This window comes from Caretta caretta, chromosome 3 (assembly GCF_965140235.1).
Source record: "Caretta caretta isolate rCarCar2 chromosome 3, rCarCar1.hap1, whole genome shotgun sequence".
Taxonomy (NCBI): domain Eukaryota; kingdom Metazoa; phylum Chordata; order Testudines; family Cheloniidae; genus Caretta; species Caretta caretta.
This window is the reverse complement of record NC_134208.1, coordinates 170,877,438-171,121,230: the sequence shown is the minus strand read 5'-3', so window position 1 is coordinate 171,121,230 and position 243,793 is coordinate 170,877,438. Positions and strand designations below refer to the sequence as shown.

At 42.1% G+C, this 243,793-nt stretch overlaps 1 protein-coding gene, 1 long non-coding RNA gene and 1 other non-coding gene across 3 annotated transcripts; 1 reads left to right on the top strand and 2 right to left on the bottom strand.

Annotated features, from left to right (window-relative positions):
* Positions 1-547: 547 nt before the first annotated feature.
* Positions 548-214,977, top strand: LOC142071632 (uncharacterized). Its single transcript, XR_012667762.1, has 4 exons — positions 548-572; positions 202,469-202,571; positions 203,791-203,870; positions 214,898-214,977. It is a non-coding gene; the product is annotated as an uncharacterized LOC142071632 (long non-coding RNA).
* LOC125635027 (U6 spliceosomal RNA) lies at positions 66,175-66,276 on the bottom strand. The gene has a single exon (XR_007356124.1). It is a non-coding gene; the product is annotated as a U6 spliceosomal RNA (small nuclear RNA).
* On the bottom strand, positions 191,661-237,170 carry PKDCC (protein kinase domain containing, cytoplasmic). The gene is made up of 7 exons (XM_048843034.2): positions 236,288-237,170; positions 218,195-218,317; positions 214,914-215,185; positions 210,036-210,115; positions 208,574-208,681; positions 195,908-196,081; positions 191,661-192,938 (listed from the first exon to the last, which is right to left on the bottom strand). Exons 1-7 carry the CDS (start codon positions 236,972-236,974, stop codon positions 192,853-192,855), a joined length of 1,530 nt encoding a protein of 509 aa, XP_048698991.1. The 5' UTR covers positions 236,975-237,170; the 3' UTR covers positions 191,661-192,852.
* Between the last annotated feature and the right edge of the window lie 6,623 nt (positions 237,171-243,793).

Sequence of the window (243,793 nt, the reverse complement as noted above, 5' to 3'; positions counted from 1 at the left end):
CCATACTGGGTAGTTATTTCTTCTGAATGTTTTGACTCAAGATAAGCAGTCAGTTCAATCAGAAGAAATTAGAACTATATGATGATGAACGCAAAGGAGTCATGCAGCTAAGTGTCCTCTCGGGGACCCAAGAAATAAAAATATAGGACCGGATCCTTTAAAACTTTAGTCACATGAATAAAATCGACTTCAGTGGGATGACTTGCATGAGGGAAGCCTACTTATGTAACTAAAATTTTGCCGGATAGGGCCTGTGTTTATCAACATTTGGTCTATTGCATTTACCTTTATGTGTATGGACATTAAAGTCATACTTGCAGTAGAGTAACTATGCTGCAGTATTTTAATAATTCCATGCTGATTTGTAGGTTAAAAAGTTATAATTAGTCAGACAAAATATGTTATCAATTTAGCTTTATTTCCCAACTGTGCTCACCTGTCACTTTTAATTATTTTCAGGATCCTGATGATGATGTCATCCTCATATTTCCCCAAAGCTCTCCAGTGTTCATTTCAGATTATTGATGGAGGTATGAAAACTGAGTGTTTCCAAATCAAATATGCTTATAGAGGTAAGTAGTGTACAGGAAAGGATGGTTAAAATAAAGAATTGTGTGTTTCCTTGAAATTCACCAGCCCATTGTTACTGCAGCAATGCAGATCTCAGTGGAGCTTTTGTGCAATCCAATAAATACTTTTTTCACGGGGAAAAAACCCGCTATGGACTCACCCATTAGACCTATTTTGATTTTATTTCATGGCTGATGGTTATATGTGCTTGTGGCATAACAAGGATAAAATGATGTTTTGTGCTGACAAACTGTGCTTAAAATGTAGGTCTGGTAAATTTATACATTACTGGCCTTGAAAAGTATTGGCATTGGGATATTGCCTTCATTTTGAATATAGATTTTTAATAAATAAAATTCAGTAAATTAATGTTCAGGAATTTTGGCTTGTATTAGGGAATCAAAAAAGGCCGGGGGTGGGGGGGCTGCTGCAACAGCGTGTGTTAATAAGCATTCAGGAGTCAGGTTTGTGAGGAGACAAGGTACAACATTTTATTAACTGAATAAGCACTACGCTCAGTCTGCCCAGGCCTCTGGAAACATCTAATACATGCAAAGCATGCTCAGAGGCTTAACCTATATAGCAGCATTGTATCTCCCATAATAACACTACATCATCTTAGCTGCATCGTCACTCCCATGCTAGTAAGTATTGGATATAGGATTACGACAAGGTGAAGGTGTTGCAGCCGGTAAAGAGTTAATAGGCACCATTTGGTCCTGTGGCTGCTCTGAGGGTGGGGTATAAAAGAAAAGGAAGCTAGGACAAAAGGGAAGAGGGCTGACTAAGGTGGAGAAAAGTCTCTGGGGAATTGTTTTCTAATGGTTTTTTTAGCTGATTTGCTTTTGTGATTGTTGGTAAATAATAAGAAAGCTCTGAGAAAAGGGCTTTGTAAAGATTAAAACTTTGAGCTCTGTTTCCATTCCCTGACTAGTGACACTGTTCACCAGTTCCATGGTACTTACAAGCAATCCTCAGATGATGATCTATTCATAGTAATTAAGTGGTGAATAATTTCTCACAATGAGTCCATTTGAGAAAACCCTAAAAGAAAAAGAAGGTAAATTTGCCGAGTGAATTATTCATACGGCTTTAGTTATAGACATCTGGAAAAAGTTAGCAAATGAAGGAGAACGATTGAAGTCAATAATGAGTATAAATCAATCCAAGGTACCTCTAGGGTTGCTTGTACAAAAGGATGGGATTGATTGAGTGATATGGTGGAAAAGCAGGAAAGTTGAATAAGATAAACAAAAGGGAGGGCTGGCATGTTTGGCTTGATGACTTTTTCCTGTTTTCAAAATATCTTTTCTGAATTGGTGGCAATCCATTTGGTAAAGCTTTGCTGATTATTGCTATTTTACACACACACACAGTGTGAATAAGGAAGACTGGCCTCCATTATCCTCCTTTTTCAATTCAGTCTTCAGTTTGACTACTTTAATTTAGAAGTCAATAAACAGCATGCATGCTTACAGCATCCAAACCAAGAACCATTGGAACCTGGCACACTTGAACTTCCTCCTGCTGGAAAACAGAGGCTTGGCTTTCAGAATTCATATTTTTCTATACTGTATATATCTCTTTTATTAAAACAAAATCTGATTTTTTCCAGTTGGTAGCTGAAAGCTGCTTTTGTTGAAGGAAAACTACTATTAAAACTGGGGTTGCATTCAGTTATGAAGAAGAGGACAGCTTTGCAATAGAAATTGCAAATGTTATTAAAATGTTATGTTATTTCAACTTTATCTCTAGCTTGTGCATATACTAATGTTTTCATGGGATGTTCTGCCCTCTTTTAGCATCAGATTGTTCTTTTGTCTTGGGTTTTTATGACCTGAGCCACAGCCCATTCAGGTCCATGGTAAGACTCCCGCTGACTTCAGTGGGCTTTGGATCAGACCCATAAAGTACTCTGGTTGGAAGAGTGACTATAAAAATGGTACTGTGGGATTCTTTGTTGTCTTCCAGTGATTTCAATATCAACTGTGTTTGATTTTCAAATTAAAAGGTGATATTGCTAAGTGCCACACTGAACAGCGTTCGTGTCTGGGAGCTGAGCAGTGTTCTGCCCCTCGGTCATCATTAACAGTAACAATCTGCAGGCCAAATGATGCCCTCAGTGATACCTGTGCAATCCCATTGCCTTGAATAGATTGCACAGGTGTAAGTGACTGGAATTTAATAGACACGTTTGATGCACAAGAAGGAACAGAATCCACCTTGCTCTCTGACAGCCGTAAGAAGCAGAAAAGACTTACTTTTTTTGCTAAAGCCATCAGATGCGACTGAAATCACACAGAGGGAGATTGCCAGTCTGTTGGGCCAGGGGTCATCTTTTTGTTCTGTGTTTGTACAGCCCCTGGCATGATGGGGTGATGGCCCATGACTAGGGCTTCCAGATGCTATGGTACTACAAATAAATAAATAATTGTGATGATATCTGAGTGAGAATCAGCTGCGTAGCCAGGTGGAGGGAACAGGGGGAGCGAGCCAAAGAAAAGGCACCGCCCACTGTGGTGATTTTACTCACCCGGCAGCACGCCGGCGGCGGGCCCTCACTCGCTCCCGGTGTCTTTGGTGGCACTGAAGGTCCCGCCGCCGAGGTGCTGCCGAAGACCCGGAGCGCCGCCAGGTGGGTAAAAGCACTGCAGTGGGTAGCACCTTTTTTGGGAATCGCTGCCCCTGTTCCCTCGACAGGGGAAAATTTTTAAAGGCACCAAGACATTTACACGGCGCCACTTGTGCTCAGTGGGGGAGTGGCCGCTGCCCTGCTCCCCCTCAACTACGCTACTGAGAATGTGTCATTTTTAGTTTCTTTCAGAGTAGAACCCACTGTAATACTGTTTTGGGTGCATATTTATCCCTGCTATAACTCTACTGGGCTCAGTTTAGCCCCATGAGTCTATAACGTCACAGTCTAGAGAAAATAGCATATCAGTGTAAGAAATAATATTTTGTTTTCCCTCTTTGGATTTTTTTCATGGGAAGCATAACATTTCATTGGATGTCTTAAAGTGTAAGACAAAACTAATGAACGGAAGTAAGACATGGTGCCGGGAAATAGCAGTAGCTGCACCATATATTTTTTTTCAACCAATGGAGATAATGAAACTGGCTGCTGTTACAGTAGGACACTAGTAATTTATCTTTGCCATTTAGATATAAACAATTTCTAAGAACTTAATTCTTTTCAGATATCCTAGAAAGAAAGATTTCATATGTTTAAACACTATCAGCCATTCTGTTCCCATCAGCCAATCGGATTTCAGGATTCAATGCAGCTGCTGTATAAACAAACACTTCCAAATTCACAGATGTGAATTTTTAGTGTTTCACAGATTAGTTCTTTAATAAAAGTGTAACCCACAAAGGTGCTGGTAAGACTGAACTTTATTTACTATCCCTAATCACCAGACACTGGTTACAAATGGTTAATTTTCCCATCATATAAGAAGGGCTGCCATTCACTGACTCCAGTGGCTACTGTTAAAATTTTCTGGTACGAATCCGACATGTTGGTGTGTCCCAAACAGAGTTGGTCAAAACTCAGAATTTTCACTTTGTGGGAAACGATGAAATTTCAAAATGGATTTTCATTCCAAACTGGAACAAAAAATACTTTAAAATTTCCCATGAAATGGAAATTCTGAAAAACTTTGATTTTGAAAATTTTATTGAGTAAAAATTTTGAAATTTCATTTAAAAATAAATATTGCATTTTTAAATTTATTTTGTTTTAAAATTTTATTTTTATAATTTCTTGATATGGCAGTGGTGGGAGTGCATAAAATGATGTTATTTCATGTTATGTATTATTACTGACATGATATGGTATGGTATAGCATATTATGCACTTCGATTGCTGATGTATCAAGAAACAATGTACCAATAATATAAAAGCAAAAATAAAACAAATTTCTAAATAAAAACTTTCCAGAATGAAATTTTCAGAAATGAAATGTTTTTGTTTCAATGGGGGGGGGGGTGATAGGAGGAATTTGTGGGACATTTCATTGAAACCTATATGATTCTTTTTTTTTTTAATTTCAGTTTAATCAAAACAGCATTTTCTGACAGAAAAAAAAAAAAAAAAACGGTTTCAAGAGAAATTTCCCCATTAGCTCTAGTCCCAAAACCTCAGACACATCATCTTAACCATATTTAATCTGGGGTTTTGGATTATTATTTATCTTGTGCTATTTTAATAATGCCCAAAAGTATACTGGACACCTCATAATAGAAATAAGGAGATATATTCCTTGGGGCACAGACCTTTTTTTTGTTCCATTTGTACAGCGTTTGTACTAGGGGGGCCCTAGTCCATATTAGGGCTTCTAGGTGCTACCACAATAGAAATAATAATAATGTGGTCCCTGTCGCAAGTAGCTTGCAAACTAATAACAGACATGATTCCATAAAAGGCAGGGGAGAAACATGTATAAGATCATATAGGTTTCAAGCATGCAGCATGATAAAGTAAAAGTGTTTTTGTTGAATTTTTAAAAAAATATACTAAGTTGGCTAGTGATATGTAGATTTTTCATGTTGGAAGTAGGTGTTCTGGGTCTGAATGAAGAGAAGGTAAAGAGTGGGAAAGAGTTGATCAGTTATCTAATGATTGAATCACTCTCTCTTACACTGTGGATTACTAAAATGCTATTAGCAAGCTTTATTACTTCAGTGGCAATCATGCGTATTATTTCATCCTTGTTCATCCCAAAGCAATCTTAGTTAATCCTTCAAAAATGTGTTGTTTGCTTTTAATTTCCATCTTCTCTTGTGCTTTTGTGAGTGAGGTGCCTGCAATAGATTAATTTATAGTGATACATGAACTGAACTCACTATGAGCTGCAAAATGTAATAATCTTCCAAGTAGAAAGTTCCACTGACAAACTTGGCTAAGCACGCATCATCAAGACACAAGGAGTGTGTCCAAGATACTCCAGGGCACACACTCTTCCCCCTTGGGAGAGGATGAGAGAACAACACGTGACAGATGTTAGCCACATTGCTGGAAGGTGCTCAGATACTACAGTGATTGAGCACAGTGGAAGAGAACTGGACCAAACCCTGCACTCCTGACTCAGGCAGAGCTTCCTCCAAGTCAAAGGGATTTTTGCATGAGCTAAATTACAACTGCAAGATTTGGCCCAGTTGGGGAGGATTAAATTAAAAACCCCTTTTCTTAAACTGACTGCCAAGGATGAATGAACATAAAACTGATCCGTTGTTCCTGTTGAAAGTGTGGGCTGGATAATGTAATGATACATGCAGACTCTTAGATATAGATCCTGAGGTAGAAGAGTTTTGCTCTCACTGCAGTTTTCAGCCCACTGGGCAAGGGAATTAAGCAGGCAGCTTCACTCGTTGTTCATCATAGCTGAGCCCTGCTGACCTTGCTGAAACAGTGTCTTTATGGAATACATCTAAAGAAACAAGTGATGTAAAATGAAATATCATCTTAGATGCTGGGCTTAGTACTGTACAAATAAGAGTGGAATGAAATCATTATGCACTTTCTGATATAGACTAGTTTAATATTTTAGAGTATTAAAAAACCTTTTTTTTACCCTTCAGTCTCCCATACTTATTTGAATATCCAAATATGTATTTGTCAACATTTCTCATGCTTTCTTTAATCAGTAAACCTGAGAGCTGTGGTAGCTTACGTAATAATAAAGGCACTGATTCTTAATTCCTGGACCCACTATTTCAGAATCAAAGATTTCTAGATATTATTTCTAACCGTTTTTACTTGGAAAAAATGTAGCTGATACATCTAGCAGACAGTACGGACTGCAAAGTTCATTGAAGTCAATTAAGATTCCCATTGATAGGGTGACCAGATGTCCTGTTTTTAAAGTGACAGTCCCGTATTTCAGCCTTCCTAAAAGTGTCTTGACTTTGTCTTTAAAACGGGCAAATTGTCCCGTATTTTCTGTCTCCCCCCCATCAATACTGGCGGGTCTTGCTGCTGGCCAGATCCCTGCTCTCCAGCCACCCATCCACTAGTGGTGAGTGGGGGGGTCCAGTGGCCGACGATCAGGGTGGGTGTGAAAGGCTAGTGGCGGGGTGAAGCTGCAGCATGTGGAGGTGGCCGCTCCCCCTGCTGGTCCCTCAGCGCAGCCCCTGCTATGTGTCGGCTCTCGGCCAGCAGGGCCCTGCCCTCCTGTCCCGTTTCTGGCCGGCGCTGGCTGTGTGCTGCGAGCTGCGGTGGCTGGTGAGTGCGGGTAGGTGGCCGGCTACCTGTCATCTCTGCTGCCCACCCATCAGCCCTTTACGTGCTCCCCCTCTCAATGTCCTCTCCCTACTTTGCCCCTTCACCACCACCCCCCAACCCTGCTGCTCTTCCATATCCCGCTAGGTGGGACACGCCCTGCTCCCAGCACTGTGCGGAGAACCAGCCCCTGGTCAGAGCGCTCAGCTCACCAACAGCCTGGCAGCCAGGCTCCTTCCTGCCCCCACTGCCTCTGGCTGGGCTGGCACCCCAGGAAAACCCAAGACCCTCCGTCCCAGGGTGCTGGCCAGGAGGAGCTGAGCCCTGCATGAGCCAAAGTCTCGCACAGCACTGGCATGGGGAAGTCTCTCCGTCCCTCAGCTAAGCTCTGAAGTGGAGAGGAGAAGTGATTTCCAGCCTGTTCATGCCCAACCCTGGAGGCTCCACAGCAGCCCCCCGGGCAGAGGCTTAGCACCCTCTTCCCCTGCCCCCTCCCCCCCCAACCACCCTGGGTCTTGCCCCCAGAGAGCACAGGGCTGCTCTGTCCCCTAGGCACTCTCCCCTACTGAGCCACCTCTCTGTCCAGGTTCACTGAAGCCCCTGCAGTCAGGTTCCCTGGGCCCTGGTGCACAACGCATCCTAAAGGACTTAACCCCTTCCTGCCTGTGCTGTAGCCTGGGTTATGTCGGTGGCCAGCAGCAGCCTGGAGGTGTTAGCTGCTTTTCAACACAGTGCGGACAGAAAGGGACAAGCTGCTTCCAGCCACAGTGGAGTGAGGAGGGAGGGAAGAGATGAGCTCTGCAAAGGCACAGGCCAGGTCATCCCTCCCCAACACCTCTGCGGCTGGAAGCAGCTCCTGTCCCTTCCCTCCCACACAGTGCCAAAAGGCTGCTGCTGGCCACATTCTGGTGTGAACCCTGGCAGAAATCTGGGGAGGGGAGGCATGTGACCCTCTTTGCCCTCTCTTCCCTCCCCCTCCCCCTCCCCCCCAACCTCGGGAAGATGCAGCGCCAGGTACCTGGAGAGGCAGGTCCATCCCAAGGGGCCAGGCATGGAGCGTGGAGAGCGCTGGGCAGGGAGAGTCGGTTTGGTCGGTCACTCCCTTCCCTGCCCCCATGTGAGAAAGATGTACAGGAGTGTGTGTGTGTGTCACCTCTCCTTGTGTGAACCCTAAAGCCTTAAAGATAAGAAGATAAATAAAAAGACTCCAACTATGCAGTATTTCTTTTTAACAGAGGCTCAGTCAACTTGATGTTAATTTGAACATTTGTACTGCATAGTTCTGATTGATTGCTGTTGAACTTATTTGAATACTAATAATTTTATCAGATGTCCTGTATTCAGCACAGGGAAATATGGTCACCCTGCCCATTGATTTCCATGCATTTTGGATCAGGTCCCATGGCTCCAATCCAGCACAATAGCACTTCAGCACATATGTAACTTTAAGCACACGAGCAGTTCTTGAATTCAGTGGGACCACTTATATCCTTAAAATTAGGCCCCTCTCTGGTAAAGCTTTATAACACATGTATATGTTCACATCTGATGACAAATTTAACAGCTCTAGATAGTAATCCAAATGTTGATCACAGGATGAGAGTTAGTATAATAAGTCTGAAATATGAGTTTTTGCCAGTTGGGCTATTAAATGGTGTAAAGAAAATGCTAGAGCCTAGCAGTACGACGAACCTGCTGTAGCTACAGCTTGGTCATTATTTACAGAAGGCTTTCATGTTGCCATTCCCAATGGGAGCCAGGATGCTAGAGCAAGCTGTGAACAAATTGAAATTAAATGAAAATTTAACATCAAGGAAGTCAGGAAGTTCAAAAATGGTTTGCTTCCTAGCAAAAACTGACAACCAGTAATTTAATTTTTGAAGTGAGATTAGTGCTCATAAACGTTTCTATGATTCAGTATAGACTGAATTCTTTCACTTATCAATACATTATGCAGCAGAGTTCTCCTGCACTGCTTCCCCCATGATTCTTCTGTATTGGCCAGAAAGGGACCACATTTAGGGATATATGTTCCATTCTCAGTGCCAATTTAGTCCCTGACCTCTCTGGTGAAACTTCCAATATAGTGTGTGGTGGGTCTGTTAGGCCTTCTCTGCTCCCTGCTGAAGGCTCAGTGCCCTGACACTGCTCTCCCAAGGAAAATCCATTCAGACTTTTTGACTCACAAGACAGTCCTCCAGAGACCTAGAAGGGGCAGGAGGAAATACTGACCAATTAGGAACCACCAGGCCAGTTAAGAAGACTTGCCTGCATTTGCTCAGGAGGCAGGGCAGAGCTGGTGAGGGTGAGACAGAGGAGGAGCTCCTCTGGGCTAACCCAGAACCAAGGCCTACGTCAGGGCCTAGCCCTAAGCCGTGCAACAAAGTGCTTGCATTTTTGAAGGTTTTCCCCCCTCTCCCTTTGTTTAAAGGCACAGACAGCCAAATCCTGAGTTGCTATATTGCTACTTGACTGTTTAGAGACGGATGCTGAGCTTATCGCACACCTGCCCTAAACAGGTGTCCACATTTTGCAGACTATTGTGGGGAGTGGCTGCAGTACCACATGTGGTCCTGAAGGGAGCACTGCAGAGCAGCTCTGCCTGCCACAGGTGACAATTGATGCTGCTTATGATGGTTTTTTTTGTGATTTGGATGCCTGTTCTATAGCTACTGGAAAGGAAGTATAAACTCACATTAATAAAGTAGGTCATCAAACAGCAATCAGAGAGATTATTACTGGAATTTATTGAATAATTCACAGTGAATAATTTACTGTTACTTATGGTGTTTTTGTGCTATGGATTTTCTGCAATCAGATCATCATGATTTCCAGATATGTATTTGTTATTCAAATCCACTCAGTAAGTGTTTTGCAATTTTTTTTAACTGCCTGGATTGAGCACATAATGGGGGAGATTTTCAAAGGCACAAATCAAAAGTAGGCATCTAACTACCATTTAATCTATCATAAATCATTGTTTCTCTTTCCTGATTAGATAAATTTAGCATCTTATAGTGCCTGACTCACTGAAATTAATGGAAAGTCTCCCATTGATTTCAATTGGAGCTGAACCAGAAGGAGGATAATCTTGAAGAAACCACCAGGGGGCTTTGAATTTTTCCATGAAAGGTACCAGTAGCAGTTTAGGGAAAGGTTTGGAGATTGTAAAGTATTTTGAGATCTTTTGGTTAAAAGGTACCCTAGGGATGTAAGGTAATATTTATGACTTTATTACAGGTGAATGAAATACATGATTTTGTGGGTTTTCCCCCTTAATGTCCAAGGTAGTAACACAAAGGCCCAACATCATTCCTTGAACAACTCCATTGATTGTAGTGAAGTTGACTTGAAACCAGTGTTGGCAATTTTCACCTAAAGCAACACATCGAGTACTGGGACAGAAGGCAGGAAAGTGATGGCAGTGTTAAATAGTGCAATTATTTCCCATTATTTTGCCTTCTGACTTTGCATAAATGAAACACAGAATGCTGCAATAATCTTGCATGAAGGATCATTCAAAGAAAATGTCACTGCTGACTGTAATGTCCGCTCTTTTCATGCATGCTGAGTAACCTGCTGTGTTTTGGCAGCTTTAAGACTGAAGCATATCACGCACATACTGAAAGCATGCAAATGTTTGAACGAAACCCGACTGAGTAGTCATTACTTTAGGAATGTTAATTATTACTATTATGTGGATAAGCTCTCTGAAGCTGTTTGTGTTTAAAATTCAACCACACACACTCTGCACAAGTTTGGTTCAGTCTGTGTAATAATTTTTCTGTGTTTATATATCTGTAACGGTAACACACTGATGTCAGATCTTATGAAGTTAATGTGGAAATAAATATTAAAGGAAAAAGAGATTAATCCTTTACAGTCAGGCAAATCTGAGCATCTGGATATGTACAGAAAACTCTCACTGGAGGCCTTGGAATATGTAAAGTAAGCCCTGGAGTGTTAATGGAGTAAAAGTTAATTAACGTTAATGCAACTGCGCAAAGGAGATGTCAGGAATAAAAGGAAAGAAACAACGTTTTGCTGTACAAAGCTAGAGAGATTATATTCTTAAGAATGTTTGTTTATGAAAAGCTAGATCCCAGTCTTGTAGTCCCTACTCACATGAGTAATCCTTTTCCAGCCTTATGTGTATAAGGGTTGCAGTTTGAGTTAGGGCCTGATCCTGAGAAGTGCTAATCTTCTGCAGCTCCCATTGATGTCAGGGTCAGGCTTTTGTAGAGGAATAGTCTAACAGCAATGACTACAAATTACTGTGGCCCAAATTTTCAAAAGTGGATTCTATTTTTGGGTGCCAGTGGTCCAAGTATATTGCAACACCCAAAATTAGAGGCCACATGTCTTGGCCCATGTCTGTTATCTGTGCATATCACTGCTGCATATTATGTACTCTTTCTGGGTCTGAGCAAACGCAGCTCCATGTGGCTTCAGTGGGATTGATGGTGCGGAGTAGCTCACTGGACTCTTGTACCAACAGTGGCCAGCTTTTGCAGGGTGACAGAGAAGACTAGGGCAAGGTGAGCAAAGGGAGCAGGAAAAGGAGGGAGAGCAAGAGTTTGAAGTAAGCTGGAGTGAGTCCATGGAAGTTTTTTTTTCAACTTTATAGATCCCACACTGAATATATATACTCAAAAGGAAGAGCTTCTGAGTTCATTCTTGCCACTCATCTGGAAAGAAAAACAGAACACTGAAGCACAGAAAGAGAGAAACCTAAACTAGCCACATTATTAATGACTATTCTAAACACAGACAATAAGTATGATCCTGCAAGGAGCTGGAAGTGCCCTGGGAGCAACATACCCATGAAGTCTGTGTGAAATGGAATATACCCACAGACATAAAATGTAATGCTAAAAATTCTAAAATGTAGATAATTGCCCAATATGTGTATTACTCAAAACTGTCCCAGATTCATGTTGTTCCTGATACTGGCCATTTTAGTTTTAACTGCCTGCAATTCATAATAGGAAATCTACAACCTGATGACAGCTAATCCAATAGTCAGACTAAATCTCACTATGAAATTTGTGATTCATTTAAACAAAAGTCAGAAAGATTCATAATACACAAATGCCTTAGCCATCTGCACAGAGGTGTTCCCTTCAAACATCTGAAGACATTTAAAACCTGAAAAATATAATTAAAGAAAGGTTTTTATTACCCGGAGCAGCACTGCCTTCCCCCAAAACACTGATTGGCAATCTAAAAAGAGAAATCTGTCTTAGTTTAAAGCAGACACTACTGCCTATTTGAAGGGGACACTCTGTCTGCATTCACATTTTGAATTTACTTTTCTGCCAATTAATCACTACTGCTTTAGTTGGGATTTCATACAGAACACAACTCATTGTGGAGAATGGAAAATCTGTTTTTCAACATGAAAAATTATTTCAACACCACCATCTGCCCACCAAAAAAATGAGTCCATAGCTTTCTATATCTTTCATTTTGGCCACTGAAGTAAAAACAGAGACAGATGAATGAAAAATGTTAAATAAGTCCAAAGAATCCATTCTGTTATGCCTCACATTTTGGAAGATGGTTAAAATGAAGTCTCTGGATGAGCTAACTTCTTGCCACTTAGGCAGGATGTAGTGGTGATTCTTTATATGTTGATCTCTCTTTACAAGTCAACATTTACCAATAGTTGCCACACCACAGTATCTGAGATGCCACTGTTTGTTTCTATTCTATGTGCAGGGAAATACAGTAATATGTGATACTACTATTGGTAAACATGGTAATAGCAATCGCTGTGGCTAAATGAACCATGTTATCTGATGCATTCTGAAGCAATATTTAAGGTGATATGGTATGATGACATTGATTACCATACATGCTTAGTTGCATATCCAGTAATGGTGCGTGCATGGGTCCAGTTCCACTCCCCTGTTTTTTCCTGAGTACGATAATTTGCAGTTCCTGACTTAAGCCCTGATTCAGGAAAGCATCCCTACGCAGGACAGCACTTAAGCATGTACTTATTTTAAGTCCCATAAAAGTCAGTATGGCCTAAATGTGCATAAATTTAAGCACATCTTTAAGTGCTGCCCTAAAATAGGGCCATGTGACTATATTTGGAGCACCCAGGGCCATCCTTTTGTGGCCCTAAGTGCTTTTGACAATGATTTAGAGATCATGTCCCGAACCTACCTCCTTGGAGCACAGCAGATTCTGAGCACACTCAGTTCAGTGGGAGTACTCACAGAGAAAGTCACTACTAAATGTGGCCAGATCAGTCCCAAGTCTTAGGTTGTGATAGCCTACTGCTGAGAAATTAAAATAAAAGAACATTAATTATTTAATGATTTTATCTTCAAAGCAGTAGGCAAACATTATCCAGTTAGTACACTTACCACCACTGTGAAGTAGGTACTGCAGATAATACTTTTAATCCACATTTTGCCAGGGGTCAAGTTGGAGTATCAATGGTGCTCTTCCAAACACCAGCCACAAAATAAGCTCCACTTCCTGGAGTCACCAAAATTAGATGTCACTTTCAGTAGAGTGTGTGTAGACATTCAAAATATGATTGTGTGCTCTTGGGGAAGGGTATGGGGAGTCACTCGGGACGGGGCTCACCAACCCTGTATCCTCTGGGTTTGTCTTCATCTTGGTTTGTCTCTGATGCTTTGCTGGACTCCTTGGGCTTGCCACCTTCTTGACTGGTGGCACCAGAAAGAACCCTCACTCATGGTCAGTTGTGTGGATCTTCATATAATATTTCCTCTCCATTCTTCCATTTGTGAAAAATCCACACCCCTGAGCACCATAGCTATGCTGATCTAAGCCCTGGTGTAGAAGCAGCAAGGTCAATGAAAGAATGCTTCCAGAGGTAGTGGTGGTCTTACAGCGATGAAAAAACGCTTCTGTTGAGGTAGGCTGCATTTACACTACAGGGTTATGCTGGCATAGCTATTCCACTATAGTCTCAGTAGTGTAGACATGGCCAGAGAATTTAAGTGATATGACTGTGCAACAAATCTGTCTCAGATCCAGGATCAAAGCCCGGGAGTTCTGGGCTTTCAGTACTGTACTCCGGCTATGTCTAGCCCATTTGAAATATTCAGAGCTGTAATCAGTTTACCTTTGAATGTAATTTGTTTCAGAGACAAGAAATCCTTGATTAGGTCAGTCAGGTACCCAGTTGTGGAGTGGTATCCACAGCATAATGGTACAGTAAATATTTTTGGTTATGTAAAGTGAGCTGTGATCTCTGAATTTTACTTGAATAAAGTTTTAAGGGGTGTCTAAATCTAAAGGTTTGGTTGGGTTCCATCTTTGAAGTGCCTGAATTGAGAAGATGTTTTCTGACATTATTAAATCTTACCTATCCAACCTATGTGTAATACATGTAACATATCCATTGTGATTACTGTGATGTCATGCATCTGTTTATCCACAAGAAACATACTTTTGGATAAAACAGCGATTCTGAATGTTTTACATTTCTTACGCATCCTTACAGCATACTCTCTGAAGTATTTTAGTAAAAAGGTGGTGAAAGTCTTTGAAAATGAACCCTCTTTTGTGTGTGTGTGTGCCCCTTTTCATTATTATGATCAAGTTTTGATTCAGGAAGACAGAGGGGAAAGCATTGTTTTAGCTCTGTTAAAAAGAACAGTGGGGAACTCTTAAAGACAGATAAGATATGCACATTCCCAGGTTAGGAATGTTCTTTCTGAGAATAACAAGCTGTGAATGTGCAGCTGCAGGCTTCACTGTTCTGAATAATCCACGTTCAGAGACTGCAAAGTCATCAATATTTATGGATTTGTGGGATCGTCCCTGGCATGCAGTTACATCGGCCAACTTTCTGTATACTCCACATCCTTTTCTCTACAAGTTTCAGGTTCTTATTTCCTGTGACGAGTAGTTTGCACTTTGAAGCAGGGCTCCTTCACTGAAACAGAGAGCATGCTTCCTGAATCATACTGAGCAAGCTGTTAACCATCCGCCTCGAGATACACCCACTGGAGCAGATGTCGTGTGAGAAATGGGAGCTGCCAATTATTACACTGTTTCCCAAACTTAGCCCTATTTCTGTATGTAGATTATTTCTGTTATCACTTGTTTTCTCTGTACTTCTTTAAATGGAAATACTCCTACGCCCTCCTGCAAAGGCTGCTGCAATGTTTTGTCAGATGCAGCCTGCTCCAGAGCAGAGAGACACATACAGTATACGCTCTCTCGTAAACTGCATCTACTCCACTGGCAACACAGGGAAGCCTAATAGCACCAGCAGAGCTGGGCCGGTAGTGTAGCAATTCTGGAGGCTATAGCGCTGCGTGAAAATCAGGATTTCCATCCTGCAGGAGTTTTGACACTTTGATGCTTATTTTCATCCCAAATCAGAACAAGAAGTCACAACACTGACATTTTTTACAGACCGAAAAAAGTTTGGAAAAATGTTGACTTAGAAGTGTCTAACCATTTTGGTTTGACATTTTTGATGGAAATGAAATGTCTCTATACTCCTGAATCAAAACCTTGCGTTTGCTGAACTGAAATGCTTCCTTCTGAGCCAGTTCAACGCTAAACTGCAGCTGCCTTTGGTGCCATGATGCCTCCTGGGAGTTGTCATTTGAGCACTTCATGCCCCATTCTTCTCTATGGGCCAGGCTGCCAGGCTGGGCTATGTCTTCTGCCGTTATATGACTCCTGTGATACACCACGTGGTTTGGTTAGAGGGGAGACCCTGGTGCACCACGGGAGACTTAATCTGGCCAATGAGCCTGCCCCTTAAGGAAGAATGAAAAGGAGGACTTGTGGAACCTTAGAGACTAACCAATTTATTTGAGCATAAGCTTTCGTGAGCTACAGCTCACTTCATCGGATGCATACTGTAGAAAGTGTAGAAGATCTTTTTATACACACAAAGCATGAAAAAATACCTCCCCCCACCCCACTCTCCTGCTGGTAATAGCTTATCTAAAGTGATCACTCTCCTTACAATGTGTATGATAATCAAGATGGGCCATTTCCAGCACAAATCCAGGTTTTCTCTCCCCACTTTAGATAAGCTATTACCAGCAGGAGAGTGGGGTGGGGCGAGGTATTTTTTCATGCTTTGTGTGTATAAAAAGATCTTCTACACTTTCCACAGTATGCATCTGATGAAGTGAGCTGTAGCTCACGAAAGCTTATGCTCAAATAAATTGGTTAGTTTCTAAGGTGCCACAAGTACTCCTTTTCTTTTTGCGAATACAGACTAACACGGCTGTTACTCTGAAACCTGTCATTAAGGAAGAATGGGGCATAAAGTGCCCACGAGGCACAACAGCACCAGAGACAGATGCAGATTAATGTTGAACTGGCTCAAAAATGAAATGTTTCAGTTCACTTCAACAAACAAAAATATTTTTATTCGGGTTGAACCAACATGAAATGAAATATTTACTTTAGGTTTTCCAGATGGAAAACTATCAAACTTTGGGAAAATCAGAATTTTACCATGGAAAATTCTGATTTTACAGAAACTTGTTTTAGTTGAAAAATTATTTAAATGGAAAATTCCTGGCCAGCTCTACTCAGGAGTTTTTATCACTGTGTCTATTACTCTCAGAAGGCTTAGATGACATGGTGCAGTAAAGTTAACAGTGTAAAGAGGCATTTGCTGCTGCTGCAATTGATCGATCTGTACCAGTGGTTAAGTAGGTGTTTGTATTTCCTAGTATAGACAAGGACACAGAGATGTTACTTTAGTCCTCTTGTTTTATTGTTTTCTTAATGTAAAGTCAGGGTAATTAGGAGTGAAAGTATATGGTTAATCTTTATGTATTGAAAACCATAGTACGTATTTTCTTGCTTTTCCTAAACACAAAATCGTATTTCAAAGTAATAAACATGCGACACATGTCGTAATACATCCAAATAGAACGGGGCCAGTACTGAGGGAGAAAGGTTCTGCAAAGGTTTGTCTGAATATTTAGAAGAATGTGGTTTATCCATGATTGTGGTGTTCTTGTTTTTTCATGAATACTCATGGGATTCAGTTGTACTAGCATTAAGCCGCATGTAAAGTGAATTTTAATCTGTTGTGCTTGATCACTAAAAGGAAGTGTATCTTCAGTTGACTGTCAGTGAGCATTCCCATCAAAACCCTATCTGAATTGATCATCTTAGTAGTTAACAGAATACCATGTGACCAATCACAACTCAGCAGCCTTTTTTAAATCGTATGCCATAGAATAGAGGAAGAGTGTAGAAACTTTAATAAAATAAAATGAATTCTTCAGAGGAAATTGTTACCTCGTCATCAATGTCAAGGAAAATAAGAAGGGGCTAAATTTATCACAAACTATTCAGTACAAATTATTCTAATATTCATTAGCTTTTCATTTATACAAGGACTTATTAGTGAAATTCCAAGGCATTGGGGAAGCAACACCAGGAGAAGTAAATGGTGTATTTAGCAAATGATAATTAAGCAAAGCAAAACACTTCAAATTGTGGACAAGTACATGCACTAACTGTGAGCCTACAGAATGTCTGGCATCAGGGAACAGATACCTTAGAAAGGATGGAATTTCTCTGACTTCGCTTGATAAATAAATCTCTTTATTTATATGGCCCAATGGGCATACAGTATAGTACACCATACATCCTTCTGGTCAAGTCATATTAATGACACCACATTAAAGCTGTCTGGTTCCTGAGCTCGTGCTGTGTTCAGGCACACTAGAGACTTTGCCTTTTAGTTTCAAAAGGTGGAAGTATTAATTTTTAAAATTTCCCATTCCTATGGGATATAGTTAGGCCATGTCCAGATGGCATACAAAAATCATCAAAGGTCTCCAATTCTCATCTAGCAAAAACTGTGACTCGAGACTGTAGCTTAAAGTCTGCTGTTCATCTGTCAGGATTGAGGGGTATTCATTGTACGGCAACCACCCCGGCAGCAGATGCCAGCTGGTGCATGTCTTTGTAAAACTACCTGGGGTCAATCTGTGGAGGCCTGCTCCTGTGGCATTCTGAGAGCCTCCTGAGAAGTGCTGGAGTAATTAATAGATTCCAAGGCCAGAAAGGACTATTATGGCCATCTAGTCTAACCTCCTGCATAAAACAGACCATCGAATTTCCCCAAAATAATTCCTAGAGCAGATTTTTTAGATAAACATCCAATCTTGATTTTAAAATTGCCAGTGATGGAGAATCCACCACCATTCTTGCTAAATTGTTCTAATGGTTAATTATCCTCACTGTTAAAAATGTACACCTTATTTCTAGTCTGAATTTATCTATCTTCAATTTACTGCCATTAGATCATGTTGTTACTGTCTCTGCTACATTGATGAGCCCAATACAAATATTTGTTCCGATGTATGTACTCATAGACTCTAATGAAAACACCCCTTAACTTTCTCTTTGTTAGACATAAGGAGCTCAATCTATTTTGCTTATCACTATAAGGCATGTTTTCTAATCCTTTAATAATTCTTGTGCCTCTTCTCTGAACCCTTTCCAATTTATCAACATCCATTTTGAACTGTGGACATCAGAACTGTCCACAATAATCCAGGATTGGTCACACCAGTGCCAAATACAGAGGTAAAATAACCTCTCTACTCCTATTTGAGATTCCCCTCTTTATGCACCCAAAGCCCTTTAGCCACAGAGACTCACTGGGAGCTCGTGTTCAGCAGATTATCTCCCTGCCCCTCCCCCGACAAAAATCTTGTTCAGTCACTGTCTCCCAGGATAGAGTCCCCCCTCCTGTAAATGTGGCCTACATTCTTTGTTCCTAGATGTACACAATTACATTTACCTGTAATAAAACACATTTTCTTGCACCCCAGTTTACCAAAGGATCCATATAGCTCTGTATCAGTAGCCTGTCCTCTTTATTATTTACCATTCCTTCTATTTTGTGTCATCTGCAAATTTTATTAGTGATTATTTCATGTTTCCTTCCAGACCCTTGATAAAAATGTTAAGTAGTGTAGGGCCAATAACCCTGTGGAACCCACTGGAAACACACCCATTTGATGATAATTCCTTATTTACAATTATATTTTGAGATCTATCAGTTAGCACACATTATATGGATTAAAAACTGGCTATGTTCATTATTTTAGTCTTTTAATCAAAATGTGATGTGGTACCAAGTCAAATGCCTTAGAGAAGTCCAAGTATATTACATCAACACTATTACTTTTATCAGCCAAACTTGTAATCTCATCTAAACAAGATACCAAGGTAGTTTGACATGATCTGTTTTCCACAAACCCATGTTTATTAGCATCAATTATATTACTCTCCTTTAATTCGGTTATTAATTAGGTCTTGCATCAGCTGTTCCATTATCTTGCCCGGGATTGATGTCAAATGACAGGTCTATATTTACCCTTTTTAAATACTAGCAAAACATGAGCTTTCTTCCAGGCTTCCGGAACTTCCCAGTGTTCCAAGACTTATTGAAAACCAACATTAACCGTCCAACAAACTCCTCATCCAGCTCTTGGATGCAAGTTATCTGAATCTCCTGATTTCAAAATGTCTGACTTTAGTAGATGCTTTTTAACATCCTCCTGAGATACTAGTGGAATGGAGTGTTATCATATTATATGATTTACATCATGCATCTTTCCCCAAAACAGAAGTATTTATTGAATACTCCCATCTTTTCTTCATTATTATTCGTAATTCTCCCCTTGCCATCTAATAGTGGGCCGATATCATTGTTAGGATTATTTTTGTTCCTAATATAGTTTAAAAACTCCTTTTTCTTATCCTTAACTCTGCTGACGATAAATACTCCCACAGAAATAACTTTGCAAGATTTGGACCCTAGACCAGTTTTGGTAAAGCTATAAAGTTCACAAAACAAGGGTTAATCTTACAGTATATATAATTAATATACAGAATTATTATCTTTATTTATTTGTATTCCAAAGACACCCTCATTGTGCTAGGGGATGTACAAACATATAACAAGACACAGTCCCTGACCTAAGGAGTTTATGTTCTATAGCCGTCGTCCTACAAGGTGCTCACTCCATGTATGCGATATGTGTGCTTGACTTTTTTTAATTTATTATGTGGGGCCAGGGTAGGATGAGAGGGGAAACAAGCGAATATGATGTTGTAGGAGCAGGGGAATGGAAGAGACCAAAGAAAAAGAAGAAGCATATTGGGGATTGGAATGGTGGAAAGAAAGGCTGGCTGGGGCGTGGAGAGCAGTGAGAGTGGGGCTTGGAGTGGATGTAAGGGAAGGAGCAGGTTGAGATTGGTGCAAACAGCAAGCTAAATGTGTATAGGCTTGTACGCAAGTCACTACAGCTGAGAGCTGAACAAAATAAAAATATGTCATTCTGGAGAAGAGCAGTGGGGTACACTCTTGGTATTAATACGTAACACTCTTGTTTAATGCCATGGGTCTGATACTTTTGCCTTTCACTTCTACTTATAAGTAGGCATTTGTTATTAAGGAGGTGATGGAAATAATGTCTTGGCCTCTGATGTTTTCAAAGACAGGAAAAAGTCTTACACCTTTTAAAGTGTTCTGTTAAAGTGCATTACAGGTTATGAGAGAACCAGTTGGAGCCAATAATAATATGACTGATCCACTTTGGCATTGAAATATATATTAGAACTTGTTTTGTCCTTGCATGATGATGATTTTGCTTCTCTGTGCATGATTGTTATAGGGAAACTCCCTGTTTCATGGTTTCACATTGGATGATCATTCAGTTATAATGATCAAAAATGGGGCTGCAAGAATCCAGCCTTGTAACAGGATTCCATTGTACACACATTGTTTAGATGGACTTGGTTCACCGGTGTGCTGTGTTCAGCTGAATGCCGAGCTCACTCCATTGACATCAGTGGAGTGACAATAGTGTAAAACTGGAGTGGTACAGTGATGAATGAGCCTGTGATCACCTTTTACAGTGCTTTGGTGAGGGAACCTTACCATGGTTTTATGTTACCTTACATAGCTTTTTAAGCTTTTCCAGTCTCTCATAGAGAGATGGTATAGATGACCACCTTTTTAAAGGTATCTCAACTTTCTAAGAAAAAAAGAGCTTAGAGTTGTACAAAGGAGATACATAAGGGCACCTGTAGCTACAGTGATCACTTCATCCCTCTGGCTAACGTTTACCTGCTGCAGTAGTGCAGATCTGTATTCTTTTCTCTTTATCTTGCTCCGGACTTCCATCCTTTGGCTGTGTCATCACTGGAGATGTATTACAAATGAACCACCCTTTCTCTTTCACCGGCCAGCTTGTTTGTAGTACAAATGGCTTTGTTTCTGCTTAAAGCCATAGGAATCTATTTTATGTGCCTGTGTGTAACTCTCACTAATATCACTGGAAACGGAGTGTGGATGAAAGGGAGACTAGAGAACCTTCTGGATGTTTCGTGCAGGCAACTGAGCAACGTGTTTCTGGGGCAATGAAATCCTGTTAACATCAGGGTTCAGATATTTCAAATCAATCTCTCCATTTCCTCACAATCAGAGCTTCTTATGAGATGGAACTGAGGGAGGGTCCTAGTGTGATCATCTAGACTTTGCATCTCACTTGTGCACAAGGTGTGAAATTGAGAGAGCTTACAAAATTTGAAATGGGTAGAGCACCACAACTCATCAGAGAAATTACTGAGTTCTTCTGCCCCAGAGCAAAGAGCAGATACTCTCTAAAAAGGTTGGAATGGGCAGTAGTCATCTCAGATCACCCATGACTGAAGTAGAAAAAAAGGGTTTAGTAGGATGGTGTTGTGGCCATGTTGGAAGCTTGCAGTCTGGGAGAGAGGGAGCCAGATACTTCACTGAATATTTTAAAATCTTCAGAAAAGTTTGTGTGAATTGAATTTAGGGAATGACAGTTTCAAGGTTGATTCTGCTCCCACTAAGTCAGTGTCAAAACTAACTAAAAACTATTTCCCCATGCTAATTTTCCCCCTACGGTAGTGGCAGTGGCATCCAGAGCCTTTTAAATCGCCGGCCCCAGGACAGCTGCTCCCTTTGCCCCCACTCCCCCGGCTTGTCAGCAGCCAGGGGGGCAAAAGGGGCAGCAACGTTAAAGCCCTGCCACGGCAGCACTTTAAGGACAGTCCTTTGCGGTGGCAGCACTTTAATGTTGCTGTGACCCCCCCCATCCCCACCCCATGGGCGGCCCTGCTGGTAGGGTCCGTACCGGCAGGGCTGCCGACAGGGGAGGCAAAAGGGGCAGGGAGTGCTTTAATGTGGGCTGGGTATGGGCCGGTGCGGGTTCTTACCGGTATGCCGTACCAGCCCGTTCCGGCTCACTTTCACCCCTGTATATATATATATATATATATATATATATATATATACACACATCTATCTTCCTACTGTATTTTCCACTGCATGCATCTGACGAAGTGGGCTTTAGCCCACGAAAACTTATGCTCCAATAAATGTGTTAGTTTCTAAGGAGCCACAAGTCCTCCTCGTTCTTTCTGCTGATACAGACAAACACGGCTACCACTCTGAAACCTCCTGTTGTCTTCGATGGAGCAGAATGGAGCACTTAAACAGGTAGTTCACATTTTAACTGAATCATCCTTTATTACCTGGATGTATGTGGTATAAACATTGGGTTTGGATGTCAAACATAGTCTCATCTTCTACCTACTTCTCAGTCATCCAAAGCTTTAGTGATTTTAATTTTCTTCCTCTTTTTGCTAAGTCAGGCATTAAAGAAGTAGGCATGAAAATGTGCTTAAAACCTCATCACAATGTCCTTGTGTTGTTAACTCAGTCCGTTGTGTTGAGTCATAGCAGCTCTCATTGTAAGGTCACCACCTATAGCACCTAAGGACAATAAGAAGAATTACAGGCAGAATGCAAGATGGAATTTTTAACCCTGTCTCTGAATTCCATTGGTTTTGTGGTTTTAAAGCAGACCATATTTGTGGTTTAACTCCATTTGTTTTTTACAGTGGTATTTTTTTTTTTTAAAAAAAAGCCCGTTTACCTACATTTTATGTACTCCCTAGAAACTAGAGGGCAAGAGACTTGTCTAGTGGTTAGAGCAGGGGTGTAGGAATCAGGATTCCTGGGGCCTATTGTTGATTCTGCCACACAGCATAAATAGACAGTTGTGAAGTGGTGGTTTTTAATAAACAAATAAAACTGTGTGTTAGCACTCAAATAACTCACTAGGCTGATTTACCTCCATGGATAAAAGGGGGTGCAATTGAATCTTCTGCACCCACAGTGCAAGCTGTCACAAAGCAGGGAATTCCAAGGGGTTGGTTCTACCATGGAGGAATAGCTTTAATACTCCAGCCTGAGCTCTGTAGGAGCTTTGCCAGTGGAAATTGTCTGGCGGATGCACTGAATCAGCGCATGTCCCAGATGCTGTGCAGCCAGTTGGTCCTACCCAGTTTCTGGGCTGCCCAGCCAGCTCCAGATTCTACAATAGAGCAGGGGTACAACAATCCATCTCTCCTGCTTTTGGCAACGTTCAGATCAGTGATCTTGAGGTGAAAGATTCCCAATCCCTGAAGCTATTCTGTTTTCTCAGGGGCGTGTTGTTTAAACTTCTCTTGCTGTTATTTGGCTGATACTACAGTCAATGCTTTCCTCTCGTAAATTCTAAATGCATTACAATAGTTCTGATTATAAAACCCAAGTCTGCAGCCATCAGCTTCTGATTCTCCTTCTTCATGAGTTTGCAGCTCTTGGTTTTCAACAGTCCTTCCTGCTTCTCTGCTTATCTCCCTCTTTATTGTAATCTGCAGTCAGCTTTGATTATCATTAGCCTGTTATGTAGTGGAGGATTTTAATCAGTTTTGCTCTTTGGTTTTATTCCAGCAGCAGCATCTCATGTTTTCATGGGTGTCAACTGGCCTGCTTTGATCTGCAGCTATTTTTGTTAGCAAACTGTACTATAAAGAGTTACAAATAGAAAAGGAAGAATGCATGAAGAACCTTATATCACATGTGCTTCATATGTACAAGGGCTTTTGACAAGGGAAGGGGAAAGGACGGAGGGTGATATCCTGGATTCGCTTTTTCAAAATGAAGCCAGTTACAGTAGAAATAGGCGAATTGACATTGGAAAGACACCACAGGTTACTGGATTTCACAAGTTATAGAATAAGTGCCAGAATTATAGAATAAGTACCCATTCTGTATTACAAACAATATACTTCGCTCATGTTGTATGTTTGGTTTAGAATGAATTCTTTAGGTGTTATTTCATTGAATAGTAGCATATGTGTGCTAGTCTATTTGGCAAACAACTTTAGCAATGCAGGACCTCTTCTGTCTATAGTACTTATATGACCCTCATTACCATAGTATCTGAACGCCTCATAATCTTTAATGTATTTATCCTCAAAATATCCCTGGGAGGTAATGATCCTCATTTTTACAGGTGGGGATCTGAGGTACAGAGAGACCAAGTGCTTTGTCCAAAGTCACCCAGGAAATCTGTGGCAAAGCAGGGAATTGAATTCTTTGCTCCCAAGTGCAGAGCTAGTGTGCTTTAACCACTGGCCCATCCTTCCTCTCCTCTTTGGGGAGAATTGGTGTGAGTTTTCTAGGAGTTTTGCATGTGGAAAAGATCAGGTTTTCAGATGAGCAGAGTGAAATGAAGCCAGGGCTGTGTTTTCAGTCTGCTTTCAGAACATATCATGAGTAAGGCTACGATTTAGTCATGGAGGTCACGGCAGTCACAGATTCCGTGACTTGACCGGACCTCCGTGACTTCTTCCGCTTCAGCTGTCAGCAGCTGAAGCCCGGGCTGGAGGTGGAACTGTGCTCCCCTGCACTGCTACAACTGGGGCTGGATGGCTGGAACCAGGACGCTGCAGCCCTTTCCCTGCTGCTTGCAGGGAGAAGGGGACCAAAAGCTGGGCTGTGTGCTTCTGTCCCGCAGCCGCAGCCGGCTCCAGAGAGGGGGCTGTGCGCCCCCCGTGGCTGCGCCCCCCACTACGCTCCAGCCCCGCAGCTTCCACCAGGGGCTGCAGTCGGGGCCCTTCACCCCAGCCCCACAGCTCCCCCTGGAGACTGCAGCCGGGGCCCTGCGCCCCCCTTGCAGCGTCCCAGGGTTGTGCACCGCATGCCCTGGCCACAGCCGGGGTGTGGCAGGGGCTGCAACTGGGGCTGTGCACCCCTGTCCTGCAGCTGCGGCCAGCTCTGGAGCGGGGGCTGCATGGCCCCTGTGGCTGCGTCCCCTGCTGTGCCCCAGGCCCACAGCTTCTGCTGGGGGCTGAAGCTGGGGCCATGCTGCAGCCGGGCCAGGGGCTGCAACTGGGGCCATGTGTTCCTGGCCAGTGGCTGCAGTAGGTGCCATGTGTCCCACTCGTAGCTTCCTGGAGCTCTGTGTGCCCCCACCCAGCTGCCACTCGGGCTTGGCAGGGGCTGCAGCTGGGCTGTGCGTTCCTGTCCCACAGCTGATGCCAGCTCCAGAGCAGAGGCTATGTGCCCCCCCCCCCATGGTTATGCCACCCGCTGTGGCTGCTGGAGCTGGGGCTGTGCCCCCCACCACAGGGGGCTAGGCTTGTCAGTCCTCCGTCGTCCCCCACCCATGGGACTCCATTCCTCTCACCAACTTAGTCCTGCCCCCAGTTATTTTTAGTAAAGTCACAGACTGGTCATGGGCATGAATTTTTGTTTATTGCCCATGACCTGTCCCTGACTTTTACTAAAAATAACCATGACAGAATCTTAGCCTTAGTCATGAGGTTTTACTCACAAGTGTCAGATTGTGTTTAGACCTAATGCGATCGCCTAGGGGAGCAGAAGGGTATAAAGATCCGCACCGTGTCCAGCTAGCATTAAGGCTGCTCTGATCACAGTTTGATGTACTTGGAGGAGTGCAATAGCTGTGCACCAGATACTCCCCTGGCAGAAACAAGTGGAAGAGGAGAGACAGGGATTAGATGGGAAATGGCCCCACCTCCCTGCACACCAGCAGAAATATGGTGCTTCCCATAAAGAGATGTTGCAAATTATTCTCTGCCCCTCACGCCACCCAGTGCAACTGGGAACTCTGGTAGGTGTTGTGGGTCATTGAGGCCGAATTCCTCCTTGTTCTCCCCTGGAGTAATGCCTTTACTTGGTGCACCTTACTAATAGCATCCTAGCAATAGCACAAGCTAGTTTGAGATGACTGGAACCTTTCTCTGGTGACAAACGTGATGCACTATTCTGAAATAACTAGAAAACGTACTAGTCGTGCACATTAGCACCACCGCGTTTCAGAATCAGAAACGGTATTATAATAGTAATAAGAGCAATTCTGTTTTATAGTGCTTTCCATCTGAGAACATTTTACAAACATGAATGTCTAAGTCTCACAACACCCAGGTGAGGTAGATAAACTGAGAAGGCCTGATTCTGTCCCGGCACCGGTTTAATTCCAGTGGTGGTGTTATTGATTTACACAGGTATATGTGAGAGAAGAATCAGGCCCCTTATCTCCATTTTATATATGGAAAACTGAGACACAGATTGCTTGTGATTTGCACAAAGGCACATAGCAATGTAGAGGCAGAAACTGGAACGTAATTCTGGTCTGTCTCTCTGTATGGCTAAGGATTTTCTATATTGCTTATCTCTCGACTCTGAGTCTTGTATATAGATTTAAAGAAACCAGCTAAATATGTAGCTATTGTATGCTAAAAAATCACACCCAGCCAATAATTGTTAGGAGAAATTTTAAGCAATCAATGTCAATGCTTCCTAACCCCTGGGGAGAGCTCCTTGGAAAGTTTCCAAAGGCACTCAAGATAAAATGCAGGTCGGATCAACCAAGCACTATCCGTAAGAGTATCCAAGGTTAGCTGGAGACTTGTGCTTTATTTATCAGGCAGGATAAAAGCCGGTGGAGAATGTTCATTGCAACTGTGTAAACAGACAACATATTACGAGAGCAAGATTTAGAAAATGACAACCACTGCTGTTCTGAGCCTATCCATCATCATGGGCCAAGACTTCTTGTATCCTGCAGCGAGTCATGAGTGAAACAAGTGTTACGTAAGCTTCTTTGACCCATGGGGATTTCAATTATCTTTTGAAATTGAGAGGTATCATGTTATGTGCTACACTGGTATTGGAGAAATCCAAAATGTTGGTATGCTCGCAGTCATTTCAAGAGCATTGCATCAGCAGAGTCTGGAAGGAGTAAGGCAATGAGACTCTTGAGTTCAGACAATGCTGCTAAACCTGTAGCTGCAGGAGTTCCCCAGGTTATGGAACAGCCCACCAGCACTAGCTTGGTATTCACCACTTATAATCCAGCACCACATGGTGTGGAGAATGAGCTGCCGTGTGCAGACAAAGCTTTGTGGTGATGATAACTTTAGTCCTGTAAGGAATCAGTGCCTCAGCTTTTACAGTGGCCCTGTCTGGGGCCTATCACTGGTTCCTCCCTTTCTCCTGAGTAACTGGAAATCTCACTCTATGACTGCCCTGAAGGCCTGCATTCATGCACATCTCAGTTATGCAGTTCTGGGGAAGTTACCTATGCCTCTGTTCCTTCCCCCTAACCTGGCATGCAATAGTAACTTGGAGATGGTTTAGGAAGAAAAATGTGCATTGAATCCTGGTACCTTTCAGTGGCGGGAGAGGGTGGGGGGCAATCAAAGGGCCTTCAGGGGTTTGCCCTGTCTCTAGGCTGGGCTCAAAGCATTTGCAGATGAGTATTGAGAGGACTGGGTTAAGTATTCGACTGCAAGAAGATCCCACATAAATCCATTGGTTATACTCCCTTCCACCTCCAACATGGACACAATGTTCAGGGATCCAGAGACTGATCCAATAAGGGTGGGGATATCTGCTGTGCAGTATTGTCTGGGAAAAGGTGTCCTGCAGAGCTGCCTGTGCATTCTTTCTGTACACCCCTTGGGACACAATACACACCACATGGGAGGATGGGCATAGTCGGGGGTGGGTGGCCGTGGGTGGCCTGTGTGCAGCAGTTATCAAGTTGCAGTCAGGAGGCAAGTAGCAGAGTTGGGATCGAGCCAGGTCAGGATACCAGGAAGGCAGGGTCAGGCAACAGCTTACAGACAGGAGGCAAACAGCAGAGTTGGAGATGAACCAGGGTCGGAAGGTGGAGTTGAGGGCCGTCCACAGCAAGGCAAGGTCTGGAGCAGAAGCAAGCAGGCAGTCTGCATCTTTGTCAGGCAGCTCCCTGGGATGGCTTCCCAGTTTATAAACCTGTATAAGCCAATCAGTGGGCTGTGGGGGAACCATATTGATCCTCCACATTGCTGTTGAGACCTTTAGATGGATGCCATTGGCTTCTACCACGGGAGCTAAGAGAGTAAATGATAGCAATAGTCTATTACCCTCTCTCTTTTCCAGTGGATTTCACAGCTGTTTTCTGACAGCAGAGGAATGGTGAGACTCAGAAACCTTTGGTACAATTCCAGGTTTTGGAACAGAGTGTACTGCAGGTGTTATAAATTCGTCTACCTAATTCCCCCCCCCCCCCATTACCTCTAGCCTGTCTCTGTCTCCTGCTGCTATCTGCTACGCTATCATTGATTCCTATCCCTGGCCCCTCTTCCCCTTTCACTTCAGCCCCACTCTTATCCACCTGTACCCATTCCTGCCTCTACTCCCTCTGCTCCTATCCATCTAGCCCTGCTGGTTCCTGTCCTTGGTCACTCTCCAGCTCCTGTCTTTGTCTCCCCTCTCCTGGCTCTATCTCCCTCTGATTCTGTTCCCCCCATGCTCCTCTGTTCCTATCACTGTCTCCCCTGCTCTTCTTCAGCTCTCCGGTCCACTTCCCACTCTGCTCCTCAACTCTCTGACCCAACCTTTTGCCCTCTTGCCTTCTGCTCTTCATCTCAGGTGGCTTCCTCCTTCTCCCCTGCCCAGGCACCAGCAGGGGGAGCACTGGAAGAGTGCCTCCTCTCATTTTTGATGTCCTGAGCCACGGCTGCCCCAGCTTCCAGGAGGAGTGGTTGCAGGGAAAGTCCTACCCAGCCTTTGCAGCCCCAGATAGAGAGTGCTCAGCTGCTCTGTGGGGCATGGCACATATACAGTCCAGTCAGCATGCAGGAACTCTGTGGGGTTGAAGTATGCTCAGTACAGATGAATCTTTGAAGCATTTAGCTGCCACATTCTAACAATAGGCTTATAATGTGGCCAATTTTAGGAAGACTTTCACAGGGATGGAAGAGACACATCCCTGGCACCAGTGAAACTCCCCTGCCAAATTTCAAGTTCCTGTTCCAATGCATGAGGGGACTGGAGCTTCTCAATGGGAATATTTGGAAGAATTCTTTAACATGGGGAAAAATGTATTTTTCTCTCACCTCATTTTTTGAAACGACTGAACAGTTTTAGCTAAAACTTTAAATAAAGTCAACCTGAGGCAGACACCTGGCATGAAAATTTTTAGCCAGAACAGTTATCGTTTGGCAAAGTTTCATAAGGAACTGACATTAAGGTCTTATAATGAGAAGCACTGGACAACCTTAACAAGAAGTCGCACTCCCTGTTCCACCTGTAATAAAATACTTCTGTGTTTTTGGGAGTGATGGTATTAGGGAGTGGGGAGAGACTAGAAGAGTGTTTTATGAACAATGGCTTTCTCAAATGTAACAAAAAAAATAACACCAGCAAAAGCAGCAGTGAGCGGGAAAGACGGCAAAAACTTTGATATATTAATAGATAGTCTGCATATGGAAAAAATCTGTTTCCAGCATGGTTACATTCAACATGTACATTGTTTGAAATGGATAATTGAAGAGCTCTAAAGTTCAGAAGTATGTCGCTATACAGCAAAATATTGTAAATGGGTAATGACAAGATTCAGGCTGTTAAATATCAGTTGTTAAACATAAGCAGTTGAGCAGGGGTGGCCAACCTGTGGCTCCGGAGCCACAAGCGGCTCTTCAGAAGTTAATATGCGGCTCCTTGTATAGGCACCAACTCCAGGGCTGGAGCTTCAGGCGCCAATTTTCCAATGTGCCTGGGGTGCTCACTGCTCAACCCCTGGCTCTGGCCACAGGTCCTGCCCCCACTCCACCCCTTCCTGCCCTGTCCTCTGAGCCTGCAGTGCCCTCACTCCTCCCAGCTCCCTTCCAGAGCCTCCTGCACGCCATGAAACAGCTGATCAGCAGGGCTGCCGGTATGTGGGAGGCGCTGGGAGCGGGGTGTGGGAGCTGATGGGGGGCTGCTGACGTATTACTGTGGCTCTTTGGCAACGTACATTGGTAAATTCTGGCTCCTTCTCAGGCTCGGGTTGGCCACCTCTGCAGTAGAGGGTAAAGCATTTATCCCAATCCTGCAAACACTTACCATGTGTTTAATTTTAAGCAGGTGAGTAGTCCCATTGACTTTGAAGATCAGGGCCTAAATGGGCATAGTAATATTATTTTCCAGTAAATTCCAGAATTGGTCACAGTGTTTTGAAATTTTGATGAAAATGATTTAAAAAAACCCAACCAAATCTATTCAGCAAAACCTTTTTGTCTTGTATGTACCTAGATGTTGCTGTAGCACAAAATGGCTCGATACATAAGTAGGTAGTTTAGAATTTTAAAATGTTTTGTAATTTGTTCTTGAAAGTTTCAGCAAAAATGGTTCAGCCTTCTGGGAATATGAGGAGAGGTAGAAAAACACTTCCCCATTATAAAAAAAAATATTTTCTACATAATAGCTGAAGCAACGAAACGGCTAAGAGTAGAAAGCTGAAATTTGGCATGGAAATAGTACCTGCTGAGAAGTGCATGCTCTATTAGGTGTTGTATTGAACATTGATTTTGGTTTGGCTGCACTATTAAACAGTGAATATTGCTCTAAAGATCGTTTGCAAGGGTGTAGAAATAATGTGTCTGGTGTTTCATATTATTGGGGAACTAGCATATGATGATCTAATTAAAGACTGCATTGTTGTGCATATAAACAGGGGGCAGCATAAGGTAGCTGTGCTAAACATTTCCTGATTTCTCAATGTGTTACATAATTCTGACATGGATTTTTTTAAGCGATAGTAAAAAGAAAAAATGCTTCAATTCCCCCACCCCTCCATCTTTTATTGAAATTTCTGTTTCCAGGGACGTTTGAAGTATTTCAGCTCACTCTAATTACATAGCCAGAGCAATATGTAAAGTGCAATGTGCATGAGTTCACCACCATCATTTGATATGAAAATGTTTGCTGCAGAAAGTGTGCACTGAGCCTAGCCATAGGCTCCCTGCACATTATAACCCTGACCTTGCCAGGGGTGCCCTACTCCCTATAACCCTCACCTTCCCCCAGAAAGACTGACCCTTCGAAAACCTAACCCTAGCTTGCAGAGCCCTCCCCTTTATAACCCTAACCCTAGCCAGGGGTTCCTTGCCCCTTGTGACCATAACCTTGCACCACAAAGACTTACCTTTGAAACCCTAACCCTGTCAAGCAGAGCCCTACCCTTTACAAACCTAGCCCTAGCCAGAGGGGCCCTACCCTTTATAAGCCTAACCCAAGCTGGAGGAGTCCTACCCTTTACTACCCTAACCCAAGAAGGATGTGGAAAAATTGGAAAGAGTCCAGCGGAGGGCAACAAAAATGTTTAGGGGACTGGAACACATGAGTTATGAGGAGAGGCTGAGGGAACTGGGGATGTTTAGTCTACGGAAGAGAAGAATGAGGGAAGATTTGATAGCTGCTTTCAACTACCTGAAAGGGGGTTCCAAAGAGGATGGATCTAGACTGTTCTCAGTGGTAACAGATGACAGAACAAGGAGTAATGGTCTCAAGTTGCAGTGGGGGAGATTTAGGTTGGATATTAGGAAAAACTTTTTCACTAGGAGGGTGGTGAAACACTGGAATGCGTTACCTAGGTAGGTGGTGGAATCTCCTTCCTTAGAAGTTTTTAAGGTCAGGCTTGACAAAGCCCTGGCTGGGATGATTTAATTGGGGATTGGTCCTGCTTTGAGCAGGGGGTTGGACTAGATGACCTCCTGAGGTCCCTTCCAATCCTGATATTCTATGAACCCTCGCCTGAGGATCTCTTCCTTTTACATCCCTAACCCTAGCCAGGGGTACCCTGCCATTTAAGACCATAACCTTGCCCCAGAAATACTGACCCTTTGAAACTCTAACCTACTCCTTATAATGCTAGCCCTACCCTCTGAAACCCTAACCATGGTCGGAGGAGCCCTACCCTTTTTTACCGTAACCCTCGCTTGAAGAGCTCCATCCTTTAAAATGCTAAATCTAGCCAGGGAAGGCCTATCCTTTGCAATGCTAATACTAGCCAGGGGAGTCCCATCCTCTGTAATGCTAGCCCTGGCAAGAGGATCCCTACCTTTTGAAACCCTAATCCTATCCAGGAGAGCCATAGGCACTGACTCCGTGGGTGCTCCGGGGCTGAAGCACCCACAGGGAAAAATTGATGGGTGCTCTGCACCCATGGGCAGCTCCCCCCGCCTCCCCAGCTCACCTCTGCCTCCGCCTCCTCCCCTGAGTGCGCCGCTGGGTCCTGCTTCTACCTCCTCCCTCCCTCCCAGTGCTTGAGCCGCGAAACAGCTGTTTCGTGCGGCAAGCCTGGGAGGGAGAGGGGAAGAGGGGGAACGTGGCACGCTTGGGGGAGAAGGCGGGGCCAGGACGGGGATTTGGGGAGGGATCCAATAGGGGCAAGGAGGGGTGGAGCTGGGGCGGGGGCGGGTGAGTGGGGTGCAAGCACCCACTAGCGCCGACAGAAGTTGGTGCCTGTGAGGAGAGCCCTACCCTTTATTACCTAAACCCACCCTGAGCAGCCCTACATTTTGAAACCCGAACCTTAGCTGGAGGAGTCTGACCCTTTGAAACACTAACACTAACCCTAGTCAGAGGAGCCCTATCATTTATAATCCTAACCCTAGCTGGGAGAGCCCCACCTTTTGAAACCCTAACATTTAGCCGGAGGAGCCCTGCCCTTTATTACCCTAAACTAAACCTAGCTTTTTATACCCCAAACTGTGCTGAAAGAGCCCAACCCTTTGAAACGCAAGCACTAGCAGGAAAAGCCCTACCCTTTCAACCCCTAGCCCTCGCCCAAGAAGCCAGACCCATAATACCTTAAACCTCAGCCGAGGAGCCTACGGTTTTAAATCCTAACAGTAGCAGGAGGAGCCCTAATCTTAGCCTGGGAACCCCTACCCTTTAAAACTGTAACCTGCATGCAACAATTCCTCACCCTTGCCTGAGGAGCCGTGCCCTTTGAAATCCTAGCAGTAGCAGGAGGTGGTGACCTCACAGAGAGATGCTGACATCAGCTAGGCAGGACAGGGGCACAGGGCTAGGGAAACCTCGGAGACCCCTGTGGCTTTGCTTCTGCAAGTCTCCTTCTCGAGGTCTCTCTTTGAGGACTGAGAGAGTATTAGGGTTTACGTACGTGAGCGCGAGGAGGAACCTCTTTCAAGTTTTCTCCTTTCCTTTTCCTGATTTTACTAGAAAACAGACGTCCCTGTTTAGAAGGTAAGAGCCTCTGAGAGGTTTAGAAACTGTTCAGTCTGATACATCTGGTGCCAGCTGAATTCTAGGCATGCAAAACACTAGTTTAAGATGGCAGAATTTTATTCCCTAACTAGGATTTTGTTCCCTTAGAATCACTTCCCCATTACGGCATCAGTCTTATCCGCTATCAAATCTACCCTGGGGAAGAAGGACATAAGCCCTGACAATCACCTTCACCTGTGGGTGTCTGGCCCTGGGAGCCTAAACCAATTGGACTGTCTGCCCCATCACCTAAACTGCCCTGTTTTTCCCTCCTAGGACCTTGCCCTAAGTGCTCAACCTGGTCCCTTCCTGGCTTGTTCCTGACCTTTAAAGGACTCTCCAAGCCCCTCCCATGCCTGCTCCCTTTGGGGTCTCTCTCCTGGCTGAGCACAGGCTGCCCTTCTATCTCTCAGCAGGCCTAGGTCCTAGTCACATACTGCTTCTTGCCATGTGACCCCCACACTTACTCCCTTCACCCTAGGGAGCTGCCTAACCTGGGCTAGGTGCAGTTGAGCTCCAACCCCTTTCCTGGCCATCTCACCCTGGGACAGGTTGAAACTGGAAACCTGTGGGCTAACAGTAACTGTTTGCTCTCAAAGGGGCTGAAGACACAATGGAAGAGGAAATCCTTCGGCCTGGATTTAAATTATTCCAACTGAAAGTGAATGAGAGAAAATAGGTCCAGAGTTATCTTCCTAGCAGCAGAAAATGTATAGATTGATAGATGTTAAGGTCAGAAAGGATCATTATATGCATCTAGTCGCACCTCCTGTATATCTCAGGCCCTAGAATGTCACCAAGTGGTTCCTTCAGCCAACCATAACATGGGACTGAGTCAGAGCACATCTTTTGGAATGACATCCACATGCATTAGAGCCAGCTGCCGAACAGATATTCTTTCTTCTGCAGTGACGTGGGGTTATGGGATATGGAGGAAAAGACGTGGAGGCTGTGACTAAAGTTAGAGCAGCCAGGCCCAGATAACCAGGGCTAGGTCCCAGGATTGGCTATCAGAAGACCTGCTGTTTTCTATTCCTGGCTTTGGGACCATGAGCGGGTCTCTTCACTGCTGTGTGCCTCGGTTTCCCCAACTATCAAATAGAGCTGATCAAGGTTTTGTTTGTTCTCCCCATTTTGCAGGGTGGGAAACAGAGACACAGTTGGGACCTGTCTACACTACAGGTCTGTAGTGCATTTGTAAGCTGCTAATCCCCACATGTTGTTCAGAGACTATGGACAACACAGCTCCTAAACGTGTGTTTGTTCTGTGCTTATCCCTTATGTACCAGCAGGGCTGGACGGCCTTTTCTCGCTGTGCTATGAGGAGTGGGTACTAAGGGTCTGAAGAAGCTCTCAAGGACTAATTTTTTAAAATAATTTTTATCAATGAATTGGGAGAAAACATACAATCCCTGCTGATAAGATTGGTGGGTGACAAAATACTGGCAGAGTGGTAATTACTGATGAGGAGAGGGCAGCAGTCTGGCTCATTTGGCTAGCTGGACCCATTCAAAGAAAACAAGTTTGACCAGAGCCAAATGCAAGGTCCTATACTTTGCAACAAGGCATGCCAGCCACACCTTCAGAATGGGGAAGTGTATCCAGGAAAGCAGTGACTCTGAAAAGATTTAATGGCCATAGTGGAGAAGCCACTCAACACGAGCTCCCAGTGTGATGCTGTGGTGAACAGGGCTAAAGCCATCATTAGAACAGGGCTAAAGCCATCATTAGGAGCAGAGCCGTGAGTAGGCTAGGGAGGTGACACAGCATCAGTGAGACTGATATTGGAATACTGTTTCCCAGACAGCCAGAAGGAGGCGCTGCAGGGGTGAGTTTTGCATCGCTACATCGTGATGGAGAATGCGGGCACAAGCGGTCTGCCCCTGTTACAAGGGGCAAGGGCAAGGACTGTGGGACTATTGCCCAGACCCGAGAGACTTGAGAAACAGAAGGTGGAGAGACCAAAGATGGACTGGTATTGGAGATCCTGTGTGGCCCAGCTTGCTGAGCAGCAATTGGGGCTGCTTCAACTGCTGCGGGGGAGGGCACATGGACCTCAACAGAGACCAGGCACCAAGGGCTGGAGGCCGGTGCAGGGGCCGAAAAATTGTTTCACCTCTGCGCGACTGGGACACTATAAATGGGAGTGTCCCTACTGGGATGGAGCACAGAGGCCCCATCTGGAAAAAGCAGGAACTGCCAGAGTGCCCCCTGTGAGGACAACAGGGGGGCTCCAAAGTTGTTGGGCCTGCAAGGAGCCCGGGCACCTAAGGAGGGTGTGCCCTCAGGGGACTTGCAGGGCCCAGGCTAGCTCTGGAGGAAGGGCTAAACCATATGCAAACTGTGGGAAAGCCATGGCCCAGGGAAGGCACAAGAGGTGCTTCCAGTGCCACAATGAGGGCCATGTAAAGAGGCACTGCCCCCTAAGAAAAAGGGGGAGCACCAACCCAGGGGCCCAGTCTGAGCCTGACCGGGCTGAAGGTACGGGCAAGGCTGTGGCCCCTCACCAGGGAATGTTGGAAGCAGAGAGGCCCCCGACAAACCGGGAAACCCACACGGGAGCTGAAAGGGCTACGGTGGGGATCCAGACTGTTATAGAGGGAAGCAGGTGTCTCCTCTTAATAGAAAACCTGCGGCAGGAGGGAGACCTCCTGCGGGCCCAGCTGAGAGGGAAGCTGGGCAGGTAGAACAACCCCGCCCCGGTGGAGGGGATCTTGAGGTGGGGGGGGTGTAGCGGGGTGGTCACCCGCTCCTGCCTTAAAAGGCTTAAAACAGCCTGGGGAGAGAGCTGTGGCAGGGAAGGAAAAGCGGGGCTGATTGGGAGAAGCAGCCTCAGCTGGGGGCCATGCCTTAATCAGGCCGCAGCTGGCTTAATCAGGGCCCAGCTGACCCTTATTAGAGGGCAGTGGGCCAGAAGCACACAGAGTCTCCTCTAGCTGTGGAGGGAGATGGGCCTGGCTGCTGGGGAGTGTACCAGGGTACCTGAGGTGAAGCAGGGCTGGGGAAGGCCAGAGGAGCTGGGAGGCTCCAGACTGGAAAAGCACCAGGCTGCAGGCCTGGCAGACGGTCTAAGACAGGGTACTGGGGTTGCAACAGGGCAGCCCAAGGGCAGGCGGAGGCCGCAGGCCCAAACCCCCCTTGCCTATGGTGACTGGCTTATACAGACTGCAGTCGGCCCCAGTGAAAGGGGTTAGATGGTGACTGGCAGTAGCCCATATGCTGAGGCAAGGTGTGGAGGGGACACCCAGATCTGTAGGGTATTGCTTGGAGGGGTAGCACTCCAGGCAAAAGGGCACTGGGGGCCAGTGACTGCAAGACACTAGCAGAGGGTGCTCTGGAGCTGGTAAAAAGAGCTAATCCCCAGACAACCAGCAGGAGGCGGCGCTGGGTGAGGCGGTGCTCCATTACAAGGGTCCATAGTGGAGAAGCCACTCAACACGTGCTCCTAGTGTCATGCTGTAGTGAACAGGGCTAAAGCCATCATTAGAAGTAGGAGCAGAGCAGTGAGTAGGCTAGGGAGGTGACACAGCATCATTGAGACTGATATTGGAATATGGCCTCCAGTTTTGGCGTCCTCATTTGAAAAAGATGTTGAGAAATTGGAGCTGGGGCAGCAAAGAGCCACCAAATGTTCTGAGGGCTGGAGAAAAATGCCTTCTAGGGAGCTATTGAAAAAGCTCAACCTGTTTAGCTGATGAAAAGAAGATTGAAAGGTGACTTCACTGAAGTATTGAAATGCCTCAATGGAGAGAAAATATTGGGTATTAAAAGGCTCTTTAATCTAGCAGAGAAAGGCACTACAAGACCCAATGGCTGGAAGGTGAGAAGAGACAAATTCATATTACAAATAAGGCACAAATATTCAACAGCGAGGACGATTCACCACAGGAGCAAGCTACCAAGGAAAGTGATGGATTCTCCATCTCTTGATGTCATTTAATGAAGACTAGATGCCTTTCTGGAATGTGTTTGCCCAAAAAGTAGCTATTGTGGTATACAGGGGGCCTGTGATATGCAGGGGGTCAGATTAGATGCTCTAATGGTCTCTTCTGGCCATAAAGTCGACTCATTTCTGAAAAACTGAGTGTAGCATTGGGAGCAGCCTCTGATGTTTTACTGTCTAGCCGGCTTGCTTCCTAGAATGAACACTCATTGAGTGGGGTGATCCACAGGGAGTAGCTCAAACCTCCAAAGTGTCTGGCCAGCGGCAGGACATTAGCACTGCAGGGGAGGGATGGGTGTGGCAGTGACATCACAAAGGCCTTTTGCAGGACCTCAGCCTATTGGTGAAAGGTGATGTGGAGGAGCAGGAGGAGCCTTACCCTTTAAAACCTAACCCTAGCCAGTGGAACTCTATCCTGTATAACAATAACCATCGCTGTAGGAGCCCTACCTTTAGAAACCTGAGCCCGACCCTTCATAACCCTAAACCTGCCCTGCCCTTTATAACTCGAACTTTCACCTAAGGAGCCATACCTATTAAAACCCATACCCTGGCTGGAGGGGCCCTTTGAAATCCTAACAGTAGCAGGAGGAACCCTACCCTTTATAACCTAAAACCTAGCATAGGGAACCCTATCGCTTATGATGCTAAAAGTAGCCAAAGAAGCCCTATCCTTCATAACTCCATCTCTTCTCTGAGGAGCCGTACCCTTTATCACCTGAGCCTGAGGAGCCTGACTCCTAATAAATCGACCCAAAACAAGAGGAGCTGACCCTTTATAGTCCTAACCTTAGCCTGAGGAACCTTATTTTTATATGCCTAAAACTAGGTGGAGGAGCCCTACCCTTTATGACCTTAAACATAGCTAGAGGAGCCCTATCTTTTATAATCCTATCCCTTCTTCGAGGATCCCTGCCCTTTATCACCTGAGCCAGAGAAGCCCTACCCCTAATAAATCAACCCATAACAAGAGGAGCCGTACCCTTTATAATCCTAACCCTTGCCTCAGGAACCTAATTGTTACATCCCTAACCCTAGCTTGAGGAGCCCTACTTTTCGGACCCTAAACATCTCATGAGGAGCCCTACCTTCCTGACCCTAAGCATCCCATGAGGAGCCCTACCTTTCTGACCCTAAACATCCCATGAGGAGCCCTACCTTTTGAAAGCCTAACTCTTGCCATAGGAGCCCCTATCTTTTGAAACCTTTACCACAGGAGCTCTATCCTTTGAAACGCTAACCCTAGTCGGAGGAGACCTACCCTTTATAACACGAAGCCTTGCTGGTGGAACGCTATCCTAGCTGGAGGAGCCCCACCCTTTGAAACGCTAACCCTAGCTGGAGGTACCATAAACTTTGAAGTGCTAACCCTAGCCAGAGGAGCCCTCACCTTTAAAAACCAAAACCTAGCCAGTGGAGCCCTGTCCTTGATTACTCTAAACCTACCCTGAGGACCTCAACCCTTTTTAACACTAACCCCAACAGAAGGCACTCTACCCTTTGAAACAATAGCCCTAGCCTAAGGAGCCCACCCTTTATATCATTAATCCTGGCTGCAGGAGCCCTATGCTTTTTAATATTAACCCTCGCCTGAGGAGCCTGACCCTTTGAAATCCTAACAGTAGCAGAAGGACCCTTACCTTAGTCAGTGGAAAGCTGTCCTCAGTAACCCTAACCCCAGCCAGAAGGGCCCTACCATTTAAAGCCCTAACCCTAGCCCAAGGAGCCCTGCCCTTTATAACACTAACTCTAGCCTGAGGACCCCTAATCTTCATAACCCTAACCCTAGCCTGCGCTGCCCTACCTTTTATAACCGAGGAGCCCTCCCCTTTAAAACTATTATACAATCCCAAAGAGCTTTACCCTTTATAACACTAACCAATGCCTGCGGAGCCCGACCCTTTATCACCAGAGCCTGAGGAGCCGTACCCCTAATAACTGTAACCGTAACCAAAGGAGCTGCACCTTTTATAATCCTAACCCTTGTCCTACTCTACTCTTTACATCCCTAACCCTATCAGTGGGGGCCCTACCCTTTGAGACCTTAGCCCTAACCAGGAGAGCCTGCCCTTTCTGACCCCAGCCCTAGCTGGGAGAGCTCTGTTCTTTGAAAGCCTAATCCCTGCCCAAAGAACCCTACCTTTTAAAACTCTAACCCTCGCCTTAGGAGCCATGTCCTTTATAACCTCAACCGTATCCTTTATATCCCCATACCTGCCACAAGGAGCTCTATCTTTTATATCACCCACCCTGGTCTGAGGAGCCCTACCCTGTATAACCCTGTCTGTAGGCTGGAAAGCCCTACCCTGTATAACCCTAACCCTACTGGAGGAATATTAAAATAGTTAAAAATATATTTCATCTTTTGGCTTCCAAGAGGATGTGCTAAAGTGCATGGGGAGATTCAAGTCAGTAGAATTACACCGGGGAGGAATTTGGATTTATATTCTCAAAGTTTGATTATGACACTTTCCGTATTAAATTAATTTACTGTTGTACGACTCATCCCAAAAGAACAGCAATATATCAGACACAAACAGAATAGGCTAAGATAACAGAGCAGAGCCACCCATCCAGGGGCAGGGATTGTTCCTTCTGCAGTTGCCTGGTGCACATGGGAACTGTGCAGATTCTCCCATCTTTTTGGATATGCAACCTCCCCTCCACCCCTGTCCACACACACACCCACCAACCTCAGTGAACCCCATCTGCTCTGCTCCCATCCTCTTTGTGCTGCACCAAGGAAGCAGTTCATGTTGAAGTCGGGGGTATGAGATGCTCTGGCATGGGCTGTGCATGGGGGAAGATGCTTAAACACTCCAGCAGAAGAGCCTTTCTCACTGTGGCTCAATGGGTGCAACAGAAAAAGTGTAAATATTCAAGTATTAAAACTTGAATACACTGTAACATGAAAGCAAACTAGCAGTTTGAGCAGGGTGCCTCAGTCCTATTTTCCAGCTGATCTGCCTTTCCATAGTACTGCAGCTTGTTTACTGTCCTTCAGTGGGATGAAAGCTATATGGATGTTAGCCCACACCAGCCTTTGTGCGAATACTGCAGAGGAAGGACAAGAATCAAAGGATTATTCTTATCAGAACAAAGAGAGACAACATGTCTCAGAAAGCCAATGAGATAAATATACAGGCTGAAAGGACAGGGAGGTAAAGCAGAGTAGCTCTGTCAACAGTCTGCATTGGATGCTTTACATTCCCTATGAATACTTGTGTATTCACAAGGAATATAAGGGACTTGTTTATATTTTGTTTAAAATAAAACAAGAAAATATATCCCAAACTCTGGCAAGAGGGTGAGTGCAGTACAAATAAAGTACTGGCCAAATCCTTCAGTCTTTACTTAGGCAAAACTAAAAATCTCAACTCTGACTCGCACAGAGTAGATTTTTCCATTGACTACCATTTCCGCTCAGTGTGAGTAACAAGAAGCATTCTCAGACTTTTCAGTGGTCCTTAAAAAAAAAATCCACGCAAAGCATCAAATCCTTCTGTGTGTATCAATGTGATTTTGCTTAGTGAGGTAAAGCGCTTCCCATCACTAAGAAAAAATAAGGCCCTGTTCTTCAACACAGTGTCTACACATAAAACTGAAAATCAGAGAGGAATTAATCCAAACTGCCCAGCTCTGTATGCCCCTAGAACCCAGAGCAGAATTCATATATTGCAGCTGGTCCCATCTCTACTTTCTTGATAGGATTTTCTATGGTGCTTATCACATACAAATAACACATTCATTAATTTCATCTCACAACTCCCTAGGAGATAGGGAAGTATTATTATCCTGATTATACAACTGAGAACTAAAGGCACTCAGAGATTAAGGCTAGCATTTTCAAAAGGGCTTCTGATTTTGGGTGTCCAATTTGAGACAGCCTAAAATTGAGGCACCCCAAATCAGTGACCACTCTAGAGAATTTGTCTGCATGTAACTTGATCAAGGTCATATGCAGGAGGTCTGTGTCTGAGGCAGTAACAGAACACAGATCGCCGGAGTCCTCATCAGTGCCTTTACAGCAAGATCATCCTTCCTTTATAATTGCCAGAAACAAAACCCAGAGCCTTATAGCCCTGACCTTTTAGGTTGTTTGAAATCCAGATTCCAATTTTGAGGTTTTAGCATCTCTTTTTACTAGCAGTGAAGGCTATTCTTAATTTCTTTGTTCTAAAGCAGAATTCTCTCTTAAGATCTCCAAGCCATTCTTTGCCCTCAAGACCCCCAAGTTGCATTAGACGCAGCCAGTCCATTGGGAAAAAAAAGACTGAAATCTGTAGTACATTTTTCCTGGCCTTTATGCACTAAATCTTTCACCTTAATCCCAATTTTTTTTAAAACATGAAAACCACACATGTAATTACAGGAAAACACCCTAGCAGATACTGATTTTAAATTAATAGATTCCGAAGCCAGACAGGACCATTAGATCATCTAGTCTGACTTCCTGCATAACACAGGCCACAGAATTCCCCCTATGCTGCAAGCAATAACTTGTTTGATTAAGCCATAGGTTGTTATTGATATCTGCTCACTGGTAATTCTGGCACCTCAAATCTTTGCACACTTACTTTATTGCCAGTGCCATTATCACTGGCAACTCTACCAGGGCCCTTTCCATATGCACACATCACTACAGATTAATTTTATCATAAAAGGTAATCTTCCATGTCAAAAAGTGCATGATGCCACAAGGGCAAGTGGTTGGGCATAACAATTATATTAATCTAAAAAAAGAGTAGTATTTTAAATGACGGATTTACTATTCTAGGTGTAGATTTGAACCTATCTGGATTTTGGGGGGGGACGACAACACTGGGTATCACTGAAGATGACAATGACGTGTTTCCATTATTTTAAGAAACAGATTCCACTCAGGAAAAAGTCCTCCGTAGCCTTTCATAACCCTTATGCACCAGGGGGTGATGTTTGCAGAGTGCAGATTGGGGACGGATGGAGGAATTTGTCCCTTTATTTTCTAGTTTAAACAGGCCCATTTTCACATAATCATAAAGAAATAACCCTGGGCAACCAAAACTGTATTAAGCTGAATGTTGCTGAAAATGTTTGTCCTCTCTTCCTGAAAAATAAACTGAGTATTGTATTGGGACCAAGTAGTGACTCTTACATTTAGACAGGTTTCAGAGTAGCAGCCGTGTTAGTCTGTATTCGCAAAAAGAAAAGGAGAACTTGTGGCACCTTAGAGACTAACAAATTTATTGGGCACCAATGCTCAAATAAATTTGTTAGTCTCTATGGTGCCACTAGTACTTCTTTTCTTCTTACATTTAGGTTACATAACACTTTCTATATAAAAGATTCTCAATTACTTGTTGAGAAGCTCTAATACTTCCATTGTTTACAGCTGCCCTTTGCAATTTGGCAGGGGGAAAGCCCAGGAATTCAGGTACTATCTTTTATTTTTCCCTTTTGAGTTTTGGTCCCAGCTATGGATTTTGCTTTGGGACTTGTGGCCATTAGATGAATGTAATGACCCAATACAGCATCTTCAAAACAAAATATTTATTTATCCTAAGGACCATGGCAATCAGAGACAAGGATTAAAACAACAAAAGACCTATTTGGTTTAAGTAGGTTTCACTTACCTCCAACCCCCATTACATGTGGGAGTGGTGGGACAGAGTCTCCCCAGGACTTACTATCTCCTTCTTACATGCTTTCAGCTCTGGGGCTCAAGTTTTTAACAGTTTTCCCATTCTTTGTTCCCAGTTTCCCACCTGAAGAGTCCCTGAGGTCTCAGGGTAGGACCCTCCCATGCCCAGATCAGCCAGACTTCTGATTTCACGTTGGTGGAGATAGGCTTCAAAGGAATTAACACCTGCATTATTCATTCAAGTATTGACAAATAAGTTAGACATTGTTTATCTTCGTGGCTGGGCTACAAAGTCATGGAGGACTGAGTTAACCTGTAACGCTCCATATAGCAATAACAATAACCAAACAAAGAGAGACACAATATATACATATCTCTCATGTTGTTCATAGTACAGGTTTTTGTGTGCAATAGTAATATTTCAGCACACTGTTCATCTTGTGTAATACATAATGGGAGTGAAGGCCTTGTGGGGTGGGCCTGGGGTTCCCTTCCCCATAGAAATATTTTTGAAAATGCCTCTCATCTGTGTAGTCTAGCCCACACCAAGAACAAAAAGAAAACTGGCTCTTCAAAAATAGTTTGGTGGGTCCCAGGCACAAGCCATTTATTGTAAGCAGAGGGTTTTTGGTAGAATGCAGTGTTAGGGGGAATGAATGCCATCAGAGGCAGAGAAATTAGCCCACTCTTCCTTTCCTTTTGGTGTCATAATTTTAACAAGGGGCCCCTCCATCTTGTCACTGGAATATGAGGTTACATACCAGATTTCAGGCACGCTGACATATATGGATCCCTACAATAGCTACCTAACACCCATGCTAGCTGGATAATTAAGACCACCTAACCAAGCCAGCCCTGGATATGAAAACTATACATGCTAGCATGTAAAAACTTTCACTAAACCTGTCTCTTCATCATGTGATCTGTGGTTGCCAGACACAGACAGGAAACGTCAGTGTGACTTCAACCATGACTGAGGTACAATTACATCTGTGTTCCTCGGGGTAAAGTGAAATAAAACATATCAGACCTTTTCAGAAGAGCTTGATGCAAACGTCATTTAAAAATAGGGCTTTGTTTAAAAGGTTGTGTGTATCTTTTTTCAGAGAAAAAGTTGTATCTGGTCAACATTTCCATTTCCCACAGACCTCAGTTAATTCAGAAGCTGCAGGAGAAGTCTGTGTGCAGAGACCCAACAAATAAATAATCTTATGTGTAATTTGTCTACCTTTTCATCCCACATCTATCAATGTTAATTTAAAAAAAACACCCTAAAATATTATTGCATAAACGTCTTGCTTTTTATATGTCCATGACCATCTCTTTAAAATATTGTGACACTTCCAATAGGGGGAACAAAACAACATTTTTTTAAAAATCTAAATTTATTTTCTTTGCTTTGTTTTGTGGGATAGTTTTTCTCCTAATGCTTGTGAGCTTCAGTTATCTTTGAGATGAATATTACAGCAAAGCAGTGGTGAATATGCTAGACTACTCCTCTTTGCAATGTCCTTTTCTGATTTCCATTCCACAAGGATAATATAGATCTTTAACACAAAGGAAATGAAAATATATATCTCTTATCCATAGAGGTGATACCCATGTGCTAAATTGTAGGGCTATATAATGCATTCATCATGCATCTTTGATCACCCCACCTTCCCACCATATGGTAATCCATTTCCCCCATGACCCCAAGACTTATAACTAAGGCCGTACCAAATTCAAGACCATGAAAAACGCATCACGGACCATGAAATCTGGTCTCCCCTGTAATGTTCCCTCTCATTTTTTACATCCATGTGCAGAATGAAATTTGTTATGTGCACCAATATGGCAGTGATGTGCGGTGGGGGTGGGGCTGAGGGGTTTGGAGTGTGGGAGGGGGCTCAGGGCTGGGGCAGAGGGATTGGGGTGCAGGAGGGTGTGGGCTCTGGCTGGGGGTGAGGGCTCTGGGGTGAGGGCAGGGCTCGGGGCTAGGGCAGAGGGTTGGAGTGGGGGGTGAGTGGTGAGGACTCTGGCTAGGGGGTATGGGCTCTGGAGTGGGGCCGGGGGTAAGGGGGTCAGAGTGCCAGAAGGGGACTCAGGGCTGGGGCAGAAGGTTGGGGTGAGGGGGGGGTGAGGACTCCGGCTGGGGGTGTGGGCTCTGGAGTGGGGCTGGGGATGAGTGGTTTGGGGGGCTGACTGCCCTGAGGCTATGGCAGGGAGAGAGGATTCCCCTAGCCCTCTCTCACTGCAGCAGCCCGGGGCTGGGGGAGAGTGCCTCTCCCCACTGGGGCAGCTCCAGGGCTGGGGCCAGGGGAGAGGCATCTCTCCCTGCCTGTGCGGCCCTGATAGCCTGCTGTGCAGCCATGAGGCTTAGAGGGAACTTAGCCCCCCTGTGAAATCGGGCTATTATAGTGCCTAGCTCTGAAGGCAGTGTGACCACCAGCAGCATTGCAGAAGTCAGGGTGGCCTGGTATGCAGGGGGGCAGGGCTGGCCTTATGGGTTGGCAACGTGGGCGACTTCCCAGGGCACCATGGTCAGGAAGGCTCCATGGTCTCACACACACACACACACAGCCAGCCCAGGCCCCTTTAACCCCTAAGTGCTGGGCCTTGAGCCAGGCAGAGGCAGGGCTGGGAGCACCCAGGCTGAGATGCTCCAGGTTCCAACTGCTAGTCCCGGCCAGGCTGGGGAGGTATGGGCTGCTCTCAGCTCTGGGTCAGACCCACCTCCAGAAACCACCACAGGCTGCAGGAATTACCATGGCTGCTGGCTGGGAGCCCAGCTCTGAAGGCAGCGCTGCCGCCAGCAGCAGCACAGAAGTAATGGTGGCAATACTGCGACCCCTCGTACAATAGCCCTGTGACTCCCCACCCCAATCCCTTTTTGGGTCAGGACCGCCACGGTTACAACACCATGAAATTTCAGATTTAAATATCTGAAACCGTGAAATTTAAGATATTTTGAATCCTATAACAGTGAAATTGACCAAAATGGACTGTGAATTTGGTAGGGCCCTACTTATAACTGTGCAAGCCACTAAGCAGCTTCCCTCACCTTTAAAAAAAAAAAGATTTCCCTACTCCCACCAACCCATTACCTTGGTCTGCAGCCCAGGATGGGTAATATTCAGTCCTTTGGGGAGGGACGGGGGACTTTTTTCTAAATAAAATGTCACTAGAGTTACAGGACTAGCTGCACCTCTGTCCTCCTCACTAGTCTGTGAGTGCACCCACTCAGATGTCAGGCCTCATGCCTTTACCTCTTCAGGGATGGAATCCCTTAATTCTCCCACTGTCAGAGAGGATCCTGGGCTGCAGTACCCTGCGTATCAACCATGCTTACCCAGCAGGTCTGACTTCTCTTTGGGAGTCTGTGCCCAGTGATTTATAAAGTGCCCAGACACCCTTTTTGTACCTGAAAGTATTGTTTATTTTAACAGTAGGAACAAACGATTTAGAGAAAGTAAATATTACAACAACAAACAGCCTGCACTCAAGTATATTCTATCTAATTCCCTGATGGTAACTTGGGCAGACTTCACTTCTTCAGACAGTCCAGAAAAGTGCCTGCATTGGGCAGGTTCCTCTGAACAAATTTCACCAGTCTTGAAGGAGTGCTCCTTTTTAAACTTGCCATAGTTCTTTTGACCTCCTGTTAGAGCAAACCTTTTCCTGTCCAGGCAGCGCCCTTGTCTACACTTAAGGGAAAAATCAATCTAAGCTACTCAAGTTGAGTTCCGTGAATAGTGTAACTCAAATTGATGTAGCTTAGATCTACTTACCACGGGGTCCACACTATGTGACATAGAGATGCTCTCCCGTTGACTCCCCTTACTCTTCTCGATCAGCTGGAGCACAGGAGTGGACGGGAGAGCGATTGGCAGTCGATTTCGCGGGTTTTCACTAGACTGCCAATGCATCAATTGACGCAGCGTCAATCCTCCGTTAAGTGTAGACAAGCTCAGTGTCTCTTAACAACTCTCAAGAGTTTGCAGAGAAGTGATTTCTCTTGGGCTATTCATTTTCCTTTCTGTTTCTTTTTCCTTACAGCTGCCTACTAAACTAAATCAATATATTAATACAGTAAACATCTCCATAACCAGGTCAACATACAATATTCATTAATAATTACAGAGCAGATCCACTTCCAGCTTAAATGTTATGGCAACAAAGTCTGATATCTTGCAGCCCTATAGAATTTTATATCAGTTTTCCAGCAGGACACACAAAACTCACTTCTAGCCCTGGAAAAACCTGTGATATCAGACTTTAAGGCCGTAATATTCTATATATATCTAAAAGCTATTTTAGGTAATTTTTTACAATTGGATTTATGATACTTAAGGGACCTGGCTTTCCAGGAAGAAGTATTTACAAAATACATGTATCTATCTTTAACATTTCTAGAATACTTTTTCTGTGCTATTTATGGAATGCATGATGGTATGATATAAAGATCTGATTACCACCCATCTGGAATAACCTGCTTAACTCATTCATGACTTTGCCACTTGTAATGTTGCCAACTTAAACATTTGTTTATAAAACTTGTTTATAACAGCACACCATTCTGCATCCTCTCTCTTTCTCTCTCTGAGCATGTTTGTGTACATATGTAGTAAAGAGGACACCACATTTGTCCACACATAGATCCTCCTTGGGATTTCTTTCCCCCTTCTTGCTACTCTAACTGTGTGGATCAACAGTAGATCCCTCTTACTCAGTATCAGCTGATACAGAATATATAGTTCTTGTGGGAACAGGATTGCTAACATCAGTGGTGACAAAATCTCCATTGTGATTCTTCTCCTCCTGTTCTCAAACCCTATTTTATTATATTTTGCTCAAGCTTTGTTCTAGACCAGTAGCCTATGGCAGTGGGTAGGATGTATGAGACTTCAATGGGATGCAGAACATAATAAAAAAGTGTGGCAAATTGCAATGTCAGGGTTGTGTTGGCTGCTTGTCATATAAGTGAAATGAAATCCTTTACCACGCAGCCCTGTTTTATGTATTATAGGCACCCATTGTTGAGCCCACAAACCCCAGATGTGTCCTCAAAAGTCTGCCCTGGTGCCCTTACTTACTTTCTGAATCCCAGTGCCCAAACAAAATAATATAATAGCATGTTAAACATTACAGAAGGATTTAAAGGATGAAGCTAATTGGTTTATCGATATCCCTACAGCTAGACAATATTAGTCAAATGGTGTTGACTACATACCCATTGCTATGTTGTGTGATATAGGTACACTATTGGACAAAGAGACACACAAAAAGCTACTGGTAATATTTTCTTCATTCAACTTAATATCAGAAAATTGTATCTTACTGAGAAGTTACAGCATTTTCCACGTGAAAAAGTAAATTGCATGTGTGTTAATTGTGCTGCGTAGCCCACAAACTTAATTTGGGGGGGAAATGTTGTTTTGAAGTTGCAGGAAAGCAAATATATTAACCCCAGGGTTGAGTCATCCTTGGGTTTTAACTCAGAGATAAAGGATTCCCTTCAAGGCTGATCAGGCGCACAGTGTGTTACATGAATGTATCAACAAAACCCGTAGATTCTTAGTACCCTACAATGTAAAAACAGAAGAGCCAAATGAAGGGCGTAAGGCGTTAAATGGAGTAAATAGAAAATACACTGGATTTACAGGTTTGTAACAGAGCAGAATTTGGTCCTAATTGTTTTAAATTAAGTGTTAGCTGGTGGGTTGACAAGAAAAGGTATTCAATAATAACTGTGGTAGAATCCACCTCCTATCCCTTCTGATAAAAGCATTCTTGCTTAATTGTCAAAGAGCTAATACAGTACAGTTAAAGAAAGGATGAAAAGTACACTTACTGTATCTGTGAAGAGTCTATTTTAGTGATACCCCTGGAGTTATCAGCAAGCTTATTAGAAGTTAACAAGTGTAAATTGGTATTTGCTAATGCAAAAAATACTTCACCATATACATAGAAAATGAATTAATCTCTTAATTGATCTCCTGGCTAAATTACAATTGACATTCCAGAGATGCCAGTTTGCAAAGTTGATTAAGCTGTCAAATGTATTTTAACAAAATGAGCCTGCTTTTTGTTTGAAGAGCAGTATCCTTTACTAAGGAGAGAAAGGCATTGCACAGTCGTGGATAATGCTAGTGTAAACATGGAAAGAGAAAGAGGCTTTAAAAAGACTGCACAAGGTTACCTATGTCCGAATTTTTACTTGTGATTGTTATCTTACCCCAGCTCTCACAAAGCTTCCACACAATGCCAGAACTAAAAGCCTTCTCGAGAGTCTATGAAACAGAAAAACAATAAAATTCCTGAAGATGTTGATACTCAGTGGCTGTGAGTGGAGAAAGTGGGGAATTTTGTATCATCTCCCAATTTATCAGACACGTTTAGCAGAGTGAAAAGGAAAAAATAGGGGGTAAAAAAACATATTTTCCTACCATACAGTTTCTGAGTTAGGGCCATAAGTACTTTATTCTTTGAACGTCTCCATGCTACTTTGCATTGTTCATCCCTTTGCTAGCCATTTTTGTTTAGAAGAAAGAAACTTTGTTGAATAGCAGCAAACAATCTTTTTATTCAATAGTTATTTATACTGTTAGTAAAATTTGGTGGAATACCTACCGAAGTAGTCATGATATAAGCAGCTTGTACCAGCTATGGCTTGTTTTCTGCATACTGCATCTTTAAACGCAGAGAATTCTCCAATCCTTTTTGTAGAAGTAGCGGCCTTTTTGTGTTCAGATGCAGTTTGCTGCTCTTTGATGGGAACCAGAATCTTTCTCTCATTTTCTTGTTTTCTTAATAGAAAGCTCATTTTGACTGAATATTTATTGTGGCTCTGGAAAAATATAGCGGTGAATGAAGCTTTTACCTATTTAGCACTTCATACAAGATTTAGGCATCGATCCTGCAATTCCTCCATGTGCAGAACTTCTTTTGACTACAGCAGGAAGTCAGTGCGTAGAGGGCTTGCAGGATTGTACTGTTACTAAGGAGTTCAGTGGGAGTAAATCAGCAAGAGTGGAAATTGTGGGATTTTTTTTTCTTAACAAAGCTTTTCCAGAGAAGCTCAAATATCAGCCACATGTGGGGAATTTCACAGCAATCTAGATTTCAAAATTCAGCATAAGAACAGCATGCAAATGGTATAATGGGATTATTTTTTAAAAAAATACCCCTAATATTTTCCAATGGTGTTGGTAATGAGTGAGAGTTAAAGAGATGCAAACAATTAGTCTACATTTTAATGTTTCGGGGGGGGGCATCTATTCCCGTTTTTTTGTCCTAAATTAGCTAGCTGAAAAATCAAAAAGTTTTGGAGAGGTTTTAATTTCAGCCACAAAGGAACTTAGTGTCCATTTTGTCCAAAAGAATGAGCTAATTCCTATTCCAAAAGGCAATAAAGGAATGATCTATTTGATGAATAAAAAATTTTTGATGAATAAAAATTCTGAAAGACGGAGTGATGGCTTTTCTGAGAGATGATTTTAGTCCATGACACAGATAATACAAGTCCTTGGAGCTCAAGGAGATCAATCCATTCTTGTAGGCAGAGGCTGACAGTGATGCACAGCAGGAACTGTTTCCATGCTGTATCCCTGATTAGCAGGAATCTCACCTTGCCAAGCCTCTAAAGCCCTGCAGAAAATGCACCAATTAAATGTTCAAATCCTTGAGCCTTAAGCCATGTGTCAGGGGGAAATAATTTACTGGTGCAGGGCTCTGGGTCAAGCCTCTCAGGCCAGCAGTTGCTGTGATAATGCTTTAGAACTGTAATGTGTGCCCACCCCAGGGAAAAGACAGAGAAACCCTTATAGAAAAGGAAAATTTCAAGGAATATGTAAATAACTGAGATTCATTAAATATCTCAATTTCTTGCAGGGGAGAGGAGGTGGAGGAGTACAATTAAAAATACTCACGGTGTTTCCTTTTGGCTCCCTAACCATTCTCAAGGGAAGTGTTGTTTTGGTTTCCACGGGTGAAAGATTCTTACAGTAATAGCCCACTTACTGCACAGGGGCAGATGTGGGAGAGTAGAGGGAATTGATTTGTGGGAGGGACGGATTGACTTTTCAGATTGCCAGGGAGTGCACAGAGGATCTCTGATGGGGATGGGGCCTGAGATCCTGGAATTGCCTGATTTGATGGAAATCTCAACTATCATTAGAATTATGTTTCTGGCTCTGAGGGGTGCAACGAAAATCTTGAAAATGTGACTTGCTTGTAACTGAGGCATGTTTAAATCTGCAAACAGCCTGAAACAATGGGTGAAATCCTGGCTGCGCTGTAGTCAAGGGAAGAGCTGGTATTCACTTCAACGGAGCCAGGATTTCACCCAGTATCTAAGATGTGTGAACTGGTTTATTCCCAACTCTGGAACCCGCTGATACCCCAAGGAGGGGCAGGGCCACAGCCTGGATACGGTGTCATATGGGAGTGTGACAATGGCCCTGGATTGATTTAGGTCAGCCTCATGATGGCGGGGGGGAATAAGGGAAGGGGGCAATGATATTTCTTCATCTTCCAGGAGGGAGAGGAAGGGGCTGGAAGCCCCTCAATGGAGTGAGTGGGAGCATACCCTATGCCCCACCTCCATCATCTCACAATAGACAAAGTGCTGGAGATGCCAGAGGGCTGAACAGGCCTTTTGCTTCTCCATGAAAATGGATTTTGGGTATAAAAATATTGTAGCCCACTAGGTCCCCTCCCAAGAAGACAACTGCAGATAAGCGGGTGGGAAAAGACACCAGTTGCGGGAGGAGAAGCTTTGTGGGAAAGGACACTGTCTTCATGGATTCTGACTGCTTAGCTGAATCCCCTGAGACTTTGAGAATTCATATTAAAATCATTTCAAATTCCCCAAGATGTGTACACAATCTAGCTTAGATATTCCTGTACTCTGCCCCCTACCAGAGTATCTGAGCACCTCACATGCTCTAACACCTTTTTTCATTACAAGGCGCCTCAGCGGTACGGAAGTATTATCCCAATGTTACAGATGGGGAACTGAGGCCTAGAGACACTAAGGCCTGAATGCACAAAAGATATTAGACATTGTGACGCTCAGCACCTATAAAATCACAGAGATTCACAAAGCTGGAGTTAGGCACCCAAGCTCCTATACAATGAATGGGGAGAGATAGGTGCCTTAGGCTGCAATTCACAAAAGCCAGCAAGGTGTGCAGGGAGCCCCCTGTGCTAGGCAATGGGACATGCCTGGGGGGTGCTAAGCCCTGCTCCTGTTTCAGAGATAGGCCCTGAAGTCTGGGCTGCAGGAAGGTGCTTCCCTCTGCTTGGGAATCTCAGGTACAAACCCTATCTTGGTGTTAATGCCAACACCTGTGCTGGTTTAGTTGGGGGAGGGGGAAGAAAGAGTCATAACTAGGGTATTCACCTGGGATGTGGGCAACCCCTGGTTCAAGTCTCCCCACAGCCTGAAGGGGAGTAGGGATTTGAACAGGGATCTGCTACCTCTAAAGTGAGTGCTCTAGCTACTGGGCGATGGGATATTCTGATGCAGGGCTCCCTCAGTTTCTCCTGTTGAAGCTGTTTTACTGTTGATAAATAATGAGAGGATCATTGGTACAGAGGGACTGGGCTCAGGGTCTTCCACCACTCAGGTAAGTGCTCTAACCACCAGACTGTAGAGTTATTCTCACACCCTTACTCTCTCACTCTTTCTCTGTCCCAAATGGGCTAAAAGTTACGAGGGAACTCTTCCTCCTTCAGCTGTTCTATATGAACTCGCCTGAGGGGTCCGATCTGGTAGGCACCCTCTCAGCAGGCCTACCTGATTGGCCCTAATTGGGGGCCAGACACCTATCTTCCCCTGATTTGAGAATTGCTCTGGGAGATGGGCACCCGGGCACTTAGAGGGAGGCTGCAGGGTGCATGCTCAGAAGCAGAAACATAGGGAACTTTTACTGCAAAAACTTAGGCAAAGAGTGAGTTTAGAGTTTAGGGGGAGCTTTGTGTATTGCAGGATCCCAAAACTGGGACATAGGCACTTAAAACAGAGACTTACACACCTAACTCCTTTTGTGTATTCAGGCCTTAGAGACTTGGTCACACAGGAAGTATGTGGTAGAGTAGGGAACAGAACTTGGTTGTCACAAAGTCTTAGGTTCACACCCTAACTATTGGACCATTCTTCATGCTCCATATAGCCCTCACAGAGCTCAAAATTTTACCCGGGCCACTTTTCAAATTACTGGCGATTATATAAGAGCTGTTCAGAACCCTGAAGGGTCAGGTCCAATGTTTGTAAATGGCTATAGTTTAAAAAGGAAGAAGAGGAAGGAGATTTATATAATGTGACAGGGTTGGGCCAGATGGCTATAGGAGAGTAATAGAAGGCAGATATATTAGCCCCAGGCTAAGTAGGTCCCTTTTCCCTAAGTAAGGTAACAGGGAAGGTTCCAGAACAATCAGGAACCTTCTGGAGACAATTAAGACAGGCTGATTAGAACACCTGCAGCCAATCAAGAAGCTGCTAGAATCAATTAAGGCAGGCTAATCAGGGCACCTGGGTTTTAAAAAGGAGCTCACTTCAGTTTGTGGTGTGCGTGTAAGGAGCAGGGAGCAAGAGGCACTAGGAGCTGAGAGTAAGAACGCGGACTGTTGGAGGACTGAGGTGTACAAGCATTATCAGACACCAGGAGGAAGGTCCTATGGTGAGAATAAAGAAGGTGTTGGGAGGAGGCCATGGGGAAGTAGCCCAGGGAGTTGTAGCTGGCGCACAGCTGTTCCAGGAGGCACTCTAGACAGCTGCATTCCACAGGGCCCTGGGCTGGAACCCGGAGTAGAGGGCAGGCCCAGGTTCCCCCCAAATCCTCCCAACTCCTGGTCAGACACAGGAGGAGTCGACCTGGACTGTGGGTTCAAATAAATGACCAAGCTGAAGGCTGCCGTGAAGCTCCAAGGCGAGCAAATCCGCCAGTAAGCGCAAGACCCACCAAGGTAGAGCAGGAACTTTGTCACAATAAATGGAGTCAGTCAGGCAAAGAGAGAAAATATAAGAGATTGCACAGTGAGAACAAACACAGGACATGGATTCGTTTTAAAAATGAGTTTCTCCAGCTGCCCTTAGTTGTCTCAGAAAACACACTGACAGTATAACTGTGCACTTTTTCGTTTTTACAAGGTTCCTGTATAAATGTTTATGTGCTGTGAATTAAATCATACACTAAAAAGGGCAGGGGATGAAATGGAAAACTTGCTAAATATAAAGATGGATGGATTGTTCATTACTCATAGGATGGCATGTCCTGGCAAAATGTTCCCTGCCAGCGAAATGTTTCTCACTGAAAACTTGCCATTTATTTATCAGAGTGCTCTATGTCCTTTTGGTGGAGTGAACTAGGTAAGGGCCTACATGGCTGATAAATATTGAACAGTCTGCAGAAACTGAAATCAATAGCTTAGATTTTACTACTTGACTATTTTAGTTGATGGGGAACAGTATTGTACAATTGATCATACTTTGTTTCTACAGCATGTTTTCACTGATTAGCTACTAAACGTGGTGGTAAGGGATATTTAAATTTCTGTCTTGAAAATGCAAGTTAAGCAATGCTGCTAGATTTGCACTCATCTCTGTCAAACATTCCATTTGTTAAAAGGTTTTGGAAGAAAACTTAGAGCTGATTCTTCAACCAGCCCTTTTACTGTGTTATCCTCAGCTCCGCAAAGATGTCTGCTTTAAAAAACAAAACAAAAAAATAGTAGCCTGACTGGCATGATCTATCCCCTGAAATGAGTATTTTTAAAAAGATAATTCAGATGTTTTTAAAATCATGTTAAATTACTAACCCAGCATGCAGGACTTTAGTGCTACATTTTTTTAAGATGACACCCACAGTCATGTGCACCTATGTAGTCATGTGCGATTACTTCCATTGGGCTTGCAAATCAAGTATTTACATATGCAAAGGTAAGGCCTTTGAGAAAAGGGCCATCTTTTTGTTATGTATTTTTGTCATACGTAGCAAAATGGGACTCTGGTCCATGAGTCAGTTTCCTAGGCACTGCCACAATACAAATAATAAATGATGATGATGAATAGTTAGAAGCCTGAGTGGTCATTTGTATCTGCAAATGCTAGTTTACACACAGTTGTGTTCACAGTGTCTTTTAAAAGATGGGCCTATAAAAAGTTGATATAGGCAATAAAGGGTGCAGTTCCATCACACAGGAACAGATAGAGCTGATGAAGAAATGCCCCCAAAAACTGTTCACAAATATTCTCTCAATTTAATTGTTTGGGTCAAATCCTGATGCACTGAAGTCAATGGCCCACCTCCGAGTGGCTTCACTGGGTCCAGGATTTCACCCTTTGAATTTGCCTTTTGTTTGCTTTCTGTGGTTGTTCTAGGAAGTACATTCACCACCAGACGTGTTCATGAAGACAATGAATTTTAAGAAGGTATTTCCAGAAAGTGCATTTTGCACTAAAAATTTGAGTTTTCACACCAGAAACCTATTTTTAAGAGTTATCTTCATCCAATCAGGAAAGAGAAACAATACATTATAACCTATATGTACAATTAAAACTAACCAACCTCTAGAGAATTTCAAATATACATTCTTCATACTAAGATATGATGCAAGTTTCATTCTTCTGATTTTGTTATACTGGGTGAATGTTTGAATCCAGGCCTATATCGCATCTGCTGTACAAATGAGTGAATAATTTGCAGTGACTCAATTATCTGAAAAATTTAGCCTTTTTTTTTTTTTCTGCTCATGAGGTAAGTGTGAGCGCTTCATGATTTACTCACGAGTGTTAGTTAAATTTGCTCAGCAGGTTGTTGTTTGTTTTCCACTATGGATCGTGAACAGTTTGCTGTGAGTATTTGATGTTCAATATTTAAGTTCATAATGTGTTGTTTTGCTAGGAATTGTTTGGTCACATACATCACATGATTCTGATTCTGTTCCCTGACTGGATGGGCCTAACACTTACCATCAGAGGGCTTGAAGAAACCACTGGCATTTTTAATCTTTCAGGAAGAGATAGCAGTTAAATAATAGAGCTGGTCAAAAATGGGGGAGGGGATGTTCAGTTTCCCTCCTTTTGTTGTTGAAATTTGAACTTGTTTAATGAAAAATTACATCAAAATCAAATTAAAAAGAAATCTATCTAATCTAGCTTTGGTTTTATATGGCTGCTTATCACTTTAGTGTCTGAGCACTTTCCACATAAAATGGACTTCATATAGTCTCTGGCAGTTTTTCCCCTTTCTGGGTAAAAATTCTGCTTAGGGTAGAATTTTTTCAGTTTTTTTTGGTGGGGCATGGGAGCAGTGTTTGGTTGCGCTAATATTAGCTTGTGTTCAGGACATTTCAAATTAGTTGTTACATCTGAAGTCCTCCGATCTGCCTCTTAGCTTGTGGAGGGTTCACTTGGCAGTGATCTCGACATTCCATCCAGGGAAAAGCAGTTTTCTCAGACTCCAAAGCACTGAGATTTCTGAAAAGTATTGTCTGCCTGTTTCCACCTGTGAAGGAAATGGTCACATCGTGGGACATTAATACTGTTCGGGCCACCCTCATGGTTCCTCTATTTGAGCTTCTGACAACTTTCTCTTAGGCTGTCTTTTGGGAAAGGAGAGACATTCTTGTTGCTAAAAGAAAAGGAGTACTTGTGGCACCTTAGAGACTAACCAATTTATTTGAGCATGAGCTTTCGTGAGCTACAGCTCACTTCATCGGATGCATACCGTGGAAACTGCAGCAGACATTATATACACACAGAGATCATGAAACAATACCTCCTCCCACCCCACTGTCCTGCTGGTAATAGCTTATCTAGAGTGATCATCAAGTTGGGCCATTTCCAGCACAAATCCAGGTTTTCTCACCCTCCGCCCCCCCCCCCCCCCCCACAAACTCACTCTCCTGCTGGTAATTACCAGTCAATAAGGTGCCACAAGTACTCCTTTTCTTTTTGCGAATGCAGACTAACACGGCTGTTACTCTGATTCTTGTTGTTGTAACATCCTCACGAAGGGTCAGTGAATTGCAGGCTCTAATGGCAGGCCTCCATATACACAGTTCTTCATAGACCAGGGCCGGCTCCAGGCACCAGCTTTCCAAGCAGGTGCTTGGGGTGGCATTCAGAACGAGGCGGCAGTCCGTGTCCCACGGCGGCAATTCGGGGGCAGCTCCGCCGCTCTTGCTGCTGCGGCAATTCAGCGGCGACTGCTTGGGGCAGCAAAATTGGTAGAGCCGCCCCTGTCAAAGACAAAAGTGTCTTTTATGCCACAGCCGACATTTTTGTCATAAGTGATTTCACAGTTTCCCCTTAACCAAGTTATTTACTCACCTGTACTCTTTCCTCAGCCACATTCAAATGCAGATGAATAGCATCTTCATACTTTACACGAGAGGCAGTGCTTGGTATTCTGTATGAAAAGAATTATGTTCACTGCATCGGCCTTTTGTTTCTTATGCGGATCAAATGAAAGATTCAGCCAGTCTCCACTCAGGCAATTTCCAGGTGAATAACCTCCTACATTACGTGGCGTATGGAGTAGCTCAGACCACACCCCCACAGACATAACAGGTTCATTTGACATGAGATTAAGCAATATCTATCATATTTCTCAGTGATGTTTCGATACTGTGGTCTTTTGTAATACTTTTAGAATCATAGAAGATTAGGGTTGGAAGAGACCTCAGGATGTCTTCTAATCCAACCCCCTGCTTGAAGCAGGACCAACCCCAACTAAATCATTTAACTAAACATTATGCTGTTATAGCGTCATCTAGGTCATGTGCAAACCTGGGGCAGGCAGTTCTGCAGTCATTGTTTAAGTAGATTCCGAGCGCCACCTCCTACCAGTACTGCTTGTAAGTCATTTGAATGGAATACACGTCTGCAACCACTTGAAGAAGAAAATACGGTGGCTGACCTGTACTGTAACTGTTGTTCTTTGAGATGTGGGTGCAGACATGTATGCCACTGCCCACCCTCTGTCTCCGCTGCATCGGAGTCTCCAGTCTTAGATTCCAATGTGAAGGAACTGAGGAGAGTCAGAGTGGTGGCACCCTTATATAGCCGTGGGCAGGGTTATGAGGGCCAGAGGGTTAGAGCACTGCCCCGATGGTTACTGGTAAGCAAACTTGTCCGGCTTTGGTGCGCTGGGTACATGCACACCTGAGTGTAATACACGTCTGCACCCATATCTTGAAGAAAAACAGTTACAGTACAGGTAAATAACTGTCTTTTCCTTGCTATCTCAGCCAGCATCCGATCCCATATAAAATATATCCTGTGTATTACTTTTACTGGTCTTGGAGCAGAAGTCTGAAATGCTTTAGAGTGTATTACTCCTGGCTCCCTGAACATGGCTCAGGTCCTTGTGCTCAGTTGGTACAGCTCCATTTTCCCCCAGCAGCTGCACACTTCATGCTTCCAAGGGCAGAACTGTATCCACAGTTTGCAAAGTACAGTCTACCAGTTAAGGTACCTCAATGGTTTTACTCATTCTTAAATCTAGACTTAGCACACTCCCACAAAGACCACCTGTGATCTCCATTTTTAGCTTAATTATCAACATGATGGTATACTGAATCATGAAATCTTCATCCAAAATCTTTTCTTTATGGTGAAGCAAGATCCCCACAGGATTAGTCCTTGACCTCCTCTGCTGTTTGCTACTTCCTTTGGATTGGATCCTTGTTGCGTATTTTATAGTATAGGCCCGCGTACCACATTTGGGATTCTGCTCTCTTCTTCCTATGTGAATACAACTCCCATGAATGTCAGTAGGACTTTTACACACATAAGGAGAGAAGAACAGAGCACTTACACTTAACAAGTTAAAAGCTATATTCAGGCCATTAATAACGAATCTTTTGTGGCAAATTGCTGGTATGATTATGATGGGTCCCGTGCTTCCTCTTCTTTGGGCAGTGGGGGGTTCAGGGCGCAGTTTCCTTCCCCGGAACTAGGGTATCTACTGTCCCACAAGTAACCCAGAGAAGGATAGTGGAGAGGGAGGGACCCAGGCCTGCCCTCTACTCCGGGTCCCAGCCCAGGGGCCCTAGGGATAGTGGTAAACCACTTGAAGTAGTGCTTCCTTCCCCTGGGCTACTTCCCTCTTCTACTCTTCAGCTTGTGGGGCTTCCTGCCCTCTCTCTCTTCACAAGCCGGGTGTCTCTTTACCTAGGGTCTTGGTCTTCTAGCCAGCCGTGGCACTTCATAGAATCATAGAATCATAGAATATCAGGGTTGGAAGGGACCCCAGAAGGTCATCTAGTCCAACCCCCTGCTTGAAGCAGGACCAATTCCCAGTTAAATCATCCCAGCCAGGGCTTTGTCAAGCCTGACCTTAAAAACCTCTAAGGAAGGAGATTCTACCACCTCCCTAGGTAACGCATTCCAGTGTTTCACCACCCTCTTAGTGAAAAAGTTTTTCCTAATATCCAATCTAAACCTCCCCCACTGCAACTTCTCCAAACTCTCCTCTACTTCAACTCCTCCAAACTGCTCCAACTCCAAACCACTTTGCTCCAACTCCTTCAAACTGCTCTCTGCTCCAACTCCAAACCACTCTACTCCAACTCCTTCCCCTGGCTGATTGAAGCAGGGGTTTTTTATCACGTGACTAGCTCCAGGTGCTCTAATTGGCTTCAGGTGCTTTTAATTAATCTATAGAAACCTTTCTTCCCTCTACAGGGAATAAGGCCTAAGGCCTTTGTTTTCCTTAGAAATTATGTTTGTCTTCACTTTCATATTAGTGCTGATATTCTACTTTCTACTGACCATGCTGTATCACACTTTGTAGAAAGTAGAATATTGGCACTAATATGCCAATGATCTTGGAATGTCATATTACTCTTACTGTTCCACAGGAAGGTTGCAGTTTATCCTCAGAATGTGATATTGAATTAAAAAAAACAAGAACATATGCAACATAGTAGTTGGTAACTGATGAAAGTGAAGACAAACATAATTTCTAAGGAAAACAAAGGCCCCTTGCATTTTTAGATTGTGCAACCATTTCCGCTTATCAGCTGTTTGCTAAATCTGGTATTCAGTCATACTAAAAGACAGATAATTTGTACTGCTGGCTGTATCTAAAATGCAGCATTTCAAATGGATTAGAGTGGATGCATATGGTGCCATCAGTTCCTGGCTAGCTAGTGTCTACTAGAACATTTAACCAATCCTGGCTAATAATATGCTATAGAAATACTCTTATTTTTAGAGTTAGCTCAAGAAGGTAGATTTCAGAGCTTGCTACGAATCAGGATACCCTAGAGATTACGGTTCGGTTTTGAAGACAAATCAGGACTAGGATTTGGGTTTGGATTTGCTGGCATGAAACTATTCCAGACTATTCTCATGATATTTCAATCTCAAATGCTGGGACTCTTTTGAGATGAGCTGCTCCTATGAGATTTCTGCCATCTTGAATGCAAGATTTTGTTCACATCCAAACCAGAAAATTGAATCTTTCTGGTTTTATGTCTGATGTAGGAGCAAAATTCTAGGACTGGGTTTGGAACTGGGAGTAAGATCTAACCCATAGGAGTCCTGTTTCTCTTAAAAAACAAACAAACAAATAAATTGGTGTGGGTTTTTTTAAAAAAAAAGTGATTCAGATTCGAGGTTCCTCTTTTGGCCCACCACCAATTATTATTTTTATATAGTCCCATAAGTGTGTATGGCACATTACATATAAATAAAACAAGGTCCCTGTCCCAAGGAGCATACACTCTATAATAAAAGAAAGAGATTGCAGTTTTATAGCTGCTTTTTGTAATAATAAATAGGGGCGGGGAGAGAGGATTTTGAAAATGCTGCTGCTACAAAGCATATAAATATGAAGATGTAGGCTGTTATTCAGGGAATTCTCCAGACAGTAGCTCTTGGTTGAATTTTAAAGGCAGTTCAGCATCAAAATGCACTGTAATGTAAAATATTGAGTTCTCAAGTTTCTGCTAATACAGAGTTCCTGTTGAAAAGCAGCAGTTGAGGTTGGGGTTGCCGTTGGATAACTAGTGGGACTATGTTTGGGTAATATTAATTATATTTTTGTGCAATCTTTAATTCTGATATCCAGCATGGTAATGTTATATATTCTAAACATTTCACAACTATGGAAAGCTGCCTTTTCAGCCCGTGGATGGCTCTAAGCTTTGAGTTTATAAATGAAGTGGCTCAAATATTGCTATTGATAGGCAAGGCTTGTAGAATTGCAATGCATCTTAAAGTGAGTATAACAATGGCCTTGTATTCATTCTGTCTCATTCGTTTTCCTATTACATTTGCTCAGTTTGCAGCTCAAAAGATATTTTTCCTAATCGTAGGCTCCACAGCCTCACTCTGGATTCTTTTCATATTACGCACCATTCCCAGTAATAAAGATTCTGTAAGCCAAATTCTGCCTATAGCTATACCTGTAAAACACAGTTCTCTTCAGAGTCTTCCTTCAGTGACATCTGGACAACCCCAGTAGCTTGCAGTTTGTTTGATGGTGTGTGAAATGAAACGAGCTGGCTTGGCCATCAGATCCCAAAGTTCTTGGAGCCTGCAGTTAGAAAAAACATCTGTACTTACAAACTGAGCAAATGTACTGTGGAAATCAGTGAGACACAATGAACATAGAACCCAACACTTCCATATTTATAGAGTACATTTTCAGAGTAAAACTGCACTCTAGGTTCCAATTCCACAGCAAGTAATTTTAAATCTCTGGCCTGGCTTTTGCTTTTTTGTGACTCAGTAACAGTTAATATAAGCACTTCTATAACACCTTGATTTTTAAAAATGGCAAAAATCCAAAAACCCTCTAACAAATTAATTTAACATGGTAATGCTCACCTTTCCCCCCTCCCATTTGTTTTACAATTTTCATTTTAAAAGCCAGAGCATTTTGTTTCTTAGATCCTTTTTTATCCCTTTCACCAAACTAATAGTTCATCTGACTCTCAAAATCATTAATTCAAATTTCAATGCAGGTAGTATTGCTCCAATCAGCCAGTGCTGCACATCATGATTTCAAGAACACTAGAGGATTTTCATTTTGTGAGTTTGTTTCTTTAAAACTTTTGGCAGCATGTTAAACCAAAGGTTTCACTTTCGGTCCAGCACAGTCTTTGGATATTATTCCAGGATTTCCTGTGTGCACTACGTGGCAAGAAATCAAGTCTGCAGATTGCATTAGATTAAACAGATCATCTAAATCATGTCGTGAAAATGAGCTCGTGGACTATATTTGTACTGCAATCACTGTAGCATATTTAATAGCCAAGAATAATTACTGCACACTGAGGATTTTATTCTGTAGCTAGGTGCAAAATGACAAGAAACCATGGTCATAACTTTCTTAGTTTACTTTTTTCAGATCTAGATAAGATGTACTAATTAGGCACATAAGAAATAAATGGAATTGTTCACAACATATTCTGTATAATTCTTTTTAAATACTATCAAATATTCATTCATTTTGTTTGTGATGATGCCTCTCGTGCTATCCCATAGCATTTCATGCCATTATTTTCTATTCTCCTTAGCAGTAATGGGGTCAAGCCTGCACAATGGAAGATCTGGTCTTAAAGACTGGCCATCATGATGTTTTCTTTAAACATGAAAAGTGAACAGTTACTAATGGGTGACTTGCAATTTACCTGTCAGTGCAGTAACTATAAAAAAAAACAAACTCCTGTCTTGTGTGTCAATCAATAATCTCTTTTGTCTGCCGTCTGTCTCGCTAGACTGTGATGGTTTTAATGGAGGCTGGAAATATTGAGCCTTTTGAAAAAACTAAATATATTGCCAGGAACACCAAGCCAAACTGATGTGCAGTAATTCTCTGATTTTTCAAAAGAGAAATAAAAGTTTGGACCTCAAGGCTGATGGTCACTTTTCTTTCACTGCACAAAGTTTATCATTCTTCACTTCATTGATGCCTTTTATTATAGTGTCCTATTGGAATTCTAACTTTTGCCTGCCAAGTGGAACTAAGTTAAAATACTTTTCTGATGATTTAGCAGGATTAAGAAATAAATTAAAGCACCCTGACTGCCTAGAAGTCTTGTTTTACCAGCTGCTTGCAAAAATCTACTAATGATTACATTTTAAGTCCTTTTAGCACTTTGGGTTCAACAGGTTAAGCCTACTGGACCTAGAGGCATGGGAGTCATGTGTCTCCTGTATCTGAGAGATCAATGTTTTATAGCAGGTTGGCTTAGCAATAAACAGTGAAAAAAGAACCATCACTTTACACCTAGTTCTATTAAACATACAGTACTACCTAGCTTATGTGTCTAATGGCTAAGTAGTCTTGCTGGCAGCCGTGGTCACTTCTGCCTGAGCTGGAGCAGTCATGTGAACTCATATACATCTGCTCCATTTGTGGAAAATGAAAACTCAAGAACCATAAGAACATAAAATGTAATTAGGGAGTTATCCACTATCCATAAGGTTACTTCATTACATTTAAACAGAACATATCTCTGTGCACGTTTTATTTAAAATCAAGTTAGGAATATGCTAGTTTGTTAAGGTAGTAAAGAAAATATGGTGTCCAGAGATTATTCAAAATATTGTCTCCATCATTTTGGCACTGACTCCAGTTTTGCAAGGTTGTGGATAGCATTTGGGTTGTTTAGCGTAAAGTTTTGAATGAACTGGAATCTTTGAGTGTTTTTTTTTTGTTTTTTGATTTTTTTTTTCTGTTAATGGCATCAGAATTCGGGTATAAAAAACAAGTCAGGTCATTTAATTGGAATTCTAAAAAGTTTGTATACAATATTGTTCTCTGTAACTGTCAACCCTGCCACTGATTTACTGAATTTCTAGCATTCTCAAGAGCCTTTCTGAAAGCTCATAGAGTTTATATTTCAGATAATTCAGTATCCGTTTGCTTTAATTCTGGGTAGTCATTTTTTAAAAAAATCTTTTTTAGATCAGACCAAAACTCATTTGCACTGGAAAATGTCTTTTGTTTCAAAGTGGATTTATCAAAATCAATCAGTAGTCACAATATCTTTCTCTTCTGAAACTAACCTCAAAAAGAACAGGAGTACTTGTGGCACCTTAGAGACTAACAAATTTATTTGATCATAAACTTTCATGGGCTACAGTCTACTTCATCAGATGCATAGAATGGAACATATAGTAAGAAGATATATATACATAGAGAGAACATGAAAAGGTGGAAGTTGCCATACCAACTCTAAGAGGCTAATTAATTAAGATGAGCTATTATCAGCAGGAGAGATACCATTACTTTGGGCTTGAGTAGAGACTGGGAGTGGCTGGGTCATTACACAAATTGAATCTATTTCCCCATGTTAAGTATCCTCACACCTTCTTGTCAACTGTCTGAAATGGGCCATCTTGATTATCACTAGAAAAGTTTTTTTTCTCCTGCTGATAATAGCTCAGCTTAATTAATTAGCCTCTTAGAGTTGGTATAGCAACTTCCACCTTTTCATATTCTCTCTATGTATATATATCTTCTTACTATATGTTCCATTTTACGCATCTGATGAAGTGGGCTGTAGCCCATGAAAGCTTATGATCAAATAAATTTGTTAGTCTCCAAGGTGCCACAAGTACTCCTTTTCTTTTTGCGGATACAGACTAACACGGCTGCTACTCTGAAACCTGAAACTAACCTGACCCTAAAAAGGAAATGCATGATTTGGCTGGACCTCTTAAATATCTGACCTTTAGAGATAGGGTCAGTTTGGATAACATAGTGAACATTCACCACAAACATTTCCTAGTGGCTTAACCTTTCAAAATACTTTAAGCATTCATTAAGATCTTAAGTCACTGCAAGGCCTTATGGCATCCCTGAGTGGTCTTTGTCATGAGGATTTTGACCCATGAAAGCAAGAGTCTCTCAGAAAAGTGAATCTATAACAGCCTCTCATATATTAGAAACTAAGAATTGGTCTCTTCTCATTTTAGATACATGCCGAATCTGATACTCCCTTTCTCTTGCAGGTGGCCCTGTAAGTATATATAAATACAACATGTATAAGGAAGAGTCTTGAAAGCCTGCTGACATATTTCACACTGGAATCCAGGATCATAGAACTCTTTGTATTGACTGATGCCAGCTTGGGATGTAATGTAGCCTCAACTCATAATTAGAGCTGGGTGAATAATGGATTTTTCAGATTGCAGGCAATTCTGAAACATTAAGAACAAAGTTTTGTTTTTGGTCAAACCAAAAATGAATAGTTTCAGAATACTGAAAAGTCAAAAATATTCAGAATGAAACATTTTGTTTGACATTTTTTTTTTATTGTGGGTCACTCTTAATCTCTCCTGTTCAAGCTGTTCCACCTTTTATAAATAATGAAATGGTCATTGGAGCAGGGACTTGATTCTCCCACATCCTTTGTGAATGCCCGAACCAAAGGACTACAAAGTCAGTTTACCATGCTCTAGTAACAGTCCATTGTCATTATGAATGACTATGAATTGCCACAATGAATGAGAAGTTAAAACTTTGCCATTGCTGAAACACTTCACTTTTTCAGTTTGGTCAAAACTATTTGGCAAACTCAACACTATTGTTGTGACTACTTTTGAGTTGAGCAAAACTAAAATTTTTTTTTGGTGAGTAAACTATTTGCTGAAAAGAATTCACCCAGCTCTACTGATAATACCCACAACTCTAATCTTCCTTCACACTGTTCATATTTGTGTACATCATGGATTTCCAGGCCATCTACTTTCAAAATGCTCAGGTATCTAATTAGCAAGAAGATCTGGACAACCTTGAAAACTGAAGTAATAGAAATGGGATGAAATTGAATACTGCAAAGTGCAAGGTCATGCATGTAGGTACTAACAACAAGAAGTTTTGCTATAAGCTGGGTACTTATCATTTGGAAGCAACAGAGGAGGAGAAAGACCTAAGTGTATTGGTTGATCACAGGATGATTATGAGCCACCAATGTGATGTTGCTGTGGAAAAGGCTAATGCAATCCTAGGATGCATCAGGTGAGGTATTTCCATTAGGGATAGGGAAGTGTTAGTACCATTATACAAGGCACTGGTGAAACCTCATCTGGAATAGTGTGTGCCATTCTGGTCTCCCATGATAAGAAAGATGAATCCAAACTGGAACAGCTTCAGAGAAGGGCCACTAGAATGAGCAGAGGAATGGAAAACCTACCTTATGAGAGGAGACTTAAAGAGCTTGGCTTGTTTAATCTAACCAAAAGTAGGCTGAGGGGAGATATGATTGCTCTCTATAAATACATCAGAGGAATAAATACCAGGAAGGGAGAGGAGTTATTTAAGTTAAGTTAAGAGTATCCCATAGCCCAATGGAGACCCAGTGGAGACCCAGTTCAAATCTGTTCTCCACAGGAGGGGGTGTGAACCTGTGAAGAGTATTTTAAGCAAATGGATATAAGCTGTCCATCAGCAAGTTTAGACTTGACGAATTTGCATGTCATCCTTGCTCAGGGGCCATGCTAATCTTCTCTGTATCGTTCCAATTTTAGTATATGTGACATTAGGCAAAGGTTTCTAAGCATCAGGAGAGTGAAGTTATGGAACAGCCTTCCAAGGGGAACAGTGGGGGGCAAAAAAACCTAACTGGCTTCAAGACTGAGCTTGATAAGTTTATGGAGGGGATGGTATGATGAGACTGCCTCCAATAGCATGTAGCCGATCTGCAGCTGCTAGTAGCAAATCTCCCCAATGGCCGGTGATGGGACACTAGATGGGGAGGGCTCTGAGTTAGTACAGAGAATTCTTTCCCAGGTGTATGGCTGTTGGGTCTTGTTGAAATGTTCAGGGGCTAACTGATTACCAAATTTGGGGTCAGGAAGGAATTTTCTCCTGGGTCAGACTGGCAGAGACCCTGTGGGGGTTGGATTTGTTTTGTTTTGTTTTTTTTTGCTTCCTCTGCAGCATAGGGCACGGGTCACTTGCAGGTTTAAACTAGAGCAAATGGTGGATTTTCTATAACTTGAAGTCTTTAAATCATGATATGAGGATGCCAGTAACCCAGCCAGAGGTTCTGTGTTTATTATAGGAGTGGGTGGGCAAAGTTCTGTGGCCTGCGATGTGCAGGAGGTCAGACTAGATGATCATGATGGTCTCTTCTGACCTTCAAGTCTATGAGTCTATAAGCATTTTCTTTGTGTTAGTTTTTCACACTAGCAAATCTGCCACAGGCAATCTTTAGTATCTGTAGCCATATACCATGATACCCAGCAAATGTCAAGTACTTGCAGTACCTGGGGGGACTCTCTGTCAAAAGTTCTCTTTTTAGTAATCGAGAACTTGTGCTTCTTGTAGGCTATTGGTGAAGTATCTGCCTCAGTGGATATGGGTATAGCATAAGCACTCAGAATGGTGAAGTACTGAGGGAAAGGAGTGTTGTATATGAAAACTCTTCACTTTTTATAACATGGGTCTGAGTTTCATAGTTTGGATCTGCAAATGAGGCTGTTTGGATCTGAAGTTCTGGATTGTATGAACACAAGACATAAGAGCTTATCACAAAATTCAGATTTGGATTTGGGTTCTGAATTTTGCACAAGTTTGGCCGTATTTGAGTCTGGGTTTTCAGTTTTGGCCCAGTCTCCAGTTCTCAAGCTTGTAGGCATTAACCTTAAGTAGGGCAATAATTAGACCACCTACTGTAAATTGTATAGGATTGAATCAGATACTGAACAGAACAATCTCTGTATTCATCCTGTTGTGTGCTGCTCCCGCTAAATGTGAATCCAGTGACTAATTTAATGCCCTGCTACATTTAGTTCTTGGATTTTTAAATTAAGAAAAAAAATCCATTTAGCATTTTCGAGGCTTTTCCAAACATGTTAACCCTTTGAACTTTTATGTTTAGTTGAGGCAAATTCTAAAAAGGTACATTTGAAATCTGCTCTGCCCTGATATGCCAAACAATATTGTATGGATTTTTGTATGAAATTTTTTTAAAGTAATGATTAAAATAAATAACATACAGTGGTGTTGAGAAAAGTATTTCCTGTAGCAGCAGGATATGCTTTTTTTCAGCACAAGTCTGTCCACAGAGCTGGAGTCTGTGAAAATCAAAGGAATTTTTTAAAGAAAGAAGACCATGTGGAGTTGGCATATAGACAAGTTCTCACTTATGGAATCCATTCAGTATCTTAGCCATAGAAGTCACAAAAGGAATAACAGCAAAATTTTTAGCTGCCAGAATACATTTCTTTTTTTGCACTTAGCATTTGATCATAAAGGAAAGTAAAACCTTTCTTTTTAAGAGCAAATCACATAAACATTTCCTGAGATTCCATCTCCTAGAATGTCTATCAAGGTCAGTAGGATCAATAGCACCAGATGTCCACATGGAGATCTATCTCATGCTAAGGTAATTTTGCCACAAAAACTAAATGCCAATAAAATAAACTTCTTTCTGCAAGCAATAGCTGAATATTCTGTATTGCCATTTTAAGTTGCACATATTAGGTAAATAGCTCTTTGTAAAAATTGTATTTATCAATTCAAAATTATATTATACCAGATAATGAGTAAAAGAGAGGCTCTAAATAGCCACTTCATAAGTCTTATAAATGTTATGTTGGAGGGAAAAGGCCTTAAAAACTTTTCTTCGAGATAAGAAAATGAAAGTGAAGCCTGAACATCTTAGATATTGAATATATTTATTCACATTTTTAAAATGTAACCAGATATGCCCATCCTGTGCTCTCTTCAGCTATCTCCTACATTAAAAATCACAAAATAAAAATAGGACTGTCCTTATATATATCCATCTGTCAAGGTTCCTTCCCCACTCTGAACTCTAGGGTACAGATGTGGGGACCTGCATGAAGGACCCGCTAAGCTTATTCTTACCAGCTTAGGTTAAAAACTTCCCCAGGTACAAACTTTGCCTTGTTCTTGAACAGTATGCTGCCACCACCAAGCGATTTAAACAAAGAACAGGGAAAGAGACCACTTGGAGACGTCTTCCCCCAAAATATCCCCCCAAGGCCTATACCTCTTTTCCCGGGGAAGGCTTGATAATAATATCCTCACCAACTCGTGCAGGTGAACACAGATCCAAACCCGTGGATCTTAAGAACAATGAAAAATCAATCAGATTCTTAAAAGAAGAATTTTATTTAAAGAAAAGGTAAAAGAATCACCTCTGTAAAATCAGGATGGTAAATACTTGGTAATCAGATTCAAAATATAGAGAATCCCTCTAGGCAAAACCTTAAGTTACAAAAAGACACAAAAACAGGAATACACATTCCCTTCAGCACAGTGACTTTTACAAGCCATTAAACAAAAGAAAATCTAACGCATTTTCTAGCTAGATTACTTACTAACTTTACAGGAGTTGGAAGGCTTGCATCCTTGATCTGTTCCCGGCAAAGGTATCACACAGACAGACAAACAAAAGCCTTTCCCCCCTCCTCCAGATTTGAAAGAATCTTGTCCTTTTGGGTCATTTTGGGTCAGGTGCCAGCGAGGTTACCTTAGCTTCTTAACCCTTTACAGGTGAAAGGATTTTGCCTCTGGCCAGGAGGGATTTTACAGCACTGTATACAGAAAGGTGGTTACCCTTCCCTTTATATTTATGACACCATCCACACTCTCCTCAGGAGCCTTTGGGGAGAGAGAAAGGGAGCAAAAATGCCAGCAAACGTGGACATCACATCATGCCCAAAAGATTAACGTTCTGAGCGCTGGTGGAACAAGGTACAGAAGTTTCCCTCCCAGCTACTCTCTCTCATTTATACTGATGATGGTCCAGCTCAAACACCTCTGCTGATTTTAGTTGCAGCAGTATGTCATTGGAAGTATATTAATATTATTGTTATTTATTTGTATTGCACTAGATCCCAGTCAAGATTGGTGCCCAGTTGTGGTAGGTGCTGTACAAAGACACATGCAGACATGGGTCTTACCCCAAAAATTTCACAATCTAATTTTGAAATGAGAAGGCACAAGTGGGTATAACAAAAACCAATGATGACATTAATAAAATCACCAGAAGTGATGGTTTCAAATTATTTGGGAGCTGTTTTTTAACCTATAAAAATAACTAATATCAGTTATCTGCAGCTGTCCCACAGCCTGGCTGACAATGCTAGTTGTCTGATAACATTTAGTAAGTACACATTATTAATTATATAAAAATCAATGTAATTATAATTTAATTGCACACAGATTGTTTAAAGCTTTGAGAGGTCAGATAATTGATCATCAGAACAGGTTTCCAAATGACACCTGTCTGCCTGTCAGAACAGAAGCCCTTTCTCAAGTTAAAAGTAACTGGTTGCAAAGCTTGCCGAGATCCTTCCATGGAAGTTGTTATAGAATAGAGACATATTAGTGTTATTTATTTAAGTGCATAAGCAGAGCATTTTGTTTTTTAAATAATAATTTGGGCTTGACTGTATCTCGCCCCTTTGTGGGACTCCTGCCCTCTAAGGTGGCAAGACTAAATGGCACTGTACAGAGGTTGGGGGCAATATCAAGTAGCTCCCTCTTATGAGTAGTGTAAGAACTGCACTCCCCTAGTGCTGCTGAAGGCATTGTGCCTGCCTTATGCTAAACGACCACTCTCCTGTACCGGTTATTTCATTAGTTGTCCCCCGGAATCATTTGGTGTCCAGGGCCTGTGGATCCTCCTCTTAGGCTGCGGGGGGAGGGGATCCTTTAGCTTTGCCCATCCACTTCCCAGATCCCAACAGGGCTAAATGGATACAATTCACTGATGCCCTGCAGCCCCTTTGCCCCAGTTTGTGAACTGGTGTAACTCTGCTGAGTTCAGATGAATTACGTGAGAGGTGAATCCGTGCCACTGAAGTCAGCAGAATTGTATATGCAAACATCAGGTTTTGAATTTAGCCCTCAGTGTCTAGCTTCCCTAAACGGTTACAAGGGTGCAACTCCAGTCACTTCCATGCAGTTTCTAGAGCTAGCTGGGGAAATGAATTTCACATCCATGGAAAAATGTCAAGGTTTTGGAAAAAAGTCATCCCGAAGTGGGATGTAAAGCCAAAACTCAGTATTTTTTGTAGAAATGAAATTCCTCAATATTTAGTTGTGAAAACACCCACATTTTCTGAATGTTTCAGTGTTTCAGAAACAAAAGATGTTCCCGAGGAGCCTGGAAGACCGGGCTCTGTGGCAGCCCACGAGATGAGTTGTTGAGGAACTGGGAACCCAAAGCCTTGGGAACAGTGGTCCACAGCTCCCGCCAGGTGGGCTGCTGAAGAGTCTGGGATCGTTGGAGCCCTGCTCCCAAGCTCCCTGTCATGCAGGCTGCAGAGGAGGCAGCTGAACTTGTCAGAAGACTGTCAGAGTTCCATCCTGGGGAAGGTTTTGATTTCTTTGAGTCAGCATTTTTGGACAGAAAAACATTTATTTGGAAAATTTGCAACCAGCTCTAGCAGTTACTTCTGATTCACACCAATATAAACAAGAGCAGGATTAGATCTAAAACAGTGCCAACTATTTTGGCCTCTAATATGGCAATTTAGGAAACAGAAACAAAATGGTGATAACTAAATATTAATATTGACTTTGTCCTTGTTAAGGGGGAAAAATCAGTTACACGTTGCTCTCATTAAGTAACTGATTTACTGGAATTTCCTCTTGTTTTGCAACTTGACTGAGAACATTTTCAATCTCAGCTACTTTAGGCCTGGATAATTTCAGCTAGTGCTCTGCCAGCTATGACACAGCCATTTAACACTGTCACTTTTCTTGGCCACCTCAATTCAGTGTCTGTTGTTGCTTCTGTTTCTAAAGTAACAGGACTGTATTTTTTTAAGATATCAAGGAAGTATAGCGTAGACACCAGGGGTTTCTGGTATGACTGTGTTAATGTGCTTGCGAGCTTGGTAATCATGGAAAACCTGGGTTCAGGTTGCAAGGAAGTAATGCTAGCTTTCTGGTTTCCCTATAAGAAAAGTTTTGCTTGTATGTGTCCCAATTGTAGAAAAGAAGATTAGGATAAGCAGTCAAAACTATATAATTGTGGATAGGTTGGACTTGTTGAAGTTTCTCCGATTAACTTAATACTCCCTGTCTTCAACCAGTTGGACACAAGAAATGAAGATCTGTGACCAGTCTATTGCAATTCATGGCTGTTGATGTGCTGAAGAGAAATAGAATCAGAAAGGGAGAGTGGGAAACAGAAAGGGAGGGCGAGAGAAAAAAGAAAACATTCAATTTAAAATGCAGATAATTAGGATGCACAACAATGAAAAAGTAATTTAACATTGAACTTGAGACACACCTGATTATATTTCGTATTCTCTAGTCTAACTTCCGTCAACATGTCTGTCACATAAATGTGCATTTAGCCTGGTTAACCTGTAATAATGGCAACGAGTCACTGAAAAGGAAAAAAAAAAAAGAGTGGCACTGACTTTCAGCTCAACTCATAAAGTTAAGACAAAACCTTTTTGTTGCTAAGCTTTTGACATCAAAAGAAACTTCACTGGATGTCTGAGCATGAAGCTTTCAAGCACCAAGAGTCAAACAAGTTACCTGGTATCTACATGCTGACCATTTATCAATGGTTCCAGATTAAAAATAATTATTGATTCACAAATCAACAATGGGATCTCTTTCTGAAATAGCTGATGAAATTACTTTAGTACCTCCCTACTTATCATGTTTATGTCACCAGGTAAAATTAGTTGCTGATAATGGAAAGATCCCAATAGTCCAATGTTTGCGAAGTAATTTATCACTCAATTTTTTCTAGTAAAAAAGTAAAATTAGTGTGTAAAATGACATTTTTACTATCCAAAAGTAGGATTTTATTATTTGCAAATATTGTGTGTTACACAGAGGACACACCTTTAACTGCAGAATATATTTAAACAGTGAAAACACCTAATTAGGTTTTATAGCGCCAATATCTATCCAGCAGAGAGAATCAATTACAGAAAGATCAATAAGCAGCACCCATTGAATGCAGTAATGGAGTGGGTTAAGATTGGGTCAATAGACATTCTGGATTAGCAGGGAATGCAGGATTAGACTTTAGGGCCAGATCCTCAGTTGATGTAAATCTGCGTAGCTCCATCTGGAGTTAGGTCTAATTATGTATTGGTTTTGATATTATTTACTGTGTGGATGGAAACCTGAGAGGCGTGATAAGTAATTGAAAGGGTCAGAAGAAAGCATAGTTATTTGTGGTTGCAGTCCAGCTTTTACTAGGCTACTATCACCATGACAGCTCAATGGTGCCTTTGAGTCACATCCCTGAGTAGAGGTTGGTGCAGAGGCCACAGATCTTGTGGATCCTCCAGAGGATCGTTGTACCTAAAGCAGGAGCAATGAGGCTGGTTCTGCCCTGATTTAAATGCAGTGTAACCCTGCTGATCCAAGCAGGTTTCACAAGGTCTAAGTCTGGGCAGAATTTGATGCAGAGTCTCTGGGAGAGATGGACGGTTGCCATAACCTTTGAAAGGACATCCCCATCTCTCAGCTCCTTCCCTCCTTGCGTTTTGGAAATTGTAGCACTCCCAGCAGCCCTAAAGACGCCGGGTCCTTGCGCAAAGTGCGTTCAAGGGCTTGGAATGTGCCCCATCCTCAGGAGAAAAGTGGGGAGGGAAAGCTCCTTTTACTGTTTCCCCACACTGAGTACCTGGGCATAGTCTACCTCAAGTGTGTTGTTTTCCAAAAGGAAAGGTCATGGAGGCAGGGGGGGGTGTTTTATTTAAAATATAACTAAATAGACCTTTCTAACGACCTCTAATGTTGCTGTATTGGGTGAGTTAACCTGGGAGCTGGATACTCCCCCGGCATCTTCCACTAACATTAAAGAGTTCCACTTGTGCCTCCTTATCAGCACAGCATGAAGACAGGAAGAGAATTGCTTTTAAAACACAGAGAGTATTTTTAAATAATTAACTCAGAGCATGCTGAAGCTTATGCAGCACCCTGAGATTCTCCTTTGGGGAAAAAAACAGCAGAATGTTCTTCAACAGACTATATCATGCCTGCAAAGAGCAGCAATTACCATACATTTGAACCTCAAACCAAACTCTTTCTTAAATTCAGACCCACCTGGCCAAATTCATGCCTACTATTACTCCACTGAGGCCAGGGATGAATCTAGCCAACAGGATTATGCTGTGTACATGATGGTTATAATGCACTAGGCTAAGAGAAATGAAAACTGGTCATTAGTTCTGTTCAAAATTTCCATTGCAAAACCAGAAACTACTTGAAACTTGCATGGTTTAGTATTGTGTTGCAAGCTGAAGTTCAGCCCAGATTCGTCAGAAGGTTTCCTAACGTCCGCAAACCTGCCCCCAATTTCAAACAAACCTGAACCAGTTTAGGGTTTAGTCAAATCCATGCAACATTCACAGTTTTGAGTGAGTTTTACTTTCTGTTTTGATATTCATTGGTGAGTGAAACCCAAAATCAAACAATGGGAGGAATGACCAAAGAAAGAAAGTAAATTGGGAGGGGAGGTTTTCATGAGCCTTGTGAACCCAAACTGCTGAGTTCTTTGCAGCTGTACTGGTTATTTTTTCTTTTCCTAACAATGGGATGTAACAAAAGAAAAAAATAATGAATAAGGATGAATAATAAAAGTCTATGTCATCCTAAAAGATGAGAGAATGCTCCCAGTAGATCTACAGTACTTGGCAATCTACAGGTCAAATGAATGAATGGTGCTGAAAAAGCAGCAACTCTGTACATTTCACTGCTGCTGTCAGTCACTCTGATTTCCTTCCCCATACCTGAAGAAGAGCTCTGCGTTGCTCAAGATCTTGTACCTTCCACTAGCAGAAGTTGGTCAAATAAAAGATATGACCTTGTCTCTCTCAAATCTACTGTCATCAGTCTATTTAGGTTCACTTGTGTAGCTTCATCTTTTCCTGTGCTGTTTTCCCATGTTTCTTCGCCTTGTATTTTCCCATTTTCACTGGTTGCAGCCAATAAATAGTTTTCTTATCCATTCTATCTTATTTAAGCAAATTAATTATGTTCCATCTTTAACTTATTGATAATGTCTATCTGGCTGCTGCCCTCCATCCAAGAACGAGTTGAGTCTAAGTGACACTATGTTGATTATATGGAGGATGGGGATCAAAATCAGGTTTATATTAAAACTCAGCTGCAGCCCTTGGCTCCATAATATAGTTTGTGGAGCACTTTGGGATCCTTTAGAGTAACAGGTGTCATTATTAAAATAGTCTTAATAATATGGTGCCTTTCATCGCAAAACCTCAAATGATGTGCCTCTGTGCTATTCCTGTTGAACTCAGTGGGAGAACAGTTGACACATTATATTAATTAAGAGCTATATTGCAAGTTTTAAGCCAGAGCCCATGGCAGGGGGGGAGGAGGGGAAGGGAAAAAGCATATGGAGGGGCATGCAGGCATGGACCTCCCTGTAGATGTTTTGGCTGACTGAGGGCATGTCTACACTTACCTCCGGAGTGATCAATCCAGTGGGGGTCGATTTATCACATCTAGTGAAGACGCGATAAATCGACTGCTGAGCGCTCTCCCATTGACTCTGGTGCTCCACCGGAGTGAGAAGTGTAGGCAGGGTCAACGGGGGAACGTCAGCCGTCGAACTACTGCAGTGAAGACACCGTGGTAAGTAGCTCTAAGTACGTCAACTTCCGCTACTCTATTTCCTCCCCCATCCCCCCACCCCCCGCCAGTGTAGACCAGGCCTCAGAAAGAATTCCTCTGTGGGCTCTGAGAACACATGAGCTTTGTCACTCCTGTGCTAGGTGCAGCATGTGCTTTCCTATGTGCAGGCACTGACAGAAGAAGCGTCCTGTATGGACACCAGGAGGGGAAAAAATGGAAAAAAAAATTGAATAGGTCCTTAGATTAAACTGATTTTTAATTTGGGATCAGAAACATTATGCTCTAATTATAAGTGAACCGTTATGGCATAGTATCAGTGTAGGCAGTGTGAGTTAAGGTTGTTTCAGTGCCATAAATGTATATTGTGTATATCTTAACATGTTTGGATTTTTTTTAATTTAATGTTAATTCTGAATCTCCTGGGTTTGTGATGCTTGGATTTGGGACAATTACAACATCCCTCTAATGTTTAGACTCCTAAGTTACTGGTAAGCACACTTTTATGTAGTTTTTATGTGGTAATATTAGCTAGCATCCCTTGTAGCAGAGGAGACAGCGAGCTGAGGGTTTCTGTATCTGTTGACTCTATTCACCTGCAGGGAAATATGCAGTGTGTCAGTGTAAGGCCAGCCTAGCAAATAATATCCCAGGTCACCCTCTCCCAGGGGTGCAGGTGCTGGGGTGCTGCCACCCGCCCCGGCTTGACGTGGTTTCCATCATATACAGGGGTTACAGTTTGGTTCAATGGCTTTCAGCACCCCATGATAAAAATTGTTCCAATGCCACTGCCCTCTCCCATCTGCCAACACATCTGTTCAGTAACGAGCATGCCTACAATAATGAGTAGGATTGTCATTGTTGTACAACAGACCTTGCAGACGTTAGGGGCCTTTTTCTGCAGCTCTTCCATAGGATTTCTAAGAAAATACTTGGGAGAAGACATCTTGAAAAATGTGAGGTAAATGTGATCAGTTTTAAGCAGGAAAGCAAGTTATTTGTGGTCACATGGCTACATCTGCAACAGTTTTAACTCCACAGTGACCATCAGGAATTCAGGAAGCTTAACAAACCAACCACCCATGACCTGTACACAAAGAACTGGAGTCTGACGAAAGTACTCCAACATCAGCTCAGCAGGCACTCTATAACTTATAGCCATGGTATATGCATGTCAATAGAAGACAATGGAATCAAGTACACATTATCTTAAACCCTTTCAACTATCCCATTTAGGTGTCTGTGCATGCACACACACACGAATACGTGTCTCTCTCCGCTCAGCGCTTCTGACCACACAACCACTGGTGTCTTCAGGTTAGATCCACAAAGGGACTTGGGCATCAAATTCCCACTTGAGGCACCTAAACCCATATTCAGGTACCACTGACATCCTCAGAACTTCCACCCAACTACCACCTGATGCCATAGGCACCGAAATTTCTACAAGTGGGCCTGCGCAAAGCCACCTAAGCCCTGCTGCTGCGGAGCTGCTTTTTTGCATAAGTCCCAGCAGGATTGACAAACTAGGCATTCCTCCACCTCTCTTGCTTGCAGGGCCCAATCTGCTATGTGTGCTCTGAGTATGCCTAACTGCGCAAGACAGGTAGGTTCTTAATGTGACCTTTAAATATTCCTAAACAAAATTGCATGTGGAATCTAGATGTTTGTCTACTGGCTCAGCCACGGAGAGCGTGGGTTTTGACACCCTGGCAGCACTTTCCTAATGAAGCTCTGGAAAATGTGATCCAAGGTTAGTAAGACTGTGGTGTTAGAATCCTAGGTGCTGCTCAGCCTAATGATTTAGGCTCAGTTCAGGACACTTGAACGTGCTAGGATCAGCAAGGTACCACTTCTTTCCTAGACTGTTTTTCCAGCGGTATTTTTGCGTGTGCTGAGGTGGGGTTTTAAAACCATGAAGATCAGGAATTTGTGTGGTTTGCACTTATTAATTCACTATTGGGGTGCATAAAAGTTCTGAAGAACATTAACTAACAGGATTCAAAGTCTGTTTGCTTTTATTTAAAGAATCTTGAATAAAATCCATAGTTTTATAATGCTGCCAGAGTAAAAAAAGTCCTAGATCCACCAGCACACAGCTGTGTAAGCCGTTTTCTTTAGATTACCTCCCATAATGTTTTACAAGTGAGAGCTTCTGTTTATACTGAATGACAGATATCTGCACTGGAAGTGATCCTATGTGAGTGTTCAGAATATACATAATAAGAGTTGATTCCTGTACCGGTTTGTTTTCTCAAATACGTTTAGTCCTTTAAAAAAACCTCTTGTCCGGTTCAAGGCGTGTTACCTCTCAAAGCTACAAAGTCATATTACAGTATTTAAAAAAGCTTCAAAAATATGTATAGATCAGACTTCTGCCCATACAAATGTGTTCTTAATGATCCCTGAACTCTCACTCAAAACTTAAAAACTACAAATACACACAAAAATTGTACAATTTTAACTATATCTGTACAGCTGTCGCATAGGCACTTTAGTGACAGAATGGGTTCTTCCATTGGTGTAGTGACTCCACCTCTCTGAGAGGCAGTAGCTAGGTCAATGGAAGAATTCTTCCATCAAATAGAGGTGTCTACACCAGGGCTTAGGTCAGCTTCACTGCGTCACACAAGGCATGAAATTTTTCACAGCCCTGAGCGACGTAGTCAAGCTGACCTAACTTTGTAGTGTAGATGAGCCCTTATACCAGTCTAGCTATTGGAATTAGTTATAGTGATATAACTGCATCCATGCTAGGAGATGTACTGTTTTAGCTATTTTGGTATAAAAGCCTCACCCCCTATAACTGAATTAGTTATACCTCTGCAAAAACTGTGGGTAGACAAGACCTTAGATCAACTTGGTTAACTCTTTTTCTGGTATTTCTGACCTGTGCTCTTCTCCATACTTTCCAGCCTCACTTCTTGTATTTTGTCCCAGCTGGAACTGGGATTGCCAAGGAGAAGCAGTAAATATCAGAAACCTTACCCTGCAAAAAAGCCTGGTACTCACAGGATTTCCAGCCCAAGTTTGCAGATTCAGGTAGCTCACCCAGCTAAGCTAAACATCTGCACTTTGGGTACTTCTCTGAACCAAACCCTCAAACCTTCCTCATCTGAATGTTTTTTCAGAATGAAGATTTCCCCTTTTTCACTTGCCAACATATTCTCCCACCCATAACCTTTGGGATGACACACTGTAAATCCACAGATGCTACAAACCAAAAGTCCTCAAAGCACACAGTGGAATAATGGCCTAGTTAATCTGTGAAAGAATAACAATGGACTATAGTAAAACTATTGGACACACTGAGATAATCAAAACAGTTTTTAAAACTGACTTTTAATGGGCTCTAATGTTTTAAAGGGGCAAGAAGTACACGAGTACCTAACAACAACAGTTTATTCTGCAGCACACTTTACAGACATCAGAGGTTCTGCAAACTTTCTTTGGAAAGGTTGAGTCTAGTTCTCGTCTCACTTACACCGTTTTCCCACCAGTGGAGTGTAACTCTGTTAACTTCACTGAGTTAGATTAGTGTAACAGAGAGGAAAATCAGATTCTCAGTCTCTACAGATGTATAATATGCATGACTTTTAAAAATGCTTTTCTGCTTCTTGCGTGTAAGGAGGCCGCTGAAAGGTTGATATTTTCACTGCCCAGCATTTAGGAACTTCCATCAGAAGGTTGAGAAAATCCTTTTTCCTGTTAATTGAGAGGTAATCTACAAAGCCTAAACTTATTAAAAACCCTCTTTTACAGGACTGGCATTTTGGCAGTTAACACTCTCACTTAGGGCTCCATTCTTTGTTCATATCTAAAGGCACCCATCCCCCACACATTGCTCAGTTCCCGGTACAGAAGACTTCTCTGCCAAATGCTGTGTTTAAGCTCTCCTGTGCTGCGTACTGCATGATGTGGCCTCTCATATGACGCTATTAGAAATCTGTTTTCCCCCCTTCTGGTAACTGGAGAGTCTAGTCAGAGTAAGCATTTGGAAAATACTATCTTTAGACAGAGAGCTGGATTCTTGAGACGCTGAGCTTGCCAAGAGCATCCTCTAAATATATCTGCAGCAATATTTCAAGAGATCTGGAAATTATTTCTAATGAAACATTGAATTTAACTTCCTAAGAAGCCTGGACAAGAGAAGCATAAGCCTTTCTTCACAAAAGTTGTGTTTATGAAAAGAAACCAGGAGACGCATCCTGCTACATTTATAGTTGGCATATTGAAAAGTGTTGTGTAAATTGGTGCAGTGCATCAGCTGGTTTAATCATTAAACAAGTAATTCAGGGCTTGATCCAAAGCCCATTACAATCTATGGAGAACTTCCCTCTGACTTCAGTAGGCTTTAGATCTGGACCTCAGTACACATGTTTCTTCTCTAAGATATTTTTGGTTTGGGGGTATTTTTAATACATCATAAATGTATATCATCATCATCACGGGAATTTTAGTTGGCTGAACGTATCTGAATGGGAAATTTTCTCTATGCATTATTTACTGATTGCAAGGCTGGGAAAAGACAAGCAATCCAGCCTGACATACTGTAAAGCCCAGCATATACTCTATCACGATTGGAATTATATTGTCAAATTAATGTTATAATTCCTGGTGGGATTTATGCCAACATTTGACCCAGCTAGCAGGTTGATCATCATTTTCAATGGGGATGTAAATCTTAATAGGAATTGAAAGAACATAACTGTTATGGAGAATTCCCTATGGAACCGTTGAACAGTACACAGTGTTATCTTTGCAGCTGTGAGTAGGAAGAAAGGATAGACTCCCAAAGTTCTGCACATTTCAGCAGTCACACAATAGTGTGTTTCAGATTTATGAATATTTCTATCTGCTACCTTTAAAATGGATGCTTCCTTACATCTGGTGCCTCTGCTCTTCTTACTTTTTGTCGTTCATGGGAAACCCGCTCAGGAAGGAAGATGTTATCTTTGAAATAGTTTTTTGTAAGAACAGGGTGGTCATGCCTTGACACACAGAGAAAGCAAATGCTCAGCAGGTGGTTTTCTGTATTAATTTTCTAAACCAACTTTTAAGAATGCTATTTTAATTAACAGTGTCACGGAAAGGGGATTTGTTCTTAGCCTTTTTTTTTTTTTGTATGACCTTCTCAGGTCCTAGATAAATAGATAGATGTTCTTTATATATATATAGGCTATATATATATATATATCTATATGCTACTTCTTTATATATATATAAAGAAGTAGCATATACATTTATTTTAAATGAATTTAGTGCTGGTGAAAGGTGCCAGACTCATAGTGCTAGAGGTTGAATTCCTGTAATTTTATCCACCAGACAAACATGGCATGAGCAGCAGCGGTGCAAGCTTCCTGCCATTGCCAGCCAGTGTACCTCAAACTTGTTCTGGAAGGACAAGCTTAAGGTAGTTTACTCTCCATGGCCATTCAATCTTCTGCTTTTCTGTTGAGTCTTTCAAGAATTTTTATTATGGATTCTTAATATAGATCAGAGGTCCCCAAACTGTGGGGCTTGCCCCCGCCGGAGGGGTGCGGAGGAATGTTCGGGGGTGCAGCAGGGCCTGGGCCAGCCCCCTTGGGGGGCATGGAGGGAGTACCACCCAGCCCCTCCCCACCCTGCCCCCAGCCCTGCTGCGGCCCCGACCCCAGCCATGGCCCCACCCCCAGCCATGGCCCCGCCCCCAGTCCTGCACCTGGCCCACTCCCAACCTTGCCCCCGGCCAGGGCTCCACTTGCAGCCCCACCCCCAATCTCAGTCCCCAGCCAGGGCTCCACCCACAGTCCTAGACCTGCCCCCAGCTGCGGCCCCAGCCTCAGCCCCCTTACCTCTGTCTGCGTCCCGTCCCGCCCCCCCCCTCCCCCCCGAGAGCTGCAGCCCTGCCTGGCTCCTGGGGCAGGCGAGGGTGGGTGTGGACAGAGGTAAGGGGAGGCAAGACCTTGAAAAGTTTGAGGACCACAGGTATAGATAAAAATGATAATTTAAGATATTGGTATAGATAAAAATGATAATTTAAGATATTGGTTTAAACAAATGATTTCCTAAAGTTGTTTCCATAATATCAAGATTGTACCAGTTTTGATATTTTAACTGTCTAAAATGGTAGTTTACATAGACTTGTAAAGTTTTTAAGCATCCTGCTAATTCACATAGATTTTTATCTATTTAAATACAGGCAGTGGAGATGTTGATTAGAGTGTATTTAAAATTTTAACGTATACAAAATGCCTGAGAGAGAGCTGGTGGGAGGTCTTTGATTAATAAGAGATTGAGCACCAGATTCAACAATACCATCTGGCTGTTATGCGCCTTTCCAGCAACATAGAGAGGCTATAAACCCAGGTTAGCCAATCAATTAAGGCGGGTTAGCAACTGCTTTGCATCACTAGAGCAGCATTAAGCAGCCAGGGTTCACTAGTGAATCTGACCAAATATCTGACTAAGTAATATTTTCATAGTAAAACTTTCAAAGCTAAAATCTATATATTATATTTAAATTTAGTACACTGTTTTCCTAGTATGACAACCACTTTAACTTTACATGTGTACATAAAAAAATTATATTAACACTTGACATTTTTGAGGACTTGGACACTCATCTCAATTTGTTTTACAGAGCACGATATAAAAAGATATTTTTATATCTATGTTCCTTTTTTATCTTTAAGGCTTTATAGCAAAGGACTGAATGTCCTGCAGTGAAACTAAAATATGCCAGGACTGTTCCATATGCTGGTTGCTGTTCTGAAGCTAATGAGCTTAGATTCCTTGCTTTTGATAGAATATGTCCAATTAACCATAGAGGTGGGCATTATCTTCTGGTCTGGCTTAGGGGCAGGGGAGGGGATAAAGGAACCTTTACACGCCCCCAATCCTGGTTGCAGCTGGTGGCCAGTTCTACCCTCAAAGTAAATTGTAGCAGTTTCAGGGCAGCTCTTACCTACAATAGTTGCCAGGGGCTGTCCTGCTAGGCACAGCTCACCTGAAGACCAGCATGCCCCCTGTGCTATTCAGGGCTAGGATGGGGTGATATAAAATCAAGCTATACAAGATCTCCGCCAGTTGGGGATTCCCTTATGCCAGAAGATACTGTTAGGTCAGTTTTAATGGTCCCATTGCACTGCAGGAGCTACACAAGGGGCTGGACGAGAGGCCAACAGCCTGGCCCATTGACCTTTCACTGAGTATCTCCACAGACTTAGCTCTCCTGGAACTTTGATCGGCCATATTTGTGGCTGTAAGAAGATCTGTAAAATCACAGGCTCTGAAGAAACCACTTGTTCTCTAAACTAATACATTTAATAGTTTATTTCCATTTTAACAGGAGTTCTATTCAGATTTCTAACTGAACCTGTCCTGAATGGACGCTTACATAAATGAAGAACTTTCTCTTTCAGGTCCCTGTAATGACAACATATTGAAAAAGGATTTGGTTATCTTGATGTATGGCTGGTTCTATTGTAGTATAATAATGTGTACTGTTCTGTGATAGAGACAATTTTCAGACAGAGGGAGAAAACAATGGTTGGGTGAAAGAGTCTCTGTGGCCAGGGACTTCATAAATGTTTACTTTAAAGACCTATTTTTGGAAGACTCAGTTGGACTTCCAGGGATATTTGAAAGGCTTTTAGCCTAGGTAGGACCTGAGTAGCCGTGGTAAGTGAAAGGGACTGTGAGAACATGTACTCCATCTACAGGAGTTGAGGTTTTTCCTCCTGAACCAAATTGGACCACCAGGGCATCTCAGGGGCTCAAGAGATTCCTCCGCCCACGTAGACAGAATGTCAGATGGAGTGGAGACATGGAGGTCTGTCCCCATGCCTACAGTGGGTTCTTTTGTCTATTTGCTTTTTAATTCGACACTGGGACTCTAGTTCTCTTTCAGACAGTTGAAATTTGGCTTCATATTTTATTCCTGTTCAAATCCAAATGTGAATCACATCTGACACTGAAACTTTGGGTTTTCAGATGTATTTGCATCTGGACCTGAACATAAAGTGCAATACATCTACATTACACATATGCTGGTGACATTACAAAAAAAGAAAAAAACACCAGCAATAAAGCAATGAGATTTTTTAAAAAAAATTCCAAATCAATGTATTTCTTGTATTAGTTATTGGCATTATACCCCAAATTGCAGAGCAAACAATCTCTCCTGGGGGATAAGAGTTCCAGATAATAGAAGTGACAAATAAGAGCCAATATTGGGGGTTTTGTGGGGGGAGATGGTTTTGTTTTGTGTGTGTGGCTTTGGACCTCAGGCATCAACATGAGTAAGGACTCTTTTGCAACCAGCCAACCCTAATGAGGACCAGTAGCCAGTGTAACTCTCCCTTTCCCCCAAGCAGGCATTCAGGTTATCAAATTAGATAAACTGAGGTTGTGGGGTTTCTTTTAACCAAAGGTTGAAGCTGGGCCATTGTATTTGACTCCTCTCCTCACCACCCACTTAGTCTAGCTTCGCTTGCAGCATGTTCCTCCAACTGCCAGCTACCACAAGCTAACCTTCCCAGACATAGAGTTGCTCTTTTCTCCAATGGCTGCAGTCCATCACTGGCCTTTGGAGCCAAGAGTACAGAGTTCTGTCCCAAACCTGGGTTTCCTGTGTGGTAGCCTAATGCACAGCTCGCCAAGGCATTGGGGTGGCCTTTTTTCAATGCCCTTTTGATTGATGACATTATTCCCCACATTTCTTCCGGAAGCCCTTGGAAATTATTCCCATTGGTTTTCACTATGTCTTGCAGTGAGGCAGGGCTGAACAAGTGCCGACCTCCCTGCTGCTGAACTCGGACAATAGGCTGCTCAGAATTCCGGCAGATGTTTTTGCTTTTTAAGCCATATAGGCCAATTTAATTTCCCTCCCAAGAGCAAATGCAAGCATGGCCAAGACCAAGAAATTTGGAGCTAGCTTCCAGAAACCAACTATTGACTTATGCAGCGATGCAGTGGTTACACTAGGGTCCTTCAGTAATGACGGTCCTTCTAGTTAGAATAGCAGCCCACTGAGTTGCCAGCGCAGGGGGAAAAAGTGACATTCCTTAATGCTCATATTCTGTCTGATTTAACACCGTGTGCAAAAACACAGTCTGCTTTGTGTACCACATTTATAATGGCAAAGAGTTCTCTGGTCCTCTGTTTAAATCACTGAGGTATGAAAATTGCAGCCATCTTAAATCAACATGAACATTAAATGCATCCAAGTAAGCTATGTCACTTTTTTTTTTTTTCATTTAAAAAAATTCTTTGTAAACTAGTTCAGGCCTTTCTTCTCCATGGCTGTGTTTATGAAATCTGTGAAAATTAAATCAGGGAAACAGGGGGAAACACTTTAAAATGTTTAATGTTTCCAGTTAACAAAACTTTTAACTGGATTTCTTGTTTGGTTTAAGAGAGGCAAAACATAAGACTTTGATGTTCCTCATATGCCTATAAAAGAGAGAGAGAGAGAGAGAGAGAGGCCGAGACCCACCAATTGGATGAAGCTGGCGTGAAGCCCTCTTTGACACAGCAAGCACAATGTTAAGGATTAAAGCTCTAATCTAGAAGATATATTGCACCCTAAACAGCGGAACCATTTAGGAGAACATTAAATGGCACTTAAGCTAAACACTTGTCCTTGGGAATTGTAGTTTATATGTGACTGCTCTAATATTCATTTTAAACTTGCAGGGCTTTGAAAACAAGATGTCATTGTTTTATGAAAACACACATATTTAATCTTCCCCGTTTGAGCCTGCTCTTGAAATCTCTGGCTGCTAGGCTGGCAAACTGTTTCAGAGGAAACAAATGGGGCTGATGTCAAAACTGGTACTGTTGTACTTCATTTCTGTTATTATTTGCATGTGCTTATTGAAAATTTTTTTATCCCGAATAAGCAAACCACAAACTTTTTCAATGATAAAAGTCTCATTTGATTTTTTTAACAGTATTTTCACTGTTTTATAAGCAAATATTAATAGTAAAGTATAAGGTGATGTGAGAACACCAAGAAAGTGGGGAGTTCTACATTCACTTTGTGTTCTGGGATCTTCGTAAATCAATATTTATGGAACTTTTAGGAGCCTTCAGCCAAAAATAAAGACCACCCAGACCAAGGTTTCAATTTTAGTATTCTGGGCACAGTTCATATTAAAAAAATCCCTCTTGTGCCATGTACAGTACACAGATTTTCATGCGCATCACTCAGTAAATGTGTGATGCATATTTCATTCCTAGCAAATTGCAGGATATGCTTTTATCACTAATTTACTTCTTTTCCTCAGTCAGAAAGTGGCCAACAGGTCATCTCTGCTAGAAAGCCAGAAACAGCAAACAAAAAGGTAACAGGGAGAAGACTCCTTTTCTTCCAGAAATATACATTACCATTCAAAATACTCTTACATTTGAGGTGACCACATAGAAGCTGGTTCGGGACTATTTAGAAAAGCTGGATGAGCACAAGTCCATGGGGCTGGATGCGCTGCATCTGAGAGTGCTGAAAGAGTTGGCAGATGTGATTGCAGAGCCATTGACCATTATCTTTGAAAACTCATAGTGATCGGGGGAGTTCCTGGAAGACTGGAAAATGGCTAATGAAGTGACCATCTTTTAAAAAGGGAAGGAGGAGGATCCGGGAAACTACAGGCCAGTCAGCCTCACCTCAGTCCCTGGAAAAATCATGGAGCAGGTCCTCAAGGAATCAATTCTGAAGCACTTGCAGGAGAGGAAAGCATGGATTCACCAAGGGCAAGTCATGCCTAATTTAATCTAATTGCTTTCTATGATGAGATAACTGGCTCTGTGGATGAGGGGAAAGCAGTGGATGTGTTATTCCTTCACTTTAGCAAAGCTTTTGATACGGTCTCCCACAGTATTCTTGCCAGCAAGTTAAAGTAGTATGGGCTGGATGAATGGACTATAAGGTGGATAGAAAGCTGGCTAGATCATTGGGCTCAACGGGTAGTGATCAATGACTCCATGTCTAGCTGGCAGCCGGTATCAAGCGGAGAGCCCCAAGGGTCGGTCCTGGGGCTGGTTTTGTTCAATATCTTCATTGATATCTGGAGGATGGCATGGACTGCACCCTCAGCAAGTTTGCAGATGACACTAAACTGGGAGGAGTGGTAGATACACTGGAGAGTAGGGATAGGATACAGAGAAACCTAGACAAATTAGAGGATTGGGCCAAAAGAAATCTGCTGAGGTTCAACAAGGACAAGTGCAGAGTCCTGCACTTAGGACGGAAGAATCCCATGCACCACTACAGACTAGGGACCAAATGGCTCGGCAGCACTTCTGCAGAAAAGGACGTAGGGTTACAGTGGTCGAGAAACTGGATACGAGTCAACAGTGTATCCTTGTTGCCAAGAAGGCTAACGGCATTTTGGGCTGTATAAGTAGCCGCATTGTCAGCAGATCGAGGGACATGATCATTCCCCTCTATTCGACATTGGTGAGGCCTCATCTGGAGTACTGTGTCAAGGTTTGGGCCCCACACTACAAGAAGGATGTGGAAAAATTGGAAAGCATCCAGCGGAGGGCAACAAAAATGATTAGGGGACTGGAGCAAATGACTTATGAGGAGAGGCTGAGGGAACTGGGATTGTTTAGTCTGCAGAAGAGAAGAATGAGGGGGGATTTGATAGCTGCTTTCAACTACCTGAAAGGGGGTTCCAAAGAGGATGGATCTAGACTGTTCTCAGTGGTAGCAGATGACAGAACAAGCAGTAATGGTCTCAAGTTGCAGTGGGGGAGGTTCAGTTTGGATATTAGGAAAAACTTTTTCACTGGGACGGTGGTGAAGCACTGGAATGCATTACCTAGGGAAGTGGTGGAATCTCCTTCCTTTGAGGTTTTTAAGTCAGGCTTGACAAAGCCCTGGCTGGGATGATTTAGTTGGGGTTGGTCCTGCTTTGAGCAGGGGGTTGGACTAGATGACCACTGGAGGTCCCTTCCAATCCTGATATTCTATGATTCTAAGCTAAAATGACAAGAAAAAATTGGTTACTATGTGTCTGATTCATACCTGGTTGAATTTTTTCAGACGAATGGTTTCTTTGCTGAAAAATGTAGTTTTGGTTGACCCGAAACTATTTGTGAATTTCACAGGAATTTGCTAAATATTTTTGGCCAAACATTTTTTTTTCAGGACTCGATGGCAGTGGTAAAAGAAGTCCTAATAACTTTTAGCCCACTGCTTAGAGTACACACTTTGGACATGGGAGACGCAGGTTCAATTCCCCCTTCTATCCATTGTGGAGAATGGATTTGAAATTGGGTCTCCCACATTGCAGGAGAATTCCCTAACCAAAGGCTATGGGATATTGTGTGAAAGGTCGCTCTTGATCTTTCCCATTGAAGATGTTCCACTGCACATAACCAATTAGTTATTGGAACAAGGATTTGAACTTGAGTTTCTCACAGCCTGCATGATTGCCCTAACCACCAGGCTATAGAGTTGCTCTTACTTTGGCCCAATGACTATTCAAAGTGGCAATTCATAGTCATTCATTTTTAAATTAATTTTATTTTGCAGTTTTTTGGAACTGACAGCAAACCAAAAAATCAATTATTCACCCAACTCTATTATAACTGTCCAACCTCCTGACTCCTTCCTTATGTAAATAGCTTCACAGATTTAAATGGAACAACTTCTATAAGGACTACTACAATAAAGGGTTCAGAATCAGGCCCAAGAGCTTGCTGAAAAAATCTGCACCAGGGTGAGTGGATACTTTAGAGATCGATAATACAGTGCAGTCTGAAGTGTTCCATTCCAGCCCAAGTTGGTAGTGACTGCTGGTGCTCACTGGTAGTTTATGTGAAATGAGTTAGGGGTTTCAGTCCAGTTCCCAGTGGACAGGAGACCCCTAACACAATTGACACCAATTCGTCACCCTTTTGGCAATTTCAGAAGAGAAGCCCAGGATTGAATCAGAAAGGAAAAGGAATGACCCCCCTTAACCCTAGAGTTGGTCCCAGCTCCCCTGCAAGTTAGGTACACTGACAGAGCACGGTGGGGAAGTCTGCTGTGCAGCATCTGAGTAGAAACCATCCGTCTCCAAGGAGCAATCCAGCACCTTTCATGAGCACTAAGCCTGTATGAAAAATTCCCCACCAGACTCTTCAGTGACTGAGCCATTCATGTTTCTCATCATTATCCTGTGATTAACCATTACAGCATTTGCAAAGCTGTTTCAGTTGGGCGGGGTTGATTCCATTTAATTACTTTTTAATTAAAAATAGCAGCCTATGCCTCCTGGAAAACATTCTGTTTAAAAACAATGTAGATTCTGGCACTGTATGTTTGCCCACTATGTGTAGAGTTCTGTCCCCATTCTGTATCACTAATAATATTTGCATGAGCAGTGTTAAGATATGCAAAGAATAACTGCTGGACTGAGGCAAGCTATGTGCCCAGAGAGACCTTGGCTCAACAACAACAAAGAACAAAATAAAGTTCTGGAGTGGTGTAAAAGGCTTTACGAAAAGAGAATTTTGTTGGGCTTTGAGCTGATGGGCACTGGTTTGAATCCCTTCAGCAGTAATGAGCAGAACTCACACAAAAATAAGGGTGGGAAAGGCTAAATGAGCCCAGATTTATTGACTATTTTGCCCATCCTGCCAGCTCACCTATGGAGCCTTCAGGGATGGACTGTCCCATTCAACACTTCCAGTTGCCTATCCCAGATATCCTCCCATTCATGATGCCATGACCTTCTTCCCAAATAAGGCAACCCGACCCAATGCGGCAGGCAATCAGCTGTGTGCTGCTCTGCCTCTGAATCCCTGCTCCATTCAGGCCCCATCCGACAGAGGAGTCAAAAATCTCTCTCTGAACTCAGTAGCACATTGTGACAGGGATGGGAAAAGTGCTGCCTTCTTAATGATGGCAACATTTCTGTATCTGTGAAATTAAGCTTCCTCTTCCCCACAGCTGTTTTTCTGTCTCCTCCACTGTCCTCACTGGCCCCTGTCCTATGTCTAGTGCTGCTCCACCTCCTGCCCTCTGCCCCAATGGCAGCTGCCATCCTGCCCTGCCTAGCTCAGCGTCTGACTGAAAACCCTGCTGAGTCTCTCTACACACACAAGCCTCATTATCCTCAGACAGCAATTGCTTGATTACATTAAGTAAAAGAGTACAGGAACAACACAGGCTTCACTCAGAATGCATTTCCATATCTGATTTTGAAAATTCCAATCATTTTTTGCATTGCTGATGTCGTGTATGTTTCCTGGGTCTGTGTGAATTCTTCCTGTTGCCCAGTGTTCACTACAGAGTCTCTGGCAAGAATGTAGAGTTTACTGGGCCACTTAGGAGAAACAGCTTCTTGTTAGGAATGTGAGCTATTGATGGGGATGGAGAATTTGAGCAGAAGATGGTTTAACTCCGAAAGATTTATACAGGGCTGGCCCTAGGCCAAATGGTGCCCCAGGTGAGGAGCATCTTCGGTGCCCTCCCCCGCCCCATTTGTTAAACTTTTGAATGCCTTATTTTTTTTATTGCATTTGTAGCCCATTTCATGACTGATGCATGATTTTCATGGATGATTTATTTTGTCATATAAGATGATAAATTTGCACTCTAGCATCTGTAAATCTGTATTTATTCATGCCATATATAAGCAAATAAAAATCATTTTCTCTAAGCTTATAGAAACTTTTTAATTTTAAGAATAACTGAAATGTACTAACATCAAGAAATGGAACTGTGCACCAATACTGGGTGGACAAGTGTTACATAATGTTACAGTAGGTGACAGCCTTAGAATGTTAACCTTAGTCCTTTAGTTCAAAGGTCGCTTTTCTTGCCTTTTCCCTTGCGAACTGAAGCAGAGTGTCAGCAAGATCTAAAGACTGGCCAATGGCATTTTCGAGTGATAAAATAGCAAGCCATGTCAGTTTCTCTTTGGCCATCATCGATCGAAGATATGTTTTAATGAGCCTGAGCTTTGAAAAGCTGCGCTTGCCATTCGTGGCTGTGACCGGCAGCATGAGCAGAATCCTCAAAGCTATCCACACATTAGAAAAAGTGTCCTTCAGCTCTGCATCATGAATGAATTGAACAACTTGGAGTGGAAAGTACTTCCCAAGTACTGTTGCAAAATGTGATAGATGTTGTCCAGTTCAACATAGAGGTTTTTATCATTGATGTCCAAACATTCCCCAAACATGTGTCAGTATCCGATGAAGGACTGTACAGTTGTTCAAGAGTGTTTTCCTGTCTGCTGGCAGATCATAAGGTCATACAAAACCACCCAGGTCTTTTTGTGGTGCTTCATTTGTCCAAACCTTTCTTCGATGGACTCTCAAGCAGTATCAATGAGTGAGCAAAAAAAGTCCCTCTTGAATTTTTCCTTCTGAGCTTCCCATCACCTCATCTCTGCCATGATAACCAAACTGTCTCATCTTCCAATGAATACAAGTTGGATACAGCCATCCTTATCATCAACAAATCTTACTGTAAATTACATCTTTTCACTGTGACTAATGTCAGGAGTGCAGTCCATAATTACAGCATAGTACTTCACTTTGAGCTGCATCAATATGTTATCAAGCACCTTCCTTGCCATAAGGTCAGTCAAATTCATTTTGAATTGTTTTGCTGCAGTAATGGTCCATAGCGTCTTCATGAACTACTCTATGTAGGTGCTCATGCATGACATCGTCATATTTCCCAAGGAGTTCTACCAAACCAAGGAAATTTACCATTATGTTCAGGGAAAAATTTATCCAACGAGACCTAGAAAGGCAAATTGTTCTTTGCAAGGAAGAAGGTAATTGAGATCAGATGCTTGAGCATGTTCCTCCAATGCTGGGTTTCTACATTAATAATCTGCTGGTTTTCTGCATCTATTCATTTATTCAGCTTGAGCCTGGACTCGACCTCAATCCATTTGGAGTAGGCCATAAAATGGCCAGGTGGCTTTTCATTTTGCTTCAGAGAATCAGCTAAGTTATGCCAGTAATTGTACCCGGAAAGCACAAGCAACGATTTGGCATTCTTGTCAAACATTTTGCAACAAAACCAGAATTCTTTGAAAGTTGACTTTGTAAACTAGTCAACGCCGATGCAATTTCTCACCATTCTTGAGCACTCTTTCGCAGTGTGACTTTGAGAAGTATTGCTTCTGCTTATTTACTGGAAACATATCCTTGATTTTGCCCAGCTTGTTCAAAATTGCATGATCAATATTGGCAAAGTTTAGGATTGCTGGCTATAAAGCAGGATCTGATGTAATGATTAGCAGTCTGCAATTTTTCTCACTGCTGTTTCTGTCATCATGCGAGGCTGAATCTTCTTTATTGTTTCTCTCCTTTTCATGTAAACCAGATTTTTCTTTGTCATTACTCTTCTTTTCACATGAGCCACATTCTTCATCATCACTCTCCTTTACACCACCAGGAAAACTGGACGATTCTCCATCACTTTCCTCACATTTCGATTCCTTAACTTTAGCTAATTCCTTAAAGCCTGGTCTGTGTTTTTTTCAGATATTTTCCCATCAAATTTGCCCCTTGCTGCAAACTAGATTGCACTTGAGCTTTTTGTGTCCTATATTGAGCTCCTGAAGGCTTCTTCAGGGACAGCTTTTATTTTCTACAGGGGAAAACAAACAGTATTAGGGAAAGCAAAAGTCTGTGTTCCACAGTCTTAGAAAGTCATCAAACATGATGTGTTAAGCATGGCAAAGGAAGTAACAGTATTTCTTTTATATTATTGCATAGATAGGGGTTTGATAGATATCTCTGGCATCTCATTAAATATGTCCTCTATTAGTCGCTACTTACACACTTCACATCCTAAAACACAAGTACACTTTCACAATTCCACAGTAAAACAAGGTTAACAATATCGCAGCTGGGCTTTTCACTTCACTTCACTTCATTCTAATATCTCTCTGACTGACTGGCGATGCCCCATCCATTATATACCTGCAAGGGCATGGCTGACAACATTCTAAGAGGTACAAGGAAAATGTAGTTCTCAGAAAGTCTGGATGGTTCCATGAGATTCTGCAAAGGTCCAGAACATTCTAGGAGAATAGTGAAAAATGAATCCACATACAGAATACCTGAAACATTTTACTTCAAACATTCTATTTTCCCTTTTGTCACTAACAACACAAACAGCACTTTGAGCCCGGTGCCCCGAAGCCCGGTATCCCTAAATCTGGCCCTGAATTTATATTCAGGGCACTAAAATGAGGGCTAGTTTGGAGTAGGCAGAATTATTTTATAATTCAGCGTGAGGTTTGGGGGAGCGGGGATTAGGTAGCAGCAACTGCCTAAATCTAGACACTGAAAATGGGATGTTATGAATTTTAGAGAATTTGGACAATCTGATAGTTTTCAGATTTTGAACAGATCTAACAAACTCTCTGACATGAGGCGAAAGTTCCCCCAGGCCATCTACATTTTCTGTTGTTGTTTGCTTCCATTTTGTCACTACACATGCCCACAATAATCAATCAGCAATAACCCTTTCCTTTTCCTAATAGACTGTCTGCCATTAATTTTTCTAACTGCTTGAGGGGGATATTGGAGATGGATCAACATGATAAAAGAATAATCAAATAACTACATTTTTAATGCTTTGAATTTACTGGTATAAAGTGCTTTGGATCAGAAAAGCTCTCAAAGCAGTTAACAGTGGGTAAGAATTAGTATTATCCTCATTTTACAAGGTAAGGCAGGCCGGCTAGAGAGTTGGTGTGTTGTTTAACACTACACAGGATGCAGGCCTAACTTGTGCCTTGGCTCTTTATAGGGGCTTTACACGACTACAGTGTTTATTGTGTCTTTCAATAAAAAGCAGCTGCAGAAACACACAGCTGGCAAGCTCTGTACCTGAGAGATACAGTATGCTTTATCCAGAAAGCCTGCTCACAGGTACATTGTGATTTCATTCACATGGTTTTTACAATGCCTTAAATTTAGAGCTAACTTTTTAATCAACAATTGTATTTACTTAAAGGGCTTGTTTATGTACAAAATTGTCTTTTCTCTGCATGTCCTCAGCCTAGTGAAAATCAGCATAATTCTGTGGGAGTTGGTGGAACTATGCCCACTTATATCGGCTGAGGAGTTGGTTCTTAGTCCTTTAGGACTTGGTTTGGGGTTGTTGGTCGTCACCTGCAGTAACTTTTGGAGTTAACTGTACAAAATCTCTTTACTCAGGTTGATGTAGGGGATGTGTTTGGAGAAGTGAAATTTATCCTTCAAGAGTACTTATTGTTACCACCAGGGACTCTGTTGTGAGAGCCCAGGCAATAGTCAGCAGGACTTTCTGAGATGACATCAGCTGTCTTCTTAAACCTGAAAAGAAAGAAAGTAGAGAAAGAGAGAAATTAGTGCTGGAAATTCCCTGCCTGATACAAAAGGCATCTTTTCGTATTTGATCAGACTGCATTACTTCATATCACGTTGTGGGTCAAGGGCATTCAGTACTGACTCACTTCGTCTCAAAGTGCATCAGGTCAAAAGGATATAACCCAGAAATTATGAAACACAAATGGTCTCTGATGATTAGTTGCCTAGGTATGTGTCAGAAGCTGTCTTTTAAATTAATCATCCATTTGTTCCTAGTGTTAGTCATTCATTGTGGGCCTGATCCAAAGCTCATAGAAGTCAGTGGGATCCTTTCTGTGCACATGTCTAATTAAAATGAATAAAAGGTCATTCAATGATATCCTGTTTTAGAACTCTTGCAGTAAGAGTTTGAATTTACCAGAGCAATGGGACATGCAGTATCCATTGAGCACCAAACAGTTAATACATCACCTGGATCAAATTTTGCCATGACTTCACACTCCAATCGATCCTATCTATGTCAATTCAGGGAAGCATTTGGGCCTACATTTTCCCACAGTGTGATCCCATTCTTTTTGAAAGCACATGTCTTGGACAAGTTACCATGTCACATGTCTTCAAAAGAGCATGTTAAACCCTCTATCTTTGCACAGGATTCCTAATTGCATCAAAGGAAATTCTGCAAATAAAACACGGGGAGAATATGCCTCTAATTGAAGAATATATTGTATCAATGGATACACAATTGGATTTGCAGCTAGCTAGGGATGTTAAGAGTAACAATGAGGGTTTCTACAGGTATGTTAGCAATAAGAAGAAGGTCAGGGAAAGTATGGGCCCCTTATTGAATGGGGGAGGCAACCTAGTGACAGAGGATGTGGAAAAAGCTAATGTACTCAGTGCTTTTTTTGCCTCTGTCTTCGCGAATAAGGTCAGCTCCCAGACTGCTGCACTGGGCAGCACAGTATGGGGAGGAGGTGACCAGCCCACTGTGGACAAAGAAGTGGTTCAGGACTATTTAGAAAAGCTGGACGAGCACAAGTCCATGGGACCGGATGCACTGCATCTGAGGGTGCTAAAGGCGTTGGCTGATGTGATGGCAGAGCCATTGGCCATTATCTTTGAAAACTCATGGCGATCGGGGGAGGTCTCAGATGACTGGAAAAAGGCAAATGTAGTGCCAATCTTTAAAAAAAGGAAGAAGGAAGATCCGGGGAACTACAGGCCAGTCAGCCTCACCTCAGTCCCTGGAAAAATTATGGAGCCGGTCCTCAAGGAATCAATTCTGAAGCACTTGGAGGTTGAGCAGGAACAGTCAATATAGATTCACCATGGGTAAGTCATGCCTGAACAACCTGATTGCCTTCTATGATGAGATAACTGGCTCTGTGGATGAGGGGAAAGCAGTGGGTGTGTTATTCTTTGACTTTAGCAAAGCTTTTGATACAATCTCCTACAGTATTCTTGCCAGCAAGTTAAAGTAGTATGGGCTGGATGAATGGACTATAAGGTGGATAGAAAGCTGGCTAGATCATTGGGCTCAACGGGTAGTGATCAATGACTCCATGTCTAGCTGGCAGACGGTATCAAGCGGAATGCCCCAAGGGTCAGTCCTGGGGCTGGTTTTGTTCAATATCTTCATTAATGATCTGGAGGATGGTGTGGACTGCACCCTCAGCAAGTTTGCAGATGACACTAAGCTGGGGTGGGAGTGGTAGATACACTGGAGAGTAGGGATAGGATACAGAGAAACCTAGACAAATTAGAGGATTGGGCAAAAGAAATCTGATGAGGTTCAACAAGGACAAGTGCAGAGTCCTGCACTTAGGACGGAAGAATCCAATGCACTGCTACAGACTAGGGACCGAGACGTTAGGCAGCAGTTCTGCAGAAAAGGACCTAGGGGTTACAGTGGACGAGAAGCTGGATATGAGTCAATGGTGTATCCTTGTTGCTAAGAAGGCTAACAGCATTTTGGGCTGTATAAGTAGGGGCATTGCCAGCAGATCGAAGGATGTGATCATTCACCTCTATTCGACATTAGTGAGGCCTCACTTGGAGTACTGTATCCAGTTTTGGGCCCCACACTACAAGATGTGGAAAAATTGGAAAGCATCAAGTGGAGGGCAACAAGAATGATTAGGGGACTGGAGCACATGACTGATGAGGAGAGGCTGAGGGAACTGGGATTGTTTAGTCTGCAGAAGAGAAGAATGAGGGGGGATTTGATAGCTGCTTTCAACTACCTGAAAGAGGGTTCCAAAGAGGGTGGATCTAGACCGTTCTCAGTGGTAGCTGATGACAGAACAAGGAGTAATGGTCTCAAGTTGCAGTGCAGGAGGTTTAGGTTGGATATTAGGAAAAGCTTTTTCACTAGGACGGTGGTGAAGCACTGGAATGCATTACCTAGGGAGGTGGTGGAATCTCCTTGCTTAGAGGTTTTCAAGGTCAGGCTTGACAAAGCCCTGGCTGGGATGATTTAGTTGGGGATTGGTCCTGCTTTGAGCAGGAGGTTGGACTAGATGACCTCCTGAGGTCCCTTCCAAGCCTGATAGTCTATGATTCTATGATTCATTTAGGCATGGGCCAAAATGAGTGGCAGTGAGAAAGCTGCACCACCCTAGGGAGAAAATCAGAAATAGTGTGTCTCCCAGTACTCCCCTTTAGCACAAATCGGGGGCCATTTGTATCACTCCTTATGGCGCTGCAATATACACTCTTTCCCCACAGACAGACAACTCCACTCCAGCACGTGAGAGTAGAGAGGAGGCATGACTTAACCTACAACCTGCCTCTCTCTGCCCAGTTGCTCCCAGTGAAAGTATCTGGGATGCAAACCTTTTGCTACCTTGTGTGTCAGGGCTATAGCTGTGCTCTGCTTATACAAACTGCATAAGGGAATGCGGGGAGCAGAGAGGTCCTTGTTCCCTCCTATTCCCCTATGCAGCCATCTAAGACAAGTGCGCAATCCAGCCTTAAGGAAGAAATTCACATGTAGTAAGTAGTAGTGACTACTCTAGATTTTGTGTGTGTGTGTGTGTGTGTGTGTGTGTGTGTGTGTGTGATTTTAAAAGCAAGGTACATCATATTTAATACCTTAACTGGATCATTTAAAAATCAGTAATAGAAACTGATAAAAGACCACTCTTGATAAACCCATGTGAAATTTAAAGTGAGACATTTAGATCATTGTGAAAAAATGCATGAAAAACACTTTACTTTGGGCCTGATTCTGCCGCTATTTCTCCCAGAAAGAATAAGCATAAGCAAAGGTGGTAGAATCAGCCCCCTAGCCAGCCATTTTTAGTACTCTTTAACATTGATATATTCATGTTTGCATGAGTCTACAACTTCACATCTCCTTCAGCTTTAGTTTTGTACCATATGCTGTCATGAAAATATGAGAGCTAGTTGTTGTGGATTTTGGCCATATTGTTCCCCATTGAATAATTATTCATAAATAAATTATTTAATTATTCAACCAGCTCTAGAAATATTTGTGATGTTCCCTAGAAACAATTAGACATGTCCATGAATGAAAAGCCTGAATGAAACACTCCCTCATTCCGCGAAATTTAGATCCAAAACTAAATTTTGCAGCATAGGTCCATCTCTAACTAGGATTTTATGACAGTTACCTATGTTAAGTGAGGAAGAGGATCTGTGAAACAGAAACAAATAAATTGTCTGAAGACAAATATATCGACTAATTAGTAAACATAGCAAGAATAGAATTTGTTTCACCTACTGCAAACTTACAAATAACAGAATGCTTAGGAACCTGCAATAACACCCACAAAGTTATATTTTCTATTGTAAGGTGGGGGGGCCACCAGGTTTTGCAAGTGTTCATGTGTTCAGTTTAGTCAACGACATCCAAAATTCTGTCACAAAAACACTGTGGTTTGAAAGACTCTGGTTGGATATTATGTTATGGTTATTTTCCCCATGAGGATTCACTGGAGACTGGTAACTTATGATACCATCTGACCTTAATTGGTGGTATCCTAAGGTCATATATATAAATGCTGTTCCTCTTTCCCTGGCTTTAGTTTTATGAAAAACTCCTTGTATATTTCATGACATTTTTTAACTTTTCACAAGACACTCACAAATCAGAATCATCTTCTTTCGGTGTCTGTTAATGGAAACCCCCTCATACAGTTATTAGTCATTGTCGTACAATAGTTTCTTGTCTACAACTACTTTGATGTTGTACATAAGAGCCATGGATCAATTACATCCATTTTTCCCATTACCAGGCAAATATTTGGACACTTTCTGTTGAGTTGATTCAAGGCAGAACTACACTAAAGGAGTTGCATACTGTGCAGACATTTTTAACCTTCAGAAGCTGAAGGTTTTGTGACCTAGGAGAATTAATAGATGTTTATTCTAGCAGGATAAATGGAAAAAGGCCATTTTAATTCTAGTGGGATAAATGAAAAGCAGCTAAAATGGAGTTTGTTATGACAAAAATATTCAGAAGTGTCATGTTGAAGTGAGGAAAAGCAGCTATGTATTTATATTGTAGTCCTAATGGAATGTTTGTCAAGAGTTCTTCAAGTGGCAAAATGCATTAGTAGTTGTTGTGTTCCCCAGTTATCAAAACAAATGTTTCTGTTGAAGCTTGGCTGCTGTGCTTAAATCACTTGGGAAGATCCAAAATATACATCCTCATGTCTTGTGGAAGGAAGAATTCAGACTTTTTAATTAAAATATTTATTTTTGAACAAGCACTACAGAGTGCCTTTATTTTTCTTGTTTGCTTTACTAAATAGCCCCTGGGTTTCTACTATTGTGTCAGAAAGACATTTAGAGAACATTTCACTAGCCAAGATTCTTCTGGAGAAGGGAAAGCCGGAGAAGAGCCAGCTGGCATATCTAGTTGTGGTACATTTATAATGCTCACCTAAACCAGGGATTTAACAAAACAAGACTGACTGGACAGCATTCTCCAAAAATGCTGCTTTGTATATTCCTCAGAGGGTCCCATCCCTCTGACTTTACTCAGGAAAAATTTCCCATTGAAGCCTGTGGGAATATATGCTTGACTTAAGGACTTTAGAATCAGGTGGAGAGGGGTCTAAACAACTCCATCCTATGGCGCAGAAATACTAGGGCTAGTTCCTCTTTACCATTTAAATCCAGTATTCAGGTTGAGCAAGAATATCCTAGCTGGAGCTCTGCATAAGTGGGTGCAGGTGATGGCAATGGAGAGTAGACTGCATGTAATTTGGCATTGAATCCAGTGGCACGAACACACCTCATGCCTGGAGCAGAGGGGCTGCAGCCAGGGACTGAAGTTGTGGTCATAGCCTCGGCCTAGCTTAGAGGTGAAATGGATTTCCTTTCTCTACCCCTGCACTTCATCCTCATCAAACAGAATTACTTTGTGGGTGAAATAAATCTTACCTTCAGAGAGATCAGCAGCAGCCACATTCACATTTGCAAAGGACACAGGCAAGTAATTTAGGCTCAATTTATGTTTTGTGCATTTACAAAAAGGAAAAGAAGTTCTGCAGCCTTAACCTCAACAGAATTTTTTTCAGGATTTAACAGTGACAGAGAAAAAGGTTTTGCATTCAAATGTTCCCTGGTACTTGAAATATTGTGGAATTGTGAGAGCATGTGGGAACAAGAAATTGATTATAGTCAGCTTATTCTTCTAATGTCATTGTTTACTTTGTGGATTTCATTTGCCTTGAACAAACAGCTTTTTGGTAGTTTAAGGTGTAATTAGTAATGTGGGTTAGAGTAACTTTACTTTTTAAAAACTTCACATAATCTTGTCCCTTTGCAGTTCTGCTTAGACATTACTCACAGACTGAGCAATAAAATATTATATATGTAATAATTATAGGGTTAGGCCCTTGCTTTGGATGACCTTGATTTTAATAGAGATGATCCATTTTCTTTTATAAACATTTTATTACAGGGAAGATGGTGCCCTCCCTTCCCCTCATCTGCATACAGTCAGCACCTGTCGTGTACAGATTCTTCCCTTCTGTGGCATTGTCCCCTTCTCAGCTCAAACTCAGAATCCATGCTTGTGAGGAGCTGGGAGAACTAGGCAAGCCAAGAAGCATGCCTCTGGGAGATTCCGATAAGAATGGATAATACAGTTTGTGCATATGTTGTCTTTTCCACAGAATTTTGTAGTGAGAGACTTAAAGAGCTCAATCTGTTTAGCTTAACACAAAGAAGATTGAAAGGTGGTGTGACTGTGATGTAAAAGCACTTTCACAGGGAGAAAATACCAGGTACTACTAAAGGGCTTCTCAATCTAGTGAAGAAAGGTATAACACAAACCAATGGTGGGAAGTTAAATTCCAATTAGAAACACATTTTTAATACTGAGGGTGATTAGCCATTGGAACAAACTGCCATGGGAAGTGATGGATTCTCCATCTCTTGATGTCTTCAGATGATGAGTGGATGCCTTTCTGGAAGGTAGTCAGTCATACACAAGTTATCAGGCTCAAAGGGTCACAGGTCACAGTGGCCTGTGTTATACAGGAGATTAGACTAGATGATCTATTTGGTCCCTTCTGGCCTTAAAATCTCCCTTTAAGGAGTGGCAGACATGATGAGATGAGTCCTTGCTAGTGTAGCTCCATTACCACTCTGCTAGCGGAGACTGGGGTTGGACCATGGTCAGAGCCACTGTAGAAGCACAGGGCTTCCACATGGATTCGATGGTCTGGCCTCCTGTGAGTCATTAGAGAGGCATGATGTTTCTGAATGGGTCCTGCTCTGTGGAATGGGCCACAGGAGCAGTGCATGCAATCCCTACCTACAGTGATTGATATGGGGGAATCCATAGACTTCCCTCCTAGGAAGCCCTTAGTGAGGTTTATACCACTTGAGGAATGATCCAATTCTATTTTGGTGTATCCTGCAGTTTGTGTATCCGCCCAATAGTGCACTGAATTTCTTTAAAGGATATAGGTCTGATTCTTAATCTCACAGTTCTCCTTCAGCAAAATGGGAATTGTGTCTGAGTAATGACAACAGGAACAAGACTAGAACTGTTTTGTCAGCAAACAACTGAAAAGGTGATTGTGTTTAGGTGGCAGTCGACAAGGGCAACATTTTTTTTACAAGAAAAAAAGCCTTTCCTGAAAAATTGTCAGTTATTTTTGTGATTTTTTTTCTGATTTTTTAGTCAATTTTGATTGAAATTTTTATCAAAATAATTTGAGATTGTTATTGAAAAACTGTGTTTTTCAGTCAGAAAATGTTTTTTGGAAAAATGATAGAATTTCAATAATTCAATAGTAATTGCCAAAATATTTTGATAATGTGTTGATAAAAAAATTGGTTGTAAAGTTGTAATGAAAAATGGAAATTGGGTGCATTTTGAACTGAACCCTGCAAAGCAAAATAGCTTTGAAATTTTCCTAAATTTGTTTTCCAGTTTTGAAACCAGCTCTAGCTATTTGTTATGCACCTATCATCGTGATGTATAATCCATAGTTCTGAGTTGTTAGATTTGTCATTTCCAGGCCTATTTGTGATGTCATAAACATGGCTTCTTTGCAGAAGAACTGTCTGGTTGTGAGAAAGGGAGCTTACAAGAAGTGGAAACTTGGACAGATGACTAGGGAGCAGTATAAAAATATTGCTCGAGCATGCAGGGGTGTAATCAGGAAGTCCAAAGCAAAATTGGAGTTGCAGTGAGCAAGGGATGTGAAGGGTAACAAGAAGGGTTTCTACAGGTATGTTAGCAACAAGAAGGTGGTCAGGGAAAGCGTGGGACCCTTACTGAATGGGGGAAAGCAATCCAGTGACAGATGATGCGGAAAAAGCTGAAGTACTCAATGCTTTTTTTTCCTTGGTCTTCACAGACAAGGTCAGCTCCCAGACTGCTGCACTGGGCAGCACAGTATGGGGAGGACGTGAGCAGCCCTCAGTGGTGAAAGAACAGGTTAAGGACTATTTAGAGCAGCTGGACATGCACCAGTCCCTGGGGCCGGATCTAATGTATCCGAAGGTGCTGAGGGAGTTGGTGATGTGATTGCAGAGCCATTGGCCATTATCTTTGAAAACTCGTGGCGATCGGAAAAGGTCCCAGATGATTGGAAAAAAGCAAATATGCTGCCCATCTTTAAAAAAGGGAAGAAGGAGAATCTTGGGAACTACAGATCAGTCAGCCTCACCTCAGTCCCTGGAAAAATCATGGAGCATGTCCTCAAGGAATCAATTCTGAAGCACTTGGAGGTTGACCAGAAACAGTCAACATGGATTCACCATGAGCAAGTCATGCCTGAACAACCTGATTGCCTTCTATGATGAGATAACTGGCTCTGTGGATGAGGGGAAAGCAGTGGGTGTGATATATCTTGAGTTCAGCAAAGCTTTTGATATGGTCTCCCCTGCAAGTTAAAAAAGTATGGATTGGATGAATGGATAATAAGGAGGATAGATAGCTGTCTAGATCACTGGGCTCAATGGGTAGTGACCAACAACTCGATATCTGGTTGGCAGCCGGTATCAAGCGGAGTGTTCCAGGGGTTGGTCCTGGGGCTGGTTTTGTTCAACATCTTCATTAATGATCTGGATGATGGGGTGCATTGGGGTGCACCCTAAAAGAAATCTGATGAGGTTCAACAAGGACAAGTACAGAGTCCTGCACTTAGGATGGAAGAATCCCATGCACTGCTACAGGCTGGGGACCGATTGGCTAAGTGACAGTTCTGCAGAAAAGGACCTGGGGATTACAGTAGACGAAAAGCTGGATATGAGTCAACAGTGTGCCCTTGTTGCCAAGAAGGCTAATGGTATATTGGGCTGCATTAGTAGGAGCATTGCCAGCAGATCAATGGAAGTAATTATTCGCCTCTATTCGGCACCGATGAGGCTACATCTGAAGTATTGCATCCAGTTTTGGGCCCCCCACTACAGAAGAGATGTGGACAAATAGGAGAGAGTCCAGCGGAGGGCAACAAAAATGATTGCGGGGCTGGGGCACATGACATAGGAGAAGAGGCTGAGGGAACTGGGCTTATTTAGTCTGCAGAAGAGAAGAGTGAGGGGGGATTTGATAGCAGCCTTCAACTACCTGAGGGGGGGCTCCAAAGAGGATGGAGCGTGGATGTTCTCAGTGGTGGCAGATGACAGAACGAGGAGTAATGGTCTCAAGTTCCAGTGGGGGAGGTCTAGGTTGGATATTAGGAAAAACTTTTTCACTAGGAGGGTAATGAAGCACTGGAATGGGTTACGTAGGGAGGTGGTGGAATCTCCATCCTTAGAGGGTTTTTAAGGCCTGGCTTGACAAAGCTCTGGCTGGGATGATTTAGTTGGGGTTGATCCTGCTTTGAGCAGGGGGGTGGTCTCCTGAGGTCTCTTCCAACCCTAAACTTCTATGATTTTGGTTTATTCAGACCCTGCTCTCTGCAATAATTGCCCAGAAGAATACAACCATTGTTATACAAGGACCTGATTCTGTTCTCATTTATACAGGATAAATCAGAAGTAATTTCACTGCAGTGGAGTTACACTTGTGTAAAACTGGTGTAAGTGGCAATAGGACCATGCCCCAAGCAATTGCTGTTCTGTATAAATGTTCTCTTCCCCCAGCTCTTTGCCATTCCATACTCTGAAAGACTCACTGCAAAGCGCTACAATTGAATAGGCTGATTGCAGAAACCCCGCCCCCCCCTCAAATCAATGTGTGTTTCATTAAGCATTTTCTTGAAACTCCCTGCTGGGACTTGAACTTATCAGCATCAAAAGCTAATATATTATGATTCAGACCTGAAAATTCATTGTTTCATTTTAATTAAACATGGATTTGCAGAATACGCAATTCCAAATACAGGAGTATGACATTTCGTACCTCCTTGCACCTGAACATTTATGGCTCAAACAGTTCACAGGAGGCATCATCATTCGTAATGTCATCTCACTCAAAAGCTACAATGATTATTTTGCCTGTCAAGGAGAAGCTTCTGGATTAAAAATGAAAGTACCATTGTGCTAAATATAAGTGTATTGTTTTTACCCTCTGAATGAAATAGATGTAGGATGGGGGTTAAGTTAAAAGACTGATCCTGTGAGGTCCTGGGAACCTACTACCATATGCCAAGCACTCTCAGCTCCCAGCAGACCTGATGAGGGTTTGAGAATGTTTCAACTCTTTCAGAATCCGGTCCGAGAGGATTAAACAATCCAAGCAAATATGATCTCATCCCACCTTGTGTGGAACATTATGAAACACGACTCAAAGGAGGGACAGATGTGGTAGCAGAATGCAAAACACTAACACACCCAGCATGGTGCTTAAATGTTTTTTTTCAAAATCCCATTTTTCCCTGGCAAACACTTGTAAACATTGAAGTAAAACAAAACATTTCCTTTTCATTCAAAAAAAAGGAAAAAAAAAGTCTTTAAAAAAAGACCCACAGGAGTAAGAGCAATAAGGAGGGACGAACCCCTCTACACAGGGTCTAATTCATATTTCCAAAGATCAGGCTGGATTAACTGAGTCCAAATCAGAACTTCTGACACTAAAGCACGAAAAATGTTTTAAAAATACATTTGCAGTGTTGTTATAGCCATGTTGGTCCCAGGATATATGAGAGACAAGGTGGGTGAGATAATATCTGTTATTGGACCAACTTCTGCTGGTGAAAGAGGCAAACTTTTGAGTTTACACAGAGCTCTTCTTCAGGTCTAGAGCTCAAAAGCTTGTCTCTTTCACCAGCAGAAGTTGGTCCAATAAAAGATATTTCTTCACTCACCTTGTCTCTCTTAAAAATATATATTTAGAAATACACTGAAATAGCGTAAGGGCTTCATAATCTAAGTGATGCCCCATGACTTGAATAGTCCCATGGATATAAAGAGCAAGGTCTGGTGTAAAAGTAAAACAAAAAATTGTGATTACTTTTGTGAAGAAAAGTGCAAAGTTCAGTTTGCTGGGATTTGTTAGATCATAGCATTTGCAAGTATTCAGATGATCTCCACTTCATGAAAATGTTTATGAATCCCAAAATATTTTGTCCAAATGATTGTCTGAAAATTGATACTGTACACATCAGTATTATTTACTCAATTCATTAGTTTCCTGTTCAAAAAATTCTAGTTGTGCAGTCAGGAAGCAAACAGTACCTAACAGGGATTATGAATGTACCACAAATAAGGAGAGTCAGAGTGAATAGTTCACAACAACCCGCAGTGTTGGCAATTATACATTAGAAGTCTGGTGAGTGCGTTCAAAGAAACTGAGAATCAGTTTGTAAACATTTAAAGCAGCTAAGTTCCTAATGAATGATATTCATGGCAAATGCTTTGGCCAGCTCTACCTAATACCCACATGGTCACTGAGCTCAGAGTCCATCAGCAATTAGTTTGTCACTCCACCTTAATACAGCAGTGTCTTTCCTTTTAGGATCTAGCAGTTGAGTACAGGTGGGTGCTCAAATACCACAGTGATGACTATGGTCTAAGAACCTGAATAGAATCCTGGCAGATTTTCCTTGATTTCTTGTGAAAGAACATGTAGATTTCCCCTACATTAAATCTAAGTTGACAGTCTGGCCAAGATAGCTTCAGACTGAAGCTGTTTGTCTTCCACAAAATGTTGTAAACTTGTTTTTTGTTTGTTTGTTTTTGGGAAAAAGCAGAAACGTAACTAGAATCTAATGCCCAGTTAAGTGACAGTGTAAACTTGGCTGCACATATTTCACCTTTTCTTGCAAAATGCCACGCGTTTGATCTTCTGCCAGTGACTTTCTGTGTAACCTTGTGAAACTCACTTGAACTTTTTGTGATTCAGTTTCCTCATCAGTAAGGTGTGGAATTTTTTAGATGAACAGATATCCGTGTACAGTAGTAGTAATGTTACTGTTAAAAAGAAATACGCTGCTGCAGGGGCATCGCTCAAATAAAATGTAAAACTCAGGTACTGGCTGCTGTGTGAGCATTAAATATCCCTGGACACTTTTTGTAAGAGTAGGAATAATAATAGCACTGGTTTAAGCGCCCTGACAAATTCCAGCTGATGTATTTACATGGCAGCCTATCTGTATTTCCACTCTAGCCTTAATTGGAGAAATTAATCTTTATTTCCTGTCCTAAAGCATTGTGCAAAATTCTAGCCACTTTAAAATCATGCACTACATCCCAAAGGTTCTGGACTAGTAGCTGCCTTTCACTGAGTGATGGATTTATATATATATTAGACACAGACGCACATGCATTTATGCAGAATAAAGGTTTTATGTGCACGAGTTTGGCACAGCCGCGGTACTCATAAGTGGTGAAGAATTGCTGAACTGGTTCTTTAGTTTCCACTTTGGGATTTGAATAAACCCAGTAATTTTGAAACAGTGGATGAAACATGAGGGAAAGTGGAAAAACAGATCTCATTGTGAATTACAAACAAGAATTCATTTCTGTTTACCTGAAGAGTGTGTTCCAAAATTGGATAACATTATGTAATTCTTTTGTTTGTAATTAAGTATGGTGTAAAGATAGTTGAAAGTAAAACTAGTAACATGTCCTAGTAGCTGTTGTAGTGGTTTAATAAGTACATTTAATTAAGCGCATGTTAAATTTGGGGTTTAAAAAACTTTTGACTCTAGGAAAAGGCATTAGGGATTCCTCAAATGCACTAAGGAGGGCTTTTACCACAGCATTTATGTTAAATCCAAGCTCAGCTCTGAACTCCACCAAGTAAATCACAGATAAAGAAGGGACAACAGCTGATCTAAAAATTACTGCTCTGAATCTATCAGACATACCAGTTCTTCAGCTGATCAAATATCTGTTTTCAATCATTCAGTAAATCCCTATTTTTGGTTTCTCAAAACAGCATTGAACTAGTTTTTTGGACTACCACAGAATAACTAAAAGGCAGACAAGTAGTATTTAAAAACAAAAACAAAACAAAAAAAAAAACCCCAAACAAAAAAAAAAAAACCCCAGAAAAAAGCCATGCATGTTTAGCAATAAGTTGGACCATGTTTTGTCATCTTACCATACGGGTTGTGTCAGCTGGCAGCAGCATGAGTAATCTAAGCTTCAAACAATATCATTCATTAGATAAATCAATAGATACAGACAGAAACAAGCTGCCTGCCTAATGATCAGCAGTTTTTTAATAGCTTGTCAGACTTCAACTTGTCAGGTCTGAAGATTTAGGGACACTGATTCACTTGGGATTTGCTGACTGCCCTCCCACTGGGCCATCTATGAATCACAATAGAAGACTCCTAGGAACTGAGAAGAAAATGGATGGCTTTCAGGGCTTTATGAGGTGCAGCTTATTGTTATGCCTCAACTAAATCCTAATTACTCTGATTAACAATGCAAGCCTGTCAGTGCCTATGCATAATAGTTTGCAGTAATTACTATTAAATTCTGCCACTTCTTCTGAGGCCTCCTCACTTGCCTTCCCCAGACAATGCCTCCTATGCATGCCATTCATCCATCTGTTGTTTCCAAAATAATGTTCCCTGGGTTAGCTTCATTTGCAATGCAGAGCAGACCTGAAAACACACTCAAATGGGGTCAAGCAAGATCAGTTGTCTCATAGGATGGGCTGTGGGATTTAAATAGTACCAGGTCTGTGGGTCAGATTTCTTGCTTCTTTATTATACTAACTCACCTCTTAAGGTCAAAGGTTTATGGTAGGTTCATTATTCAGGCCTAATCTCCATTTTTAGTGGATGTGCTTATGTTTTCTTCTTTACACCTTGGCTGTTTCATTGTTTATTTTCTTTCCTTTACCTGCTAAATTCACACATGGCATAATAGAAATAATTCTGTGAAGACGTGCACAACTCCGTTTAGGAAAAAATGCACAAGCTAAATCCATTTAGCCAAAGGTGTAGCTATACAGAGTTCATTTGAAGCAGGAATAAGTTCTAAAGTGCAGGCTAGATTTTATTTACAAAGGGAAATTAGACTGTGATGGTTAAATAGAATAATAGGTGCTATCCATAAAATGACTTTCCAGTTGAGAGTGCTCAGCACCTCACAGGATCAGACCCTAAATAATTCACAGTTGTTGAATTTAGAGGCACTCCCTGCACTGAATACTGTAGTTGTAACTTGCTTTACCTTGAATTTTCACAGATTCATGTTAAAAAGGCAACAGAAAGGTACTCACTGGACTGACCAATAGTGAAGGCCTTAAATTAAATCCTCAGTTATATCTCACTGTTGCAAATACACCTGTTGCAAATATTCTCAGAGTTTTCTCATATACTAAGGATCTGATCATGTGAAGTGCGGAGCAGCTTCTTGGATATTCTCAGTATCCTGAGAATTGAGGGCACTCCACCCTGTGAACGGGAGGGGGCCCTCCATGCAGAAAAGGGAGAAAGCTGTACATAAATGTGCACATCTGTAGCTTGTTAATTCATTCTCTTGGCCAATTTATCTTTTGGGCCTGTGGCTTGGTCAACTGAAAGAGAGAGTATAGTTTTAAAAAAAAGGCTAGTTCAGAGTTAATTTCCAATTAAACCAGTACATCTATTAAGAAGTAACAAAGTCTGAGATGCCATAACAAAAGGGGTTTGTGTGTGTGTGTATATGTATGTGTTATAGCTGGTCAAAATGGCTAGCCGGCTGGTTTCCTGGCTTGTTAGCTTGCTTGGTGCTTGGGTCCTGGGTGGGCAGGCTGCTGGGCTGGCTCTTAAGTTGTCAACCAGCCAACTTGCCTGGTGGGTGGGTTGCTGGGCTGGCTGCCTAGCTTCCCAACCAGCCAATTTGCCTGCTAGCCAGCTCCCAGCTGGAGGGTGGGCTGGTGGGCGGATGCTGAAACAGATTATTCTATTTTGCTGGACATTCTGTGATTTTGAAGTTTCATTCTGATGTGGAACAAAACAAAACGCTGACAATCCAGAATTTCTCACCAAATGGAAACTCCCTTTTCCAGCAGCTCTAATATATATCTGTGCAGAATGATCAGCTGTTGTATAACTGCATTGGCCTATATGCCTGTTTCCACTATGTGGTATGGAGTGGGGCTACGTCCAACTCAAAAAATCCTGTATTAGAGCAGTCACTAGTGGCTTCGCAGATTGGAGAGGTAGCAATGTGTCATGCAGCCACCTGGAGCTTCTCTTTAATATATCCCTGAGAACCATCTGGGAAAAGGAGAGCAGCTCATCCAGGGATGCAGGAGGAGCAAAAGGAGAGTGACTCTGTCCGGCATGTTCACCTGTTACTCCGTTCAAGAACTGCAGTATTGAGAAGGAAGCATTAATGTGCTGCTTGGATCAAAGCACTGACTATCTCTCCATGCTCTGTGAGCCTCCTCCTCCATCTGAGAGTGAGCGCAGGAAGCTGTAAGGGAGTGGAAAAAATGTCAATACAGCAGATGCACTAGCTCTTCTGACTCTGAGGGAGGAAGGCCCCAGAGGAGAGCAATAGCAAGGGAGAGTGCAGATAGGGATCTTGACAGGGATAACTGTCCTTTGTGAACCATTGCTCTGAACTGTTGATTGAGGCATTATTGTGTGTGAACCAGGCATATCTTTTGGGCAAAGCAAAATGGTGTAGAGCAGTGAGAAATTTCCTGCTAAGTCAGTCTACGTAGCTAGTATTCTGAAATGCAGGTGGATATTTCAAATACATTTTAGTTTCTGCAATTTCCATTTAGTTATACAGGTCTAATCTGTCCTAAGTAAAAAACCTATACGTCCTCTCAAAAGCAGTACAACACCCTCACCTTCTCTACATGCCCCTAACTGCAGTTCTGTAGGAATTACTGAACACAGTTTATAGCATGAGCTATTGTCAGGTGGTCTGAGGAATGTGAAGTGAATCATCACTTCACAAAGATCCATTCATAGCAAATAAATTCACCCAATTCCCTGAAGTGGCTTTCAATAGATGCTGTATCTGCTGTTTATTGGAATCCAGATAAGCTGTTTTCTGGACTTTTTTAAAAAATGGAATTCCACAAATCTACTTTGGAAGGCTGTCCAAAGGGATGTTTTGTCTGTAAGCAGAACTTACTACAAAAGCAGGGAATTATGTAAAGCAGTGTTTAGTGTGACAGTTTGGAAAGCATTTTTCAGACAGAGGCCTGGTGTGGAAGCTGATAACTGCCCAGAACTTTTTAAAAGACTAAAACATGAATTCCCACTTTATTTTTAAATGTGTCTAGCACATTTTGAAAGCTTGAAAATATGCCTGTCTTTGAAATAACAGCTTTACATCACATTTTGAGTGAAATAGACCTGTTGGACTAAGATACTGTATTTTATTTAAACACCCAAATCTACTTCTAGCTCAATATTCCAAAGATTTGTTAATGCTCAATTTACTAACATGCTTCTTCAGGGCATAGCCAAGGTTTGTAGCCAATGAAAACATAGGCTGCATGTGGAATATTCAGCAACAGAATTGATAAAAAATTAATAATAATTGAAGATCCTATCACCTGACTTCCACTACCAGCTCATGAGAATTGTTATCATAAATAATAATAATTATAGAAATATAAATGCAAAGAACCGGATTTCCAGTTACTGCGCAGAGAGGGGGCCAAATTCTGGATGACCATAAGTAAGTTTACAACATGCAAGCAAGTAAAGCCGGTATGGAGAGCAGCTCCAGAACTTCACCTTGCTCTAAAGACACTGCACCTTAGGCTATGATCTAGCGCAGCACTTAAGCTCACGTTTAACTTAAAACACAAGTGCTTAAATGCTTTGCCAGTTTAGGGCCACAGCCAGTGAAAAGCCATAGGACCCAATTCTGCTCTCACATACACAGCATGTAGTAACTGCATTGAAGTCGTCGAGTTACTCTGGATTTTTATACCAGTATATGAGAGGGCAGAATTGGTCCTATGGCTCTTAACTAGCTGAATTAAAGGATTTTGTTTGGCTAGTGAAGAGCCTACAGATAGGAAAGATGGTCTAATGGATAGGGTACTAGACACATGGGTTCAATTCTTGACTGTACCACATACTTCCTCTGTGACGTTAGGCAAGTCATTGAGTCTAACCTGTGCCTCAGTTCCCCAGCTATCAAATGGAGATGATAATTTCCTCTGTCACAGAGGTGTAACGAAGATAAAGTCTGCTAATGATTGTGAGACTCTCAGATACGAAAGTGAAGAGAGCCACATAAGTGTTTAGGTAGGCTGTGGTCTGTCTAGATATCTGCATTTCAGAATACAGGCTAGATTAGAAGTCATTATAAGGGAAGTGTTTACTTGCTTCCCTTATGAAATCCTACAGTGATTTATTCCAGTGTAACTCAGCATAGAATTTGGTCAATGGATTATCATAGCCTTTCGACTAAATAGTTTGCAAGACACAAGCTAAAAGAATGGAAGGGGTCACGGGATCTTCAGCCAAGTGGAAACACCGTGCCTGCAGCAGTTTCACACGGGCTGACCTCCAGACAAGCATACAAAGTGTGCATGTTTTGTAACTAGTTTATGCCTTGTAAGAACTGGAAAAAATATTGTGCAGTTTAAGGCAAGGCAACATTTGTGCCTTCTCCAGCTGGGAAAGCTGGGGGGCAGAAACTGAGCACTTTCAACTATGCTGGATACAGATCAGCATGGAGGGAGATGGGCTACCCACAGGGAAAGGGCAGTGTAACGATCAGGCTGGGATTTTGCAAGGGACCTAACACCATGTCTACACGACAGTTGCTACAATAGCACAGCTATGGCAGTGCAACAATGCCACTGCAGCACGTAGGGTAGACGCTGCCCACATCCATGGAAGGGGTTTTTCCATCGATGTAGCTAATCCACTTCTCAGAAAGACAGAAGAGGAATACTTCCATTGGCCTAATTGCGCCTACACTGGCAGGTAGGTGCCTAAGATGGCACTCAGAGCACAAGATTTTTCAAATCCCTGAGTGACTGATCTAATTTTAAGTGTGGACCAGGCCTCAGGGAATGAGGAACCCAAAACCTGTTGTTGTTATGTCCCTTAGGACATAAGTTCCCAAGATCCAGAAAATCGAAATCAAGTTAACTCACCACACCTACTACAGGACAGGCCCAACAAAGAAAATAACAGAACACCACTAGCCATCACCTTCAGCCCCCAACTAAAACCTCTCCAGCGCATCATCAAGGATCTACAACCTCTCCTGAAGGATAGGTAGTTGTAGTAGAACCAATGACAGTTTGTACAGTAGGCCTGCATACCAGATTAGTGTCATATGAAGCAGTAAGAAATACGCATCTGTCTTCTGCCTGATCTTGATGTAGGTGATGAGTGCTAGCACTTAATCATAGGTGCTGTGGTTTGGTCTGAAACCTGCTTGATCTCAGGATATCATCAAAGCTGGAGGCAATTCTTTGAAAGGTAAGGTTTTCAAGAAATTTGTACATGCCGCTTAGCAAAGAAACAAGGCAGTAACTTGTTACAAAGCATATTACTTTGGCTTTGTAGGTATTTTATTCTCCTGGATGACTGTAAATAGAAAGATGGCTAGCTCTTGTCTGCTAGCTTTTCCTAGGTTCTTCAGGAATTTTGGGGAGATGGCTCAAGGCCACAGGCTCGATAACCTTAGCAGTTACAGTAACTGAAGTCAATTTAATGTATTTCACTCACTGTAAACCTTCTGTCCGTGGGATCTGTCCTTGCTGTGCCTATAGAATTATTACTGCATTCATACCAGACACCGAAGCTACTGTACTCCTTTTTGTGTAGCTTCACAGAAGCATTAGTAAGGCAGGCACAATGAACCTATTCATCTTGTTGCAAATGTCAGAATCAGTGGTGCATGCAGGCTAAAATCTTGGAAGAAGGAGGGCATAACAAATGGTAGCTCTATTTGGTTAGAGATCTCGAGTCTCTTGAGTCCCCAATGGCAAAGCCCTGGCAGGCTCCATCCCAGCAGCCAGTTGAGACGGAAATGGAGATAGGGGAGACGGGAGTGGAGGTGAAAGAAAGATGGAGGAAAGAGATGCCAAGGGAAGAAGCTAAATTTCCTGATTCTTAGAAAATACTAATAGAGATGGGAAATGAGGAAGGGCAATAGGTTCCTCTCTGGGAAAATGTTGCAGAGTGTATGAAGTCTGGAAGCTCATGCTGTGAAATGCCCACACAGACCAGGCAGCAGCCACTCCTCTCTCCTTTGCCTTATCTCATTTCTTTCTCTTTTTTTAAAAATGTGGACAGATGATGCAACTCAGCCCCTGAAATGGCTTTTCTGGAAGCAGTGCTTTCCTGTCTGAGGCATTGTTTCTGGCAGGATGGATTTCCTGGTTGAAATTTTTCAAAGCTGCCTAGGGAATTTGAACGCACAACTACCATGAATTGCAACAGGAGTTGTGCATCTAAATCTCCTGGGCAGCTTTAAAAATCCCAGTCCTTGTGTTTTTTCTTCTCTTTTCCTTCCATTTTCTCTTCTGTTTTCTGTATCTTCTTTCCCTCTGTTTGCTGTTTTTCTCTCACTTTTCCTCATCTCTCTGGTTTTTCTCCTCAGCTAGCCCCCTTTGTTGTCTGTCTTCAATTTCCCTTTCTCCCTTCCTTTCTCCTATTAATGTGTCAGCTTCTTCTACCTCTTTGCCTTCCCTCTGCCCTGTCCCTCTCTCTCTCTCTCTTCCCACTCCTTGCTCTCCAATCTCCTCTGTCTCTCCAGTCCCTCCTCATATGAGGAGCTGAACTGGATACTTAGACCCAGTGCCACCTATATGAATAAGAAGAACTTACTACATTTGGATTCAGCACAGTCTTTCTTTCTCCTCTGCCAGTCTGTAAAGCTCATCCATGCCACACATGTGCACCTCAGTGGGAGTGGCAGAAGCACACACACCCTGCCTCCACTGCAGTCTTTAGGGGAGGAGGTGGTGACCGGATACAATATTTCCTTCTCTGTGTGTCAGTAGTCACCTCCCTGATAAAGTTAGAATGCTTTTGAATGCTCACACTCATTCCTCATCATCCACCAAACTTCCCATCAGCCTAACAAGGTTGCATACAAAATATTTTGTCTATAAACTTAACCCATCATTTTGCAGGTGCAAACACCTGCCGTACGCTAATGCATGTTACCTGCTATTTCATATGAAAAGCATGTATTGGTGGGGTTTCATACAGTATGTGATTATACATGCAGCTACATAGGCAAAAAAACCAGTACTTAGGGGAAAATGTTAAAAGTGATTAATAACACAGATTAGTTTTAAATGTTTTCCTAAAAGTAATAAATCATTTAAGATTAAGTATTTGCTTTATCTGGCCACTTTCCCGAGAGATTCGATATTTTATTTCCTATATTTTATCTAACACCTAATATACAATACAGTATCATGCCTTAAAATACTTTGGTCTTTTCAGGTCAGGGCTTCTTTTCCATTACTTAGTAACAAAGAGCTGTTAAAGTCTGCCAATTCTATAATACAGAATTTATGGCAGTAGGGTCAAAGGACAATTCCTAGAGGAATTCAGCAGCCCTGTGTAGTAAATTAGCAGTCATGTCTTTGATAAATGTCTCCTGAGCCCACCAGTAACTTCTCATCAGTGCTGAAAGATAAAACAGTGGACTCCATATGGGGTATGTAGTTTAATGAAAGACACACCAGTGACAAGGAACTTGTAAACAACTTTCAAGCAAGTCACAGTTAACCTAGTGCTGGTGGATCTGTATACAGATTTAACTGTCTCTGCAAACAAAATGGACGCATTCACATGAACATGAATTTAAATCTGATGTTAAGACAAAAAAGTGTGTAATAGCACAGAGAAAGGCAATTGCTATAATTCAACCACAGCGTATAATACCTTCTCAGATGGGCAAAATTCCATCCATGCCTCCCCCCGCCCAGCCCCATTTTACCTGCACAGGGAATTTCTGAGCCTCCTGCTTCCAGTCTGTTGTCTTGTTAATTGTTAATGCTGTACAAATATGGATCTTTCAGGAAAAGAATGTTAGGTTTGTCAAACTCCGTTTTAATGGTGTAGGCCCTGATCCTGCAGCTCTTAATTAAGTGAGCAATTTTTATTCTTGTGAGCATGGTTCGGTTGAACTACTGACATGAGGCTAGATTTTGCCTTTTGCAAGCAGAATCACTCTCTGGGCCTGTTTCATAGTTTATTGAGGTCTTCAATGAGCTTTGAATCAGGCCCAATAGGAGGCAAGGAGGAGCAGCTCTGCAGGGACCATACTCAGAAGCAGGGCCGGCTCCAGGCACCAGCGTTCCAAGCAGGTGCTTGGGGCAGCGCTGTGAAAGGGGCGGCAGTCCGTGTGCCATCAGGGCGGCCCTCGTCTTTCTGCGGCAGCGGCAATTTGGGGGCAGCCTCTTTCTTCAGGCTACCATGGCAGCAATTCGGTGGCAGCTTCTGTCTTCAGTCATCCTGCTTGGCGGGGCAAAAACGGTAGAGCCGGCCCTGCTCAGAAGGAATTCTGGCTGACTCAGGCATCATTCCTGCTGGGTAGCTCCTTGGTATTGTGAACCAAGTGGAAGTTCTGCTACCCTGGGGGATGTTGCAGCATGTGCTTCCCTTCACACAGGACCATGTGTAGGGCTTTGGCTTCACCCTGCCCCTGGTCAGACAGCTAGCACCCCCAAGAGTGCAAGAGGTTAGCAAGTTCTGCACTGTCCAGCCATGGTCCCTGAGCAATGCGGGAAGGGTCCTTGTGCCTTTACCCTTTGTGTTCTTGTGATCAGAATCCCATTCATGACATGTTAGAATATTATAGGAGAGAATTCTAGTGACTAAGTCAATAGGACAGTCCATAGGTCATAGAATTCTTTTGACTGAGACTTTTTGGTACATCTCCTGGAGAGAAAATTGGGGGTGGAGACAAATGAGAACAAGGGGGTGATGATTAGCCTAATCTGAGTGGATGAAAACTTGTCTCTCTTTGGCAAACAAATCACTTTGCTTTTTCTGTTTATAAAATAAGTCAATCTTGTTAAAAACTTGGATAAAGTCCCATTCAAACCAACAGATCATCATCCAGGTACTGGAACCAAGCTAGCAAAAATATTATTTTCAGATTCTTTTCTTCCATACTCAGTATCTGGCCTCTTTCCATGCAGGCGAGGGAAAGCCTCCCTCTGTGAGGGTTGGCACCATGCCTTCAGTTAATTCTTTTCACTCTTTTGAGGTTTGTTTATCTTAATTACTTTTTAAAGAGAATCCACCCAGAGTGTACTCATTAAGACCTCTGGAGTGCTTTAGGATCTCTGGCACTTGTCTTCCATGTCTACTGAAAAGAGGAGGTGAATCTTTAGGCTTCTCTACACAGGGAAATTGACCAGGATAGCTATTCTGAAATAACTATTCCTCCGTAGCTATTCTATAGTTACTCCCTGTGTGGAAACTAGTCTGAAATAAAAGAGACTTTATTATAGAATAATTTGGAAGTGGAGTAATTATTTGGAAGTAAAATCACTTTTATTCTGGAAGGAAGTGTCCACTGGGGGGAGTTATTCTGGAATAGCTAAATTATACTGAAATAACAAAATTGGAATAGTTATTCTGCAATAGCTATACCAGTCAATTTCCCTTGTGTAGAGAAGGCCTTTGATTTCCACACAATATGGAAGACAAGTATTTTTGTTGCTTGGGGAAAGGAAACAGTTTTTCCCTTTGAGTCCAGAGAAGTCCAGGAAAGATAACCCACTGAATTCTACAGTTCTCTACCCATTGATGTCTAGTATTAGATAATCAAAGCACTGAATTGCTTTGTTAAACTTTTGTATTCAAGAGAGAGAGATCCATCAATGCATAAAACATGTCATTATGGCATATTCTTAAAGTCATTCATTGTTAAGATTCCTTTTATTTGTGAAAAATATGGTGTAGCTGAAACTATAATACTGACTTCACCTGGATAAATACAGTGCAGATGAACATGAGCCTCAGAGATTGGATCCAAAGGTGCTTAGAAACCATGTTGATAGCTGTGGGAAAGAAAGTCAGTCAGTCATGAAATTTTGATGCTGGTTTTCAAACCTGCTGTTCCAGTGCACACTGACCTCTAAAATATATATTTCCTAAAATTCCCTAAAAAGCATATTTATGTGGAGCTCCCATATGAACTCTGTTGTATACCTAATGTAAGATATAACATATTGTAATATACTAAACCTACAAGGACCTTAATTTGGGCTTTAATTGATGGATTGCACTACTCCAGGGAGCACTCTGGGAGAGATTCTGCCACAGGAGACACAACCCGCCCTGAGTTCCCCATTACACAGGAGGAGTGTACAAACTGCCTCATCCTGTAAGCCTGTGAAGCCTGCTGTCTGAGACATGCTCAACTCTGTAGGCTAGTGTGGAGGAAGGTGGGCACAATGCCTTTCATATCCCTCCCCACCTACTTTGGAATGGATTGAACTCTCCGTGACTGCACAGAAGGAGCTTTGCTTGCACCCCCAAAGCATAATGTGATGGCAAGTATCCCCAGCTTTAGCACGGGGTATGTTGGGTGCGGAAGGTTTCTTCCCCATTCTATCCTCCCCACTACTGCATGCTCACTGTGGGTGCAGATGCAGTGTAACCCCAAAATGGACAAGGATGTAAGAGGAAGAAATTCCATTTTGAAAGATGCAAAGGTTAAACTTTGCAAAGATCTATTTTCATGGCTTATGATCCCCCACCCCTAAAATATTTCAGTGGAATGATAGCCTGGTGACACACTAGTTAATTGTAGACCAATATTAATGTACTACTGATGGCCAGTAGTCACCTCTGTGTTCCAGTCCCTTAATGGGCTCCTGGTCCACTTTGAGTGCTTTGGTCCTGGACATCACAGCCATCTACAGGTGAGAACCCAGCTACATCAGAAATCGTATCTTCATCCATAACCTTACAAGACAGCTGTGACTCTCTGGACAATGCCGCTTACAAAGCTCAGAGTGAATTGAATGACAGCCAGAGGTAAAATGTTCTCAATCAAAGGTGTTTGGCTGTAGAATGAGGAGCTTCCAGAGAGCAAACTAATATATACTGTCTTTAGGGCATTCTGCAAGACTTTCATCTTTGAGTAATTTTTCCCACCATAGCCGGAATAAAACACACACACACACACTCACAAAATACCTTCCTATGACAGGGGAGGGAGAAGAGAAGAGCGGCACACTTCATTAAGTCCACTGTCGGCTGTGGTGGATTAGCCACTGGTCCCCGTACCCACCGTCCCCAGCTAACTGCTGCCACTGGCGAAAGCCCGAAGCCCCAGCCACTGGGTGGACAGGGCAGGGGAAGCCCCTGTGCCATGACCCTACTCCACAAGCAGCAGCGCTGGGTGTGGGAAGCCACCCCACAGTGGCCCCCAACCCTGGCAGCAGCCCTGGGACGGGGGAAGTCTCCCCTTTTCCCCAGAAGGCCCCAATCCCATCCCCAGCAGAAGCCATGGGGCAGCAGGCCAAGCTGCCCAGAGCGGCGACTGACCCAGTCCCTGGCAGAAGTTGCAGGGTGGCAGGGCAAACTCCTCCCCTCCCCCCCAGCACCGCCCACCCATCCCCAACAGAAGCCCCCAGGCAGGGGAATCCCCAGTGCCCCCCACCCGTCCCCAGCAGAAGCTGTGGGGCAGCAGGGCAAGTCCCCGTTCCCGACCCACTCTCCGGCAGAAGTATGGGGAGGGCAGGACAGGAGAAGGCCCAGCACTCTGACCCTGGTCCCCCACAGAAGTGGGGGGTCACAGGGGAAGCCCCAGCATTCGGATCCCCGTTGCAGCCCTGGGACAGAAGGAGGTTTCACTCCCTGCTGCAGCCCAGGCCTGTGGCACAGGGACAGAGCTTCTCCAGTCTTGGGGCTGCAGTGGGGAGGCGGGGGCAGAAAGGAGCAAAAGAGTTACGGGGCTGCAGTTGGGAGGGGGGCAGAATGGGGGGAAATCCTGCGTGGAACAGGAGCAGGCCCCTGGGAAGGGGCAGAAAGAGTGGGGCTGTGGGCGGTGCCACAGGCAGAAGGGGCAGAGTGGGGGCAGGGCCACAGTTAGAAGGGATGGGGAGGGGATCCCCACTTGCTCTGGCCCAGGGCCCCAGGAAACCTTAATCCACCTCTGACTGTGGGCCTCCCTATGCAGATGTAAAATATCTGTGCAGTACTCAGACACAACAGTGGTTGTTGCTTAAATGGATTATCTTTTCTTTTTTATATGGATCCTGTATAGACACGGCAGTGGAACTCAACCCTGTATTCCTTGCACATGAGAAATTGCTGTTGATTTCAGTGGCAGTCTAGAGTGTGCAAAGGAATGAAGGATTGGACCCAAAATCAAGCATGTTTTTTTTTAGCCATATTCATAGATTCATAAACTCTAAGGCAAGAAGTGATAATCTAGTCTGACCTCCTGTATAACACAGGCCATAGAACTTCCCCAAAATAATTCTTAGAGCAGATCTTTTAGAAAAACATCTAGTCTTGATTTAAAAATTGTCAGTGATGGAAAATCCCCCTTGACTCTTGGTAAAAATGTTCCAATGGTAAATTACTTTCACCCTTGAAAATGTATGCCTTATTTGTAGTCTGAATTTGTCTAGCTTCAACTTCAAGCCACTGGATCATGTCATACCTTTCTCTGCTAAAGTGAAGAGTTACTTACTTATAGATTGTAATCATGTCACCCCTTTACCTTCTCTTTGTTAAGCTAAATAGATTGAGTTCCTTGTGTCTGGCACTATAAGGCATGTTTCTAATCCTTTAATCATTCTCCTGGCTCTACTCTGAGCCCTCTCCAGTTTTCAACATCCATTTTGAATTGTGGGCATCAGAACTGGACACAGTATTCCAGCCGTGGTCATTCCAGTGCCACGTACAGTAGATAATTTCTTTTTAGTCTGGTTCGGTGCATCATCATATCATTCTGCCTATTGGAATATAAAATAGCTCTAGGTCAAAGGCACTTCTGTACTTAAAGAGAACAGGTAAGTAAGGTGTTCTGCTTGCTGGGTGAGGATTGGCCACAGCATTGATTAAAACAGTCCTCAGTAGCTATCACTGATATCCAGAGTACCACCAGAAAAGAAATACCATGGAAAATAGATTTATTTCCATGGTTTGGTAAAATACACATCACACCAAGTTTTCTTCTCATTTGTATAGATGCCATCCTGTTGAGTTCAATGGTATTGTTTATGGGCAAAATTTGATCTCACGTGTTTTTAAAAGAAGCGCTTAAATATCATCTTGGCTGTGTTTGAACTGTTGACTCTCAAAACTGGGACCTAAATTGTGCACTGCAGCTGAATCTTCAACCACGTCACCCTTGAGGTCAATAGGGAAATAGCTCTTCCAGGTGAGTCAAAAGAGAATGAATTAGCAGAAGATGTATTAAACTTGGCTCTGGTCTGCAGCATATCTTACAGAAACACATTTCTGAGGCTAATATCAAAGCATGTGACTTAACAGGTGGTTAGAGAGATAGCAGAGGTCTGAAATCTAGACAATTTAAAAAAAACACCTACCCTAGATCCCGCCCAGTCAATTTCTGTGGTTTTACAATCTAATTTGCCTAGTTATGAATATGTTTTTCTCTCCTCTGCTGTGGAGCGAACGACCCTCACAAACCGGTATGATAAACTATTTTCAAAAGAGCGGGGCATGTTGGGCACTGAACACTCTCTTGAAAATCTTATCCTTACGGAGAAGTCAAAATAGAAACTGAACATTTCTGAGCTGCAGAATCAGGGCCTAGACCATTAAAATGGAGTGTGACAAATTTAAGATTCTTTGCCTCAAAGATACATGTTTGTAAAGTATTAGCAATTAACAGACTAACAGACTGGAAGCAGGAGGTTTAGAAATTCCCTATGCAGATGGAATGGGGGAGGCATGGATGGAATTTTACCCATCCTGAGAAGGTTTGATATGCATTGGTTGTATTAGAGCAATTGTCTTATTATTCTCTATAGTACTACATGCTTTATGTTTTAACATCAGATTTGAATTGATGTGCTCATGGGACATGAGCACATCATTTTGTTTGCAGGGGCATCTAAGTCTGTATACATAAGTACTAGGTTAACTAGGACTTGTCTGAAAGTTGTTTATTAGTTCCTTGTCATGGATGTGTTTCTCACTAAACTACATAGTCAGATGGAGTCCACTGTTTTATCTTTCAGTACTGAAGAAAAGTTACTGGTGGGCTCAGGAGGCATTTATCAAACAATTTACCTTTCCCCTTGTGCTGGCTCAGCTCCTCTGGCTCATGCATGGAGAAGAGCCTGACCCTCAGCTACTGTCCACAACCTTCCATACCAATCTGCTTGAGGGTGAGCAGCTGAGCACAGGAACTGTGCAGGGCTACTTATATTGGGACTAGTCAAAGTCTAACCTTTTGTTATTGAAGGTGACCTGCTTCTTATGATATATAAATAAGACTTGGGTTTGGATTTGTTACAAAAGAAAAGGGAGGGGTTGTTTTGTTTTATTTTACATTATAAATTCAAGTCTTTTCTACCCTGCTTTTTCTGAAAGACTCTGTGATTGATTGTAGAACTAGTGGGGTTATTACATCAGTGATACTAAGTGAAACTAGTTCACTTGGTAGGGAAAGAGATTTTTAGTCTACTGATTAACACCCCCCTCTTTTTAAAAAAATACCTATTTAACCTAAATGAGAAACATTTGGAAGAAAAGATATGTATGTTAAACTTCTGCCTCTTCAGTTAAGAGTTGGAAAAATGCAAGATCTAAATTTGAGACTTAAAGAGTAGAGTGGCATGGAGGATGGAAATTGCATTTCCTGAAGGATTTTGAGATTTTGAAATTTGGCTTCTTTCTGAATGAAATTCAAACTTTTTGAAATTCTCTGCAAATGAAATTTTTAAAAAAGTTTCTTTCAGGTCAGTCAAAAAATGTCTTTTACATTTTGATTTTTTTATTTTGTATTATATTAGAAAATATAATAATACACAATAAAGTATTTGAAATGAAGAGTCATTTCAAAATGCAAAACCAAAATGTTTAATTCTAAAAACATCAAAATAGGATGTTGGGGGTTTCCCCGGTTTTCTTTGGGAACAAAATTCTGGTAAACTCAACTCAATTTTGAAAAGCTGTGTTTTTGACAAATGGCATATTCCAACAGAATGTGGTTAGATCAAAGATTCTCCAATCAGCTGTAATGAGGGGTTCAACACTGAAGACAAAACTTAATATTTCTTAAGTAAAAAAAGAAACACTATAAAAAACAAAAAAAATTTCAGACCTTCTTTATATATTATAAAGAAGCAAAAAAGCACATTAATCCATTTTTCTACTTTGCTGATAACCTTTAAATGTATGGATGCTACAATTTCCATCGAGCCCCTTGGGGTTGGAACAATTTCTAGGGACAGTAATCTCATTTTGATTTGAATTTGTAATTGTTACTTCTTGTTCTTGAGAGCCTAAAATTTTGCCATGAAATAATAAACAGAAAAAAGGTTAATAGAGTCTGCTCATTCTAACTTTAGCCTTAAGGCTATGAAAGAGACAAGGCAAGTGAGGTAATATCTTTTAGTGGACCAACTTCTGTTCGTGGAAAGTACAAGCTTGCAAGCTTCACAGAGTTCTTCAGGTCTGGGGAAGGAAACCAGAGTGTCTGAGCAAAATACAAGTTGGAACAGATTGTTAAGCATATGGGGTTATATTGTGGGATACCTCTTAAAATGAAATGGGCAATTAAGGTTTAACAGGGACAAAAACAAAAAGTGGACAAACCAACTACAACAACTCCACAACCAACAGAACACCACCTTTGGGAAACTCAAGACACCATGACCCACCACATGACACCACAACTTCATCAACCTATCAAGACAACCCTTAACCAGAACTGGAGTATACGAACTGTCCAGGAGACTGAACTTACTAGCATGAGGAGAACTAGAAGAATTCTTCTGCCGTCTCTGCCTCAAGGAATTCTTCCACAACAAAAATGACATCACCCAGACCTACCACATCCCCATGACAGTCATAAGAAAAAAGAATAATCCGCAACAGACAAAATCACATGCTGGATCATTATATCAATTGGTTCAAGAAAAAAATCAACTGTAAAATCCTCAAACGTTACATCCATCCCAATCTCTCTACCGTCAAGAGAATAGCTATACAAACCACCAGATAATGATCAAACTAGCTGTGACAGTGCACCCCATATTATTCATGATTATATTATTATGATATGATTATATCATAATTATGATGTATTTTGTGCAAGATAAGGCATGTGAGGTGTCATTGGAAAGATTATGGTTTGCTGAATATGATTATCCTATGTGTGGTTTCAGAGGAACAGCCGTGTTAGTCTGTATTCGCAAAAAGAAAAGGAGTACTTGTGGCACCTTAGAGACTAACTCAAATAAATTGGTTAGTCTCTAAGGTGCCACAAGTACTCCTTTTCTTTTTATCCTATGTGTGTGCATGTATCATTTGTGTGTCAGAAGTTATGAATATTGACTATGTATCTATTCCACATGTATCAATTCCTGGGCAATGCCCAATATGCAAAATGTTCTCAGTCTAGATGGTTGGTTGGGAAGGGACCATTTAGGTTAATGAGCCATTAGGAAGAAACAATAGACCTTAGGAGAAGCCTATCTTCCACCTGGTGAGCCTTCCTGTGAACGCTCCAAATAATTCATCGGGGATGGCTGCTGTGACTCTACAGCAGGGGTTGGCAACCTTCGGCACGCGGCCCGTTAGGGTAATCCACTGCCGGGCCGCGAGACATTTTGTTTACGTTCTCCGTCTGCAGGCACGGCCCCCCACAGCTCCCAGTGGCCGCGGTTTGCCGTTCCTGGCCAATGGGAGCTGTGGGAAGTGGCAGCCAGCACGTCCCTGCGGCCCGCACCACTTCCTGCAGCTCCCATTGGCCAGGAATGGCAAACCGCGGCCACTGGGAGCGGCGGGAGGCCCTGCCTGAGAACAGTTAATGTAAACAAAATGTCTCGCAGCCCACCAGCGGATTACCCTGATAGGCTGTGTGCCGAAGGTTGCTGACCGCTGCTCTACAGGGACATGTGACCAGGTCATCTGGTGCTGGACTCCATCTTGGGATGTCAGTATTTTTCTACTGACTGGTGTAGGAACCAAGCTTTGAAACAAAGGGTGCCCGCCATATGCAAAAGCTATATAAGGCAGGGGAGTGACATCATCTTGCTTCTTCACTCCCCACACAAGAAGACTCCTGGAAACATCTGACGAACCTAGCCTGTATTGTGGGAAGTGCTGGACCCAGGCTAAAGGGATTTTTAGCCTGTGAATGAAACACCTGGGGTTTCCAAGCTGTAAGCAAGTGCAGCTAGCCCCTTAAGAATCCATAGCCTGCTTGTATCATCACTTAGGGTGAGAATCTGCTATTCATATCCAATCTATTTAGTATATTAAGCTTAGTTTGCATTTTTTGTTTATTTGCTAGGTAATCTGCTTTGATCTGTTTGTTATCCCTTATAATCACTTAAAAATCTGTCTTTTGTAGTTCATAAATTTATTTTTCTCTATCTGAACCAGTGGATGGGAATCATCACTCAGGGCAAAAGTCTGTTGCATATTCCTCTCCAAATTGAGGGAGGGGGTGAATTTTGTGAGCTTGCACTGTACATTTCCTTGTGCAGGGCAAGACTGTATAATTTTGGGTTTACATTCCAGAGGGGGGTGAGTGCCTGAGGAGCTGGAAGGTGCCTTAGCTGGAGCCTTCCCATGCAGGGGCTGGTCAGGGAGCCTGCCTGCATGTAACTGCAGCTGAGTGGATCCCTATCTGTACAGATGCTGGTGACAGTGCAGGCTAGAGAGGGCTTTGCAGCTTGTCACAGAAGTACAATGTAAAAAGGAGCCCAGGCTGGTGGGTCGGGGAGCTCAGAGGTACCCCACTTCCAGGTGGAATCCGGGAGGGAGGGAGCCCATCACACCAGCCAACAGAGGGGGTGCTGTATAGTCCTTAATCATGATGGCTACATCACCAGGGCCAACAGACAACTCTCTGACACCACCTACTATAAAAAACTCAAAGAAGATCCCACACCACAGTTCACACAGGAATTTAAAGATACCATCAAATCACTTCCCAAACAATTCCAAGAAAAATGGAACCACCTCATCCTTCCCACAAACCCACCCCACGGTCCTTCTACATGCTTCCCAAGAGGCACAAACAAGGGAACCCATACAGACCCATCATATCTGGCCACTGAAGGAATAGTGGGACTCATAGAAACCATCCTCAAATCTCTCACCACACAAAGGGGCCAGCTTACTGCAAGACACTACCAACTTCCTCCAGAAATTCTGCAGTTAACAACCTCCCCCAGAACACTTTCCTTGTCACCATGCATAACACCTCCCTATACACCAGTATCACTGCCTGCCTCAAATATCTACACAATAATGTACAATGCTTGGAAATCCACCCTAAATACATCATCAAACTCATCCTTTTCATTTCACTGACTACAAATTCACATTTAACAGCGAATACTTTGCTAAACCATGGGTACTAGGATGGTTCCCCAGTACACCAACCTCTTCATGGGCTGCCTTAAGGAAGAATTTCTGGGAAAATGCACCTTGAAACCAATGATACACCCATGATACATCAATGATAGCTTCATCCACCACACAGGAGACCTAAACTGCCTCATAGATTTCCACTACAATTTTCACAACCGCCACCCATCCGTCAAACTCTTTCTAGAACACTTCCAAACCAGCATCAATGTCCTGAATACCACAACTACCTTCAGAAATGGAACCCTGCAAATGACTATATACAAGAAATCCAGATCACCACAATTATCTCCACTGATCCAACAATCACCCCAGACACACCAAAAAATCTGTTATTATATAGCTATGCACTCAGATACGCTTAACAATCTATCCTAACTTGTATCTAGCTCAGACACTCTGGTTTCCTTCCCCAGATCTGAAGAAGAGCTCTGTGAAACTAGCAAGCTTGTACCTTCCATCAGGGCCGGCTCCAGGCACCAGCGAAGGAAGCAGGTGTCTGGGGCGGCTAATAGAAAGGGGCGGCACACCGTGCATTATTGGGGTGGCATGTCCGGGTCTTCGGCGGCAATTCGGCAGCGGTCCTTCATTCCCTCTCTTCCTCTTCGGCGGCACTTCAGTGGCAGCTCAATCGGGTTTTTCTTTTTATTTTCTTCGCTGCTTGGGGCAGCAAAAAAGCTGGAGCCGGCCCTGCCTTCCACCAACAGAAGTTGGTCCAATAAAAGATATTACCTAACCTACTGTCTCTCTCTCATCCTGGTACAAACATGGCTACAACCACACTGCAAAATCCTTAAGGCTAGAAAGATATATTGATATAAGATGATAATGTTTTATTTCTTTCCTGTCCTGAAAGGTGATAAGTGTTAGAACTAATGCCCCCTGGCATCATGGTGTATTGGAATGTATTGTTTTACCATGGGTCACTGATCTTAAAACTTTCCAAAGTGGGTGCACATGTCAACCCCATTAAGTAATGAACACCAAAGAGTTTTGTTCCCTACAGGACCTGTCTAAATATATACAAAACCACTGGCCTTTGCAGACTGAAAATAGGCTCAATGTTTATTTTTTCACCAACAGCTTGTTTCTCACAAATAGAAATTAACATCTGAAAGATAATGAGTAAATACATGCCAGGTGCATGACAGAGCTTAACAGAATTGTTTGGACACAGCAAAGAATTATTCATGAATATTCATTTGAATGAAATTCACAAATTTTCTAAAATGTTCACAGAAAGCAAAGGCTTCAATGATTTTTCAGGCCGGAGGGATTCGCACAGCCATCTTGCAAACTCTTTCTGGGGGTGGGAATCCAATCAGGGAGCAGAAACAATATTCTGTGACGTAGGTGACCAATCATCCAACATGAATAGTGAATTATGAATAGTCTATGCAATAGAGTAAAAGTTTTGTAAGCAATTCACTGGCTGAGATATGTTTGCATGAGTCTGATCCAATTCTTACTGACTTCAGTGAGAATTGGATCAAGGCCCTGATCCAAAGCCCTTTGAAATCAATGGGCATCAGACCAGGCTCTATTCACTGGGCATCAGACCAGACTCTATTTGAATAACAAAAACATTTTGTAAAAATTGAAGTCTGTTTGTGAATAATTCACGGATTGAAAAAAGGGCTAGATTCACCAAATAAATGGTTTGTTGCAAATAATTTGCCTAAATCTAGTGCTTAACTAATTTCATGCAGAACTTTTGTATAATATCTGCAAATGTAAACTGTAAATTTAGTAGAATAAACCTGAATCCCAACATTCCAGGGAGCATTTCTGAACCTTTATATGCTATGTACAGGACATGCGCATATAAAACAGCTGTTTAACATATGAGGATTTGACTCTTTAGTTTATTTCTGCCATTTTCCCATTAATAACTTATTGAATATACAGGTTGAAGATGACATTTAAACAGACCCAAATGTTGTAAATGAATGCTCAGTTCATTAATAAATAATATGTCTTGATAATGAAGGAGAGAGAAATATTTTGTCTTTGCATGTTATCTACTCTAAGTAAAAGATGGGAAAAGGGGCAGAAGTCAGGCCATCTCACAGACTAGAATTCAAGATCCCAGTAGTGAAAAGCTGCAGACCTCTGTCTGGTAAGTACTCTCTGAAAATTCTTGACTCTAAGGAGAGTTTCAACAAAATTCCAAGAAGGAAATAATTAAGATGCATCTTTTTCTAGTTCTGATCTTCAGCAGTTTTTCCTCTCACCAACTATCTTCACTCTCATGCAAATTAAGTACACTGCCTAAACCCAGATGCGTACCTAGGATTTTTCAAAGTACTGGGCACTCCCTGCTTTGAGAATGAAGGATCTGTAAGGTCTCTCAAGTTGGGCTCCTGAAAATCAAGGCACCCAAAATCATAAGTCACTTTAAAAATCTGGGACATAAATAGCAGCAGCTTTCAATTCATACTCATTTTTAATACTGAGCCTAGCAGGCAAGTGTTATAAAGAGTGGAGAATCTGTGAGCTTTATCAAGACAGCCTAGACATGTTTGTTGTCTCCACTTAGAAACAATGGTAAGCTGCCTGCAGCAGGTCTGCTGATTGTGAAGATGACAAACAGGCGGGTTCCCACACTTGTATTCACTTGGGTTCTTTGGGGCAATTTTAGATGAATTCAGAGGTCACCGAACAGTGAACCCTAACAGGACGGAATGCTTAAATTGCAAGGAAAAAAGCAAACAGGCTTGACCTCTTCTCCTCATAGTGGGTCCAACAATAGTGCAATGAAAAAAAAACAACCTAACATTACTGAAAAGGGCATCTTGCTGTGCAACCCTGGACTATATAAGCTTTGTAAAACTGAAAGGTTAAGCAAGGTTTCTAGTGAACCTTTCACATTTACTATTTCAATGTCTTCTCTTAAAAAGTATATGGATTCAGATGATGCATTGCATGAGAATTCCAATGGCTTTTCAAAAAGCCTTTTTTTTTTCTAGAGGAAAATGTTCGATCACTTTGTAAATGTAGCTGGCTTTGGCAAGAATGAAAAGAAATGACCTATGACATGACCGGCTAGCTCACATAAGTCATTTTTTTTCTTCTCTTACAAAAGATAAGAGGCTAAGGAACTGACTGCTTACAAAGTACTCTGGCATACAGACAAATTAAGGCTGCCCAGACTCCAGCTCAGCTCATGCAAGGTATCAAAAATGAAGATAAGCAAAAGTTTGAAATGTTTGGAGGGGAAGGCGGACTACACACTTTCATCCCCTCTCAAAGCAACTGCTTTGCAAATTAATAGAGTGGCACAAAAATAGCTCGCCTGTTTTCAGGTTCCTTTGGAAGCCTAAAACTCATACTATTTTACTGTGGAGCAAAAGTAGAAAGGATGCTCCAGTGGAGGGAGAACTGGACTGGGCCTGAAGAGATGTGGGTTTGATTGCTGGCTTGACTACAGACATCTTGTGTGACTTTGGGTAAGGGTACGTCTACACTGCAGCTGGGAGCATGCTTCCCAGGTCAGATAGATAGACGTGTGCTAGCTTGGCTCAAGCTAACAATACTAACAAAATGTGGTTATTGTGGCACCAGCAGAGGCTCAGGCTAGCTGTCTGAGCTCAGGTGGCTTGCCATTGCTGCAGCATCCACGCTGCTATTTTTAGTGCAATAGCTCGAGCCAAGCTAGTGTGAGTCTGTCTACCCAGGCTGGGAGGCACACTCCCAGCTGCCGTGAAGACATACCCCAAGAGACTTAATCTACCCTGACCCCGCTCTGTAAAGTGGGGAGTAATATTTTCCTGTTTTACAGAGGTGTTGTGGGGATAAAATAATTAGTGAGGAAGAGGTGTTTGGATGGGCCACATCAATACATACATAGAAGACTGAAATGCTTTATAGCAAATCTAGGGTCAGGTTCCAAGTGAGCCTTAGGTGAGTGTTGCCTGATATCAACACAAAGCAAATCAAAATTTGAGGTGTTTAGCTGAGATTTGCTTTGAGATTTGGGTTTTGAACCCCAAGCCTCAGGGCTTAAATACCCTAGAATCACTCAAACAAAAAACCAACCAACCAACAAGATTTGCATGAAACCTGGAAAGCCAGCAACACCAACTTTCGTTAAATTCTACAAAGAAAACTCCAGACTGCCTCAGAAAGGCCAAAAGCATGAACTAACTAAATAAAAATAAACACTGAAAATGTAGTTTTCTGGAAATGCATATTCCTGACTACAAAATGTAACAGGTTTTCTGATTTCTGTTTGATCTGCTTTAGAAATACAGAATATTAGTAAAGTTTCCTCTAAAGTTTATCTGATACACAAGTGGTCCCAACTGCAAACTATGGCTTACAACAACTAGCCTACTGAAAACTGGTGAACATGCTTCCATCTTCTATCATTAGCTTCTGGGTCATATTCATTTTTCCATCCCTTTAGTGAGATGTTATCAAATGGGTGCAGCAAGATTTCAGATTATAAATATTTTAACTGGAAATTTAACATTCTTGGGAAATTTTAGAAAATCTGCAAAATAAGAAATGTATCCCAGATTCATTCAAATACATCGGATTTGCCACCACTTGCTGTCAGTTTGTTTAGGACCTGATCCAACAAAGCATTTACGCATGTACTTAACTTTGGGCATATAAATAATCCTGTAGAAGTCAATGGAACTATTCCTATGCTTTAAGTTAAAACTTGCTTAAGTATTTTGCTGGGGTCAAAGCTGTGTTCTATGATACCTGGAGCTGAACATGACTCTAGCTGCCCTTTGTATCTCTTGTATCTGATAAAGTGAATGATAAAACCCCTTAGCTTTATTAAAAATAAGGTTTGTGGCAAAAGGGACACTGAATAGACAGTGGGACAAATTTTGCCCTCATAGACATGTGCACAACTCCCATTGGCTTTGATAGGAATTGTGCATGAACATTTGAGGGAGAATTCGGCCCAATGTATATGTCAGGCCAAGTTTTCATCTGTGACTAAAGCACTAAAGCTGTAAATCGTGCAGATCATTTCCCCCAAACATTATTCTGGAGGTACTGATATTATCATGACATTGCAGAACATCCGTGTCCCCAATGTAATTATTATGTCACTGAAATATCTGGGCATAACTGCACAATGATTCACCATGTGGGGCTGATATGAATAAAGTAAAATAGAAACTTTTATTGCCCCTTGTTTTAGGACGTAACAGAAAATACTTGACATCTGGTCTCTTTTAATGGCATCTGGTGTTGTGTCTAGACAGATACTGAAAATGTTGGGGGTTTTAATTGTATTCAGAATTTTATTACTAGCTAATTCAGCAAAGGCATGATCTCCTCATTTGAGAACTGGCTGAGCTCAAGAGCAGCAAGGAAGATACTTTCCAGGGTTCTGTGATGGGGTGAGAAAAGATCCCCACACTAGTTTTCAAGAGTGGAATTGGGTCAGGTGGGCCCAATCAGCTAATTAGGCTGCAAACAGGGGAGCTTTTGGCTGGAGGCAGCTAATTAGAGAACAGGCTCACCTGTGCCAGGTAGCCAGCTACATACTGAATGGCTGCTGAGAAAGGGTAGTCACTCTTTGGGAAGAGGGAGCAGTGCTCAGGGGCTGCTGGGAAAGCCTGAAGGCAGCCAGTGACACCCTGGGAAGAGGGTTCTTAGAGCTGGTACACTCAGAGAGAGAAGGGGAACTAGAGAGTAAGAAGCAGTCCAGGGAAGAAGCATTGATGGGAGAGAGAGGAAGGCCCAGAACCGCTGAGTTGAGGGTCCTTGGACTGGAACCTGAAGTAGAGGGCAGGCCCAGGTTCCCCTACCAGCCACTGAGGGAGTGGTACCAGGAAAGTGAATGGGAAGACTGCCTAGTATTGTTGATGGACTGAATCCTGGAAGGGGGGACAGTGAGTGACCCAGGTGGAGGACTATATCACAAAGAGGACACTGCAGTTCTTGGAGCAAGAGAGGGGCTCCAGACCAGAGGAGGGGAGAGAGCGATGGTACGCAAACCACAGATGGGGGTGTTGACCTCGAGCTTATTCCCAGAGTGATCAGGAAGAGGCATCAGCCAAACAGTGAGTGGAGTGCCTTGTGACAGGTTCCTTTAGCCAAACATCCGTGCCCTCTCTTGCCTATATGACCTGATGCAGAGTACATGATGTTATCTCTGGAGGGCAAGGGGTTAATCTCCGCTCAGCACAGGTGAACCTGTGAAAGACCGCAAAGGGAGGATGTATGTGGAAATAGGTCAGAGGATTTGGTTGAGCCCACAATGGGAAGTTTTCTGCTACTACTCTTCTTTGCTTATGTTAACTTGTTTTGATTTCTGGTTATAAACCTTTTCCCTTGAGGAAAAGCTTAGCCAGAGGCTTCTGTGTTGTGTATCTGTTGAGCTGTTCCCCCAGTTTACAGCCTCCATTGAACATTGCCTTGTAAGTAGAGCTGGCAAAATAAAGAATTTTTCAGTTTGCTTGAAATTTAAAAGAAAGAAATTGTTTCAGGTTGAATGGAAAGAGGAAGTAATAATACAGCATCTTGGAGTGATTTGTTTTGGTGACTTTTGGTTTCCTTTCCATACTGAGCGTGTGTTGCAGCAGTGGGTTTGGACAGTATACTCACATGAGTAACTTGTCTGGGTGCCGGAGACTTCAGCTGTAACACAGTGGGAGGAATCCCACTCCCCAGGCTACTCCACAGCCATTAATCTTGGCAAAGGCCTGGCATAGGGACTGTAGTCCTATCTCCTGGCCACCATAGCCCTTCCACCAAAGAGCTGCTGCTGTTCAAAAGCTCTGCAGAGGTATGCTTCAGAGCACACAGGCAGTCCCCTCTATACCTATTACAGAAGCTCCAGCCTGTCCCCTAGGCAGCAGAACCTCAGAGATCCTCCTGTACTGGCGAGACCCTGAGCACCAATGACAGAAGGCTTCTCATGGCACAGGACTGCTATAGTGGCCAGCTGGAGTTCCATATCAGGAACCATACAGCCGGACATATGAGGACAAAAATCTATGCGGGCCATTTCAGTGGCATTGCAAGCAGAGTTTGTCCCTATAACTATTCGTTCTATAGAAATATAGTTCATGTGCATAGGTAGTAATCCCAAACACACACAAGCAAGATATAATTAAAGAGATAACTAGCCCTATCAGCCATGTTATTCAGTCATACAATTCCAATTCCTGCTGTTTATTCCCCAGGCTCCTAAAAATTATAGATCACGATTACCTAACTCAAAAGATGCTTCATCCAACATAGGGGAATTCTGTATTAGATCTCATCTTGAAAAACAAAGAGGAATTGATCACACAACTGAAAACTAGTGGTTATTGGGTGCAAGTGATTATGACTTGATCACATTTGTTATGTACAAACAGAATAGATTCCAAACCAATAACATGTATACTTGGTTCTTTAAAAGGCCAGTTTCAAAAGCTAAGCATAATTAAGAACCAAATCAGCTGGAAGAAAGAATTTAAAACTAAAAAGCAAATACATTTGGGAACTGCTTTTTTGTTTTTGTTTTTTTACTATATGCTCAAAAATCCACAATTGAGGGAAAAGAGAGGAAAAAAAAATATCCTGGCTTAGAGAAGTGAAAACAGCAATAGAAATAATATAGATCAATTGAGAGAAAGGGGAAATTGATAACATAATTTAGAGCTAGGAATTGTGGAAAATTGATAACAGAACCAAAGGGACACAAGGAGAAATCAATAGCTGAAGAGTTGATAATAATAATGAGTATATTGGGAACAAGAGGAATCCTAATAATGGTATTGGTCCATTATTAGATGGAAATGGTAGAATAAGGCAAAAAAAGGCAGAAGTTGACAATAAATATTTGTGTCCTGTATCTGGGGAAAAAACAGGATTATGTATTTGTGTCTGATAAAATATTTTCCATTGCAATAGTAACTCAGGTTAAACACCAGCTACTAAAGTTAGACACTTAAATCAGCAGGTCTGAATAATTTGCATTTGAGGAGGAGCCAGGGAGCTCTCTGGACCATTAATGTTGATTTTCAATAAGTCTTGTAACACTGAGGAACTTCAAGAGAACTAGAAGAAAACTAATGTGACAATATTTTAAAAGGGTAAATGGGATGACACAGGTAATAGCCTGTCAGCCTGCCATCAATCCCAAGCAGAATGATGGAATGGCTGATATGGGATTTGATTAATAAAGAATTATGGGAGAATAAGTGCCAATCATCATGGATTTATGGAAAATGGATGCTGTCAAACTAACTTGTATCTTTTTGATGAGATTATGTATTTGGATGATAAAGGCAATAGTGTTGATGTGATAGTCTTTTGTAAGGCATTTGACTTGGTATTGCACAGCACTCCCGTTCAGTCCATGCTGGAGCTCTTTTGCGATTCTGGGACTCCATCATGGTCCCCTCTGCTGATGAGCTTTGCATGGTCACCTGCAGCTTGCCACGCTGGCCAAACAGGAAATGAGATTCAAAAGTTCGCGGTTCTTTTCCTGTCTACCTGGCCAGTGCATCTGAGTTGAGAGTGCTGTCCAGAGCGGTCACAATGGAGCACTCTGGGATAGCTCCCGGAGGCCAATACCATCGAATTGTGTCCACAGTACCCCAAATTCGACCCGGCAAGGCCGATTTAAGCGCTAATCCACTTGTCAGGGGTGGAGTAAGGAAATCGATTTTAAGAGGCCTTTAAGTCGAAATAAAGGGCTTCATTGTGTGGACGGGTACAGGTTTACATCGATTTAACGCTGCTAAATTCGACCTAAAGTCCTAGTGTAGACCAGGGCTTAGACTAGAATGATACAAAATTGGCATGGCACAGTTTAAGTAAATTAAAAATTCGCTGACTAATCTCAAATTGCAACTGTAAATGGGGAATCCTCATCAAGCAGGACTATTTCTAGTGTGGTCCTGCAGGGATTGGTTCTTAGTCTTACACTATTTAACATTTTTATCACTGACCTGAAAGAAAACATAAAATCATCATTGATAAATTTTGCAGATGACCCAAAAATGGGGAAGTGTAACTAATTAAGAGTTCTGGATTGCCTGGTAAACTGAGCATAAGCAAACTATGCATTTCAATACAGCCAAATGGAAAGTCCTACATCTAGGAACAAAGAATGCAGGCCATATTTGCTAGACGGGGGACTCTATCCTGGGGAGCAGTGATTCTGAAAAAGACTTAAGAGTCAGAGTGGATAATCATCTGAACATGGGCTCTCAGAGAGAGTGCAACTATCAGATGTATAAACAGGAGAATCTCTCATAGAAGTAGAGAGTTATATTACTCCTGTATTTGGCATTGATGTGACCTATACTGGAATACTATTTCCAGTTCTGGTTTCTACAATTCAAGAAGGATGTTAATAAATTGGAAAGAACGCAGTCATGAAAATAATAAAGGATGGGAAAACATGCCTTATAGTGAAAGACTCAAGGAGTTCAATCTATTTAGCTTATCCAAGAGAAAGTTAAGGGGTGACTTGATCTTAGTCTATAAATATCCACACGGGAACAGAAATTTTGATAATACAAGGCTCTTCCAGCTGACCCGGGTATAACAAGGTCAAATGGCTAGAAGTTGAAGCTAGATAAATTCAGAGTAGAAATAAGGAGCAAATGTTTAGCAGTGGAGATAATTAACCATCAGAACAACATACTTAGGGTTGTGGTAGATTTTCCATGACTGCACATTTTAAAATCAAGACTGGATATTTTATCTAGAAGATATTCTTTACTTCAAACAGGAATTAATTCAGGCAAGTCCAGTGGGTCAGACTAGATGATCATGATGGTCCCTTCTGACCCTATAATCTATGAATATGCTGCCAAATGGAATGAGCAAATGTTCTGAACTTTCTCAAATCCAGCATTTATTTAAGTGCTTTTTTCTGAGTTTGCCATAACTCAGTACTAAATACCAGTCTGTAGTGTGTATTTTTATGCTGACTCCTAAATTTTAAGTCTTTTAGCTATTATGCTAGCCTTTAGCAGAAATACTTCATGTACCCTATTAATAGCTGATAAATTATTAAAATCCCCTAATAGAAAGTCAAGGATGAGGAAGAGGGCCTTTATGCAAGGTTAGATTAACATAACTATTTACTTCCAAAAGGAAAGAACTAAAGGAGAAGTAGCATAACTTGAGTACGTCATTCTTCTGAATCTCAGCACCTATTACTAATACAGATACTGACTGTGCATCCTGCCAGGAATCCAACAAGATGTCTCCTACTACATTTTCTACAGAATCAATCTCAGCCTCAGATCTATATATGATTGTTCTACTGATGTTTGTGCCGACCTAGGGCCAGAGTCAGTGATTTGCTCTGGCTGCCTTGGGCTGCTCTGGTGACGCAAAATAGCCATAAACCCAATTTAGCTGGCCAGTTACGCTAGGTTTATGGCTGCTTTGTGTCATTGGAGCAGTGCATGACAGCCCACATGTCCTGGGGAGTCTGCCCCCGCTGTCTCTCATACGACATTCCACCCCAAAAATTTCCCATATTTATCCCTTCTTGTTTTAGGGGGAAAGTGTAAAATTCTGAATTATGGGCATGATGCTGCTCCTTTTAGCAAGGTTTTCTAATTGAGCAGTCTTTGGAGTTCGTCTTTATTAGAGAGAGGCCCAAACCAAAACTGCAGCAACTTTTAGAGCTGAATAAACTACTTGCAGCTAGTGGAGATCTATTTTTGTTTCCACACTGCTAATTAAAAAAAAATTAAAGAGGAGGTTTTGGAATGGGATGTTGCAAACCAACAGGTGATTGCTCAGGTAAATTTTCATGTTTTGTTATGAACCTCTTAATTAGGCTCTTATTTGCATATGTTCTAATACCATCTATACAGTCACACAGGGACATAAAGCATTTTTCAATGTCACAGGATCAGTTTTGGTAAAAATTCATTCTAGTGGGATCACAGATGCTTTGGTGATCTGTTTAACTGTTAGGATGTTGATAGCTTTGTTAAATATTTCTCATAGTCCAGGGCATAAGAAAACTTAAAGGTCACAAACAGCATCTCCTGATATTCATACTTTTCCACACGTCTTTTTTGGATTTGTGAAGATCTCAATTTAGACACACTGCCACATTTGCTACAAGTGTGGATCTGGATTCAATCTCCACAATAGGCCAGTCCTGCCTGCCTGCCCCCTTATCCTTTCTCTCTCCACCTTCCCCCACCCCCACCTGAATCTGAACTTCTCCAACCTTTGTTAGTAGGGTCCATCTCCAGTCTTCTTAGGTTTCAGAGTAGCAGCCGTGTTAGTCTGTATCCACAAAAAGAAAAGGAGTACTTTTATTTGAGCATAAGCTTTCGTGAGCTACAGCTCACTTCATCGGATGCATGCAGTGGAAAATACAGGGGGGAGGTTTTATATACACAGAGAACATGAAACAATGGGTCTTACCATATATATTGTAACAAGAAGAAAAGGAGGACTTGTGGCACCTTAGAGACTAACAAATTTATTGGAGCATAAGCTTTCATGAGCTACAGCTCACTTCATCAGACCAGCAGGAGAAAAAAAACCTTTTGTAGTGATAATCAAGGTGGACCATTTCCAGCAGTTGACAAAACATGTGAGGAACAGTGGGGTGGGGGTGGGGGATAAACATGGGGAAATAGTTTTACTTTGTGTAATGACACATCCACTCTCTCTCTTCTGGCCAAAAAAATGAAGAATTCTCTCAATTACCAATACATGCTGGTATTACAGTGTCTAAACATCTCTGATCTCCATTAGCATCTTTCCCTGTCTTGCCCTCCAAATATATGGGTTCTCATGAAAATGGCATGCTGTAGGTAACTAAAACTGTTCTGACAAGCAACATACATGGAAGAATTCAAGGCCCAATCCAGCTCCCTCAGAAATCAGTTGCAAAGCTCCCAGGCCCTAATTCACAGCAATGGTAAGCCAGTGGAATTACTTTGGATTTGTACCAGCGTAATTTAAATGTCAACTTCTTCTCCAGTGACTTTGGGGGAAGACTTGTTACCTAAATTAAGTCATAATTGCTCTGACCGTGGATAAAACTTATGGTACACTGCAGAGTGTGGAATACACCCCAATATGCAATATCAAGGAGGCATCAGTTGCGTAATTAAGGCTGTTTTTTCCATTCTAAGTCCGATGCTTCCACTCTAACTTTTGACTGGAGTCTGGATTAACTAATTTGCTTACAAATTGGGATACTTCCATTTGGGAAGGAGAATGACTGACTGATTTTTTTCTCCAGATTTTTTTTTTTAATGTGAAAGGAGACAGATGTTTATAAACTAATTAATGAAAAATTGTGTTTTTCCTAGTGTTTCATGATGTTTTGGCCTCCATATTCTCAGGAGTAGTCAGTATTCAGTTTCAGTATGTATGTTTAATGATACGTCTTCCTTAAATTCTACTTTGCAACCTTAAATGGAAATTAAAGAAGTTTTTGGATGTGTAGAAAGTAAAGCTGAGCGTAAGAGTTTATAAATTGACTTCAATAGGACAAATTCTCAGCTGGTGTAAATTGGGAATTTACACCAGCTCAGGATCTGGCCCAATGTGCTTTAAGTACAGTGTCTACAGGAGGTTTAAAATTAACCCATGATCTTCAAGAAAGTCACTCTAGTTTTGTGTGTGAAGTTTTGTATTTTGTGGTTGCTGCTGATATTACCAGTACGTTACATACTGAAACCACAAACATGTCATGACGTTTTAATGCATTAACCTCTTGAGCTGAGATAGCAATGCCAGTGACTTTTGAAGTGAACTGCGTAATGGCGTGTTGAATAGAGAACTCAGGGTGTAGGTAGATTCTTAACTTTAGTTAAAAGCTCTTGTGTAAAGTTAAAATGAACCCTTGAGTCCGTTACATTTTATTTATTTGTTAAAACTTAATTTTTTTTCCTCACTTTCTTCTGAAGACTTTATGAAACTTCCGGAACGCACCTCATCTCTCACATCAATTCCACACGCTCCTTCTTCATATCTGGGGTCAACATGAACCCACTGACTTTTATTTGATTGCATTCTGGGTAGGGAAATGATTTACTTTTTTAAATCTAGTAGATACCTGTAGAGATCATCTTTTTCAAAAACTAATCTGAACAAAAATACACTAGTATGTGAGTGAGCTTTCCTGGAAAGGCATTTTAAAATACTACGAGAGGGTAAGGCCAGTAAGTTGCTATTGAGTTGCACCCTTTGGGAATCATTTCATCAAAAAACCTATGCACCAGCCAACAAAGCAGGCCAGCTCTGGGGGAGGCGATATGCTCTAACCCTTAAATGAGTATTGGATTTTGCTCCTTCTCCCTTACTGGAGAGCTCTGGGAAGCACTGTGCCTGTCAGAAGCAGAATGCTGCCTTGTGCTACCTCTGAGGTGATACAATTTTACTTTGCCACCAACACAGAGGTACAGCTAAATGCCACAGTTTAGCCCGGGGTTAGTACTGTACACAACCAACATAAATATGTTCTTTTAAAAATATAGGTTGGGATTTCAAAGCAACCTAAGGGAACTAGACACCCAACTCCCATAGTCACTCAAATCCCATTGTGTTTCTCTCTTCTTTAGGCTCATTTGAAAATCCCATCCATAAACATTTTGGACCTGATTCTGATCTCACACTAGTTTCACACCAGTGTAATATCACTGACTTCAGTGGAGTTATTCCTAACTTACTGTGGTGAAATGAGATCAGAATAAGGATGGTTCTCTTTATATAACAAGATAGACTTTGGACACGCTTCATCTGCTCATCTCAGACAAGGGAAAGACTACGCAATTTATCTGTGTGCACCATCCTACCACTGAATCAGTGCATTTGACCCCAAAAGTATTCGAACTGTCCAAATTCAACATTCTATTTTGGCAAGTATTTGCTTTTCAGGTCTTTAGTTTTTGTTTATACTGCATCAGTTCCAAAAGGAGATATTTTAAGTCACTCAGTACAACAAATGGGGCCACTTTCGTCTAATCGTTCCAGGGTCTTCAGGGGGAAAAAGTTTAGAAATATGTTGAGGGAACTGCCAGTAAATGCAATACCTTTTACATTTAATTTGTTCAGTGTTTTAATGTTCAACTATCCAAGTCTGAACTTTTTCATTTAATAAGATGTTATTAATTTTTAGAAACACCAGATCTACTCTTTCTTGCCAAATAGGCCTGTTTTGATATCTTTGTAATGAATAGCACCTTCAGCCTTGACTATTAATAACTATAACAATGTTCAGTTGGCATCAATCTCATGTGCTCAGGTCCTTATTTCCAGACCAAAAGAACGAACGATTTTACAAAGCATGAAATACATTCCAGCAATATGGACAATTTCTTTATTGCTTGAAATGCCGCTTTTAAAATCTATAGATCCTATTTATGAACAAAAAAAATTCCTTATACAGCTGTATTGTGTTGTTTCCTCAATTGTTTAAACACAGGATCCTGGCCAGGGAGTATACAAATGATTCATAAAAACATGCCCATTTTACACATATGTGAACCACATGGGAAGTTAAGTGTGGATTTCAAACTGGGTCATACACATCCCTTTTTATAACTATCTGCAGTATGAGTATAATTTTCAAAGTATGGACTTTTTTTCAATAACATATTTTTTTAAATGTTAACCTCCAAGAGTATCAAAATGCCTCTCCCAAGATACATGACCATACATATTGCAGGCAGCTGTTTGGAATGATAGATGTCCATCTGAAAAAGAAGATGGGATAAACAGTATCTATTCACCATACACCAAACTTTCTCTTGATTAGGAGTGGCCATGCTTGATAGGCAGAGCAGTAATACTTTCCCTTCATTTCCATGTTTATTAACTTCAGCTTCAATATATGATTGCAATGCTCATTGTTAGACTATACCAGCGTTTGCTGGAATAAACCATAAGGAAATGGACGGGTAATGCTTATGATCATTTGGAATGATGGGGGCCCTCATTTTAAAATGAGGACTGTAAGCCCAATCCACAGCCTATTGGAACCAATACAAATCTTTCATTTTGACTTCAGAAAGCTTTGGATCCAGCTCTCTGATAGGGTGCCTGAACTGAGGTGCCAGGTTTGAAAATAGGCCCTGCAGTACTAGGAGTGATTACATGTATTTCAGAAGGGGGCTCATCCATACCTGGAAGGGTAGTGCAGTGTTGCCAGCTAACAATTTTCTCAGAATATCCAAAAATTCAGGGATATTCAGTTTTGTGCTGCTGTAGCGATTGTGCAAGCAGCTACTACAAACCTGTGATTTTTTTTTTCCTGCTATACATGAAAGCCTACCTATGGGAGGACCTTAGGTCTAGTTGAGCTATGTTCAGTGCAGGGCTTGAATAGAGGCCAAAAGTGACTTTATGCTTCCTTACACGCACACCAGCCATACAGGGGCTAGCCCAAGGCTGGTCTGGCCCCTAATATCAAGTAGAGGAGCCTAATTTGCCCTGGCTGGCATGGTAACAGCCACGTTCCTGTTCCATCAGCCCTGGGGCAGCCTGAGACCAGTGACACTCCAGCCACACCCATAACATGGCCCCTACATCAAATCTGTGCCACCAGTCCTAGGGGAATGTGGTCATGGCAGCTTCCTGGCCCCTTTGCTCTGCCAGAACAGCTCGAAGGGGCCAGAACCCAGCCCATTATCGAACCTAGTAATGTCCATGCTTAGAAATCCCACTTCTTCTTTCCCTTAAAGTGCAACTCTTAACAGGGCCTGCTCTACCAATTTTGCCGCCCCAAGCAGTCGCCACCGAATTGCCACCGCGGGACACGGACTGCCGCCCCATTCTGAATGCCGCCCCAAGCACCTGCTTGCAAAGCTGGTGCCTGGAGCCAGCCCTGTCTCTTAAGTATCTTTGTAAACATGGATGCTGTCTCCTCCCTGTGTGCATGTGGACTACAGATGAGTTCTTCTGAAAGGTTCTGGCTGCTCTCAGCTCACACTGAAGTCAATGAAAATTGAGGGAGCTAAACTGCTCACATGAAGTGCTTATCACTTTGCAGGGACAGGTCATCAACTCCTCCGACACTTGTCTGTGGAGCACCATGCACACCCACAGGGCTCTGGATACATCAAAATAATACTAGCATTAGTGACAAATATTAGTTTATTCCCTTACTTACCCTCATCAGATCAGCAGGGTGAATACAAGTATAGGAGGGGAAGCTGAAGTGTCTCTTGGCTTCTGTATCAGCAGATTGTTGACGGCACTACATTTCCAATTGCAGGGCCAGATTGTCCCCACAGACAATGGAGTCATACAGGTGTGACGGAGGCTATAATTGAAAACAGTAAGGTGGCACGGGTATAACTGAGGTAATTCTTTGAAGATCCAGAATTCCTATCATAGTAAATTCCTATCATATCATGGGAGGTTTACATGCTCAAGGAAATCCAGGATCACATCCACTGTTACTATTAGATACGTTTTATCATTCAGATGTGAATGATTTGCGTCACCACCCAGTCCAGCTTTCCTCAAACCATTTGATTGTTAGACAGCAAATCTTCCTGTTTCTCTTAATTCTTTTATTTCTGTGAGCTTTATTTCCTTAGTGCATATTTGTTTTTTGTAACCAAAACAAGTCGTTAGTCTCCAGTGAGAATAACACACAGATACGATGCTTACATTTCAGTAAGTAAGGAGACTTCCTTAATTCCATAGTAATGGGAATTTGAGTATTATATGTGTTCCATAAAATCGTGCATCAGTTTTCTGAAATATGGAGTCTTTCACTTTGGGACATTCCCCAAAAAAATGAAGGTTCTTAATGTCATGGCATTTCCTCCAGTATTTTGTTGTGAAATTTTATTCGTACAGGCGAGAATCCCATTATTTTAATGTCAACTCAGACTTGTTGTATAAACCACTTTCTGGACTTTCTCCTGATGTCGTCTCCTCTTCTGGCAAAATATCCTTGCTTTTCCTTTCATGAAACTGCTACAGATGGAAGCAATTTGCAGTTCATGTAACACTCAAAGAGTCCAATCCTGCAATTGCTGTAAACTCAGACCCAGTCTTGTACCAACTGGAATCAATGGAAGTTTTTTTTTTTTTCAATGACTTCAGTAGTAGCCAGAGCAAGCCCTCATGGACCAGATACCTTGGGGATAAGTGCAGCACAGAAACCTAAATAGGTAAGAAATGTAGACCCAGAGAGAGAGAGAGAGACTGTGATGAGTTACACCAGTGTAAATACAGAGTAATTCCATTGTCTCCTGCCAGTATAAATGAGATCAGCATTTGCCTCAATGATCTGATCCCAAGTGTACAGATTCTGGGTACAGTTATAGCTGGCTCTTGATCTACCAAACGTCCAGAGCCTGAAATAGGTTTGTATGTTTCTGATGGGAAGAGTACTGGAGTGACAGGATTTAGGGCTTTCTCATAAAAGTGAAAAGAAAAGGAGTACTTGTGGCATCTTAGAGACTAACAAATTTATTTGAGCATAAGCTTTTGTGAATGCATCCGATGAAGTGAGCTGTAGCTCACGAAAGCGCATGCTCAAATAAATTTGTTAGTCTCTAAGGTGCCACAAGTCCTCCTTTTCTTTTTGCGGATACAGACTAACACGGCTGCTACTCTGAAACCTGTCATAAAAGTGAGGCTCATGTATTTCCTGGAGGGAGAGAGACAACTGAGTAAGAATAAACTAACAGCAAATCTGCCGTAATCAGATTAGCAGAAATTGAGAGAGACTCCCTGAAATTTCATTTTGTGACCAAAAATTGTATTAAGAGCTGATTGAAAATACTACTTGCATTTGTTCCAAGAACAGTTCTAGCAGCAGCAGTGGGAAATGATCAACGTAGCCCATTCTCATCCTAAGATAAAGACTTTAATCACCTTGAATGCTGAAGGCAGGATAGCTGAAGTGGTGGCGGGTCCCATGTACCAGAGTTAACCTGCCTTGCATCATTAGACAGGAAGCTATGCATGCTCAGACCCAGACAACGTGCAAAGTACAGGCTACATATGTAGCCGTTATCATGCAAAGTACATATTCACACTGGCTCCACTGTCAGATACTCTGAAGGCATGGAAAATGCCCCCAAGAGATAAGCTATACATCTTTGTTCATTCTACAAGTTTAAATTGTTGTCTGCTCTGCTGCATGGTCTTTATCAGACCCATTTGTACAAAAAGCAGTCTGCTTCTGATAAGTGTTGCTGGTGCCATTACCTTTAGCGGCTTGCTAGAGTCATTTTTATTTCCTAACAATGCACAATAGGGAACCAAAGACATGTAATCAGTGGTTTGTTCACTTATCTTGAATGTGGGTTGCCCTGTTGCTTGGGCCTGGCTATGAAATACATTATTAGAATTACAACAATTACATCAAGTCATGAAAGGCACTAAGGGTCTGGTTCTGCTTTCCGTTAGTACCGCAAATCCCCACGGACTTGAATAGACTGTGCAGGATCAGGCCTTAAAATAGTTTAACATATTAGGAAGATTGTGCTTTTTCTTTTGTTGGCCTGAGCATTGACAGATATTGGAGGCTGGGCAGCAAAAGGTAGAGAAAATCCCTCTAAATTGTTTTTCCCCTGCTTGTTATGAATTTTAACCAGTACCTGAAAATGCCAAATCCGGAGAACATTTCACCATAACCCCTTATAGGAAATACTTTCATTCCACATCTAGGGGCCCAATCCAAATTCCATTAATACTAATGGAAAGACTCCCACTGGCATCACTGCAATTCTATCAGGTCCTTTTTTGTCCAAAGTTTTGAGCAGTCAAAGGGACTATCTGATCTGCCATTCTGACGGCTCCATTTGCCAATCTCTCAGGGACTGACCATGAATTTCAGGATGACACTGGTGGTACGGGGCTGCATAAGAGCTCAAGAACACACATTTTAATATTATTGGGAGGGGAGCCCTGCTGACAGTGATAATTCTTCCGTACATACATAGAATCACAGCTTGACAGTCCTGCAACTTTTGTGACCAAGTCATGCAGTGCTAGTTGCAGGATCACTAGCGACAGTAACATGCTTTAAGACATGAGCCAACCTTAAAGTAGCGAGGGTTAGGAAGAAACTTTCCATGGGGTGGGGGGCAGGTTGTCCCCTAGCTACCAACTGTGGGATTCTTACACCTGTCTCTGAAGCAGCTTGTATTGATCAATGTCAGATACAGGATACTGGACAGGATGGACAACTGGTACAGAATGGCGGTTTCTGTGTTCCTAACTTACTGCAGCAGGGTAGCTGGCCCCTTAAATTAAATGGGGCTTGGCAGTCCTGTTACAGTCCAGGTGCATCCTAGTGTGGTGTAATGAGGAGAGTGGGGCTGCCCCAGGAGTTACAAATAAGAGTTCAGAAAAGAGCCCAGAATCCTGAGAGAGACAGTGAGCTTAGAAGCAGCATTTTAGAACCCAAAGTTTAGAAAAGGAAAAAAATTCCTGAGGGTAAAGAGAGCTTGGAAGAAGAGGAGAGCTGGGCTGAGCGCTTCAGGGAGGTGATGCCCCTGAAGGAGGGAGTGGTGAGAGTTCTCTGGTTGAGCAGTTGAGCCAGATCACGCTCATAAAAGCAGAAGGATGAAAGGCAGGCAGGTGTCCACCTACAAACTTCCCCAGGCCAGAGAACCATGGCCAGAGAGAGCGGAGAGCAGCTGTGGAAGGAGATGTCTGCTGGCTGAACTGCAGAGCTGAAGCCGGAGGGCCAGAGAGGGCTGAAGGCTGGGGAATGATGAAAGTGTGAGCCTGCTGATGTCTCCAGGCAAGAGCTGGAACTGTACCAGGAAGCTGGGAACAGATGTGGTGAGAACCTCCGCTCAGAACCGTACCTGGTGTTGGGCTGAACATACTGTCTGGACTGTGCTGGGGAACTCTGGTTTACGGTATTTAATTAACCCCACTAGAAGGGCTATTTGTGTACTCCAAAGACTGTATTGAGTTTGAGGAATCGAGAGAAACTGAGGCAAGGGGCCACTTGCAGGGCTCCCCTAAGGCCACAACGTGGTGTCCAGGAGAAGGCCACGGGGTTACACTTACCAAATAATCCCAGGGAACTCTGGTAGTTATAAAGCAAGGTGGCTATTTTTGGTACATACATAGCTTAACCTCCTAGTGCCTATGGCACTTAGAAAATAACATGAACCACAGTGGATTGTAAATGGCAATCTCTCACTCAGAATATATATTCCTCAGGACTAATTCTTTCCTACAGCTGTGGAAGGCCCTGAACACCAGGGAACTAATGGGGATCTGCCATGTGGGACAGAGGTCATCAACATGTGAGGGAGCACACACAAGAAGTGACTAGATCTTAGCCCCATGGGAGTTTCCTAAGCCCCACGGCAGATGGGCATTTGGGGGGAAGGGTGGATGCACAACTGCATGGCTCCACCAGCTATTCCTCATGCAGAAGTGGGGGGTACTGTAGCACTAGGAGCTATGTGGTGGAAACTCCATCCTCTGAAGTCTAATTCACTCTGTACAACTTTCTACAATATGTGCTTTAGTTCAATCAGAAGATAGAGGGTTGATGTAAGAAGTACTGTGTGATGCAATGGGTCAGATTGGAAGATCACGAGTGTCCCTTCTGGCATTAAAACCTGTTAATATATTGCATCCCTGAGGCTGCAGGGCATCAGATCAGTCCTGCTGCTGCTCTGCATCCTGTGGGAAGGAAGATTCTTTGGGGGGAACCCCCAGTGCCTATGCTCAGATAGTTCAGCTTAGCCCAGGAACCATAGCTTTGCCCAGTGACCCCTGTGTGTTGTCCATATCAAGGACAAAAGAAGAGCTTGTCTTTTCAGACGGAGAAAATGGATTTTAATCTAAATGTAATCATTGTCTTTTATTCCATTCTGTATGGTACAGTTAAATAAAGCCAAATGCTGTATTAAAACAAACTTAACTCTTACCCAATGTGATGATTTGAAAGAGTAGATATTTCACCAAACCGTGCACATGATTCACTGTGGCCCTGCACCGTGGGTACTCCACACCACGAGAGCAAAATGGCAGCATTTCACACTCACTCTGCACTACTATACTAAATGACTAGATAAGGTGCAAGGCAACAGGGAACTGGCCTAGTTTCTGCTGTGAGTCGGCAATAGTCTGTTGTTTGCCTACATATTATTAACAGAGCTAGTGTGACTAACATATGGCTTGCAGTAGTGCCTACTTGCTTACCTTTCACAACAAAAAAAACCTTCAGTTTCAGGGTTATGAAAAATTAGAGATGGGTCAATATCAGAACCAGGTTTCTCTCAAACTGTAGAAGTAAGAAATGGGACATGGAGCCACTCAATCCATTTTGGTTTTACCAAGCCACCTAACCACCACTGAACAGATGGTAGCAAGTATCATTCAGTACCACCCAGTAGTGAATTGATGATTGCTTCAAGCCCATTCCAAAACCCACTAATGTCAATAAGAGTCTTTCCATTGACTTCAAAGTGCGTTGGATCAGGCCTTTAATGAACTACTTGAAGTCAATTTTCTTTGGTAAATCTGGTGTTCTATGGTTGTCGTTCACAGACAGGAACAAATTGCTCTGCATACTGATCTTCTCTAGCATGTTTTTAAGGATGCTGTTCTCCCCTATGTGGAAATAAGTATTATTTAGGAGATGCAGAATTAGTCTGGCCCATTATCAACATTATCCAAATGGGATTCTTGATGTCCACGTGAACTGTTTTAAAAGACTTTAGCTTCGTCATCAAAGAAAAAATATAACTTTGTTGTTCTTAATTTAAGCATAATTTTGATCAAAATAAAATTGGAGTGGAGATTCCCAATGAGGCAAATTTAGTTCTAGTTAGTGTTTTCCACCTGGCCTGAGTTGCATTAGAAACATCTGTGGGGAAAGGTTCACTTTTTGATCATTATTTTTTTAAAAAATCCAGTCTGCCTCCCAAATTTGGTTCATTAATCTCTATGACTCCAGAGACAACTCATCCATTAGCAATAGCTCATTTAATGCACTTAGAGAGTAAAAATTGATGAATGGTGTGTGGGAGGCAATGCTGGTGATAATTATTTAGTGGTGGTAATAGGTCTATAATTAAAGATGCCATTATAAATCTGGTGTTCAACTCTCCTTAACTACCTCAAAAAGAAGCAGATTAATGTCACACTGCACATCTCTTTACAAGGCAGAATTTTCCTGGGAAGCTTGTTTAAAAAACTAGAACAGGAGTTTTAAAGTTATGTGAACTCCTGGCACAACAGCTTCTAAGTTATGTCTACACTGCAGCTGGAGTGAGTTTCCCAGCCTGGGTAGACAGACTCACACTAGCAGGGCTTGCACCAGCGTGCTAAAAAGAGCAGTGTGAACATTATGGCTTAGGCTGTTCGGGATCTGTCACCCACCCACCAACCCCCTAGGCTCAAACGCCTGAGCTGGAACACCCACGCTGCTATTTTAATGTGCTCGCTGAAGCCCTGCTAGCACAACTCTGTCTACCTGAGCTGGGAGGCTCACACCCAAGTGCAGTGTAGACAGACCCTAAGGGGCTATTACAAGCTAGTGCAATCTAGATCAGGCCTGAGGTTGCCCTAAAATGGGCTCTCCCTAGGTAGGGGCAGGACTTAAGCGCCAAAGACTATAAAAATCCAAACCCACTGAACTGACTGCAAATGTTTCCATTGACTTTAGTGGATTTTGAATCAGACCCATAATGTAGAATAATAATACCTAAATCTTATAACAGGCTTTTAATCAAATGTACTTGGTAATTGCTAATACTGTTACAACCAGTTTTTAAAAATCTCCTTGCCCTCTCTCTCTATATATTTTGCCTACCTATGTTTAATGGCTGAGAAGCACTCCTGGCTCAAACAGGCGGGAGATCAAATAAAACCTTTAAACTTTGCCTTAGTTATCAGTAGCTCATTTACTGGCACCTGCATTCAGAGAAGTTTAATGGAAAGTACAACTGTTAATGTGTAACCGAGCCCTCTGATTTCATTCTCATCATAACTGTGAAGGACAAAAGAGTCATTTCATTTGTCATGGCTAATTCTAAAGAGTGATCCTCTATCTGGCTCGACAGAAAAATATATATGAAAAAATAATATAGAATACTTGTTTGACAGCTTTTATGAATATGCATGTCAGGGGGAAAATTACCAGAGACTACAGCTCCAGGTGTTTGCAGAAATAATATGGGAAACTCTGATTGTAGAATGGTTCTGGTGCATTAAGGTCATACTGAGCATAATAATGGTTAACAAATGAGATCTTGCAAAGCTTTTAACTTAAGTATTTTAATGATATTATATAAGCAACATGGATTTAAAAACTGAACAAAACTTCGAGGACCAATTCTCAGCTACTGTAAATTATCATAGCTCCATGGACACTGACAGGATGCTATGACAATTTAGGCCAGATGAGGATCTGCCCCCTAAAATTCATCTCTGCAAAAGTGTTCAGAGGGCAGGACACCCACCAGCAATTCCATGCTTCTTAGAAACAACTCTACGTTCCTGTATGCCTGCCCCATGGACTGAGAGGAGATTATGGACAAAAACCTAGTCCCAGTGATGTTTGTCGTTTCAGGGGACTGGGACTTGCCCTTAGGCTAGCCTTGCAAAAATCTACCTTCCCACTTGTCCAGAATAAGTAGTAGTTTTGTGTAAGCAAAATAACATTGATTATAATGAAAATATGAATTAATCTTCATGGTACAGGATGGGTGAGTAGATTCACTAGCCTGGACTGACTTATACCCTTTAAATATATTTTTTGGGTGATGAATGTGATCTTCAGCCATGTCTCTTATCCATTTTACTCCCACTGAGTGTACCCATCAAGGTGCACCATCACTGCAGGTACAACATTTACAAGGATGTTCTGCCTCTGAAAGGTATTTAATATTTTCTCTGATATAAAACACGCCCTTGACAATACTTGATGTTACATACTGCAACTTTGCTCATGCTGCGTCTTCACCAATAACTTATCTTACTGGACAGAAGTGATAGAAGTGGTTTGTGATTTTTGTCAGGGCTAGTCAGAAAAGGGGGAGGAATTAACAAGTATTTTGAAATGTGAAAATTTGAAATTTAACATGTCTTGACTAGCTTAGGGCTGGTTGGAAAATGGAGGGGGAAAGTTGTGGAAATGTCAAAATATTTTCTCACTTTTTAATTTTGAACCAATCCTAGTGATTTTCAAGGGGAAATGAATTGGAGGGAAATTGTTTTTCTACTTAGAATCAAAAACATCCTTACAAAAGAAGAGGTTCACGTTTAATTTTTTTAAGTCTATCCAGGATAAAGCAATATGTAGTCAGCAGTGAAATTGCAGCTATTTCTAATCATGATTGTGGTTGACATGAGGCATATGTTTATGGAATAATCAATGAATAACATGAAAAAGTAGGGTTTTTTCCTGTTTCTGATACACTGTTTACGTCAAAGTAAAACAGATGTGTGGTAAAAGAACAAAGCTCTATATCCCTGATTGCTGTTCTGATTTTTAAGTTTTTAAACATGGCTATTATACCTACGGATACTGTACGCACGCATACATAAAATTTATAGATACAGAATCAAATAATTCTTTAATGATTTCAACCTTGTTGTCAGCTTTAGGATGCTGAAATAGTTGATACCCCTGAACATGAATTTCTAAACTTAGAATCAGATTGGTCGATAGTTGAAAACTTTGTTTTGGATAGGAGCCATTTTTAGGAAAAGGATTGTTTACTTAACCAGGGAAATTTGCCTGTAGTGCATATACATCAGAATTGTTTATTATTGCAACCCAGATGCACATTAATTATGTGATTTGAATGACTGGGTAACATCAACCCCTCAGGCTTTGTGTGTCAGAATGTCATCATGTACTGCACAAACTGACCCAAGAAGTGCATGTTCATACATTAAAGGTTAAAAGAAGACTGTCCTCCATCTCCACCCTAGCCCTTTCATGGTGGCTACAGTTCAGACTTGTGTCTCAAGTGGATCAGTGCACTTTGATATACAAAGAAGTGCAGCAGCCTTGCTTCAATTTCACTTCTGTGTTGTGATTGCCCATGAAAGATCATCTGTCATTGTGAGTTCTTGTAACACATTTGCAAATAAGGTCAAACAATTTGTTCAGAGATAAACACAAGTATAAACATACTGTAAATATTTGAGGATGAGTTTTATGGCATTTGTGAGCCACACACAAAACCACGCAAATAAAATTGCTGTATGTTAAAAGAAATTAGAAGCTTACACATGATTTGAGACTTTGGTGGATATTCATCATAATTAGGGACATTTGTTTGTTTTGATATTGCGTTAAGAAAAATGAACTACGGCTGCTGATTAACTGCAGTTAACTCATGCGATTAACTCAAAAAAATTAATTGTGATTAAAAAAATTAATTGCAATTAATCACACTGTTAAACAATAGAATACCAACTGAAATTTATTAAATATTTTTGATGTTTTTCTACATTTTCAAATATATTGATTTCAATTACAACAGAATACAAAATGTACAGTGCTCACTTTATATTATTTTTGCTTACAAATATTTGCACTTAAAAATGATAAACAAAAATAGTATTTTTCAATTCACCTCACACAAGTACTGTAGTTCAATCTCTTTATCATGAAAGTGCAACTTCAAATGTAGGGGTTTTTTGTTACATAACTGCACTTAAAAACAAAGCAATGTAAAACTTTAGAGCCTATAAGTCCACTCAGTCCTACTTCTCATTCAGCCAATCACAAAGAGAAACAAGTTTGTTTACATTTACGGGAAATAATGCTGCCCACTTCTTAATTACAATATCACCTGAAAGTGAGAACAGGTGTTCGCATGGCACTGTTGTAGCTGGTGTCGCAAGATATTTACGTGCCAGAAATGCTAAAGATTCTTTTGCCTCTTCATGCTTTGGCCATCATTCCAGAGGACATACTTCCATGCTGATGATGCACATTAAAAAAAATGCATTAACTAAATTTGTGAATGAACTCCTTGGGGGAGAATTGTATGTCTCCTGCTCTGTATTTTACCCGCGTTCTGCCATATATTTCATGTTATAGCAGTCTTGGATGATGACAGAGCACATGTTGTTCATTTTAAGAACCCACTTTCACTGCAAATTTGACAAAATGCAAAGAAGATATCTGTGACGGGTTCGATCACAGAAACCCCCTTGGGGCTGCCAACTGATGTGCCAAGACTACTTCTGCCCCTGCCTTCCCTGCCAGCTTGGGACTCCAGAACTCCTGGTTGTCAGACACGCTTGCCAGCTACAAACACAGACCCAGGTCTGAACCATGTCACACAAACTGCAGGCTTAACTGAAAGCAGTTTAAGAAGTGTTTCTGTCTCTAACACTCAGATGGCCAGCTCCCATTTTACCGTTTAAAGCTTATACAGTGTAAACTCATAAATTGTTTGCCCTCTATAACACTGATAGAGAAATATGCACAGCTGTTTGTCCCCCTCCTCCCCCCCAGTATTAATGCATACTCATGCTCAAATAAATTGGTTAGTCTCTAAGGTGCCACAAGTACTCCTTTTCTTTTTGCGAATACAGACTAACACGGCTGTTACTCTGAAACTACTCTAGGTTAATTAATAAGTAAAAAGTGATTTTATTAAATATAAAAAGTAGGATTTAAGTGGCTCCAAGTAGTAACAGACAGAACAAAGTAAATTACCAAACAAAATAAAATAAAACACACAAGTCTATGTCTAATACAGTAAGAAAGTGATTACAGATGAAATCTCACCCTCAGAGATGTTCCAGTAAGCTTCTTTTACGGACTAGCCTCATTCTAGTCTGGGTCCAGCAGTCACACACATCCCTGTGGCTACTGTCCTTTGTTCCAGTCTCTTTCAGGTAACCTTTGGGGGTGGAGAGGCTATCTCTTGAGTCAACTGAAGACAAAATGGATGGGTCTCTCAGGGGCTTAAATAGACTTTCTCTTGTGGGTGGAGACCCTCTCCTCTCTCCTATGCAAAGCCCAGCTCCAAGATGGAGTTTTGGAGTCACATGGGCAAGTCGCATGACTCCGTTTTTGCAGGCAGCAGCCATTGCCACATGCTATCTTGAATGTCTCCAGGAAGACTTCTTGTGTGGATTGGAGTCTTCCAAGATCCATTGTTCATTAAGTGTTTCTTGACTGGGCACTTAATTTGCACATTACTTTCTGAAGAAGCTGACTAAATGCTTTACTAAGGCTACTTAAAATCAAGCAAGTACACAGACAATATTCATAACTTCGAGTACAAAAATGATGCATGCATAAAAATAGGGTGAATATGTTCAGTAGATCATAACCTTTACAGAGATATGTTACATGGCATATGTAGCATAAAACATATTCCAATTATGTCATATATATATTCATAAGCATATTTCCATAAAAGTATTATGGGGTGCAACGTCACAATACCAATGTGAGATTTCGAAAGATAGCTACCGCACTCGACCCAAGATTTAAGAATCTGAAGTGCCTTCCAAAATCTGAGAAGGATGAGGTGTGCAGTATGCTTTCAGAAGTCTTAAAAGAGCAACACTCTGATGCGGAAACTACAGCACCCAAACCATCAAAAAAGAAATCAACCTTCTGCTGATGGTATTTGACTCAGATGATGAAAATGAACATGCATCGGTCCACACTGCTCTGGAATGGTTGTTGAAGCATGAAGGGACATATGAATCTTTAGCACATCTGGCATGTAAGTATCTTGCGATGCCGGCTACAACAGTGCCATGCAAACGCCTGTCCTCACTTTCAGGTGACATTGTAAACAAGAAGCAGACAACATTATCTTCTGCAGGTGTAAACAAATTTGTTTGTCTGAGCGATTGGCTGAACAAAAACTAGGACTGATTGGACTTGTAGCCTCTAAAGTTTTACATTGTTTTGTTTTTGAATGCAGGGGGATTTTTGTACATAATTCTACATTTATAAGTTCAACTTTCACGGTAAAGAGATTGCACTACAATACTTGTATTCGGTGCATTGAAAAATAAAAATACTTGTAATAAAAAATAAAGTGAGCACTGTAAACTTTGTATTCTGTGCCGTAATTGAAATAAATATATTTGAAAATGTAGACAACATCCAAAAATATTTAAATAAACGGTATTCTATTATTCTTTAACAGCGCGACTAATTGCGATTAATTTTTTTAATCGCTTGACAGCCCTAAAATGAACATTGGAAGAGCTCCAGCAGATAGGGTATATTACAGCCATTTGCTGGTCACATGCTTCCCTCAGGGGATGAAGGCCTGATGCTGCAGAGCCACTTTGCACAGAAAACTCACATCGAGTTCAACAGTGTTGTGCAAGAAGCAGATGCAGAATCCAGCCCTTAGTGCTGAATGTTTCCTACCAAGCAGATTTTAAAACCTGCTATACTTCCCTTGAAAGAGTCAAATATATTTTCTGTGGTGACTGATTATAATTACAGACATGTCAGTTTGTTGGGATGTTTGTATGGAATTATGGAGGTGTGGTAATGACGCGTAGTTAAAGGGTGATTCTATTGTGCACATAGGGTCTGGGACGCCTCCCACTGACGTCAGTGTCCAAACTCTCACAGAGTTGTATAGGGTAAGGTCACAGGGTGGGGCCCTTAAAGCTTATTTTGGTATGAAAAATAGTGGCGGGGGAGATTCTGTGCTCTGCCTCTGAGGCACAGCTCAGAACTTGCAGTCCGGGGGAGATGCAGTTAGCGGTGGCTTTAAATTACCTTTGTACCCTCCCAATCCTGGGCTGTTTCTCGGGGCAGTACTTTGACATTCCTGGGGGCCTGTCCAGAGTTCAGGCAGCCTCACCAGGCTGCCTGATGGGTCACAGCGTTGCTTGGAATCTCTGCAGCACATGATGTGCTGATCCCAAACCCCCGGGAACATCCTCTGACAGGGTTTGCAATGTGATCCTTGGGAGGCAGCCTCCCATTTATCTTCCACAGTGCCTGTGCCAGGGGAATCCTGCCCTGCACTGATACATGGCATTTACCACCTCTTTACACCGCTTTGGCCCTTTCACATTATGTATATGAGCTGGTGAGGATCTTACCCGTGTATCGGCCCCAAATTTTGAGCACATGGTCCCTGATTAAAGCTTGGATTTAAGGATTTTCAAATAAATCTATTGACTTCTGAATCCAAGAAGTTAAAAATCAGCCTTAAAAACAGTCATATTTTGGATCTCATGATTTTCAGGCCTCTCGCATGCATTCCCCCTGCTCTTTATACTGGACGCAGTCTTGCAAAACTTATGCATGTGCGTAACTGTGCTCACTTGGGCAAGATTACTGACCTTGTATATGTTTGTATGCTCAGGTCCTTAGACCATAAACTCTTCAGAATAGGGATTTATGTTAATATATGTGTTTAAGACATGTGGCACAGTTTGGGAAACTATAAATAAATATAAATATATTTATACAAAAATTTAGAAGTAAAATCAGTGGGTTAAACTATTTTGAAATTGGTTGGATTTCTAGCCAAATGCAACCCAGAGTTGCACTTATTCCATTCTGAAACTGTAATATAAATCACAAGTATGTAGCATACACAGAATAATTGTTTTGCTAAGGTTAATGTTGTTTTGATAGTTTTACTGACACTTCTAAGATCACTTTTCTGTTGTGACATTAGACTAACATTTGGACATGCTTCCTTTCTATTATATGAACACTAAAAATAGATTGTTGCCCTTATTATATAAGATGCCAAAATAGTGGCTGTTTTGATTTTGCAGTTCAAATCAATTTGACAGTCTGTACCCAGATATCCGTTTTTGTTATTCTGGGATCGTTTATCAAACAAACTTCAGTTCAGAGTTTAGACCAAATTGTTCACCAGAGAGTTCTAAAAAATACATTTGGAGGGGCAAATAGAATTTGGAAATGGTCCCTTAGGAACCAACCATTGTACATTGAATACTCCCATTGGACTTTTGGCTTTTAGGCTCAAATCCAGAGCCCAACATCTCACGCAAATGGCTGGCTGTTGGAAAGATGTGTGGTGGGGTGGTCACCAGCATAGAAATGGCAGTTGAATCTTTGGGAACAGCTGAGATTACTGAGGGGTAAGGTGTAGAAGGAGAGTGGATAAAGGAAAGACCCCTATGGGACTCCCACCAACAGGGAGTGGTGAGGAGGAGGGAGATGTTGGGAAAGTGACAATTACTGCCAGTATCCAGATGCCTAAGTACAAGAGTATTAGATGGATTATGAACCAGGCTATTGGAAATGCTGAATGGGCACTTGAAGAGTTAGGAGGAGGAGAACCAAGAGAGTGTAGGGACACAAAAGTCAAGTCAGAACATTGTGTCAAGGAGCAGGGGATAGTCAATTATACCAAAGGCTCCAAAAGGTGAGAGGATATGAGGGTGGAGTAGAGGTCCTGAGACCTAGGCCGGAAGAGGTTGTTGGAAACAGATGAGAGCAGGGGTGCTGGAACTAGGGGTGTTGAGATGCGACAGCATCCGTTGACTTGAAGTGTTTTCCGTCATATACAGGGTTTACAGTCTTGTTCAATGGCTTTCAGCACTCCACTATACAAATTGTTCCAATGCCACTGAGCGAGAGCAATTTCAGCAGAAGTAAAACCATCACATGAAGGGGCTCCAGGGCAGGAAGTCACTGTAATGGTTTTAAATAGCCTGTTCAATGAGTTTAGAAGTGAGAGAGAGACGATAGACCTGAATATTCATTTTTTTAATGAATGGGGAATACTAGAGTTTGCGTGTATGTTAAGGGGATGAAGCCAGAAGAGAGGAAAGAGGGAGACTGTGAATGAGAGAATAGATATAGTCGAGTTAGAAAATGGGGTGAAAGGGGATTTGGAAGTGGAGGAAACTCAGCACAAGTCTTTTTGTTAAGAACTACTACTATTCTATGGATGAGCACTTCAAAGCAGTGCAAAATAAAATGACTGCAAAGTTCTTAGTGTGTCATAGCAGATGGTATTATCTAGAAAAGGAGTAGCAGAAACTTTTCAACTGAATCATACATCATCCTGTTGCACACTCCCTACTGTACATATCAGTGTCACCTTAACTATTCTGCCCTCTTATTTACCCCTTCTGCTTCCTATGTTTCTTCAGCCCCTTGGCTTGATACCATGTGGAGGATTAAGAGCGCAACTATGGAATTAAGCTTTTTAAAATATTTTATTAGCATAAATTTGTTTTCCACCTTATACGTATCACTATAGAGAGACCAGGTATCGTGGTCATTATTTATTATTATTACAGTGGAACCCAAAGACCCTGTTCAGAAACAGGACTTCCTTGTTCTAGGTGCCACAAAACATATTTCACAAGACAATCTTTACCCCCAAAGAGTTTATAGTCTAAGGCTCCTGCAAGGAGCTTCGTATGGGTAGACCCCAAATTAATTCAGTGGGGAGCCACATAAGTGCAGAGATCTGCCCTTGCAGAGCTAATAACAGGATCAGTGCCTAACAAAGACCAGATGTGATGGGAAAGCATCACACCAAAGAGAGGATGGATGGTGGTTATTAATACTGGGTACAAGTGAGATTCTCTTTATAACCATACTGTGAATTCAGTTTTCTCTCACACTCAGGCTATACCCTATAGTGAGCAATAATGGGCTTGCTTGGGTGCAAATGGTAGCCAAATTTGGCGCTAAATCTCTGTCCCTTTTTCTCCATCCTGCTGCAGTCCCTCAGCCCATGCTGTAGTCCCTCAGCTGTTAGAATAAGTTACATTAATTCACAAATGTCTTGCAGAGGCACGGTGTGTTATATTAATATAAGTGAGATAATGTATTGTTGTTACTTCACAAAATCTAATACAAAGTTAATGAAAAAAACCCTCCTCGGCACTGCAGGAGCTGTGAAACTTTATATATTTAAAAGAAAATACGGTAATACAGAGCAGCTCTGAGCTGTTTAACATTTTTTAAAAATCCCCCAGCCATGTAAGGCCGCTGATGTTTTTCTGTCTACTGAAACACTCCAAAACATTATATATCACACACAAAACTAGGTTAAAATAACATAAGCCAAGAAGAACTGAGGCTGAAATTTTGCCCTTTGCTTATCCTGTTATGCCTAGGTTTTGTGTCTCCCATCTCACATTAGCTCACTCTTTGTACTCAGGCCTCCCTGATAGAGTCCTCTATCAGCAGCAAAATCTAGGTGCAAAGGGTGAAAGATGCTGTTTTCTCTCTGATTCTGAACTTTTTGGCTTTGGTCGGTCAAAGCGAGACCCTCAGGGCCCGTGGCCAAAATTATTGCACCCTGGCCTACAGGATATAAAAACTTGCCATAATCCCATTCGGAGAGACTAAGATACTGGTACTGCATGTGGCAAACAGACAAAATTAAAAACAAGTCCTTGTGGCACCTTAGAGACTAACAAATGGGACCTAACCACATCAGCCACACCATCAGGGGCTTGTTCACCTGCACATCTACCAATGTGATATATGCCATCATGTGTCAGCAATGCCCCTCTGCCATGTACATTGGCCAAACCGGACAATCTCTACACAAAAGAATAAATGGACACAAATCTGACATCTAGAATTGTAACATTCAAAAACCAGTTGGAGAGTACTTCAATCTCCCTGAACACTCAATAACAAACTTAAAAGTGGCTATTCTTCAGCCAAAAAAACCTTCAAAAACAGACTTCAGCTAGAAACTGCAGAACTGGAATTAGTTTGCAAACTTGACACCATCAGATTAGGCCTGAATAAAGACTGGGAGTGGCTGAGTCACTACAAAAAGTAATTTTCCCTCTGTTGATACTCACACTTTCTTGTCAACTGTTGGGAATGGGCCACATCCACCCTGATTGAATTGGCCTCGTTAGCATTGACAGCCCCCCCCCCCCCCCCCCCGCACTTGGTAAGGCAACTCCCATCTTCCATGAGCTGTGTATTTATACCTGCCTACTGTATTTGTCATTCCATGCCTCTGATAAAGTGGGTTATAGCCCATGAAAGCTTATGCCCAAATAAATTTGTTAGTCTCTAAGGTGCCATAAGGACTCCTTGTTGTTTTTGCTGCTACAGACTGAAACGGCTACCACTCTGAAACCTGTCATGGCAAAATTTAAGTATTTTACAAGAGTGCAAGGCACAAATATAGGCAGTCTCTAGCTTGCCGTAGGAGGCTGCAATATTGTGACTTCTGTTGCCCTTAGCGGGGTTATTATTATAATCAATACTTATCATTTGCATTTTAGTAGCACTCAGAAGCCTCAGCCAAGACTGGGGCTATGTTGTGCTGGTGTAACCCACTATTGTCTATACAAATAAATATGACAGCCCCTGTCCTGAAAGGGCTTAGAATCTAAATGGACAAAAACAGATTAAGGATGTGAGAAAAGGGTCTCAATGTGTTAGCAAAATCTTCAGCGTGATGGGTGGCAAATGTCAAGTTGTTTGGGCATTTGTTCTTGGGGTAGTTCTGGTTTTGTGTATGTGTGTGAGAGATGGAAAGACAAAGGAGATAAGTTAATAGGAGCATGGAAATAGGTGAAGGAAGGGAAATTTGGAAGGTTGTGGGAGGAAAGAGGAGAAGAAAGAATGGGGAACAAGGGTAGTGAGGTGCCAGCAGAGGGATGAGGACTGGGAGGTAGAGGATTGGAGTGAAGGTGAGTCAGCAAGGAGGGGAAAATATCCACAGTTGGCTGGCTAAGAATCCAGGGCTTGAGTGGATTCTTTGCTTTGCTTCTCTGGGAGTGGAGAAAAAAAAGGTTCTGCTCTTATCCTGATTCAAGAACTAGATAACTCCCATGTGAAATAAAGCTGGACTTGCCAGAATCCAATTATTTAAAGCCTTTGGTTGACCTTTGAGACTTCATAAACTTTCTAACCCTCTTCTTCCCACTCCATAAACCATAAGGTTATTTTTTATTTTTAGAAGTTTTACAGTAATAAATTTTTAAATGGCTGGATCTCCCATACTCCTGCTTCTTGGTTGGCGCCCCTTTTGAGGAATGGATCATAAGGCTGACATTTCTCTGGTGATGGATTACTTGCTAGCATGGCACCGGCCAGGAAAAGCAGGTCAGAGAGAGTTTTAATTTAATCTTTTACAGCTATGGACGAGATGGCTTTAAAAAAATTAAAAGATTCAACAATATACCTGGTTCACGTGTGGGAGGGAGAGGATGTTGGGAGATGGAAGGCTTCTGGAGCCACTGACAACCATGTGTCAAGCCACCTATCTCATTTTGGTGCAGAGCCAATGGCAAAACAACAGTTCAGAGGGAAATGATGGAGAGATTCTATGGAATGACTGCTGGATTGTGCGCTGACTTAGAGATGCTGTGGCTTGCCTCCAACTGCCCTTTAGATTGCCCCACCCCAAAACACCTTTTAGCATTGAGGCACCAGTAGCAGTTCCATAATTAAAGCTGACCATAATGAACTTGTTTGCTTTCTGATATTTTGGTTAAGAGCATTTGAGAAAGCTATATTGTTTCTGTTGAGCCATTATTCCTGGTAGTCCAGCTGCTAGATTTCTTAGGTCATTACAAAATAGCTACACTTTCAGTGTGTCCTTTGCATAGGTAGGCTTGATCCTTCACTTCTGTGCACCTAAAACTCATAATGATTTAACTGGGAGTTTGAGATCTGCAAGAAAGGCATGCCTGGGCACCAAAACAAGTTGGATCTTCAATGAGCTTATTTAGTTCACAAAGGGTAACGGGGAACTGGGTGCAAGCTTCTGCATTTCAGAGGAACCAAGTAGAACTTACAAAGATAGGTAAAGTTTGACATGTGTAATCTAATATATTAGCACATATAGGCCCAGATGTGTGGCATTGGAAGTCCCCTTTGGACTGCTCTGGTAGCACAGAGGGGTTACAAAGCTGACCTAGGCAGGCAACTGGGGAATTGCCAGCTAGTGTAGTCAGGAGACTGCCTACTTCTGTAAGGGGAGCCAGATTTGGCCCAGTATAGTATTACCGTTGCTGTTTTAGCCCCCCACTAGGGTTTCCTCCTTCAATTCTTTTCAGGGAGTCGGAGTTCTATAATCAGCTGCTTCATGGTAGCACGGTGCTAGGTTCTCCCACTGTGATTCAGTACAGCCTGTTCCAAACGTTCAGAAATCACGAGGTGGGCCAACATCATAAGGATGTCTTCAATTATTAATTTTAAAAAATAATAAATTTGGGGAAACTTTGGGGTTGACTTGCTTCACATTTCCAACAGCCATGAGAGCTAGAAACCTACTTCGTTTTTAAATGAAAGCTGCGATTCTCATTAAATCCCCTTATTCCAGCAGCTGGGGCTCTAAGAAAGAAAACCAATATCACGAGATTTGTGATAAAATCACAAGAGTTGGCAACACTGTTCATCATGCTGAGTTATCTCCTTACTCCACAAGCAGCCCAAGTGAAATCAGGAGGATTACTTGCCCCGCTAAATACTACTCGGTTGGGTGGCAGAATCTGGTCCGATGTGATATCTTTTACATCTTCAAGTCCTTTTCCTCTTTACATAGGGTCAGAGGTGCCCACAATTCTTTGCAACTTTTTTGGGTCCATTGTACGGGTGTGTAGGTCTTGGAATTCCAGACCTTTTCTTGTCAAACTTCTCTTGACAAAGTCTTTCCATTGTATCCTTGGTCTTCCGTGTCCTTTCTTGCTGTCCTCTTCCTCCCATGCTTACTTTACTGGTGGTTCTTCTCCCATTCTTTTCACATATCCAGCCCACTTCAAACATGAGCTCTCCTGCCTATCTATCTCTGAGAGCCCGAAGTTCATCTAACCCCTAATTTCTTTCATGCACGCTCTGCTTGCCTGTCATTCTCCTCAGTATAGTATTTTCTACTACCTGTATCTTCTTTCCTTCGATCTCTGTAAGACCCTCCCTTTCCAAACCATAGGGCAGGCAGGGACAGACACATGCAGCATACGCTTTTCCTTTCAGTTGGTTATTTAATTGTTGGTCCCACTCTATGCCTGCAACCTTTTTCACTGCTGCCCGTGTACACTGTGTTCTTCTTTTCAACTCTCCAGAACTCTTGCCGATGGTACTAAGTGCCATTCCAAAGCACGAAGATTGATTCAGCTTCTCTCCTGAAACTTCAATCAGCATCTCTTCTGCCACTCTTCCTACTTGCATAACTTCAGTTTTCTTTATTTACCTTCAACCACAGTCTTCAAACACAGATTCCCCCCCGACACACACACCATAGTTACCAGTTTCTCTTTTCTGTCACTCTAAGGGACTAGATCACCAGCATACATTCATTTTCTCCATCTCCCCACAGGCTTGGTTCCCCTATTAAGTAACCCCATAAGTAGGATGAAGAGAAGTGGACTCGGCACACTGGCTTGTCTCAATCCCACTCTCTCAACTCTTGTGGTGTTACCACATTAGCTTGATACAGCTAAGTATACAGTAAAGAAATAACGGGCTAAATTCGGAAGTCAAGGCAACTACTTGCATGTGTAAGGCAAGCAGGATTCAGCCCAGTATGTCTACATCTTGTGAAATATCAAGTGATTGCTATGGCTAATCTTGAACCAGGCAAACTGCATCTGTGCAAAAAGAAAGGAAAATGACCTAAGATTGCCTCTTGAGAGCATGATGCTCACCAAAAGTACAGAGTTGTTTCTTTACAACACAGACAAATCAACATATGAGTAACACTTTAGCTGGAGTAAATGACTTTTTGCATTTATCAGTCCTGTACTATGAGCAGGGGTGAAAGTAACTTAAAGGACTTACCCAGTTACGCGGGAGTCCTGAGCAGGGGGGCGGGTCTTTAAATCCCTAGGCTCTTTAAATTGAAATTTAAAGGGCCTGGGGCTCCAGCTGCAGTAGTGGCGGCTGGGAGCCCCGGGCCCTTTAAGTCACCGTCAGAGCTACCAGCTACAGAGGCAGCTGGGAGCCCCTGGGGTCTGGGCGATTTAAAGGGCCCAGGGCTCCGGCAGCTGCTACCACAGCAGAGCTCCGGACCCTTTAAATCGTCAGCCTGGGGAAGCTGGTACGGTATGGCGTACTGGCCCCTACCGGCTTACTTTCACCTCTGACTATGAATGAAAAACATATCTGAGTAGAACATGGGTATATGTTACAAGGGGTGTGTGTGTGTTTTGAAAACAGATGAACAGCCAAGTAAGGAGAGAAATTTTAAGCAAGTAAGTAAGAAAAATTACACATACATATGCAGCTAATTGAAATAAGCCAGCACTATTTCTAGTATTGTAGCACAACCCTCACGAGAATCACTAGTTGGCATTTGTAAAATTACATCTGCTGCCTACGAACAGGTATAATCAATCTTCATGCTACTACAGCTATTTGCATAACATATAATCAGTGGCTGTGAGTGAATAGACTGAAATATGTACCATTTATTCCTGTCCATTTACAAGTACAAATACATAATCAGCAAGGCAGACAGGTAGTCATTAGCATCTTATTTCTGTGTCAAATCCAGTGTTTAATGAGGAGGTGCATTTTTTCCCTCATTAGCCGAGCCATCCCCTATACATCTTGAACCATTTTTGTTTTCAGTTTCTCCCACGTCAGTCCTATGTTGAGACAACCAGCTCTGAACAAAGTACTTTTGGTCAAGATGTATCATAGTTTTCTATGAAATAGTTAATATCTTGGAAGTATTAATTATGTAAAATATTGAATGCATTCAAGTCATCTTTGCTTATTTGTTTTGGGCAGGCATTTTCATTGCGCTATCGTAACCAAAATGATCCTTATCTAGTGCCTGAGGGAACCATGCTAAATCAGAGTCCACTAGCACACAGAGAAGTTTATTATGTTTTCTAATGTGCAATTTTGCACAAGATTTGCTGTTAAGATGGATGGATGTAGATTTAGTTGGACCTTCATCTTTTTGGAGTGTGTAGCAATCACCCTTAACTTTTACTACATTTAAGCTTTGGCCAGTTTCATCATTACCATATTTGTTTCCAATTATTAATAAGTATGGATCCATACTACTTCCCATAGGTAACCCCATTACCAGTTCTTCTCTATACTAAAAATCAACTGTTTATTATGGACTACTTGTTTCCTATGGCTTTTGATTCACAACAGAACTTATTTATTTTCCTTCAAGATCTCTTATTAGGGGCCGTGTCAAAAGCATTTGAAAATCCCAGTAAATTGTGTCCACAAAGTTCACTCTATCCATTACTTTATTCACTCCTTCAAAGAATTCTTGCAGGTTACAGAGACACAATTTACCCTTACAGAAGCTGTCTTGGTTGGTCTTTATCATGTTGTGCTTATCTTAATGTGTAATCTAGTCTTGAAGTAGATTCCATTTGGAGCCTTATCTTTTTCCAACTAAAGACAGATTAAAGAGTAAAGCCTTTGTTCATTGAAGTGCTGTGATTCACGGGCTCTCAAATCCTTGGAATTCAGGAGTTCAATCAGGCAAGGTGCTGAGCATTCTGGCCCCAGTCCAGCAAAGCATTTATCCACTTGCCTAACTTTAAGCACAGGGATCATCTCACTGAAGCCAATTGGACTACTTACGCTTAAAATTAAGCATGTGCTTAAATATTTTTGCTAGATCAAGTGTTCAGCAAATTGCAGAATTGAGCCCCAGCTGAGGAAAAACATCAGAATGCATCATCTTCTGGCAATTGGACATTTTTTTTCTTTCTAGTGTATTTTCCATATAAAACATCCAGTACTCATGGCATTTGGCAAGGTTGTATTTAAATGCCCTACTTCACTGGCTCCAACTTCCTTACATTTATTTTCTGTCATACCTCAAGTGATGCTTAATGTTTCCAAAGAGGCACGATGAGAACATTTCTTGAACTGTTGAATTTTCTTGAAATGTTCTTGAAAAGAATTCACTGAAGAAAACATGAAAATAAAACGTGCCTGAATTTTCCTAAGCTTGTCATGCATGAGTCCTGCCTAAATTGCTACACTTTCTTCACATGGAGATTTTAAGAGAGATTCTACAGCTAAAGCCAAACTGACAAAATTAGCCTACTCCACATTTTCCAGTGACTGGTGGGAAAAACTCTCCCATCCACAGCCACTGTGTAGCTTGCTTGGTTTCATTGTGTTAGCACCAAGTACAACAGCAACCCTTGCTGCAGGATGGCTGTGTCTTTTAACTGTTATATCCCCTTTGAAGTTTTCCCTTCTACCAAGAGGTCACTGGAGTCTTTCATTTGCTCCTTCAAAAGGATCTTTCATTCACTTCTGTGTTTTGTCCTGTAACCATGGGTTCTGCCCTTGACTGGCATTATGACTCACCCCACACAAGCAGTCTCTGCTTTAGGTGCTGTTGTTTGCCCTTCTTACTGCTTCTTTCATTTATCTTCTCTGACACACCAAAGGGAAGAGGGAGTAGAAAGAGAGAGACTTTATTTGTAAGCTAAATTGATTGCATGTTACATTTTTGGAAGTCTGGCAGCACGCTGCATCTGAGAGGGACAGTTCTGCAATCTCAGTGTCAGGAATATTTTCATTTCTATTGTGAAAATCTGTCAAAGTAAAACTCAGCATGTCCTCCTTCCTTCCTCTCTGCAACCCATTAGTGAAGTTCCCCATACAGTCTCCACAATGATTTAGTTTCTAAATAGAACAAAAGTCTCCCAAGAAGACACCCTGTTCGCTTAATAGGGCCATGTTGTATCATCAGTTGGTTTTTTTTTTAAAATAAAATTTCCATTGATTTTTAATGGGATGCCTGGATAGATGAATGGCAGGAAAAGAAATAAACTTAACCACAGAGAGGGTAAAATCAGAATGTCAGGCAATTCTTTAATATGTGGCAGTTGTCTTACTCTTCTGGTTGATATTTAACAGCACAGAGGCCTCTGGGATTGCTAGATATTTTTTTCAAATGAAAATATCTAACACTTCCTTATGAAAGATTCCCACCGTCGTAGATTCTTTGTAGTAGAATTCTCTTAGGTGCATTTTTTCTATTAACGATTTTAACAAAGCCTTTTTGAGATTTATATTACGGCCCAGTTCTCCACAGCGTTAGTCCTGCTTTACCCACTCCTCTCTAGCACAAAGCAATCTTAAACCCAACAGATCCAGTCGCTTTAGAATGGGGATCCTCAGAGGGCATAGAGATGCAGTAGCAACCACTCTCCCCTTCCAGCTGCTGGCATAGGGGGCATGCCCATGGGAAAGTGGGTGGGACTCGGACATCCTTACAACACAGCAGTATCCTACAAGTGGAATAGCCCTTGATTGTCATTGGCAGCCCATACAGCTTAGAGCATCTTATGGCTTCTCTAAGTTATACCTTGACATTGGTCCAGTGCTTACCATACTCAGGATTGGGGAGTACAAAGATGCCTCAGAAGCCACTTTTGCTTCATCTCCTGCTGAGCTATGCCAAGAGCTCTTCAGGTACAGCCTGGTATCTGAGCTTATGTTAAGAACTAAATACAAGGCAAGGTTGTCAATGGCAAGGGAAGTACAGGGAGCTACTGGTTCTACTGTCCTAGTGCTCTTTGTTCTACCTCGCCTAGGATGTTCAGACGGTTAGTTAATATTTGAAAAGGGCTATGATCATGTAAAGCACTATACAAGTGCTTATTACTAAGATTCAAGGAATGCTCTGAGGTGTCTAGATTTTTAATAAAGCCTCAAAAATATAAAGGGAGGGGGTAGAGCGCTAGCCAGTAGGCAACACTGCCTCCCTTTACAATGTACTGTTCCCTGAAGCCAGTGCCCTGTTTTATGTTGAACTAAAGGACACTATGACTGCTACTTTTTAAAAAGCACCCTTTCACTCTGGACACAATCTTTCTCTGGTTAAACCCAATTCACTGCAAAGGCCAAACTGGGCTAAACAGATGATGAGGTTCTTCCAAAGTTTGAGCCGTGAGGTACCGGCAGTTCTGCCAATCAGTCTCAGATAAGGAAGTGTTCACCTTTACCATTAGTCTTAGTTGTTTCCCAATTGCTTCTAACTTGCCCTGCTACTCTACTTCACTGGCTCCAACTTCCTTAAACTTATTTTCTGTCATACCTCAAACATTGCTGAATATCTCCAAAGGGACACAATGAGAACGCTTCTCGGTGAGAAAAGAATCCACTGAAGAAAAAGAAAACATGTGCCTGAATTTTCTTAAGCTTTGCAAGTCCTGCCTAAACTTGTATACTTTCCTCCCAGGCAAACATTTGAAGAGAATTTTACACCTAACCCCAAACTGACAAAATTTAGCCCTTTCCACATTTTCCAGTGACAGGTGGGAAAAACTCTCTCATCTTAAATTTTGGTCTGCTATGTAACAGTTTCATTCCATCCCTGAATATAAAAAGCCAGAAATAATGACTTCGCCTAGGACCCTGCATCCACTAGGGAAGAATGCAACCTAAAGAATATAATGCTGTATGATGTGTCACCACTCAAAAATGTAGAAGGAATCCAAGGGGTTACTTTATACCTTTTCCTTCCCGTGTTATCTAACTTACCACTGGCTTTGGGGATCTTTGGCGCGAGTGAGAACTGATGGAATGTTGAGTCTGAAGTCGTCACTCAGCTGACAGTGTAGTGCTTCCACATGATACATAGCCACTTGCTGTAGTTTCAGCACCTGATTTTGGATGTAAGCTAAAGTAGAAACAGAAAGTGTCTGAGAGAGTTGAGCAAAACCAGGGCTTCGAGTAGGTTTTAATTTTGCAAAATCTCCCCTGCCAGGTTTTAGTTTTGCAAAGGCAAAGCCAGGGGTTAGCTCAGCTTCAGGTCCCATTTAGCTGAACCCACAAAGTTTGGGGGCTTGTCTAATGCTTCTGGTCTGGCCCATTTCTTGTGTATGATACAAAATATGCCATCCCTTTGGTATGATGTAGGAACAGTATATTTGTGGAGGGGGGGTTAGTTCCTTATTTTCTTGTTTTATGCATGTATAAATAACATGATTATGAGGGAAAGAATATGTCTGAAGAATACTATGGATGTAATTCTGTAAATAACTGAAATATGAGGATCAGAAGAAAATTCACATGAATGAGATACATTCGAAGTATAGAAGAGGCAAGATCTGTTGTCAGGTTGTTTTGACAACTACTGGATCGCATGCCCTGATTCTCATGGGTGACTTTAATTTTCCTGATATCTGCTGGGAGAGCAATACAGCGGTGCATAGACAATCCAGGAAGTTTTTGGAAAGCGTAGGGGACAATTTCCTGGCGCAAGTGCTAGAGGAGCCAACTAGGGGGGGCGCTTTTCTTGACCTGCTGCTCACAAACCGGGTAGAATTAGTGGGAGAAGCAAAAGTGGATGGGAATCTGGGAGGCAGTGACCATGAGTTGGTTGAGTTCAGGATCCTGACACAGGGAAGAAAGGTAAGCAGCACGATACGGACCCTGGACTTCAGGAAAGCAGACTTTGACTCCCTCAGGGAATGGATGGCCAGGATCCCCTGGGGGACTAACTTGAAGGGGAAAGGAGTCCAGGAGAGCTGGCTGTATTTCAAGGAATCCCTGTTGAGGTTACAGGGACAAACCATCCCGATGAGTCGAAAGAATAGTAAATATGGCAGGCGACCAGCTTGGCTTAATGGTGAAATCTTAGCGGATCTTAAACATAAAAAAGAAGCTTACAAGAAGTGGAAGGTTGGACATATGACCAGGGAAGAGTATAAAAATATTGCTCGGGCATGTAGGAATGTTATCAGGAGGGCCAAATCGCACCTGGAGCTGCAGCTAGCCAGAGATGTCAAGAGTAACAAGAAAGGTTTCTTCAGGTATGTTGGCAACAAGAAGAAAGCCAAGGAATGTGTGGGCCCCTTACTGAATGAGGGAGGCAAACTAGTGACAGAGGATGTGGAAAAAGCTAATGTACTCAATGCTTTTTTTGCCTCTGTTTTCACTAACAAGGTTAGCTCCCAGACTGCTATGCTGGGCATCACAAAATGGGGAAGAGATGGACAGCCCTCTGTGAAGATAGAGGTGGTTAGGGACTATTTAGAAAAGCTGGACGTGCACAAGTCCATGGGGCCGGACGAGTTGCATCCGAGAGTGCTGAAGGAACTGGCGGCTGTGATTGCAGAGCCATTGGCCATTATCTTTGAAAACTCATGGTGAACCGGGGAAGTCCCGGATGACTGGAAAAAGGCTAATGTAGTGCCAATCTTTAAAAAAGGGAAGAAGGAGGATCCTGGGAACTACAGGCCAGTCAGCCTCACTTCAGTCCCTGGAAAAATCATGGAGCAGGTCCTCAAAGAATCAATCCTGAAGCACTTGCATGAGAGGAAAGTGATCAGGAACAGCCAGCATGGATTCACCAAGGGAAGGTCATGCCTGACTAATCTAATCGCCTTCTATGATGAGATTACTGGTTCTGTGGATGAAGGGAAAGCAGTGGATGTATTGTTTCTTGACTTTAGCAAAGCTTTTGACACGGTCTCCCACAGTATTCTTGTCAGCAAGTTAAGGAAGTATGGGCTGGATGAATGCACGACAAGGTGGGTAGAAAGCTGGCTAGATTGTCAGGCTCAACGGGTAGTTATCAATGGCTCCATGTCTAGTTGGCAGCCGGTATCAAGTGGAGTGCCCCAAGGGTCGGTCCTGGGGCCGGTTTTGTTCAATATCTTCATAAATGATCTGGAGGATGGTGTGGATTGCACTCTCAGCAAATTTGCGGATGATACTAAACTGGGAGGAGTGGTAGATACGCTGGAGGGGAGGGATAGGATACAGAAGGACCTAGACAAATTGGAGGATTGGGCCAAAAGAAATCTGATGAGGTTCAATAAGGATAAGTGCAGGGTCCTGCACTTAGGACGGAAGAACCCAATGCACAGCTACAGACTAGGGACCGAATGGCTAGGCAGCAGTTCTGCGGAAAAGGACCTAGGGGTGACAGTGGACGAGAAGCTGGATATGAGTCAGCAGTGTGCCCTTGTTGCCAAGAAGGCCAATGGCATTTTGGGATGCATAAGTAGGGGCATAGCGAGCAGATCGAGGGACGTGATTGTTCCCCTCTATTCGACATTGGTGAGGCCTCATCTGGAGTACTGTGTCCAGTTTTGGGCCCCACACTTCAAGAAGGATGTGGATAAATTGGAGAGAGTCCAGCGAAGGGCAACAAAAATGATTAGGGGTCTGGAACACATGAGTTATGAGGAGAGGCTGAGGGAGCTGGGATTGTTTAGCCTGCAGAAGAGAAGAATGAGGGGGGATTTGATAGCTGCTTTCAACTACCTGAAAGGGGGTTCCAAAGAGGATGGCTCTAGACTGTTCTCAATGGTATCAGATGACAGAACGAGGAGTAATGGTCTCAAGCTGCAGTGGGGGAGGTTTAGATTGGATATTAGGAAAAACTTTTTCACTAAGAGGGTGGTGAAACACTGGAATGCGTTACCTAGGGAGGTGGTAGAATCTCCTTCCTTAGAGGTTTTTAAGGTCAGGCTTGACAAAGCCCTGGCTGGGATGATTTAACTGGGAATTGGTCCTGCTTCGAGCAGGGGGTTGGACTAGATGACCTTCTGGGGTCCCTTCCAACCCTTATATTCTATGATTCTATGAAAGAAAGGAAGAAAGAAAGAAAGAAATTGTTCCTAATTAAATGTTCAGGGCAAAGTTTCCAAACTGGCTGCCTAAATCGTTGCACCAATCTTGCATCTGTGCACAAAACAAGCCATTAGGGATGCACTTACCCATTCAGTATGCACAGACATGGGGCCTGTGTATAATGTAGCTAGCCAGTTCAGAGCCAGTCTCAGTTGTATAGCTTAAGCCTGGGATTTTTGAAGGGGCCTAGGGAAGTTTAGTGACTAACTCCCACCAAATATCAATAGGAGCAGGGTGCCTAACTGCATTAGACCCAATTGAAAATTTCAGTCTAAGTGGCCAGGGGCTAGTCAGAAGTATAAGCATATGGCAGAAAGAAATGCATCTGAGTTGGACTCTTCAGAGGCAATTTGAATATCACAATTAGGAACTTTTCACCTAACCACTGTTTGGAAGTGACTATTTTGCTGAGATTGTGTTCCAAAACTTGACACACATGTGTACTGAATGCCCATTCTCAAACATAATCTTTGAACAGCATGCAGTGCAATATTATAATATCCACACTCCGAGAAAGTCATCAGATAGCCCCCTGTTTGAAGCTACCCAAATTACTTCCAAGGCCTGGCATATGTCTAAACAAAACAGACCTACCTGGCACATGTCTGCACTTAAGAATGACCCAGTTGGCTAAATGTTGTTCTTAACCGAAAGTAAATGATCTGCCTAAAACACACAGCTGTTTTCAAGATCTTGGATCAAAATCTATATGTGAAATAATTTTAATAATAAGCCTGGAGTCAATCGTTATTTCTGTTCTCTGCGTGTGCCATTGGTTATCAACTCAGACATTATTGGCTAGTAATGAATGATTTGTTATGTACTGTAGTATTGACTAAAGGGATATTTTGATAAAAAAAATGATTGATAAACTATTTAATAGAGTTTAGCATATAACATGACTCCCATTTGGGAATCTCAGTGGGAAAGATTCCCATTGACTTCAAAAGGGTTTGGATCAGGCTTTGTATTGGCTTCAATTTGATTAATTTAGCCTCTTTTCTCCTTGTGAAAGTAGATCCTGCAAGTAGATCCTGATTTGCTCCAGTTATTGTTATTCAAATTGATTTCAGAACTATCTTTTTGATTGATTTATTTTAATGTATGCACTGATCATCAGTATTCTGTGTTCAAGTTGTGCTGTTTAGATGTGATTGGCCAGAAAAGTTATATGATATTGACTCTGTGTCCTCATTGGATGAGTCATGAATGTTTAAATTTAAAATGTATTTCCTCAAACTTTGATCTTCACTCCCTGCAAACATTTGTGCCAGTAAAACTAGACCACATGAACAGTCATAGAAAGTGAACACTACAGTTTTGTGAGCTCAGGCAAAATAAATTCATGCAAAACTCTGAATATCTGCACTATTCACCCAGCTCTAGCTGCAGATCCTGATTCACAATTGGAGTAGGAGCCTAGGGTTCTATCCCTATTCTGTCACTAAGGATATGTTTATACAGCAGCTGGCAGGACTGGCTTTGCTTGAGCTAGCATATTTCAGGTATGTCTACACTCAGTGTAAACCCAGGCTTAAGCCTAACCCCCCTTGCATCTATACTGCAATTGCACTAACCCAGGGCTCAAACCCAGGGTCCAAGCCCTATTGCTTTGCAGTGTAGATGCAGCCCCGCTTGACTCTGGTCCCAGAAGCCATTCAGAAGTATTCTATGATTTCATGGGACCACTTCCTTAGTCCTCTCTGTCCCAACAATCTGTAATCCACTTGAAAACAGAAGCTGCCCTGGCCCCATGGCGAATGGCAGTAGCTCAGGTCAGATCAGCATTCTCTTCTGATAACTGATCTGCAAGTGTAACGCTGACAGACCCCGGTCATCGGCGGGCGGGATCAAACTTGGGACCTCTGGAGCTTAGTGCCTGAGCCTCTACCTGATGAGCTAAAAGCCAAGTGACTGTTAGCTAAGGCTGTAGAGCAGACTCATTCTCTAAGTGGTCTCGGTGCCACTAGATGGGACAGAAGGTGTGTGGGTTATACAAGCACTCTATCACAGTGGTTCTCAAAGCCGGTCCGCCGCTTGTTCTGGGAAAGCCCCTGGCGGGCCGGACCGGTTTCTTTACCTGCCATGTCCGCAGGTTCGGCCGATCGCGGATCCCACTGGCCGCGGTTCACTGCTCCAGGCCAATGGGGGCTGTGGGAAGGGCAACCAGCATGTCCCTCGGCCTGCGCCACTTTCCGCAGCCCCCATTGGCCTGGAGCGGCGAACCGCGGCCAGTGGGAGCCACGATCGGCCGAACCTGCGGACACGGCAGGTAAACAAACCGGTCCGGCCCGCCAGGGGCTTTCCCTGAGCAAGAGGCGGACCAGCTTTGAGAACCACTGCTCTATCAGAGAGTCTCCTGTGTTTGCAATGAGTTTGGTGGTCTGTTCAAACTTCCTGTAACATACAGGGCAGGCAGTAAAATTTTTGTACAGTGTACCACGGTCCTAGGGCTAGAGGGGCCACATTTCATGGGGGTACTAGGGACTCTGGGATACAGTTACTTGACTCAGGTCTTGCAGTGTGCATGCCAGAGCCCTAGGTTCGAGCATGGGTTAGAAAAGTCTTAATATAGGGTATAAATACAATGTAGATGCTCATGCCCAGGGTTCATTGGTCAGCTGATTCAAGTTCCACTTACCCTGTGCTTACATTGCAGTGTAGCCCTAAAAATAGCAGTGTGGCCATGGCAACATGGGTGGTGGCTGACTAAATGCCCAAGTACAATCCTGCCTAACCCCAGGATATGTACTAACTCAGCTAACCCAAGCCACCGTCTGTGCTGCCAGGGTGGCACTGTTGTTTTTAGCTTGCTAGCTTGAGCCAAGCTAGCATGTGTATACCTCCCAGCTGCTGTGTAGACATACCCCTTGTCACTTGGGCAAGCTACATGGGCCAACATTTTCAAACCTGGGTGCCTGAAGTTAGGCACCTAAATCCATAATAAGTCACCTCAATGAGTGGTTTGATTTAGGTTTGCAAATCAGATAAGGGGATTTAGCCGCACTGCTCCCATCAATTTCAGTCTTCTCTGTCTGCTTTGAAAAGCTCATCTTTTATTTTCAGAGGGGCTGAGCATCTGCAGCCACTACTGAAGTGAAAGATCAGGTAGTGCTCAGCCCCTCTGAAAATCAGGCCACTTATTTACGGATTTAGGTGCCTAGTTTTGAGTACCCATGTTTGAAAATTTTCCCCTAGAGCTCTTTGTACATCTGTAAAGTGCATATGGACTATTTTCATCTCACAAATCATTGCAAAGCACTTCACAATCTTTTAAGGATGTCACTATGACTCTGATCTAGCAAAGCACTTGATCACATGCTTAACTTTAAGCACATGTGTAGTGCCATTGACTTCATTTAGACTACTAATGTGCTTAAAGTTAAGTATGTGGATGGATCACTTGATGATTACCTGTTCTGTTCATTCCCTCTGGGGCACCTGGCACTGGCCACGGTCAGAAGACAGGAAACTGGGCTAGATGGACCTTTGGTCTGACCCAGTATGGCCATTCTTATGTTCTTATGTGCTTGAGTGCTTTGCTGAATCAAGGCCTATATAAGTGCAAAGTGTTCTAGAATATTTTTAAATGTAGACACCTCACACCACTTCCCTCTGACTTTCATTGCTATTTTTTAACTTCGAAAAAATTGGTGGCCTTTTAACGACATTCTTATTCAATTATTTTCCACCAGAATTCCTGCATGTAACCAGCTTGAAAAATTAGCCCACCAAACAGGAGTATTGTGAGGATTACAAGCCTGATGCAGCCCCTCCTGAGAGATTATGAATATCTTTGATACCCGTTGATTTCACTGGGAGTTGATAGTGTTCAGTACCTCTTAAGAGGCACTCTGTACCCTATAGCAGTGGTCTCCAAACTTTTTGGATCGCACACCCCCAAGGCCAGCTCTAGGGAAGCAAAAAAAAAGAAGAAGAAGAAGAAGAGCTGCCGCCCGCGTGCCGCCAAAGATGGGGCGGGGAGAGCCGAGCTGCCGCCCGCGTGCCGCCGAAGATGGGGCGGGGAGAGCCGAGCTGCCGCCCGCGTGCCGCCGAAGATGGGGCGGGGAGAGCCGAGCTGCCGCCCGCGTGCCGCCGAAGATGGGGCGGGGAGAGCCGAGCTGCCGTCCGCGTGCCAGCAGCACTCCTTTGGCAGTGCTGCTTCTGCTGCGCACCCCCAGGGGTGGTCTTGCTCACCTCCTGGGGTGCGCGCACCCCACTTGGGAGACCACTGCCCTATGGGATTGGGCTCTAATAAATGAAAGTTGGTAGAACATCTTGAGATGCTTAGATTTAAAAGCAGTGGTTCTCAACCAGAGGTACATGTACCCCTATGAGTTTGCAGAGGTCTTCCATGGGTACATCAATTTATCTAGATATTTGCCTAGTTTTGCAACAGGGTACATTAAAAAAAACCTAGCAACATCAACATCAATAATAATAATAATAATAACATCAATACAATTTCATACAGACAATTATTTATTTATAGTGCTCTATATACCGTACACGGAAATGTAAGTGCAATATTTCTATTCCAATTGATTTATTTTATAATTACATGGCTAAAATGAGAAAGTCAGCAATGTTTCAGTAATGGTGTGCTGTGACACTTATATTTTCATGTCTGATTTGTAAGCAAGTAGTTTTTAAGTGAGGTGAAACTTGGGGTATGCAAGACATATCAACTCCTGAAAGGGGTACAGTAGTCTGGAAAGAGTCACTGGATTAAAGGTGACATATAAATAGAACATACTATTTTTGTGGATGACAATGATTGCAGGTAATTGGCTGTATTCTATTAGTCCAAGCAATTAATAGTCAACACTGGAGGCGTATGTTATCCACACAAGTTTCATAGTTCATTCAAAATAAAGTCACTTCTGCAACTGCTTTAATTTAAAATATTTAGTTATCCATTATTTTTTACAAAAACCCCAATCAGTACATTTACAGCAACATATTATTTGCAAATCATTGCACTGGGAAATTTGTTCAAAAGTGAGTTTGCCTATGTGTTCCTTATGAGCACTCCTCCAATGTTTATCCCTGATAAATAGCAGGAGATGCTGCCAAATAATGGAGGAGCTGCCTGAAAAATTCATCATGGTGAAACACAACGTGGAAATACTTGAGCATGTTTTGTCCAATTAAAAGGAAACAAGCCCATCTTGCAGTGGGAGTAGGGGCATGAAAAGATGTTAATCGCATGAGCAGTAATCTCTTTGGCTGTTCAGTGTGCCACACTTGGGCTTTGTTTGCCTTGACTTATCTGGCTTATCCCAGTTTGTGTGATCATGTAGGTGGTAGAAAGTCCTTTTTGAGTGTGCACAAGTTCAGCTACTGGAAAAGTGCAATGAAACGTGAAGAAGGAGAGGTGGAATCATACAGAAGCAATTGCTGCGGCCACCTCTCTAGACAGAAGTGTTCAGTCAAGTAGGGGGACCAGACAGCAAATGTGAAAAATCAGGACGGGTGTGTGTGTGTGGCAGGGGGTAATAGGAGCCTATATAAGAAAAAGACTCAAATATCAGGACTGTCCCTATAAAATCAAGACATCTGGTCACCCTCCAGTCAAGTGATAAAAACAGAAATTAATTGAAATGATTTATTAAAATCCACAATTGAATGTAGAGGACGAATTTCCTCTTCTGTACTGCAGAAGTGCTAATTTGAAAAAGGAAGGTGGTGAATTTTCCCACTACCTTGAATTATCAAAAAGTGATCCTGATTGATTAGGGGGAAAAAGTTGTATTGGGGTGACCATCTCAGAATCAAATTTAGATTGTGTTTTCTCAATGAACTCAAAACTGCTTGGTGTTAGTAGCTAAACTTCCAGGCTCTCAAATAATAATGGGAAATCATTAACGTTACAATAACCAATTCCAGGTACATTCATTTTTTAACTCAAATGTATTGCTTGTGGAATCTTGATTGCAAACAAAACATACCCAGCACGTGACTCTAGTCACTGTTTACAAGGGACTGTGACTCGCATAAGAACAGAAAAGTATATTATGTGGTCTTAATAGTCTTTACAAAGAACCTTCTGTTTCTAACAAACGGTTTATGCAAATGTATTCTCTGACCTGCGTCAGCAGTGTACCTGTGAAATAGCATTTCACAATAGGGAAAAATGAACATTCAGTGCAATGTTTTGGTCCTCTCAGCAAGTGAGTTAATGGACAAAATGTGCCCTGTACCATTGTCATTTTCCACTTTTGAAATGTCAGTGAACAACTGGGGATTGCAAAGGCAAGCCATTGCCTTTCAGCTCTTCAGCCACAACTCCTGGGGTGGAATGTGGGATTTGAAATTGAAGACTAGACATAAATTTTCAGTTTCAGTGAGCCAGACTGAATGGCTGTTTTACAGAGGGGCAGTATAGAGGAAAAAAATGTGGCAATACCTTCTGAAGTCAGTTATATTGCTAGATGTTGGAAGGGAAAGGGGTTGAATGGTTTCATTCACAAAGCCTCCATTTATGCAAGGTGGTGATAATGCAGAGAAGAGGGTGGGCAGTTTGGTGTTTTGGGGCCTGATCCTGCAGGCTTCATTCAGACTAGCAGTCATGCTGAAATGAATGGGACTCCTTGTGTGGGTAAGAGAACGGTGAGTAAGAGATGCAGGATTGAGCTCTCATCTTAAGGTCAAATTCAAAGTGATGGATAAAGTGGTGTAAGTTTGACCCCTTTCAGTTAACTTCAGTGCCTTTACATTCACCCAGGCTCCTCTCAATCTACTGAAACCTGCTCCACCAATGTGTAGGAGAATCTGAGTGTAACTTACCCAGCAAGGAATAGAAAGAAGGAGTAAGAAGGGTAAGTTGAAGTAGCCTTTAGGGCTTTCAGAGTCACTTTTTTGGCTGTCATGCACTGAGTACTGATAGCAATAAGACGTATGTGCTGAGTCCAATGAGCAGATGTAACAGTTCACGGATATTGCAAGCACTCTCTTTCTCTAGCAGGAAATATTCTGCACACCTGCATTTTTAGAGATTTCCCAAATGTTTTTCTTTGGGAATACACATGAGTAGCTCTCAGTGGTAAGGGGAATGTTAGTCTTAGTCTTTGGATTCTGTAAACTGGCTAATCCGCACTGTGCTGGGAAACTGGCTGACAGTACCTTTGACATTTGGAAAACTAAAGGATTGTGGATAAATCTTCATGTAGTTTGAAAAGAGGATCAAATCTCTTTTTGTGATGTGCAGAGGCATTCAGTATATACAGCACGATAATGCTTTTGTGGGGTTTTCAAGTAACTTTGTCATATTAAATGCACTTGAAACTATGGATCAATAACTTCATACATGCAAATGTCTACTGGTAAGTAACTTTGATTTAATTTATGACCTCGGGGATGTGCTGGTCACACTTTGAAATTTGCATCTCATCTGTCCCTTCAAAGGGACAGCTGGGTATGCACTCTAAAGACTCCAGTTCTGGTCAGTCATAGGTAAGATATATGATGGGTGATGTGCCACCATGGACTGGGATCTCATCACATCCTGCAGATTTAGGAGTCAGATTATGCCAGGCACTAAAACAATTGTGCAGACCTGCAGTATCTTGTGTGACCTGCAGAAGGAGCCATCACAATTTTGTACTCCCTGCACTGAGGGCAGAATGGTGCCTCAAAGGAGGCAGAGATAGGCATGGAGGAGATGAGGCTATGACCCTGTCCTGTCCCTCCCCTCTCCCCTGGCCCATAGCTCAGGCCAGCTGCTCCAGGGGAAGTGGGCTGCATGACTCCAAAGGACAGTGCAGTCTATGAAGTTGCCTGGCACACTTGGTTGCTCACGGGGAGGTTATGCCTCTTTGAGGCACTATTCCTCCATGAATTCCTAACGCAGCAGCACAGCTCGGCACCGATCCCGTATCTCAGCTAGTGGCTAAATGGCCCAATTTGGCCTAAGCAGGATTGGACCTGGTCTGTACTTGGATGGGAGACCTCCAAAGGAATTCTAGTTGCTAGGTGAAAATTAGGCAGTGTTGATGAGTGATCCTGTTTTGAACCAATGCCCCCAGCATAATGTGGAAAAAGAAACTGCACTGCTGTGGGTGCCACATTTCGAAAGAGATCTGAGGTCCTGGCCACTCACATTCCTAGTGATCAAATGATTCCCTGGCATATACCAGAATGAGAAAAGCGATAACACTTTACACTCATGTAGAGCCTTTCCTCTGAGGATGAGTAAGTGCTTTAAAATGCTGGGAACAGCAAGGGTGTTTGCCAGTATCCTGGCAAATTCCAGCTTGGTTAAGTACATTCCTGCCTATATAAAATTTCCCCTGCAGTCTCAGTTTCAAAAGTTTATAGCAAGTGAAAAATAACCTATTGTGTAGCGTTGCTGGTACAGAAGGACTGCTTAGCCCCACCAAAGAATAGCTGAATTTCTATGGTGGACAAATGATCCTTGTATGCTGTGTACAAGCTATAAAGGGCCTTGGGAATCCTTGTAGATGACAAATGCTGTGTACATGTAAGCTATTTGTATGTGTAGCTGTGGCATAGGGCCGCCAACTGGCGGAGGCCAAAAGGTGCGGATAGGGTTTTTCAGGGATCCCCTGGGTCGGCTGCACACCTAATAGCTTTACCAGGATCCAGGAGCCCACTAGTCATCATAATCACTTCAAAAATGTATGGATGGATAATATTTAAGGAATTATATATCTATACTGAAAATTACATTCTTAATGTCTCGGAGTAAAGGAAGTTTTGAAAGTTTTTTTTTTTTTAAAGAGAGAACCTTTTTATAACCGTAAGGTACATACTTGTTCCACATAGCGCTGCAAACTTTACATGATACCTTATATTACAGAGCTGGAAAAATACATGAACAGGGATTAATCTTTCCCTCTCCCTTCCATGTATATTTCCATTGGCAAATGGTACAGGTTAGAATTTAAACATTGTATCATTGATTGTTCCTTACCATGTTCAGCCAACATAAACAATTGTCAGCAACTGATGCTTCATTATACCCTACAGAGCAAGAGCCATAAGACCAGTAGAAAAGAGAAACTTTTACTTCTCTACTTGCACTTTGTAGCCTACCTTAGATAATGTAGCCAGTGCTCTGTAGGGTACTTCCCAGCTGTTTGTTTGTGTAAGGCAAATGTGATCCAAAAAGCACTTACTGGTGGTTCCTGGAAAACTCCTCCTTATTTACATCAGTTAGTTCACATCAAAAGGTAGCTAAACAAACATTAAATACATTCCTAATTTAAATTTTTCATTAAAGCAATTGTTCTAATTGCCATATGAATACAATGCAATTGTGAATAAGAGGGGGAGGGTGGCCTGTGCTGTTGTGAATGAGAGGGGAGGTGATTCTCAAGGTGATCCTTATATTAATATATGGTAAACTTTCTGAAAAAGTTTGAAACCACTTGATTTGGAGCAAAGTCCCTTTCACCATTGGGATTATCCACCTACACTAACCGCCTGTTTTGAAAACCTCTCCCATCTAAACTCCCTTGACTTTGGGGTTTCCTAGTTCAGAGAGAAGTGTGTTATGCACCAACATCTAAAGCACTCAACATTTGAATGGAACTGCAGCACAATTCATATTGTGAATGAAAAACCCAGCAGCAAGACCACCAGACTTGCTGCACCCCTCTAGAAGGTCCTCAGTGCCAGAGAGGCGTCTATGGTGGACACTCAGGAATGAGTACATTACCTTTTTGAGGTCACAGAGAATGGGGAAGGCAGTAGAGGAGTAGTCTCATCATTTAATCCATAATAAAGGTTTTACTCCTGTGTTTTATACAGCAAGTCAGACTAGAGGATCACAGTGGTCCTTCTGGCCTTGAAATCCATGAATCTAGGAGTATGAGAGGAAGGCTGATCCAGTGGTTAGAACTTTAACCTGGGACTTCTTGCTCTGTGCCTGACTTCCTATGTATCCTTGGGCAAGTGACTTAATATCTCTGAATCTCACTTCCTCATCTGTAAAGCAGGGATAACAGTACTGCCCTACCTCACATGGCTGTTGTGAGGATAAATATATTAAAGATTATGAGGTGCCTAGATACTACAGTAGTGGTGGGGGGCATATAAGTGCCTCAGATTTAGGGCAAGGGGCTGAAGTATGGGCCAAATTGAATTGTAGGGGCGGTGTTTACATGATAGAGATGGAGTGAGCCCCGTGGAACTTGGAGGTTATTCACAAACCCGAGTACAAACGCTTGATTCCATATCTACATAATAAAAATTTATATGGAAATGAATGTACTACTTTTTTTTTCTGATTGGTGAGTATTGATTTACCTAAAGAAACTTATCCAAACCTATCTCTATTTACCTAAAGAAACTTGTCCAAATACAGATTTTCAAAGGAAGGGTGACAGACAATGCCAGCCTGCATCTATCAGTGCCAACCACTGAAAGAGGTTTGACTTATTCTCCAATGAAAAAGCCCATCTGTCCTGGAGATGCCGCTTTATTAAATGCATGTTTTTTTACCATCTTGTATTGGCTCCGTGTGCTAATATGAAAGAACTAAACTGAACAGTATTTCTAACTTCCCTTGGAATAGATTTCTGGCCAGCGAACAAACAAATATTGAAAGTACTTTGCAGGGGAAAAAAAATACTGGAAACGCAAAAAGATGAGTTCCATTTGTAGATTTAATTAGGAGATCATGTCAATAGAGCATTGCACTGTCACTGGATAATGGTCTCCTGCTGCTATATAAATAGTGAGGCAAAGCTAAGGCGTTTATTTTCAAAGCAGGAGACACTGGTCCTGTGACCCCTTTTGAGTGAAGTGACATTGATTCTCTTATACCTAGTGACTGATGTTGATTTAATAATTTCCCTGGTGCAGTAGAGTGACAAGTTCTCGCTGTGGGCATGATTCTGATACCCTTCCTTGTGTTACTCCACAAGTGGCCCCTCTAAAGCCAGGTGCTACTCAGTGGGAGAAGAGGAACCAGACTCTGGTCCTGTATCACTATTGAATAGTTTCATTCTCACTGATTAATAAAAGAGGCTTATTGTGTGCTGTAGCCAATCAGAAAACAGCTTATCTATAAACATCTGGGGGTGTTGGGTTTGAAAGTGAAATGAACAATTAACCTAGTGTCTGGCTAAAATATATTCTTTCAGATCTTATCAGAGCATAACAGTGATTCAGCTTTCTGACTGGTTGATGCATTTTTGATTGGACAAAATAAAACATACATGGAGCCAGATTCTCAACCTCTCTCCACTTCTTTTTGGGTCCCTGAGTGGCACCAAAGGACCTAAAGCTCCCTCAAGTGCCTTGCTGTGGATGCTCCCAGCATGAGGAAGTGCCCAGGAGGCCCAGCAACGGCAGAGCTGCCTGCCAGGCTCTGTGTCATGGTGGGATAGGGGTTGGGAGTCAAGGTGAGGAGAGTTGGCTGGAGCCTGATGCATTCTGGCATATGGTATGTAGGGAATCACAGAAAGCCAACACACTTCAGAGAATTCCCCTAGGCTGCTATACCCCATACCGTGGGCCAGGGTCAAGGAGAGAATCATGAGCTCCCTTTCCAGCTCTGCTGCTGCACTCAGCCTACGCTGGACACAGTGGAGGATACGACTGCATACGTTTATCTTTTAAAACAAATAAAGATTAGACCTTGGCTTAACATGCAAGAAGCTGTTTCCTTTTGAAAAAAAAGTAATATCAAAATGTTTATTAAACACCAAAAGGAAATCGCTGGCCTGGCCAAATTATAGCATGTGAATTTACCGTTTAAAGGGAGTATTTTCATTTCCTCACTGAGCTACTCTAATTATTTCAAGTAGAGCTAGATACCGCACAAACCAGAACACATTCTGTAGCAGTACCATTCACAAAACATGCAACATTAGGTGTAAAACTTACAGTAAATCATCTTTCTGACAATGAGCATAATGTGAACAGAAAATGGGTTAAAACTCAACCAGAATCATGCAAAGGACATAACAAAAATGAGCATGCATTCAAATTCTTATTAGTACAACCTCAGAGTTCTTCTCAAGTTCCTTTTTGGATACTCTGGTTGCCCCACTTAAACAGAGATTTATATAACAGCCTAGGAGAAACATTACATTGGGACTAAACTACTAAATTGGCATTAATTACTTTACTCAAATGGTCTGCAAAATGAGATATTTTACTTCAGCCCTAATATTTAAGGTTCCATTTAATATTTTTGGCTAACATACTAGATGCTTTTGAAGTCTACTCTGGAGCATGAAGTGATAGCGTCTGCTGAATCCATCAGTTCTTATTGACAAGTCTGGTTAAATTATCAGGTTGTAGGTAATTTTATTTGAGTGTAGGAAAACGCATGTTACAGCCAGGAGCTTGGTGGGGTTTTTCTTTCCTGAGATGCCGATTTATTCCTTTTGGCTTCAATCGCTCTGGTGTCAGGCATATTTTCTATTTCTCCAACTCTGACACTTCAAACATTTGATTTCCCTTTGCAACTTCCAACCTAAAACATGTTTCCCATTATAGATATTCAAGGGACTGCCATGCACATACTGAGTCATGAGGCTGTTTTTTATTTTCACAAAATATATAACCCTATTTGAATAAAATACAGATGGTGTCCAATACGTAAAAAAAAGCAAATTTGCATTCCCTCCTCCATCCTTCCCCCCCATCTTACATCCCCCAAATTTTCTGCTCTACAGTGATATGAAATCTTATCACTCTGAGTCTGAATAGATCAGAGATGTAATGGCAACAGAACTTTCTATAACGTGTTCATATTTTGTCCATTTCACTAAATATTAAGCAGAAAAAAAAATGTAAGGACCCAGTTAGGCCAGTGCATGGTCTCTGAAGCTTTGTGAGGATGATCATAAATGTTAATGTAACCAATCTTGACCATCAGTGGAGTTTGAACCAGAAATATACAGTGCAAAAAGCATGAGTTTCTACCGCTGAGCTAAACACTAAGCTTAGTGGCACACTAAGTGACCTCTTATATTGACCAGCCACCAGAGGGGGGACAAAGACTTATATTGCTCTAATAGGCTGTGATCTATTCAGAAGAAAGTTAGCTTTGCTCAGAAGGCAGTGGACCCATACTGTAATAAGAAAAGGAGGACTTGTGGCACCTTAGAGACTAACCAATTTATTTGAGCATAAGCTTTCGTGAGCTACAGCTCACTTCATCGGATGCATACTGTGGAAAATACAGAAGATGTTTTTATACACACAAAGCATGAAAAAATACCTCCCCCCGTCCCACTCCCCACCTGGCAATTGCCCATCTAAAGTGATCACTCTCCTTACAATGTGTATGATAATCAAGTTGGGCCATTTCCAGCACAAAACCAGGTTTTCTCTCCCCCCCCCCCCCCCACACACACAAAGCCACTCTCCTGTTGGTAATAGCTTATCTAAAGTGACCACTCTCCTTACAATGTGTATGATAATCAAGGTGGGCCATTTCCGGCACAAATCCAGGGTTTAACAAGAACGTCAGGGGGTGGGGGGTAGGAAAAAACAAGGGGAAATAGATTACCTTGCATAATGACTTAGCCACTCCCAGTCTCTATTCAAGCCTAAGTTAATTGTATCCAATTTGCAAATGAATTCCAATTCAGCAGTCTCTCACTGGACCCTACCAACCCTACCAAAAGAAGGATTCTAGGTGGACTCCTCCTGAAGGTCGAGACAGCAGACTGGACTTCTACATAGAGTGCTTCCGCCGACGTGCACGGGCTGAAATTGTGGAAAAGCAGGATCACTTGCTCCATAACCTCAGCCGTGCGGAACAGAATGCCATCCACAGCCTCAGAAACAACTCTGACATCATAATCAAACAGGCTGACAAAGGAGGTGCTGTTGTCATCATGAATAGGTCGGAATATGAACAAGAGGCTGCTCGGCAGCTCTCCAACACCACTTTCTACAAGCCATTACCCTCTGATCCCACTGAGAGTTACCAAAAGAAACTACAGCATTTGCTCAAGAAACTCCCTGAAAAAGCACAAGATCAAATCCGCACAGACACACCCCTGGAACCCCAACCTGGAATATTCTATCTACTACCCAAGATCCATAAACCTGGAAATCCTGGGCGCCCTATCATCTCAGGCATTGGCACCCTGACAGCAGGATTGTCTGGCTATTTAGACTCTCTCCTCAGGCCCTATGCTACCAGCACTCCCAGCTACCTTCGAGACACCACTGACTTCCTGAGGAAACTACAATCCATCGGTGATCTTCCTGATAACACCATCCTAGCCACTATGGATGTAGAAGCCCTCTACACCAACATTCCACACAAAGATGCACTATAAGCCGTCAAGAACACTATCCCCGATAATGTCACGGCTAACCTGGTGGCTGAACTTTGTAACTTTGTCCTTATCCATAACTATTTTACATTTGGGGACAATGTATACCTTCAAATCAGCGGCACTGCTATGGGTACCCGCATGGCCCCACAGTATGCCAACATTTTTATGGCTGACTTAGAACAACACTTCCTCAGCTCTCGTCCCCTAATGCCCCTACTTTACTTGCGCTATATTGATGACATCTTCATCATCTGGACCCATGGAAAAGAATCCCTTGAGGAATTCCACCATGATTTCAACAATTTCCATCCCACGATCAACCTCAGCCTGGTCCAGTCCACACAAGAGATCCACTTCCTGGACACTACAGTGCTAATAAACAATGGTCACATAAACACCACCCTATACCAGAAACCTACTGACCGCTATTCCTACCTACATGCCTCCAGCTTTCACCCTGACCACACCACACGATCCATTGTCTACAGCCAAGCTCTGCGATACAACCGCATTTGCTCCAACCCCTCAGACAGAGACAAACACCTACAAGATCTCTATCAAGCATTCTTACAACTACAATACCCACCTGCGGAAGTGAAGGAACAGATTGACAGAGCCAGAAGAGTACCCAGAAGTCACCTACTACAGGACAGGCCCAACAAAGAAAATAACAGAACACCACTAGCCGTCACCTTCAGCCCCCAACTAAAACCACTCCAACGTATTATCAAGGATCTACAACCTATCCTGAAGGACTACCCATCACTCTCACAAATCTTGGGAGACAGGCCAGTCCTTGCCTACAGACAGCCCCCCAATCTGAAGCAAATACTCACCAGCAACCACATACCACACAACAGAACCACTAACCCAGGAACCTATCCTTGCAACAAAGCCCGTTGGCAACTGTGCCCACATATCTATTCAGGGGACACCATCACAGGGCCTAATAACATCAGCCACACTATCAGAGGCTCGTTCATCTGCACATCCACCAACGTGATATGTGCCATCATGTGCCAGCAATGCCCCTCTGCCATGTACATTGGTCAAACTGGACAGTCTCTACGTAAAAGAATAAATGGACACAAATCAGATGTCAAGAATTATAACATTCATAAACCAGTCGGAGAACACTTCAATCTCTCTGGTCACGCGATTACAGACATGAAAGTTGCGATATTACAACAAAAAAACTTCAAATCCAGACTCCAGAGAGAGACTGCTGAATTGGAATTCATTTGCAAATTGTATACAATTAACTTAGGCTTGAATAGAGACTGGGAGTGGCTAAGTCATTATGCAAGGTAACCTATTTCCCCTTGTTTTTTCCTACCCCCCCCACCCCAGACATTTTTGTTAAACCCTGGATTTGTGCTGGAAATGGCCCACCTTGATTATCATACACATTGCTTTTTTTCATAAACAGATTTGGCAAAGTCCAACTTAAAATTAAAACAAAAAGCTATCTTCATTAATGTTTTTTGTCAGTCAGTTGTTGGAATCCCACAGAATCACCAAGAACTATGATGGGGAGCGGGAGGCGGGGAGGTGAGACAATGCATTTTTTTCTCACTTACGTGGTCAAAACATATGCAGCCAAGAAAAAGATTTTATTTGGATCTTAAAATATAGCCACTCTGAACTCTAAGAGCATGATTCTGATCTGTTACACAGGTATAAATCAGGAATCAACGGAGTTATACCAATAAACCCAGATAGATAAAATCAGATTCAGGCTCTAATATGTCAAGTGGTGAATTGAAATTTTCTTCTTCCCTGGTAGCCTCACAGTCACTTGCTGAGCAAGTCTATTTGTTTACAGGATGCAGCTTCCATTAAAGAAGTTATTTTCCCTGTGGCTTTAAATCAAGGGCAATTTCAAAATGAGGGTGACTGCTTTTTAATGTAGTTACTTTCCCCTTTGGTAAAGGTGCAGCTACTGACCCAGGGCAACTGCTAACACAATGAAGGGACAATGTTTTTTTTTTCCAAAACTTTCACATGCATCTCCTACAAGACTGAAAATCAATTAGATGAAAATAAAAATACAGGACTTGAAAATCTACAAAAGGTAGACCTGAAAACGTAGAGATTTCAAGTTCTAGGTCTGTCTGAGGGAGGGCAGAGCACGTGACCACACAGTGAGAGCTGTAAGTGGCACTGGACTTATGCTGCAATTACAAAAAAGGAAATTGGCTCATGCCTACCTAATCACTATTGTTGTTCCTTAGAAGATGTGGAAATCCAAAAATAATTACATTCTTGATAAATTCCAATTACCAAAAAGAGTCCACTAAATTTGAGTATACATTGGTTTTAACAGTATTTCATAATTTTCTGTTTTTTTTAATTAAGCCAGGGTTCTCTGGCTTTTCCATTCTGTGGGACACTTTGTAAGAGAGAAAAAGAAAAGGAGTACTTGTGGCACCTTAGAGACTAACCAATTTATTTGAGCATGAGCTTTCGTGAGCTACAGCCCACCTGTTTCATCTGATGAAGTGAGCTGTAGCTCACGAAAGCTCATGCTCAAATAAATTGGTTAGTCTCTAAGGTGCCACAAGTACTCCTTTTCTTTTTGCGAATACAGACTAACACGGCTGTTCCTCTGAAATTTGTAAGAGAGAGACCCTTTCATGGATCCCTCTCCCCTTCCCAATCCCCCTCTGCTTGTTTCCACAGATGTTTGACACTGGATAAAGTATTTTATCAAACTTTTATTTTAGAAAATCCTCAGTTTTTTCATTAAAATTTCAAATTTTAGCCAAAAAAATTAGGACCATTTTCTAAGAAAATATTCATGAAGATTTTTCCCAATTTTTGACTGGCTTTACTTATTTCTTTATTGTACAAGACACAAGGAAGGTTCTCTGGACTAAAGTTTGAGTACCTCTGTATCTATTTCCGGTTCTTGTGCTTTGTACTGCAATTTTCATTATATTTGGTGTTTTTTCTTAGTCAGCTGACTCAAGGAGCCGTGGATTTTATGTGAGAACTTCAGTGTTCATTTTTAGAAAAGCTAAGTTTCTATCCCTTCTGGTAGTGGAGAAAAGCTTGGAAATATGATCCAAGGGGTCCCTCAAAAACCAGACAGCAAAGAAAAATTAGAATTTTTTTTAATCTCATGATTTTTGTGGGATTGACTAGCGATTTTCAAATGCTTAAGGTTGGCAATACCAATCTCTGTCTCATGGCTCCCTCTAGTCTTTTTGTCACTGGATTCCGCTAGTGTATCCCCTTTGCTTTTCCTCCCTGGGTAGTAGCAGTATTCTACCACATTTTACCAACTGCTTATTCAGGTTCATTCAAATAGGCTTCTACTCCATCCCTTCTGATGGCTGTCTGCTGATCAATCAGTGTCTGGAAGGGGTAGGACTAGCTGTTAAGTAATCACTCCTAGCCTGTAGTTTCCTGTATTAACTCCTGTAGCAAAGGGACTGCAGATCTAAACAGACCCCTAAACTTTCAAGCCTTTCCAAGAGTCATCAGGCCTTCCTTATGCCTTGTCAGATTTATACAAATGATCAGAAAGAGCCTTTTGTGAACAATGCTCACTATTTTATAGATCTCACTTCCCCCAGTCTCATTCAGTACATTGTTGGCAGTTCATTTCATATGCAGTCTGTTGGTTTTGCACTGAGTAAATCTCTATTCAGTTCTCAGGATTTATTTCTTTTTTTAATACAAAGAATCAACCACATAGAGCCTAGTTGGTATCGTCTTTCCTTTTTCCACTTCGGAGCTGCAGGAAGCTGTTTGAAGATGCCAAGGAAATGTAAGAAACAGTCCAAGCCTTCAAGAAAAGATAAAAATACCTTTTTCCAGAAAGAAATTTATATATGATTGCTGCTCCAAGTCTAGAAGGGTCTGACTGGATCAAACCTGCCAAATTGCTTTTGTGAGTCTTCTTATACTGTGGGTTATCATCTCAGGGTTTTCCATGCCACAGGTATGCACTACATAGTAGTCTGCCCTCACGTTGCCCATTGTGGATAAGTTTAACAGGTGAGGGATTTAAGGTCGGGGACGCTTGGTAAGCTTCATGGTCCGCAGAGAAAGTAACACAATTATCTTGTCTCAGACCCTACCCAACGTCTAGCTGGGTTTGATTTACAGCAAAGCAGTCTTCTGAACCAGTTTTGTACTGGACATGAATTTGTGCTGCAGCAGAATTTTGGTGGCATTTTAGAGACAGTCAATGTCAATATGGGCAGCCACAAACCATGACACAGGGTTGAGGACTGCAAAATGACTCCACTTCCTGGAGGTCTTCGTGCCTTGAACATCGTGGCTTGGCTTGACCGTATTGCATATACCAAATAAATAAATGCCACAAGAACCAGTCTGAGCATTTGCTGAATCAGATCTTAAGCTGCCAAAGACACATTGCCCTAGATAGTAAATATACTTCTGTTACCAGTGGTTATTGCAGCTTAGAACTACTAAAGTGCTTCTCTTGTTAAGATTCTATCAGCATTTCCATAGGAAACCCCTATTTTCAAAGGGTTATCAAATGGTCCATATAAAATTGATCACCACTGAAATTTGTCATCCAGTCTTTTGGCTCAAAGCTACATGTCTTTCTTTTTGCAAATTTTGGTGAGAATTGTTTTGACAGTTTTTCAGTTTCCATGGGGCAGCATGTTTTTTGGTTTCAGATGTTTTTAGGAAAACTTGAAAGGGTAGAATGAAATTATCGTGATCATTAGCCTTTGGATGTCTTTTTTTCCTTGAAATTTAAAAACCCTGTTGGATACTTTTTATTTAGAAAATGACTAATTAGACAACCATTTATAAAATACTTTGCATTTTAAAAAAAATTAATGTATTTTATGTAATGTTTAATATGAAGGCACACAACCAGGGTTAAAGGCTTTCAAAGTATGTACTGACACCTCAATGCCAATAAGGTGGATCATGTCAGTGGTCTGTACATCTAAGTACAGTATGTGTTGGTGTAATGAATTTTAAAGGACTCCTTACTGTGTGTTTATCACCATTAAATGAATGATGGACTCCTAATTATACAATCAGTTATTGCAGCAGCTAAAATGCTAATCTGTGAATTACAGCATGTCATTTTAGTGATTTGTGAGACATTATTACAGTATAAGTGATCTCTGAGAAACTGCAATCACTAACAGGGAGTTTCGAGAGGGAGTTCTCCAGGTGAAGGAGGAGCAAATACAGGACCCTTGGGGTAAGTGGCTGTCTGTAGTGTGTGTTTGTGGGTTACTTGCTGTGTGCTGAGCTTGTTTGTCTGAAAGACTGTGTGCTGTGGCCGGCAGTTGGAAGCTGTGAGCTTCTAAACAAGGTTTGAAATCTAGAAGCCTCTGTTCATTGGCTGAGCCTTAGTCGGGGGCAGGGCTATCAAGAAGGCCAGGGCTTTATAAAGCAGTGAGCAAGCGACCAGGGACCGCTAACAGGGAGTTTCAAGAGGGAGTTTAGAAAAGGGGTGAGGTATACTTGCCATTCTTTAAAACCTTTAAACTAAACTATAATCAAAACTTCTTGATTTAAACAAAAACCCTATCATTAACCTAGGTAGCTGTAGAAGAGAATGCCCAGCAGCAGAGTGGGGGCTATCCTGTTTATTGCACTCGGTGTAGCATGTATGATTACCTGCCCTGTGGGCGGGTGGCCTTGTGTGCATTTGGTGCGAGGAGCTCCTGGCCCTCAGAGACCGTGTACGGGCTTTGGAGGCCAGGGTGGCGGAACTGAAGGAGCTAAGGGAGGCAGAGAGGTATGTTGATGAGGCTTTCCGGGACACTGTAGATTTGTCCCACCTCCGATCAGACAGCCCCTGCACTGTTAAGGAGGATGAAAGGCCCAGAGAAGGAGAGCAGTCAACGGGATCAGAGGGAAACCTTCCCATAGTTGGGACCCTCCTTCCAGATGATGTTGGGGTATCCGCTCGCACTGAGGTTACCTCTCCGGGGGAGGGAAACTCCAGTGATTAGGAAAAGGCAGGTGTTAGTAATGGGAGATTTGATCATTAGAAACATAGATAGCTGCGTTTGTGATGACCAGGAGAACCGTATGGTGACTTGCCTCTCTGGTGCGAAGGTTGCGGATCTCCCGAGGCATCTAGATAGACTTACGTGTAGTGCTGGGGAGGAGCCAGTGGTCATGGTACATGTAGGTACCAATGACATAGGGAAGAGTAGGAGAGACGTCCTGGAGGACAAATTTAGGCTGCTAGGAAAGAGACTGTAATCCAGGCCCTCAAGGGTGGCATTCTCAGAAATGTTTCCAGTTCCACGTGCAGGGCCTGGTAGGCAGGCAGAGCTTCAGAGTCGCAATGCGTGAATGAGGCAATGATATAGAGAGGAGGGGTTTATTTATTAGGAACTGGGGAAACTTTTGGGATAGGGGGAGCCTATACAGGAAGGATGGGCTCCACCTAAACCAAAGTGGATTCAGACGGCTGGCACTTAACATTAAAAAGGTTGCAGAGTAGTTTTTAAACTGAGAGATGGGGGAAAGCCGATTGCTGCAGAGGTGCATGTGGATCAGACAGACTTCTCTTAGAGGAGAGTCTATTGATAGAGATTCTTGAGGTTGTAGTCAGGAGGAGGGGATGGAAGAGGATAAAGTATGGGCCTGATCAGACGAGAAACATACACGAAAAGAATCTGACACATCAGAAAAGGACAGACAAATAAACAGTGACAAGTATTTAAAGTGCTTGTACACAAATGCTAGAAGTCTAAATAATAAGATGGGTGAACTAGAGTGCCTCGTGTTAAAGGAGGATATTGATATAATAGGCATCACAGAAACCTGGTGGAGTGAGGACAATCAATGGGACACAATCATTCTGGGATACAAAATATATCGGAAGAACAGAACAGGTCGTGGGGGAGGAAAGAAAGAAATGTGTGAAAGAAAATGAATCAAATGAAATAAAAATCTTAAATGAATCCACATGTTCCATAGAATCTCTATGGATAGTAATTCCATGTTCTAATAAGCATATAACAGCAGGGATCTATTATCGACCACCTGACCAGGACAGGGATAGTGACGATGAAATGCTAAGGGAGATTAGAGAGGCTATCAAAATAAAGAAAACAAATAAAAGGAAGTTCTTCTTCACTCAGCGCACAGTCAACCTGTGGAACTCCTTGCCTGAGGAGGTTGTGAAGGCTAGGACTATAACAGTGTTTAAAAGAAAACTGGATAAATTCATGGAGGTTAAGTCCATTAATGGCTATTAGCCAGGATGGATAAGGAATGACAGCCTCTGTCAGAGGGTGGAGCTGGATGGCAGGAGAGAGATCACTAGATCATTACCTGTTAGGTTCAATCCCTCTGGGACACCTGGCATTGGCCGCGGTCGGTAGACAGGATCCTGGGCTGGATGGACCTTTGGTCTGACCCAGTATGGCCATTCTTATGCTCTTATGTTCTTATATGCAGTGAGGTAAAGACTTTTGCTGAATGTGCTGCCCCAAGAACATCCTCTCCGGCATAGTCAGAAAGCTGAGAGAACTTCTGCTTCGCAGCTGTAGCTCCCTTCCTTCCTGTCCCCCACTGCCCTGAACAGAGCCCAGAGAAGACAAACAGAATTTAGTCCTATGATTAATTACTTCAGATTCTATTCTAATCCACTGTTAATTCAAAATGTTTGAACACCAGCGAGCTATATTTACATGACTGAAGTCACAAAGAAAGAGAAGCTACTGAAACATGGTCTCTTGACCTAAAGGTCACTTATTTCAGCATAGACAAACACACATACAGGGCCAAACTTTGCTCTTGGCTATGCGCACCAGATTCCCACTGAAGTCAGTAGGGAGTCGTGTATATCCTAAGGCAGAATTGGGTTCTCTTAGATCCCAATTCTGCAAAGATTTGTGCACATGACTCACACTATTCTACGTTAAGAACTTACATACATCTTCACAGGGTTCAGGCTTTAGTCTGCAGCACAGAAAAAAAATGACAAATTTAAAATTTTATTTTTTTTTTTACAAAAATAAACAATTTAAGGAACAAAAGTACAAAAATTTCTGAATGTACAAACTACAAAATAGTATGACATTGGTCACTTTTAGCTTTTAATTTATTGCTTTCACTGAAAGCAAATCCTCTAGACACACTATGCCTATAAAATGCATCTATTTATATAGAATTTCAGGCTAGTTTTTTCATTTTTCATTTCATTTGTTCTAAGAATTAGTAAGAAGCACCTTAGAAAACCAAGGATTTGAGGATAATACAAATGGAAAGTCTTCCATGGCAAGATTTTCATCAAAAATTGTGTTGTTCAAACTGCTAGATTGCTTTGCTGATCTGTCAGTGAAATATTTTAGGGAATATTTTGGACAGCGATTAAGGCCTTAATTCAGCAAAACACTTAAATATATACTTAAAGCTATCCCTATTCAGCAAAGCACTTAAGCATGGGCTTACATCCCCATGGCTTCAGTGGGACTACTCATGCTTAAAGTTGGCATATGCTTAAGTGCTTTGCTGGATCAGGGCCTAAACAACTGAAAATATGGCTTTATTAAATTAAAAATAAATGTTTTCATAAACTTTTAAAACAAAATGAAAATTGGCTACATTTTTGAAATTATAAATATGGCTGAGATCCATTGATGACAGGCCCATGGTATTTCTACAAATGTTTTTGGTCTTGCATATCTGATAACATTGACATAAATGTTGATTGTCTTCTATAACATTTGATATTTAAAGCTTTGTAACTGATAAGCTTCATTAACTCTGTAGTGATTGTACTTGTCTAAATAAATATCATGGCAGAGGACCCAGACTTCCTATGGAACTTATGAACTTCCAGGTCTGTGCAAATATGTACAGACCTAATTAACCTTGGTTAGAAAGGCTTGGGTTACCTACTGCTTTATAACCCAACTTATATTCCAACAGTGTATCACATTTTGTATTTTGTTGTGTTTTAAAAAAATCACATTTTGAAAATGTTGTTGTATTGCACATTCATCCTGGTCATGCAGGTCATTTCTTTAAAGTTTTGCTTAGCACTCTAGATTAGAATGAGTAATAGTGCAATTATCTCTCCCTCCCGCAGACATCTTGTACATAACAGCTGTCTATATTTATACACAAACAGCTCCTGTCATTTACAAGTCAGACTAAGCCACTTAAGCTGTCAGCCTGTCACTTTCACATATGTTATCTTGTCAGGATCAGGCACGATATGATTTGAGCCCATCTTGAAGAAGACAAGCTGCCGACCTAAACAGAACATGAAAGAAGAAAATAATTAGAAGTGATTACCAACATTTTGGTCTATTCCAAACATTGAAATCTCATATCCTGATTCTGTCTCTGCATTCTTTAAACTACACAGGAGGCCAAATTCTTCTCTCTCTTAAGCTGGTATAAATCTAGAGTCTTTCTGCTGAAGTCACAAGGGCCAAAGTGCTCTCTGTTACACCAACACTACATTGATTTCCATAGGTTTATTATGGATTCAAACCAGTATCACTCAGAGCAGAATCTGGCCTAATATAGCTACTCCAGGTAGATGCTAGGATAAGTGTGGTCAAGATTTGGCTCTGTGGGGTTGCCTAGGTGTAACTAAGGGAAGCATTTCAAGATTAAAATTGTATTAATCTGATTTATTTATGGAGTTGAAGGAGCTGCTGTAAGTCATCCCATTGACTTTAATGGGCTCTGGATAACAGCTTAAATGAAGAGCATTCACTAGATCATGCAAGAATATCTTCTTGGACTGCTTGAACCTACACAAAAAATGTATATATGCACCAAATTTGGCCTACTCTGAAACACAGATGCTAAATAAGTCATCTCCTGTTGTTCTGCAGCTCAGATTTTTAAGTCAACTATAGCAGATTTTCCACTCTTACCAACAAACTAGTACAACAAAAACCACCGAGTGATGGGCAGCCTGTACCATTTCCATTACGTAATCAATCCTTTCATAAGCCAGAGTTCATTTAAGGCTGTCCTTCAGTAAGGTGTTGGTATTTGCTGCTGCCTCGCTAGCCCTTTCTGCTCTCATCATGCTTGTCAAACTAGGATCTTTCTTACATCCCCTCTATCTGGATGTGGTCCCAGCATACTGAAATCCCTAAGGCACCCGCTGTAATTGATAAAGGAGAGTCACTGGAATGTACACTACTATGTCCTTATGCAGTTATTCAACCTTCCCCTACCTTCTGTCTCAAGGTAATACAGCCAAACGTTATTCCCACAAATCCTGCCTCTTAAGATGGATAACAACATTTCCCTAAAAATCATATCACATTCTGATCTGTATGTCAACAACTATGGTTTTAAATAATCAATAACTCGTCAGAATGCCTGAGAATAAAGTGATAATGTAGCAGCAATTAAAGTACTATTGTAAATAATTATTTTGATGGTGATATGCAATTAAGGGAGTTGTTCCTTTCTTCCTACAAATCTCACCAGAGCTCAAGAAGGTGTTTTTAGTGGCATCTTTGATAAATCTGATTGTCATGTAATGGACAGTATGGTATGATAAGCTAGAAAGCGTTGGCTCCTCAGGATAAGACTTGCATAAGCCTGTGACATATTCTTGGTTCCAGGTAGGCCTCTGTTCACGTCTTTGGGGTACACAATGGCTGTGACGACCCACAGCTGCATACCACACCTTACAGTGAATATCATCCTATGGACAACTTTTTATATATATATATATAAAGTGTCTATTGTGGGTGCCTCCAGTTTTGGGGTACTTGAGTGAGATAAAGAGCCAGATTCTGGCCTGGTCTAAATTAACATAGCTCCACTGAAGTCAAAGCTCCATTGATTTACACTAACGGAGAATCAGCTTTAGGGGGTCTCTAGCTGGACACCAGAAACCAAGCTACCAAACTAAGTGGCCACTTCTAGATATGTAGGCCTGCATCTTTGCTATCTACCCACAATGGGGCACAATGCACGAGCAGGTAAAGTATCCCAATGTTATGCCCAGGTAGTGTTGTCATTTCTACATTTCTGCCTTAACTGTTTACTCCCTTTTTGTGTCACTGTTGTAGCATCATTTACATATAGATCTTAGTACACAATGATTTTTAAGATTAGAACGGACTTTCCCAGAGCAGAACACTACTGTGCGGAGAAGCTGAAGGAGATTTTTCTTGTGCAGTCATATCGTTTCTTTAAACTAGGGTTTTACAGCCTCAAGTATTTGTATGGCTCCTATTACCACAGTATCTGAGCCCTTCACAAATCACAAAACCCCGCTGAGGTAGGGAAGGGCTATCGTCCCCTCAGAGGGGAACGGAGACAGGGAGGGTATAGCTAGACTGCTTTTTAAACCTGCAGCAGCAAATTTCAGTTACCAGGGCTACCGACCGGCTCTCACCAAAACCAGCTGTGTACCCGGTGCAGCTCAGGCTCCAAAACTCACCCCACACTGAGCTTCAGCCCAAGCCCAGACGTCTCCACAGCGGATTTTAGTGCTGGGGCACAGATCTAAAAATTCACTGCAACAGGTTTTCACACACAGTGTAGACATTTCTCTGGACGTGAAGTGACTTACCCAAGCTCACCCAGGAAGTCTATGGCAGAGCAGAGATTTAACCCCAGCTCTCCCAAATCCTAGGACGGTGCCCTCGCAACTGAACCATCCTTGGTCTAGAAAGTTGTGCCAACTCTCCTTACCAACAAACTGCATCTAAACCAGAACACCAACTGCTTATTTATTACAGCTGACAACAGCACAGCATTCCCGTCAAGATCAGGACGCTCTTCTGTCTGCCAGAGGGTCACTGCTGAGTGATAGAAGGAGGGATGAGAGAACGTGTTTGGCCTAATTTCAAACCAGATCACGTGCACCTGAATGTTTCTTTCAAATTCAAATGTTGGACCAAATTTTGCCTATCTTATGTGAAAACTCCCAGGGAGGTCAAGTCCCTGTGATCCCTGTCCAGCTGCCCCCAATTGATCCCCTCATGCCAGGCTATTCTTAGTCAGTGCATAGACCCCCCCTATGGAGCACAAATAAAGTACAGCCTAGCCCACCTCCTCTGCTCAGCTCCAGCTGAGGGTTAAGAGACATCCTCCCATCTCTAGCAACTATGCTCCCATGAGCCTACTTCAGTGTAACTCATTCACCAGATGGTTTCAAAACCATACATATTTATATGGGCCAGTAGCTTGTTTTGGATTATTAGCACCAGCTGCTGCATTTGTTCAATGGCACCCGTTACCTGTCCACGTTGTCTGGTTGGTCAGGACAAAAGCTTTGCACTGGGAGTGATTCTCACAGACCTCGATGGCTTCGCCAACATCGAACACAGAGAGGAGGCAGCCCTTGTGATGGTAAGAAGGCCAGCACCTGTAGTTCTCATCAGGAATAGCAGCTTCAGGTATCGGTTGGTACTCTGCAAAAAACAGAGCTAAGCAATCAGTTGGAATCTCTTCTGAAAGAGTTTGTTAAATGCCGTGAGGGGTGGGGAAAGAAGGCATACGAAGGGAGGTGTCTCATAATCTATCACATAAGATTTTCATCACCTCCATTCGCTAAAACCTCTTTGGTACTCTCATTTATTTATTTATAGAAAAGGGTCTGTCCATAAAACTGTCCGTACACAAGATGTTTTTGCCTCCTTCCTGAGCAGGCACGATAGATTTTATGTAGGGTTTTACTGAGAGAATGTCCCATTCAATAAACAGCATCCACTTGAATGAACTGATTCCCTGTCCTCGTTCTTAACACTGAATGGGACTGTCAGGGTGAGACCTGATCGGGCACTCCTGCCCCTCCCTCTCAGTCAGGAGAGCATGTTATTTTACTCTAGCTTCTTTAGAACATGAAGAAAAGACAGGCTTTTAATTAAGCAAACTTTTTTCCTTGCTCACATTAACACAAAAGGGGAGTTGCTTGATGGGCCTCAGGGGTGGGGGGAAGAGGAGAGACAAAAAGAGCCCATGAAGCATGTCAGCTTTGGTTCTTGCCCAGCTCCTCTGCATTGCCCTGTGGATTACTTGGCTCCCTTGGCTGCCGTTCAGTCTCTCTCTTGCCTTTATGAGCTCCCTCTTGTTCTCTGTACACAGCTCCTCTCAGTCTCCCGGCTGCTTTTGGGCTTCTCTGATGAATGCATCAGCAAAATTAAACTAATCATTTATAAATATTTCTACTTAGCTCCCAGGACACAGAAATAAAAAATAAGTTATTCTAATTGCATCCATTAAGGAAATTGTAGCAGTGTGCCCTCCTTCTTTAGTCACTTTAGTTCAAGGATCTTTTGCTTGCAGCTGCAAAGTTCCAGCCTGCTAATATTTCCAGAGAGAGCTTTGTAAGGATGCTCCCAGTCCAACAGACAGTGTTTACTATAGACTTAACAGCCAACAGTTTGATTCATAAAACAATTATTCACCATCTACGGTACATTCCATACTATTTACATAGAAAGTGTGTGAAATATTCAATATGCTCTTATAAGCCTGGTCAAAACAAAAATAAGACATACACCAACACAGTAAGAGTCCAGTCATGTCCCATTTAAGCCAATGGCAAAACTCCCATTAACTACAGTAGATGCAGGATCAGACCCCAAAATGGATTTTAAAAAATGGGGAAAAATTACCAAAAAATGTCTCCTTAAAAAGCTGCTGCATGAATAAGAACAGTCACCGGTCAGACATATGTCATTCAGTATTACATGTAATGGAATTATTTGGCCAGAGCTACAGCAGAGAGACTGATTTGTGCCTTCACGCTAAGGTCAATGAGACTATCCATGTAAGACAAACAACGGGTCCAGTCTACAGCTGCCCTGCTTCTTATTTAGTCAATTATATCAGTGCCAACCGAATGCAAAGTGGAGATGAAATGCTCACCTTGCAGTGGTGTGACTACAAAAGGTGCAAGGCAAAGGTGAATCAGTACACCTAAACGGACACCTGCAAGCTGGACATAATTTTCCTCTATTATTTAAAAGGTAACATCTACTACAGTGCTGGAATGCCGGTAGGGATCAAGCCCTGGGCCCTTACAGGGAATTCTCAGAGCTTGCCAAGCTCCTGACAACAGTGTCGAAGGCCAAGCTCTAGCAGGCTTCGGCAGGAAGTCTGAGTAGTTAGCATAGCAACCCCAACATCATGTGATAGACCTTCACTATACAAACAGAAATCTGTCTCCCAGTAACCCACCTGTCAAACTGCAATTTACTTTTCAAAAAACTCTTTCACAGGCAAATATATTTTAAAAGTCTCTCTACTACATATTACATTGTTTCATTTCTAATGTGTTACTATATATTCAATGTTTCTCTCAAGTTTTCCTCAACTCCCAACCCTACCTACCATTACAATTCTTTAACCACAGTGGGCCAGAGCCTCAGGTGGCACAACCTGAGCAGCTGAAGCCCTATTTCCTTCATACAGCTATAAAGAAAAGCAGTTCTCAATAACTTTCAGAGACCGACGGCTTGCTTTGATTGAGGGGTGTGAATTATAGAGTGAGCTAATGTGTTGTGATCTAACCGTCCCGTGTAGACCCTGCTGGCACAAATTCAAAAAGGTACCTTGTTCGTGTTCATGTAAACAATAGAGTGAAGTTAGTCTTCCTACTTGGAGTAGCTCTGAGGTGTGCAGCAGTGACCTCTTTGTCCAGTTCCTAGAGCAGGGAAGCCACAATGGTCTGCAAAAGTCTCTGAGCTCTGTACTAATGTAAATAGCATTGCACTGTATTTAGTAAATGATCATCCAAACCACAAAAATATACACAGAGGAAGACTAATACATTCCCTGGCTGGGACGTTACTAAGCTTCCTTGCACAGTCCAGGAAGAGGTAGAAACATAGGAGGCCAATGGGGAGTGTGGACAAACAGGACCTCCCTGTGGATAGCTCTGGCAGAACCCCAAGAGTGGCACATTTAGCAGAATACTCACAAATTCTGGGGTTTTCCAGCAGGGGTGCTGGAACAATTTGTATAGTGGAGGTGCCGAGAGCCATTGAACAAAACTGTAAACCCTGGATATAAAGGACACCACTTCAAGCCAGGGGGTGCAGCAGCACCCCCAGTTCCAGCACCTATGTTTTCCAGTATGGGGAGAGTGTAGGGAGGAGGGGAAACGAGAGGGGATTGTCATGGGGTTTCCTTTCCATTGTGTGGGTTTTCCTGTGGAAAGGCTGATGTCCTGAGCATGATGCATTTCAGCAAGCACAATGTGAAGAGATGCACAGTTTACTTTTTAAAAGCATTAAAGTTTTCCCACAAAAAGCCTGATCCAATATTTACAACTGGACTTTGCATGAAACGTAGCTCATTATGGATCCTCTCCTGCTTCCCCTGAAGTCAACAGAAAATCTCCCATTGGCTTCAGGGACAGCATGCTCGGGTCCTTAACATATGAGTAACTGCCAAAGTGAGGACCATATGGCAACCCTGACAGCCACATCAAGACACTCTTCAGCTTCCTTCTCCATACATCACTTTTCCCCTTACCACTAACGTAATAACTCTTACTACATTTTCCCTTTAATCATTTTTTTATGTCTATTTTTAAAATAGATGTGAGGGGGTGAGCTGCTCCCTAGAGGCCAGCTGTGCCTCTGCCATAAGTGGCCCTGCAGGGGAGGAACAGGAAAGGAGGCTTTGCCCCTACTTGTGTGGCCTACAACAGGAAAGCCTAAATCATAGCCCTGAATGTAGGGGCTGCTGTCAAGAGGCTTTGGTCCCCTGGCAGCATCTCACCTGAAAGAGGGTAGCAAGGATGACAAGTAGGCTGAAATGTAGCTCCTTCCTCTCTCTCTCTCTCTCTCTCCAGCCAGCAGAGCTTTCCAGCCTTGCAGTAGAACAAGTTTGCTGTACCCCTTTAAACCGGTGCCACAAATTATTCCTCCTCCTCAATTAGGGAGCTCCAGGAGACATCCTTCCCCCCCCAGGGCGGTCAGGCCCATGTGGTTTTTTGGGTTATAGAAAATATCTTCTAATTGCTTGTAACCTAGAAAAAACTCTAACTCAGAACAACCACCACTGAATACTGGTCTGAAAAAGTGAATCCTTTTCCAAAGATTCACCTTGTCTCATAACATGGTGATCTAGTATCTTTGTAATTTGCACAAAGAAGAAAAAATCATGTGAATCTCACGTGTATACACTTCAAAGCAAGGGTCTGATCCATAGCCTTTACTTGTGTGAGTAATCCCATTGTGCTGTGAGTATTTGAAACCAAGACACTTTACTCACTTAAGCAGGGCTATCAGGATAAGGAGCCCTTACCTGAAGGCAACTGGACAGTTACTTAATTAACAGGAGTTCTGACAACACTAATTGGTATGCCCAATTAAAAGGAAAGCTATGTATTTTAGATATGCCCAAATGTAAACATTCAAATACATAATGAATCAAAATACTGATAAACGTGGTACTAATGCAATGGTTCAGAGAGCATTCCTCTCCTATTCAAAACTTGCTCAATCTGAGATAAACCATCAAGATGAAAAATAAACCCACGAAGTGATAACTTTCCAGTCACTCACTTTCTATCCATTTGTTTTTATGTTCATGTCACTCACCTACCTCTTTGTGGTTCACTATGTAGTATATAGCAAGATAAAAATGTTACATAGCTCACTTGTACTTTGTTGTATGTATCAAAGAGAGGTTTGAATGAGATTTGTAAAAGCCACATCAGGACTCTTTACCTGCTGTGTGAAACGGCTTAAAAAAAAACTAAGTTGCATTTCTCACACAACAAATTTAAATGTTCATCCTGGTCACAATGGTTCAATGTACTTGTTCTATTTAGAAAAACCAGACTGATTTAAAGACAGCTTTAGCTCAGGTTTTTGTCTTCCCAAACCTGAAACTTACTTAAATGGAGTTCTTGGAATTTGAAGGCTCACAGCAGTAAATCACATCATAAAAAAGGTCAAAGTTCTGGTCGATTTCCAGACTAATGGTGTTTAAAACCAATAAATACTTGCCTAATACTATAAATGCAGCAATAAATTTACACTTTCACATACATATACACAATTTGACATAGCATACTTAAAGTCTATCGCTGTAAAGTCAAGGAATAGATCAAAGAATTACACTGTGTTCATAAATAACTCCTTACCAATGCCCTAACCAAAAATATTCCTTTTCACTTGTACATATTTTTGTAAAGGTTGAAGCAAATAAACTTTTACTACACTAGGCCTGATTCTGTTATCACTTATGCCATTTTTCATACCAGTTTAATCTCTGGGACCAGATTCTCCATTCACGCTAATTTAATCAGAGCCGGGCAGGAAACAATTTTCCCATCCTGCAAAAATTTGAGATTTCAAAACATTTTCCCAGTCCAAATCATGATTAAGTTGAAATCTAAAAATTGTTCATGAACCAAAACTCCAAGATGTTTTCTTAAATCACTCATATTTCATTTAGGTTTTTTTAATTATCTATAAATTAACCTGAATTCTGAAGTAAAAAGTCATTTTAAATAAAAAAAATTTTCCTTTTCTTTCTTTCTAAATGGGAAATTAGTTGAAACTGACCCATTCCCATGAAGTTTGCTTTGTTTAACTGGCATTTTCCAACAAAAATTGTTTAGCTGAAAAATTCCCAGGCAGCTCTAGATGTAAGGTAAGTAGCTCCAGCAAAACTGGGGCAGTTACACTGGGAAAAAGTCAATGTAAACCAAGATCAGATTCAAGCCCATTCATTTATGTTACTTGTCAATTTACGGCAGTGTAACTTAGATCAGGCCCAAAATGTCCTAAAGGCTCTGGCCCACCCCTATATTGCAGAAAAGACATCTTGACAATGTACCATTTCACAGGATAAAGTGATACATTTAAAAACTGAAATCAGTTCATGGCAAACTAACAAATCACTGACCAAATACTATCATTACAAACAAAATAGCAAAGCTTAAAAGGTTCTAACATCCCAAAATTACCTTAGCAAAAAAATCACCTGTGTTGTCCCAGTGCTGACTCTAATATATAAACATGCCCATTTTCACAGTACCAGAGTCAATCATATAAATAACTCCAGGACTACATTATAAACAGGCTGTGGTTTCCCCTTTTTAAGTTGCTTAAATCACCCTAAATCTGACTTTAATCAATCCTAATGACCATTTATTTCAGCCACAGCAGCTAGATTGCATTTTTACTACCAGCTACAGCTACCAGTTGGAAAATTGCCCAGTCGTCTTTTCCAGTTATCACCTGCCAATACACCATGGGTCAATGACACAACTGCATCCTTGACAAAGTAATCCTGTTACTCCCTATTTCACCTGCACTTCCATTGTAATGATAAAATAATGAAACCTGCTTCTGGATTTCTTTCCCCCCAACCGCCCTTGCTTGTAGTTAAACATAAAGGGCCTGATTCTATCAATCTCAGTAATACCTTGCTATACAAATAGTCCCACTGATTTCCCAATGAGTACAAACAGCAGAATCAGACTCTGAATAACAGAAGAATATACTTATTGCTTCACATCATACGTTCAGAGTAAGAAACAAAGTGTAAACTTTGATATAACTAACGTTTGCCCTCCTGATGTTGTATTGGTTTGCTTGACTTTCAGCAGATCTCATTTTACATTTGTCCATGTTTTCATATACTATATTAAATTCGTTCCAAAAGAATGCCCCATAAATATGGCTCTTAGGCAAAAGTTAATGTGAATCTGCATTATACAAAAGCTGTTTTGGGAGGGGGCGGGGGCGCTACATGCCCATGCCAGCAATAAAACAGTAGTATAGCAGGGAAAATTACTCATCAAGTTTATTCCATTTATCTCCACTTCCAAGCACACCTGCCCTCCTCCACTAAATCACTGCAGCCATTTGGAGAGTGCTGTAGTCAAGTGAAAAAGGCACCTGGATAGGACACTGACCTGCTTCATGATCTTGAGTAAGTAGCTTCTCTGTTTCCACTCCATCTTTTGTCTGTCCTGTCTATTTAGACTGTCTGCTCTTTGGAGCAGTGACTGTCTCTTTTTATGTACCTGTACAGTGCCTAAGCACAATGAAGCCCTTGTCTTGATTGGAGCCTATCAGGGCTGCTGCAGTACAAATATTTACATTTTGCCTCCTGTCAACATTGCACCATGAGAGGAGAAAAAGTTGGATTTTTTTCCTGGCTCATGCATTGACAATAGAACTGTTAACCAGGGTCCATCTACAGGGGCAGCTTCTACCTGCAGTTACGCCTCTGCAGTGCAACCTCATTGAAGATAGCTGTATCGGAGACTGGGGTTGCACAGATGTGACTGAGGCAGAATTTGGCCAGCAAAATCTTTATTGGTGTATGAAAAACTGTATTAAAATTGTAGAGCTATCACATTAAATGCTCAGGGGATTCCCAGGTTCTACTTGCAGGCAGTGGGCTTTGGAGGGAAGTGTGTGAGCAATACTCTCGCAGCAGACAGGCAGTCTAAAATAAAGTGAGACAACCTGTGCCTCTCTGTCTTAGGGAGCAGCCTGCTTTGTCTCTCTATTTTGGGGTTCTTCTGTATTATTCTAAATTCTAAAAAAAATCAAGTATTGTTACAATACTTTTGCTGGAAGGTTGCACTGCATTGTTTTATCTAACTTCTCTGTTCCTATGCTGAAAACGTACCAAATGGGCGTGATACCACACAAGCCAGAAAATGTATAGGGTCAGATTTTTAAATATATTTAAGCTGCTAAAGATGCAGCTAGACACCTAGTGGAATTTTCAGAAGCTCCTAGGTGCATAGCTCCCAACTGGAGTTCGGCATCTCGTAGTGAGATTTTCAACAGGACTTAACTGCCATTTGAGTTAGGTACCTCAGCACTTTTGAAAATTCCACTAGGTGCCTATCCGCATCTTTAGCGGTGTAAATAAAATCTGGCCCCTAACTCGTCTGAAGGTCCAGCCCAGCAATTAGAAAAAACATTTTTACTACTAAATGTGTGTGATCAAATTTGACCTAGAGCAATGGAAAGTTAATAAATATGAAACTCCATGATGCCATTTTTAGAGCCACTTTTCAGAGCAGAAAGGAAAGGAGTACCTTGGCTGCACAAGGGTAGAGATGTATATCCTACTGTCTACACATGGGGGAAAGGTATTTTCTCAGGGCTATGTCATTATATTTATGCTACAGGCCTGTGAAAGTGAGTCAGACCTACACCCTATGGAAGACAGCTACTGTCTCTCTGGGGCTGCTGCATGCTGATGGTAGAGGTGAGCACTCTGTTCCATAACTACGCACTCCCAGTGGATTGGCCCCACTCCATGGGCCAATAAAGATGGGGGTCAGACCATGCCTCTTCCCTTCTCATTTTCAGGCTCCTGCCCCACATGTGGCTGCAAAAACAATCCTTGTGCTCCCTAAAGTGGACAGAGCACACAGACTGCTAGCAGGGGAGGCCCTTGCATGACCAATGGGAGGCTTCCTCCATACTCCTCTATCCCTACGTGACTCAGTAAGAGGCCTCATTCAATCTGGACCTATATGGTTGTGGAAAAGGACACCACGGGGCACAATCCTGGCCAAAACGAATTCATTTAGAATCTGTGAGACTATTTGTAGGGAATTGTTTGTAATGTAGTCCCAGCTGTAGCATATATGTCTTTAAGTATCTTCAAGAAAGTGCATATTGTCTTTTGTAGCTCAACCTAATATGGGGTATAAAAACTGCCTGAATATAATCTGTTCCCACCCTCCAATGTTTCTCTCTCTCTCTCACACACACACACACCATTAAAATTTCTCGAGCACGTTGCTACAGTATTTTTTAAGAAATATTATTGCACCGTAAATATTTACATACAGCACAACCCTGCCAAAATGTCAAAGGACAAAGGAAAACAGGGAATGTCTTTTACCTTACTCCTTGGCATTCTGTGGCTAGAGTCCTGTAAATGTACTTGGTTCAACAACTTCTTTTATTTCTGCTAATTATGCCTTTCTTTTGGCTAACCCACCCCTCAAGAATTAATAATGGGTCACCTATTTTCTTTAATGAATAACAAATCTACACGATTTACTAGCTGTAGTGCACCTCATACATTTTTGTGTAACTCCTGAATTCAATGACAGGTTGGGCTGAGGAGGTTAGACTAAAACTCCAGAGCCAGACCCTCAGCTGGTTTAAATCAGCATCACTCTTGAAGTCAATGAGAGTTTTGCTGTAGACTTCAACGAAGAAGGAATTTCACCCATAAAATCCAATGGGTTTGTACAGTATAGTATTCTTGTAGTTATAGCAATACTACTGTCATTTTAGAAATTTTTTTTACAAGGAAATAAATATATGATCCACATTGTTCAATGTTTTCAGAAGAAGAGACTAATTACAGAAAACGTACATGGCTATTGAAGGACTTCTTCCCCAACCCCTTCTCTACTTAGCTTCAGTAATTTAGAAGCAAAGCCTAGAGTATAATATAAATTTACAACACTGTAAAATGTTTTACAGCTGAAACACAGTGAAAGCTTAAAGACCCAAGTCCTTCTGTGACATGACCGTGGTTCATGTTGTTAAATTTAATTTATGGACAGGCTCAGATTGACAAGAACTCTCCTAGTGTTGCTTTCCTACTGATGGTCAATATCACCTTTCTCACTTGAAAAGGGTTTCCTTGCAAAAACATAGGTCATATAAAGAAATCTGTTTCATGAAAGGTCAGATTTCAGCTTTTTCCTTAGGTCCCTTTTCAGAGATCACCATTACTTCTTGTAAGGATTTACAACTCTCTATTAAAGACAATGGATAACTCAGTTTCTAGATCTAAATCAAATTATGAAGCACCATGAGTTGAACCTTCTAATGTTCCTTTTTTAAAAAGAGATATCACTTGCAGTTCCTGGATCTGAACCCACTATTGTGGCTTTAGTTTCAGTATAGATTCTATACCAGAATGAGCTCATTTTCTAGGTCTCTTTCAGATGCAGCAGGAATCTGTTGGTAACACTTATTTGGTGAGATTTCAGCCCAAAATGGAGGCAACCTCACATGAGCTGTTAATTTCTTGAGATTTCCATTATTCAAGATGGTGGAAATCTTGTGAGATCTGGTCACCTGATGAGATTTCCACCATTTAGACCGAAATCTAATGAGAACAACCTTGTAAGATTTTGCCTCATTTTAACCTGAAACCAAATCATCTTTGGATTGAGAGTTTTGGTTTAACCAGAAACCAAAGCCTGGCTCCAATTCAGCCTCGAACCCAAACCACAATCCCTAGCCCAACCCTAAATCAGCTCAGCATCTGACAAACAGCCTCCTCCCCCCTCACTATATTATAGAACAAGACAGAAAAAGAACAAACAAGCCACCACTTAAAAGAATATTTTTCCCTTGCCTTGGGAGAGAGTTATACAGCGTCCTGTGACGTGCTACTGGTTTCACTGTCTTTCCACAGACAACATTTTGAGTGGTGTTTTAAGGTGAAATTTGTCTCACCCACATAAAGTGCAAGGGATTAGGGAGTTGAAATCCTCCTCTCCCCCGCCCAGGCAGGGTCAGAACCTGAGCGTGTAACTGCCTTTGTGGCTGCTTTTGCCTCTGTGGCTGCTGAACTGATGGGTTGGAACAGTATTCATGACCCCTCCCCACCACTTGCAGTTGTTACATGGCCCAGTGGCCTAAACTACTTATTCTGTGGTCCCAGCATGGCTTGGGAGTAGTGTTGCCTTGTGTGCTGGACCAGCATTCGGCTGTTCTCCTGAGCACCCAATCCTCCCCTACTACCACACCCTGCCTTGCAGCTCCACTGCACCATCAGGAGAATTTCACCGTTGGGAAAATCATCTTTGGATTGAGAGTTTTAAAAAAGTGAGTCGTCATGCTAAAAGTGAAATCTTGAAAGAGAGGAGCCTGTGTGGAGAAGGAAGGATGCGAGTGGACACATGGGGCCTCATTACACTCATTTGCCCTGAGGCCTTTTTAGACTCCTCTGGGAGGATAAAGTAGGGTGACCCAACGTCCCAATATTAGGGGCTTTGTCTTGTATACGCAACTGTACTCCTCCTACCCCCAAAACGGTATTCCGATTTTTCATGCTTGCTATCTGGTCACTATAGGATAAAGGGGCCTTAAAATATGAATACATTATATATTTACACTATAGTGGTGTAAAATGGCCTTAGTGCAAATGAGAAATAGGCCCATGCATTCTGAAGACATGGTATCTAAGTATGAAAATTTACCCATAAGTCAACAAGGTCTTGTTTCAGTGTAATTTCTGCGAGGATATTTGATTTCTCTTGATTACCATTGGCTGAATCCTCACATAAAATAATTTAAAGAACCTAAATGTTGTGTTAAATCAGAATTTTATTAGAATTGCATAAAACTGTGCTCACATACTCTATGTGCTGTTACACAGAGCAATTTCTATACCCTTTACTCATGTTGAGTAGCACTTTGCTCCCTGAGCAGTTCCTGGGACTACTTGCAAACAAAGGCACTAGCCAACATGAGTAAGGGTAGCAGAATCTGAGCCACAGTTATTCAGGATTATACATAACTAAACCACATATGAAATACAGAAACCTAATCTGAGTGCAGGTCTGCTCCATATCAGTGAAACCTTGCACTGTTACATCTAGCATTGCTGTCTTGGGTTTTCTCCTGGCAATTCTTTATAAGCAGGACAGCCTTTAAAATTCAAAACCTCATATTGTCCTGACACGGCAGCTATATCTGGAATCAGCCAGCATCATAGAAAAACCTCAACCTTCCTGGCACTTCCTCAACAAAGGATGTGTTTGTACTGTTGATTGTGCTGCTGAGAATGATTTGACTGTGTTGACAGGTATCACTCAGCAAAGACTGTGATGAAAATCTGAACATTAGAAAGTTAAATGAACACCTGAAACAATTTTCTTGCCAATTTTACAACTAAATAAATATCGAATTATCTGTGATTAGTGAGCCAAATTCATCCCTGGGGTCAGAGTCCACTAAAGTCAGCAGAGTTACACCAGGAATAAATTTGACTCATGAGTCGGTCACAAGGGAAATGCTTTACTGAACTTTTCTAATCCTTTACCCTAAATCCATCTTCATTTACCACCCATCTCTTTCTCTCTGCTATGCATATGCAGGAAAACCATCATATTTTCCTATCACCCTCCAGCAGCTCAAAGTATGACATGGATATTGCACCTACAAAAAGATAAATTCTGCACAGCATCTTTTTTAAGTGGTTTGTCTAAACAAGAACATTTACCTATTCCCCTCTTTCAAATGTTACATTCTGTAATGTGGTCCTCAAGGTAGAATATTGCTCTATTCTTATGTTTGAAAAGCACTGTTTTAATTTATGGTGCTATACAAGAGATTTTTGTTAAGATGTAAAAGAAAAACCTTAGCATGTAAACTTTATGCAATTTCTTTGTCAATTTATGCAGTTTTGTTACCTTATCACTTCTGCAAGCTGAAGGCTGCAGGGATTTTCCCCTGCAGAGTAGGTAGGAGGCTTAATGCTTCTAACCTGCAGCAGCTGCAAGATCTGCAAGGAAATCCCATGAATCTTAAGATATCCATGCAGAGCTAGGGTATTATCATGGAGATAAATTGGCTCTCTCTTCATGGGCTCCCTGCTCTGGCCTGCCCCAAACTCCCACCTCAAGGAGGTTCCAAAATGCAGGTTGAGAGATAAGTGTTTTGACACGATTTACCTTTCAGCAGGAGTTTATACTGAAGATTTCCCACAGGTTTGACATGGTTGATAGCTACTCTCCATGGCATCAGCAACCCACCTTAGTACTTTCCTTGGTACCCGTGGAAGTCTGACTATCTGGAAGCCCTGCTGTGGACTTCAATTTCCATGACTTCAGGGACCTTTTTGGTCTCTTCTCCTTATTTCTGCTTCCCTCTACACCTCACAGTCTAGATTGAGCCAATAGCTTTACATTTGTCAAAGGAATACTTTACCAGCTTTCGGCATCCGTGTAGCGTTCTGTAGGTATGTGCCACTCTTGTATAAATGCAAAACTCTTTCTAGCTGAGCCACTGTTTCATCTATTCCCCAGTGGAGTTCTCCTTTAATAGTACAGAAAAACAGTGATTTAGACAAAGAACTTGGAATTAATAGGGATTATATCTGAGTAAGGTTCCAAAGGATCAAGATTCAGCTGTGCCAAACTGCATGATGTTTTTGTAATGTGGACTTAAAATCCATTAGGCATTACAAAGTGACTGCCAAATTGATTTTCATATGTGCGATGAGTCAAGCCCTAAACCTGTGTCTCCAAAGCTGTGCAGCTAGTGTACTGAGACAACCAGCTTCCCGTCTGAATAGGATAGGATGGGTTACCCACAAGAGATGGAAACTCCTTTCCAGTGAATTCCCTTTGAAATTATTTATTGCCTGGCACATTATACCCCCCCATAAAAATGTACTGAATACAAGGCAGGGAAAAAAAACCTCTGGCATGAAATCAAAAGTACAGTTAAGACATACTCAAGCTACTCTTGTCTGAATGTCATTTTATGGTAAAGATAATGTTATGGTCTACTCTGGATTCTGAAGGATAAAATCATCTCTAATGTCATCCAGGCGATGTATGCAATAAATTGTCTCCAAGGTTCAAATTCCTCTCAGTAGAGATGGCCCATTCAAGGCCCTCCATACCAATGAATCCCTTAACATGGGACTAACATTTTGCAGAGGGCTGTGCATGGGCCCTTTGGTCAGGATGAATTTCATTCTGTGGCCTGGCTTGTTCCTCCTGAGAGCTGCATACAGAGAAGACCAAATTTGGAGTCAAATACTGCTCCGGTCAAACTGCCATCGACTCGCAGTGGGAACTGTACCTATGTAAGGGTGAAATTCATCCCTGTGCTGGGGCCCAGGACAAGGCACATACCACTTAAATACTACTTAAGACCTCAAAATAGAGAGTTAAATGGTATATAGGCCTCATCTTGGCTCCTCTGAACAGGAGTGAATTTAATTCTAAAGGCACATCTACACTGCATCTGGAGGTGTAATTCCCAGCTCAGACAGATATTCATGGGCTAGCTCTGCCCAAACTAGCACCTAAAAATAGCAGTGTAGCCAAAGTGGCATGAGCAGCGACTCAGGCTAGCCACCCAAGTACAATCCCATCGGAGATACTAGGTAGATACTCCGGTGACTAGCCCATCCACCACAGTTACACTGCAATTTTCAGCATGCTTGCTCAAAGCTAGCCTGGGTACATCTCCTCAGGCTGGAACTTACACCTCTGGCTGCAGTGTAGACGTACCCTAAGTGAGAGCAGAATCTGGCCCTAAAGCAATACATGTAAATGTAGCGCCCTTCCCACCCTCCGCCCCCAAACAAACACTCAAGTTTACAGTAATATGAAAAAGAGAGACATTTGGCAGTATCACATATTTATAGTGGGATTACCTGTAGCATTGACTATCATATCCAATAATGGTCTTAAGGAGGATGGAGCACTGTGTGGCAGAAGATATGTAAAAAAAAACCTGCAATGGAAAAGTAACCCATATTTTAAAATAAAGTTTGCATGGGTCTAGTAACCACTGAACAACATAAACTATTAGAATTTTATTTCTTAAGTCCTTGACCTATTCAGGAAATATAATCATATTCTATAATCAAATAAATATACAGCTGAGACTAGTCACACAGCTGTCTGGCATACCCAGCCTAAGCTGCGATATACAAGGCTGCCTTGTAACTACCTGTAAATGTTCCATTAACACAGAAATTTGCTGTGAAGCCCTATGGATTGTGACTATTTGCCAAGCTGTCTGTACTTGGACAAACTTTATTAAAGGGACACTGTCAAACTCTGAAGTCTTGTTTTTTCCCCAAAAATCCTTAAAAATACAGGTCAGATTTTTGCTTATTTCATTTCACCGATTATTTCCTTTGCAGTTCTGCATTATTTTTAGGCTTTAAGATGAATGGGGGGGGGGGGGCAGGGGGGATCATTCTACACCACCGAAATTCAGGACATCTTCAATATTCCCAAGAATATTGGTGTGGTCATCATTAACATGCATTCATGATGTTCCCGAATGGACTCCATGTTTGAATGCACATTCTCTGCTGAAAAAACAAACAAACCAACAATAAAACCTGCTAGGGATTCAGGTAGTTTGTATTGCTTTTCCTAGGAAACAAAAAGTAAAGCAGGTTCTACAATTTCTGGCTTAATTTCTCACAAGCTTGAAACAAGCATCTGGTTATGAAGGCTCTTGCCCTGTGCTCAGTGCCTGGTGATACCGAAATGCGAACATTTAACTGGTAATGCAAGTTAAATGGTGATGGCTTCACAAAAACACATCTAGGGTTTGGAAATGCAGGCACAGCAATAATTTCTTGGAATTAAAGGTATGCTGATTTCACTTCTCTGTTATTATTTAAAGGTAGAAGTAATTTCACAGTGCCCCTTTAAATTTCTATTGCTAAGCCAGTATTACTAACCTCTACAAACCCTGTTTCAGAGGGAACATTAGATAAAGATGGACAGTTCAGGATCTGGTAATATAAACAAAAGTACCAGACATAAATATTAGGTAATAAGCAGAATGGTAACACAAATAGGAAATTTTACTGAGAAAGTTGCCTTGTCTATCCTGTAAAGTACAGCTTCCCCATCCCCCACACGGCCATAGAAACTGCAGTGAATCATACTCACTGGAGAAAATAAAGCAGGTTTCACATAAGCATAATTTTTTTAAAGTTAAAGTTATAGATTGGAAAATGTCAGCTACAGGAGCCAGTATTGTGGCCTATTCAGCTGACATACTTCCACTTTATACAATTAATATTTTCTGAAGATGTTAACTTTTTTTATACAAGAGTAAAATTCATCCCTTCTAAAAAGGATATTTACAAAATCCCCACGTTAGATTATTATAAAAGATTTCTTAGTGTTTTATATAAAAAGCAGCACTCCAAATACATAGTGTTTTAAAGGTAAGCAAATCATTACCAATGAAGAATTCATCTGGTAAATGTTTTGCACCTGTAAAATCCATAAATGGATTGCGACTGATCACCGGAAGCATTCTGAAAGTATTTGAAGGTCACAGTTTGCTTTTCAGACTGGGTTGGATATTACAATTGGACAGAAAAGTCACATAGTATTGTTTCTGATCCTCAATTGAATGAGCGTGCAAACATTTTGATATGAACACTCACACGTGTGACTTTGAAATGCATCGACTTCAGTGCCAGTGAAACTCAAACTGGCACTGATGCATCTGATGAAGTGGGTTTTAGCCCATGAAAGCTTATGCCCAAATAAATCGGTTAGTCTCCAAGATGCCACAAGGACTCCTCGTTGTTTTTTCAAACTGGAACATTCATGCAGAGGCACCTTGTGGTGGGGAGGGGATGCGGAGTCATGTGCGCCGACACCCCCTCCTGCCCCCCAAGATTTCTGCCAGGGTTTATATGCCCTGCCCTGAGTCCCACTGCTACCACCAGAAGAACCTTCACATTGTGCCCTCCCTCCCCCCACTACCGATAGTTACGTTACATCTCTGCATTTATGATTTGTAGATTATAAAGCCAGAAGGGACCACTGTGAGCTTCTAGTAGTCTGACCTCCTGCATTACACAGGCCAGATAACTTCTTTGAATATGATTCCTTTTTGAACTAGACCATCTCACCTACAAAAAGATCCCATATTGTTTTAAAAATGTTCAGTTATGAAGAATTCACCAAACCTATTGGTAAATTGTTCCAATGGTTCATTACCCTCACTGTTAAAAATGTGCACCTTGAGGGCACAAAAGGATGCATATGTGACTGAAGGAAATAATTTAAACATCCAAGCCAATACTTGCACAACAATTTTTTGTAATATTTTCTCAGCTCTAATAATCCACCCTGAGAAGGAACCAGGAGACTGGCCTAGTGATGTTTCTCATGGGTGGCTCTAATAAATTCAGATACTACTGAAAATTCATACCATTGGTTAATGTGCTGCAGGTTTGGACTATCAAGTAGCACCAGATATGGACAAGAAACCTTTTTTCCAAGCTTCAGAAAGTAGTACTGCCATTCACCTGCCATCACAGTATCCCAATGCATGGGAATCTGGGAACTGGAAAACCTAGTCTCTACCAAGTAGATTGTAGTTTTGTCCTTGCTGAGTGAGCATATAGAGATTGTTGCAGATGCATTCATAAGGGCGGCTGCAGCCTACCATGGTGTAGGTCTGCTTTCATACCAAGACCTATTGTGTGAGCATAATAATAAGCAATAGGGGGTGCTAAAAGCATTAGGATTTTCAAAGTGTAAAAACAGATCTTTAGAAACTGATGACCAGATGGAATAGTTCAGGGGTTCTCAACCTTCATTGCACCGCGATCCCCTTCTGACAACAAAAATTGCTACACGACCCCAGGACGGGGGACTGAACTTTGAGCCTGCCCGAGCCCTGCCGCCCTGGGTGGGGAGCCAAAGCCAGAGCCCCACTGCTCTTGGGATGTGGGGGGGGGAGCAAAGCCAAATCCCAAGGGCTTTGGCCCCAGGCGGGGGGCCTGTTCCCTGAGCCCACACACACTCAGGGCTCAAGCCCTTGGGCTTCAGCCCTGGGCAATGGAGCTCAGGCTTCAGTCCTAGGCCCCAGCAAGGCAAATGCCAGCCCTTGGCAACCCCATTAAAACGGGGTTTTAGAACCTCTGGAATTGTTCAATAGCACTCTCACAAATGTTAACCACTGTGATAGAAAAAGACAGCTTTCTTCAGTGAGACCAGCAACCATTCCATTAAATCACTGTGTCATGGGCATATCCCCATTTATGATAGTGTAATGGCTGAAAAGCACATTTAAACATTAAACGTTTTTTTCTGGCCAGTCCAGCAAAATGGCCCTAATGAAAAACTAATTCACTAAGGAGGATCTTTAACCCAAGCAAATGGAAAATTTTGCAGAATACACTAAAAATTGCACTGCGCAAATGCACATGACAGTCATGTAGTGGAATGCATTTCAGTGTGGTCAGATAATGTTACACATATGCTGGTAAGTGCATTGGGACAAAAGCAGAAGACTCTCCCTGGAGAAGTCTCTTCTAGCTGTGGTCTGGCAGGGAATGAGTGGTGTGATACTTGAAAGAGAAGCCTAAGAAAGGAGCACACCCAATTATGGCATTGCCTTGAGACCTTCTACCGTCCTATCTGGATCAGTCCACAGCACTCTGTCTCTCCAGCGCACTTGCACATCAAGCCACAACACAATTAGAAGCAGTGCATTAAGAATGAATTCTTGATCCTATGAAAGCCAATAGTAAAGTTTCATTGGGATCAGTGTTTGGCCCAAAGAGTGAGTTGAGTGATCAGCGTTAGTGAAGAGCCAAGACCACAAACATAAAACCCTCATGTAAAATTCCTCAGTTGTAAATCTGAAGAAACCTTAAGAAACAAAATTCTAAGAAACACATTTGAGCTTGACACTTTCTTCAGAGTTCTGACTGGCCAGACATAATATCACCTGATTACCTATCTGCCATGTGCAGACCTCAATGAGGGGCACTGGAGGATGGACAGTAGTGCAAGAAGCAAGCAAATCATTGCCTATTCAAAGAACAGCAATTGGTTTGTTGGCGTACAGAAGCATGGGGTCAATTGTCAGGAGAGAACTATATCACTATATTCATTATAACCCCTGGGAGATTGGTCTACACTAAAGTAGTAAAATGACGTTACAGGTTTTTGACTATCAAACAATTGAACCAGCAAGTTTTATAATCAGCAGAAAAGAGGCATGGTCTAATGAGAGAGGCGTATGGTTTAGTGGTCAGAGCACAGAACTAGAAGACAGAAACGTTTGAATTCGAATCCCAGCTCTGAAGTCATTTCACTTCTCAGCCTCAGTTGACTCATACTTAAAAGGGGATGATAACACTTATTAATCGACAGCATTGATGCATTGTGTGAATCATTTCATTAATAATGCAGTAACTGTGCCCAAATCATCCTAAGATTACCCCAGTTTTTCATGGCTATAAATCTTTACTGTGTAACTGACTTCGGTGGAGTTATACCAAAATAGACTTTAGTAGTGAATCAGACCCAATGGTTGCAAAGTACTTCCAAGATATTAATGTTATGTATTATTATTAATGAAACAAATATTTACAACACAAATTATTCATTGTTTTAGTTATTATAACTAATTATAAATTATAATTATAAAGGCCCGATCCAACATTTCCATTGACCTCAATGGCTATAAATGACTATACAGAATTCTTGTCAAATTTTATTCACTTTATCTACTTAGATAACTGGTCATCTACCTGTACGCATTATAAAGATTCCTCTTCTCATTCATATTTCGACATCGGCCCTCCACAGAGCAGGGAAGAGTGAAATTTCTGGCTGGAAACTCTATAAAACAGTCCCGGTTACTGATGCAAGAACTTTCTTCTATGCTGGCGTCATCCAAATCTGTCACTTTCAGTTCTCCATCTACAATGACAAACTGTCGAGGGCGAAAATCCAACAGCGTCACGGAGCCAAGAGGCGAGTGAGCCAAATAATGCAAAAGCCGAACTAAACTGAGACATATCTGAAAGGTAAAAGCACAGTCTGGGTTACTTGTCTAGTATGGAGCACGTAAAAAATAATAATAATAATAATGCATCTGCTTTAATTAAGTTACACACATAATAATGAACCAAGATTGGCATAAATTTATCATCAGAATCAGAGAGTGAGTACATTCCAGGCATTCTTCATAAAATTTAACATTATTCCCTCAATGTAACCTTTAGAAGCTTGATACTAAAACGTGCTTCTTTACCAATTTTTCCCCTATGCAATTTTATTATTGTAGAGTTGCTCATGAGTTCTGAGCTGCTAAGGCTTTTTTGTTTTGTTTTTATTATTTTAATAGAAATAAAAGCATTTTTTTTAATAAAACATCATACTTAGACCCCGATCCTGCAATCTAAGTCTCTTATCCTCTAAAAATGGACACGTACTTAACTTGTCACACTGAGAGTAGTTTGACTTCAGTGGAACTAGTCTCAGTGCATAAAGCTAAGTCTTTGTAGAAACAGGGCCTATCCATGTAGACAGACCCTTCTGTCCACACAGAATCCCATTCAAGTTAATGGATCTCCACACATGTGCAGATTGGGGCCATAGAGGGAAGACTTATCTGGGCTTTGCAAATAGATAGAAGAGAATAATATTTGGAACCTTCAAATTTGGACCCAACCCTATAGTTTTTATTACTGTTGGCAGTTCATTTATGTGAAGACTTGACAATATTTCTTTGTATGTATTGTATAACACACTCATCAAAAACAATATTAATATGCACGCAGCTAAATATTTGCATGCTCATTCACTGTATTCAATTAATGACATGTCTTATGCAGGCTAGAAAGCTTTTTATTGTTTAACATGTTAGCTTTGGTTTTTTGTTAAAACTGTTGTTAAGGCCATATGTATTAAAGTAGTCAAATCACAATTCAGTCTCAGGACATAAATGATATACTCAGGGAAATACTTAAATGCATACTTCAGACGAAAATAGAGGTTGAATGTGGCTTACATTATACTTCACAGACTTTACGTCTGTGAGATATTAGGACTATCCAATACTTCTGTAATCATTTCCCCTGCCTTACCAACCTGAAACATTTTTGTTCCACTTAAGCAATATCAAAAGTTTATGGAGAGATACTTGTAGGTATAAATGAATACAAGCATGGTTATGGGATGTCTGCACTGACTGCTCTTTTGTTCCTCTTGAAATTTATAGAAATCTTCTATACAGAGTCCCAGAGGATGCTATATATAAAAGGCGTATCGTGTTGCTGAGGAAATGAAAGTAGACCAAATTGAAGCATTTAACATTCAGAATATCAATGTGATTTTTTCCTTGGGTCAGGAGCACTGCACAGAACCTCATTATAGGAGCTGAACACTGTGCTAAAATAGTTACCATAAGCTTGAACAAAATTATAATTAACATCTAACTGCTCAAAGGTAAATATAGAAAAAAAAATCACTTTTCACAGATTTCTTAAACTACTACGGAAAACTCTGCATAAAAGTATACAAATGTTGCCAAAAACTAAAGAGGGATTTTTGTTTGCAATCTGAAATCATTCCTCCTTCCTCAAACACTACCAAGGCCCTGATCCTGCAGATGGATCCACTGACACAGACCCTTGTGCCTGTACTGAGCCCTGTTGAAGTCCTTTATCTATGTACCTGCCCTCAGTGTTGATATGGGCTGTGTGTGTATATCCCTTACAACAAGATTAAAATACACATTTTAGGACTCAGTTCTGCACCATTGCTTTCCACTGATTTCAATAGGTTTGGGGAGATTTGGTCCCTGTCCTGTAAGCACAAAGGTACTACCTCAGTGTATAAAGTTAAACAACCATGTTAATGTTTGCTTGACTGGGGCAGATACATAAACAATTCTCATGTATTCAGCTGAGAACTTGCATCCTTCTTCTTCTCCTCTAGGACAGCTGCACACTAGATAAGGTAATAGTTATGACATTGCCTAAGGCTTCATTACAGTAGTTCCAAGAATATTCTATTTATAATTACATCTCTATGATTCAGACCAGCATTGCCAAGGTATTTCTCCTTCATCTCCCTCTAACTGCCCTTACTCTGAAACCATTCTAAAGAGAATTTCCACCCACATCCTATGTGATATGGTCAAGCCAGTAATCTACTGCATCTTTTGCAATTTACATCACTGTGCCATAATTTGCAGTTGCATGGGTGAGGTGTGGGGGAGACAGAAGTACACTTCATTGGCCATTGCAAACTAAAAACTCAGATTGAGTCATCATTAGGAATTTATTTCTTTCAGAACAACATAATGGAAGTTTAACTCATGGGCCAAATGCAGTTCACAGAGCTCTAAAAGAAGCCTGTAACTGCCCTAATCGTTAATAGTAAGGTACATCCCACCGAGACTACAGCTCAGCATACCCTGTCATGATGAAAGTACCTCTACAATCTGGGCTCCATTCCATACAAATTAAATGTGACCTCCATGTTTCTGTTAAATTGCCAAAGTGGGCTTCACTGGGCAAACTCTGTTTTAGGATCTGTGTACATTTATAAACTTGCTTTACCCTTTACTCTCCCCTAGTAAAAGGCAACATAACAGGAAACAGTAGGAAATAATTATAAAATCAGCTTATGATAATGATCAAGATAGAGATGTCACATCCTTCTATTGTCTGAATTCCAGTTGCAGAGCACAATGTTCAAGCCAAAAATGCCAAGCTCTGAGTTTTTAACAAGTATGAAACCTTTGAAGATATAACATGAATAGCACAGAACATCCTATAATTAGATGTAACCTATAACCATCAACAGACATAATAGCGCAGTGTCTTAAAAACTGAAAAATGGGAGTGTTATGTCTTATAGACAAACCAAGACTTAACATTCCCAAGCAAAGCAGTTGTTTAATAAATGCGAACAAAGCTGTAAATTATGTAACCTCTCTTTCCCCCCCACCCACATGCTTGGAGTTGTGTGTTCACATCCTACTTAAAAGTCCTTTAGATACCATGGTTGTTGCACTTACTCGAAATCTGTCCTCCCAAGAGGTCTGTAAAAGCTGAATCATCTCCAGTGGTGAGCCTAGCTCAGTGATGGTAGTCAGCGTGTCTGGGATGTCATTGCTATCCTGATAACAGTAACCATAGAGCTGAAAAAAGTACACAAAGGGAGAGAGATTAGTGTAATACTTCTTGGCATGCTCTTCTTTTCTCCATGGATGCAGGAAACAGTCTCCTGTATCCTCCTTGGACCTTTGGATCCTATATGTTTTAGGACGCTGCCCTTAAGGCCCCATGTCGCAGTCATGTATCCTTCCATCTGAGGAGAAGTCCTGTCGAAGCCCATCATTGAAACTCTTAAGTTGCCCAGTGCAGGCTCTGCAGGCCACACATGGGTGGCTGGGTATGCAGTATTTGCATATCCTTCTGGCTAGGCTTTTATAATAAAGGCCCTTATCAAGAAACTTATATGGAAAAATATATATATGTGTAGATATGGGAATTCATTTTAGCATATGCACTATCTGGCATAATCATAATAATTCTGTACTTAAAAATAGGCATTAGAAAATCTCATGTAAAGATCAAGGTTTTTTGCAGTACTATTGCTAGTGCACTGAGTGTCTATTTGTATTTAAATATGACAGAGGGTTCAACTATATCTTTATAATGAACTTTAAAGAGCCGTTGCAAATGTCAAGGCATATCCTTTTCAACACAGAAAATGCTTCTAATAGTACTTGTTGAAGTTACATGTGCAATTATGTTAGAGGGGTGAATACTGCAAAATATTTTAAAATGAATGCACTTCAGTCATGCTCTAGCTCCTTTTATGTTTGCTTTCCAAAAGTCACATGAGTGATCAATTTTTACTTGCACAGACACTTTCACAGTAACAACATTTGAAGCCTGTGCTTGAAGTGACTTATTTCAGATGGGATGGGGACTGTTTTACACAGCCAGGAGACAGGCTTTTAGAAACTCCTTGCCAAAGCCTTGGCAGAGAGGCAGTTAAATGAGCTGAACAAAGATCTGATTACAGACTTTGCAGCAGGGACAATTTTACACTCTACTCCCAGCCAAATAAGTCTTATGGTAGAAGAGCTGCCATGATTTAAAAGGTTAAAAATCCCCTGATCCTACTCATCTCCTCCCCATACCTAAGAGGCTCAAAAACACCACGGCTTTGTCAAACCCATTCGTCTCCTGATTATGGACATCATCCAAAGCTCATTGAAGTCAATGGGAGTCTGTATTGACATCAGTGTGCTTTGAATCAGATCCTATAAGAACTATGCTCAGCCAATGTAGGTTCAGAAACAATACCTTGTGTGTTACGTGATCAATCACAACTAAGCAACATTTGAATAGCCAGAGCAATTAAATGTTCTCAATCAACTAACAATGAAAAAAAAAACATTGCAAACAAATTCACTCACTACTCTGAATAGCAAGCAAATTTGTGCAATACGCTCACAAACATTTAACAAGCAGAAAAAGAGGTTAAATTCAGTAAGCAAATTATTTGTTATGAATCATCCCCTTAGCTCTATCGTTGTCCATGTTTAAAGGAAAAAAAAATATTCCAAAAACATAAGTGAAGTAAGCAATTATTCCTTTCAGTGAAAGAATAGCATTGTACTTCAAAACAACTGGTAAAACATGTACATCAAACAAAATGAAAATGAAAAGCTAGAATAGTTTATTTTAAAAACATACAACAGAAATTTTGGCACGGGAGATGTACTTGTAGCAGGTATTACTGCACTAGAGACACATGGAATTGAAATAGGGATACACCATAGTTTTAATAATACACATTAACCTAGGACTTCTTGGACCAGATACAGGGATTGTCCCTTAATATCTGTGACACAATTTTTTATGGAAGCATGTTTCTAATATAGGTACAGTAGTCAAAACTTAGCATGACACAAACTATCTTAGAAGAACACATCAGCACAATTACCACCATTACAAACCAAAAAGAACACAAATATAAAGAGAATTAAAATATTTTATAGAATATGCATCTTTGCTAGAATGCTACTGGACTTGCCTGTGAATTTTTTTATGTTATATATAAAATATGCCTGATCACACAGTCCTCACAGTTTAGCCTTTGTATGGATGGAGACTAGCAGTGTAAGATTGAGCCCATTATATTTAAAGGTTAATTTCTGGTGTCAGAGCCTAATAAGTTCTATATCCTTCTGAAGTCTAGTTCTACAGAATCACAGAGAGGATTTATAAAATTGTATTGTCTGGTGGAAAAAAACTAATAAAACAGAAGAAGTAAGATTTAGAAGGCAAATTTAATGAAAAATGTCAATTCTACAGTAAATGTCAATTCAGAGCAATAATGAATGACAAGAAGAAAAGGAGTACTTGTGGCACCTTAGAGACTAACCAATTTATTTGAGCATGAGCTTTCGTGAGCTACAGTAGCTCACGAAAGCTCATGCTCAAATAAATTGGTTAGTCTCTAAGGTGCCACAAGTACTCCTTTTCTTTTTGCGAATACAGACTAACACGGCTGTTACTCTGAAATGAATGACAAGGACATCAGTCTTCATGAGCCATTCAAGCCCTCTGAAAGAGTGCAATAAAAACAAAGTAATTTTAATTAAGACAAAGTATCTTTATAGCAAATGTATATGCATATTAAAAGATTATGAATTTATCTTAATTAAAATATATATTTAATAAGAATAAATTCAGAATACTTTTGTAAGTGTTAAATCTCAAAGTACGGGTTCCAATGGTCATAATAATATAATAGGTTTGTTCTCGGGGGTTGGGTAGCACTGCATTTAATTATCTCAGTTTAGAATCCAATTGCACTCCTGCAAAAATCATTGCTGACTGATGTTTATGTTTAGTACAGATTCTGCTGCTTTGAATTGCTGTGACAGCTTAAAGGGCCCAATCCAATTTTCCTTCCACAAGAAACTCTCTCTTCAAATCGCAATGGTAAATTTTCTTGCTAAGTCCATTTAATTTAATTAAGTCCATAGTTAAATACATTAAAAATTATTTGATATTTTTCTTCATCACACGTAATTCTAACTAAAGAAATAGATCTGGCTCTTCTTTATCACTATTATTTATGTAAAAGATTTCTAGCTATAGAATTGCTGTTTTGTTATATAGAATCATTGACGCATGGAAGTCATAGATGGAAAGGAGATATTGGGCTACATTTCAATATATTTTAAATGAAGGCTGGAGGCCTAAAGCAAAACTGCAAATGCAATACACTGCAACATTTGTAAGTACAATTGTGGTGACTGAAAATTTTAAAAGTAGCTACGTCCCGATGCAAACAAATAATTAGGTATCCACAATGGCCATTTATATGTGCACAGCCACACAGCATACAGATGTACGTGTATTTTCCTTTAAAAATTTAGCTCATTAGATCATCTAGCCCTTCTTCCTGTCAATGCAAGGTTGTTTCCCAAAGTATACTTTCTTGATTTTTGTCCAATCTAGTTTGTAAAGGTTCCAAATAGAACAATGTCATTTTCACTACCAATAATAAAGTAACTAATTTGTATACATACATATTTGGATCAACCACCTGCAATTGGAAAAATAACCACACAGACAATTTGAATGAAACTGGAGTCAAAAGATTATCCAAATGGGAAAGATATAAAAGTAGAGCAAGCAGAGTGAATCAGGAACTTCCACAAATGAAATTCTCTTTGTAGGGACAGCATTTTTTCTATCATCTAGTTACATATTATACTTTCCAAATATATTATTATTTCATACCCCAGTATGGCATGGCTTCAGTTAAATGTATCAAAAGAAATATTATCCAATGAATATAGTTGGATATGTCAAGCCATTACATTGAAATACTACAAATACATAATTTTGTATAGAATCTGTAAACAGTTACTAGCTGGGGATACTTTTCTTTTTCCTTAGGAAAATATAAGACGGATATAAAATTTTGAACTGTTGTCATATTGTGCACAATAATCCCTGTAAAGCAGCTGTATTTACTGAGTTCTTCACTAACTGTTTAGATTTTCTCAATCAAAGACTGTATTCCTTATGCACCTAAAGCTCCCACTGACTTCAGCAGGAGTTTTAGATGCCTAAAGAACACAGGGTCAGCCCCTGAGAAAGTTATATTCTTTTGTAAGATTTCACGTCTGTACTGCCAGTCAGTCCACATCCCTTTAGAACTGCCTTTTATTACAAATTATAGAGACAGAGGTGCCCCTTTCAGACAAGAAAGGGGGTGGTGGGGAGCAGAGGTCAGACTGCACACAAAAGCCGACAAGCTTACTGAATAAAAACACAAAATAAAGGAGCTTATTAAGCTGTCATCAGAGGGTAAGTATATGCAAACAACAGGCCCTCATGCATTCGTGTAGTCACCAAAGCTGGATTTAAAAAAAAAAAAAAAGGTCAAGAGAAAGCCTTAGCAAAAGTTTTACTTTTTATTTATACAGTTTGCTCAGACAGGAGTGGTACAATTGAAAATCTTACAAAATAAAGCCAGATTATGTTCTAACACTGGTGTAAATCTAAAGCAGGATTGCCAGCCTGAAACATCCAAAGATCAGGAGTCTGGCCCCCAAAAACAGAATATTGGCCTAAAAATCATGAGATGTTAAAAAAAAAAGGATAAAATGTATTTGCATTCTAGTTTTTGAGCCCTGAGGATTCCCCCCTTTAGCTTTCCTCTGTAACCAGGAGAGCTAGAAATTTACTTGTTTTTGTAATGAAAACTGAGATTGTTCATATAATCACATGACTCCAAGAACTCGAGCTTTCAGGGAAAAAAGGAATAATCGCCTTTGATAGAATTGTGAGAGTTGGTAACACTGCTAAAGTAACAGCATTAGTTCTGATTCTCTTCTCACTCACACCTCAGTGATTTCACTGGAGTTACTGCAGATTTAGTCCAGTGTAAGAGCAGAGTTTGGCCCTGAACTGATAAAAATTTTCTTGTTCATGTGCGCACAGGAGCTCGTGGGCACAGTGCGCACAGGATGGTATTTATTTTCAAAGATACATGTGCACACCTAGCCAAACTGAAAATTAGTCCAGAATTGGACATGGCAAGGCCAGTCTAGTAGTAAGCTAGGGCCTGAATCAACGCCCATTGCACTCAGTAGAAAGACACCCATTGACATCGCTGAACACTGGATCAAGCGCCTTAGTGGCTAAATTAGAGGAATCAATTGTAGAGCGCTTTGACATTCCTATGGCATCAGACCAAATGAAGACAAATTGGGGATAAACTTTGGCCATGCCCTCTGTTGCCATGGCAATGGGCCAGTCCCTCCAAAGAGGGATATACAAGAACAGCCATGATGCATAGCTGTTACTTAGCAATAAATACTCTAGGATTTTCATGTTGGCCTAAAAGCTGTTTTTTCCCCTCACATTTTAAACATGTTCTAACTTTACGGAGTATATTATAAATATTTCTGCCACCCCTCCTCAATCCAAAAGCATCTGTAAACTGTAAAACTGTAAAAGCATCTGGTGAGTGCTTTTACATGGCAAATGACTAGATTATTTCATTAATTTTAATCTTCCTAGGTAAATGTAACATACAGAGGAGTCGCAGGGAGCAGAGGTCCCTCAGCACCATTCAGGATGCATTCAGCATCTTGTAGGATTGGGACCAAAGCTGGATGTCAAAGCCAAGAGGCAAAATGTCTTCCTGTTGCCTGAGGCTAGAGATGGAAATTGTAAGCAAGCAGTGGAAAATTTAAATATTAAACTAACTGCTCACAACTATCTTTAGGAGGTTTTTTATTAATAACTTTGCTATTATTAATAGTGCTGCATGCTAGAAGAGCTAAAGGTTACACAAATGTCATCAGAGCTGCCATCCATATTAATAGCTTCAAAAGAAAGCAGAACAAAAATGAAATTCACGTGTATATGTATATATTATACTCACACAAAACCTGCAAGGCACATATTTTGGCAGTAAACTTGAGGCTTACAAAAGTTCTCTCCCCTTTTCTCTCCTCATTTTATTATAAAAAATTCTTTATAGCACTGTAAATTTACACTGTATTGCACAACCCCTGGGTCCAGCCCAAGAAAACACTTATTCCTGCAAGCTCTTGCCAATAGCTCAATTAAGGTCAATGGGACTACTAATTTAACCATGATTTCAATGGGACTGGACAGGTATAACTGAGGGCAGAATTTGAAGCCAGACCTTAAATAATCGGGAACAATATCTACCCTGACTTCCACCAGCGATGACTGCATCCCCTTCGGTGGGGTTGTATGGAAGATTGACTCTAAATCAGTGCCGGGTTTACAATGATGCCAGTGGCACCATGGAGCCGGGCTCATGCTCAGAAGGATCCCCGGCCTGCTCTGCTTGCACTGTGCCCTGAGACCCAGCCAGCCCACTGGCTCCCCCCATCCCGCCACCACCACTTGCTCCTCTCAGCCGGCCGATGGCTTATCTCTGCCCCCTGGCCAGACCCCAGTGCACCTCTGGTTCCAGACAGTCTCTGCTTCCCACCACCTGTCTCCCCGGAGCTGAGCTACCTGGGACTGATGCAGAAGCCTGGCCAGTCTCAGCCAGTTGCAGGGGGAAAATGGTGGGGGGGGGGGGGTGGCTTGGCTGGACCCCTCCAGTCAAGTGGGTCCCGAGGGAGCACAGCTGAGGCAGGCCCTGGCCTGGCTGTTCTCACCACTCCCGAGGGGCCAGAGCGATTCGCCATCCCAGGACCAGCCCTGGCGGCTCAGCCCGGCAGACAAAGTGGCCTCCCAGCAGGGCCATGGAGTGCAGTGGGGAGGTGCTGCTGGGATGCGAGGAAGATCTCGGCGTGTTGGGGCACGAGGGAGTGGGGGTTCTGTGGGGGGGGCTTGGCAGTTGTGATGGGGCTGTGGGCAGGGGGGCGCTGGGCAGGGGGGCGCTGGGCAGGGGTGGTGTTGTGCAGGGCACTGTGTGGTGCAGCATGGACCATTGTGCGTCTGGCAACTGCCGGTTTGTAAATAGTATCCTCGCACTGGGCTGGGCGGACCATGTCATGCCTCTGGCCGGCCCCTCACTCTGGGGACCAACAGCCCCCGCACCACACCATGCTCCATTGCCCCAGTCGGGGCCCACAAGTATGTTTGGTGCCGGGCCGACAAAAGGTTAATCTGGCCCTGCTCTAAATTATGCAACTATTTAAATGATTAATCTCTGTCTGTTTTCTGTTCTGAAGCAGCAAGCAAGCAGTGCTGTTGAAATGTTCATGAGATCTGGCCATATTAAAACTGACCCCTTCAGTATAGTTCTATTAAGTTAAGTGTCTCAGTCTTCTTCACTGCTGGGCTTACTTCCCTCAAGTGAGCTTTGTTTAACTCAGAGTCGGTCTGCAGTTGCAAAGTCCCAGAATAAGTAGCTCTTCCTATCATAGATCACTCTGAGTTTAGCCAGAAACAATATACGGCCGTCAAGGCCTAGGTCCACAAATACTCCACTGTCAGTTCTTTTTGCCTAGCTTGAGTGGCCAGGCTGAGACTGGGGGAAAAAAACAAAACAAAAACAGTTTGCTCCTTTATTATTATTGATAAATTGTATTGCCATAGTGCGTAGGACTGCCAGTCATGGAGCAGGACTCCATTGTGCTAGGGACTGTACGCAGTCCTTGCCCCAAAAGCTTACAATCTCAGTAAGTAAGAGACAACAGATGGATACAGATGGACAGCTGGAGGCTGTGGTCTCAGCAGCCTAACCCCTGTATAGTTTTTTATGTTTGTTTGTTTTTTGAAGGCACCATGGAAGAGGAGAATTCCAATGAGAACTAGGCACTGAGACACTTCACTAGAGGCCTATTTGCATCTTTAGGTACAAAAATGCCTTTAGCAATCTGGACCTAAGTGAAAAAGTATTAAAAACATCACTGGTTGGTATATATGATGTATGAACACCACCTTGTCTCCTCAAATGCTTTACATGTGTATGTCACAAGACTGGAGAATGTGGTCTTTAACTCAAGTCTGAGTGAATCAGTGCACCTTACAATAGTTTCTCCCCATTGTGGACAAGGTTGCCACATGGGTGACAGCATACTGGTTTGGCTAATCCCCATGCCCTCCCACAATGTAGTAATGCAGAAATTATTCTAAAGCCACCCTCTCCTCTCAGCAGCAGTGGGTATTATGGGCTAGGTCCTACAGGCATCTTAGAACTACAGCTGTTACAACTACAGTGTGTATGGTGTGCGTGGACACACCAAAACAATTCTGTCAAAATAGCGTTTGTGGGTGGGTTAAACCATTGCAAGGATGGTGATGCTAGAAACCATTCTGTGCAGTCAAGTGCCATTGAACCTAGGGAACTGAATTGTTTGTTTACAACAGCTGTCAGGAAGTGATCCTTCTGAACAGGTGCAGAAGGATTTTAATATTTGCTAGTGTAGGAGGTCCAAACCCTTTACAGAACCATAACAGGAAGTATGAACGAGACAAGTTTTCCTCAGCTTAATGTAGACATACTCATTGATCAAGGGCAGGATGCAGATCTAAAGAGACAACATGGCTACATGGGACCTTGGAAGCCACGAAATCCTGTGTCTAACCCCAGCTGTGGCAGACTTCATGGGTGGCCTTGGACTAGTTATGTAACCTCGCTCAGTCTTTGCTATCTAATAAAAGAAGTAGGACAATAGTACTTACCTACCTTACAAATTAGTCCAATTGGTAAGTGATAAAGCAGGTTTGCCCTTGGAATCCTCATTATACAAAATGTTATATTTTATTGAAACAGTGTCCTGGGCAGGATACCCACCAACTTGAACAGCTTTATATGTGCAGTGTGTCTCTGAAAAATTTAAGTAGCAAGGGTGATTTTTGCAAAAGGTGAAATGGTGCTATTGGTCTCTGTTCAGTTCTGCACAGAGAGGAGACTGCCAGGATCCTTGGCAAGGAAAGCTGATGAGATTGCAAATCATCAGCTCTCATAAAGGAGCCAGAAATTCAAAACAGAGTCTTTTGGGGTAATTTACATGGCACATAACACAGAGGAACAATCAGAGAAATCATTCGACAAATTAATGGGATTAGTTTTATGAACGATTTATTTGAAAGTGAGTAATGAGGGTGTAGCTCTTTAACTAATTCTATGGTTTTTGCCTCGTGGAAATCCCTTCCTGCCAACAGCTCTGTAAGTTAAATCCCCATCTACAATCTCATGCAATTCAATGGGAGAAAATATTATTTGGCCACTTCAGAGTTGAGGCATATGGCTTGTCTAATAATGACATGAATAGTTATGGCTGGTTTGCAATTGTATCAGCTCTGTGCTTCCAACAGCACTGGAGTTCCTGTTAACAGATCCTTTCTTCACTCTTAAAAGTGCAGGATAACATCTGGGCCTGTTGGGAAGCACTCTTGCAATAAAGAAGTACTTTGTGTAATTCATCTTTCCTCGCCAAGCCACATCTGTCTGCTCTCCCTGGCCTTCTCCATTCCCACCCCGAGCTCCTCAGGGCTGTGGAGGCATACTGGAGCTGCAGCAAGCTGTCTCCATCAACAGGTGGCACTGTTTGCTTTTTTCCTCCTCACCCTACAAAGCGATCCAGTGCTGCCACCCCACATTACATCTATGGTTAACATTTTCAAAAGTGCTTACATCACTAAATCTCCCTGTGGATCTAGTGCTAACTCCCACTTCAGGGTCTTAAATACAAAATATAGGCACCAATGATAGCCTCAAAACCCCCACTCAGATGCCACCTCACCCTATCAGTGCCTAAATTCCCTAGACACCTCAATTTCTGCTGGTGAGCAGGTGTAAAACCACCTAAGTCTAACACCACCAAGCTGCTCAGTGCCCTAGTTCATGCTTTACCCCTGGTGGGATTCTCCAACTTGGCATTCCTCCATCTATTTTGCCTGCAGGGACAAATCTGGTAGGTATTGTCAGAGCATGCCTTGCCTGCACAAAAGACAACCGGATCTAGACTTTTTTGATGCGGGTATGTTTGTCTCAGAATATCTGACAACCAAGTGGATAGAGCTCTCATGCAGAATATTGGAGACCCTGTTTTCAAATCCCCACTCTGCCTGATTTGGAGCAGGGACTTAAACCCAGCTTTCCCAGATACATGCCTTAACCATGAGGCTACTGGGTATTCTAGGGTGGGAGTGCTCTCAACTTGTCCTGCTGAAGCTGTTCCCCTGTGTATTAGATAAATAAATATTAACTGGGCTCAAGAGAGACTGACTTCATGGCCCAGTGGTTAGGGCACTTGCCTGTGATGTAGGTCCCTGCTCCAATAAATATTTTATTTGTTATACAAAATGGGACAGCTTGAGAGATTGAGAGAGCCCCACCTCAACACGCCCAATAGCCTGGTGGTCAAGGCAGTGATAGGGAAGACCTGCTCCAAATCAGGCAGAGTAGGGGTTTGGAAACAGGTCTCCCAGAGCCCAGGTGAGCACCCCCTAACCACCTGGCTATAATGTAATCGGTCTCTCTCTCTCTCTCTCTTTGAGAAAGAGCTGAGGTATCTTAGGAACCTCGCTCCAGGAGAGGGTTCACAGCTTTCAATCCTGAGTAGAAATAGATAACAGGCTCAGACCCCACCCCTCTCCTCAGTGTTTCCTAGTGGCTTAGCATAGACAGAAGCCAGCAAACCAGAAGCCAAGTTTCCCATGCATCTAACTCCTCCCACCCTTTGCATAGGGAAACCTGGGTTCCTAACTCGGGGCTGTGAATTCCACTAGGCAGCTGGGCGCCTAGAAGTTAGGTGTTGCCATGCCTATGTCCCTTTGTAGGCTAATCCTTAGGAGCCAACCTTACACAGAAAGTCACTGGGACTTAGGCTTCTATGTTCCTGCATCACTTTGGGGATTTAGGCTCTTAAGTCACTTAGATGCTTTTGAAAATGTTACCCCAAGGACCTGCCTACCCTGGGAAAAATTTCTGAGCAGTTTAAAATCTTGTTCAGCTAAACTCATTTGAAAACCATCGAAGTCCTGGTGTGCACTCGGTTTCAGGCAGTTTAAAAATGTCTTTAAAATGCTCCAATAAAAACAGATTAACAGAAAATTTCACAGTGTAGATAGGTCCTTGGAGCTATATTGTGCCCTTTATCTATGGATGCAGATCAAGCACATAATAAGATCCCAAGCTGTCATTCTAGCAGATTAATTCTCTCTAATTAGGGGCTCTGTTTTGAAGGTTCAATTACAAGGGAAATTTCTACACTCCTCTCCCAATCCAAATTTCATAATGACAGTTTCCCCAAGTGATCAGCTACCGTCTTGCCTGGGCTCTTTGTTGAGGACACTACACCACAGTCTACTCAGAAGGTTGCTCAAATTTTCAATGAAAACAAAAAGCTCTTCGGGTTCACCACCAAGTATTCTCCACCACTACCAGCACAAAAGTGTTTCATGATTTGAGCTCCTGATTCCACTGGACCCCACTTTCTTGAAACAACAAAGGATTTCCTGAGCATCTGACCCTTCCCCATAACTAGAGCTCACCCCATTCCCATGTTGTAAGCAAGTTTTGTTGATTAAAGATTAGTGTGGACTCTGAATGAAGCAACATGATATAATATGACCTGATTCACGTCAACTCATTTAAGCTAGAAATGCATTTTAATTAATTTACCCCTTGGAGAAATTATTTTCTTCTATACAGAATTACCAGATTTTAATATTAAGACTTCAACATTTTAATTCTCAAACTAAAAATAAGGGTCCTGCTTTTGACCTCACTAACTGGATTTGTCTATGCTGAGGAAAAGCACCATGTTAGAAAACATGTTAACTAACACAATGGTAACATGACTTTACATCCTATTTAAAAGAGGAACAAGTGATGTTCAAAATGTGTTAGCTGGTTGTAATAGCCCATGCCAGGACCACCTAAAACGTTTTCAAATACCACTGGATTTGTCCACGCCAAAGGCAAAAATCTTTTGTATCATGTTAAAAAACATGGTATTATTTTCAGAGTGTAATCAAGGCCACTTACACAAATGTAAATCCAAAATAATTCCCCTAAAGACAACAGAATTACTCCAGATTTAAAATGGGATGAAATCATAATCTGGACTGTGATTTTTAAAGTGTATTTGCTTTGACAAACCAAAAAAAGGGGGTTGGTCTTAATCAATAAGCCTCTGGTCTGCCATCAGCTGCTGTTCAAGGCTGTTCCTCCCCACCCCACCGCCACTGTTCTGAAATGAACTCATCGCTTATTTTTTTAAATAAAATAAAGATTTATTTTAGTTGACGTGGAGACTCTTTTTCAGAGAAACACACTGAATTACGCTATAAGTGATTATAAAGATACCTAAAAACCTACAAAGATAATCTTGCGGTTTCACAAAACGTATGTCAGTTTCAAACCTGCACTCCCTTCCATTCATCTTCAGCAGTGTAATAGGAGAACCAATCAAAAGATTGTTTATACCCATGAATGGCAGCACCCTTAATTCAGATCTACAGGGCTGTAATTATATTATTACAGGAAATCAAACTGCCAGTGTCTTTCCAATCGTATTCATTGTCTGAAATTAACAGCAAATGGTGGTTGATTTTCTTTTCTTCCCGGATACAGACAGACTGGAGGGAGGAATTAGAGCAAACTCAATCACTGCACGGAAAAGCTGGATTCAAAAATAAATATTTTAACTTTCTAAGAAAAGAAACCACGGCGGAGAGGGAAAGGAAGAGGAGACCCGCCACAGCACTTGATAGAGAGCAAGTGCAAAGCAATTAGTGGGCTGCTGAATCCTGTGTTACAATAAATCAGTGACCCAAATCCCCCTCTTCCCCAATGCCCCTCATTATTAAATCAACTTTAATGAACTAGCCCCTTCTCTCTCTCCCTCCAAACCAAACACGGTTCCATTTTCATCTGCACCTGCCTATCACAATGGCTGGTGTGCGGCGGGAATGTTTATAGGAAGCGATCTAGGGCAGTGTGTGATTGACAAGTTCCCAGCCTTGCCCTTTGAATCAACGCCTCTGCCCAGATCACGATGCAATGCCCCATCAGACAAACCAAGCCTGACTCAGAGACGGTAAATACACTTTAAAGCGAAAAGCACCTCATGTTTTCTTTGCATTAACACCAGCTGACCCCTGTATCTAACACTAACCCACACTCCCTTTTCCAGGTTCTCAGCATTTCGTGGGATAGCCTGATGTGCCACATCTGGCACCTGGCCCGAACAGGCTCCATGCATGACGAACGTGTCAATATGGGATGCGAGGACAGGGCTACGAGCTGAGAAGGGTTGGTTTTTGTGAGAGTGTGTGTGTGTTTTTGTTTTTTTTTAATTTCAACGTATATTGTGCCCTAATCAGGTATTCTAAAAGGATGCGCGGGGGGGGGGGGGGTCGCAGCAAAGCTGGTTTTGACAAGAGACAGGCCAGAATGGGAACTATAGAGACAGTCAAGAGCAAGTTTGTTATCTTACAAAGTACACTTCAGGCTGTCAGCTGCGAGAGATTTACAGGAAAATCCCCTTTCCTGGGACTGAACCTCCAGGAAAGAAACGCTGGACTTCCCCCGAGCAAGACTCAAACGAATTTCACCCTAGATAGCCCCTCATAACAGGCCTGAGTGGGGACAAGCGCTGCAGCGCCAGAAGGCTAAGAGTACAGTGCGGGGACAGCCACTTGGCAACAATAACACTGCACACCGCGTTGTGCCTCTCTGTGTGTGATCTGTGTGTGGGGAGCTATTTATCTGTCCATGTTTGACTCTATGGGAGAGGGGGAGATCTCTCTTCTCCTTCTAAAAACCCCACTTCCCTCCATCACCAGCTGCAGTTAGCGGGAAGGTGGCTCCCGTTTTCATGCTCAAGTACAACTCTTTGGGAAGGCGGTTTTAGAGGGCTGCTGAGCGAGTCAACACTGAGCAGCTCCAGCCCCGAGTCGTGCTGCTAATTGGTCGCAGCTGGCTGAGGGGTGTTAAGTGTTCACTGTGTGTTGGGGAGGGGGGAGATAATTGGAAGGGGAAGTTTGAGAAACAAAAGTGCAATATTTTATGGCTGGTTTACAGTGATGTCAAACTCCCCAGTAAACACATTGCTATTGAAAACCCACTCTGTGAGACTATCTGAGCTGTCAGGAGCAGCTAACCCCTGGTAGCTAACAGAATCGCCGGGCTAAGCCGTGGCTTGGCGTATTTGAAATTTTTTTTTTCCAGCACATTTGATTTTTTCCCATGCCCGCGATCGCTAAGAAGGTCCTTACCTGAGAGGGACGGTAAACTGCTGCTGGCGGGGGTGGCTGGATAGTCATTTCAGCTAGTCTCCTTAACTCTTTCGACTCAGGGAGAGCGATGATGAAGCTGGAAATTCTTTTTAAAACTAAGCCCAGCAGTAGGCAGAAGTCTTGTATTTTGCTAAATTAAGATCCAATAAAGTAGCACTGGCCACGCAGTCATTAACTGTATGTAGCAATGTTGTTTTAGCCCTGTAGCTCCCGGGATATGAGAGAGACAAGGTGGGTATCAGAGCGTCTCTCTCTCTCACCAACAAAAGCTGGTCCACTAAAAGATATCGCCGCACCCACCTTGCCTCTTTAACGCAGAAACGGACTGTCCCTTTTGCTAGGGAAGTAACTCGGTGGTTGATGGATACACTGCATGCAGGGAGGAAGTGAAAAGCGTTTGAGGCCAAACTGAGTACTCTCAATGGTGTTTCTACAGTGCTGGATGAAGAAACCGGATGAAAATGAGCTAAGAAAAAGCGTTTTCTTATGAGGACATATACAGTTGTGCTGTAGTGAATTTGACATCAGTTAAACGGTTTGGGTCCTTTACACTCTTTTCCTCTACTTAAAATGGATGCTCATGTCAAAACCCAGAATAGATTGGGGAAAGTATGTTGGCTTTTGAGTTTCTTCCCCCTGTCTCCGGCAGAAATGTATCATTTCTAAAACCAGATACGCCTTAGAGGCCTAAGCCTGCGTTAATGTTGTCACTGACCTCAGCAGATGCAGGACCATGGCCCTGTGGGGGGATTTTACAAATAGACACAACAAAAAGGAGCAGGCTGATTTGGAAGACGCTCCCTGTTCCCCGTTGCACGCGCCCCGATGACCCCCCTCCCCAGGCCAGTATGACATTACAGGTCTACTCCTGGACCATAAGTCTGCCCAGCTGTGACCAGATAAGGCCCGTCAGGTTTTTACAGTCGCCTGGCAAGGTAAGGTCTTATCAAACATTGGTGTTCGCCCGCGGCGGTCACCTCGCCCCGCGCTCTACGCAACGAACGGCACGTGGTAAACAAGAAGGCAGCGATGTAGGTGGCTTCGCAGCTCTCTTTGCTAGCGCATTTGCAATCTGATCAGAGCAGCCAAGTCGAAAGGAAATTCTGCTCGTGTCTGAGGAGACCGGGAGCGGCCAAAATAATAATAAAGAAAGAATCTGAGCCAAATGGAAAACATGTTTCTGATTTAAGTTTAAGCTATTTTGTAAGTAGATGGCATGTAATTTGTGAAAACATAATTAACACAAGGGATTTTTGCTCATTACAACGTTCTCCCAGCGCAGCGGGCTGGGCGTGTATTTTCTAATTGGCGTTTTGAGAAGCGTCTATTCATGAGTTTGTTCTAGAGTGACTTCATTTACCTATTATAGGGTCCACCAGCCTTCAGCAAACAGGGGAATTAACTGACAGCGCTTCCTCTAGTCTTTGGTACAAAAAATAATCACTGATTGTGAGCAGATTTTTCAATACGATGTTCCATAATGCACACCCCAGTTTAAAGGAACCCTAGTGTCTACACATGTGTAAACACTGAAGTTTGTTGTTGTTGCTCGTTGCATAGACAATGCAGGACAGAATGTTGGCTTCCATTTTGTGAAGATGACTATTTCCAAATTATTCTCTGCATACGATGAAAGTATCCATTTGAATAACGTGTGAAAGGAATGCAGCACGATCACTGTAACCCACCGAGGAAGCCAGAGAAACTGCAATTCTAAAATGTTTAAATCATCATTTTTGCCAAATTGTAGAGACACTGGGTTGCTTTCTACGGAACAAGAGAAAAATCTTGAAAACCAATATTTAAAAATTGAGTTTATTTCCTGCTGTCAAGCTAGTATCGATATCCTTGTTTGCATTACAGTGATAGTAGGAATTTCTTCCTGTGGGGATATATGGCATCATATGGAATAACTGAAAAGCTCTTCACAGTGGTTGTAGTGCAGCATACGAGATGCTGCTTTCATTATGTCTCATACCTGGCAGCATATAGGCAATAATTAGCAAACGCTGTATTTAGGTGTCGATTTTTTATTCTAAAGCTACAAAAAATGTTTTCTCCAGTTTTATCCCAAGAAAGCAAGCAAACTGACTTCCCATTCCCAATTTTTGCATGTACTCATGGGGAAGAGGAGATATTAAAGTTGCATCTGGCCCTTCCTAGACTTCCAGTGTATGAAAATTGACTGTTTTGTTCATTTCGACCTTTAGTTCTTATGGGGGAACCGGTAGCTTTTGCTACAGAAAAAAATCAAAAGCTGCCTATTTGATTTCTTTTTAAAAATAGCTACGGGGAATGCACGTTCTAACGTTGTTTTCTTTTTCATCAGCGTTCACACACTGTGCGAAATGCAACAGGAATTTCAATCCAAATGGGCACGTTGAAATTAATGTGAAGGTGTAATAGTCGCACAATGCAACATTTCTGTCAAGTGGAGCAATGTCAGTGTACCTTAAGAATAATACTGCGCCCTGTTACAGTTAGTACTCCTTCTAATCTTCCATTTGCCAGGATTCTGTGTAATTAAGATTCACACCACACAATACACAATAAACCTAAATAACGACTACAGTGCCAGGTGAGGAACAATCACATTTCCATTCCCACAATATTCCGGGGAAGGGGAGTTGTCGTTTGTATTGATTAGGGTTAACATTTTATTGTAAAAAGAAAAGGAGTACTTGTGGCACCTTAGAGACTAACCAAAAAAAATAATAGCTTATCTAAAGTGATCATCAGGTGGGCCATTTCCAGCACAAATCCAGGTGCCACAAGTACTCCTTTTCTTTTTGCAAATACAGACTAACACGGCTGTTACTCTGAAACCTGTCATTTTATTGTACGTATTCTGAGAGAGTTTATATCTTCTTACGCTTCCTTCGCTTTTCAACATCACAATTTTATTTTTTTATTTATTTTTTTCTTAGGTAAAAGAACAACCAGAAAAGGCTGCTAGGCCAGGCATAGCTATACGCCTTCTCCCATAATGACATTACTTCTGCACCAGTTAGCAGAATGACAATGTATAATATTCCTAATCTTTCCCCAGTGCTTTCCTATACAGGCCAGGGTAAATCTGGCAGAATTAATCACTTCAGAGAGGATGTCAATATCTTTAGTTGTGCATGTATGTCTACTGAGCGTTTTTGTGTATAAAGGTTTCCTATCTTCTCCGTATTATAAGTAAAGAGCTGTTAGAAGAGAGCAGAAACTATAGATCTGTATAGATGATAGATCAGAAGAGATTTTGCGTATATAACATGTAAATGGTGATGAACTAATAACTACAAATCTTTAGAGAACATTAACTGAAGTAACTTATTTGACTCCATAAACATTAGTCTAAAAGGATGTTAGAACTATACTTGTCCAAAGAATGTTACATCTGTATTTAGAGGGAGGCTTGTTATCACAAGATGGCATTTTTCGACCCATTGGGTTGACATTAGTGATAGTCAAATACTATTTATTCGATGTACTATAATCACTCGGTATGGAAGGCCAGGAACGGCAATGTTATAGGTATATCAAGATCAAAGCTTTCTAGTTCTTTCATACAGATCACAAATGCAATCAACTCCACCGTATATACACCCCTTTCTGCGGTTACTACATACTTTTATTCCCTTGGCATGAAGGGCGCCAACAGGTTGCCTGGGGTGAGAAATAAACCCTTGACACATTTTTCCACATCCTATCTGTACACGGCGGCTGGTTTTCACTCACTGTCTGGTACAAGCCCTGGCAATTTTTAAAGAAACCCGAAAGAAATGACCATTGCCTACCGTGTCGCGATCTGCAAAAGCTTTACCTGTAATTCCTTTCAAAGAGCCCAAACGTCCCCCACGGCACCAGCGCCAGAGCGCCCCACCCCCTGGCCTTACCTGGAGGATGTTGGAGTGCTGTAGCCTTTGCAGGAGGATCATCTCCTTGACGATTTTGTAGGAGGCTAGCCGGTAACAATCTTCTAACGCCGCGTATTGCTTCACGCAGTTCTCGATGTCGTGCCCCCCAAAATCGACCGATTTCAGCGCCACGGCCAGCGTGCGGTTCAGGACGACCTTGTAGACAGCTTTGGTGTAGCCGGAGCCCAAGTAATGCAGGCTGGTGACATTGTGGATGTCTCGGCACCCCAGCAGAGGGGGGTTCAGAGCCAGGTCTACTTTGGCTTCGGGATAGGAGCCCCCTCGGCTGCCAGCCTGCGGCGCTTTCCCCTTCTCCAGCCGAAGCGTCTGCTCCGAGGAGGTCCGCTGCTGGGCGAGGTCCATCAGCCGCCGCTCCAGGGGTCTCACCAGCCGCCGGGCAGCAGCCGCGGGCGGCTGGTGCTTCTGGTAGCGGAGCACCTCCTCGTAGCGCTCCCTGATCTGCCGGGCTAGCTCCCAGCGCCGGCTCCCGCGGTCCTCCCCTCGCCGGTACCAAGGCGAGCCCGCAAGCGCCGGGGTGACCCCGCGCCGCGGCGGCGGCGGCTGCTGGTGCGGATCAAAGCCCGGGATGAACAGCACGTTCAGCAAAGTGCCCAGGAAGAAGGAGAGGCAGCAGCCGGCGGCCACCGCGATCTTCCTGCGCCTCATCGCAGCGCCCCAGCCTCTCCCCCCAGGACGCAGGTTTGGGCGGAAAAAGGCTCCCCGGGACCGCAGCCCCTTCACGTGGCCCCGCCGGCCCTCGCCCCGCGCAGGCACATCAGCGTGACACTTGCCTCCCTGCTCATGAGCTTCTGGAGCGCGGATTATTAGCCAGCCCCGGAGGCGAGCGGGGGCGGGGGGGGGTGGATAATCACTCTGAGCCCTCTCCGCTCGCTGACGTCCCCTGATTGACAGCCCGGCCCGGCCCGGCCCGCGGACCGGCGGAGCAGCAGGGGGCCCTGGGAAACGTAGTCTCTTTAATGACTCTCCCCGCCGCCGTTTGATAGCCGGGAAGTCAGGACTACAACTCCCAGGCGCAGCCGCAGCTCCCGTGCGCGGCCGGGCCGTAGGCGGGACCGAAATGATAACGGTGTGCTCTGCAGAGCGGGGAGCGGGCTCCGGCTGGCCAGCCGCGCTAAACACGAGATCGTACCCCCGGGGGGCCGGGGCCGGGGCCGGGGTCGGGGCCGGGCTGGTATCAGTGAAGCCACTTTTCTCGCAGGAGCCTCTGAGCTAGACCCAGAGCTGCCGGCTGCTACTTGGAGGCGCCTTCATTTGGGGATTCATTTGTAAAAATCTCCCCCTCTAGTGATGAAGGCTTGTCTCTCCCCCCACGGTGCATGTTTCTGTTTGAGCGGGACGTTTACAATCTCACCCGTAGTTATTTGTTCAAGCGCACTCGTTCCCATTCTCCCCGTTTGACAGCGCGGGTTGCAAGGGCATCACGCCAGTCACACCTTGGAAAGCGTTTTGCGACTGAAAAGCCAAGGCTCAGAAAGCAGCACGCACACGCCGACAGAGGTGAGGATAAGCACACCAAGGGAAGGTTTTGCCGATGAATTTTCCACATATTTTCTTGCATAAATAAAACAATCCGACTAAGATAAATAACAGCTAATTCATGATGTCTGCGTGAGGTGGTGTATATATTTTCTCTCTCAACGCAATAAGCTGGTACATTACCCAGGAAGGAGTTATGGCCTTGTGTCCTCTGGCAGGGCTAAACTGTGATTTATCATAAATTTACTGATAATATAAGAACCGAGAGCTGTGATTTCGAGATGAAAAATGAAAGCCACGGAGGAGATAGGTTAGCTGTGTCTCTCTAGACTAGATCTACAAATCATGGTCTCAACATGGGGTAGCCCCTGCCCTGCGGGAGATGTGAATTGCAGGGGTGAGTGCTAATGACATGGTTATCCATCAAGCCCACATTACGATGCTGTTAGCAACTAATTAACAAATACAATCGGCCCAAGAAACGTCACAAAGAAAAGCACATCAACAAAAGAAAAGCCATAAAGAGTCTAGGGGGGACTGCGAGCTAAAGTTCACCGGGACGCAAAAAGAGAAGCATTTCCAATAAAGGAAGGGGATCATTTAAAGCACGAGTCGTTTAGGTAATACACATCGGCTACAAAAATTCCGTTTACCCTCCCAGGCGCGTGTGACCGATGCTCGAAAGCATTTATTTTTGGTGAGAGTAGACAGTAAAGCAATCTACTCTGTATGGCTCACAAAAGCTGATGCTCAAATAATTTGGTTAGTCTCTAAGGTGCCACAAGTACTCCTTTTCTTTTTGCGAATACAGACTAACACGGCTGTTACTCTGAAACCTTTGTATGGCTTGTAATTAATCAAAATCCAAAGCCTACTGTTTGTCCATTTTTGCTGCATATGTTACACGTGAAACTCTAGGACTGCATGCTGACTCATAAGGAATACTGTTTTCAAGAGACAAGATACATTAATAAGAGGCCTATATGGTCAAGATAATCGGGAGAGTTTAAAAGATTCAGTTTACTTTTACAACGTAATCTCTGCAATCACGGGTTTAACTAAGAACCGTCAGTCACTTGTAATAAAACTGTCCGGAGGGCGAATTACAAGTTTATGAGAAGCGGACAGCAGATCAAACGGTTTTTAATGAGGCCTAATTTTGACATATTTTAATAGTGGCTGTACAGTCAGGCTTGAAACATAATACCAAGAGCAAATGGAAGCGTTAAGGTCAAACATGATGAGAGCCCCCGAATGAGGACAGTAAATTACCAGTGAAGAGACCGTGTCTGAAATAGGTGTGGGGCTAACAAGCCATTAAGTAGCCTGCAGCACATTTCCCGAACGCCTCGCGGTGTTCTCGTGCCATACTGTCCCGTTAGCTTTGTGGCCATTGCAGCCTTTGTATGTGAGCAGAACTGAGCTGTGTAAGGAGGCTGGGAGGAGATCGCATTCAAAAGCCAGGTAAATACTGTATCAGCTAAGCGCCACCTACTGTTCCTTGCAACTGAATGCTCAACCAGCCGCACACCCTCAGTCCCCCGCAAGCTTATTGCAGGACACAGTAACCGGGTGAAGCTTTGCGTGGTTGGATGGCAAGTAACAATGCATAAAACACCCCAACGGTGCCTGCTGCTGCATCTCATAGTTTTTATTCTTTCCATTCTTATCTAATTGTCACCACGGACAACATTCTCTCCTCGCTGATACCAGGGCAACCCAGCGGCAGTTATCCTGGGCCACAGCCTGCTCCCAGTCATGTAAATGAGGGCAGAATTTGGCCAGTGATATGTCTCCCAATATAAACTCTGATCATAACGACTGGCCTTATTTTCAAAGGCGCTGAACGCCTGCCGCTCCCGTTGATTTCAATGGGATGTGCGGGGGATCAGCACCTTTGAATCCACTCCTTTTTATTACATTACAATACTAGGCCTCTGAAACTCGCATACAACTAAGTATATTGTACTTGGGTTAATGCAGGGCCTTCCCACTCTGATTTGTCAGCCACACCTGTCTCCAGTGCTCGAGCTGGGGGCTAATGTATTGCAATGAATAATATAAATGAGAATCCTGCGTATACCTGGACCCATGTACATTCCAGATCAGGTAACCATTAAGCGATCACCAATCAAAGATCTCCAATCACAATGTCAAGTGTCTGCTCCACTCCGCAGCAGAAATAAAAGACTCTCCCAGAGCTATATGGGGGAATAATTCCCATCCCTCCAGAAATATTTTAAATATCTATTTTTACGCGGTTTTATGATTTGTTTGATTTTAACCAATGTTTCCCATTTATTCCAAAGATGTAAGTACACGAATTAAGTTGGAGCGTTTATGAAACGGGAGAAAGGAAGAGCAGAAGGAAACCCTGTATATAGTAATTGTACCATCTCAGTTTTATTTGGGTTTATAATTTGCGCAGTAACATCCAAGGGCCTAGACAGACTCCGTCTGGTGAAAACAGTGAGGTTTAGGAGAGCAGGGCTAAATTCTTATTTTGTTTTCCCGTGGGTTTAACGTTACAGATTAATCTCTTTTAGATAAGAAAACACTGAACTACTAAGGCAAACTTGTTGGAGCAGATCTTCCTCCCACTGAAGTGCATAGCTATTTCGACTTCAGTATAGAAAGGATCCAGCCCCATTGCTTGCTACAACTGAGGTGGTACTTTCCCCTAGAGTGGAAATGCTCTCAGACTCGGGGGACCGATTTTCGGTTGATCTTTTATTTTAGCTCCTGTCAAGAATCACTGCTACAGTCTTAATTCACCCCCAAATGCTTGGGAATGGATTGAAGTGCTGTGATCTGAGGGAGAGAAACACCGACCCTGCCTGTTCAGTCCAATGCCTTTCCCAGGCAGTTCGCTTTGATTACAGCACATCGGCCAATCTCTTCAACGTGCACTATGGAATCAGTGGGCCAGGTTACTTCACGGTTCTCCGCCTCCCCGTTCCCCCAGCCAGCAGCCCCGAGGGTGACACCCGCGGAGCGTCTTATCAGCCCTGTCTTCTCCAGGGTTCTAATTTAGAGCTTCCCCCTGATCGCTCGCGTTCTTTGCAGACACCTAACAGCTATTTACCATCCTCACCTTTGAATCGCACAAACCATTTAGCGCGGGATTATCGAACTTCACACACAAGCAACGGAAAGCCCCTGAGAGCTCACAATCCAGCCCCCTCCCTCTGGAAGATTTCTATCAGATAATAGGCCAAACACTGCCTCATTGAAAGGGAGGGAAGGGAAGCTTGTTTAGCCAGGTACTTTGCATTACAATTTTACCTGTGGGTGGTTTGGGGGGAGGGATGTAAATCTGCCTGTATGGGAGAAAGGTTGGTCCTGCCTGGTGTTCTGCAAGGGCTTCCTGCTGGGAGCAAAAATGAACTTTTAACTGCTTTTCATTATTAAGGCTGATTTAAACAATTTCACAGGAGGATGGGGAGTATCCAGATTCTCTTCCTTCTTTGCCCCCTAAACACACACACATTTTAGACTTTGTCTCAGCACCCCACCGCTGAGTCATTTTCTCACCCCGCAGTGCTTTTGCTTCCCTCATTGTGAATTACTAGTTTGTTTCAGACCTTGTGATCAATCCTTTAAGTGGACATGACCGCTCATATTCTGCCTCAAAGGTTTAGTTATGGTGGGAGAACTTGTTTAAAGCAGGAAACATTAATACCTTTGAATAGTAAGCATAATGAAACACTAATAACAGTGCCCCTGCAAAATGAGTTTATTGCCTTGCTTTCTTGGGTGCATCGTCGCAGACAACTTTGCAAGCACATAATTTGTTTGGATCTGACGCTAGGTTGTTGGTGCATGCATGCTAAGTGTAATATCTGACATTAGCTTGTGCCTTGTTTATGAAGTTTACAGGAAAAAATACAACTGCAAACAGATGCTTCCAAACTCATTCAAGTGGGCCAGCTGTTTTTTAAATCAGGCCTCTCTCAAAGCCGGTTTTCTTCATTATATCATTCCCGACAGACACCATGAAATACATCACTCATTTAGATATGGAAGCAGACTTTGGAAGAGGACTTGTGTGGAACACTTTGATGTTAAGAGACAGATTTCAAAAGGCAGAAAACTTATTCGATGTTTCTAATTACAACCCATTCTGGGCCTGTCACTGATTATTGCACTGGTACCTATGCCACATAAACTGGGAGTGCTGTTAAAAACACAATCTAGAAATCAAGAGTATGGTGAGCCCAGCTGTCTGTAGTCTACCTAATTAAACTATGCAGGGAGAAAAATCAACAAGGATTTATAAACAAAGCTACTGACTAAAGTCAACAATGAGCTGCAGGGGACAGCAAACATACTTCTTAACACTTCATAGCTCAATATAAGCCAAGGGGGAAGGGTTTGATTTAGGTGAAACAGAAATTCATAAATCTGCATTAAAACTAGGCAGACAAAACATTTTTTATGTTCTGAAACAGATTTTTTTCCCCACCAAGAAAATTCTGAATAGATTTTATCTGTTCTCTATAACCAAAACTTTTGCAATAGTGAATGCAGAAGGCATCACAGGCTTGGGTATTTGCTAACAGTTCTGCTCACATGCTAGCCTTTTATCTCAACAGCACAGTTGGGAAAGATTGAACATTGCAGAAAGGCTAAAAGCTGCAGTTAATTTTTTTATTTACAAAAGGCAGCTCTTTATTTGATCTTACCAGTTCCTATTTCTATCAATATTCCTAAGGCTGTGGGATCAAACACAGAAAAATTAAAACCATGCTACCATGCTAAATAAGATTAAGATTGTGGCAATGTATTGACTGCTCCTGGGGGAAATCACTTCGCTGCTCCAGGAACCCTAACAGTCTTGGAGGGCTGAGCCTAAGAAAAAAATTGTGTTCCAGTGACTGGGGATGGGAAATAAAGGTTTAGAAGCCTTCTGATCTGCTGGACCCAAATGTTTGCATAAACATTTTCTGTCCTACACTTGTGCTAACTTTTGGGCTGTGTTCACAACATAAGCTTCATAACGGACTGTATAGTGAATTAAGAATTCCTTTGCAAAGCTAACATTTCTCAGTAGCTAGCTGTTTTTAACAAAGTTTAACACGCACATACAAACACACTCACAAAAAGACATTTAGCCTCCAAAGGAACTTTTGCCATTGGACTTTAAATGAAGCTCCAGAAGACCAAATTCCAGATTTTCAAAAAAGGTCAGGGCCTGATTTTCAAGAACCCCATCAGCACCCACAAATGGGGATAGATTTTCAAAAGCGCTCAGCCCCCACTGAGGTACTTGAGTAAGAGCAGGATTTTAAAAGCCCTCAGCACCCAACAGCTCCCAAGGTGACACTTTCAGGTGTATCATTTGAATATCTAGACACATATTCCGGTGTCTGAATGGGAGTTGAAAATCCATCCTCAGTTGTGGGGGCTGCACACTTTTGAAAATCTGGTTCCGAGAGCCTGCAACCTTCTCTGTGAGAGTTCCTCAGTGTTGGAATGCTCTCCCATTCCTTTGTTTGCCAGAGCCCAGATCTGACAGCCTTCAGGCATGCAACGTCTCTTCCTTTTCTCAGGCTATTTGGAGGGAGCAAGCATAAGGTTGAGGTGGTTATATTCAGACACATTTTATATTGTCTTTCTGCATGATTTTCTGGGCTTTAAGCTATGGGATAGTCTGAAGTAAATTATACAGTGCCTTACACAGTCACTTTAGACATGATTTCATTTGGCCACTTTCTCAGTAAACCTGCTCTCATGTATATTTGAAACAAGCTCAGAAGAAGCCAATTTTATTAGTTCTGGCTAGAGTAAAAAATGCATCATGAAAGGCTGGAAATGTGCTGGTCACTAGCCGAGCCAGCAGAATCCCTCCGGCATAGAAAGTTGCAAAAAGGGAAAGCTTGGATTCTGCCTGTACTGGAGGTACCCATCAGGACTTTTCCAACAGAAAATTCAGTTTTACATCAGAAGGGTTTGGAGGAAAGAGATTTGGGAGCAGTCCCTTATCAT

Excerpts from the sequence above, each read along its gene's own strand:
- PKDCC (XM_048843034.2), bottom strand. The coding sequence starts at position 236,974 with ATGAGGCGCAGGAAGATCGCGGTGGCCGCCGGCTGCTGCCTCTCCTTC. Across the intron at positions 218,318-236,287 it reads AGCACTCCAACATCCTCCAG|CTCTATGGTTACTGTTATCA; the intron begins GTAAGGCCAGGG and ends TACTTTTTTCAG. Across the intron at positions 215,186-218,194 it reads CTTGGGAGGACAGATTTCGA|ATATGTCTCAGTTTAGTTCG; the intron begins GTAAGTGCAACA and ends TTTACCTTTCAG.